Source organism: Sinohyriopsis cumingii, chromosome 13 (assembly GCF_028554795.1).
Source record: "Sinohyriopsis cumingii isolate HCF-2022 chromosome 13, ASM2855479v2, whole genome shotgun sequence".
Classification (NCBI taxonomy): domain Eukaryota; kingdom Metazoa; phylum Mollusca; class Bivalvia; order Unionida; family Unionidae; genus Sinohyriopsis; species Sinohyriopsis cumingii.
Window position 1 is genome coordinate 53666866 of NC_142973.1, and position 266509 is coordinate 53933374.

At 37.9% G+C, this 266509-nt stretch overlaps 1 long non-coding RNA gene across 7 annotated transcripts; it reads right to left on the reverse strand.

Moving 5' to 3' along the window:
- Positions 1-48960: 48960 nt before the first annotated feature.
- LOC149785576 (uncharacterized) lies at positions 48961-222841 on the reverse strand. Of its 7 annotated transcripts, none has more exons than XR_016425421.1 (4): positions 222554-222841; positions 101005-101253; positions 97462-97635; positions 48961-50981 (listed from the first exon to the last, which is right to left on the reverse strand). It is a non-coding gene; the product is annotated as an uncharacterized LOC149785576 (long non-coding RNA). The 7 variants fall into 7 exon arrangements; XR_016425419.1 differs by lacking the exon at positions 101005-101253 and adding an exon at positions 214224-214334 and having other exon boundaries at positions 222554-222830; XR_016425418.1 differs by lacking the exon at positions 101005-101253 and having other exon boundaries at positions 97548-97635; positions 222554-222824.
- Positions 222842-266509: the final 43668 nt, after the last annotated feature.

Sequence of the window (266509 nt, forward strand, 5' to 3'; positions counted from 1 at the left end):
TGGCGTGTATATATATATATATATATATATATATATATATATATATATATATATATATATACACACACACACATCCCAATCTAGACGAGTAATTGAGTAGGGTTATGCATCCAATGACATTAACCATTATATCGTGTTAACATGAGGGACTGAGTTAAACAACCTGTTCTTAATTAAACAGATTTCTTTCGAGGTTAAATAACGTTTCATAAGATCTTTGAAAAAAATCACTTATTTGTAGACATAATAAACCTTATAGAGACTGGTGAAATACTTTAGAATAATTACATAAAACTCTGATTAAATACTGAGACGAAAATCTTTAAGTTAGGTTCTGAAGAATTTAAATTTTTATAATTTCTATATAGAAAAACAAAAACACAGAGTCAAAACATGGGTATCAGGGCAATTATACATGGGAACAAAGACTGCACAAAGCTGGAATGGATTAGGGATCAATTTGAGTTAGAAGTTAGCTTTTCTCAATCTTTAGTGGGGTTTTTTCCTCTCAGTTTTGTTTGTTTAGGTTACTGATTTACAATGGAAAACTAAGCCAATGACACGTCATTCCCCCACACCCCCGTGCCTATTTGTCTCGTGAAGTCCCGGAATTGTATATATGGTTATTTGGCGGATATCTTATCAATGTCTAAGCCATGACCAAGGGCCAAGTCTCATTTCCCAGGGGCATGCCACAGAGTCTGTGTTGGATGCATATATTAATGTATCTCTCCATCCCATTAAATCTGTTCATAGTTATCGGGTGGGACCTTAACACTTTCCAAGTTATGGCCCAGCGGATAGTCCCCTACCTCAGATGCATAATCCTAGATCCGCCGTGAGTGTATGTCTGAATTTGTCTCCTCGTGTCTTTCAAGCCTATTTATGGTTATAGCGTGGGGATTTTAACAGTTTTCAAGTTATGACCCAGATCCTGTACCCCGGGAGTATGACAAGGGGCTGTGCTGGAAACACGTGAGTTTATCTCACCATACCGTTAAAATTGATATTAGTGGGGTTCAACACAGTTTTCAAATTAAAAACCCGGACAATGTTCCATACTACATACCATCGCGCCATCTGACCGCCCATCACTCATACTTACTAACCAGCATCCACCTCTACTGACAAACACGCATACCTGTGATGGTGGAGAGGTGCTTCATTTTTCTCAAGTATTGATACCGTAGAATATGGGATACATCCAAGTTAAGAATTAAACACAAATCCTATTTTAGAAGAAAAAAAATAGAAATCCATAATTTTAAAACATGAGGTACATTGTGCCAACCACTATTTCTGGTTCATATTTTTTTTTGAAATTGGTTTACTCAGGTCTTGCTTTTCATCTTGCATTTAAAGTCTCAAATTCTGTGTTTGGTACATTAACAAATTGCGTTGTGTGGAAGGGGTCTTTTTACATTAGGGTCACAGCTCGTTTGGCCTTTAAATTTGTGATTTAACCATTTCATGAAATCAATAAAAGTAAGTTTCCCATGAAAAATGGTTAATTCACTGTATATAGTGGGTCTTAATTCAATTATTTACTGTTGTGATTAGCTGCACTAAGGGAAATGAGGGCACAGACAGGAACTAAGCCATACATAATGGATTATGGGGGGGGGGCTTTTTATGTTGTTTTTTTTTTAATTTTTGGGCATCTTTTACATCTAGTTTGTTGTAACAGAGTGGAGAATGTTTTCTTCTTCTTTCGTTAAATAATGTATAAGGCAAAGGCCATAAGTTAAATATCAAATAAACAAAATCATCAGATTTTGTGTCATAGTAGACTGTTCTCGGAGTTACATCCCCTAGACCACTAAAATAAGCTAACAGTGTAGTTAACTCCCGCAGCCTAAAATAACAATAAAATCGAATAATCTCCCCTATAATAGCAGTCGCCAAACAAAAATCTTTGTTGACTAAAATGGTGAGAATCGATTTCAGAGGAAGCATCATTTCAGTTTGATTTGATTTTAAAAATGTCCGGAACCATGCAAGAAAAAAATCCCATTTAATTTCTTTCTTTCAATTGAATGAACAACTAAAATAATTTCTGACGCAACATACAAGGAGCCACGGAAACGTGGTAGATAGATTCTGATTTTTTAAACCGGTTAGATACCCTCCAAAGCCAACCAGGGTCGGTCGACTCGCTCCGTCTTTGAAAAAGGTACTCCATTTTCATGGGTATGATAGACCATATGAAATGTTTGACTACGTGTTGTAAACCAGTCAGCCAGCTAACGTCATTAAAACCAAAATTAGTTTCTTAACGCAACAACAATGCAGCCTTGTATAATGACACTGCACCTGTTGTTCAAAAGCGAAGATTCTTGCACTTTTAGAAACATCTTTTAATATCATGAACCTATTCTCGATTATAAAATTAAAATAAAAAAAAACAGCGAATATATTCATGTAAAAAAATTCTCTTATTTCTTTCGTACTGAACTTGTACTATACTTCTCTGTCTATATAGTCTCATTCTGATTGATCTACAGTCATCAAACAACTGTCCTACATTTAGTCAAATAACTGTCATACAGTCAATCAAACAACATTCATACATAGTCAAACAATTGTACTACAGTCAAATAAACAACTGTCCTACATTTTGTCAAATAACTGTCATACAGCCAATCAAACAACTGTCCAACATTTAGTCAAATAACTGTCATACAGTCACTCAAACAACATTCATACATAGTCAAACAACTGTACTACAGTCCAATAAACAACTGTCCTACATCCAGTCGAACAACTGTCCTACAGACAATGAAACAACTGTCATACATTCAGCCAAACCACTGTTCTACCTTCAAAAATGGTCTATAGTCAATAAAACAACTGTCATACATTCAGTCAAACACATGTCCTACATTCAGCCAAACAATTGTCCAACATTCAGCCAAACAACTGAATTACATTCAGTCAAACAACTGTCCTACATTCAGCCAAACAACTGTCCTCCAGCCAGACAACTGTCCTACATTCAGTCTAACAACTGTCATACATTCAAATAACCGTCATGCAGCCTATCTGATAACTATCCTACATTCAGTCAAACAACTGTCCCGCATTCAATCCAATAACTGTCACACATCGAGTCAAACAACTGTCCTAAATTCAATTAAATAACTGTCCCACATTCAATCAAACAACTGTCATGCATTGAATCAAACAACTGTCCCACATTCAATCAAACAACTTCTTACATCGAGACAAAATACTGTCTTACATTGAGACAAACAACTGTCGTACATTCAAACAAAAGTCTTACAGTCAAACAACTGTCCTTCATTCAATCAAACAACTGTCGTACATCGAGTCAAACAACTGTCTTTCATTCAATTAAAGAAGTGTCCAACTCTGTCAGAATTATTTACTGCATCCGCTTTTGATGGTCCTTCTAGGCTTTGCAAGAAATACACTTAAAATTATACCAATCGTTTGAAATGCAGCAGACTTTGTATTCTCTCTCTCTCTCTCTCTCTCTCTCTCTCTCTCTCACACACACACACACATCGAATCTAGCTTTTAAATGATCTTTTGCAATTTAAACAAAACTATCTATTCGGTTTTTAACAGTTGTATAAATATTTACAGTTATCGTATATTATGTTGTCACCAGCTATAAATAGATATATTTACATGCATCACTGGTAAGCTGATATTAAAGGTGACCTGACCTAGTTTTTAATAATACAAGAAAAAAAAAAAACAACATAAAATTAAGCTGAAAACGAAACCCTACGTTATATGGCTTTTCGGAAAAAGGAAGTGTTCAAATATTAATTTACTGTGATTGCACATATAGTTCTTTCAACTTCTGTATTAAAAAAAATCCACACTGAAGACGATTAGAAAGGTTGACTGCTAGAGTAATCGGAATAGCCATGGAAGGGCAAACCTTATAAGAAACTGAATGCATCACTCCAACTTGGACATATATTTATTTATTTATTTATTTATTTATTTTACGTCGGTCCAAATTCTTTCGAATTACACTCATGTTAAATACTAGTTATAGGGGTGTCCAAAATGTAGCGTTATGTAGCTCCTATTTATTTCTCTTTCTCTGTGTCTGTAAATCTCAGACCTGAGATCATGAAACTATGGTACTGAGTGTGCACAAGACTGGTGATGTCATGAACGCATGATCTGCACGTGCCTTTTGTGAATATCATATTGATGTTCTTTATGTTTTGTTTTCTTCGCTTATGTTGAGTATTTTTCCTGTAGCTGACGGAGCCACGTTTGAATTATCAACAAGATCAATCTTAAAATAAAGATGCTGAAGATCACACTGCATTTGAACTGTTGAATTTGGATTTTTTTTGAAAGTTGAAAACGGGTGAAAATAAATGTCACGTGTTAGAAATGTTTTAATCCAATCAATTTTGTATTTGTCGAAAATGTATGCTGTAACAACATTTTGGAATTATATTAAATATCCTCTACATACACAGTCTGCTTTCCGTGATCTGCTGTTTAAGTGCGTGAAACCTCTGTTAGTCCTTTGTTCTGGATGTTAGTTTTTTGGGGTGGGGGTGGGGGGAAGACTATCAAATTCACTTGACTTTCCGTAATTTGAAACTATAGTTTCAAGTTGATATATTTTGTTTTTGGGTAACATAATTATTTCTACATGTAATACAACCGTTTGTCCATACGGAAATAAAGTCAGTAACAGAGATTATTCAGTCTAATAATAGTAACCATGCGAGTTCTATGAATGAACTGGTGCAAGGACAATTCCATACATGACAGGTTAACCATAGATGGTAGTCAATTATATCTTTGCCATGTGATATTAAATCTGTTGGATAACGCCTGTGTGGTAATTCTTCCATAGTGCATTGTTATGAACTATAAAATCATAGGTCAAAAATTGCAACAACACCAAAAAATCACGGGAAAGATTATACTCCAGTATGCCTAACAACAAGCGGATTAAATCTCAGATATCCAGCGTGAGTGAAATCGGACTGACACCGATACAAGATTATGTGTGTCCTTGGGCAAGAGTACGAGAACAAAGTGATTAACCTTAATAATGTGGTTCCAAATACAAATGCAACGCTTTTGTTTTCCAAATGTCGACAAGATAATGACTTTTCATCTGTGCCTGTCCGATCTAATAAGTGTGTGTGTGTGTGTGTGTGATATTTGGATTTTTAACGTAGCTTTAACAATCTTTTAGTCATATCGTTTCGATGTCTGCAGTGTGACAGTCTATAGTGATGTCTTCCACTGTGGCATCATGCCGCAGACATGTAGCATGATGTCCCACCCAGTCACATTATCCTGACACTAGGCCGACCAGTCCTAACACTAACCTCTTAATGCTGAGCGCCAAGCGAGGCAGCTGTGAGTACCATTTTTGTAAGGCTTTGGTATGAATCGACCGGGGATCGAACGCACGACCTCTCGCATCCTCTAATTATTGTAAATATATCTCGATTTTAACCAGACTGTGCATAAAGGATAAACTGAAAAAGTTGTATCGATTATACTTTATTAGAATCTGGACAAAGCTGACTTGTATTGCTAGACAAAAGGAAGCAAAAGGGGCTATAATAATTTGCAATGCGTCCCAGGCGTGATTTGGTACAGATATATAACAGATGCCTTCATAATCATGATAAGGCAACGTGACGTATAATGTTATTTTCTAATTTTTCTTAGTCTCCAATGAACTGATCATACTGGCATAAGTCATGGCAGCGTACAAAAACTGTTGATGTCATCTGAATGCCTGCCTTCATTCTGCATTGTAAACAGAACACTCGCAGCAGTCGTCTTACTCCAGTCATATATGAACATGATGGATTGATTGATTGATTGGCGTTTAAGAAAAAGTCCGGAGATGGAAGTAATGTGCTTTGCCTACAGGAAAGCACCACGAATGCCTATCCGGACATATGTATGATAATTTTTCATCACAGTTTTATCTGGACAGTTGAAAGACATTTTCAAACTAATTGGAACTAAAAAGTCAAGGATAAAAGCAATAATCTAGTTTCGTTCTAACCGTCACTGCACCCCTCCCATAAACTACTGATACTGTGTTCAGTAATAGCCAGGTACACTAGCTGTTTAGTGTTTACCTTATCTGAATGCATAGGTATTCATTTACAAAAAGAATACTGGCATTTAAATTCGTTTGCGTTCAGGGTCGATTCTCGATGCAATTAATTCAAAATGGCCGCTATCCCTTAATAGGCAGCTGGAGCGGAGTTTTGTACCGTTTCTCATGTCATATGTGTTTGTTGACTTCATTCATCTACATTAGTTGTTTCGTCACGCTTTGGCTGACCTACTGGAGTGTATTTATTTGCTTGTTTTAGGGGGGGGGGGGGCGCTGTTGGATTTTTTTCTCAGTCGTTTTGCCCCACCTGTACTACAACCCGTCTTTTGTTCTGAACATGACGTCATCACGTTATACTAGCCTGTCGACCCCTTTCTGCAACCCTGGACCATTATTATCTGCATAACAAATCCTTGTGCTCGATACTACATTGTGCATTAGACGTAGTAACCTGGGACAACATTCATCTTTACTTAAGTGTGTGTGTGTGTGTGTGTGTGATATTTGGATTTTTAACGTAGCTTTAAAAATAAACAGTCATATCGCTACGATGTCTACAGTGAGGCAGTTTATAGTAATGTCTAGCACTGGGGCATCATGCTGCAGTCATGTAGCATGATGTCCCACCCAGTCACATTATCCTGACACCAGGCCAACCAGTCCTAACACTAATCTCTTAATGCTGAGTGCCAAGCGAGGCAGCTGTGAGTAACATTTTTATAAGTATTTGGTGTGAATCGGCCGGGGATCGAACCCACGACCATATAACCACTAGGCAACCGGAGCGGTCTTTACTTAAATGTAAACAGCAGTGAAAAAAAAAGAAACCTTGTCAGACGATGATTTAAAATGGTTGGACCTAAAACTCTGGCTACTCCATCAGGTCGGCCACACGCCACTCCTGCAGAGGCTGAATTGCTGTCATCGCAAAGAACTCCATAATTAACCGTCTTAAGAATACTACGACTTTCAGTTTCGAACACACATCATTTGAACTGGTCAAAACTTGACTCACAATGGAACCAAGGTCAGTCCATTTTTTTTCTGCCTCTACTGCCCTTCTCCTATCTGAAAAAAAACCCCAAACAACAAGCTAACTGAGTCTCTCTTTTTGGGGTCCCCGAGTGGCCGAGTGGTTTAAAGCGCTCTTCGTTACGGATCACTGCCATCTCACCTCTGTCTGCGGCGGTTCGAGTCTAAGATTCAGCCAATGTGGGCATGTGAGAAAGCTTGCCAGTAGCTTCTCGTGGGTCGGTGGTTCTTTCCGGGGTTTTCCGGGTTCTTCCTCCACCATTAATACTGGCCGCCATGTATAGCCTATCGTGCTGAAAAATGGCGTTAAACCCCACAACAACAACAACAACAACTCTCTTTTTGGAGCAGTTTCCTAACCTCGTGGAGTATGGAAATGCGAAAGGTGACAACCTGATTACTTTTGGACATTGCAGTTTGGAAATTCATACACAACAAAACTCCTAGATTCTATGTACATTTTCAACCTCAAACAGTCAGTCAGCCGACCCACCCACAAATACAGTGACATTTTGGACTGGATTCTTCATAGACCTTATGATGATATACTACTGTCTTCATTCGTATCTGACGAACTTGTATCAGATCACCCTCTGCGTCATACGCCATCTCACCATATTAGTCCACAACCCTCCATCACCGTTTGATTGCTACTAACTTAAACCTCCATTTGATAAATATAACCCAACTAATGCATGACATCCAAGCAAACCAAAGAGCTTTATTTTGTTTTGTAATTTCATGGCGTTTGTTTTTGTAATCTTTTCGTTGAATGTGCTTTTATGTTTTATCTAATAAAGTGCGCTGTACTAAGTCCACATTATTATTATTATTATTATTATTATTATTATACATTTGCCTTCTTTTGTGCAAAACTGCACATCCGGGTGTTCTAGGTGTTGAATAAAATGAGATTGAACTGATATGAACTGAACGCATGCGTCTTCGACTTACGGCCACGGATATAGGAAATGAGAGCTGATGAAGTGTCCATCACTGTATCGGAACCTTTGAGCCTGGGTCATTGCCGGTAAATCTGTTCCCCAGATTTTGTTTAATAGTGTTTCATTGTGGGGTTGATTAGTCTTATTTCCGTTAATTTAGTACTTCTTTTCCAGGGATTGTCAATTATACCGGAAACATATCGAACCTAACATCCGGCAGTAAGATATCCATAGGTTCCGATAATCTGATCCATGATAGGTCATTTGAGTGTCTTATAATTTGAGGACTAAAACTGTGAGATATGAAACCAATACAAGTAACTGAATTAAAATAAATGGTATGCTACGTGACAACGAAGGTGAATATAATTTTCTTTTACGGGTCTGTATAAAATAATTTACACCTAACCTTAATTTTAAAAGTACTTTGAAAAAACACAATGTATACATTTATGAAATTGTTAACTTCTAGTACACGCAATAAAAAAACGATTTGCCATTTCGCTACATTTTTATTAATTGTTTAAAATTAGAGATTATTATTACATTATTTTATTTTACATAAAGATCGCTTTATTTGTCCGTCCTCTTCTTCCCAGTTTTCATTGATTACCTTTATAGTCTTTATTGCTGTGTTATACGCACAGCATTTGTTATGAATTTTGTGAACACACAGAAAACATTTTCCAATCACTCGTCTCTGGAACAAGCGAGTTGGATTTGTTATTCGTCCCTGTCCTCGTTGTGCCCAACGCGTTCACTTTTCCATCACAGTGCTGATCGTTTGCAGAAGGACATACATGCACTTGATGCATGCTTGATGCTAAAATGGGTCAAAACCAAGAGAATATTTTGTTTTAATACATGACCCCATACATGAACGAATAATAAGAGACAAGGTTTATAACTCAAGAAATTTGCAAGTGCACACATAACTCTTGATATTTTTTTAGTGGTATTAACATCTGGGTGGGACATCCATTTACATGTATGTGGGTTGATGCCCCAGTGCTAAACATCACTAGAAACTGCCACACTGCAGACATCGTTGCGAAATGACTGAAAAGTTGTTAAAGCTACGTTAAAAATCCAAATCACACCCACCCATACACACCCACCCATGTCAATCCCTGCTGCACTAAAATGTTCTCCCACGTAAAGAAGGTAAACACACGTCATTGAAATGTTTTTGGTGTGGTTTGGTCCTTTACAGCACAGCAACACAGATAGGTTATTTAGTGCCGCGGCAGTTGTAGTAAAGTGACTTGTCCAAGGAAAAAAAAAACACCACGATAGCTGACCCAGGCTCGTTGGATTCGAACCAGCACCCTTAAGGTGGTGAGACCGACACGCTAGTCACCGAGCCACAGCGGCTCCCGTCTTTAAATGTTTAATAAACTAGAACATTGGCTTAAAAAGTTTGGTTCTCAATGGTTTGGGACTTGATACATTCTTGTTTTTCATTTATTCTTGACACACTAGACTACCGCTATCTTTGCACCCGAGTTAAGGGCAAATGTTAACCTGGTATATATTTTTTATATATCTGAATTACGGTATTGAATTCTAAATTCTGATGCGTCTACCATTGATTCGGCTCAGGTCACATATAGTATCATAATATATATATCTGAACTGACAACCATACATGTCTATGCATAAACGTCGTACATAAATTCTATGCGTGAATGCCCATGCGTAGATGCCTTTGCATAAATGTCATTGCATAAACGTCGTGCATAAATTATGTGATTGAATGCACATGTGTAGATTTTGCATAATTGTATATGCATAAACGTCGTGCATACTTTATATGCGTGAATGCTCATGCGTAGATGTCTTTGCATAAATGTATATGCATAAATGACCTGATACCTTTCTGTTTGTTACAGCTACTCTGGTTATTTAGGTGAGTAGAGAGACTTGATTGGCAGGCTTCAGATGCCGTAAGATAAATGCAGACTAAATCGGGAATTGGCACCGAGAAACGGTGTAAGGAGCTTAGAGTGCGTGTAACACTTTATAACTGCAACCTGGAGATGAGTGAGGGATCCAGAATGGCAAGAAATATGCAAGCTTCGGATGAGACAATGAATTATTTTTGTATATGCAGAGAATCGAGGTTTCAAAACCAATCTGGATTTGTCTAGCGGTTTTTTTATATTATTTCTTTCCTAATGAATAATACAGCACACCATACGCTGTGAAGTTAGCATACGGCAATTCCCCCATTTGAGTAATATTCTGTTCTCTGCAATTAATTCTAGATTTAACTGTTCATTTTTCTGCAACCAAAGCTATAAACTGTTGTCAATGCACGAAAAGAAATTGTTCAACTTTCAGAAACGTTGAACAATGTTTTGCATTGCTTCTACTTACAAGAAGATAACTTGATTGAATCTGTCACGAATTCCATGAAGAATTTGTGCACTATTCACGTCTCTAATCATGGTGAGAAAGTTTAAGTGTTTATTTTGGCAGTTGCTTTTGCTCGTAGATAGGTCAGAGAGAAGCGGAGTGATATGTATGGTGGCATTTACCCTAGGGTTGTCAAGTAATACGGCAATGACGTGATACAGTCATGGATGCTTTTTTTTTGGTCAATCGATGCTATAAAACAGGTCTGTGATGTGTACTAACCTCAATATTTCTTTCAAATCTTTAAGTAGTTTATATTACGAAACCTTTCAACAGTGTACCAAGTAAAACTTTATTTAACTCGACATTAGTTGGTGATCATCAAAGAGTTTGTGGTAGAACAACTGGGTTGTAAGACCTGACATTGTGAATTCTACTCAAAATCTAAGACTGATTTTGAAAAAGTTGTATACCTCGTGCATAGCTACTGTTCAACGATACATACGAGGTCTTAAGAACTGCTCCTCTCTTAACAGGTAAAACAGGTAAGACTGCTATGCAATGTCTAAAATATGTGCACAAAATTGGTCGGACATTACCCGTGCCAATTAGGCTTTGTGTGGCCCGTCTTTTTTATACGCCCGTCATTGGGTGGAGCGTTGAATATAATGATGCTGCCTGTCAGTCCATCTACTGCCACGCAATAAACCAAGTCGTCCACTATTTACAATTACCAAACTTTGTGGATTCATTCGGGTGTGGGGGGATAAAAGGCCAAAGTAATTGACAGAAAGAAGAAAATGGTTTCCGCACGGTACCTGGAGTTGTCCGTAGTCTGCGATTACCAGACTTTGTGGATAGTTTCTACTTGGAATATGGAAGAAGCCTGTTGATTTCGTTGTCAAAAGGTAATAGATCAAGGTCACTAACCATAAATAGCTTATCCCTATGTAATTTATTTTCGGGAGAATGCATCCTTTTGTTGTTGTTGTTGTTGGGTTTAACGCCATTTTTCAGCACGCGATAGGCTATACATGGCGGCCAGTATTAATGGTGGAGGAAGATCTCGGGAAAACCCCGAAAAGAACCACTGACCCACGAGAAGCTACTGGCAAGCTTTCTCACATACCCACATTGGCTGAATCCGAGACTCGAACCGGCACAGACAGAGGTGAGCATCCTTTTGTAAGCAGGGCCTTACAAATTTTTTTTTTGTTTTTAACGTGGGTTCCACCCCATCCAATTCGCTGCTTCACTTAAAGAAAAAAAATGTAAATCGGGTTAACCATCGTCTGTTTTTTGATAAACTTTGCGGATAGCTTGCTGTTATGACTCTATGGTCAAAAACTAAGTAACGTAAATAAGCGATCAGGGGATATAAATCTGTACACCTATAAATGATCATTTAGAAGGTGGTGAGTCGTGGATTACATGCTGAGGGGGATATCTTCTAGGTCAAGGTCGCGGCGTCCTTTTGAAAATTTTCTATCACAGTTTCATTTTCGCATAATAGTTTTCAAGCCGTTTGATGAAAATCATAAAACTCGGTGTACTTATACCTCATTATTAAAAGGTGTGTCGAGTGTCTTCAAGGTCAAGCTCGTAATCACCAGAAGGTGAGTTACTTAACAAATTGAAGTAATGCCATCATGATTAAGGTCAAGGTCACAGCTAAGTATTTGAAGTTTTCGTGACAATTTGATATTGTCTCTAAAACCTTCAAGTCGCTCGAGATCAATAAATGAAACTTGATACACTTATTCATCATGATCAGAAGGTGTAACGTACTACATTGGCGATCCTAACTCCCAAATCAAGTATTACTATATATATAGTATGATTAGAAGGCGTCTTGAATATTATACAGGCCGTTTTATATTTAAGGTAATGACTCAATATATTCCGTTTTCACGAAAGTTTCCTTTCCGATATGTAACTTTAAAACCCTTTTAGATTAAAGAAACAAAATGCTTGGTATAACGTCGCCCTCTTAGTAAGAAGGGTGGTTAATTGGATTTGGCTGACGTTATCTCGAGGATGATCTCCTTCGATATTATAGCCCGGAGGGAGTGAAAGAATGGAATTTCAACAGAGAACTGAGCGAGAATAATGTGAGGAAATAAAGCAACACGAACCCCTATGACAAGAAAATAACAAATTTAATCAGAACGAATTAATAATGGCAATTCCAATTCAAATTAGATTATATCAATATAATTTAACAGGAGTGTTCAATTTGGATTTATTTCATCATCATAACGAGAGGTGAAAAGAACGCAATGTCCACGACTGATTTGCATCACCTGCCTTCCTTTTGACCGTATATCAACGTCTCCTAGTTCATCCTTCCTAAGCTCTATGCTTTGGCCCTTCATGTACTTCCTGGTACTTTTATTTGAACTCGTCCTTCTTTTCCTCGGACTTCTGTCTTCAAACTTTTCCGTCCCTCTCTCCCAGAAAACTGTTCCTTAAAGGACAAAATTACATCATAATTTCTGTATAACCCACTGTCGAGAGGTACATACGTTCACACACGTCACTCAAAGCATATTGGCTATCCACAAATTGCGTAAATTCTGACCTAGTTCGGTAGGACATTGACCTCGCTTCCAGCGGCAGGTCTTACATTAGCACGTGAGCGTATATCGGATATTACCGTATTTTTACATGCTACTTCATGTTCGATTACTATTGCATGAAATTCACAAACTGTAACTAACAGCAATCCTTAACCTACAAGATTATTCAAACATTACAAAATCAGATAAAATTAGGTAATTATCGTTAACTCACGATGACCTGTACCGTCCTAACAAACAAAGGAAAGTATTTCCTATAACCCTATGAAATCCTACACATATGAACATTTGGATCGCATGCAATCAATTCTACCAATGAACTAATAACTAAAATTAAAAGATAAGTTGCATAACAATTCTAGCATCAACTCTTTCCATGAAATTGAATAAAACAAATTGCATAACAACTCTAGCATCAACACTTTCCATGAAATCGAATAAAATAAATTACATAAAAACTCTAGCATCAGCACATTTCCATGAATTGAATAAACGATACATAATATGGAAACCTAGTCATAGCAAACACATTTGCATACAACAAATAATCAAATAACAGAATATTGCGTGAAACTAAAATTGCTTACCTTATTGCTGTTCTCTTTCAGAACTTGTGGGTCCTAGCACTAAAACCTGTCTTTCTTTTTACAAGACAGCCACCAGGTCCCTTTCTTGTTTAACGAGGAAAGCACTATTCTCTTTAGGATTCCCACGAAGTCAAGACTCTCTTCCTCTTTCATGAGATTTTCAGACTAAAGAATTTCGACTAAGATCGTCACTTTAAAGTCTGGTTGCTTCTAAAGTGTACGCCTTAATTTATTCTGCCCAATCGTAGGCAGCGGTCCTTAATTTTTTCTCAAAGAAATAATTCCTTTCGACGGGTTTAGACTGCTCGGAATCTGTGAACGATAGTGGGTAACAAGTTCCCTTTGAAGAAATGATAAGTGGACATAGGTTCCTACCAAGCGGTTAGGGTTGGTAGCTCAGAGGTTTACTTTCTAAGGACCGCGTTAAGATACTCCAGTAAATTTCACTGATTTGGAATGCTGCCCCTTTGAAGTTTACACTGACATCGGGGGAGATGAACGAAGAAAGGACGAAGTGACCCTTCACAAAGACTTTTCTGGCTTAAATGCGATAAAATATTAGTGCTCAATGCATTCAACTTTAAAGTTCACTGCAATTCAAAATTCGACACTTCACACTTGGCTTATTAATACATTTTGATCCGTAGGTGTGTCGCGTACCAAATTGGGGTTCCCTGCCTCGAAATGAAGGGTACAAGAAAGAATTTTCATTATTACCGTTTCCTTTACGCTCCAAAACCTTAGGCCATTTTGAGATTAAGGAATGATTTATGGCATCCTTAAGCACCATATCAAAAAATGTTTCTATTAACCGCAATGGGGGAGGGGGCAATGTTCAAGGTCATGGTCTTGGCTCAATATTTTAAGTCAGTTTTCACTTCCTTTCTACTTTTTATATTTACAGCGTTTTGAGATCAATGGGTCGACTTAAAATACAAATACATCATGATTATCTCCCAAGTATTGGATTATAGTCAATACTCTGAGTTTATCATTACACTTGGATTATTGTATTTTAGTAAATACTCTGAGTTTATCATTGCACTTGGATTATTGAATTTTAGTCAATACTCTGAGTTTATCATTACACTTGGAATATAAGTTTATCATTACACTTGGATTATTGAATTTTAGTCAATACTCTGAGTTTATCATTACACTTTGGTTATTGGATTCTAGTCAATACTCTGAGTGTATCGTTACACTTGGAATATTTGATATTAGTCAATACTCTGAGTTTATCATTACACTTTGGTTATTGAATTTTAGTCAATACTCTGAGTGTATCGTTACACTTGGATTATTGGATTTTAGTCAAAACTCTGAGTTTATCGTTACACTTGGATTATTGGATTCTAGTCAATACTCTGAGTTTATCATTACACTTGGATTATTGTATTTTAGTAAATACTCTGAGTTTATCATTGCACTTGGATTATTGAATTTTAGTCAATACTCTGAGTTTATCATTACACTTGGAATATGAGTTTATCATTACACTTGGATTATTGAATTTTAGTCAATACTCTGAGTTTATCATTACACTTTGGTTATTGGATTCTAGTCAATACTCTGAGTGTATCGTTACACTTGGAATATCTGATATTAGTCAATACTCTGAGTTTATCATTACACTTGGATTATTGAATTTTAGTCAATACTCTGAGTGTATCGTTACACTTGGATTATTGGATTTTAGTCAAAACTCTGAGTTTATCGTTACACTTGGATTTTAGTTAAAACTCTGAGTTTATCATTACACTTGGATTATTGAATTTTAGTCAATATTCTGAGTTTATCGTTACACTTGGATTATTGAATTTTAGGAATATTTGATATTAGTCAATACTCTGAGTTTATCATTACACTTTGGTTATTGGATTCTAGTCAATACTCCGAGTTTATCGTTACACTTGGATTATTGGATTTTAGTTAAAACTCTGAGTTTATCGTTACACTTGGATTATTGAATTTTAGTCAATACTCTGAGTGTATCGTTACACTTGGAATATTGGATTTTAGTCAATACTCTGAGTTTATCATTACACTTTGGTTATTGGATTCTAGTCAATACTCCGAGTTTATCATTACACTTGGATTATTGGATTCTAGTCAATACTCGGAGTTATCATTACACTTTCGTTCCCGCTCTTTAACATGAGCCCTGTACGATTAGGGGTTGAAACTTGGTGGAGTTGTACGTTATAATTAGCACTTTTCACGTATCATTTTCGGGATCTTATTGTCAAGGTCAGGTCCATAATTCAATATTTTAAGTCTTTCATTTCTTTTCGTTTCTGGTTAGTACTTCGGAGTCTTTTTAGATTAATTGCTATATATTCAAGGTCATTTGAGATTTATATCAAACTTTATTTTCCATGACTTTAGAGCCCTTTGGAATTATGGGATGAAACTTTGTATATTTATACTTTTATGACGAGATGATTTATCACCTATCATATTGGGGTCCCTTTCTTCCAGTTCAAGGTCACCGGTCGATATTTTAGGATTTCTTTGTATTTGCCCATAAAGTTGTCTTAGATGAGGAATGAACAATGGTACACTTCTGTTTCTCATTTTGATGGCATCTCATGTACCATAATCAAGGTTTTATCTTCGCGGTCGTGTTCTTTTCGCAACTCCCACCCAACCCCTTTTCTAAACTTTACTTTTAAGTTCTTTGAGGTAAAGTTCTAAAACGTAATTACTTTTCGTTTCTGCTCAGTAACTACATAGCACGGTCACAAAGACCATAGTCACGTTTCATCACTGTGCGCTTGTTATGATCTCGTCACGACAGTTGGAGGACATAATCTTAATGAATTTGCTTGTTTATTTTAGGAGTCATTCCCTATTGTTAATACGGTTCTACTGCTGAGTTTAAAAGTAGAAAATAAAATCCACTGTCGTAATTCCCAGCTCAGTATTTACTAGATACGGGGGTTTATTGTCACAACTTTTCTCGTTTACATCCCAGAGGCGCTCAAGACTAATCTTAACTACTTCGCTTTCGCTGCTGACATTGATAAAGGCTGTTATATGTGTCCTCGTCACAACTCATCGTGATATTTACTGATATCCTGGTCACAAAAATAGTAACTGCTATCCTCGTCATAAATCATGAGATTTACTGATATCATTGTCAAAACTCGTCATGCTATATACTGATATCCTTGCCAAAACTCGTCAAGCTATTTACTGATATCCTGGTCAAAACTCGTGATGATATTTACTGATATCCTGGTAACAACTCGTCATGCTATTTACCGACATCCTGGTTACAACTCGTCATGCTATTTACTTATATCCTAGTCATAACTCATGATATTTACTGATATCCTGGTCAAAACTCGTCATGCTATTTACCGATATCCTGGTCATAACTATCATTCTGTACTGATATTCTCATGCACTTGTGGCAGATGCAACTATCGGGCATTATTGTGGTGGGGGATACAAAGGAAACGAAAGAGATTATATACAAGTGTAACTGTGTTTACGACAGACTGCATATTTTGCATTTTCCAGTCTTATTTATGAATACCCAGAGACACGCACATACACAATTTCTTTAACATTCTTTTCTATTTTACCTTTTTGAAGGAAGTTAACATTTTTTTACAGTTTTAACTGGTGTGCAGTCGTATTTTTTTAAAATGTATTTTGAACGAACAGCCCTACTGCTAATCATCCTACTATTGTTTTATTATCTTTTTACAATTTACAAAGAATATTTACATCCCTATTAATTGGGAACCATCATATATTTCCACCATATTATCGTTCTTTATTTCTGTTTAATACTTGTATGGTTCTTTTATAATAAACTTTTCGCAGTATTCCTTTTCCTCATACAGCTTTTTAGCCCCACAGTGCTGGCGAACAGTGAAATTCACAATCTATCAATCAAGCAACAACAGTTGTTTCATTTCCAATATGGAGAAGTATGATTCATTCGTTTTCTCAAGTTTTCTCCTCTGTGGGTTAATTCGTTGTGATGGACATAATCTTTAACTATGCAAAGCTTTCTTCTCTCAGCATGTCAAAACAAACTGATCTTGTACTTCAGGCATTAACTAAAATCGAAAGAAATTGCGCGCACATGCACAAAGGTTCATCTTACAGACCATCTATTTGAAGACGTTAAAACGGTAAGAAACATTAAGAAAATGTAATAGAACGGCTTTTATCTGTATAATGCACTGATACATGAAATTGAAAAATGAATGAATGATATCTCATTGTAGCGGTGCTACTGGTGGTGGTCTTGTGAGGATGTACCGTCTTACAAGGTGTCCGCTTTATTTGGCTATTGTTATCTAGGGGGTGATCGCCCTCGGTATTTTTGCCCGGATCGAAATATTAAAATAAAGTGTGAAATTGTAGATGGAATAAATAGAGATCTGAGCAGATATATAGAACAGAATGACACGAGCCCCCGTACATGAAAAAAAACTAACATTTAATCAATTACATTAACAACTGGGATAATATATTACATTAGAAAAGATAACACTTCATTTTGGAATAAATCTTTCACCGAATTTCAAACAAAAAGATATTGTCTAAATAACCAATCTGTTTAAATGATAGAATTGGTTCATCATATAATCAGGTGAACGATCGAAGTCATTGCCTTGTACAACTTCATAACCTGCATATTCTGGTCCACTCCGACTTCACTATGATGGTTCCTCTAGGTCCTTTTCGCTTTTTTCCCTATTCGAACCTCCCTACTGTCTCGACTCTTTTCGGCCTTCATGCTTTATGTGGGTAGGTGGATACGTAAGTACGTAGACACTTGGATAAGTAGGTAAGTGGATATGTCAGTAGATACTTCAGTGGATACGTCAGTACATATTTCAGAGGATACGTTCATGGATACGTTCGTGGAGCTAATTCCTCTTTCAAACAAACAGAGAAGCAACCTAAATATTATGTCAGTTGTCCTACTGGGAACAGATCATTACTTCCCTCTCGTTATGTCAGATATCGTTCTATCGGAATTCAAACAGATCAAAGGCTTTGTGGTCAAGCTTAACATGGCAGACCATAAACAAACCTAGATTCACAAGATTAATGTACTTCATAATGGCTATTTCATCACTGATTCCCATTAACATTACACGAGACATAACGGTTCCGTTCTCGTCTCAATTACACAAATGAATGAATAAAATTCATTAAATGGTTCTATGACGTTATTTTTCAGTGAATACACATATTCAAGTCTTTATCATAAGTGAAATCATCTAAGATCAGTGACTTCAAACGGATTATCGCAACTCATATCAACTAAAGCAATGCATGCAATTCTTAGATTCCTATGACGATCAAGACGACAAAATTCAAACAATTCGTCAAACTTATATAAAGAAGATCATTGTACGGATTCAGATAGATTAACTCAAACACAGTTACACTCATTTAAAGAGAACTGATATACGGATTTAAACAACTAAATTCATGCAAATATAAACAATTATATTCAAGCAAATCATTATATTGGCATCAACGAATTACATGAAATTAGGGCAAATACCTTGTGCTTTCAAGCTTTGTTCGCTTCTACCGCCAAAATTGTGTCCGTTGACTTTCCAGACATCCTGTCCCTTTGACAAATGTTTTATGAGAGCATTTCTTCCAAATTTACTCAGAGACCCTTATATTTTTACTCTTGCAGGAAAATTGCGGACTGACTAGATTTCTTTCGATGAGGCAATTTAACCCTAATTACTTTTTGCGTGGGAACCAAGCCCCTTATTTAGAGTAACCAATCAGGATTAAATATATTTACCGCCTTTTATAACTAGGCGCCAAAATTGCGGTCAGACGGACCTTTAGAATTCCAAACATCAGATCTGGATAAACTCAGCTTCTAACAGTTCCGATATAAAATCGAAGTTAACTTTCCCTTTACTAGTCGTCTAACGGTTAAGTAAACGAAGGCTTAATTAAAAATCACTTTCTCTCCCGACACAGACATTATAAATTATTGCTGTATAGCAATTTAACAAGCACCTGTCCCCATAAATCTAATTAATCGTTCTCTGGCCCAAATTAATGTGCCCTTCATAGATCCACAGAAATTTGCATCATCACACTCATTAAGCCTAACACCAATCTCTTAATGCTGAGAGCCAAGTGAGGCAGCTGCTAGTACTATTTAACAAGTCTTTGGTCATTTTCGCTAACTAAGGTTCCGATATCTTAACCATATCTGCACCTTGGCATATTGAGCAGATTTTTGTTCTTCGGGTCTGTGAACTTAATTGGATGCGGCTGGGACAAAGCACTAAAATATATGTTCGATCCGGCAAGGTATAGACAGGGTTAACATATCGGAACCTTGGCTAGCGAAGATGGTTTTTGGTATGACTCGGCCGGTTTTGAGGCGGACGCTCTATCCATTAGGTTACTGGAGCGGTGTCTTTCCCTCCTGTGAACCTTTGTTTCGTAGTGTTTTATATGTACGAATTTAAAAATCCGCTATAAGCTTCAGTTAAGGATCATATATACAAACCTAATATATTGCCCACCTTTATATTAGCATCATTTGTATATTCGGTACATTGATGTCCATTTGTATGGACGAGAGAGGAAAACTGTCAATTTTAATTTCAATGTTTGCAAAAGACATTGAATTGGAGGGAGTATGCATAATGTTTTTAAAATATATTTTTGCCGTGTATTGCGAAGGTAGGAACAAAAATATCTTGGTCAGGAAGACTCCCACCCCTCAACAAATATTAAATGGAACGTCCCTTAATTCTCTATTTACACATCAGCAACCTTTTCACAAAGAAAATTCCATCCACCCAATCCTCATTTAGACATCAAACCCATCCATTTACAAGACATACACTTTAAAACTTAACATCGTAATTACAGTTGTATATACGTTATTGCATTTATATTAATGTCACTGAATAATAATAAACTGAATTTTAAAGCCTCTAATAATAAAGAATTTAATAACAAATACAATGTTTTGTTGTTTTATTTTCATTCCGTCATTTGACGGAAGGGGTGACCAATTTACTTTAGGTTTACTGATGAAATCGTTAAAGTCTTTCATGCGTAAGTCAACATCTTAAACCAATTTTAATAAAAAGGTACGGCAGCTGTCTTGTATGATATTGCTATACAGACACGAGGTAAAAAAGCACACATTTGTTGTTTATAAATATAATCAAACGTTTGCAAACAGATCTGACCTTGACGGTTCTATGTCTAGTACACGGTGAGTCTTCCTTGTATAACGCCACGAAGCTAATGCCGTACTATAAAAGCTGGCGGAATGACACGCTTAATTAATCATCCGATAGGTGTTGTATTATTTCTTATTCATCGCGTGATGAACGCGTGCTCAGTCGTGCTGCAGTGCGTGATCCTGGTGCTACAATAGTCGTACTAAAAAAAGACGAGAGATTAATGTGCTTTCATGCATCTTTTTGTAACTATTACTGCATCGCCTCAGTGTGCTCAATGTGTACTTTACCTGGCCGGATTCCACCTGGCAGTCACCGTGAAAGTTTATATTCTTCATTCTTGTGGGGAGACGGGGTCTTGGAAGTTGAAACAGTATTTTGTTCTACTTTTGCCTTAAGATTATGTGGGGATTTTGTCTTCTAATATCATGAATATGACTGGTTATTTTTGTCTACACACTCTGCGGAGAGCATCTCGAATGCAAGCTGGGATCTCCATTTGAGAACATATTCTCAGTGGAGTAAAAACTCCAACTCCAAAACTCGAGTTCCTACTCCAATTTCAGTTACTTTTTAGATCTTGGGGCCAGAACAGTAGTTTTTTCAAGCCTTGTGGGGGCCAGAATTTTTATTTAAAAAATCTTACTCCCCTCTGAAAATAAAATGGTCCGTCCGTTAGCGTCCCGAATTGTTTTCAAGGAAAAGGATTCCTTTTAGTTACAACGAATTCGACAATAACACGTGATTTTCGTAACTGGCAATCACGTTATAGCTTCTACTGGTGTGTGTGAGTGTGATTTGGATTTTTAACGTAGCTTTAACAATGTTTCAGTCATATCGCTACGATGTCTGCTGTGTGGTAGTTTATAGTGATGTCTAGCACTGGGGCATCATGCCGCATACATGTAGCATGATGTCCCACACAGTCACATTATCCTGACACCAGACCGACCAGTCCTAACACTAACCTCTTAATGCAAAGCACCAAGCGAGGCAGCTAATAGTACCATTTTTGTAAGACTTTGGTATGACTCGGTTGGGGATCGATCCCCGACATTCCGCATCCGAGGCGGACGCTCTACCCACTAATTCACCGGAGCGGTGCTTCTACTTAATAAACCAGAAGAGGTCTTGGGATGATCTGTCGTCTGTCTGTCATTGGTCTGTCCGTTGGAACACGTTTATTATCGCTACTCCTCTTAATCTACATGGCGGATTGCCATGAAGTTTAACAAGCACATTTATTCCATGATATGGTTGATCCTAAATGACAAAGGGTCTGTTCGGACATCCGATATGACGATCATGAAAATCTTGTTATTGCCACTTCCCTCAGCGGATGGTCATCTCATGATGTTTATTTTATACTAAATGAAAATGGTGCCGATCTGTCGTCCAATATGGCCGTCACAGCGGCCATAATTAAGATCTTGTTGTTGCTACATCCCCTAATTGGATCGTCGTATCAAGATTGGGGTTGTACTAAAAGACTACTTATGCTGTCTAGTTGGTTCTTAATGAAAATGGTGCCGCTCAGGCATCCAATATGGCCACTAACGTAGCCATCTTGAAAAGTGTGTCACTACTTATCCTGAAGGAATGGTCATATCTTTATGGAGCTTTCAGTGAAAGATTTATTATGAAGTCTAGTTGGTCCTTAATGAATATAGTGCCAATCTGACCTCCAATATGGTGATCTGGAAAATCATATGATCTCCTAGATGCCTAAGCATACCGACAATCTGCTTTAACTAGAATATTATGCTGTCTAGTTGGTCCTCAACGGATCTGGTGCGAATGAGATATACAATATTGCCACCACTGTAGCTATCTTAAGGATATTATGGATGGACTTAAAAGGAAATGGTACTGATCTGACGTACAAATGGCCACCATAGTGGACATCTTGCAAATCGTGCTATTCCTCTTAAATGGAAAGTCATTTTGACACGGGATTTTCATCAGAAGAGTTCTTACCATACCTTGCTGGTTCTAAATGAAAATATTATGAAACCGGTATTTTCACCATGGTGCCATCGTGAAAATATTAGCTCTACTCTTCCTAACAGAATGGCTATGTCGACATGTGGTTTTCGCAAATAAGCTTTATTATACGTAAACGGTCCTAAACCAAGATGATGCCAACTGTATATCCAATATGGCTGCCACGACGACTGTCTTTAAAGTTGTACTGTTACTTCCCTATCCTAATTGGCTGGTTACATTGTCATGACGTTTTGAGCAATATGCAGTACTTATACTTCGTCCTAAATGAAAATGGTACCAATCTAACATAGCAAAATGTCAATCAGTGCACTAGCTTGACAAAATTTGTATCGCTCAAGAATATAAGAAATGGTTTCAAAACTAAGCAGTTTAAAGGAAAACAAATTTTATCTTTGCTTTGTTCTTAATGGTGGAAAAGTCAAGGGCTCATCATTCCAAGGCATACAATAGTATAATCTTACCCGACTACCAGCACTAAATTATACCATGTGGTTTCTACTGGTCAGCGACTCGAAGTGATACAGTGTGGTTTCTACTAGCCACCGGGTCGAATTAATATTGTGGTTTCTATTGGCCATCGACTCAAAGAGATGCCATGTGGTTTATCCATGCCACTTGTCCAATATATATATATATATATATATATATATATATATATATATATATATATATATATATATATAGACAAAGATTAAACTGCACTTATGCTGGTATGTAGACGAAGATAAATTGCACTTGTGCTGGTAGCGAAGTACAGCGTGTCTAGACGAAGATAAACTGAAATTGTACTGGTAGCAAAATGTAACGTGTCTAGACGAAGATAAATTGCGCTTGTGCTTGAAACGAAATGTACCGTGTCTTAAGTGAGATAATTGTGACTTGGGCTTATGGCGAAACACAGTGTGTCTAAGCTAAAATAAATTGTACTGATCCGTGTTATCACTTTCTGGTAGCGAAATGCCATCTCCATTGTCGTTTTGGGATTTATCGTCATTTCTCAGCGCAACATAGGTCACAAGTTAGGTGCCCACTTGCTAAGTGACCTTTGGCTTGGTCTTTGTTATTGCCTGGATCGAGTAAATAATAACATAACTATTCAATTAATCGATGGAATAACAGAGATCAGAGCATATATAATAGAACAACACAAGCCCCCATATAAAAACACAATTTAATCAATTACATAAACAAAATGAAATTGAACATGACATTTGAACAATACATTTTCTATTAGAAATAAAAAATACTAAATTCTTCAGCATTGCAATTAGCCGTTGTATTATACAGATAAGACATATTTCATCATGAAATCGAGTGAATGAACGAATTCATTTGCTCTGCATACCTGCATAACCTAGTTGCTTCCAGCCCTCTTAGAGTCAATGTTAGTGAAATAGCATAGTCGCCGTATTCCTTTTCCTCTTCATTCTATCTTTCCAGCCTCTTCGAGTCATCAACTGTAAGATTTTTGTCTGCTTTCTTTTCCCCACTGTGTGATGCAAAATTTGAGCTATTTTCTCCCCTGGTGCATTCCGAGACTCACTTTTCCTATGCAGCCGAATCTCTTTGTACCTTTAAGGTTCCGTGTCCATCAACTTCCAACACCCGTCCCTTAGACGATTGATAACGAGAAATACTTATTATTTTCCGAAACTAAGAACATCTTTGCCTCCCCGCAGAAACTTAGACTGGCTAATTTCACAATACTGACTTTTGTCTGGGGAACATCATTTAGCTTACCCAGTCAAGATTAACTTAATTTAACCGTCAAAACTTTAACACACCCATTCACTCTGTTACACCACACAGCTTTCTCATATATCCACATTGGCCGAGACTCGAACACACGCGGACAGAGGTGAGATGGCAGTGATTCGTAAAGGCAAGCGCTTTAGACCACTCGGCCACCCGGAGAAAGAGAGAAATGCAGTGAATCTAGATATCAATTGTAAAATGTGTGTTATCACCGTCATGTAGCGAAATGCAACGTTTCAAGGCGACGATAAAATGCATCTGTACTTTGAACAGCTTATCTTTCAACTTGCAACAGACACAAGAACCGAGGTGGATGCGTTATTAGCGTGTCAGAACGGCTAGGGTTTGAATCCTATCCAAACCAGTCTGGATCCGCAGTGTTTTTCTGAGCACCATATAACCTTCCATTTTGGGGAAGGGTTGGGTGAAGGATTGGGATTTTTTCAAAAGCATAAAATTTCTTGCTCAGATTCGAAGTAAAGAGAACTCACTGTATCTATTATATTGGTAGAAAGTACTAAGTATCTATACAAAATAAGATTCACCTACATGAGTGAAGTGACAGATGTATTTGCAAAAACAAACCCTGGCAATAAGTATAATTGTGATTAGAATTGTGTTAATTGTTAATTCCAAATTAATGACCAAAACAAGAAATCAAAATAACAGCATTGAAAGTTCCATAATAATTCACTGCAGAACAGATCAAGTCCTATACACATGGCATGGATCTTGGACTTGTACAAAAGAAATAATCAAAATCGCAGTATCGAATGTGCCATATTCACAGTAAAATAGGTAAGTTCTATATACATTGCTTTGATCTTGAACTTGTACTGATTTGCAGACACCGCGTCATCTTTGATAAATCTATATTTAACACCGTATCTATACAAGTCATTGGGTTTTGCGCCAAGTGACCCTCTACCACATGCAATCAATCAATTACGGTAACTGTCGGTATTTTGTCTAGTCTTTGCCATAGAAAGACCTATCATTTAATTTTCGGTGGAAAATGGGGGGGGGGGACTGTGAATTTGCTGGAAAAATATATCTTGGTCTGCTTTGTAGTAGAAAAGAACATATTATATACATTATATTAGTTGAGAAAAAAACTTAGTTTAAGATAAATATTGAGGTTGTAAGGAAACTCGAAAATGAGTCGATTGTTCCCCTAATATATTATTCATTGTGATATATAGCCTATTACATACTTTTAGTGGTCACATGACTGAGACAAGAGACAATGCATTCGCGAAATAAAAGTTTTAAATGCTAAATTTAAATTAAATTGTCTCTGCAATCACTCGCATAAATTATGAGAAGTCCCTTTAACTGAAACTACGAACCGCCAATGCATAAGTAACGTCACATAATCATTTGCGTATCATTCTTCTGTTCAAAGAATTTTCAGTTAAAATTGTATAACTTACCCAAACAAGTAATGTAGTCATGTTTGGTCTGTTATGAAACTTTTATAAAAGTCGGATAAAAGAAAGTGAATTTACTATGATTTTTATCTTTACATACTTCTTACATGTTAAAATTTAGATAGGAGTCAGACCGGAATTAAATCAAGCCGCTCCCCGTCAGATACGACTAGTGCCCCATGTATGATTACGTAATTATTTACACTCTTTAGTTTATCATTACATTTGAACAATCTGAATGTTTTTATTGAGTTTGTATAAAAAATTTAATTGCATGTCACTGAGATTATATTTCACAAGGTCACCAAAAGGTCATGTTTTAAATTTACACCTGAATATAATTACGAAAACAGCTGTTAAACTTACGTCCTATCGTGCTGACACTTTATTATTTTGAACTAAATCTAAAGAGTTATTTCATAAATGTCAAATGTGAATTTATTCTTTCTAACGAGAACAAAAGCGATAATGAAACCGTGTGGTATACACCAAACACATTTATGTTTTCACTTCCATTGTCAAATTAAAACATTTCATTTTGTCATTCATTGTATTTATTAACATACATTTATATCTTACAGGTGATGTCCATGCGTATTTTTCGTAAATCGTTATTATTCGTTGCATCAACTGTGTTCTCTACAGCTATGATCGTTTCACAAGTGGTATGTTAGACGCATTCTCACTGGTTGTTTGACAAGCGTTTTCGACAGGGACTGGCTCTTGGGTAAGTTTGAGTGTTGCAGAGGCACACAGATGAAGAAATGTTTTTTTTAAAAAATAACAAAAGCGCTGGGAGTGGGGTGCAGATCTAGCCAGTTTCCATCGGTCAAGTAGGATAACTAGAATCATCATGCATGCGGCTCAGATATGTCAAATGCATCCTTGTTTCATTAAACACACAATAAAATTTGTTCCTTGCCATGTAATCTTCGACACATTGAAAATCAAGTAAGCAATTTTAAGTCAAAGCAATCTGAACGAAATCAACGATGTCATTCGCTTCTGTAGTCCCTGTTATTGACCTTTTGTAGCATCGCCCTTTGAAAGAATTCTTGTGTTCTGTTGGTGCCATTCTTGGCAAGAACATACTATGACTGGAAGGTATTAATCCTTCATTCGGTACAATTATTCAACGTGAAAGTACAATATAGTCTTACACTATCCATGATAATTTTACTCATGTTTCATTTTTTCTATAGACATGCAGTTATACAACTCTTATGAGAATGGTATTTGAAATATTGTGTCTTAATGCACAACAAATTATATGGGAATAACATTAAAAACGAAAAAAAGAATGGATTTTAAAAATTGAAGTAAAGATAATAGATAAACGATTTATTACACTGGTCAACAGTGAAATCATTACTGACTTGAAAAGGCCCTAATCTGTAGTATTTTGGTGTGCCGAACACGAATATAACCGTGAAAAATTTGTATTGGCTCTCGTTTTGAAGATATTCATATACCTCATTTTCTATGTTTCACTGTGTAAATTTCTCCAGTAGGACTGCAGCAACATCCGGAATAATGATGTAACATTGCATAATACCATCATGCTCACATCATCCACAGTTGATTGCATCATTTTCTGATGCAATGCAATACTAATGCCATGCGGCTGCTGAAGTAAGTTGACGTCAGCAGTGTACTATACATGTGTAGGCCTATTATACTAATGCCAGGCGGCTGCTGAAGCTGACGTAAGCAGTGTACTATATAAAGCCCAATCAGATAGGTTCAGCATTTAAAATATTTTAGACGTTGTGCGAGACAGTTCAAGCTACTGTTACATAAAACTTATTATTTTATCCATTTACGTACAATAAAGAACAGTAATGCCTCGAAAGTGTGTTAATACCGCGGACAATTTTTGCTATATTTGTGGGGAAGTGACATTTGCCAACCAGAAGAAAAGTATCAATTCTCAAGTGAAGAAGGCATATCATCTTTACTTCGGATGCAAGGTTGGTGACCAAGACAAGCCTTGGGCTCCGCATATATGCTGTGCTACATGTACAACACAGCTTTCACAGTGGTTGAATTGCAAAAGGTCATCAATGCCGTTTGCAGTCCCAATGGTGTGGAGAGAGCCAAGCAACCACCTAAATGACTGTTACTTCTGCTTGGTTCCTCCTCTTTCCGGCGGAATAACGAAGCGAAAGAAGTCGAGAATAGTCTACCCAAACATTCCGTCTGCATTGAGACCAGTTCCACATGGTGAGGGACTTCCTATTCCAGAACCTCCAGCAGAATATTCTCTTGATTCATCTGACGAAGACAAAGGTGAGTCGACCTGTTCTTCTCCTGGTCCATCAGCATGCAGTGATCCAGATTTTCACTGTGGTGCATCATCAACCCCACACAGAATAACACAGGAAGAACTAAATGACCTGATTCGTGATTTGGACTTATCAAAGAACAAGGCAGAATTGCTAGGATCAAGACTCCAACAATGGAATCTTCTAGAAGAAGATGTCACAATTACTGCATATCGAAAGCGCCACCAGCAATTGGAGCCTTTCTTCAGAAAGGAAAGTAATCTGATATTCTGTTCCGATATTGAGGGCCTCATGAATGCTTTAAAAATCACTCATGACCCACAAGAATGGAGACTATTTGTGGACTCTTCGAAACTGAGTCTCAAGGCTGTGCTTTTGCACAATGGAAACATTCTTCCATCTATTCCAGTAGCGTATGCTGTCCACATGAAAGAGACATACGATAACTTAAGGCAGCTACTGAATTCCATTGAGTATAACAAGTACAGCTGGCACCTCTGTGGTGATTTGAAGGTAGTTGCCCTTTTAATGGGACTGCAGCAAGGATATACAAAATACATGTGTTTCTTATGCGAGTGGGATAGCCGAGCAAGGGAAATGCACTACATGAGGAAGGAATGGACTCACAGGCAGAATGTAGCCATTGGAGAGAAGAATATCCAACACCCAGCTCTGGTTGAGGCTCAGAAAATCTTGCTACCACCCCTTCACATCAAACTAGGTTTGATGAAGAACTTCGTGAAAGCCATTGACCGGACTTTGCCAGCATTCCGATACCTGCATGAAAAATTCCCTCGACTCAGCGAAGCAAAGATTAAAGAGGGAGTTTTTGTGGGTCCTCAGATTCGAGAGCTTTTCAAAGATGACCGGTTCAACAACTTGTTGGAAGGTGACGCGAAACAAGCATGGAATGCTTTTCGCCTAGTTTCTACAAACTTCCTCGGAAATGTTAGGGCAGAAAACTATAAGGAACTAGTAGAAGACATGTTGATGAAGTATAAGAAACTTGGCTGCAATATGTCTCTAAAGATTCACTTCCTTCATTCCCATTTGGATTTCTTTCCTAGCAACTGTGGTATTGTTAGTGATGAACACGGCGAACGTTTTCATCAAGATATCGCAACAATGGAACAAAAATACCAGGGAAAATGGTCCACTACAATGCTGGCTGACTACTGCTGGACACTCCTCAGAGATGCTCCCGAACAGCTGTACAAGAGACAGGCGAAGAAATCTAAGATGTAGTCAATGACTTGATTTTTTATAGGTAGGCTATTACAGTTGACCTTTTACTATTGGAATGCATTTCGTTATGTAAACATTAATTTCTTGCAGATTACAAAAAAACTAGAGCCAATTTTGCAATTTGACTGTCATATTCGTGTTCAGCACATAAAAATTGATAAGAATTGACTAATTTTATTTCAGTAACATGACTTTTGTAAAAATTTGTTGTCCAGTGTTATATGCCAGATCTGTCGATAATATACTGTTTAGTTTACGTCTTAGAAAAATAAAACATGGACATATAAAATCATTTAGGTCATCATGTTTTTTTTGTGGTTTTGTTTGTTAATGTTTTCCCAAGGATTTTCATTTGGTGATCGCATTTTACTGTCTTGTACGAAACTATAAAGAAAAACCAGCTTATAAATGGTGCGGAGTGTCTTTCACTTTAAAAATTGTATTGCGGTCGACCAGATAATGCTGTAGAATTGTTCTTTGAACGCCTTGTAGTGTAAGGGAGATTAACTTCAGTGAATGTCTAACCACTGTAAATTCTAAAATGAGACTGTATTGGGCATAAGGGGAATTTAAAGATGGGTAGTCGGATATGTGCAAAAGGGGAATTTAACATTTCACCTCCATTTGAAAAAATGTATGGCGCATAAGGGGAATTTAACGTAGATGGGCTGATATAGGGTCGAAAATGAATCAGCATTACACCAGATGTTTAACATGTATGAAACTATATGGGGTCTATTAAATCTAGGACATGAAAATTAATAACAGTATTATAAACTGTAAACCTCTCTTGGCATCACACATGATTTAAATTGACAGACATGTTTGCTTTTTTTAACTGTAAACGTTAACCAATACCTGTCTTTGAGAGTGTGTTTCTTTTTCTCTCTATCCTTTTCGCTTCATGTGTGATAGTGTATACGTATGTTAGCCTGTATAGTGTGTTTATTTATATCCTTTTGTCTCTAAGGCACTTCGCAGGTACAATTCTATGGATTATACGAGTGTTAGGGATCGTCGTTTGGCTTAATAGTGCATGCTAGGTAAGTTATATGGAGATAGGTGTTTACTTTGTTATAAGGAGACAATAAGTGAGTTATAGGGACATAGAGAAGTTAGATTTGCTGCTAAAAATATTTTTAAATGGCCGTAATCATACTTTTATATCTCACCTATATTGTACCCATTTCAACCTACAATGCTAAACCTATTAGAGTTCCCCATGTACCTATGTCAATCCACAATGCTAAGCCTATAGTAATTTTTAACATTAGATTTCTCATTAGATCCAACTATACCGTCTATCTATTCATCATGTTCAACCTATGGATATTTTTGACATTACATTACCCGTCAGACCCCAATTTTACTTGACACTACATCGACCCACTAATGTTGAATATATTAGACTCAATTTCTGTTAGAACCCATATAGTCCCGCAAGTGTTAAACCTATGGACAAAATGGCATAATGTTAAATTCTCGTTAGAGTCCATATAGTCCCAAAGACGTTAAGCTATGGAGTAATGTTATTTCCCGTTGAATCCCGTATCGTTCCATCCATGTTAAATTCCCCTTGTGCCCCAAACAATCCCATTTGAAAATTTCCATTGGTTTAACATTAGCGAATTTTGATTCATTTAATATCCCATACAGTTTTTCAACATAAAAGCATGATGTTCAATTCCCCTTTTGCCCCATATCTGACAACACATGTTAAATTCCCCTGATGCCCAATACAATCCCATTTGAGAATTTCCATAGGTTTAGCATTAGCTAATGGTAATTCTCGGTATGCCCTACACCTCTTACAATACTGCTCCATATGCAAATTAATTTGTACGGATACTTGCGTTAGTCAAGAATCAAATTAAAATTAATTCGAACTCTTCAGGTACCTGATCTGTAAATAGCTTAGCTTGAATTTAAAGGTGCAACTAACTTTTCTCAAAAATATATACATCTAACACGTTCAGATGACACGTAATTTATTTTTGCAAGATCACGTTTCCTTTCCTATACTTGAGAAAAAATTAGGTAAGTTGTATAGATAAAGCATTCATAAGCGATCCAGACTGTCTGTTTAGCATCATGAAGTTCCGACCATTTAATTGGATGGCGGGGATGGGAGTTGATTGTCCCTTCGGGCCCCCTTGCACACACACACACACACACACACACACACACACACACACACACATATATATATATATATATATATATATATATATATATATATATATATATATATATATATATATATATATATATATATATATATAGCTCAAGATACATTATTTTGTGTCACCTGAAAAATTGGATATTATATATTATATGAGGGGTGGGTTGATTTTATGAGAGCAAGAGTGTTTTGGTAAAGCAATCTGAGAGACAGACATTTTCTGTCAGAACATCCCAGCCTCCACCCCCCACCCCCCAAAGAAATGCTGGTTTTCTAATGACACTCTACGTCTGTCAACAGTTATATGTGTTTTTATATATGGGTATGTATCTATTCATGTATGTATATATGTTATCTTACAGACAAACCACTTGCATATATGTTATCTTACAGACAAACCACTTGCATATATGTTATCTTACAGACAAACCACTTGTATATATGTTATCTTACAGACAAACCACTTGTATATATGCTATCATACAGACAAACCACTATGTATGTATGGGTACACACACACACACACACACACACACACACACACACACACACACCACGCCGTTAGATGAGTGATATCTCTGTACGAAATAATATATACCACAGCAGTAACAAAATACACCGTGTTATTAATCAAAATATAATGAATCGGTCGGGAATATAAACCAAAAGATAGAATACAAAAAAGTAAAATATATTAAATAATTAATAATTATAAATATTTGATACCGATATATTAATTGATCAATAAAAAGCTATATAAAAATAAGTTCTGTGGTGTGCATTATTGTCCTTATACTGACTTAAAACGAATTAATACTGCGGTATAAACTATTGCGCACAAGGGGTCACTTTATCGAGCGAATCAAACATTTGCGTGAGTCTGAGACCGGTTGTTTTCGCAATTTTCCTAGATCTCAAGACAACATTTGTTGTTAACTGAAAGGTTCTTGAACGCGCAAATTCTGCATTAGTTTTTCTATAATCTCCTAATTACCAAACATTGCGAAACTCTAATTTCATACTTGCATGGGTTTGTCTTGTTTCAAATTTGTATAATTCTTTTGTACGCCTTTCCTAGCAGAATATTAGTACTTGACAAATTGCAATACAATATGCTACCCAAACACCTAATAAAAAGCATTGTTCCTACCTCAAATTACTAAAACACGTTAACCTAAAATATTGAAGGCTAAGTAGGGAAGATCCATTTTACGAAATTAATCCACGCCATCATAAAGACTAATGAATGCTGTGAATTGTGATGGATGCTCCTGGAAATGGACTAATTGCTCAGTTGACAAATGTCTTCCCAAAACCGACTCCCCATAATCAGCAAAATAATCCACATTCTAGCTAAGCTATAAATGGAGATGTAAGTACAAACATCACATGCCCTAGGTGTATTTTAGATTATACCATGAAATATAAAAATTTTGCGACTGCACGTATTAATTACTTCAGAGATATTAATAAGTGATACTGAGAATAATAAGATGTACCGAATGACATCATGATATATAATGTTGAAGTCTGAGGTCTTCACTATTAAATGCAGTGGTGAATAACACCTAATTCTGACATCCCTGGCTTGCCCGACAGAACCGGTTGATGCATTATGCACGTGTTACTCATTTGGCACTGAGGGGAAACAATTAACATAATGATCTCTGACGTCAATGCCCCTCGCGTGTTGTTGCAAGCATATATACGCTTGAATTACCGTGTACAGCTTAGTCAATCATAGTGCATATGTTATCTGTTGCAAGCATGTATACACTTGAATTACCGTGTACAACTTTTTAGATAATCGTAGTGCATATGCTGTCTGTTGCATATATTTTAATAACTACTCTCAGTCAGTTTTTGGAGAGAACGTTTCCAGCGAAAGCCCAGATTATTATTTTGGGGGGGGGGGATCCAGTGGACATTTTGAAGCAGGGTGAATCTTGGGTGAAGCATCTGCAGTGTATAACCACATAACTATTGAAGAGAATGTCTCCAACTCTGTCCTTACAAAAGCATGTATACTGTTCAAGGTACAGCCAGCGATATCCGAAAAACTAACCTGAAAGAAAAACTTAAGTAACTGAGACGTGCGTCATAGATAATAGTGATCTATTTTAATTGAACTAAGCTGTAATCACCAAGACAGGTAATATTGATCTACTTTAATTGATCTGTCTTGTAATCACCAACAGACACACACACGCACACACAGACACACACACACATGCGCACATAAAGTTGCATGGCTCTTCGTCCAGCAATGCCTGAGAAAAATTCAAGATCAAAATGTGATTGATTGACAAACAAGAATGACTTATACATTCTTGGCGGGGAATATTAAAACAAACAGTCAAAATAGAGTATTATTGAATGATCTTCGGACATTTTTTATGATATATCTGGCAGTTTAAGATTCCTGGAGCATCACTCCAGTTTCTTAAATTAGTTATATGTAACTTGCAAAAGTATTTGTCATGCTGGGCTGAAATTATTGATGATACGGTCTTTAGCACCTGTTAAATCTAATATGTGCCCTTGTATTTATTTGGTGACGGTCACCTCTAATAAGCAATCACCGGGTCCACACAGCCGGTTATTAGAGCTGCCTTAAGAGGCCAAGCTTATCGCTTTTCTGAGGTGGTTCCTTAACACAGGTATGGCAACAAACAAATCCTTTTTGTAATCAATGTTATCAGCCATTTTTGGCTCTCCGGTCAGTAACGCCCTTAAAGGTCACGTGTGGCAGACCTGACGTCATATAATCGTAATTTTAATTTTACCAACCTGCCTTAAATTATTTTAGTCTAGACATGAAACATCTGATTGGTCAAAGTCGAGTAGGATTTCAGTTTTATCAAATTAGATTAGATTGCTCAATCACATAATCTGATTTTTGTTTACGCTCAAGTTATTTATTGAATTCGGGCTGGAAATCTTGTAAATATTCAACAAAGTGCATAGTGGCTACTTTAGACCAAAACTGACCATGGTAATTCAGCGACACCTATTGAGGACATGAATTAACTGATCTTGAAGTGGTCCTAATTAATCTACACCTGTTGAGGACATGAATTAATTGATCTTGGTTTTAATTAATCAGCACCTGTTAAGAATATCATTGGTTCTAAATTTATGTTTACCGTCGCATAAACGTTTGCATTAGTTTCGGATCAAATGCCAATGAAATTGTACTGACTAAAATAAAACACACTGTCCCCCAAAACTTGATATCCACGGACCCCTACTAATTATTTTTGTCCACCTAATATTTCTTTTGAAGAAAGGTAAATAAAAGACTGTCTAAAATTAATTATATAGAGATAGACTTGCATCTGCGGTATAGTTTAGGATTAATTTTGTCTAGCAAGCAATGGCTGTCCTAAAAGCCGAGTCACTGTGGACTAAATCTTGACCGTTTATGGTTTTACTTTTTACGGTAATAATTTTGATTTTGTTTGAAGCGCAATGCCTATATCTATTGTCTACAACATTCTAATGTAATATTAAGGATCAGACATTTTCTGGAAGGGAGAAGGAATTACACATTTCCGATGTAAAGGTGACAAGATCATGGGTGTGGTGCCAAATGTGGTTCGCGAGACTATTATAATCATTTACATGCTTACGTTTCGGACAGAAACTACCGAATACATTAAAGGGTTCGAATTGAAATACATGACTCTTTGGCAGGTTTTCTCGTTCCAGTTCCAGCCCCCTGTATGTGATTGGTGATGGCTAATCACGTGCTCTACCAACAGAGCTTCCGCCGCAGTGACGTAGCTAGGATATTTTAGGCCCCTGTGCAGGCCCCTATGCAAAGCTTACCGATGGGCCTATTCCTGGTCTATAGCGTCAAAAATGAATTCGTGGGACCCTGTGATTTGTATACTCTTGCTATTAGGTACCCACGCCCTCCTTCCGTGGTACCCTCTGATAATGATTTTAGATTGTTGTTTGTTACGAAGGTAGAAGGTCAAGTGATTAATTTGGTCAATGTTTATTGTGAATTTTGAGTCCAAACTTCAGATCAACAATAAAAATTGGTCTGACAAAGATCACGTAGCATCTACTGCCTATTTATATATTTACAGTGTGCATAATAAATTATGCATATTACATATAATAGGTCCCTATCCACTTAAATAACAATCGAGAAGCTGATTTTCATTTTTCCCTTGCTAACTAGACTGAGACTGTTTGGATATGGTAATGCTTTGTCGTATACTAGGACACACGGTGTTATAGAAAAATGGGAACCAGTCTGGAAATGAGTGAACATAAAATAGAGTATTTATGGGTTTGGCTGACCAGGTTTGGTTAATAATGTAAGTTATGTTGTAGAAACAAAACTGCTTTTGAGAGCTTATCCTAGTTATGAGTAAAAGAAAATAGAGACATTGTTTTATTGATTGAAATTTCAGTCCTTTAACAGTCTAAGTTTGGAACACTAATTACTAAAATGAGCACCTGACTCTTTGGTGCGGAAATGAAAGCACATGTTTCAAGCACATACAGGTCCAGAAAATCCCATGGATCATATCCTTTCCTCTACACAGAAGCTGACATCCAGGTTTCATCTATACTGATAAATACAGGTTTGATCACGAGCACTCAAAAATTTTAAGTTCTTGAATTTTTAATTCATGGTGTTTGTATAGGTTTACTATGAGAACTGAATCAGTACCGTGACAGCCACAGAAATACAATGACTCCACATATGCAAGTGCAATTAACTTTGCTATAAATGCAATCATATGGTTCTATTTGTGGAACACAAGCAAAATTAATACCTTTTGTAAACCACAGAGTGACTTTCAGTGGTATATTAAACACATATGCAGATGTATCAACTTTCGCCAAGAAGGGGGAGGGGGAACAGTGTGTAGATTTGACTATGTTTAGGTGGAGTGTTTTACACTTTGGTTTATATTTAAGCACTACATATATAAAATGTATACAATTTACCATTATAGTAAGCAATATGATATTTTCAAGTTGTATTTTGAAACATACTGCTTCAGATCTGATCACTTAGATCTCTTCCACCATACTTAATGGTGATAACCTCTCATGACTTTTTGCATCTCACTAATATCTTTCAGTGAATGTTTTGAAAGTTTATATTGAGCATTTTATTGGAATTATGCCTACTTTACTTTAGTTTTAAATTATATGTTTTCTGGGAGGAATTTAAGGTAATTGTTGTCATTGAAATCTCTTTTTCTGTAATAATACATGTACATATAGATGGTCACCTTGACCTTTTACTCATTAATTGCATAATATGACAAGGCTGGTAATATATTTCAGCATTAAATTGAAGAGCGATAAATGGTGATATTAAAAATGATAATTCTTATTATACAGCTTTATTTTAATAGTTTTTATCTCATTTTCATAAATAAAGCTCAAATATTTAAACGTTGCCTAAAATGCACTTTGCTCTTTAGGTGAACATGAACTTGCAATATAATTTAATATTCACTAATGTAATCTTTGACACGAAGAACTATGCACATTGCTTACTTATGTATTGAAGACCCATTCCAAGGGCTGTCAAGAAAATCAAGAGTGGATATAGGCCACGTGGTACTAATGAAATGGAAAAATGGGAACCAGCCTGGAAATGGGCGAACATAAAATAGAGTATATATGGGTTCGGCTGACCAGGATTGGTTAATATTGTAAGTTATGTTTTAGGACACGAAGAACTATGCACATTGCTTACTTATGTATTGAAGACCCATTCCAAGGGTTGTCAAGAAAATCAAGAGTGGATATAGGCCACGTGGTACTAATGAAATGGAAAAATGGGAACCAGCCTGGAAATGGACGAACATAAAATAGAGTATATATGGGTTCGGCTGACCAGGATTGGTTAATATTGTAAGTTATGTTTTAGGAAAAAGATTCTTTTGAGAACATACAATAGAGTATATATGGGTTTGGCTGACCAGGATTGGTTAATAATGTAAGTTATGTTTTAGGAAAAAGAATCTTTTGAGAGCTTATCTTAGTTGTAGGTGAATTTCATTTTTAGAGACATTGTTTTATTGATGGAATTTCAGTCCTTTAACAGTCTTGAGTTTGGAACACTCATTACTAAAATTATACCTGACTCGTTGGTTCGGAATTGAAAGCACATGTTCCAACATATGTAGGTCTAGAAAATGCAGCAGCTCATATCCTTTTCTCTACACAGAAGCTGACATCCAGGTTTCAACTATACTGATAAATGTAAGTTTGATCACGAGGACTCAAAAATGTTAAGTTATTGAATTTTTAATATCATGGTGTTTGCATAGGTTTACTATTCGAACTGAATTGGTACCATGAGTCCTACTAAAATATAGGGTAATATCTTGTCGTATGGTAAGATAATGGTAATGCCGTGTCGTATGCTAATATATATGTTAATGTCTTGTCGTATACTAAAATATATAGTAAAGCCTTGTCGTATACTAATATGTATTACATTTTCTCCTTCTCATCGTAGGTGCAAATAGTACTTCCAAGCAGTGTTAACTTATACTTCTCTCAAACAATGTGATGGGAAGAAAATATTATTCTCTTTTGAATATATGTTAGCACTGTGTTCAGCTTCTGGTCTTGATGAGTGCATATTTTCCCTAGATTTGAGAAACAGTCATTATTTATGGGTGTGTTCCCTATCTATATATCCATCCGACCGTCCGTCCGTCCGCCCATCCATCCATCTGTCTATCTATCTAGCATATACGTATTTTTCTTTATATGCGTTTTTATAAATGCATGAGTGTGCATGTATATATGTATGTCATCCTCTGGACAAGAAACGTGGTTGTAAAAACAAAGTGTGACCGGCAAGTTTAGGGCTCTGACACTAACATATGCAATTTTGAATAACTAAGTCTGTACTCTTGAGCAACCATGACCGATTCTCACTGACATGAAACAATTCGCACAAGGCCACATGTATGTAACTAACACATCATTATGCACTTAAATCACAGTGTACGGCTGTTTATCTACTTCCATATACTGATTATGATTAATGCAGAGGATCTGTTACTGTAGGTCATCTACAATAGACAGACTCTTCAAAAGTTAGTATCTCCTTTGGCGTCTTTATACTCTTTTCGTGAGGTTATTTGCAAATAAACATTCAACATCTCATAAAAGTATATTTAAGTATACATAAAACATTTTTAAATAAAACTTGCATTCGCAAAACCTAAGAGTGACAATTTCAAACCAAGCTTTAAAACTACCAGGGTGAACTTGAATGAAACATAATTCAAGATGATGAATTTCAATGCGATGGGCTTTTGATAATTCTGTCATTATCATAATGCAGGTAAATTCGTCCTCAAGGATATCCTGAATAGTAAATTATACAAATGCGGTGATATTGCCTTTTGCCACGGACTGACACATGACCATAGCGGCATACATTTAAGTTTAATATGGGCACCATCTGCATGCGTTTAAAATATCTTGCTCAGTGGTGAAGAGGAACTGTGTACCCGACTATTTCCAAAATTCTGCTTATTCGCATGAAGAAAAGAAACTTGATATCACGTGTGCGGAGAGTGGATGCTTTATTGAGCTACTTGTAACATAATGAATGTGCATTTATATATAGTATTTTGCGACACAGCAGCACAATCCTGACTATAAAGTGCAGAGACAATGCTTGGTAGTAAAAAAGTTAATACGTTGCATACCCACACACTATCCCTCACCCAAAAGCCGCAAAAAAACAAAGATAACAGCAAAAGCGGGTGGAGACCGTACAATACACAGTCAAGTCTTTCTATATAAACGGCACTCTTTTGAAATAAAACTCCAAGACCTTGGTCGGAACAAACGATGGCAGTAGCAGCCTGACAAGGCTTTTTGGGACAAACATAATTATACACATAAATATTTATATAGAATTCTTATTAGGACTAACAAGGTCATGTACATAAATACTGCCATACAATTCTTTCCGTACAGATTATGTGGAGTTGATCTATTCTTGTACATTTAATTCAAATGTACAGATTATAGTGTGCCCAAGCACTTTTTGTACAAATACCATATATGCATGTGTCATGTGCAAATTATAGCGTGACTAAACATTTATTTACACAATGCAAGCAATGTACACTTGTACAAAATATATTATCAAATAGGCATTCCGTTCTTGACGGGTACTTGAGTTGGGTTAAATTATCCAGTGACATTAATCATTGTACCGTGTTCGGCTCTACAATGGAACCTTAAATAAGAATAAGGTCGTGAAATGACTTTGACATATTTCTTTTGAGGACAGATACTGTTTCATAAGATTCTTTTAAATCACTCAGTTCTATGTGTGTGTCTAGATATAGGTCAATGTCATGCCACTGCATATCCTGCACATCAATGCTATGCCACTGGTGCAATCGCTCGACAATGGGTGCCAAGTGTTGCGGGGTGTGTGTGTGTGTGTGTGTGTGTTTTGGATTTGTAACGTAGCTTTAACAATTTTTCTGTCATATCGCTGCAGTGTGGCAGTTTAAAGTGATATATAGCACTGTGGCATCATGCCGCAGACATGTAGCATGGTGTCCCACCCAGTCACATTATCCTGACACCAGGCCGACCAGTTCTAACACTAACCTCTTAATGCTGAGCGTCAAGCGAGGTAGCTGTTAGTACCATTTTTATGTATTTGGTATGACTTGGCCGGGGATCGAACCCACGACCTCCCACATCCAAGGCGGACGCTCTAACCACTAGTCCCAAGTGTTGCAAAGACTTGTATATGTATATGTGCCTTTTGTGTCAAGGAAATGTATCTGTGGTTATGGGGCGGATATATGATCTATGTCTGAGTCCTTTTTCCCCAATGGCAAGATACCAAGCCTGTATTGGATGCATAGTGCTATTCAATCTACTCATCGAAATTCATAATATATAGGTAATAGGGTGGGGATCATAACAGTCGCCAAGCTTGGATCCGGGTGAGGTGTGCGTAAAGGGGCATTACTCATGGTGTGTGTGTATATATATATATATATATAGAGAGAGAGAGAGAGAGAGAGAGAGAGAGACAGAGACAGAGAGAGAAACAGACAGACAGACAGACAGAGACAGACAGTCAGACCTTAACAGTTTTGAAGTTATCACCCAAAATAACCACTCATCCATCCTGGAGCCAGAGACCAGGGTTAGTGATCATAGACCAGTTATTTATTGACACACGCCAAAAGTTCTATCTCCGCCTACAAATGTTTAAGACAATGGAATTATAGAAAACCATCCTCACCCCCATTGTCCCACTCCAAGGGTCTCATAATATTTTTAAAAACGTGTTCATATTTTTAAACCACCGCCAATGAAATCCAGAAGTTTCATGTTGGTATCTTTAAACCGTGCACAGGGGCTCGTATCGTTGCTTACAATCGACCTGTCATACATGTAAGGGAGGACACTTGTCTCCTTGCTCTCGCGACCTATTTAAAAATAAACGCTGATATTTCAAGCTACGCTGTGCGTAGCTAATAAATTTGATAATCGATATTTAGTACAGGCATTCGTCTGTGTATTCCTATCCAAAGTTTAACTTAACATCATACCTTTAAGGAATGCCAAATCATTTTCCCACGCTACTGTTCGACATGGCCCTGATCGCGCCCGCTAAATATTCTAGAACAACGCGTTGAATGGAATACTGCACTCTCATTGGCCAACCGAAAATGACGTACGCGCCTATTTATAAGTTATTCCGGGAAATTTAAATCGCTCGATTGTCCAAACGAAGCATTCGAAAAACAATGACGGAATCACACATTGTTTTCATGGTAAGATCAAAATGTGAAGAACATAGTTTTTTTTAATTTATTAAACAATAAAGATCATAACTGTTTGCATATATATATATATATATATATATATATATATATATATATATATATATATATATATATATATTCAAACGTACATGGTTTAAGCGACTGAATGTATATATTTTATGCTCATTATATTATTTTACATACTGTTACTAGTCCTCATCTAAAGTGATATATGATTGTTGTCATAAATATCTGTCAATAATAGAAAATGTTGTACGTCTAGAAGAGATGTTTTTCGAGCACAATAGAACGTTCTCTTTATTAGGTCGTTTTTTAGATACGGGTATTTTGAGGTTGTTCTTGATTTCCGATGCAAATGATCACTTCCGTATTTTAGCTTTCTTTCTCACCTGACGAGGAAAGGTATACCATAATAACTGAATGCAAAACATTCTACATTCCCATCAGATTTCATGGTTAAGTATGTGACAAATATTGTTACGTTTATTGTTGCTTGTACATGTGTGTAAGTTAAGTTTTGCATATGTAAATCGAGGTTTTTAAATCTGTGTCTAATTACGAGTACATTTATCGCTGATGTTACGTTTGTATATAAAATAATCACGTTACTCGGAGTTAATATATTTGAGACAAAATATTTTGCATTTGTTTTTTATTTTACATTGGTATAAAAAGATAATATTTGACATAGTTTTTAACCTAACATTTTACCTTTCTGTCAATGTATTCTTATATTTTTCGTCCAATTTTACAGTCATAAACAAAACATGTTACATGTATAAATCGAAGGTTTTTACCCATGTGCCCTAATACTTTTTTTTTAAATTTAGCATCGATTCTACATTTGTATACCAATATGTACATCTCCAAATCAAGGTTTTTAACATATGTGACGAATAATTGCTTTTTCATTTGTGGAATGTTTTACATTTTTAAACACAAATATTTACATTCCTTTGAACGTAAGTTTTTACAAATGTGACCTTTGTTTTACATTAATCGTTTATTTTATATAATATGCAAAACTTTTCACGTCCCTTTAAAACTAATTGTAACATATCTGACCAAATATTTTTTTTTACAGATTTGTGGTTGATTTTACATTTGTATTAAAAGAAGTTTTATAAAATGCTAATCAATGAGTTTTGCACATGTGGCACAATAGGTCTATAGTTATCTACCCAAATAAATCAAATATGTAAATCAAATTTGTTACAGTGGTCTAAACAATTTTTAGATTTGTCATTGATTTTACAAATTTGTATTTTTTTTGTGTGGACATCTATAGGTTCTCCAGCCATTTGCAATGTCGGCCTTCAAGGTAACCCCCTTTTGTGCCAATGTTTTCAAGATTTTATACGTTAGTGTTTCCCCAAATAGTCTGTTGCTGTATGTAAACAAAAATGAACGGAATGTTGGCAAAATTTGTATTAATTTTAATTAGAGTTCATTTTGCTATTATTTTTAGATGGCTGCTTACTTGTGGAGTCACTTCTCAGGATCTGTAACCTTTGGCTAGACTCCTTACCATATTCCTTATCATTGATCTATTAACGAACAGTGTTTGCTATGTGTATTTGTGTTATATATCGAGTGTTGCTATATCGTATTTGTTTGGACAGGCTGGAATTGCTCAAAATTGGTGATTATCAGTTGTCTTTAATTATTAGGAGATCTTATGTCAAAAGAAAAAAAATTGACTTTGTGGCTTTTCCTTCGGGATCCATTGGTGGTTCGGGGGACGCCTTTGTCTATGTCCTTCTCGCTTTTTTATGTCCTTCCTTCACTTCCTTGTTAGAGTCCCTTGGTCTTCACCATCTTTTTAATATTAAGTCTATCTAATTATCCAATTGCATACAGTTTTAATTAGGTTGTAACTTAAATTTGTACAAATCTGAAAATAATAATATTACATGTATGTATGTATGTATGTATGTATATATATATATATATATATATATATATATATATATATATATATATATATATATATATATATATATATATATATATATTGTTTGTCATTTTAAATCTTTACCGTATTGCCATGTACATATAATAATTTATGTCCTCATTTAATTATTAATTGAATCTGATTCTGTATTTCGATTTTGAATTATGTTGAGCTTCAACCTCAAGATTTATGTGTACAACGCCAATTAAGTAGGCACGGAATACCCCCACCCCCTGCCCCCGCCACCTGCTGTGTGTCTCAATCTTCTTACTACAGACACGATGAGCGTGCATTCACCCTTCGGATATTTTTTTAGCTGAAACTCGGTTTGTAAACCTTGTCATTCAGTAAAACTACGAATATCTCGGTTACCCATGTTATCAGACAGACCATTCTGTAAGCTAATTATTCACAGGCTATATGATAAAAATATGTTATCAAGTAAAAGGTCATCACTTTGTTCACTTTTTTAGGGGTGGTGATGTGTGCTGTACGTTTCATTTGTGGTTGCGTTTTTTGGGGGGTAGGGGTGGGGTATGGTTATGTCTCCTGTTGTTGTTTTTTTTTTTTTGTTTTTTTTTTTTTTGTTTTTTTTGATTAATAGCAATTACCTTGAGAAAGAAGATGTGGATATAACACATGCAAATTCTAGTCCAGTTGTACGTCTGGCAGAGATTTAATTTGAGCACGCTGGAGCGTCCTCTTTATTAGATCGTTTTTTACATACGGGTATTTTTGGGCTGTTTTTTATTTGTTTGTTATTTTAAGCGAAGATATTTCAGGCAAATAAAATTAAGATTCTTTTGTAGATTACTATCTTACAACTGAGGCAAAGTTCTCTCAATCAGAAATAATCGAGGCGGTTCGAATGGTTTATGTATCGATCGTCGAAATCGCAAAAAACAGCAGATCTGCTCCAAAAGGTAACCAACAATAATTTGCTTCAAATAGATCTTATCTGCTCGATGGACATCCTTCTTTTGTAAGACAGAGATTGTATATATCTGTGCAAATACATTGTACACTTTATATTTCTTGGTATTTTTTTTGTCATATATATATATATATATATATATATATATATATATATATATATATATATATATATATATATATTGCTATGTAGGTTTCATTGTTTTTTTGTTAGTTTTAAAATAGTTGTATTTCATTACATGCTATTGTAATGTAACATTATATGCTGAACTTGACCTTTTCTAAAACTGAGTAAATTTTCTGCTTGACCTGATTGACTTTTTCATTTTATTTTTATTTATTTCATTTTACGTCAACAACTAATACATAGCTAAATTATTCTCTGTGTGTATGAGCTTAATATCAGGATGATTGTTTATGTAAACAAGGAGTAAATATGTTTATTTGGGTCGTTTTTTTTTGTTGAATTTCCTACATGAGTTTTACAGATTATTGTGTTGTAAGTAAACAAGGCTCATTAGATTATTCTAGAAGGTTTATTTACTATTAGGTAATGTTTTTTAATTTTAAGAAAATGCTAACTGTGACCTGGGGTCAAGTAGATGACAATACAATCTTGTAATTGTGAGGACTTGGACATTCGTGCTTTAAAATCTAGCACTTTCAAGTTATATTACATGTTGTGACCAGTATTTTTATTTATTTCGAGCTGGAATCTTTCTTTTGGTTCAAGTTATTGAATTCAAGTGATTATTTTGTCTGGAAATAAAAATGTGCTGTGATAAAATTCTTAGATAGAAACATTCACTGGAATTTGTGCTGAGTTCAAACCTGGAATTATATTCCTGTGATTTAACGTAAGACTGTTAACAGATCCACACTTCAATAGCTACCACAGACACGTCATCAACTTCAGTTTGAGATGTTGTTTGGACTTTTACTTTATTTTTATTCAGGACCGTAAATTGCTAGGACTTGTATATGTAATTCTTAGAGTATTTTGGGATTTAATTCACAATACTGTAAGTTATTTTTTTCTTCTCATTTTCGCTTTGTATTTTTGGGAAATAAATATAGTTGTCATTCACTCTTTTATGTAACTTTGTTTACTGGATTTATATTGTTTAGAATAGAGTTCAGTTATGACCGATTGTTTTAATCATTGACATAAACAACTATAATAGAGAAATTGTATCTAGTGCTGACCTTGTTCCTGACCTTGATTCAGAAACTGTCAGTTTTGGTAAACAACTTTTTTTGTTGTCAAACATAGCGCGACCCATGCAAAATAAACTAGAATTGTTCTCAATACGGTATGGATGGCAGCGCCAATGTATTACATTCCAACGGAGAACACGAGTCATATGTGTCCGCAGGATTTTCCGGTGGGTGGGACCATAGTCAAATTGAAAGGGACTGGTAAATGCAGGCTCCCACTGGTGGATTTGGGCAGTTTAAAGTTTTGGGGGAGTGTTTTAATCTCATAGCAGCCACCCGACTCCTGCAAATGATAATGATGCGATTCACGAGGTCTTTTAAATTGTTTTTTTTTTTATTTTGATAGAAACACCCTTATGACGGAGTTCTTAATATAGCAGAGGGCATAAAGCCGGTAAATTTAATGGGATATTGGAGAGGTAGAGCTGAAGTATTTTATATTTTTCATACCACATATCTTGTTTCGCTTGTCGTATAGATTTTACACGCATGTTTTATTCAGCTTTTCAAGTGATTTTTTAAAATAAAGATTTCAAAACATGACTCTTGATTGTTATGATTACAATAGAAGTAAATTAACAATATTTGATATTTTAAACGAGTTTTTATTATAGTAATCAATTTAAATGCTTTATTCCTGCTTCTTAACAACTGGTTAAATGTAAGTACACTACTCACAATTTAGCTTGCAGTTTTTCAGTTGCGTTAACAGCCCATTAAAAAATTTCTTGGATTTAACAGAGCACACAATTAAAAATGTTTTATGATCTTAATAAGTTGCTAAAATATAGAAAAATTACTCGAATGAAGGAAAATATATAATTGCTAATAAATCGACCTCTTAATTTTAAATAAATTGTTATGTCGTTGGTTTCTCGACACCAGTAATCAATATATAGTTTTATTGTGTACTGCTATCTAGTTCTGATATACAAATATAAAATATTTTCATTTTATACTATATTTTTATTCGTAATCAAATTCTTTTCACATATTGGATACTTCAGAGGACAAAGGACTCTGAACACAGATTTGCCTTTTTTAAAAGTTCCTTTCCTATACACATATGGTGCATTCACTTTTTTGCTACAACGTTCTTTAAATTTACATCTCCAGTTACATAGCTTATACCATCTAACAAAAACTGCATACATATGTTAATTTTCATACATTAAATATGACCTTACATAATTCTTTAAATCGATCGAATTTTATCAGTTGGCGATACTAATTATATATTATTTTCCTTTACCTAAAAGCATTTTTTTTTGGCGGTCAATAGACATTTAGCCATTTATACAAAAAAGCGGTTTTTACATTTTAGAGATTTAATTAGAGCCATTTTTATTATATTATATTATTTTTTATATTATATTATTTTAGCGGCGGCGGCCATAAATATCTTCTTGTCTGATAATTTAATATAGTTGATAGGTAAGCAGTGATTGGCTTTTAATCAATAATTGTGACGTCATTAATTTCGTTTATGCAACAGTAATTCGGATACGTTCGTCCAGATTAATATGACTGGGTTACTTTTGTACTTTTTGTACAGTCACCGTTGAAATATCAACATAAATTCTCAGAACTGACTATCTCTAATTGTAGAAAAGAAGAACGGTTGGCACGTGACTTTATGACAGTTACGACGCGATCTTCCCTTGTGAATACTATATCGCAAAAATGTCTTCTCTGCCAAAAATTTAAAGTATATACTAAAGCTATTTGTTACATATACGACGTGAAACTTTTGAGTTTGTCATTGATATGTACATACATTATCAAAGAAGTTATACTTACGTAGTAAATTTCGGAGATAAAAGCTAGAAGATGTATTAATGTGAGAACTTTAGGAAATAAAAGCTACTCTGGGTATAATGTTCGTGTTTTCAAATTTAACTGTGGAAACTGATGATTTATTTGCATAAATATGACGTGCTGCATATTAATACGGAATCTATGTTAGCATGCCTATGTGGGACATGTGGGGCTTGCATCAATGCATAAAAAGCTGTTGTCTCTTGTGTTCATATATCAATCAATTATTCTTAGCCTCGAACGAGAACTTTATGCTGGCCTTCAAACGGAGAGAGTTTCGTGTTAAAACAAGGTTTAGTTTCCTGTGTTGAAAGGTTACATTCGTATTAAATGTCACCGAAGTATTAAAATCTCTTGTTGAGACAACGTTTTCCTGTTTCCATGTTCATGTTGTTTATTGGCCGTTTCATAGTGGAATTTTATTTTATAAATTTACAACTCACTTGAGTTTAAATTTGCATTCAGATTGTTTTTCAAACAAATCTTTATATGAATTTTCCTTGATGGCAGAGTGGGTGTGAGAGAAGTTCATGAGATTGAGAAAAACAGTTACGTTGAATTTAATGCTTTGACACGGAGGTTGTTGTTGTTATGGGTTGAGCGCAATTTTTTCGTACATTAAAGGTTATATTTGACCGCCAGTAGAACTGGTGGCAGAAGAACCTGGGTAAACCCATGAAAAAATCACCGACCCACATGAAGCTACTGACCAGCTTTCTCACATATCCAGGTTAGCTGAGTTCGAGACTCGAAACCATGCTGACAGAAATGAGCTGTCAGACGAGCGCCTTAGACCACTCAGCCACCCGGGAGACTCAAGGATGTCGTAATAGATCCCGAGATCGTAGAGATGAAAAGAGACCGCGTTATCGCTGCCCTGTACAGCTCCCAAATTCAATGTCATGAACCACTGAGATTACAGATCGAGGTTGTTGTACCTTTTCAAAGCTCAGCGCCGCTGTCGAAGGACCAAATCGCCCGTAAAGTTAACCGTCAACAGAATTACAGTCAACACGCCGTAATATGGTCGAGAGAGAGAGAGAGAGAGAGAGAGCGTGTGTTTGTGTGTGATTTGGATTTTCAACGTAGCTTTAACAAATGATCAATAGTCAACACGCAGTAATATGGTCGATAAAGACGGATAGATTCATCATTGAGTGCAACAAATCCAAGTCGAAGTTCCTGTGCTGATGTGTTGGACAAGTTTCTTCAAAATATAATTTTTAGCTTGAGTGCAATGCTTTATAGTACAAAAACGTTTTTCCGATACAACACTGGCTGTCATGTTGCTTTTATTGACATTTCATGGTTTTGGATTAGCATTGTGGTCAAGCGATTCTGACCAATGCCGATCACTGCGCATGCCAGCAATTGTATCAAAAGGGCCTAGCTTTGTAATCTCTGTACAAAAGAGCAACCTATCCGATTGAGGTCAAAGAAAAGGGGTTTGGCAATGAAGAACACAATAGATACATAACAGAGAACCAAAATATGCAACTTCTTTCATAGCAACCACCCAAACTAATGTGTTTAATCTAGCAAATCACTCCATCTCAATTAGAAATGCCATATCATATTCATTGTCTTTATGTAATTGTCTCTTTCGTTATATTTTTATTATACATGTTTACATTCATAGTTTTTATATCATTGTTGTTTTTGTTACATATTTACATTCATTGACAAATACATAACCAGAAATACAAACGCAACAGTATCAGTACAGAAATAGATGACAGATCGATAAGTATATATAACAAACGTGCAGCATATTTTTGTCCAGGTCGTTTTATATCTCCGATACAAAAATGTAATTGGTATCAAACAACATAATGTGTTAGCATGCGTTCATATTCATATACCATGAACGCCCTTGATAGTTGCGGTTAGTTCTACGCTGATCATGCCTTGCTAATGAATGTAAAGGTCAATTCTATCTTGCCCAAACCAAACCGAGTCGGCATGTTGTGTCTCGTAACTAGAACTGTACACCAAATTCCTCATCACGATATGACCTTTAATGTGTTAATGTACCGTTAAACATCAATCAATCATTCTGGCAACATGTTAAGTATGATGATGGAGTAGGTACTTTGGACTTTTCCTTCCTTACATTTTAGTCATCACAATGCAGGAATACAAAGTCTGAATTTCCTTAAAAGACTTTTGTCGTATATCGGAGGAAATTGTGAAAGATTTTCTAAAACCTGAGGAATTCCTCAACTATATTGCTATGACTAAAAATATTTACATGTGTTAAATTTTAAACTTATAATATGGATGGACATTCTTTCCAGTATTTATGGCAGAAATCCTTGATTTTGTCAGACGTATCATAATCAAGGTAACGTAACATCTCAATTTGAGGAACAGTTTTTTCCTCGAAGTTTAGAGAAATCGGTGCATTATTAAACAATGCAATATTTCTTAAGCAATCACTAACATTGTCAAACTCTTCAGGCTGAATTACGGAGGAGCTTTCAAAGAGGTTAACTATGTTGAAGGAATGAAGAGAAGGGAATATGAGAACATAGCTTGATACAAGAGGTCGACCCATCCACTACAATTCCTAATTTCAACGAAGTAGATATGCTTCAAGATATCTGCCTGATTTTGTCTTTTATTCTTGAGCTTCAATCGGAGTTTTGTTGTGAAAAAGTTTCAAGAATAATTGACCCGTTTTATTCGATATTTTAGTACGATAATATCATCGCGATGTGTCAAGGTCAAAAACCTATTTAGTCAGGAGCTTATTTATGCCCAAGGGTTGACAAGAGCGCCGTTGCCAACTGCAAGCTGAAGGCAGAGATAAAAACGGCCTATTTGTTTGGATCAAAATACAAGTTGTCATTCGTAGCAACATGAGCTCTAAGGTTAGGAGAACAACCTGTTAGGCTTATGAAAACAAAGAATTTACTTCGAACAAGAACTTCAGTTGTTGTCATAAATTCAAGATTGAGAGCAAACGGGTTACACTATGAACTACATCATGCTATATATATATATATATATATATATATATATATATATATATATATATATATATATATATATATATATATATATATATAAAATCAGCACGATAACATAAAACCCCTTTAAAATGAAAAATGCTCTTTTAACCAAGGTGGAGTATCGACAACATAAACGACCACAACTAGGACGACGAACTGCGTGTAAAATATAAGATCAGGCTGCGATAAATCTTATCACTTATAGACCGCAAACAAACAGGAGCCAACGCTTCAATTTTCAATCATTTCAAACACAATTTGCTAAAAATACTTTGTTCCTGGTGAAATGAAATGATGATTGCTGGTACACACTTGTCCTGATTCTAGGTGCATCATCTCTTTTGTTTGTTTACGCAGCAACACACTTGTCATGATTCTATGTATATCATCGCTGTGTTGATGGTTGAAATTAGACACTTGTCCTGATTCTAGCTATATTATCACTGTTCGTGATTGCCAAAACACGCTTACCCTGAGTCTAGGCATAGCATCAGTCTGGTCATACCTGAAATAATAAGGAGATATCATAAGAGATGTTAACTCACATAAATGCGATTGTCCTAATTTGTTCAGAATTTTATAAACTTAAATTGGACAAAAATTAGACTGTGATCATGTAATGGTGCAAAGTTTTGTAGAGTAATTTCTGTAAAATAATTTAACAGTATCTTCTGTCATGGTCTGCGTAACACGTGACCATTAAGACTAATGTATTGGCAAGGCTCTCTATAGCTTGGCAACTTGAAATAATTAACCTCTCCTGTTTGGAAGCATGAACTAAATTTTAAATAGGACTCGCTCGGTTAACGGGTAGAGACCGACAGAGTACAAAGTTAATGCAAGGTCAATAGCGGTAAATGTCCAGAGTTGAGTCCAACTAGGGAAAATTTAGGAAGAATTCGGCCAGTGAAACAGGTTTCGGAAAATTATACTTTCCAGAATAGATTTTAAAAAGGCGGAGTGGAGAGGATTATTGTGACTTCGATGGAAGTAACACAATTTTAGGCTGTTCAAGAAGTAAGCCTAATTGATTAAGGTAAACCAGAGCATGTGTGTTCCCCGACGGAATTCAAGGTATTAAATTAATCACTCTGTCGAAATTAGCCAGCCCAGCGTTTATGCCAAGGGGGAATATCCGAAGGATTCCGAGAAAATTAATAAGTAATTTCTCTCGTTTAATAAATCGTCTAAGGGAAAGGAGGTCAGGGACTTAGCAATTCGAGTTCGATCGGTCACTAGATCATGTGATGAGATTTGATCTGTCACCATAACAGAACGTCTAAATAAATTTCGCATGATTTTATAACGCAATTTATATGGGAAGCGAATCATTTAAAATGTTATTACCAATTTCACTTTGTGTGTGTAATTGATTAAACTGATGTATTTTAAAAATGGGGGCTCGTGTTACTCTGTTGTATATCTCTGCCCAGTCTTCTGTTAGTCCATCCCTTAATTTCATATTTTATTTTATTGTTTACTCGATCCAGGCAATAACACCGTGGCCAATCATCTCCTAGATAACGTTAACCAACAAAAAAAAAGCGGAGTGGTGAAGGTCACACATTTCCACACATCCTGACAGACAACAAAGATTCGCAATAGGTACTGAAGTCATCATATTGCATAATGCAGTACATTTTCATTAAGTGTCCTACTTTTCTGCTCTTTGTTCCCAACCATATTAAGGGACAGTAACTTTAAACAGGGAGTATGAAAGGATGATTGATAGCTGATTTACTCTATCTTCGTCAACCTTTGCCAGTTAGCTTCAGCATATTGCTAATTTGGCAAGTGCTACCTTAAATAAATGGTAATAATTAGAACGTTCTTTATAACGATTGAAATAATAAAGTAAATCTAAGCAAAGCCCACACCAATCGTAGGTGGTAAAGTTCAATAACGATACATCTTGCTTTAGTCTAAGGCTTGCACGAATTGGAGGATAGATATTTCTACCTGGACCTTTATAATAAAGGAACAAATATCTTCCAGTTTGTGATGTTTTTTTCCATTTCATTTTGCATGTACAATTATATTACTTCTGTATTATCTCTTTTGAAAATCACATTTTCCATATTATCTCAGTGACATACAACTTAACTATCTGCTAAAAAAACAACGTCGAGCATGGGTATATTTAGAAGCGCTGTGTCTCTTTATGTTTGCTATCCGATAGACGGCTTACAGTGTATGTGATTCATTGATCAGCCAGAGAACAAATGGAAGTTTAATGTAAATGTGTTGCTGTGTCTTTATCTTAATATTTCCTCCTTTTCCTCGAGAAATATAAAGTTCAAAATCGGATGCGTAGGCTGCAACCACTCTTACGAAGCCTCAGAGCGAGTCACTCATTCCGTATGAGGAGGTAGATGTTAAGAGAGGGTTAAACACATCGATAAAATGAAGCGATGGGAACGTCATAACCGAACCAGATTGTAGAGGTTTCGTTGAAGGGAGTTGATCATCAAGGAGAGGTTGCACTGCATTTCTGATAATGTCTGTACTTTATAGTTCTATATCAGGTCTAAGAAAAAGTCGTAAATTGGTTTTCATCTTCAAGTTGAACACATCACATTTGGAATACGACCAACTCTTATTTGAAGAGTTATTTTGTTACAATATTGTTTTGCAAACTGCTTTTCTGAGAATTAAATTCAAGCTCAAATTCGATTTTAATAATACCAACAGCTGTAGTTTATCTTACGCTAAAGTTCATAATTTCGATGATGTAGATATAATCCAGTATTCCAGCTTACTTCGTGGATTTAACCTCGAGCTGAATTTTTTTATCTCAGGAAGTTTGAAAAGTACGGATCCAGTTTGTTAGATACATTGGTGTAAGGTTTCAACAAGGCATTGTCACTGAACGATGTGAAAGCAGAGAAAACAGATACCTCTTTGTTTCGTTTAAAGGACAACTTGTACTTCTTGGTAACATAAGTCTGGTGCTCAAGGTTACGTCAAAACGCTTGTTTGGCTTATACAGAAAAGAGTTTACTTAAGGTTAAGATGTAAATTTAAAGAAAATATACGATTTTATGTTACAACATTCACACTTTGTAATCGAAGGGAAATCACAACGTTTAAACTAAAACCTGCATTACGGAAATAGTAAATCAACATAAGTTCCGTCAGCTATTTTCCCGACAATACGTGAATTTAAAAAAAAAAATACAACAATAACACCCCCAGCCCCCAATCAAGGTAACATAATATTGTGGTTTTCTATTGGCCACCGACTCGAAGAGATGCCATGTGGTTTCTCCTTGCCACGGGCGCGAAGTGGTATTCTGTGGTTTCTATTGTCCTCTTGTCCAAAGTGAAACCGTGTGTTTTCTACTGTTTGAAACCATCATTTCCACATTCGCATTTCACACTATAGTTTTATGATCAGTTGGTAGCCCTTATATACAATGAAACAAAGAAATGTAACTCTGCCTTGCACTGTGAGCATCAATGTGGATGGAATAAGTGTCCTACTTGCAGTCAGTCTGTATCTCTTTTTTAGCGACAAGTAAATTCAAAGTTGTTGTTTTGTTTTCTTTGCTTTTATATCAAAACCATTTTCAGTCAATTTTGCCCATTTCCGGTCCTAGTTTTAACCTTGTGAAGCTTCACGTCGATCAGACTAAGGTACCCTTTCTGCAGTGTTTTATATTTGATATGGTGTCATCATCTTCTGGTAGCTAAATGTAATATATATATATATATATATATATATATATATATATATATATATATATATATATATATATATATATATATATATATATATGAAGATAAAACTGCACTTATGCTGGTATCTAGGTAGAGATAAATTGGACTTGTGCTGGTAGCAAAGTACAGCGTGTCTAGACGAAGATAAATTGAACTTGTACTGGTGGCAAAATGTAACGTGTCTAGACAAAGATAAGTTGCGCTTGTGCTTGAAACGAAATGTACCGTGTCTTAAGTGAGATCATTGTGACTTGTGCTCATGGCAAAACACAGTGTGTCTAAGCTAAAATAAATTGTGCTTGTCCGTGTTATCACTTTCTGGTAGGGAATTGTCATCTTCGTTGTCGTTTTGGGGTTTATCGTCATTTCTCAGCGCAAGATAGGCCACAAGTTAGGTGCCCACTTGCTATGAGTAGTGAAGTGGGGCACCCTACGTACAATGGAAATTCCACTCAAAACAGCCCTGGGTCACTCTACGTACAATGGAAATTTAACATGGCGAAAAATCGTGGGTCACTCTACGTACAAGGGGAATTTAACATGGGAATAAATCGTGGGTCACTCTACGTACAAGGGGAATTTAACATGGGAATAAATCGTGGGTCAATCTAGCGTCAAGGGAAATTGAATATAGGATTTTTTTTAAAAAAATAAAAAAAATAAAAAAAAATTTTTTAAAAAAGGGGTAGGCAATTCAAAGACTATCTCTTTTCGAGATATATGGGGGCCCTGAAAAGGGCCTTTGGGTTTTATGTTAATGTATTCATTAACATAAATGGCACCGCATTGGTCTTCTTCTTGTCCTTAGGCTGCGTCTTACTGTTGGTCCGTACATCAGCACTCTTTTCAGGCATCCTTGTCTTTCAACGTAGATCCTACGTATCCACAGGCTGGTGTTTGTCCTGTGGACAACGGTCCACTTCGATCGGACATACATGAGCAAGTCTGTCCGAAACATCATGGAAGACACAAGGGTGGATGACTCAACTGTAGTCCACATCTTGAAGCGACGAGAACAGGTGAATCAATGCAGTCAACGGCGCTTATTTATAGGCGGAGGAAGGATTGAAACGGATTGAGTTCATTCACCAATCCGAACACGCGTTACAGAATTCAGTCAGCTCGCATCCAATCCGAAGAGAGCAGTCTGTGACGTCACGTAGTCAATATAGATTCGCTAGCGCTTGTGTGCAGTCAATCTATGCGACAGTGATTCAACATGACGGAAACTCAGAAAACGATCCAGTGGGGTGCACCAGCAGGGGAGACTGCCCAAGGGAACCCGGACTTACTTTCAGAAGAGGTGAATTGGGATTTTGTGGATTTTCTCTCCTCGCAAGAATTTGTTCCGGAACCTTCGTTACTTTCTTCATTACCGCAAGTGGAGAATTTTAGACAGAGACAGAAAGAAGAATTGGAGAAATTTATACAACGACAAAAGGAAGCGGAACAGACTTTTCTCCTACAGCAACAGCAACAAGAAGAAGAGGTAAGAAAAAAACAACAGCAACAACAGCAAGAAGAAGTAGCAGCAAAGAAACAAGAGGGTGAAAATCAAACGGTCACGGTACTGTTGGACATTTTAGCGGAGTTAAGAAGTCTGAAACAAATGTATCAGACTTCTTTATCACGACCGAAGAGAATACGACCTTCCCGAGCCAAACATGTCAACCCTGTGACTAAGCCTACCGTACCACCCTTAGTGATTTCAACCCAATCATTATCATCAACATTACGCAGTCCAGAAGTAGGCCTTGGCCGTGGCAAAGGCTTAAGGCAGTTAAAATTGATTGCTTAAACTCACCCCTACACCATGAAGAAAAAAGGCCCTTTTCAGGGCCACCCACATTTCTCGAAAAGAAATACAATTTCAATTTGCCAATAACTCAAAATAACTCACCCATGTTACCCTTTTAATACGTGTCTGTGTATGAGTGCGTGAGTGTAGCTTCTTATTTTAAAATCACAACTCAAAGACACTTACCTTATATCATTCATTTATTCTTTTCTCCATTTTTTACAATCCAATTCACAATTTATAACACAACACTTTAATAAAAAGTTCATTAATTTCTTCTTTTCTCCTTGTTTAATCTCTCTGTTTTTTGAATTTCTTCACCGTCACACTCTTTTCCTCTTCTTCCTCCTCGCTTTCTTCCCTTCTTCTTTTTTTCTCCTGTTTCTTTTTCTTCACCTGTCTTCTTTCTTCCTCAGAAGAATCCCTCTCTTCCTCTGAAGAATCCCTCTCTTCTTCTGAAGAATTCCTCTCTTCTTCTGACTCCTCTTGTTTCTTTTTTGGGCAATCTGGAGACCAATGTCCTTTTTCTTTACAATAATAACAGGTATCTTGACTTTTGTCTCTTTTATCCCCTGTTTTTTTTCTTTTTTGACGGTCTGGACACTCTGAAGACCAATGCCCTTTCTTCTGACAGATATAGCAAGTATCTTGACTTTTATCTCTAAAGGAAGGAGAGTAGTCCGTAGGCTGGTCTGAAGAGAATTTTCTAATGACCCCTCGCAAAGCTCTGACGAAACGTTCCATCTGGTCAGTCTCTTCCATCGTTGTGCTCGGCTCGAGAGTGAAATGAATAGTGAAAGGACAAGACACACACCCTTTTATATACGCTGGTCTGCTATGACTATAAAGTAGTTTATGGTGTTTGAACTTGAGTCATTTGACTTTTTGCTTTCAAGATGAAACGATCCCATTCATTCGAGAAGAAAGAAGAAGAAAGTAAGAGGCAGAAACGTGATCTATCGCCTCGTACCAGGGCTGAGATCTTGGCACAAATTCATGCCAGTGATTTTGAAGAGGACATGAGTGAACCAGAATCCGAACCCTCTAAACCAAGTTCATCACCCTTAGTTAACCCTGAAAATTACTATTCCATTCGAGAGACGGAAAAGCGCTCCTCTAGAAAATTTAGAACCACGGCTTACAAATACACGGTGAAGTTTAAAGATTTCAAGGCTGAAGTGCCGTTAGAGAAAGCAGAAGGGTTCATCACCGAGGTGTGGGATTCTTTGCTCACTGCACTCAAGCGACAATGTCAACCCAAAGAAGACGATCGCTTGAGACTTTCCATACAACACGATGGTTTGAAATCCCCTGTTTGGATCGAGTTTAGCACCCCTGCAGAATTAACTGCTTCCAAAGTCATGGACAAGATTCAACACGTACAACAATCTAATGATCAGTTTGACATCACCGATGGTAAAGCCACACTGGACATGACCCACGTCTCTCCTCCTCAAGGGACTGGACGCAAAAAGATGTTATTGGTGGACGACCTTCGCAACACCAAAACGAGTCTCGTCCGAATTAACAACCCTCATGACCAGATGTGTTTAGCCCGTGCCATCGTGGTGGGACGAACCTATGCCAACAAGAACGACACGGTAGAATGGAAAAGAACCTGGAACACTATTCAACGTTCCGACCGAGCCAAACAACGAAACGAAGCAGAACTCCTGTTACAACAAGCCGGACTGCCCAAAGACACACCTTGTGGCATTCCCGAGATGCAAAAATTGCAAGATGTCCTAGCTCCACGATACACCTTGAAAGTGCACCCTCAAGAAATGCGTGGGCCTCTATTGTTTCGAGGCCAAGATTTTAAGGACGGAAAATACATTCACCTTTATCATCACGATGACCATTTCGATACCATTACCAGTATCACTGGATTCCTGAGATATGTTTATTATTGTGAGAAATGTGACTATGGTTATAATAATCGAGAGCAACACAAACATTGTGGATGGAAATGCTCAGGATGTTTGGCCTCTCCACCCTGTCTGAGCGAAGAACCAGTGCCTTGTTCCACTTGTCTGCGCACGTTTGTCAGCCCTACCTGTTACCAACAACATTTGAAGACGCAAGGTTCACAGAAGAAATGCGCTTGTCAACTCCTGAGATTGTGCCCTACGTGTGGACAAGGCATACTTACCAATAATGCCAAGGCACACGTATGTCGAGGAAAGAAAAAATGTCACATTTGTCACCACATCGTGGACTTGGAACACCAATGCTACGTGCAAAAATACCAACCCTCACCAGAGAAAGAGGACGGTCACAAGAAGAAAGGCAATTTCATCTTTTTCGATTTCGAATGCATGCAAGAGACCGGCATTCACATTCCTAATTTTTGCGTGGCTCATCGAGCGTGCGAGAAGTGCATTCAAGAACCTATCTTCAGTCATTGCCCTCACTGCAGCAAGATTCCTGGAGGACGTGAAAAAATCTTTCGGGGACCGAACACGTTAGCCGATTTTGCTCGATGGGTCTTAGACCCCATCGACAAGACGTGGAGCCAAGAGGACATCGAACGTTACGGAGATTGTCATCGTCATGCCACGGTGATGGCTCACAATTTCTCCGGATACGATGGACAGTTTCTTTTGAGGTACTATACGGAACAAGGCACCGAGCGTCCTAAAGTGACTTTGAACGGAGCCAAAATCATTTTCATGCAAGTGGGACAAGTACAGTTTAAAGATTCGATGAGCTATTTGGCCATGCCTTTGAGTCGAATGCCTAAAACGTTTGGAATGACAGAAATGGCTAAAGGGTACTTTCCACACTTTTTCAATACGGAAGCCAATCAACACGCCGTTCTACCCCATTTACCTGAGGCTCACTATTACGACCCCGACAACATGCGTACCGAACAACGAGAAGCTTTCTACGCTTGGTACCAGGCTCACGCTTCGGACCCTTTCGACTTTCAGGAAGAAATGCTAAAGTATTGTCGTTCCGACGTGGACATTTTACGGCGTTGCTGTGGAAAATTTCGAGAACTGTTCATGGAACACGGAGGGGTCGATCCTTTGAAAGAAGCTTGCACCATTGCCAAAGCGTGTTCCTTAGTGTATCGACAACGATTCATGCCTGAAAACACCGTGGCTGTCATCAGTCCTCAAACGACCCACTTTGTCAAACGTCAGTACTCGGTCAAAGCCCTACGTTGGTTACATTACTTGTGCGACAAGGAAGACAAGTGGATTCAGCATGCCCGCAACGGAGGGGGCGAAAAGACCATCGGAACATATTCGGTAGATGGCTGGGACTTAGAAAACCCCAAGATCGTGTACGAGTTTAACGGTTGCTTATTTCACGGATGTCCCGTCTGTTACCCTGACCGTGGTACTAAAAATCAGTTTTTGCAACGAACCATGGAAGACTTGTACCAGGACACTTGTCAGCGACGCCTAAAGTTAGAACAGGAAGGATACCAAGTGGTGGAAATGTGGGAACACGAGTACGATCACCGTATGAAAACCGATCCCGAGTTTAAACGTCTCGTGGAAAGTTACCAGTTCATGGACCCGCTGAACCCGAGGGATAGTTTGTACGGAGGAAGGACCAATGCCACCTGTTTGCTGTACCAAGCCGACGAAGAGAAAGGAGAAGAAATCAAATACTTGGACGTGTGTTCGCTGTATCCCTACGTGTGCAAATATTGTCGCTTTCCCGTAGGGCACCCGCAATTGCTGACGGAACACATCGACCTGAAAAACATTCGACAATACGAAGGCTTGATCAAGTGCAAAGTTTTGCCTCCCACGAACCTATACCATCCCGTCTTACCTCACCATTGTCAAGGCAAACTGATGTTTCCCTTGTGCCGTACTTGTGCCGAAACGTGCAACCAAGACCAGCCTTGTCAGCACAGCCAGGAAGAACAGGCCTTGACGGGAACCTGGGTCAGCGTGGAATTGTTCAAAGCTCTGGACATGGGATACCAACTGTTAGAAGTGTACGAAATTTGCCACTTTCCCAAGACACAACAGTACCGCAAGGGTGACCCCACGCTGAAAGGCATTTTCGCAGACTACGTGGATGCCTTTTTGAAACTGAAGCAAGAAGCCAGCGGCTATCCTTCCTGGTGTCACACTCCCCAAGACCAAATAAAATTCAAAGAGAAATATTACGAACAAGAAGGTATCACTTTAGACCACATCGAGAAAAACGAAGGCAGGCGATCGTTTGCCAAAGTGATGTTAAATTGCTTGTGGGGTAAAATGGCACAACGACCGTGTTTACCCAAGACGGAATATTTGACAGAACCTTCCCGCTACTTCCAGATGATTCACGACAAAACCAAATACATGAAACACGTGGACGTCGTTCGAGAGAATTTGATCTTGGTCAATTACGAAGAAGATCTGGACTTTGTACAAGACGACCCTTTTGGAAATGTCATCATTGCGGCTTACGTGACAGCCCATGCTCGCTTAAAATTGTACGAAGCTTTAGAACTGTTAGAAGAACGCGTCCTGTACTTTGACACGGACAGTTGCATTTACATCCATCACCCGATTCAACATCACCCTAACATCGAAGGAGACCGTTTAGGAGCCTGGACAGACGAGCATCCCGACGACAAGATTCTAAGTTTCGTCAGTGGCGGTCCCAAAAATTACGGCTACGAATACCGGGACAAACAAGGAGAAGTGCACACGACGTGCAAAGTGAAAGGACTGACTCTGAATTATCGTACCAGTCGAGTGGTCAACTTTGGGGTATTGAAAGAAGCCTTGCAATCGGGAGAGGATGGAAACTTTAAAGTGACCACTCACCAACCGAACAAGATTGTACGTTTACCCACTCACCACATCGTCAGTCGGCCCTTGGAAAAAGTCTATCAAATCGTGTACCAGAAGCGAGTTCGACTTCCCAATCATTTCACCTTACCGTATGGACACGTTGGTATAAAACATTGGTTGTAAGAGGATAGTTACCCCACCAGAAAGATGACTTCGCCACAGCAAGAATCGAGTGAGAAACCCGATGAGAACTCCAAGTTCAAACCCTACCATTTTCCAGTCTTCTTACCTGACTATTGTGATTGTGCCCGTCGATTGGACACGTTTCAGAAATGGCCTACGGATAGGGAAGGATTACCTTCTTCGCATGTTTTAGCTAGAACAGGATTTGTCTACTTGGGACCTAAGTCAGGATTGGGATACGAGGTACAGTGTTTCGCTTGCGGACTGAAGTTACGAATGGATCTATGTATCTATAAAGATTCAGCTATTCTGGAGCATACTCGATGGTCTCCGCACTGCCCTTACCTTTCTATGGCCTTTCCACCCATTACACTACGGTACAATGTTGACGGTACCTTAGAGACGGTACCTTCCAGAACAGGACATAAAAAACGTAAAAAAGGAAAGATGTACAAGTTGGAGACTGCATTGAGACTAGTATAAAAAGGGGGCTATGGTCAAGATCGATAGTTCATTGTGACTACCAAGACCGAGCGAACAAGATGAATACTTTGAAAAAGACATTGTTTCAGTTTGGGGATTGTAAAAAAGTTGTATCTTCCTCTAGTGTGACTAATACTGGATGGATAAGACCCATGCATTGCGACGGAAAATGTCCGGAAGGAAACTGCGATTGTCCATGTGGTTACCATTGTAATTGCGTAACGGAGTTTGCAGACGAGTGCGATTGTGAGCCTTGCGATGGGACCGATGCTGTACGTTGTGACCTGAGCGATGCCGTAAAGCATCATGGGAACTTTAGTGCTCCTACCCCTGTCATGGAAAGTGATGCTGTGCGTGTCAGACCTGTGGGATGCGAAAGTGATGCTGCTCGTCCTCTTGGACATTTTACTGGGTTTCGTTTTAAAGGGGAATGTCCACCTTCACGTCTACCCCCTTACGGATGTCATCCAGCCCTGAGCAAACTCCTGTTCCTGTCACCCAACCCTCATCGAAACGAACCTGTGAAAGACGAATATTCGTTCCCTGTGCGTTTGTCGGAATACTGCGACTTTGAAAATCGTCTTCAATCGTTCAAAGGAAAATGGCCAAAGTATCTGGGAGGACCGACCCCCGAAGAATTAGCCAGAGCCGGATTTTTCTACTTGGGCGAAGGAGATAAAGTCAAGTGCTTCAGTTGCGGTGTGTCACTTCACCACTGGGAACCGCAAGATTCGGCCTACGTAGAACATGCTCGATGGTCACCGAATTGTCATTACTTACCTTTAGTGGGACCGAGACATTGAAGTAACTTCTTACCATAATCATTTGTTCATGGATACTTTACAAGAGAACATTCGTGCTTTGCCTGTGGAGTTGAGAGAACGCATTTACCGAGAGCTGGTCAAAATACAAGTGAAACGTAAAGAACAATTGCATCCGATACGTCACCGGTGTTTGAACCACTGGTACCTGAAGGCTATACAAGGACTGATTCAATTGAAAGTGTTCCATTGGACAGACATTGATCAACGACCTTCTGGTTATAAAAAGGAATGGTTTGGTATGGACGATTGTAGTTACTACATTGTAAACGTATTGCATCGAATTCCAGAGGAAGAGTTAACGAATTACAAACTTTTTGAACACAATGTCAACTTGGTGAAAGAGGAAACTTCTGAACGAATTGTAATGTGTAGATTAGTGACTCAACGATTTAAATTCGACACTGAAGTGAAACCATGTTTGTGCAAAGAGTACATTTCTTGTGTCAGACCAAAGAGGATTTAGTATGACCTATTCATGGATACTTTACAAGAGAACATTCGTGCTTTGCCTGTGGAGTTGAGAGAACGCATTTACCGAGAGCTGGTGAAAATACAAGTGAAACGTAAAGAACAATTGCATCCGATACGTCACCAGATCTTTAACCACTGGTACTTGAATGGTATAAAAGAACTGATTCGTCAGAAATTCTTTCAATGGTCAGACATTGTTCAACACTTTGAGGTCGCTAATGATCGACATGTTCATAATTATGGTTACTTCGAGATTCACCTACAGCAATACATTGAGGAAGACAAGTTAAAGGATTACAAACATATTTTACGTGGAATCTACTTAGAGGAAGAGGAAACACCTAAACGAACTCTGACGTTTCGGTTACAGTATGCAAGATTTAGATTCCCTACTGGAGAACGAAGATCTCTGGCTAGAAAGTACGTCTATTGCATCCGAAAAAAAGAGAATATAAAAACAGGCTGCCATGCCACGGTTTATGTCACATGTCATCCAACAGATTCCGTGGAAGGAACTCAATGACCATATTCAAACCGTGGATCATTACCATCAATTATTACAAGAACTGTATCCATTCAATTTTGGACGACAAGTGGTGTGTGTCTTAGTGACTTGTTTTCTGGGATTTCGTTTACCAGCCGATTCTTTGTGGACTCTTTACGATCAGTACTTACCACCTCCATGGCCTTAAATGGTCACGAAAAACTCCTTTTGTTCAAAGCCTTGCGTTTTCATCTGGATACTTCTCGACCTCAACAGGAAAAAAAGATTCGTCAACTTTTAGCGACCCAAGACGTGTATGACGATGTGTGTGTAGCTTGTGACTTACACCCTCATTGGACAGATGTTCGTGATTGGAAAAAGGGGGGTTTTGAGGCTTGGACCCAAGAAGTGGCCCAGTATGCACAAGAGTTGTTCAAGGAAAAAAGTTACTTTTCAACCCGTGTTAGTGACGGTGCCAGAAGAACCCGTCACCGAGAACAACCACTCGCTTCAGGACAGGACTGTCATGGACATGCCTGAAAGGTCATTCCGGGAGGACACTTGTGTGACAATACCTCATGTAGAGACTGTAAGAACATTACACACTGTCCCTAGGACATCTTGGTTAACCAAAACATGTTGTACAGACACTTGTTTATATTCCACTTTGATCGCTTTGCTGTGTTTTATATTCCTGTACATCACTATTTGGGTTGTATGTATTTTTGTCTTTCGTGTTCATATTTGAAACATTCAATAAACGTGTTCTGAAAAAGTATATAAACTCTTGTCTTGTTTGTTTTTTCGTGTCACAAGTGACATTTCTCATGCCATGGCTACCTCTGCTGTCTCTGCTCCCTCTTCCTCTACTGTCAAAGTCATCGACGAACACTTAGATCGTGCCAGTTGGGAGGCTTTGTATCTTCGCCATCCCTTTAACATGCTCATTGCTGGACCTAGCGGTTCAGGCAAAACCGAATTCGTCAAACGTTTGATCGAACATAAACATCATTTGATCGATCGACCCCCTCAACGGATCGTGTGGTGTTACAAAGAGTGGCAATCGGCGTACAACCTCTTGCGAGAAAGTCAAGGCGATTCCATCGTGTTTGTGGAAGGCATTCCTAAAGAAGACGATGGCATCGTCTCTGACTCCCGTCTAACCCATTTGGTCATTTTCGACGACATGTTAGGAGAAGACGAAGAAGAAATTAAATTGTGGTTCACGCGCAAAGGGCATCACCGTAATGCCAGTGTCGTTTACATCACCCAAAATTTGTTTCAACAAAGTAAAGCCCATCGCACCATCAGTCTCAATGCGCATTACGTGGTCTTGTTTAAAAGCCCTCGAGATAAATCGCAAGTGCAAGTCTTAGCCAAACAGTTAGGAACGCCTTGGCTGACTCAGGCGTACGACGATGCCACTCAAACGCCACACGCCTATTTACTCGTCGATTTGAAACCTACGACTCCCGAGGATTTGCGATTTCGTACCCACTTGTTTCACCACTGGTGCCAAGACGGAGGGCCTGTCCTGTACACGTCTCCGTCCTCGACTTCATTTCACTCCTCCCATGAAAAAAATCTATAAAAACCTCAGACCCTTTTTCGTCTGTCTCACACAGTGTGAACATGACGTCCCTTCAGTCACATCTTCCCGTCAAATTGATTCGTGCCTTGTATGGCATCAGCCGAGAAAAAGATCCACAAACACGAGCTCGTGTCTTAGAAGCTAGTCTCAAAGAAGTCTTACGATGGTTCACGGTGACGGCACGTCAATTACTCCAAGGAATCATTCAGATTCCTCATCAAACCCAACGCTTTTTCGATCGAAACAAAGTCGCTTTGGTCCAACTGGCCGATCCCCGCATCGACACTCAAACCAAAAAACAAATCATTTTGAAACCTGGAGGGAGCGGTACTCTAGGAGGGGTCATCATTCGCTCACTCTTAAGATGGGATCCTAATGCCCCCAAAGTTATCCCCAAGACAAAAGTCCAACGAAGCCCCAAGAAGAAAAAGAAAAAGACCAAGTCCCCAAGAAGAATAACTTCTCCAGTGGCAGGACCCTCCTCTTACCAGACACCACCACCATCACCCCGGAAAAAGAAAAGAAGCCCCCAGAAAAAGAAACAGAAAAAAAGTCCCCAGAAAAAGAAAAGTCCACAGAAGAAGAAGAAAACTAGTCGCAAGAGAGGCACTTCGGCCAGGACGCAACCTTACACTCGCAAGCCACGACCTGCCACAGCGTCTCCGGCAGCCTCACGTTTGTCCACTTCTCCGTTGATGTCACCAGGAACTGAAGAGTACTTGGAGACGTTGATCACACCAAGAACTTCTCCGTTGATGACCCCCAAAAGAACTTCCCCAGTGGCAGGACCTTCCAATTTAGCGGCAGTGGCTGCTGCTCACAAAGTACCTTCTCCCAAAATCAAAGTCCATGAAAGATCGGGCATGTTACAAAGTTTACTGGATTTGTCCAAGCAAGAACTGGCTCGATTTAGTCCGTTACGTACCCCTGCACGACGTGTCATGCCTGTCCTCAAACTGATAAAACGTAAAGACAATCAGTGGCGACGAGTTCCAGTATAAAAAGACCTGTGACCAAGTCGGGGGTATCAGTGAACTTGTAAAAGATGTCACCTCCAAGAAGCCACAAAAGAAAGAGACAAAGGCAGACGCGTCATCCGACAAAGCGCTTAGCCAAGCATCGACGTTACCCTAAAAAAAGACACAGTCGTTCCAAGAAAAAGAGGCGTCAACAAAGGGGAGGATTCCTTGGCGATTTTCGGAAAAACATTGTCACCTTTATGACAAAGCGATAGTCCCAGAAAAAAAAGATAAAAGGGTGTGCGTTAAGTCATCGACGTTAGTGTCTGTTCGGTGAATGTCCCGGAACCCACAAGCAAAAATGTCACCCTCCAGAAAACCCCAAGGAAAAAAAAGGAAAGGACTGCCACCACGTTTAGCCAAACATGGGGACCTGTTATCTGTCCTGTCCAAAGCTTCTCCACCCCTACGAAAAAAACTCATTCAAACGGCCTCCAAAGAGGTCATCGATACCGTGTGCGAATGTTGTTTGAACGTTTTGAAAGGCACGATCCCTTTGTCCAAACACCAGAAACAATGCTTAAGCAAGCATCGTCACGTTCTTCGCCAAATGGTTCGAAAAAAAATTCCCATTCGTCAAAAAAAGAAGATGTTGGTCCAACGTGGAGGCATTTTACCTCTCTTGTTAGGCCCCATACTAAAAGGAGTCTTGGGAACCATGTTGGGAGGACTGATGGGAGCAAGATAAAAAGGCCCTCGGAAGTCCCAAGATCTCAGAATCGACCCCTGACAACCCCATGGAAGGACGAAAACTAGCTTTAGTGCCTTACAAACGATGGATGGAATACCATCGGTGGCAAGAACAACGCACCCCGCATTTACCTCCCAATCCCAATTTGAGCGAAATGTCCCAGTTACAACACGAATTGCAGTCCTTGATGGATCGCCAAGATTTGTCCGAAACAGAAAAATCGCAAAAGTACGGTCAACTCTTGCAACGATTGCAACTCTTTCACCACAAAGCTTTAGACGAAACAGCTCTACCCACTCTGAAAGATTTTAAGACCTTGATGAAAAGTCCAGCACCATCACCAGTACCAGTACCAGTACCAGTACCAGTGGTCAAGACAGAAAAAGGAGAAGAAGAAGAGGAAGGGTTTCAAACTCCACCAGAAAAAGTACGCAAGTTAACAACACCACCTACCTCCAGAATTGGATGGATTAAAAAGATGATGGCCACCCCTTCTTCCTCACAAGAGAAAAAGAAAGTGAAGACAGAAGTGAAACAAGAACCGATATCCCCTGCTCAGACATCCTCCTCCTCTTCGACACCTATTGCTGGTCGCACACGCAAAGCCTTGCAATCCAAGAAAATACCCCAAGAGAAAAAGAGTAGCCTCTTCCAAGAGTGGGTGCCTTATTAACACATCAACCAACACAAAAAATGGAAAAAGTCTTAGCCAGCATTTACTACGATCCCTCGCATCCTGCAGGTTACGCAGGAGTTCAAAAATTGTATCGTGCTGCCAAAACTCGACTGAAAAGTCTCCGTTTACCTCAAGTGCAACGATGGTTACAAGAACAAGCTACCTACACTTTACACAAACCCATTCGACGCAAGTTTGCCAGAAGTCGCACCCGAGTAGAAGGCATCGATCATCAATGGCAAGCCGATTTAGCCGATGTCTCTCATTTGGCCAGCTACAATCGCGGCTACAAATATTTGTTTTGTGTCATCGACGTCTTTTCCAAATTTGCCTGGGTCGTGCCCTTGACTTCCAAATCAAGCAGCGAGTTAGTGCGAGCCCTGCAACGGGTGTTGAAACAAAGCGGTCGTCGCCCTCTTCGATGGCAAACGGACAAAGGCACCGAATTTCTGAACCAAGCTTTCCAAAAAGAATTAAAGAAACGTGACATTCATTTTTTTACCACCGAGAATCCCGAAACCAAAGCCAGCATCGTGGAACGTTTTCAACGTACTTTGAAAGAACGCATGTGGAAATATTTTACGCATCACCACACTCTGAAGTACATCGACATCTTACCGCACCTGGTGCAAGCGTACAACCAATCTTACCATCGAAGCATCGGACGTGCCCCGCAAGACGTGACTCCCGACAACGAAGTGCTGGTGTTCGAGCGTCTGTTTGGTACGTCCCCGACGAGGGCTGTCCCCAAGAAAAGTGGAGAGTTGACCGTAGGAGATTGGGTGCGCATTGGCAAAACCAAACGCACTTTCGACAAAGGTTACTTACCTAACTGGACGACCGAATTGTTTCGCGTCACTGGACGAGTGCATGGCCGTCATCCTGCCGTCTATAAATTGGAAGACATGAACGGAGAAGTACTCAAAGGAACGTTTTATTTGCCCGAGTTACAACGTGTCACCAAAAAAGAAGACGACGTGTACGACATCGAAAGCATTCTCGAACGCAGAACCCGTAAAGTGGGCAAACGACGTGTCAAAGAAGTCAAAGTACGTTGGAAAGGATATCCACCCAGTTTCGATTCTTGGATCGACGCTTCGCAAGTCATCGACTATAAAAAGAAGAAGTGACCATCATGCCCTTTCACACAACAGCAGCAGACGCAGCTACGTCGACCAGTCCTTCTTCCCCTAGTTCTTCTGTGCAAGATTTACAAAAACAACCCTTGTGGGTGTGGTGTGGAGAACGTGTGCCTAAAACGCAAATCGTCTTTTTCTGCCAAATCTTCGTGGTGTATTGTGTCATCGGGGCAGCCATCGCCAATTTGAGTTTGCAACAAGGAGACAAACAATTGTGGACCATTTTATTGAGCAGTTGCATCGGTTACCTGCTTCCCAATCCTTCCCTGAAATTCTCCTCGAACGGGAACGTTGTGTCCAGTGCCAGTGTCAGTCACCACTCCAATAACAACCAGAACCCCATTTTGGGCGGAGACACGCCTCTGACGTCCAGTAATATTCCCTCGGACAGCCACAGAACTCTGGAATTATGAGTCACCAAAACCAATTTTACTTAACCTTACCCAGTGACAGTTCCATGGAGGTGTTTCCCCACAACACGTTGTGCTGTTACACGGCCAAATTACCTCAGGCCATCCCCTTAGATCACGAAGCCCATTGGGAAGTGGCTTTAGTGGAAATCATTCACCCAACCCAAGTCCTCAATGTCCTTCCCAATCAAAATTTTTTTCATGTGGAAGTTCATGACGAGTCATTGCAACAGGAGTTGAATAAGAAAGTCATGTATGACAATAAAATCTATAATGAGAAAACTCAAAAATGGACCTACCACTTTTTCATTCCCCCAGGTTATTATTTCAGTGGTCAACATTTGGTCAACGTCATATCTGCCAAGTTTAATGGCGTGTTTGGGAAAGCTTTGGAGCATGCCAAAATAAGTGTCACCATGGAGTACCACAAAGTAGCTCGTCGCTTCTCGATGAGATTTGAGCGGAGTAAAATCATGTCCATTTTATTTTGTCCTGAATTGTTTGACATGTTGGGCGGAGACATGAACCTGAGAATGAGCATACTCAAGAACAACGAATTACCCATCGTTTACGACAACGAGTCTTTTAGCAAGTTGTTTCGTACCCCAGTAGAACTGAACCAAGGACTGAATTTGATGTTCGTGTACTCCGATGCGGTGGAGTATAACGTGGTGGGACACACCTCCGTACCGTTACTGCGTGTCATTCCTTTCAAAGTGGATTCTGCCGCAAACGCTGACGAGGAAGGTGGAAACACTTACCACGTTCACCGCGAATTTGTCCATCCTCACTATTTGCCAGTCAGCAAGTCGTATTTGGACACGGTCAACATTACTATAAAAGGAGATTTGGGACAAAATATTCCATTCACCAAAGGAAAAGTCACGGTGAAACTTCATTTTCGAAAACGGTTCTCTCACGATTCGTAAGCAAGTCATGTATCCAGTGTACCAAGGGGTTGCACGACAGCGAGGACACGGTTTAGGAGATATGTTAAAATCGGCCTTTCGTTCGGTGGCCCCGGTGTTGAAACCGATGGTGACACGCGGATTGCACGCCTTGAAAGATGCGGCACTGACGCAAGGCAAAGAATTTCTCCAAAACGTCATCATCGACAAACAAAACCCTAAAGAAGCCTTCATGAGGGCAGGCAAAAATGTCCTGCTGCAAACGGGTAAAGACATTTTAGGCCGACGAGACACACCTATAAATGCCCTGCACGCTACCGAGTCAGGCATTCAGCAAGGACAAGGCAGAAAGAGACGACGAAGAAAACACCCTTTCACCAGACTTCAAGCTAGAAAAGCCAAGAAAAGAAGAACCGTTCGAGACTTAGACGTTTTCGATTATTGAGACACAGAAAAAATGATGCACCGAGAGTCATGTGCTTGTTCCAAGACGGAACTGGATATGTTTGCCATACCCCCCACCATGATGACGATGCAAGAATCCCAGTGGGTGGAATTTCATCCCGTCTCCTCTTTGACGGATTCCGCTCCGATCGAGTTCGAAATCAAAGGACAACCCGAAGATTACATCGATCTGAATAGCAGTTACCTGTATTTGAAAGTCAAAGTGATCAAAACGGACAACACCAATCCTGGAGCCAATGATAGGGTAGCGCCCGTCAACAATTTCATGCATTCCTTGTTCAGCGAAGTGGACTTGTACTTGAATAACAAACTGGTCAGCAGCAGCATGGATACTTACCCATATCGTGCCTACTTGGAAAATCTCTTGACGTACGGAAAAGAAGCCAAGAATACTCATCTGGATGCTTGCGTGGTATGGAAACCTGACACGGCAGGTGTAGGCACGTTTATCGACACAGCCCTGACAGAAGATGACAATCCTCACAATGTGGGGTTTAACACACGTAGAACTAAAATTTTGCAAGGACGTAGTTTAGAACTGATGGATCGTTTGCATTTGGACATGTGGTTACAAGAAAAGTATTTACTGAACGGAGTTGATATTCGCCTGAGACTGAATCGTAGCACTGCCGCTTTCCATTTGATGGCCCATGCCAACGAATACAAAACTGTTATCCAAGAAGCCAGACTTTACGTACGCCGTGTGGAAGTGTTACCTAAAGTGGGAAACGACATCAGTCAGACGTTGAGCAGAACGACCGCCAAGTATCCCATACGACGTGTGGAAGTGAAAACGTTCACCATTCCTGTTGGACAGCGATCCATGATCGAAGATCATCTGTTCCAAGGACAGTTACCCAAGCGTTTGATCGTTGGTATCGTCAGGAATTCAGCTTTCAATGGACTTCACAACGAAAATCCTTTTGAGTTTCGACACTCTAACGTGTCCAAAATCGAAGTCAGTCGTGACGGCAAGACCTTGTGTACACGACCCTTTGAGCCTAACTTTGCCCAGAACAATTACTTGAGATCGTACTTGTCCCTGTACGAAGCCACCGGACAGTTAGGAACCAATACCAGTCACGGTATTACGTACGAAGATTATGCAGGAGGCTACGCTTTGTGGGCTTTCGATTTCACTCCAGACCAAGGCAGCGACGAGGGACATTTCCACCCTATAAAATCTGGCCAGATTCGTGTGGAAATTCAGTTTGCAAATCGAGACCCTGCTGATCCAACGTTGAACGTGATCCTGTATGCAGAATTTGACAATACGATAGAAATCAACAGTTTGAGAGAAGTCATTCTAGATTACTAGAAGCCATGGAAGACTGTTATCCCTCTTTACCTAGTGAAGAAACTTTGGACATGAAATGTGAGGAGACCGTGGAAGGAGAATCCCAAGACAAAGACGAAGAAATTGTCATGATGAAGTCGAGATGGCCAGAACAAGAAGCCCATTTAGTCTCCTGTTTTGCCAAACACTTGGTCGACAAAATGACGGAATTGATCAAGAAAAATTGTTATGGATGTCAAAACGATCATCCCAGTCAAATTCAACACGATAAATGCCTGATGTTGAGTCAAGAAGAAAAATTGGACGAGTATCTGGACGAAGCTTGGAGTCTCATCTCAAACAAAGACGTGTTGCACCAGTGGTATAAAGACTTGCGTGAACATTCTTGTCCACCATTAACCACTCAAGAGATCCATCGTATCGAAGCTCTCCTGAATCAGAGTGAGGAAACAGAACGAATAACCGTTTATTCGTCAGACATTTTCAAGCAAAAAGTCAGGATCGAATTGACGACTTATTATTACCTGTGAAGAAGAAAAAAAACACAAATCAATGGATACCTGGGAACTTTATTACCTTTTGAACCATAGTTCGTATACGGCTTCTTGGAATCCTGTCGTCTGTGCTAAAGATGAACTCCCTCATCGCAAACCTAAAGACCATCAAGCTTACGTGATCAACACGGACGAAAGTCATCTCCCAGGAACCCACTGGGTAGCCGTCTACTTTCCTCAAGAAGGATGTGTGGAATATTTCGATTCGTACGGATTGCCCCCTTTGGAAGACGATATCATCGACTTTATGAGAAGAAATGCTCAAACCACCCGATTCAATAACGTGAAATTACAAGGCGCAGATTCCTTGGTGTGTGGACAGTACTGTGTGTATTTTCTGCATCATCGCAGCCTGGGCTATTCCTTAGAACATTTAGTGACTCATTTTGATCCTCGTTCTTCTGCTAGAAACGATGTGAAAGTAGATCGATGGTTTTGTGACCATTATGCTTATCTTTTGTCTCAAGCTAGGAAACGTAGTGTCCATCAATGGCCTAATGATTTCCAACAGTGGAAATCACAATTTCATTCACAACGTTGTCAGCCTTGTTTAAAGTAGATTGTATTTGAAGAAAAAATGTTTGTGATTTGAAAAAAATTGTTTGATGTTATCATGTTGTATTATTGTTAAAAATGTTGCTGTTTAGTGTTAAGTGATTTTTTGAATAAAAAATGTTGTGTTTAGAAAAAAAATGCCTTTGTGGTTTGTTTAGCTATAAGAATGTTGGATTGATGCTCTTTCATTTCTTACTATCTCTCTCATGAACGTTGCGACTCGAAAACCGTGTGGGGGATGTTTTCCTTCACGTCCGCGCTTTCACTTTAAGAACCGGGTTGTTTCCAGTCTAACCATCCATTTGTCGACTCATCCTCCTACGAAGATGTGCTCCAAACTAGCTAAGCTCAACGAAGCCTACGTGAATTTGCATAGGGTCAGACACAGTCTGATACCGAAGCCAGAAGAAATAGAGAATGTGAGAATGTTAAAAATCACTGAAGACCTGATAGAAGAGCTCTTCAGAGAAGAAGTGAACAGGGAGAAAGAAGAATGGACAGAGAAGTACAGACTTCAAAAACAGCAACAACAACAACAACAACAACAACAACAACAGCAGCAGCAGCAGCAGCAACCTGAACCTGACAGAGGCTTTGTCGATTGTCGTATCGACACCAAAGAGTTCTTCTTCTCTTTCCGAAGAAGCAGACCTATCGCCAGAAAGTCTATCCTCAGAGGACATCGCATTCTTAGAAACTAAAAAAGAATGCCATAGCAAACAAAAAAACAGCCCTTTTCAGGGCTACCCCAATACTCTAGAAAAGAAGTAACGATAGATTTGCCAATGTATGTGTAGGTAGAGTAGTGTGAAAATAAACACTAACTCTTTCTTAATAGTGGAAGTGAATGAGTTGGTGTGTTAGTAAGAGCTCAGGTATGTTGGTGAGGATAGTAGATTAAAATGATATCTTTTCTTAGTGTTAGAGGTGTATATTTGGAGTTAGATTGAATTGCTTTGCGTATGTGGATAGTCTATTGAAGTGATTTATAAAAAAATTTTAAAATAGTGATGGGTAGCATAAAAAGTAAGTGAGTGTTTCTTTTAGGTCCGCGCGTTGTTGTTTTTTTGGTCATGATCTAGGTAAGATGAATTTTATGTTATTAGGGGGATGTTTTCCTTCACGTACGCGCTTTCAGTATAAATTGAAACTCGTTCGGCAGTCCAGCTACCCTTGTTGATTGATCAACACAGCCAGAAGAATGAACACGAGACTTGAGAAACTGTTGGAGCTTCATGTGCATCTGGAATATGCCAGGCGCATATTAAATGAACTGGCCGCGGAAGCCATTGTAGAGGAGGGAAGGGTAAGAGAGGAGGAAAGAAGAAAGAAAGAAGAGGAGGAGAGAAGATATAAAGAAGAAGAAGAAAGAAGATATAAAGAGGAAAGAAGAAACAAAGAAGAGGAGGAGGAAAAGGAGAGAAGAAATTTCAAAATCCCAGAGAGCGAAAATTGGGATTCTGAAGCGACATATCCTGCCTCTGCTCTCTGCCCCCAAAAGGTAAAAAGTAACTGGGGGATAAGATGTGTATGTGGCGCCAGGCCTGGAAGGTGCCACCATTAACCAGGTGTCCATGAAGTTCCAAACAAAACAGCCCTTTTCAGGGCTACCCAATACTCTAGAAAAGAAATAACGATAGATTTGCCAATGTGTGTAGGTAGAGTAGTGTGAAAATAAACACTAACTCTTTATTAATAGTGGAAGTGTATGTGTTTGTGTGTTTGTGTGTTTGTGTTTGTAAGAGCTCAGGTATGTTAGTGTGAATAGTAGATTATGGGTTTCTTAGCGTATGTGAAGAGTATAGTTAGGGTTTTATTATATGAAATGAGAAAGTAGGGGGATGTTTTCCTTCACGTACGCGCGATGTTGGGTCATCATCTAGGTAAGATCCATTTTATGTTTTAGGGGGATGTTTTCCTTCACGTTCGCGCTTTTCGTATAAGAACCCACAGTGCTCGTTGTTCAAACCATTCTGCAAAGAATACAAAGAAGATGGCTTCTAACCAAATGGACAAAATGGAAAAATTGCAAAACGTCCTCGACAATTTAGGAATGATAGAGCAAATGTTGGTTAACCTAAACGAGGATCACTATTCATATAGTCCCCATCGAGTGAAGATGGAGATAAACAATTTACGAAAAATGAAGGTAATCATCAGTGATCTGTTGAAAGAAATAAAGGAGGAGAAGGAGGATGAAGAGGAAAAGATAAGAATAAGAACATGGAACGAAAAAATTGAAAAAGAAGAGGAAAATGAGAAGAGGAAGAAAGAAGAGGAGGAGGAGGAAGAGAAGAAAGAAGAGAAGGAGAAAAAAAAGAAGAGAAAGAGTGTTGGAGATAAAATAAGAAGTTGGTGGAGGAAAAGAAGAAATTAGAAGAAGAAAACCCAAAGGCCCTTTTCAGGGCCCCCATATATCTCGAAAAGAGATAGTCTTTGAATTGCCTACCCCTTTTTTAAAAAAAATTTTTTTATTTTTTTTATTTTTTTAAAAAAAATCCTATATTCAATTTCCCTTGACGCTAGATTGACCCACGATTTATTCCCATGTTAAATTCCCCTTGTACGTAGAGTGACCCACGATTTATTCCCATGTTAAATTCCCCTTGTACGTAGAGTGACCCACGATTTTTCGCCATGTTAAATTTCCATTGTACGTAGAGTGACCCAGGGCTGTTTTGAGTGGAATTTCCATTGTACGTAGGGTGCCCCACTTCACTACTGCTATGTGACCTTTGGCTTGGTTTTTGTTATTGCCCGGATCGAGTAAATAATAAGATAAATATTAAATTAATCGATGGAATAACAGAGATCAGACCATATAGAATAGAACAACACAAGCCCCCATATAAAAACATAACAATTTAATAAATTACATAAACAAAATAAAATTGAACATTACATTTGAACGATACACTTTCTATTAGAAAACAATTGCCAAATTCATAAGCAGTGCAAGTGCTAACAGCCGTTCTGTTATACCATTAAGACAAATTTCATCATGAAATCGAGTGAATGACCGAATTCATTTGCTCTGCATACCTGCATAACCTAGTTTCTTCCGGCTCTCTCAGAGTCAATGTTAGTGAAATATCATGGTTGCCGTATTCCTTTTCCTCTTCATTCTATCTCTTCAACCTCTTCGGGTTATCAACCGTAACATTTTTGTCTGCTGTCTTTACCCCACTGTGTGATGCAAATATTGAGCTATTTTCACCGAAACTCACGTTTCCTATGCAGTCGAATCTCTTTGTACCTTTAAGGTTCCGTATCCCACAACTTCCAACACCCGTCCCTTGGACGATTGATAACGAGAAATACTTATTATTTTCCAAAACTAAGAACATCTTTGCCTCACCGCAGAGACGTAGACTGACTAATTTTGCGATGGAAATTATTTACAATATTGTATTTCGTCTGGGAAACATACGACCCTCATATAGCTTACCCAGTCAAGATTAGCTTTATCTAACCGCCAAAACTTCAAGACACCCATCAATGTGATAACAATTCTTTCTATTCCGCCTTTATTAATAACTATTTCTGGAAAGAAAAAAAAAACATTTTACGACACTTATTTCCTAATGGCACAAATTGTCTCTGGATTGTCTTCACGATGTCATTTCATTCTACTTTACTCCAAGTTAACATATCTGTCTGACTGTTATCCCAAAGGATTCTAATTAAAAATCAATTGTGCCCCCAAACAAGGGCATCGCATCCATCACAGACTAGTGATATATTTCGGGCCTAGCCCATATGTCAATGCTAATTGTTACGCGTCACACTGACCGCGAGAAGAAAAATAAAATTTTTCTTCAGAATTCACTCTGGTACAGGGCGGCCAGTATAAGTGGCGGAGGAAGAGCCTGGGGAAAAACCGGTAAGAACCACTAACCCACGGGAAGCTACGGACGGCTTTCTCATATGTCCACATTGGCCGACACCGAGACTCGAACCCAAGCGGACAGTGGTGAGATGGCAGTGATCAGTAAAGGCGAGCGCTTTCGACCACTCGGCCACCCGGAGCCCCACAGATATGCAGTGCGTCTTGAGATCAATTGTACATGTGTGTTATCACCGTCAGGTAGCGAAATGCAACGTGTCAAGGCGACGATAAATTACACGCGTACTTTGAACAGCTGTTCTTTCAACTTGCAACAGACACAAGAACCGAGATAGCACCGTTATTAGTGTGCCTGACTTGCGACCAGAACGGCTAGGGTTTGAATCCTATCCAAACCTGTCTGGACCCGTGGTGTTTGTCTGGGCACCATATAACCTTCCATATGCGAATGTACCGTTAAACAGCAAACCAAACCATAAATAGCGAATACAGTTGAACGGTTTGTGTCAAGTTACGTGTATTTTGTCTTTCGTCACTTGGAGAGACACATACAAAAAACCTTGAGTCAAATCTGGAAGGACAAGAGCGATGTTGTTTTCATTAGGGAAACAATAGTGTTTCGGTTTTTATTTTGAAAATTATTTCGAAAAATGACTTTAACACTTCGACCATATGCCTGGAACACGTTAGTAATGAAAAACGAAGGAAAAAATAAAAAATAAAAGACGATATAAAATAACATACAATTGGTTGAATGAAAGGAGCAGTTGTATTGATAGGCACTATTTTGTACAGGACACAATATGGCGCTTTTAGTATGATTTAAAAACAACTTTTAGGAACAAACAACAGCTGAAAACAGCTTTTAAAAATCATATTGTGTAACTGCACTGGAACCCACTCAAAACAGGTCATCTCGCTGAATGCAAGCCCACGTTTCTGACAATCATAATTCTGCTGTTGGTCTGAGGGATCAAATATTCCCTTTTGGGGGAGGGTTGGGTGAAGGATTTGGGTTTTTTCAATAGCTTAAAATTTCTTACTCAGATTCGAAGAAAAAAACTTACTATATTCATTATATGAGTTGAAAACACTAAGTATCTATAAAAAATAAGATTCACCTACATGAGTAAAGTGACAGATTTATTTGCAAAAACAAACCCTGGCAATAAGTATAACTGTGATTAGAATCGTGTAAATTGTTAATTCCAGTCATTGAAAAAAAAAAAAAAAATCAAAATAAGCAACATAGAATGTTCCATAATAATTCATGCAGAACAGATCAAGTTCTTTCACATGGCGTGGATCTTGGACTTGTCCAAAAGAAATAATCATAATCGCAGTATCGAATGTTCCATATTCACAACAAAATAGGTAAGTTCTATACACACTGCTTTGATCTAGGACTTGTACTGATTTGCAGACACCGCGTCATCTTTGATAAATCTATATTTAACACCGTATCTATACAAGTCATTGGGTTTTGCGCCAAGTGACCCTCTACCACATGCAGTCAATCAATTACGGTAACTGTCGGTATTTTGTCTGCGGTCTCTGCCATGGAAAGACCTATCATATAATTTTCGGTGGAGACAAGGAGGAAACTGTGAATTTGCTGGCAAAATGTATCTTGCTCAGCTTTTTAGAAGAAAAGAACTTATTATATACATTATATTAGTTGAGACAAAAACTTAGTTTCAGGTAAATATTCAGGTTGTAAGGAAATTCGAAAATGAATCGCTTGTTCCCCCAATATATTATTCATTGTGATATATGCCTATTAAATACCTTTACTAGTCACAGGACTGAGACAAGAGACAATGTATTCGTGAAATAAAAGTTTTAAATGCTAAATTTAAATTAAATTGTCTCTGAAATTACTCACATAAATTATGAGAAGTCCCTTTAATTGAAACGACAAAGCGCCAATGCATAAGTAACGTCACATAATCATTTGCGTATCATTCTTCTGTTCAAAGAATTTTCAGTTAAAATTGTAAAACTTAACCCAAAAAGTAATGTAGTAATGTTCGGTCTATTATGAAACTTTTATAAAAGTCGGATAAAAGAAAGTGAATTTACTATGATTTGTATCTTTACATAATTCTTACATGTTAAAATTTAGAATGGAGTCAGATCGGAATTAAATCACACCGCTCTCCGTTAGATACGACTAGTGCCCCATGTATGATTACGTAATTATTTACACTCTTTAGTTTATCATTACATTTGAACAATCTGAATGTTTTTATTGAGTTTGTATAAAAAATTTAATTGCATGTCACTGAGATTATATTTCACAAGGCCCCCAATAAGTTATATTTTAAATTTGCACCTGAATATAATTACGAAAACAGCTGTTAAACTTATGTAATATCGTGCTGACACTTTATTATTTTGAACTAAATCTAAAGAGTTATTTCATAAATGTCAAATGTGAATTTATTCTTTCTAACGAGAACAAAATGGGTAATGAAACCGTGTGGTATACACCAAACACAGTTATGTTTTCACTTCTGTCATCGAATTAACACATTTCACTTTGTCATTCATTTCATTTATTAACATGTATTTATATCTTACATGTCCCTTATGAGATCACTTCAAGTGATGTCCATGCGTATTTTATCGTAAATCTTTATTATTCGTTGCATTAACTGTGTTCTCTGCAACTATGATCGTTTCACAAGTCGTATGTTACACGCATTCTCACTGGTTGCTTCACAAGCGTCTTTGACAGCAACTGGCTCCTAGGAAAGTTCTAGTGTTGCAGAGGTACATGGATGAAGAAATTTTTAAAAAATTTAACAAAACCCGCTCGCTCGACTGCTCCGGTGGCTTAATGGTTAGAGCGTCCGCCTCGGATGCGGGAAGTCGTGGGTTCGATCCCCGGCCGAGTCATACCAAAGAAGTATAAAAATGGTACTAACAGCTGCCTCGCTTGGCGTTCAGTATTAAGAGATTAGTGTTAGGACTGGTCGGCCTGGTGTCAGGATAATGTGTCTGGGTGGGACATCATGCTACATGTTCATATAAACTGCCACATTGGAGACATCGTAGCGATATGACTGAAAAATTGTTAAAGCTACGTTAAAAATCCAAATCACAACAACGCAACAACAATAAAGCCCGCTCGATCAAGTCAGTTTCCATCGGTAGGGTGAACTAAAATCATCATGTATGCGGCTCAGGTATGCCAAATGCAGTATATATATATATATATATATATATATATATATATATATATATATATATATATATATATATATATATATATTGTAATTTTTAACATTAGATTTCTCGTTAGATCCCACTAAACCATCTATCTACTCATCATGTTCAACCTATGGATATTTTTGACATTACATTACCCATCAGACCCCAATTTTACTTGACACTACATCGACCCACTAATGTTGAATATATTGGACTCAATTCCTGTTAGAACCCATATAGTCCCGCAAGTGTTAAACCTATGGACAAAATGACATATGTCAAATTCTCGTTAGAGTCCATATAGTTCCACAGATATTAAGTTATAGCGTAAAGTTAATTCCCGTTGAATACCATAACACACACACACACACAGAGATTATTTTGTGTCAACTGACAAATTGGATATTGTATATTATATGGGGGGTGGAGGGGTTGATTTTATGAGAGCAAGAGTGTTTCTGTCAAACAATTAGACAGACATTTGCTTTCAGACATCACAGCTCCCCCCCCCCCCGCAAAGAAATGCTAATTTTCTAACAACACTTAACGTCTGTCAACTATTATATGTGTATTTATATATGCGTATGTATCTATACATGGATGAATATTTGTTATCTTACAGACAAACCACTTGTACATACATTATCTTACAGACAAACAACTATATATATATATATATATATATATATATATATATATATATATATATATATATATATATATATATATGAGTGATATCTCTGTATGAAATAATATACACCACAGCAGTAACAATATGCACGTGCTATTAATCAATATATAATGAATCAGGCGGGAATTTATACCAAAATATAGAATAAATGAAAAAATGTAAAAGTTCTTAAATTATTTATAAGTATAAATATTTGATACCGATATATTAATTGAGGTATAATGAATTAATACTGCGGTATAAACTATTGCGCACAAAGGGTCACTTTATAGAGCGAATCAAACATTTGCGTGAGTCTGAGACCGGTTGTTTTCGCCTATTTTCATAGATCTCAAGACAACATTTGTTGTTAACTGAAAGGTTCTTAAACGAGCAAATTCTACATCAGTTTTTTTATAATCTACTAGTTACCAAACATCACGAAACTCTAATTTCACACTTGCATGGGTTTGTCCTGTTTTACATTTGTATGATTCTTCTGTATGTCTTTCCTAGCTGAATATTAGTACTTGACACACTGCAATGCAATATACTACCCAAACACCTAGTACAAAGAATTATTCCTACCTCAAATTACTTAAACTGGTAAACCTACAGTATGTTAGGTTAAGTAGGGATGGTCCATTTTACGAAATTAATCCACGCTATCCTAAAGACTAGTGAATCCTGTAAATTGTGATGGCTGCTCCTGGAAATGGACTAATTGCTCGGTTGACAAATGGCTTCCCAAAACCGACTCCCCATAATCAACAAATAATCACAACAATTTAGGAAGGCTACAAATGGAGACTAAGTACAAACATCACATGTACCTAGGTTTATTACTGTACTAATTAACACCTATGTGTATTTTAGTTTGTACCATAACGTATAAAATTCGATGCGACTGCACATATTAATTACTTCAGAGATATTAATAAGTGATACTGAGAATAATAAGATGTACCGAATGACATCATGATATATAATGTTGAAGTCTGAGGTCTTCACTATTAAATGCAGTGGTGAATAACACAAAATTCTGACATCCCTGGCTTGCCCGACAGAACCGGTTGATACATTTTGCACGTGTTGCTCATTTGGCACTGAGGGGAAACAATTAACATAATGATCTCTGACGTCAATGTCCCTCGCGTATTGTTGCAAGCATATATACACTTGAATTACCGTGTACAACTTAGTTAATCATAGTGCATATGTTATCTGTTACATATAGTTTAATAACTACTCTCAGTCATTGGAATCAAATTTTTGGAGAGAACGTTTTCAGCGAAAGCCCAGATTTTGTTTTTGTAATCCTGAAACTTTTATAGTAATACATATTTGGCATTTATTTTCAGGTTTAAACCGCCGAGAATGCACCCTTGTCCTGATGTGAAGTATATGACGATTGGTATGGGTTAATTACACCCCCCCCCCAAAAAAAAAAATTTTTAATAAATTTAAAACAAATACAAATAAAAAAGTTTTATTTGTATGGTATAGCTATCGGAGCATTCTTTACTTAGCTCAACATTTACATTAAAAGAAATTTGACATCGGCCAATTTTCGTTACCTGGTAACTTGTCGTTATCTATTATTGGCAATGAACAATCACGTGTTTTGACACCCTCCGCTTCCAAGGGTGAATTTTGGGTGAAGCATCTACAGTACATGTCCATATAACTATTGAAGAGGATGTCTGTAACTCCGTCCTTACAAAAGCAGATATATTGTTACAAGCTGCAGCCAGCGATACCCGAAAAACGAACCTGAAAGTCACTGAGACGTACGTCATAGATCATAGTGATCTACTTTAATTGAACTAAGCTGTAATAACCAAGACAGGTCATATTGACCTATTTGAATTGATCTATGTTGCAATCACCAACACACACACGCACACGCGCGCGCGCGCAATCTCATAAAGTTGCATGGCTTTTCGTCCAACAATGCCTGAGAAAAACTCAAGATCAAGATGTGATTGATTGACAGACAAGGATGACTTATACATTCTGGGCGGGGCATATAAAATAAGCAGTCAAATTAGAATATTATTGAAAGATCTTTTGACATTTTTTATGATATATCTGGCAGTTTAAGATTCCTGGAGCATCACTCCAGTTTCTTAAAATAGTGATATGTAACATGCAAATGTATTTGAAAACATTAAAATATATCTTAAAGGTCACCTCTAATAAGCATTCACCTACTCTAAACAGCCGGTTGGTAGAGCTCCCTTAAGAGGCTAACTTTATCGCTTTTCTGAGGTGGCCCCTTAACACAGGTATGACAACAGACACATCTTTTGCGTAATCAATGTTATCAGCTATTTTAGCTCGCCAGGCAGTAACGCCCTTAAAAGTCACGTGTCAGCACTTTAGTGGCAGACCTGACGTCATATAATCCCAATTTTATTTTTTACCAACCTGTCTTAAAACGTTTCAGTCTAGACATGAAACATTTGATTGGTCAAAGTCGAGTCGGATTTAAGTTTCATTAAATTAGATTGCTCAGTCATAAAATCTGATTTATGTTTACGCTAAAGTTATGAGATTCGGGCTTGAAATCTTGTAGATTTTCAACAAAGTACAAAGCGACTAATTTAGACCAAAATTGACCATGGTAACTCAGCGACACCTATTGAGGATATGAATTAATTGATCTTGAATTGGTCCTAATTAATATACACCTGTTGAGAATATGAATTAATTCATCTTGGTCTTAATTATTCAACACCTGTTGAGAATATCATTGGTTTTAAATTTATCTTTACCGTAGCATAAAAGTTTACATGATTATTAGTATGTTTCGTTGAATGAATGTCTGAAAACCTGGCAATAATATACTTATTAGTTCACTTTCATTTAAATCACTTTCATTCTTACTATATTCACATGTAATTTAGTACATCTCTTGTACGTATTTCATATAATGATACATTAAAGCGCTTCTCAGTATACGAAAATTGTACACTCGAATAAGTTCATTTTTTTTTCTTTTTTTCTTTTCTTTTTTTTTTTTTTTTTTTTTGTATTTTATCTATGCAGGACTGATTTTATTAACACATTTATTGGAGAAATTATACCTTAACAATAAACATAATAATAAACAGAAAGTTGTCCCCCTTGACACTGACCGATAATAGCGTGAATAAAAGTAATAATAAAACAGAAAGTTGTCCCCTTGACTCTGACCGATAATAGCGTGAATAAACGTAATAAAAAAAAATGTAAGACCCACACTGATTTCAGCCAGGCTAGATTAAGGTTCGTTCCTTCAGAGACCTTGCTCTTGGACCTCTACCGATTTTCAGGAACCCTTTTGTTGCTGAATAATCTATGGGTAAGATCAAGACTAGGGGACAGTTTTGGGACGTATAAAATCGGTTATTACAATTCTGATATTCTGTTTGTATAAATAATCATCAGTAAATATTTGCATCCAGTCACGAAGAATTGGCACTGGCAAACCATGTACATTATTTTCCTATTTCAACTTGACCTTGTGGTCAACATTCTCTTCCTATTTGCACTTGACCTTGCGGTCAAGCTTATTCTGTACCATGCTCAGACATCATGATATCCTTGGAACTAATGTTGAATGATCTGAATGGATCATTAATAAAATGAACATCTATCCTAACTCTTGGTATCCGGATTTCTCTTTTGGAAATGTCTTACCTTATTCCTTGAGTACAAGAAAGCAAGACTTGTTCGAGATTATTATGAAATAGAATGATAACAAGCGATCGAGTTAATCAACGAAAGAATGATGGGAAAACGAATGATGGGATAGACTGTGGGCTGTCGTAGTCAAATTATGCTGGTTGACAAGAGAAAGTGCGGAATTCATATTTGGAGAGAGAGAGAGAACAATGCAGTAAATCGGTCTAGCGGACCTTGTGCTTCAGTTTGACTGACAATAATTTTATTATATGACTGATCTCCCCGTTGCATTAGTAGTCATTTTTAGTTCAAATCATGTAAGTAATGATTTTTGTATTAGTTTCAGATCAAATGCCTAGGACACTATACCGATACAAATAAAACACATTGTGTCCCAAAACCTGATCTCCACGAACCCCTGCTAATTCTTTTTGTCCAACTAATATTTCTATTGAAGAAAGGTAAATAGAAGACTGTCTAAAATTAATTATATAGAGATAGACTTAAATTTGCGGTATAGTTTAGGATGAATTTTGTCTTTCAAGCAATGGCTGTCCTAAAAGCTGAGTCACTGTGGACTAAAAGTTGGCCATTTAGGGTTTTACTTTGTAATAATTTTGTTTTGTTTGAAGCGCAATGATATATATATATATATATATATATATATATATATATATATATATATATATATATATATATATATATATATATTTGTGTTGTGTATTTGCCTCCTTATTCACATGAAGAAAAGAAACTTGATATCACCTGTGCGGATAGTGGAAGTTACTTGTGTTATGTTGTCACTTTTAGGTATATATTTTATATATATATTGTATGCATCATTCTAATGTAATGTTAAGGGTCAGACATCCTGAAGGGAGAAAGAATTCCACATTTCCGATGTAAAGGTTACAAGGTCATGGGTGTGGCGCCAGACGTGGTTAGCGAGACTATTCAAATCATTTACAAAATTACGTTTCGGATAGAAAATACCTAATACTTAAAACGGTTCGAATTCAAATACAGGACTCTTTGGCAGGTTTTCTCGTTCCAGTTCCAGCCCCCTGTGAGTGATTGGTGATTGCTAATCACGTGCTCTACCAACTGAGGTTCTGCCGCAGTGACGTAGCTAGGATATTTTAGGCCCCTGTGCAGGCCCCTATGCAAAGCTTACTGATGGGCCTATTCCTGATCTATAGCGTCAAAATGAATTCGTGGGACCCTGTAATTTGTACACTCTTGCTATTTGGTACCCACGCCCTTGCGTCCGTGGTACCCTTAGATTGTTGTTTGTTACGAAGGTAGAAGGTCATGTGATTAATTTGGTCAATGTTTATTGTGAATTTATGTCCAAATGTCAGATCAACAATAAAAATTGGTCTGACAAAGATCACGTAGCATCTGCTGCGTATTTACATATTCGCAGTGTGCATACTAAATTATGCATATTACATATAATAGGTCCCTATCCACTTAAATAACAATCGAGAAGCTGATTGTTCATCTTTCCCTTGCTAACTAGAATGAAGATGTTTGGATATGATAACGCCTTGTCGTATACAAAGATATATGGTAATGCATCGTCTTATACCAAGATATATGGTAATGCCTTTCCGTACACTAAAATATACAACATTTTCTCCTTCTCACCATAGGTGCAAATAGTACTTCCATCCCAGCAGTTTTAGCTTATACTTCTCTCAAACACTGTGATAGGAAGAAAATGTTATTCTCTTTTTGAATTCTGTCTGCACTGTGTTCAGCTTCTGTTCTTGATGAGTGCAGATTTTGGTTAGATTTGAGAAACACTCATTTTCTGTGTGTGTTCCCTTTCCATCCGTCCGTCCGTCTATCTATCTATCTATCAGTCTGTCTATCTGTCTAATGTTTGAGTTTCTGCATGCACATTATACGTGCATTTGCACATGTAAGCATATACGTATTTTCCTTTATATGCGTATTTACAGATGCATATGTATGAATGTATGTATATATGTATGCCATCATCAGACAAGAGACGTGATTATCGACACAAAGCTTGATCGGCATTGTACTTTTTGTGTCAGGTCTTTACTCTTGTGCAACCGTGACCAGTTTGCACCGCCAGGAAACAATTCGCACAAGGCCACATGTATGCAGCTGCAAACACATCATTATGCACTTAAATCACAGTGTACTGCTGTTTATCTACTTGCATATATTGCTTATGAATAATGCAGAGGATCTGTTACTGTAGGTCATCTAAATAGACAGGCTCTTCAAATATTAGTAGAGTCTAGGATTCGGCCAATGTGGGTATGTGAGAAAGCTTGCCAGTAGCTTCTCGTGGGTCGGTGGTTCTTTCCGGGGTTTTCTTGGGTTCTTCCTCCACCATTAATACTGGCCGCCACGTATAGCCTATCGTGTGCTGAAAAATGGCGTTAAACCCTACAACAACAACAACAACAACAAATATTAGTATCTCCTTTGTCTTCTTCGTTTTCAGGTAAATTATACTCTTGTCGTGAGATTATTTCCAAATAAACATTCAACATCTCATAAAAGTATATTTAAATATGCATAAAACATATATAAAAAATAAACAACTTGCATTCAGTATAAACCTAAAAGTGACAAGTTCAGACCAAGCTTTAAAACTACCAAGGTGAACTTGAATGATATAGAATTCAAGACGATGAATTTCAATGCGATGGGCTTTTGATAATTCTGTCATTATCATAATGCAGGTAAATTCGTCCTCAAGGATATCCTGAATAGTAAATTATACTACTGCGGTGATATTGCACCTTGCCACGGACTGACACATGACAATCTACAATATGCAGTGCATGCATTGGAAATATCTCGATACTGGTGAAGACGAACAGTGTACCCGACTCTCAAGGAAAGCCTCCTTATTCACATGAAGAAAAGAAACTTGATATCACCTGTGCGGAGAGTGGAAGTTACTTGTAACATAATGAGTATACATTTATGTGTAGTATTTAGCAGCACAGCAGCACAATCCTGGCTATAAAGTGCAGAGACAATGCTTGGTAGTAAAAAAGTTGATACGTTGCACACACACACCCTCCCCCCAAATCCCCCCACCCCACCCCACCCCCCAAAAAAACAAAAAACAACAGCCGCACGTAACAAAGATTTTGGCAAAAGCGGGTGGAGTCCTAACAATACAAGGTCAATTTTGTCTATATAAACTGTACTCTTAAAAAAAATGAAGTCCAAGACCTTAGTCGGAACAAACGATGGCAGTAGCAGCCTGACAAGGTTTTTTGGGACAAACATAGTTATACACATAAATATTTATACAGAATTCTTATCATGATTAACAAGGTCAAGTGCATAAATACTGCTATACAATTTTTTTCAATACAGATTATGTGGAGTTGATATATTCTTGTACATTTAATTTAGATGTACATATTATAGTGACTAAACAGTTTTGTACACAATGCAAGCAATGTACACATGTACAAAACTAAATAAGAACAAGGTCGTGAAATGACTTTGACAGATTTCTTTTGAGGACAGATAACGTTTCGTAAGATTGTTTTAAAGCACTTATTTCTATGCTACTGATTAAATATAGGTAAAGGCATGCCATTGCATATCCTGCACATCAAAGCTATGCTACTGGGGCAATCGCCCGACAATGGGTGATAAATGTTGCAAACAATTGCATATGCATATGTACCTTTTGTGTCAAGGAAATGTATCTGTGGTTATGGGGCGGAAATATGATCCAGGTCCGAGTCCCTTTTCACAGAGGCAAGATTCAAAGCCTGTATTGGCTGCATAGCGCTATTCAATCTACTCATGCAAATTCATTACATATAGATAATAAGGTAGGGATCATAACAGCTGCAAAGCTCGGATCCGGTTGAGGCGTTCTTTCCACATCAAAGGGGCATTACTCGGGGTATATATAAATCATATCTGATTACGCCACATCACAGAGAGAGAGAGAGAGAGATCTTCACAGTTTTTGAACTTATCACCCAAGAGGACCACGCTTCCATCATAGAGCCAGAGACCCGCGGTAGTGATCATAAACCCGTTATTTCTTTTAAAGCCCTGGCCTTGAGGATGACACACGCCAAAAGTCATATCTCCGCCACAAATGGAATTATAGAAAACCATCACGACCCCCATGGTCCCACTCCAAGGGGTCTAATAATATTGCTAAAAACGTGTCCATAATTTTAAACCACCGCCAATCAAATCCCAAAGTTTTATGTTTGTATCTTTAAACAGTTTAGGAGATAATGCACATTAGTAACGGACGGACATGACGTTATTGTCCCCGTCCATTGTTTTCTAAAGCGTGGTGAAAACTAAAATAGAAACAAGTGCCTCGAAGGTACTGACGCTATACTAGGTGATAATAATTTCCAGGAATTAATGATAAGACCATTTCTTCCTTTTAACTGCTTAGTGTTTAAATCATGTCAGATATTCTTCTGGGATAACAAGATTTTTAAATTAACTGCTGTTGTACACATATTGGATGTCAGCTTGGCACCATTTTCATTTCGGACAACGTAGACATCATTAAAAATCATTTGGCGAAAACCCCGATGTCATAACGATAACCCTTTCAGGGAGGAGTACTGACAACAAGATTTCTAAGACAGTCATCATAACAGCCATATTGGATGTATGACTGGCACCAGTTTTGTTTAGGAAAAACTAGGTGTCATAATTCCCTTATTGATATAGCCATGAACTTGGGAGGTGTAGAAATAACAATATTCACAATATGGTTACCAGGGTGAGCATACTGAGGGTTGGTCATTTTCATTAAGACCAACTGACGCAATAAGAATTCTTGCGATTGGAGCCCCGTGACAAAATGACTTTCTATTTAAAAGAAAAGAATATTTTCAAGATGGATAAATATTGGACGTCAAATCAGTGCCATTTAATTTAGAATCAACAAATAATTATAGGATGTCATCAGTGAAAACCCCATATTGATATGACCATCCAAATAGGCAGAGTAGCAATAACAAGATTTTCAAGATGGCCATTGTGGCGGCCATAATGGACGTTGGAAGGGAACGATTTTCATTTGAAACCAATTAGGCCTCACAAATAGTCTTTCAGAGAAAACCCTATGTTGATATGACCTCCTTTGTATGAAGAGTAGCAAGAACAAGATTTTCAAGATGGCCGATATGGCAGACATGAGATATCCAAGCGGCTCCTTTTTTATTTATGACTATCTAGAGAATGGGGTAACTGCGTGCGTAAAGTTATATGGTAACTCTGCGAGTACTTTACGAGCAGTAGCGTGTGCTAACAGGTTCACGGATGCCATAATGAGAAGTCTTTCAGTGACAACCCAATGTTGATATGACCATCCAAGTAAGAGTAATAATAACAAGATTTACAAGATGGCTGCCATGGCGGCCATTTTGGGGATGAGATCGGCACTTTTTTTAAATTTAGGACGAACATAGGAAGTCATTTAGTGAAAACCCCAAGTTGATAGCAGCATCCATTCGTTAGAAGTGACGATAAAAAGATTTTCAAAATGGCAGGGATGGCAATATTGTATGTCTAAGCAGTATCAGTTTCATTTAGGACCAACTAGAACATGGAATAAACCTGTGTGAAGTTTCATTGTAAAATATGACCAGTAGATCTAGAAACAGGTAAGTATTAGCTTGTTGGCAAGTTAATGTAATTCTTTTATTTACACAACTCTGTCAAGCCTGGATATATTTCAGATAAAAAAAATCGGCATTTTAGCAAATTATATTTTGTACATATTTACATTGATTGCATTAAATAAGAAAAAATTGGGGTCAGGCAATAATTTCTACATGACAAACGTGTTACGGCTCTTTGATCTTAAACTAAATATCAGAGAAGAGTGAAAACCTACAAGTTTGATAAATTTCAAACTATACTTTATTTCCCTAAAATTGAAAGTGAGAACGTAAAAATAACTTACAGTATAGTGAATGAAATCCTAAATTGTCCTAAAAGTTCTATCACAAGTCCAAAAATATCAAGTATTCGAAATGAGTTCCATTACTAATCCAAATGAAGTTTAATATATTGTGCTTATGTGCCAATAGACTTAATGCGTCACAATGGTATATAATTCTGAAACAGCTATTAAATCCGAATGTATGAGCACTTTGTAATTCGAATGAAATCCACGCAAATGGTCACACCTATTTGTCTCTTTTAAGAATGATGTTTATTTCTGGACTAACTCATTTTCAGTGGATTATACCTTATATCAAAATTTAGGTGCGGTTTTAAAACCTGAACGAAGTTCAACCAGTCATTCCGAAATCAACTGTCAACAAGGTCAATTCTCTGACTGAATTTCCAGCAGCCAATGTATCAGGAATAAGGTCAGTCTTGTTTTTCAGGAACTCGTATCCTAAAGTTAAATCACATAATATTTACTGGGATTAAAAGTACAGTTCACGACCTACTACCTACCGTGTATAAGAATGGACACATCTTAGAGTACAGACTTACAATCATAAAAAATTGATATTTAATATGGTAATTAATAAATGACCCTTACAATCCATAATCATGAACATTAGCACACCTAATATAGATACACATAACAAATGTAAGGATTGTTTTTATTCAAAAGTGTTTAATTAGACTTTAAAATATATATGAGAAAAAAATAGATCAGCTAAACAGAATTTGTACGTAAAGAATTATTCATAATTCTGTACAAATTCTTGTCAGTTATAACTCGTTTTGTCAGGTCTCTGTTGACCATCGTGTGACGTCATCACAGGACGTATATGCCATGCAGGGGAATGTAACCGGCTAATTCTAGCCCTCTTTGTGTTTTAGAAGAAAGAACACGCAATGTGTTTCTTCTTTTATCTTCATGTATGTCGAGATTTTCTGTCACATTTACTTATTGATTTAATTTTTGTATGAACTGAGGACAATTGTTTAATTATTTGGTATTTTCTCTTATTTTGTATGTCAAATTATATTGTATGTCTTGTTCAGGATTTATGTGGACACCGCCACCTAAGTAGGCACGGTATCCCCCATCCCCCGTAGTCTGTTGTGGAGCGTAAAAAATTGAACTGAATGTTGGAAAAAGTTGCATGAATATTATTGGTACATTGACTGTTTTCTTTATTAAGAATATATATATATATATATATATATATATATATATATATATATATATATATATATATATATATATATATATATATATATATATATATATCCTCTCCTTTGCCTTTGTATTTATCTATTTATGTTTTTATTCATTTATTTTGTCTTACTTTGTGTTTCGATTTTGAATTTGTTGTGCTTCGACATCAAGATTTCTATGTACACCGTCAGATGTGTGTGCATTCACCCTTCGGATTTTTTTTTATAGTTGAAACTCGGTTTGTAAGCCTTGTCATTCCGCAAAAATACGAATATCTAGGTTACCCATGTAATCAGACAGATCATTCTGAAAGCTAATTATTCACAGCCTATAATGATAAGAATATGTTATCAAACAAAAGGTCATCACTTTGTTCACTTTTTCTTGGCGGGGGGGAGGGGTGATAGCTGAAAGTTTCCCTCATTTTTTGGGTGGGGAGGTATTCTTATGTCTCCGGTTTTATTCATCGTAAATATGCCAGAATTACGTGAATTAGGAGGTCATATATATGTACTTCTAAAGGACATCTCGGTTACCCATGTTATCAGACAGACCATTCTGTAAGCTAATTATTCGCAGGCTATATGATAAGAATATGTTATCAAGCATAAGGTCATCACTTTGTTCACTTTTTCGGGGTGTTGGTGTGAGTAGTACGTTTCGCTCTTTCTTGTTTTGTTTGGAGGGGGATATGCTTGTGTCTCCGGTTTTATTCAGTTTAAATAGGCCAGACTTACACGACTTTGGAGGTCATATATTTACTTCTAAATGACATATTTTTTAATTAATATAAATTACCTTGATAAAGAAGATGTGGATATAGTACGCGACGAATTCTAGTCGAGTTGTACGTCTGGCAGAGATTTTATTCTAGCATCCTCTTTGTTTTATCGTTTTTTAACATACAGTTACTTTGGGTCTGTTTTTATTTCCCGAGACAAAAGAGTACTGCCTTATTTGGACTGTCTTTCTCATCACATAAAGAAAGTTATACCGTGCTAGCTGAATGGTGCACTAGGCATGTACGAAACAAAAAAATCAGTGTGCCCGGAAATAAATATACTGTCGTTTGCATCTTTATGCATTGCAAAGCTGTATTATAATTGTAGATTTGTGTTCCCGTCTCTTATAAAGTAAAAAAAAAAATATTCCACATAATCCACAACCCAAAGCTGCTAGCGATACGGTGAATTTTTGTTTTAATCGATGGTTTTCTGACCCCTTCAACTTCCAATGTACATACAATATCAACTTCGTGGTCAGGTCTACGGATTATAACTCGAATGTAAGCCGATAGATGAATTTCGGACCACCTCGGCTGTTATTAAACAATCAAATTTAAGTAAATCCAAGGGGCAATTCCATCGTAGAAATAGCCGATATAGTTCAAATAAATCGTTTTAATGGGAAGATATTTCTCGCAAAATAAAATTTAATTTTTTTTTTCTCTCAATTACCATCATACATCTGAGGCAAATATTTTCTCGCAAAAATAACCGAGACGGTTCGAATAGTGTGTTTAGATCGGCGGAAACGTAGAAAGCAGCAGTTTTAAAGCAAACGGCCTGCTCTACAAGATAAACAACAACAATTTGCTTCAAATAGATCTTATTTGCTCGATGGACATCCTTCTTTTGTAAGACAGAGATTGTATATATCTGCACATATTTGTTGTACACTATATAGGTTCGCCGCACTTGATTTGTGAAAATTTTCATTAACAATGTTAGCAACCAGCATCCAGCGCGACACTTCAAAGAGCATTTATTTTTATTGTGTGTCATATATTTTACTTTTAATCTATATTTCGGGCCGATTAAAATGTCGATAACCCGTGAATTGTTTGTAAAAAGGCGGACAATAACCTTTTAAGATGGTCATGTTTGGGGGTACGAAAGGGTTTCCCTGTCTATAAAAAGAGAATATTGCAACAAATTGATATTGTCACATAATACTGTTGCAAATAGCAGAAATATCTAGAGATCATTTTACATTAATTTCTGTGGCAAAAAAGACTATTTATTGCTGTCGCCGATGGGATGATATGCACAGTATTCTCCAAGGAATAAAGCCATTTTGTTTTTAGGAGCAATAGATACCGCAAGTCATTTGTTGTGCAATGGGGTCGTTCCGTACCGGTCTTTCATTGTGCTACCGAGTGAAAGTTTTCGCGTTAACCTTATTCCTGTCCCCCACCTCTCTCTCTGTCTCTCCCTCTCTCTCTCTCTCTCTCTCTCTCTCTCATAAGTATCCGCATGAATTTTTCCGTAGGGTGGGGGCATAGTCAAAATGAAAGGGACGAGGCTTTGAAACGATGCCAGTAAGGTTATGGTTAAACGCAAGCACCCATAATCGGAATTTGTTAGTTTAGTGGTTATTTGTTGTTGTTTTTTTAAATCTTATTGCAGCCACCCCCACCCCACAACAAGAATGTCTTTGAACGTTCTATTTTATTATAATTTTTAAAGAAATGCTCTTGACGTTAAGATAGTATAGCAGAAGGCATAAAGCTGGTAAATTTAATGGGATATGGGGTGGTGGTGGTTTAGAGCTGAAATATTTAAATTTTTCATACCACAGATCTTGTTTCGCTTGTCATATAGATTATACAGGCATGTTTTATTCAGTTTTTCGAGTGATTTTTAAAAAGATTTTATAACATGAGTCTTGATTGCTGTGACTTAAATAGAAGTAAATTTAGAATAATTGCTATTTTCAAACATATTTTTTAATTATAACAACCAACTTTTATGCGCTATTGCTGTTTCTTACCGTCACGAAGTGTAAGTACAGTATTCTCAATTTAGCTTCCAATTTTTCAATTGTGTATATGGGATCGTCACCCGTGACCACTATATCGCAAAAAATTTATTCTCTGCTAAGAATTAAAAATATATGATAAAACTATTTGTTACATAAACGACGCAAAACTTTTACATTTGCCATTGATATTTACATAAATTACCAAAGAAGTTATACTAAGGTGGGAAATTTCGGAGATAAAAGCGAGAAGTTACACTTATGTGTGAAATTTCGGAGATAGAAGCGAGAAGTTACACTTATGTGGGAAATTTCGGAGATAGAAGCGAGAAGTTACACTTATGTGGGAAATTTCGGAGATAAAAGCGAGAAGTTACACTTATGAGTGAAATTTCGGAGATAAAAGCGAGAAGTTACACTTGTGTGGGAAATTTCGGAGATAGAAGCTAGAGGTTATACTTATGTAGGAAATTTCGGAGATAAAAGCGAGAAGTTACACTTATGTGGGAAATTTCGGAGATAAAAGCGAGAAGTTACACTTGTATGGGAAATTTCGGAGATAGAAGCTAGAGGTTATACTTATGTGGGAAATTTCGGAGATAAAAGCGAGAAGTTACACTTATGTGGGAAATTTCGGAGATAAAAGCGAGAAGTTACACTTATGTGGGAAATTTCGGAAATAGAAGCTAGAAGTTATACTTATGTGGGAAATTTCGGAAACAAAAATGCCGGCCTTCAAACAGAGGCAGCTGCATGTTAAAACAAGGTTTAGTTTACTGTGTTGAAATGTTAAATCGTAGTAAATGTCACCGGAGTATTCAAATCTCTTGTTCAGACAAAGTTTTCTGTTTCAATGTTCATGTTGTTTATCGACCATTTCATAGTGGAATTTTATTTTATAGATTTAGAACTCACTTGAGTTTAAATCTGCATCCAGATTGTTTTTAAAACATGTCTATATGAATTGTCCTTAATGGCTGAGTGGGTGTGAGAAAAGTTTATGAGATTGAGAAAACAGTTGTAAAGTTCGGCTTCGTGGCTTTGATGCGGAGGTTGTTGTTGTTATGGGTTGAGCGCAATTTTTATGCACATTAAAGGTAATACGTGACCGCCAGTATATATGATGGAAGAAGAACCTAGGAAAACAAATTAAAGAACCACCGACCCACAGGAAGCTACTTGCCAGCTTTCTCACGTACCCAGGTTGGCTGAGTTCGAGACTCGAACTCATGCGGACACATATGGGGTGTCAGATGAGCGCATTAGACCACACGGCCACCCGACGACCCACGCAGGTCGCAATTGATCCCGAGATCGTAGAGATGAAAAGAGACCGCGTTACCGCTGCCCTGTCCGGGTCCCAAATTCAATGTCATGAGCTACTGAGATCACAGATCGAGGTTGTTGTACCTTTTCTAAGCTGTCGCCCGTAAAGTTAACCGTAAACAGAATTTAGTTCTTTCCGCTCCTACGGCCATCTTTAGTCAACACGCTGTAATATGGTCGATAGAGACGGGTAGATTCGTCACTGAGTGCAGAAAAGTCAAAGTCGAAGATCCTGTGCTGATGTGTTGAACCAATTTCTTTAAAATAATGATTATTAGCTTAAGTGTAATTTTTTATAGTACAAAAACGTTTTACCGATACAACACTGGCTGTCATCTTGCTTTTATTGACATTTCATGTTTTGGGATTAGTATTGTGATCAAGCGATTCTGACCAATGCCGATCACTGCGCATGCCAACAATTGTATCAAAAGGGCCTAGCTTTGTAATCTCTCTGTACAAAAGAGCAACCTATCCGAATGAGGTCTAAGAAAAATGGGTTGGCAAGGAAGAACACAATAGACACATAACAGAGAACCAAAATATGCAACTTCTTTCATAGCTACCACCCAAAATAATGTGTTTAATCTAGTCAATCACTCCATCTCAATGGACTTTTCGTGTTGAATATTTAACTTCTTAGGTTCTACTCATCACAGGGCATTTAAGGGTCAAATCCTTGTTGAGTTTCATTCTATTAGAAATACCATATCATATTCATTGTCTTTATATGATTGTCTTTTTTGTTATATTTTTATTATACATGTTTACATTCATAGTCTTTATATCATTGTTGTTTTTGTTACATATTTACACCCATTGACAAATACATAACCAGAAATACAAACGCAACATTATCAATACAGAAATAGATGACAGATCGATAAGTGTATATAACAAACGTGCATCATATTTTTGTCCAGGTCGTTTTATATCACCTATACAAAAATGTAGCTGGTTTCAAACAACGTAATGTGTTAGCATGCGTTCATATTTATATACCATGAACGCCATTGATAGTTGCGGTTAGTTCTACGCTGATCATGCCTTGCTAATGAATGTAAAGGTCAATTCTATCTTGCCCAAACCAAACCGAGTCGGCATGTTGTGTCTCGTAACTAGAACTGTACACCAAATTCCTCATCACGATATGACCTTTTATGTGTTAATGTACCGATAAACATCAATCAATCATTCTGGCAACATGTTAAGTATGATGACGGAGTAGATACTTTGGACTTTTCCTTCCTTACATTTTAGTCATCACAATGCAGGAATACAATATCTGATTTTCCTTAAAAGATCGTTGTCTTATATCAGCGGAAATTTTGAAAGATTTTCTAAAATCTGAGGAATTTATCAACTATATTGCTACGACTAACAAGGTTTATATGTGTTAAATTTTAAACTTAAAATGTGGTTGAGCATCCTTTCCAGTATATATGGCAGAAATCCTTGATCTTGTCAGACGTATCATAATCAAGCTAACATAACATCTCAATTTGAGGAACAGTTTTTTCCTCGAATTTTAGGGAAATCGGTGCATTATTAAACAATGTAATATTTCTTAAGCAACCACTAATAGTATCAAACTCCTCAGGCTGAATTACAAAGGAGCTTTCAAATAGGTACACAGTGTTGAAGGAATGAAGAAAAGGGAATATGAGACCATAGCTTGATAGAAGAGGTCGACCCATCAACTACAGTTCCTAATTTTGACTAAGTAGATATACTCCAAGATATCTACCTGACTTTGTCGTTTAGTCTTGAGCTTCAATAGGAGTTTTGTAATCAAAAATTTTAAGAATACGAGACCCGTTTTATTGGATACTTTAGTACGGTAAACAGTTCATTAATACTATCGCGATGTGTCAAGATCGAAATCCTATTCAGTCACAAGCTAGTTTATGCCCAAGGGTCTAAGAGAGTCGTTGGCAACTGCAAGATGAAAGCATATATAAGAATCGCTTCTTTGTTTGGATCAAAAGACAGGTTGTCATTCTTAGCAACAGGAGGTCTAAAGGTTAGGACAACAAACTGTTAGGCTTATAAAAATAAAGAATTTACTTAAGACAAGAACGTGAGCTGTTTTCATAAATTCAAGATTGAGAGCAAATGTATCACACTAGTATCGACTACATAAACGACCACGACTAGGACGAGGAACTGTTTAGTAAAACATAAGAACATGCTGTGAGTTTTTTTTATCATTTACAGGACGCACATTAACAGGGGCCAACGCCTCAATTTCTAATAATTTCCAACACAATTTACCATAACTACTTTAATTTCATTATGAAGAGAGTTCCAAAGATGTACCTGCTGAAACGAAATGATGATTGCTGGTACACACTTGTCATGATTCTAGGTATATCATCTCTGTATTTATGGTTAAAGGTACACACTTGTCCACATTCTAGCTATATCATCACTGCTAATGATTACAGAAACACATTCGTTCTGAGTCTAGGTATATCATCCGTCTGTTCATACCTGAAATAATAAGAAGATGTCCTAAGAGATGTTAACTCATATAAATGCGATTGTCCTAATTTGTTCAGAATTTTAGAAATTTTAATTGGACAAAAATTTAGACTGTGATAATGCGATGGTTCAACAATTTGTAGCATAACTTCTGCATAATAATTTCACAGTATCTTCTGTCGTGTTCAGCGTGACACGTAACCATTAAGATTGATGTATTGACTAGGATCTCTATAGCTTGGCAACATGTAATAATTAACCTCTCCTGAGGACTTGAATTTTGATTAGGACGCACTCGGTTACAGGGTAGAGACATTTAGAGTGCAAAGTTAACGATAGGTTTATAACGGTAAATGTCAAGAGTTGAAACCATCCAGGGAAAATTTAATAATACTTAGGCCATTGAAACAGGTTTCGTAAGATTATGCTTTCCAGAATAGTTCATAAAATAAGCGGTCTGGAGAGGATTATTCCGAACTTTTGGCGGTTAAGAAGTAATCCTGATTGACTAAGCTAAACGAAGGCGTGTGTGTTCCAAAAGGGAATTCAACTCATCTCCCTCTCGAAATTATCCATTCCAAGCTTTTATGCCAAAGTGGAAAGTCCGAGGGATTCAGAAGAAAATTAATAAGTAATATCTCTCGTTAAATAAATCGTGCAAGGGACAACAGGTCTGGAACATTGTGAGACCCGGAGCCAGAGGAGAGACAGAGGGAATTCTTTGATGCTAAAGCGATCGAGAGCTAGGGAATGTACAGCCGAAACAATGGCTCTATACCTGATTGCACAGTGGAACGAGTGCAGTCTGCAACCAAGGCAGCTGATGACCAGAAGAATCTAGGAGAGAGAGAGAGAGAGAGAGAGAGGAAAGAAATACAGTAACACCCACCTATCACCAACAGTGATTCGGGAAAGACCGGAAGCACCAGGTGATGCTCATATACGGCAATTTGAGTTCGATCAGTCACTCGATTATATGATGAAATTTGCTCTGTCAGTATAACAGAAGGTCTAATTAAATTTCGCATAAATTTTGTAACTCAATTTGTATGAGACGCGAAATCATTGAAAATGCCATGATCAATTTCACTTTGTGTGTATAATTGATTAAATTTATGTATTTTAAAAACGGGGGCTTGTGTTATTCTATTCTATATCTCTGCCCAGTTCTCTGTTAGTCCATCTCTTAATTTCATATTTTATTTTATTGTTTACTCGATCCAGGCAATAAACCATGGTCAATCATCTCCTAGATAACGATAACCAACAAAAAAAAAAGCGGAGTGGTGAAGCTCACACATCTCCACACATCCTGACAGATAACAAATATTCGCAATAGGCACTGAAGTCATCATATTGCAAAACGCAGTACACTTTCATTAATTTTCCTACTTTTCTGCTCTTTGTTTCCATCCATATTAAGGGACGGTAACTTTAAACAGGGAGCATGAAGGGATGATTGATAGCTGACTTACTCTACCTTCGTAAACCTTTGCCAAGTAGCTTCAGCATATTGCTAATTTGGCAAGTTCTACCTGTAAATAAATGGTAATAAATAGAACGTTCTTTATAACGATTGAACTAATAAAGTAAATCAAAGCAAAGCCCACACCAGTTCAATACTGATACATCTGGCGTTAATCTAAGGCTTGCACGAATTGGCGGATATATAATTCTACCTGGACCTTTATAATAGAGGAACAAATATCTTCAAGTTTGTGAGTCCTCTACTGTTTGAGATTTTTTTCCATTTCATTTTGCATGTACAATTATATTACTTCTGTGTTATCTCTTTTGAAGATCCCATTTTCCATATTATCTCAGTGACATACAACTTAACTATCTGCTGAAAAAAAAACATAAAAAAAAGAACGTAGAGCATGGGTATATTTAGAAGCGCTGTGTCTCTTTATGTTTGCTACTCGATAGACGGGTTACAGTGTATGTGATTCATTGATCAGCCAGAGAACAAATGGAAGTTTAATGTAAATGTGTTGCTGTGTCTTCGCCTTAATATTTCCTCCTTTTCCTCGAGAAATATAAAGTTCAAAATCGAAAGCGAAGGCTGAAACCACTCTTACGAAACCTCAAAGGGAATCACCCATTCCGTGTGAGGAGGTAGATGTTAAGAGGAGGTTAAACACATTGATGAAATGAAGAGAAGGGAACCTCACAACCTGACCAGATGGAAGAGGTTTTATTGAAGGGAGTCGATCATTAAGGAGACGTTGTATTGTATTTCTGATAACGTCTGTACCTTATTGTCCTATACCAAGTCTAAGAAAACGTTGTCAAACGGTTTTCATCAACAAGTTTGTCCCATTACATTTGGAATACGACCAACTTATATTAGAAGATTGATTTTGTTACAATAATGTTTTGCAAACTGCTTTTTTGTCATGAAATTCAATACAGACAGCTGTAATTTGTCTTATCGTAGATATAATCCAGTATTCCAGCTTACTTCGTGGTTATAATCTCGAGCTGAATTTTTTCTCTCAGGAAGTTTGAAGAGTACGGATCCAATTTCTTTGACACATTGATGTAAGGTTTCATCAATGCATTGTCATTGAACGCTCAAAGCAGAGAAAACAAATGCCTCTTTGTTACGTTCAAAAGACAACTTATACTTTTTGGTAACACGAGATCAGTGCTAAAGGTTACGTCAGACTCTTGCTTGGCTTATACAGAAAAGAGTTTACTTAAGATAAGATGTAAATTTAAAGAAAATATACGATTTTATGTTATGATATTCACACTTTTTTAATCGAAGGGAAATCAAAACGCTTTAACGAAAACTTGCATTACAGAAATAGTAAATCAACAGTAGCTCCGTCAGCTATTTTGTCGACGATACATGACCCCCCCCCCCCGAATCAAGGTAACATAAGACCCTAATGGATGATGCTGGTAAAGGATAGGGCTAAAATGTTACAATCAAATGTAAAATTAAGACTTACAAAAACGAACAAATAGTGTTGCTGACAAGGGTAACTATTAGGGCAAATTGAACAAGTACAGCATGTAACTTATATAACAATGTTTGCCATCATTCATGTTCATACAAACTTGCATACAAACATACATCCCACCAACCAACCAACCCAACCAACCAACCCAACCAACCAACCAACCAACCAACCCATTACATGTCTTTTTTAAAAAAAATAATCAAACTGACATAAACACAAACATGCAAAATCTAAAATACTGTTAATACAAGCACACAAATGAAAGGCTGTAATCTATTAATACTTTCCCCACCTTACTCCCACCCTATCCCTCCCATGTTGCCTAGAGATGTAGAATATTCCCAGCACGCCCCACCGCATTTCGTGAAAGGCGACTAATATGTAAAACATGCCCAGTGAGCCTCACCGCATTTCGTGAAAGGCGACTTAAATGTAGATTAGGCCACAAACGTCCTCCTGCATGTTGCAATAGGCGACTGTTGGAGACAGTGTAATAGGTGGCTCCATTGTTTGCGTGCCGGTCTAGTGGCCGAAAGGGTGCTGCCTCAAATCCTATCATTATAGCAGTACGGACTGGCAACTATGGTGTGGCATTGTGAAAGGCATTTTACTCCAGTTGCCCTTGCACTAAATGCGTGTGTTGCTGTGCCGTAATCTGCCAAAACCACAAAAGTAGAAAGCAAACACAATGCATGGAAAATGAAACACAATTAAAATCATAAGCTAAAAGTGTACAGTTAAGCAACGGAACGTGCTGGACTTTAAAAGAAAACACAACAAGGACAAATGAATTGTGCATGTAACACAGTCAAACATATGTTAAAATAATCATCATTTGCAGGCAGTACATGAACACGAGTCACCAGCACAATTTAAAGATGGGTCCATACCTGAACGAATGAGAAGGATTTGTAATATGTACTGAGCCACGATGATGCGATAGTTTCATGTTTCAAAAGCTCCACAAGCAATATTTGTACGAAGCTTCAAGGACGAAACTTTAGGCTTTTTAATAAAGATTTCGCAAGAGTAACTTAAATGAATATGTGCAAAGTACAATTCTCTTTTTTTGTTGTTGATATTTTTCCTGTTTTCTGTTATTTGTTTGACCATGTCACATCATGGAACAGTAACTGAAAATGGAAAAGATGATGGGTTAGTTGATAGCACATTTAATTCAGGTTTTGCCAAAAGTTTCAGAATGTTGCTGATTTGCCAAAAACTAGGTTTAATAATATATGGCAATAAACAGAACGGTCCTTGTGTAATTTAAAAGCACATAAATGGCTGTAAGGGTCATAAAGTTGTCGTCAAAGACAAGTCTACACCAGTTAAAGGTAATACAATTCAAGAAATACACCCATTGGCCTTAATCGAAGGCTTTTACGAATTGGAAGACACTCATCACAGGTAGTATAATTCATTAGGGATATACTGAAGGTCTGTACGAATTAGAAGACACTATTTTTTTTACTTGCCAAGACACGTGATTACCCTGTTGAATATTTCATACTGTATCATATCATCCAAAACTATAAATATCTTGCAATATTCAAACTTTATAAATGCTTTCTTGAGATTCATAATGGAGGACATTGTCGTTTTGCTTGTGTGGCTAATACAGTTAGAGGCATTTTCTGTTTTAGTTTAATGCTGTAATTCACCGTATTTATTCATAAAACGATGCAGCTTCCAGGCTTTCTCGCTTACAGTCAACTTTGTCAAATCGCTCGGTGGTTCACCATTTTTAAAGACAACATCTTGGTTTTATTTTTGTTGGCTTTCACACTCGTATAAAGACAAAACTGCTCTATGACGCGTATTTTTTTTTGGTGTGATGTTATTACTGTGTCCCCTAAATTTCCTAATTATATGCAAATTACTAACTCAAATAATTAGGTATTTCAGTATTAATAAAGACACCAATTAAGAATGTCAGTATTAATATAGACACAAATTAGGTATATCAATATCAATAAAGACACCACTTAGGTATATCAGTATTAACAAAGGCACCACTTAGGTATATCAGTATTAATAAAGGCACCACTTAGGAATATCAGTATTAGAGGTTAAATATGTATAAATTAAATGAAGATATAATGGAACATCAAAACGTGGCTAGATGGAAGACCTTTTTTGCTTAGGGGAGTTGATCACTCAGAGAGAGAGAGAGAGAGAGAGATTGCGCTGTATTTGTGAAAACGTGTGTATCCTTAACGTTTTCCTGTCTCTACATTCGTAGACTTAGTAACAAAAAACGTTGTAAATGAGTTAATGAGTTATACTTGTTTTCTTTCACATGTTGACCCATGTCGTGATGTAAGACCAAGGAATTTGTGAAGATTTATTTTGTTGCAGTTTTGTTGTGCAATCTTTCTATTTTGTTCGTGAAATGAAATCGCAGTTTAAAATTCCAAAAATATTCAAGATGTAACTTAAGTAAACTGAGAATAAAAAGATTTTCGGAAATTTCAAAACTCTGGACGTTGTACAACATATTGCTAACATTAATTTCATCACGTGCACGTGCGCGCAAGAAAAAGTTTGTTTGGCGCATTTGCCTTTCGGCCATGGCATAATGATGATGTCATTTTTGTCACGTGCTCTAAACTCTGACACTGACTTCCAACTGAATAGAATGTTTTTGCCTATATATACACGAAAATAAGACTAGTTTTCATAACATAAAAAATATCATGTCTTTACTTAGCATGACTGAACGGCAAATGTCTGGCTTATATATTTTAGATACAGACAAAACTACATATGTGTTTTGTTCCTAGTGGGCGAGACGTATGTTCCTATGCTGTATCAAACGGGTTTATTCCCCTTACTCCGAACAAAACACATGTTTTGTATTTATTACATAACCCCTTTTTATTCACGTATTATTTTTTAAAAAAAGGCCTGGATACTTACTTTACAGCCGCATCGTCCATCTGTCTGTCTGCATTGCAGACATGATGATTTACTCTTTTGCTTTTAAATTTTCTACAATGTTGTATATATGAATGAATTTAAACTGCAGTCATGGACAAGCATTTTTTTCCTCTCACTTTCTTCTCAAACAAATCATTTTTGGGGGGATAAGTAAATTATGCTTTTTCTGACACCTGAATTTTTATACTCTTCTTCCAAGTAAAGTTCACAGATTAACAGCAATTAAATATATTCAGTTTATACGGGAAACTCATTAATTTACAATACTTTCAAACACTATATCTGCATATTTTCATTTAATACCAGAATTTATGATGTATTGAACTTAAAGGTGATAATTAAAGCATAACATTTTAAGAAAACGAAGATCCTTTTTCTAACCTGCCGACTAGATTTTTTATATTCTTCTGGATATATTTAACACAATAATTCAAAATAATATTATGCTGTTTACTTCTCTTCGTTTTCGGTTTTAACTTTAAAATGTAAACAACCGTACACTTTGCGCTTGTACCCTAGCGATGAAAAGTCTCGACAACATTGTAACAAGATGTAATGTAATTCTTCTAGATTTTTATCATAGTCAAAGAAAAATTGCTTTCTGCAACATGACGACTTTTATATTGCAAATATTTGTCAGTGTTAACCTTAGATTTAATAAGCAAATTCGATTCCTCGATAAGATTCAAAGACAAACTGAAAGTTCCTCCATTTAAACCTCCTCCTTAAAAAATTCTAAAAAAGACCATAGTTTTGAAACCTTAAATGGATTTTGTGTAAGTTTACGAACATGCATGTTAAGCAATGAAAGTACAGGGTGAGGCAGATTCTTGAAATACATACATGTTCTCTTTGCCAGTGTTCAAGATTTAAGATCCACCATTAAGGTGAACATGACAATAATGTACCTTACCACGGATTGAGGAGCCCCAGAGTGGCCGAGTGGTCTAAAGCGCTCACCGTTACGGATCGCTGCCATCTCAGCTCTGTCTGCGTGGGTTCGAGTCTCGGGTTCGGCCTATGTGCGTATGTGAGAAAGCTTGCCAGTAAATTATCATGGGTCGGTGGTTCTTTCCCGGGTTTTCCCGGGTTCTTCCTCCGCCATTAATACTGGCCGCCATGTATAGCCTCCCTTGTGCTGAAAAATGGCGTTAAACCCCACAACAACAACAACAACAACAACCACGGATTGATATCTGACCTAATTCGTAGATTCCTACCAAGAAGTCATCTCTCTCTCTCTCTTTGTCTCTCTCTCTCTTTTTGTCTCTCTCTCTCGAATGATTCTGGTGGCCGATGCATCAAAGGCGCTCGCTTTAAAAAAAACATTCGTATCTCATCTCTCCGAGTGGACTCGAGTCTCGGTTCAGCCAAAGTAGGTATGTAAAAAAGGTTGCCGTGGGTCGGTGGTTCTTTCCGAGGTCTTCCAGAGTTCTTCCTCACTATATATACTGGACATAGTTTATCAAATGCTGAAAAATGGCGTTAAACCCACAAACCAAGCCAACACTCCCAGTAGTATATGGGGGCTATATAGCGACAATGATAACCATATAAAAAAGGTCGTGGGGCTGTATGGCGACAAGGTTATTACAGACCCCCTGGGGTTGTAAAGCGACAATGGGAATTTAACATGGGGAATATTGGGGCTGTATAGTGACAAGGGAAAGTGGGGTTGTTGTTGTATAGGGACAATATGAATGGAACAGGCGATGTGACGTCATGGTACTGAACATTGGTAACAATGTAGCTAGGGGCTGGCTTCAGTTGGTTGTTGTTGTTGTTGTTGTGGGGTTTAACGCCATTCATAGGCTATACATGGCGGCCAGTATTAATGGTAGAGGAAGAACCCGGGAAAACCCCGGAAAGAACCACCGACCCACGAGAAGATACTGGCAAGCTTTCTCACATACCCACATTAGCTTCAATTGGACCAAACAGCTGGGAAAAAACCTATAACGCTTGGCGAAGCGGGACTGGCGGGACAGATACATATATATATAAGACATACAACACATAGACATAGATTGGTGAACATCAAACACATATATGGCAAAGAGAATAAATATTTTTTCGAGGCATATGACCGGCCCTGAAAAGGGCCCCTGTTTTTTGTCTTTTTTTTTGTTAACATCATTACTTTAACATAGAGGGCATCGCATTCGTCTTCTTCTCTTTTTCAAACTTCTTCAGACTTCTGGACCGTATGAGGACTCTTCAGACAGCCTTGTCTCTCCACAGAGATTCTTCTTTTCCACACGCTCGTATCGGTGATCCGGTAGATTGTCCATGATGATCTGACATACATGGATAAGTCTGTATGGAACAGCATCAACGATGCGAAGGTAGATGATTCAACGTTAGTCCACATCTTGTGACGGGAACAGGTGAAGGGAATTTAGTGAACTGCGATTATTTATATTGGAATAGCGGATCGAAACAGATTGAAATTTTTCACCAATTCCAAAACACGTTACAAAATTCAGTCAGAGTGCTGAGTCTGTTTTCCAATCAGAAAACAGCTGACTGTGAAGTCACATTCCCTATATAGATACGCTAGCGTCAATGAGCAGTGAGTGAATCAATGCAACATGACGGAATCTAAGAAGACAATTAATTGGGGTGTATCGGCAGCGGAGAAGAGAAGCGATGGTATACCAGCGGCTACCAAAGTCAACACAGTTTTACTGCCAGAAGAGACCGATTTTAATTGGGATTTAATCGATTTTCTTTCTTCTTCGCAAGAATTTGTTCCGGTAACAGTACCTTCGGCACCTTTTCATTCGTTACCACACGTCGATGATTTTAAACAGAGATAGAAAGAAGAATTGGAGAAATTTTTACAGCAGAAAGAAGCAGAACAAGCTTTTCTCCTTCAACAGCAACAGCGAGAAGAAGAAGATGCAAGAAGGAAACGACAGGAAGAAGCACCAGAGAAGAAACGAAGTCTAAGAGAGAGGGAGGACAGTGAAAGTCAAACGGTGACGGTACTCTTAGATATTTTGGCAGAGTTAAGGAGTCTGAATCAAATGTATCAGACTTCTTTATTACGACCCAAAAGAAAAAGAACTTCTCGAGCCAAACAACTCAACCCTGTTGCTACACCTGAGATACCACCCCTAGTGATTTCTACCAAATCATTGACAGGAACAAGTCCAGAAGTAGGCCTTGGCCTTGCCAAAGGCATACGGCAGTTAAAGCGGATTGCGACCCGTGTGTGTGAATGTATGAGTGTAGGTCCTCATTCTAAGAAATCAAAACCAAGAGACACTTACATTTTCTGTCTGGTCTATTCTGGTACAAATTTTACAATCCAATTCACAACACAACACACAACACTTTAAAAAGTTCGTAGACTTCTTCTGTGTCTTTGATCACTCTCTCTGTTTTTTGATGTTCTTCACGTTCACAAGTTTTCCTCCTCTTCTTCCTCGCTTTCTTCTCGTCTTCTTTTCTTCTCTTTTTCTCTTTCTGACCGTGTCTGGGTTCTTCATTTTGGGAGGGTACCTCAGTAGTATATGGGGATACATTGGCGTCAATAGAAATCCCAGTCATAAAAGTCGTGGGACACTTTGGCGTTTGGGGAATTTAACATGGGGAAATTTAAAATGGAGTGAATGGGAACTGAACAAAGCGACAAGAGATTGGGCCACTTTAGCGTCAATGGACATTAACGTTAAAAATGGGTATATCAAAATTGGCGTCAGTAGGAATTGAACATTGGAATGTCACCTGGAGGTCAATGGGAATTGAGCATTTGTGCATTCCTGAGGTTTATAGGGTCTAAACTATTTATAATGTGAAATGTATTTGTAGGGAGAAAGGGTTGATAGGGAAAAAATAGACACGCAGAAACAAATAAATACACATCCTAACACACAGAAAAGAGGACAGATATGTTCCAAAGAAAGACTCACAGATAGAATAGAGACTCCAATAAGAAAAGTGTATTGTATGGGTACAAAACATTTATTCAGTTATATACATGGACTCTCTGACCTGTGCTAGGATCTAAGCACTATCCATTTAATTAATACATAAACATTTGGACATGAAACAGACATATTTACAAGTCAACGTATTTACATCTCATAACTAATGCCATTTTCTCTCACGCTACATTAAATATTCAACTTTAAGAAAAAGCTAAAACAAATAAAAACAATCAGTTTATGTTTCTCTCTATATCCGTCACACACATTGTTTAAAATCTAGTCAGCTACCACTTGTATCCCAGCGTGGATGATTCCCATCACATACTACCTTTCATTCGTAAAGCTGCTTATATGTCCATAGTGCCTGGTACACATATCTGTAAGCAGACCAATTGCAGTCATTGTCTTCTTCCCATGGAGGTACAACGCATGGTCAATTTTCCATCGGTGTTGTCAATTTTTTCTCTCATCGTCCGCACGTCTTCATTAGCTCTCAAAAGTTTGGAAGAAATTATTTCTTCAGGTGTAATACTCCCAATACATACAGGCAAGTTCAAACTGTACTCATACATAGATAGGCTCAAACGACCTCGATCTTTAACTTGGCACTGACGTTTGCGTTCCTCTAATGTGAGTCGAATAAGTCCGTAATGAAACCTGCTGCTTACTAGGAAGGAATGTCAGACGCGAAGTCTTTAAATTTCACCGTGTAGATGTACGTTGTCGTCCTAAATGTTCTCGAAATCGCTGTCTGAGTCATTGGATGCTAAAGTACTCCTTTAGGTCTACTGAATCCTTTTCTTTCTTGGACGCACTTTGCTGTGACTGTATGGTGGTGGTGAAAGAGGCCAATTATGTTTGTTCCTGCTCTTTTTCATATGCGTAGAGTGATCCATCTTTCTCGTCGCTTGTCCTCGCAATGAAGTGTCGTTCTTGGAAGTCGTCCCCTTTTTAGACTGGGTAATGTCAGCGTGTTTATAAGGTAAAGTCTTGTAGTCTGGACGTTGCACTGGTTGCATATAGTTTTCCATGGCGTTAGTAAATAAACAACTAAGATGTGGTACAACATTGGTGACTAGATCGTGAGGCACAGCATCGCACCCGAGTTTCTCGTTGGACTTGAGTCTCTCACTCGTTTACTGCTGTGTTAAAGTCATACTTCTTGTTGGGGACTATCGTCTTCGAACCATTTTTTGTTATACCAGTATGTCAGTAAGGACACGTCGATATTGGTCAGCATATAAAAATGGACAATGTCCAAGACCGATAGTTCATTTTAACTACCAAGACCAAGCGAGAAAGATGAATACTTTTAAACAGACATCATTCAAGTTCGGTCAACCTCTAGTGGAATGCATTGATGTGCCTTGCCATGAGAGCGATGCAGTATGCTGTAACCTCATTATCACATCTCAGAAACTTTGCTATGGCTACAACTACTGCTACACCTACCATGGAAGGTGATGTTGAGCGTGTCAAACCTGACCTTACAGAACACCTTATCACTTTACTGATTTTCATTGTCAATGTCGTCCTCCACGTGAAGCGATGCAGCTACCACTCTGCGGATGTCATGCAACCCTAAGTTAACACCTGCGGATTTTACCTACCTCATTGAAATGAGCATGTGAAAGACGAATATTCGTTCCCTATGCGTTTTCCTGAATACTGCAACTTTGAAAGTCGATTCCAAACGTTCCAAAGAAAATGGCCAAAATATCTGGGAGGACCTACCCACGAAGAATTAGCCAGAGCCGGATTTTTATACTTGGGCGACAGAGATAAAGTCGACTGATTCAATTGCGGTGTGTCACTTCACGAGTGGGAGCAGAATGGTTTGGCTTACCTGGAAGATGGTAGACGGTCTCCGGATTGTCACCACTTACGTTTAGTGGGACGATCTTAGTAATCTCTGGATGGATACTTTACAAGAAAACATTATTGGTTTGCCTGTTGCGAGAACGCATTTACCGAAAGCTGGTGAAAATACAAGTGAAACGCAAAGAATAATTGCATCCAATTACGTCACCGATGTTTAAACCACTGGTACCTGAATACTACAAGAGGACTGAATAAGGTGAAAGTGTTTCAGTTGTCAGACATTGTTAAACCGGACGTGGGGGGAAAGTATATGTTTGTTGTGACTGCTTCTTTTTACTACAAGGAAGACATACTGCAACGAATTCCAGAAGGATAGTTAGAGGGTTGAAAAAATCTTTCACACAATGTAAAATTTATTCAATAGGAAACTTCTGAACGGAGTGTGATGTGAAAGTTAATTACTAAAACATTTAGATTCGACACTAGAGTACGATCATCTCTGTGCAGAAATTGCACTTATTGCCTCCGACAAAAGACACTGCCGTGAATGTCTAGTTTAGAAGAGTACAGTCACAAACTCCCTTGGAGCTAGGAGAACGCATTTACCGAGAGTTGGTCAAAATACGTTACGTCATCAATGTTGGAACCACTGGCACCTGAAGGGTATAAGAGCACTGATTCACTTGAAAGCGTTCCATTGGTTAGACATTGGTGAACCGCGTGAGATTCATAATGTTGTGGGTGGCACTCATTCTTCTTACAAGGTGATCCTAATACATCGAATTCCAACGGAAGAGTTAGATGATTACAATAAATCCTTAGAAGAACTATTCTTGGTTCAAGAGGAAACTTTTGTTCGATCTGTGGTGTGTGAGTTAGTGACTAAACACTCTTGGTACGAAACTAAAATAAAACCGATGTTGTTCAAAAAGTACACTTATTACTTGACACAAAAGAGGGTATAAAAACGGGCTACCATGCCACGGTCTTTATCGGCGGTGAAACAACATATTCTATGAAAGGAAATCAATGAGAGTATTCAAAAGGTGGAGGATTACCAATACTTATTACAAAAATTGTGTCCCATGAATTGGGGTCAACGTGTGGTGTGTGTCTTAGTGACCTGCTTTCTTGGATTTTGTTTACCAGTCGAATCAGTGTAGACTATTTACGAACAGTACTTGCCACCAAATAAAGCATGAAAGTGGTCCCTATAAATGTCCACGAGAGACCTTGCGTTTCCATCTGGATACTTCTCGACCTCTTTGGAAAATATTGATTCGTTAACTTTTAGGTACTGAATATGTGTACGAAGATGTGTGCGTAGCTTATGACTTACACCCTCACTGGACAGATGTACGTGACGGCAAAAATTGGGGTTTCGAGGCTTGGACTAAAGAATTGGTCAATTATACCTAAGAGTTGTGATCCTAAATTCAAATGTTCAGTGAAAAATGTAACTTTTAAACCTGTGTTAGTGACAGTGCCAGAAGAAGTAGAACCCGTCACCGAGGTCAACCACTCCCTCCAGGACAGGACTGTCATGGACATTCCCGAAAGTCCATTCCGGGAGGACACCTGTGTGACGATACCCAATTTACAGACTGTACGAACATCACACACTCTCCCCAGGACACCTTTATTACCAAAAATAGAGACTTGTGCATACTCCACTTTAATCGCTTTGATATGTATTTTATAGCTGTACTTAACCATATGGCTTTTATGTATTTTTGTTTTGCGTGTTAAAATAATCAACAAACGTGTCCTAAAAAAATTATAAAAACTCTTGTCTTGTTTGTCATCGTGTCAAAAGTGACATCCAGACACTATGGCTACCTCCACTGACTCTGCTCCCTTTTCCTCTACTTTCAAAGTCATCGAAGAACACTTATATTGTGCTAGTTGGGAGGTCGTGTATCTTCGCCATCCCTTTACATGTTAATTGCCGGACCCAGCGGTTCAGACAAAAGTGAATTTGTCCAACGTTTGGTTGAACATAAACATCATTTCATTGATCGACCACCTCAACGGATCGTGTGGTGTTACAAAGAGTGGATATCGGCGTACAGCCTCTAGCGAGAAATTCAATGCATCGTGTTTGTGGAAGGCATTCCTGGCGAAGACGACGGGATCGTGTCTGACCCCAGCCAAACCCATCTGGTCATTTTCGACATGTTAGGAGAAGACGAAGAAGAAATTAAACTGTGGTTTACGTGCAAAGGGCATCATCGTTATGCCAGTGACATTTACATCAGCCAAAATTTGTTCCAACAAAATGAAACTAATCGCACCATCAGTCTCAATGCTCATTACGTGGTCTTGTTTAAAAGTCCTAGAGATACGTCACAAGTACAAGTCTTAGCCAAACAGTTAGGAACGCTTTGACTGACTCATGCATACGACGATGCCACTCAAACCACACGCGCCAATTTACCCGTTGATTTAAAACCGACCACTTCCGATTATTTGCGATTTTGTACCCATCTGTTTCACCAGTGGTGCCAGGACGGAGGGCCTGTCGTGTACACGTCCCCGTCGTCGACTTTAAAAAAAAATCTATATCAACCTCGGACACTTTGGGTCTGTATGACAGTGTCAACATGACGTCCCTTTAGTCTCATCTTCCCGTCAAATTGATTCGTGCCTTGTTCAGCATCAGTCGCGAAAAGAAATCCACAAAGCAGTCTTCCGATCGTTTACGGTCACAGCACATCAATTACTGCAAGGCATCAGTCACATTCCACATCAAACTAAACGCTTTTTTGACAGAAATGAAAGTAGCCTTGACGCAACTGGCCGATCCACGCATCGACACTCAAACTAAAAATCAAATCATTTTGAAACCTGGAGGTAGCGGTTCTCTAGTAAGTTTCGTCATTCGCTCCCTCTTAAAATGGGAACCCAATACCCCCAAAGTCCTCTTCAAGAAAAACGCCACTCCCAAAAAAGACAAACGGACCCAAAAGAAGAAAAAGAGCAACTATGTCAAGACTAGGTCACAGCCACAGAAAAAGAAAATCCACAGAAAAAAAGCCCCCAGAAAACAGCTTCTTCCGCAAGAGAGGCACTTCGGCCAGGACGCAACATTATATTCGCAAACAACAACCTGTAGCAACGTTGACCCCGTCTCCAGTAGCCTCAGGTTCTTCCATTTCTCCGTTGCTGGTGATGCCTGCTAAGACCAATTTTACACCCGTTCTTCGTCATTTGATGAAACAACGAAAACTCGCATATCTAAGAACTTCTACTCCAGCGGTGACATCCACCTCCTCTTTAGCTCCATTATCAGCTGCTCACAAAGTACTAGCCCCCAAAATCAAAGTCCAAGAGAAATTGGGCATGTTACAGAGTTTACTGTATTTATCCAAGCAAGAACTGTCACGATTTAGTCCTTTGCGAATCCCTCCACAACGTATGATGCCTGTCATCAAGTTTATACGACGTAAAGACAATCAGTGGCGACGCATTCCAGTATCAAAAACATGATGCAAAGGATGGGGATCAGTGTTTTTGTGCTCCTGAACACCAAAAGATGCCCCCTAAAAGAACCGCACATCGTTACCACTATTGTCGTTCTTCGGTCCAGAAAGTAAAAGCAAAATTACAAGGACAGTCACGTCATCCAAAACAAAAACGCTTAGCCAAGCATCGACGTCACTCACAGGAAAGACACAGTCGTCAAAAGAAAAATAGGAGCAACCAAAATGTAGAATTCTTTGGCGACTTAGGAAAATACATCGTCACCTTTTTGACGAAGCAATAGTATATAAAAAGAAAAGATAAAAGGATTGTTGCCAAGTCATCGACATCTGTGTGTTTCTGGTGTGTGCCCTGGAACCGACAAGCAAAGATGTCACCCCCCAGATAACATCCTTCTTCACTCCCAAAAGGAATGAAAAAGAAAGGACTTCCTCCTCGTTTAGTCAAATATTGGGACGTATTGTCCGACGTGTCTAAAACCTCTCCACTCATGCGAAAACAAATCATTCAAACAGCCTCCAAAGACGTCATCGATACATGTGCGAACGTTGTTTGAATGTCTTGAAAGGCACGATACCTTTGTTTAAACACCAGAAGAAAAAAAAATGCTTAGACAAACATCGTCACGATCTTCGCCAAATTGTTCAAAAGAAAAGACCCATCCGTCAAAAGAAAAATATGTTGGTGCAAATGCGGAGGATTTTTACCACTGTTAGGACTTCTTAACAAAGCAATAGTAGGGTCTACGTTGGGGCTCCTGTGAAGTGTTTTACCCGCCATAGCTCCCAGATAAAAGGGACAAGAAAATAAAAGGAACCTCTGGAGTTAAAAGATCTCAGACATGACCATTGAATGAAAGGACAAAAGCTTGCTTTAGTGCCTTACAAACGATGAATGGAGTACGATCGGTGGCAAGAACAAAGGACCCCGCATTTATCTCCCAATCCTCATTTGACTGAGATGTCTCAGTTACAACACGAATTGCAATCGTTGATGGATCTCAGCGATTTGTCCGCAACGGAACAATTGCAAAAGTACGGTCAAATGTTGCAAAGTCTGCATCTCTTTCACCAGAAAGCTTTTGACATATCTGAAAGATTTTAAGGCCCTGATGAAAAGTCCGCCACCACCACAACTACCCCCAGTGACCAAGAGAGAAACAGGAGAAGAAGAAAAGTTTAAAACTCCACCAGACAAAGTATGCAAGTTAACAACATCCTACATCCAGAATTGGATGGATTAAAAATATGACAGCTACACCCTCCTCCACAAAAGAGAAAAGGAAGGTGAAGACAGAAGTGAAAAAAAAAACCAATTACCCTTGTTCAGACATCCTCCACCTCGACACATATCGCTCACCGGACACGCAAAGCATTACAAGCCAAGAAAATACCACACTAAAAAAGAGTAGCATTAGTGAAGAGTTGGTGACTTATTAGCAAAATGGAGAAGGTGTTAGCCAGCATCTAATACGATCCAGCCCATCCTGCAGGTTACGGAGGAGTTCAGAAAATGTATAGTCCTGACAAAACTCGAAGTCACACTCGAGTGGAGGGCATCGATCATCAATAGCAAGCCGATTTAGCCGATGTCTCTCATCTGGCCACCTACAATCATAGCTAAATATATTTTTTGTGTGTCATTGAAGTCTTTTCCAAATTTGCCTGGGTCGTGCCATTGGCTTCAAAATCGAGCAGTGAATTAGTGAGAGCCCGAAAACTGGTGTTGAAACCAACTGGTCCTCACCATTTTCGATGCCAAACCGACAATGGCGCCAAATTTCTGAACCAAGCTTTCCAAAAGGAATTAAAGAAACGTAACATTGATAGTTTCACCACCGAGAATCCCGAAATCAAAGCCAGCATCGTGGAACGTTTTCAACGAACCTTGAAAGAACGCATGTGGAAGTATTGTACGCATCAACACACAATCAAGTACACTGACGTCTTACCGCACTTGTTTCAAGCGTGCAACCAACCTTACCATCGAAGCATCGGACGTGCCCCCCAAGAAGTGACTCCCGACAAGGAAGTAACCGTTTTTTAACGCCTGTTTGGTAAGTCCAAGACGGTGGCTGTCCCCAAGAAAAGTGGAGTGTTGGCAGCAGAAGATTGGGTGCTCATTAGCAAAACCATACGTACTTTGGACAAAGGTTACTTACCAAACTGGACCATCGAATTGTTTCGTGTCACTGAGAGAGGACGTGGCCGTTATCGTCCCGTCTATAAATTGGAAGACATGAACGGGAAAGTATTAAAAGGAACGTCTTACTTGCCCGAATTACAACGCGTAATCAAAAAGGAAGACAATGTGGACGACATCGAAAGCATTCTCGAACGAATACCCCGAAAAGTGGAGAAAAGTCGTGTCAAAGAAGTCAAAGTACGTTGGAAAGAATATCCTGCCAGTTTTGTCTCTTTGGTTGACGCTTCGCAAGTCATCGACTATAAAAAGAAGTAACCATCGTGCCCTTCAACACAGCCTCAGCGCTATCTGTATGGACGAACGTTTATTCTGGAAGCTGATCACCAACCACTTGCATATTTGGCCCAAGCTAAATTGACAAATGGACGTTTAATGAGATAGTCATTTTTTCTTCAGCAGTATCAAATTCAGTTGCGTTACATTAAGGAAAGCGCCAATGTAGGAGCAGATTTTTGAGTAGACTAATTGATTCTGAGGTGAAGAGTTCACTTCAGGACATATAAACAATAACTGGAAACGAATGCAATTTCAAATTTGGAGAGCAGAATCCCATATTTTACTCTTAAAGTGGGGGGGGGGGGCTATGTAAAGTGTCGGATTTTGAATTGTATTGAACCTTAAAGTTGAATGCATTAAGCATTAGAATTTTATCTCATTTAAGCCAACAAGTCATTGTGAAGGGTCACTTCGACCGTTCTTCTCTTCTCCCCCTATCATGTCATTGTTAAAACTTGAAAGGCTAGCGTTTATGACCCAGTGAGATTTGACCAAGGCGCTGCAACGCTGTCCTGAGAAAGTAAACATTTGAGCTACCAACCGTAACCACTTGATAGGAACTCGTGTCAAATTATCGTTTTCAAAGGAAATTTATATGCACCGTAGTTCCCAGATTCTAGTCTGTCTAAATCTGACCAAAGAAATGATTATCTTGGAATAATTTAGGAAACACTGCTTTCGATTGGCAGAGTAAATGATGGCGTACACTTTGAAAGTAATGTGAATTTAAAGTGACGACCTTGGTTGAAATTCTTTAGTATTAAATTTTCTGAGAAAAGAAGAGTGGCTCGAGGAAGCATAAGAAGAATAGTGCTTCTTAAACAAGAAAAAGGGTCCAGGTGGATGTCTTGTAAGAAAAGACAGGGTTTAGTGCTAGGACACAAAATTTCTGAAAGAGAACAGCATTAAGGTACGCAATTTTAATTGTCCACGTAATTTTCTATTTTTGATTGTTTGTTTTATTCAAATGTGTCTGATATGACTAGGATCCATATTATGTATTGTTTATTCAGTTTCATGGAAATCTGATGATGCTAGAGTTGTTATGCAATTTATCTCTTTAATTTTGCAGTTACTAGCTCATTGATAGAAATGACGATTACATGCGATCCAAATTTTCATATGTGTAGGATTTCATTGGGTTATATGAAATAATTTTCTTTGTCTGTTAGGACGATATTGATTATCGTGAGTTAACGATAATTGCATATTTATATCTGATTTTTTAAAGTTTAAATAATCTTGCAATATAGGAATTGCTGTGAACTAGAATTTGTGAATTGTTTGCAATAGTAATCGAGCATATGGTAGAGTAGGTAAAAAGATATGATAGCGTTAGTTATACCTCTAACGTGTTAATTATCGCTGGTCACTGTGAAGCGAGGATGATGTTCTATCAGATTAGTTCAGAATTTATGCAGTGTGGATAGCTACTATGCTTCTGAGTAACGTAACTGAGGGAATTTTATGTACGTGTATAAAGTGGTACATATAGAGTTTATGGGGTAATTTTGTCCTTTAAGGAAGCAGCTTTCTGTGGATAGACGGGATAGTCCGAAGACGGAAGTCCGAAAACCGAAAGTAGTGGTGAGTTCGGAATAAAGGACTAGGAAGTCCAGATAGAGGTGAAGCGTAGAGAATAGGAAGGCGCTAGAAAATAGGAAGACCTTGATACACGGTCAAGGGAGGAAGGTGATACAAACAGTCGTGGACATGGCGCTCTTGTCACCACTCGTTATTATGATGAAATAAATCCAAATTAGACACTGCTATTAAATTCTGTTGACATAACTTAGATTGAACTGGAGTTGCAGCTATTAATTTTTATTTATTAAATGTTGTTATTTTCTTGTCTAAGGGGGTTCGTATTGCATTATTTCTTCCCAATAGTCTAGCTCAGTTCTCTGTTGATATTCTATCTTTCCACTCCGACCGGGCTATAAAATCGAGGGAGGTCATTCCCCTGTTAACGCCAGCCAAATGTAATTAACGGCCCCTCTTACTAATAGGGCGACGTTATATATATATATATATATATATATATATATATATATATATATATATATATATATATATATATATATATATATATAACGTAAATGACTGCTTCTCAAGACAATTAAAGGGAATTTGAGCAAATGTGAGACTAATGCTCATTGCTGGAAGGTATTTAAATAGGAACATTTGATGCACATTCTTCAATCAGATGTGACAACTGTCATTACAAACTGAAAAACATTCAGTCAACTTTATCTATTTATCATTCACTAGTGGACAACTGATGATGCCGTTGTACCATGAAATATGGATGAAGACAGAAAAAAATAGAGAGCCATATGATAAACAACCATCAGAACTGAAAGAAATTTCTAACAGAAAAACGTCCTTCATACAGGGCCGGCGCTACCATACAGGCAAACTAGGCAGCCGCCTAGGGCGCTGATTTCAGGGGGCGCATTTTTTAAATTTTTTTTTTATTGTTTATACATTTTGAAATTGATATTTCCGGGTGGAGGGCGCCAGAATCTAACCTTGCCTAGGGCGCCAGATAGTCTGGCCGCGTCTGGCGCCGGCCCTGCCTACATATCTAGACTTCTTGGCTAACGGGTGCTGCATTTATCTATTAAGAGATGTCAGCCAAATGAGTGATATCAAGCTCCCTTTGATCTCTTTTTATTATCTAAGGCCTCGCAAGTCTATGAAACTAAGGGATATTGTTATTGTTGATCTTGGATGTCGACTTTTTAACAGAAAAATAACCTTTATGGATCACACGCACACACACGATCATCATCATCATCATCATCGCCATTTGGCATGGAACCCAAGATCACTAGCTTCAGAGTGTTTGGATTTTCGTACTGATAATGTGGCTTTAGGGACCGTAGTCTGCGCATTCCTTGTGACGTGAGACAGTTCCACACGCTGTACATTTTCTATGAATTATGCCACATTTTTTCGAGTATGTTTCTCGTACATTCATGCATGTATGTATGCGATTTACACGATGTTAGTGCAACAACATATCTGTTTACAAATTATTAATGTTTTGGACAGCATGTCTTTGGCACACCTTCAGGCACTACCGATTCCTGCGGGTTGTTACTGATTTTGTGGTCCTTTATACCGATTTTGTAGAAAAAGATTTTTTTAAATCTAAACAAAATACACAATTTTATTATCAACTGCATGCATATTGTGCATTTATAAAGCATAAAATTAACATCTGCGACCGCTTAAATTACAAACTTAAAAATTTAAAGGTAGAAAAAGGAAGAAAAAAGCAGCAAAGACAAGCTAGAATGTGAATATAGGCCATGTTCGTGTAAATCTTAAAAATGTCCAAATAAGAACATGTCGTTTGTGTTTCCTTGTTTATATTTATCAAAATTATTGTAATTTAGACCACGGCGTGATTTCAGCTCTTTACAACCCCAAGGAAGCTAGGCACATCTACGACCCCTTAAATTACAATCTTATATTTTTGGAGGGAGAGGAAAAATATAAAACAAAACAAAACAAACAAAGTAGCCAAGAAAAGCCAGAATGTGAATATAGACCAAGTTTCTTGTATATCATAAAAGATTCGAAATACATGCGTCATTTTCTTCTTTTTTTTTCTTCACATTATTGTAATTTAAGACCCATGGCGTGCTTTCAACTCTTTACAACCCCAAGGCAGCTAAGCAGCTTGTTGCGTTAAAAAATGTACATTAGGTCTACAGTAAGAACAAAGCTGAATGGCTTAGAGTTCGATTTGGTGCGCTCCTTTTGTTATCAGCATAAAGATATAATTTTGACTCGTCATCCAAAAATTAAACGTTTTATCGATGCACCTAAATTCTTGTAGGCGTGATTAAAACAAAAACTCTTCTTCTGTTGATTTGTCAGGGTTTGATCGTGTACATTTCCAAGTTTATCACGAAACACAAGTCATAAGACATAACTCTTTATTAGACTGGTGCCCGTCTATACTATTAGAACGAAATGGGATACTCAGTTTCAAACAATCAACCTAACGTTTCAACATTTTTTTTAGGATAAGGTTATATGCTGTAATCGTAAACCAAATTAAAGACGTGGTCGACACAAAAGTTTCTAAAAGCCCCTTCGAATATCTTCCCAAGTTAGTATATAGCGAGAAAGTCTAGAATAAAGAAAGGTTCAAGAAACATTTAACAAAAGATAAACAATTTTTTTTAGAAAGAATTCAAAAATTGTATTAGTTAAACGATGTTATTTGAAAGATAATATTTGTTACAGCACACACACACACACACACACACACACACACACACACACACATATATAGCACCATCATGTCCAGGATGAAGATTGTGATAGTACGTAACTTAAAACTCAATACTTAATCTGCATCGAATTTATCCTGGGATTTTCTTGCTGATCCAGCCTTCGCTGCTTGATGAAAAAGATTCTAATTTCAGAAGGAGAGAAAATAAAGATAAAATGTACTCAAACATTTTGTGCGACTTTGCTGAGTGCATTCGTTTGCGGACAGAAAACCTCATATTGGATTATCAGCTGAGTGTCATAACTGTATAATGCTTGGAGAGCAATATTCATTTTATCAATATTATTTCTTTTTAATCGTAAAAACTTGTGCGTATTGGGATGTTTCCCTTGCAATAGACCTTTAGCCAATTACTGGCTGATACAACTTTTTCACGATAGAAAATCTCTGTACAGAGAATAGAACACAAATAAATTTGCTTTCTGACGTGTTACATTTTTGCACTGAAATTTTCAAAGTAATGGGTCACTTTCATGAACTTAATATATTTCAGACAGCAAATTGTAAGAAAAAAATAAAACTTTTTGTAAATTTAGCCTGTCAGATGATGGTCGGTTTCATTTAGATGGCTCAAAGAATGAAATACTAGAGCAAGACTGTCCCAAACGGACATTCTCTGCCTTTTCTCTCAAGCGTAAAAATCTAAAATGTATAGGATGGATTTATTTTCCCATTTGAGGTAAAGACAAAAAGGCTCACAAATTGGCTGCTTCTGCGACACATCTAATGTTTCTTCATGCAATGCTCTAAATGGATTTTGTCATTGTTCATGAGATATTTTGATTTGTTGTGGCTTAAACGCCATTTTCAGCACATGATAGGCTATACCTCGTGGTCAGTACGCTTGGTAAAGGAAGAACTATGAAAGACCCTGGGAAAAACCACCAACCATGGGAGCTAGTGACAATCTTTCTGACATACCCACGTTGGCCGAACCGAGACTCGAACCAACGTGATCTGCAAATGTGATCGTTTTAGACAATCGACTATCCGGGACCTAATGTACTTACTGTATTGTTGGCGTTGCCATAGACAGCAGTTTATTAGTAATGTAGATCACCGGTTCATAATATAAATGATAATATCACAAATTATAACAATAGAAAATATAATGCAGGCAATCTGACAATGCATAAAGTATCGTTACATAACTTACGAAAGAACTTCTGTTATAAAATGACAAATCAGTAGAATCAAAAATTGAAAAATTAACAGAACTAATAAACTTTAAAATTAGAATCAATAATTTAGGTTGAGACTGCATTTTTTCATTTTTCTGAATGCGAGTAACATGTACTGTGCAAGCTGAGAGATTAATGCTGGGATTAGTGTAGGTCCCATGTATGCATCAATTACTATGAATACCATACTAAAATTTATCTAGTTAACAAAGTAATACTTATATATTAATATATAATTATTTCTTTGTTAACTTGATATATAAAAAATTGCACATTTGTAACTGATATACTAATATATCAATTATAAATGTGCAATTTTTTTTCTGAGAATACTTTGTTATAACCTGAATTGCTCACAAATTTCAATACCGATCTTACTCGCGTATAAGTCGTGGTGAACTGCAAACAACATATACCCTGATCTGCTGTCGCAAAATGCAGGTCAATGTGTATGGTGTTCGTTCTATTGAGTACTCCAAACAAACTTTATGGACCAAGGTCTGCTGGCATATCATGCTACGGTAGATCTGGGTGGTTGCAGTTTGTTGTTGGACTCATCGTAAAAGCGAGTATATATGGTTCTAATGATCGATCTTGAATCAGTACATCAAAATTTATGCCTACTAGATCAGAGCTATATAATGTAGATGGCGTATGTGGCACGTACCTAGAGATCAATTGCGTACCACAGGTACCCGTTCTATATTTGGGTGAACTATGACAGAAATAGAACTGGAGGACAATAGCTATCAATAACGCAATATATTTATGCGCAGAGCCGAAGTTATTTGAGGAACATGACTTAAATCAATTACGTAAATAAAAACCATTAATCACCTTTCAAGTAGTGTGAATATCCCTTGACACTAGGGGCTTCTTTGGAGCATCGGTGGCAGACTCCAAGGCAATCTGATTAAAGTCAGATCTCCACTAAGCAGGGTGGTGGAGATCTGATTTTAATCAAATTGACTCGAAAGTTCAGTGATTAGGGTGCTGGACTAGGGACCGAAAAGGTACGGGTTCCAATTCTACCACATGTTGGTTTAAACATTTTATTACCAAAGTACGTAGTAGATCGGGCTACAGGTTTTGACAATTTTGCAGCAGTCCTCCGCAAAATATACGAATAGATACGTGAAAAGTGGCCCGGAATAATAGTAGATTGATCAGAAACATAACGCATTTGTACAATATTGAATTTGGTTTTGGTTTGTTTGTTTCTTTGTTTTTGTTGTGGCTGTTGTTTTTACGAATCTTTTCACACATTATTTTATATAGTATACCGAGAAAATGGGGGTGAGGTGACTTTCCCAGGCCAGCATGAATAATAAAAAAGTCATCATACAAGTATAAAGAAAGAGCAAAATTAAGCTAGATTTGAAAGATAACGAAAAGAAAAGGTAACGGAAAAGAAAAATAAGTAACATATCTTAGAAGAGAAAGGGTGGGGAAGAATAGGGAGAAGAAAAGAGAGACGATAAAGTGTATCGTAGCAGGCGGTGAAAATGGGAGTTCATGCCAGTAAGGTAGCTTGTCTTAGACTAGTACTTAAATCTTTTAGTGCGTTTAATGCAAGTCGGAACAACGTCAAATACGTCAGTGTTTAGGTCATTTGACAAGACAGTAATACAGGTTTTGTTTTGTTGGTTTCACGTTATTTTCAGCACATGACATGCTATACATAGCGGCCAGTATATTTGGTACAGGAATGATCCGGCAAGAACCATCAACCCACGGAAAGCTACTGGCAAGCTTTCGCGTATACCCACCTTGACCGAACCGAGACTGTGACTCACGCGGACAGAGGTGAGATGTCAGTAACTTATAAATGCGAGGGTCTTTGACAAAAAGGTCACCCGGGACCCACATTAGTACTAAACATGAATGAATAGCTGGTGTATTAGTACTAATGTGGATGAATAATTGGTTTATTAATACTAACATGGATGAATATCTGGTTCATTAACACTAGCATGGATGAATATATGGTTAATTAGTACTAACTTAGATGAATAGTTGGTTTATTAGTATTAATGTAGATAAATATCTGGTTTATTAGTACTAACATGGATGAATAGCTTGTTTATCAGTTCTAATGTGGATGAAAAGCTGGTGTATTAGTACTAATGTATATGAATATCTGGTTTATTAGTACTAACACAGATGAATAGTTGGATTATTAGTATTAAAGTAGATGAAAATCTGGTTTATTAGTACTAACATAGAGGAATAGTTGGTTTATTAATACTAACATGGATGAATATCTGGTTTATTAGTATTAATGTAGATGAATATCTGGTTTATTAGTACTAACATGGATGAATAGCTTGTTTATCAGTTCTAATTTGGATGAATAGTTGGTTTGTTAGTACTAACAAGGATGAATAGCTGCTTAGGTAATGCAAAGGTCTTAGAATTGATATTGTAAATTTATTCCAGTTAATAATATAATGATAGGCAGTGTCTTCATCCTCTCAACATGCGCAAAATAGAATATCGGTAACAAAATAAAATACGTTGAAATCATTCAGTATTTTTTTTAATTCTTTATATCCCAGCATGAATACCTGATAATTTCGTTTTTACGAGTATAATAAAAGAGTGGGATGTATTCAAGCGTTTTTGAAATTTTATATTTAAATAATTATAATTGTACATGCTTTACTGGATCCGACAGATTGTTCCGGACTTTATTGCTGGAACTATATAGGAATTTCTACATATGTCCAGTCTAACATGTATTTCTTCAAAATTATTTCTATTTCGCAAAATTATAATGTGTCACGTGTCTAACTCGCGGCAGTTCTAGACCTTGGAGGTAAAAAGGAAACGAATCATGTACATTTTGTATGAAAGGTACATAATTTGTTAAATTTTCTTCTTCCCGATAATGGGAGCCAGCCAGTTTCCTTTGGGATCTTCTTAGTAGACGTAATACAGGTAAATCCAGTTACATTTCTTCCCGCTTCTAATTGATGTATTTCGAGTCTTTATAAGCCGATAAGCCGAAGGCAGAACAATTATCACATATTGTACCAGTATAATCTAGGAAAGAGCGTTTTTTAATGAGACAAATTCTCTGTAATGATTTTCTACCTAGACTGCATTTAATGGACCTCAAAACAATCAGTATTTTGAATACTTGTAACCAGATATAATCATTAAGTGTCGAAAACTATCAGAGTTAGTAAGTGTTAAACTATTGTGTTTATGAGTCTCCACCGAAGCTTATTTTAAAACTGAAACTGAGTCTAATTTATGGTGGAACCTCCTAGTTTTGTTTTTTGAAGGATTATAACTTGATAGCCATTGATTAAACATTTGGTCTTTAGTTCTGATATCAAGGTTACTCCTAAATTTGATGTCGTTACTATCAAGTGTTGAGTCATCCGCAACAAGTGACATTTATCACATTATAAGCAATGTTATTTATATATATCAAGGGAATAATAATGTACCTAAAACGGTTCCTTGAAGGACTCCAGCAAACACAAAGCAATTAGATGATTCAGAAGTATTAACAAATACTTTCTGAAGCTGATTCGAAGGACAATTGCTTGCCAGTTAATTAGGACAGTACAATGAGTAGTGTACATGCATATTAACTGAAACACGGCGAATTCATAATGGGAAAACAATAGTGACTTTTATAAAGGAGATCATTTTAATTCAAACAGTTGCAAATACATTTAAAACGAAACAGATATGTAAACTGGCGGATGGTTGGGATTCTCTTTCCAAATATTTCAAATGTTTGGTTCTCTTTGATGATTTATGAATAAGATGCACATAGTTTCGGTAATAGATGGAGAGACGCATTTTAACATTTGAAAACTGATCTTATCAGGCTTTTTGACTGGGTATGGATTCTATAACATCTAGAGTACTTCGTTCTGTAATCTTTGTTTCTGACAGTTTTTCATTCGTCTCGTAATTGTCTGCCGTGATGTATTTTGAAGCAAGGCGAATGTCTGCATTTGCATCGGCACTAAATAATCTGCTTACATTGGTATGCCGTAAAACACCAAATCAAACTAGATCGATTCTGGCAGAGACACTCTGATGAATGTGTGGGCGATTCAAAATCATATCTCTTGTTCTTTGTTTGTTGTACATGCCGCCAACGATAATATGGCCCACGTTTCTATACAGAAATGAGTTCATGTATTTAAAGAAACACAGGTTTGTTCACGTTTATGCATAACGGCTCACTAAGTTAAAAACATTACACATTATCAAGTACACACGCTATATAATTAGAGTTACACTTGGTTCAGATATTGATTTATAATAATGTACGGAAAGTGTAATATGATGACAGAGTACCCAGGACCTGTGCAAGCGTATTTGGCGCTCAAGGCGAACCGTCTACCTTGCCCCCTCTCCCCCCCCCCCCGGGCATCGCTTATTATAAACTGTTCATCAGTATTAATACACGTTTGCCTTGATAATTTAATAACTTCATTGTTTAGTCTACATATTTAATGATAAGTAATGAATAACCTGACAGTTTACTTCGTTTTTGCCCCACCCCTCCTTATCGTGTCACCCTAGGCGGTCGCCTTATTCGTCTATTGGGTTAAACCGCCCCTGGTTGCACCCCTAGCGTCTCGTGAACTGATCAAATTTTAAAATTTACAATAAGTCTTTGAATTTTTTTATTTTGAGCCCATATTATTATGCCACTGAAGGTATTAGAATAACGCTCCAATAATGTTATACACTATACAGGAAATACATTTTTGTGATCTCATTAAACTCGAGATCTACTGGATCTTCGCTAGCCAAGGTTCCGATAAGTTATCCTATCTAACTTTGGCTGGCGAAGATTGATCTACTGGTGAAATGTGGATCTCAAAGGCTACAAAATATAAGTGGTCAACAGAACACGAAGCTTTATTTGGTGTGTATTAGATATCCGTCATGTTACACATCTCGATTTTAATCATATTGTAAAATCAGGATACTTTATGATGCAGCAGGTGGCCAACACAGTGTGCACATTTTTTGTATCGAATGCACGTGAAGTGGTCCATGTAGCAGTCTAGACGAGTTGTTTCCCTTAGAAACATACTGCTTAATGAACAGCAAACTCGCGTAGATCGTGTAAATTTTAATTGTAATAAATAGACCTTTACATTCTTCAGGCTAGTTCTCTAGTCATTAACAGCAGGGGTGGAGGTGGGGTTGGGGTGGCTGTTGGTTTGAAAATTTGGTGTTTCGCGATATACTTTAATAAGCTCAGGTACCACCGCCCCACCCAAAAATACAAGTTGTACGTATTTACATACTGGACGTCTTGCAACAACTGGAAAACTGAATTGGTATCTAACACCTCATTTGGGTTTTACTATCGTAGTATAAAGGAGATACCACTCGAAGCTACAGTGGAAAAATTTGAGAAAAAGTAATTACTAAAACATAAAGACGGTTCAATGACTCATTTACATTGTACACTGAACCACTAAATACGAGGCACGTTTAATTTATTTTTGGAAAACGCACGGCCTCCATTCACTAGAACTTATGTCCTTGTTGGATCACGTGATGTTTACTTGTGCTTTTAGGTAGACTCGACCTTGAAATTTATAAATTAGTTAATTTACTCATATGATGCATGATTCATCTTACAATACAAACCCAGAATTAAGATATTAGCATTAAAAATGCCATTAACTAAATTACCCTTACAAAACTGTTATCATGAAAATGATACACATAATATAGATACAGATAACAGTAGCCTGACATTGGCTCGGTATATTATGGAGATTCACTGCTTTCTAAGATGTAGGGTGATAGTTATCTGCGATCTCCCGAACACTGTTATAAACTATCACATATCGTGTTATGGAGAGTTCGCTCAGAATCTCATCGACCTTTTCCATCGCATGCTAGAAAAAAAAAAAACTTTGATGAAAATAAACAATTATCATTTTGATCTGCCCTCAAACCCATAGTTGTTATTACGTAATAATAAATAGATGACATCATCACTAATAACAACGCAAGCAAATGTTGCTTAACAAGTCAAACCGACTGATTTCTTCCTCTTTGCCATTATAAAGTTTCAGGGATAGCATTTGAAAAAGAAATGTGCAGATATTCATCGAGTTTTGAAATGTCGAGTGTTATATTCATCACCTATCCTGTTTGAAGACTATTTTTCGCATGTCTGGTCGGATGTTCGCCCACCAGGGAACTACGATTACCTCCAAGATTGTTTCAGACAGCTGATGTTATTCGGTTCACATTGGAAAGAAGAGGGGGTGTTCCGAATCAGGAAAATTATCGTTAGTCGCAATATGTTCCGGATTGCTTTTCCAATACAAATGTTTCACCTTTAGTTTCATTTCTTGAATGCTTTTCTAAGCTTGAATCATCAATAAGGAATTTGGATAATCTTTACCGTTCGCCTGAAACAAGGTCACCAAAACATCTCAGTTTAACATATTTTATTTGTAAAAAAAAATAAAAGATAGGCAAACAGGGCTGAGCAACAACTTCTTACAATTTGCACTAAGCCTTTATCCGCATGCAAGACATCTTAAGCACAAACGCCAAAATTCACTCCAGATCTCCACTAGTATAATGTAATTTACAGAGTGGAATATTGGAGTGGAATTGGTGTCTTGGTCTATTGGAAACTGTTTCATTCATTTTAGTTTTAACATTTCTTTTTGTTCGTGCACGTGTATGTTATATATCTTTTAAGTCAATCAATGCTACTGTCAGTAGTGGCTTTAGCAAACGCGGGGCCCGATTTGGATCATTTTGGCGGCCCCATCTCCTGAATATACGCGCGTGTCCCGCTGCGAGCATGGTATTTGGAAATAAACTTTTAAACAAGTTTTATATTATATTGAACTCAACATTTTCTTCCATCGCTTTAAAGTTACTTTCTCTTTATAGATATATTGTTAAAAATTGCTAACACTAAAATTACTCCTGTGAGCGAGGGGCCCGACTGAGCCAAATCGGTCCAATCGGCCTAAGGTCGGTCAAGGCTATTGTATATCACTATATAGTCTGGAAAGCATATTTCTTTGAATATGAAGATGACCTGATTAGATAGTCAGGCTACACTGTAACACTTTTTGCTGTTTTGTCTACGAAGCATAACCATACATACGTAGGTCATACCTCGCATTCCTTTGAAAGGTTAGGCAGCGTAAGTAACAGTAGACAGTACTAAATGTGACAGTTCACCCAGAATGGACAGTTACACCTGGCTCTTCCTGGTATGTCCTTTCTGGTTAATCATGCGGCCGAGCAGATATGATCATCGACTAGCCATGAAAGCAGTGGGCAAGAGCTGTGTTGACAGCGCAGGGCATCAAACCACTTGCCGAAGGAACTGATGGCCATCCATTGTATCCAGACATGTCACCAGACGTTTCGACATTGTCGTGCCACTGATTGAGACAGACCTGGACAAAACAATGAGGACGAATCTGCGCAATTTTCCCTTGCTTACCTCCAACCCTCGCGCAAGTCATGGCACTATTCCCCTCCCTTACCGGATTCTTTCAAGTCCTGTCGCGATGGGCGAGCGAGAGAACATCGGGTGTGGATACAGTTGGAGCTACAGTACCTCAAGACCTGCACACGGGCGGAACAGGGCATTTGGTCGCTTTCCAATGGACCGAAGGAGCAGTGGAACTGGGCGTACCCCTGGGTGACTCAACAGTCCCTAATGTGATCAGACTCCTCACCTCCATAACATGAGGAACGGGCTAGTAAAGTGCCCTAAATCATTGCATGCTTCACTATAGCCATGGTCTTTATACCGCGGCTATGGAGAATTCCACCTTAGTGGTCGAGAACCTTTCAAATAGACAAAGGTGACACTAGTGATGGGAATCGGTAAGAAATTCAAAATCGATAATCGGTTCCACTTAACCAACTAATAATCGATTATAATCGGTTACTAAGAGCAAATTTTAATTTTTGTTTGTTATTCAGTTATATCTTTGATCAATAGTTCAAGATGTTAGTAAATGTACAGGAGTAATCTCTTTTAATGACATGTATACTTTAACCTGATAATAATATTACATTTTTGTCTATTGTGTTGTGTGTTATTTTTGTTCTACATCTTTGTTAAATGAACACAACTTTTTATGGCTAGTAAGTCATATGCAACTGAAATACTGCTACAATCCCCCAAGATCCTTTCATTCATATGTGATGTGTCTATAATTTTAAGTGTAGAAGGACATGGTTTTCTTGTTTGTCATTGTTTACAAATACTACAAATAATGTTGCATTTAAAACTGAAACAAATAAACAAAATGTGTTTAAATTGATTAACTCAACTATCTAACAACCTGATCCTGTAATAATGGCTATATTTTCCTAATTATGACATTTTGCACCTATGAAATATATGGTTTTATATTTGTAGTTGTGAAGGGAATTAATAAATTTCAGGTCAACTTTAGTGGCTGGGAGTTTTACTAACCTTTGTGCTTTGCATACAACTAAAAAGTAGTCTCCCTTTACACATAATCGATTATGGAGTTTCACAATCTATTATCTTATTGGTTCGCTCAACCAACTGATGATCGATTATAATCGATAATCGGAACAACACTAGGTGACACAACTCACAAACGGTGCCTGAAACGTACGCACACTAATGGACAGTACACCAGCAGATAGACGAGAGAGAAGAACAGCTCTAGCTGTTAGAAAACTGGCTAGATTCGATATCGCAGTAACAACCCTGGCTGAAACTCGCCTGGCTCAGGAAAGACAACTCATCGACATAGAAGCCGGCTACACCTTCTTCTGGAGTGGTCGAAGGAAAGAAGACCGACGTGAAACTGGTGTTGGGTTAGACATCAAATCAAATGTTGGGTTAGAAATCAAATCAAAGTAGTCAGAACGCTCACACATCTCCGAAAGGGCGTGAATGACAGACTAATGCAAAGGTGACTTCCATTGCCTGGAAAAAGACATGCAAATAACAGCAGCTCCTATGCATCCACCATAACCATCCTAGATGAGATCAAGGACATATAGTAAAGAAACATATTGAACTATTTCCAGTCAACGTGGACTCAAGGAATTATTCTCCGGGAGTACAAGGATACTTCCACCGTCGCTTATCCAATCAGAAAGGCAATAAACAATCATGCGACAATCATCGGGGCCTAACCTTACTGTAAGTTGCCGGCAAAATATTTGTCAGAATTGAAACGAATCTTCTTGTGTATCACATTTATCAAGGGCACCTGTCAGAGGGTCATTGTGGCTTTACAAATGGACGAGGGACCATATACATGGTGTTTGCAGCTCGTCAACTCCAAGAGAAATGCTAGGAACTTCAACATGTACAGAACATTCATCGACCTGACAAAAGAGTTTGACAAAGTTTTACTGGACGCCTTTTGGAAGATCGTGGCAAAATTGGTCGTCAGAGAAATTCAACATGATGTTACGGCAATTCAACGATAGCACGCTCGCTCGTATCGTGGACGACGGCGAATCGTCTTAACCATTGCCAATCGTCAGTGGAGTTAAGCAGGAATGTGTGTTAGCCCAAACCTCATTCAGTGTGATGCTCTCTGCCAATCTTACATATGCCTTCCATGACTATGACACTGGGATTGACATTTCATACCGGTCTGAGGACAAGCTCTCCAGTCTAAATGTGAGCATTTCCCGTCAGATTGTGACTCACAATCGGTATCAAGAGGACCGGAGGCGATGCACCAACCTGCACCGGGAAAGCCTTGCGTAGAGCCTAACATCACAATAAATGGTCATACCCTCGTGGCAGGGGACACGTTCACCGATTTCGGCTGCACACTGGCATGTGCAGTCTACATGAACGATGAAACCAACGCCAGAATTGCTAAAGTAAGTATGGACATTGGCAGGCAACGTGCAAATGTGTGGGAGCTCAGAGGGCGCAGTAAACAAATAAAACTTAAGGATTATAAAGCCAATGTGTTGCCGACCCTGTTGTATGCGTGGGAAACCTGGACGGTGTACAGACGCCTTGCCAATAAGCTGAATGAGTTTTACATGGGCTGCCTGGGGAAACGGACGCGGATAAAATGGCAGAACAGGATCCCAGACACTAAGGTTCTCACACCGGCAGGCATTCCAATCATCCACCCTCTGCTGAGAAAATCAGTTGAGATGGGCAGGCCACGTTACCAAGATATATTAAGAACGATTACCAAAGAAGATCTACGGCGAAGCTGATGGAGAGAAATCGAACTAAGCGTGATCAGAAGAAGCGCTTGAGAGATTCCCTCAACTAATTCCTGAAACTCTCGAACATTGACCCTTAGTCTTGGGAAGATCTCACATAGTATCACTTCACATGCGGATTCTCGTCCATACAGGAGCTACAGACTTTGAACGGAGAAGAACTTTTGACGTAGTGCAGAAGCGCGAGCAAAGGAGATCTCAGAAATGCAGCACGTCGTCTATTGTTCGAGAAAACCCAGCTGTATCACCTGTCACAGACAGTTCAGAGCTGAAAACAGGCTTGATTAGCCACTGACACACTCATAGAGATCAAACCAGTGAGTCATGTCATGGCCATCTTTGAACTCGAATGACGAACAAAATACGTATGTATCATTCTCCCAGGCTGATATCGTCGGCATGACATTTTATGGGATGTGTTATCTTGAAAATGTAATGACCTATATTTAGCATGAATGTGATTGTTTAAAGATTTTGAATTTCTGCTTTTTATATAAAAAATACTCCTATATGTAAAATGAAGACTTGGTGGTGACACACAACATTTGAGAAATTTTAGAACCAGAACTAGCAAAACAATTTTTTAACGGCATACAAGGTAAATTCCTAGCTCTGTTACTTATATGATTACAAAATGTTCTATGCAAAAATTTTGGTATTGAAAGAAATCAACACAATTTACATACATACATACATACATACATACATACATACATACATACATACATACATACACTTTAAAACAAAAATATTCACTGTGCCAAACATATCAGTATCTATAATAGCAGAAGTGTGTGTGTGTGTGTGTGTGTGTGTGTTATCATCAATCATTGTCACATACAAATGTGCAAGACAAGAAGGAAAGAATATCTTTGGATCAGTGACCTATATCTGGGTCTGACGAATTTAGTTAAAATTAAACAAAACTAAAACAAATCAGTCTGTAGTGTATTTTCCAAATATAACCCATTAACTCAGTCTCTAGTGTATTTTCCAAATATAACCCATTAATTCAGTATCTAGTGCATTTTCCAAATATAACCCATTAATTCAGTATCTAGTGCATTTTCCAAATATAACCCACTAATTCAGTCTCTAGTGTATTTTCCAAATATAACCCATTAATTCAGTTAAGCTCGTGTAGGATATTTGCTTTCTTCTGAGGTGTTGGGTACTGAGGAACAGTGTTAGAATCAAAGACTTCGGGGTGTTGGGGACTGAGGAACAGTGTTAGAATCAAAGACTTCGGGGTGTTGGGGGCTGAGGAACAGTGTTAGAACCAAAGATTTAAGGGTGTTGGGGCTGGGGGACAGTGTTAGAATCAAAGACTTTTGAGGTGTTGGGGGCTGAGGAACAGTGTTAGAATCAAAGGCTTTTGGGGTGTTGGGGCCTGAGGAGAAAGTATTAGAATCAAAGGCTTTTGGGGTGTTGGGGGCTGGGGGGACAGTGTTAGAATCAAAGGATTTTGTGGGGCTGGGGGACTGTGCTAGAATCAAAGGATTTTGGGGTGTTGGGGTCTGAGGAACAGTGTTAGAATCAAAGGCTTTTGAGGTGTTGGGGTCTGAGGGACGGTGTTAGAATCAAAGGCTTTTTGGGGTGTTGGGTGCTGCGGGGACAGTGATAGAATCAAAGGCTTTATGGGTGTTGGGGGCTGAGAGCAGTGCTAGAATCAAAGGCTCTGACATGAAACATACAAATGACAACAAAGGAAAGTGTTATGTATGTAAACACTTTAGAGTCCAAAGTACACCCACCCACCCGGACTCCACTCCAGGACTACACTATGTATAGTACACTGTGCCAGTCTCCCTATGTTGCAGATCTCGATTTGAATCAGACAGGATAAAATTAATCGGGAATTATTCATCTTTTTAAAAAAAAGATTAATTTGCTAACCTCATACTTTCCAATAATGACTGTATGACACACGTATAAAATGAATCATCAAATCATTAGAAAGAGAACACTGTTAGGTATGTTAATTTGGTAAGCTCTTTCTTGCAAATTGAAGCCAATCATTTTAAACCAGATTAAAATGTCACGTAGTTCGCGAATGATCGCGTACCGTACATCAAAGTTTCTATGTAAGACAACTAAGATATAAATAAATTTGGTCAATGACCATCAGTAATCCAGTATGTTGTACGTGTAGAGACAGCAAGTTATTTCAGCAACATGATGCAAATAAACTATTTTTAACAACCACAACTAATCATAAAGTGACGTGAATCACTTCACGCTCGGTCATTGCTTTTTTAACCCTACGGTTTCGGGAGATTCGCCCTTCCACATGTCGCGAGAGGTGAGTAAGAATGATGCAGGCAATATATATATATATATATGTATGTATGTATGTATGTATGTATGTGTATATATATATATATATATATATATATATATATATATATATATATATATATATATATATATACATACATACATACACACAGGTATATGTATCTATGTACTGAGTCCCTTTTTGTCTTACTCTAGTGCTTTAACACAATGAACACACTGCAGATCAATCTTCTAGCGTACAAGGAAGGGGGGCAAGAGCAGCTAGGCAGGCTTAAATGTTTTATTTCTTTCTCTTTTTCAGAAAGCATTATGGTTTAGCCCAGCGTAAGCAGAATTACTGATTTCCACAGGATGACAGGCAGCGATTATAGAAAAAAGTTACGTTTCCGGCGATTAAGAGCTATGTGAAAGGGAAATGGAGGAGTAGACAATATAATTTATGTCACCAACAGAGACTGAGGTCGCGAATCATTGGATTACCTAGGTTAACCCTATATCGGTATATTGGTTATATATTGACATAATAACATGTTTGGTTTAAAGGATTGATCGGAAGGAGAAGACATTTAAGTTAATGTTGCTTAGCTTTTCTCACTTCCCAGAAAGACGCCCCAACAGATCGAAGTCACCGAGATCTCTACTTAAAGCAATAAACTTAATTGGTTTGCAAGCCTGCCGCTAAATTAAGTTTGGGTGTATTCCAGCAGCAGACCCGTCACCTCAGCAAGCCTGCGATTGATGGAGCCTTCCAACAGTGCTGATCCTATTTTTACCGCATTTTGGCAAGTCCCATTCGTTTTGTACCTATGTCCCCCATTTTTTTGACAATATAGTGTGCTTAGGGTGGCCAATGACGGAAGTCAAGAATACCGGACACTCCTTTGTACACATGCAAAAATGATATATTTAGAGTGGGGAAAAACAGCAGAAAACCGGACTGTGCAAACCACACGAATGGCCAACCTAAGTGTACTGTTAAATCGTGTTCATGTTATGACAGTCACGGAAACATTCGGCGCTTTGCCCAAAAAAAGTGAAACGTTGAAGCAATATATTGACCGCTACTGTTATCCAAAACAGTATTCTTCGTCTTAAACGCTAAATGGTAACCTTACTTTTAAATCGAAACATATGTTTATTGCTTTTATCTGAATTCCATGAATACTCAACAGTGAACGTGACTCGGCTCTAATTATGTCGTGCCCTCCATTGACCCAGTTTTGAGATGGGTCAAAACGTCGGTTGATAACAATATCTAATCGACTTCATAAGGAAAAATTGGGTATACAAAGCAAAGCACTATAAAAGGTTGCCTACCACATAAAGTAACATTAAAGCTTTGCATCTTGCTCACTAATATATTGACAGACGCTGACAAGGCCAAACCTGCAACATTAAAGTGATATAATAAAAAGTCATGTTTCCACGTATTCCTTAAATATTGACACATTGGGCATTCTAGCAGAGGAATGGATCAAAGGTGAGACATTCCGAATATATGTAAGGGTCTGAATTCAAATTTTCCATTTTAGTAGAGGAACCGAAGATGTGATTGCTCTGTTGTTTATATTTGACTAATTTCATTCTAATGAAAGGTAAAAACATATCAAGTTTCAAACTTTGATTTTAAGCTGGTGTTTCCTGCGTTAAAGGTTTTAAGATAACAGGCCTGTGCTTGAGAGTATGTGTCAGATGAATACAAAGGACTTTTGATTGGCTGGTAGTGAAAATTCAGTCTCCAACCCATGCTCAAGACTTTGTTATTTTCATTATTATTTCTACACACGATGCCAATCAAACTTTGTAGAGTCATAAAAATTGACACAAATAATAATAATAATAATAATAATACTGATTGAAAAGATAAGAGTGAATTTCTGTTACATAATTTTAAGTTCTCAAAAGCGATATTCGATATTACGAGTCGTAGAAGTATGCCATTCTGTTCTTTATTAGTAGTGGACCTTAGTAAACTGGGTAGTGGATGGTGGAGTACAGTGAACCTGGGTAAAGTGTGTGGTGGATGGTGAAGTACAGTGGACCATAATAAAGTAGGTGCTGGATTGGAGAGTACAGTGGACCTGGGTAAAGTGTGTGGTGGATGGTGAAGTACAGTGGACCATAATAAAGTGGGTGATAGATGGGAGAGTACAGTGGGCCTGGGTAAAGTGTGTGGTTGATGTGGGGGTACAGTAGACCATAGTAAAGTGGGTGATGGATGGGAGAGTACAGTGGCCTGGGTAAAGTGTTTGGTGGATGGGGGCGTGCAGTGGACCATAATAAAGCGGGTGCTGGATGGGAGAGTACAGTGGGTCTGGGTAGAGTGTGTGGTGGATATGGGAGTACAGTAGACCATAGTAAAGTGGGTGATGTATGGGGGAGTACAGCGGGCCAGTGACCATAGCAAAGTGGGTGACGGATGAGTGAGAATAGCAGACTATAGTAAAGTGGGTAGTTGGGGAGCATAATGGACAGTACTAAAGTGGGTGGTGGGTGGGGGAGTACTCTGTATATATTAACAAGAAACAAGAGGAACAAACCAGAATCCATTCATAAACCACAAATTCGTATTTTGAATCCTAACTACATACAGGAGGAAGATTCGCTAAATTCAAGATATTTAATTATATTTTACATCTTAAACATGGATGTAAAAATACATACATGTGTACGTACATGCATATATACACATCTACCTACCTACCTGCATACACACACACACACACACACACACACACACATACATACATACATATAAAGTTACCAAAAGACATACATATTTATCAACAAAACATGAAAGAAGATATGTGAATAACAACGACCGGGATTTCATTACATATTAAAGCTATATGTTCAATGACTCAAGCCTCCTAGCAATAAGCAAAATTGATTGTGACGTGCAAAATCAGAATACAAATATCTCGCTTCAGTGAAGAGAAAGGAATGGTGGGTGACCTCGGATGATTTGAAGATAAAAAGGGTCATCAAACAGCTCGCACAAAATATTCTCTCTCTAGTTTATTGCAGTAAGGACCCTATTATATTCATTGTATTGGTTAAAATAAGAAAGTATCTTGAAGTAAAACAAAAACACAATAACCCGACTCGAAACGAACACCCCTTCACCGAAAATGAAATGACATCGTTGCAGTTAAATACGGTTCTCTAGTTCGCTAGGTGCACAAAACGAACGGGTCTTGATCTGAATTTAGGACATGTGACAAGAGATAGTTTAATATCAGTGCCTAATTAATGACGAATTAAAAAATTTTGCCGATAAAAGTAAGCTGTGGTTTTACATATCAGATATCATGCAACTGGTTGCCTACTTTGTTCAGGCTGGGTCGTATAACCATGGGAGATTTTGCCTACGTAATCAATTTATGAGAACATAGGTCAAAAACAAGTAGCAATGAGTTTTCCTATGTAGGCAATGAAACTGGGCTGTGTGTGTGTGTGTGTGTGTGTGTGTGAGAGAGAGAGAGAGAGAGAGAGAGATGCCTAGCTTTGATACCCATCAGGCACCCTCGCCACTGGCTACTGCATATTTATATGCCTCTTCCCCCTTGAAAAAAAAAGTTAGATATAGAGTTCAAAGAGAGGATTCACCAGAAGGTTGACTCCAGTATGTATGTGTGAGGTTTAACAGTACACGTCAGCACAGTACTGGTGATATACTTCCAGTAGATGTATCGTTGAAAGTTCGCCTTCGCATGGAAAAGCAGTCTATCGCAGGAACACCCACTCAACATTACTCAAGATTAAGTTCGTGTGCACTAACAGAATTAAGTTAATATGAACTTAACTGTTCCCTTGACCTGGTTCAAGGACGATCAAATGCACACAAAAAACACTGTGCATGCACGAGGAACATGAATAAATCTTCCACCTTGTGTTAGTTGCCAGATATAGTCATAAATAAACTGGTGGTATTTTCGGCATAGCTAAGTGGAGATATTCTTCAAGCCATTCAATATATCAAGAGAAAATGATTTTGAAAACGACAGTTTCTAAACGTTTGCTGGACAGATCAGTAACTGTTTATGTAATCACCTCCTAATTTTGACCGGGAGAATGTGCGTTATGACAACCTTTTCTCCGCTGAGTTTAGATTATCACTTTCCATTGTAAGATCGTCCCCATCTTTATATTGAGGGTTAAAACTGATTAGTCCCGGGTCGTAGTTAAAACAATTCTAGAACAAGGAAAGTGATAATGTTCTGCGAAAGAATACGTTTGTCACAGGAAGAGTAAATTGATAAGGAGAAGGAACAAAAGGAGTGGGGCCACTTGTTTGATATGGTTTGGTTTTGTGGTGTTCAATGCCATTTTCAGCGGATGGCAGGCTAGTCTGAGTTTCCTCTGACCTTTGCCACCCCATTTTTGATATTTGGACATTTATGTTGGGTTGTAGGGTCAGAGTCCATTCCCTATCGAAAAGTTGGAATTCGCCGACACCATTTGGTGTCGGCATGGGGTGGCCGCTTACTAGCCGGCCCAGCAAATTTGAACGACCTTTCATCAAAATATACCTGCATGAAATCGATAGTAATATGATTTATTTTCTCAGAAATTGCGATCGGAGCATTCGTTGTTGTTGTTGATGTGGGGTTTAACGCCATTTTCAGCACACGAAAGGCTATGCATGGCGGCCAGTATTAATGGTGGAGGAAGAACCCGGAAAACCCCCGGGAAGAACCACCAACCCACGAGAAGCTACTGGCAAGCTTTCTCACATACCCACATTGGCTGACTCCAAGACTCGAATCCACGCAGACGGAGCATTCGTTATGTCTTTGATCCGCTGACAGACGAAACAAAAGTACATCGTTGCTGAAATTTGACCTGGATCCGGCCATTTGCAATCCTAGTCACATGATTACACAACTCTCGCAACATACATGTCAATGACATCAGAGGTAATACAGCTACGTGATCTCAGCAATACACCATTTCTAGTGCTGCTGTAGGAAAACAACTCGAACATATAAATGAAAGTCACGTAATTAGTATAGAAAAATGAAAAGAAAAGAAAAACTTCTCAAAAGATTTATTGTGAAAACAACGACCGAAAATCTGTAAATGTTGCAGAATTTGGAAGAAAACAAAAACCAGATTCACTATGCAAAGAGCACATGTCAATGTGGTAGTCACGTGTCACCACAAAAAATAGCTGACACGTGCTCGGTACTTCTTGAAAATGGTTTTCTGGTGGCGCTCTACAGTTTCACATTCTGCATAGGGATTAGAATTTATTTTAAAAAAAGAATTTCCCCGGCTTTCCTCACTGGTTATACAGGCTATTTAAAAAAGACCTTGTATATCTTAGGTATAATTCAAAGAACCTTTAATTCCCTTTATTTTGGTGTATGATTGTTGGGTGTAATATGGGTTATAGAGTATACAGCTTGGCCTTTTTCCAGATGTGCACCTTTCAAAAAGGTGCTAGCTCCACTTGGTCATTTTCACTTCCTGAACTTCAGAAGTAAATTGTATAACAAAGAGCCGATAACATTTGTTACATTTTATATATTTGGTAATTCATTCATTGTACTTTCAGAAGATGTTATTGTCTAGTCTGGCAAAATTCATTTTCCCTATTTTCATAGCTGCTATAGATAGTGTACTTTAGACTAATTCAGGCTGATTTTTTTAGCACGAGGGAGCAGTCATTTTAGTTAGCAATGCGCTTAGATCATGTACAATTTCCAAAAAGTACAATATCCAAAGAAATATCATCCACATTATATTAATGTAGCATAGAGGTATGCCAACATTCTCTCCACTGTGCACGTTTTAAATGCAAACAACTTAACCTTACATACGTCACTCTCTCAAAAATACATAATAACTGGCGAGCGCCCCCTCTCCACCCTGCTGCGATACAAACAGGTTTCTGGTCGTTTTTCTCAGAATAAATACGTTGTGAATTAAGCGTGCATTATATTTATTTACAAACATTAAGTGACTCCTTTATAATATGTCCAGATTCTATGTACAACAACTTTGGAAATTAGTTTATTGTCGATATCACCTGACTATATGACTTCTGATGTCATTGCGAGAGTTGTATAGTCATGTGACTCGGAATGCAAATGGCCAGATCCAGGTCAGATTTCAGCAGCTACTGGCAAACGTTTTCACATATCCGCGTTGATCGAGCCGAGACTCGAACTCACGCGCAAGAGAGGTGAGATGTGGGAGTTATCTGGAAATGTGGGTGCCTTAGACCCCTCGGGCAGGCTGGGCACTTAGCGGGCGCTGGCGCTGTAAATGGCTAGCGCCTAAGATGTGTCGATATTAAACTGAACCAGTCTGAAGCCAATATTAATTAGTGTACACTGTTTAGAATAAAGATGGTACGTACGATTATGTTTTACACACTCATTCTATACAAAGGTTATTGACGATATCAAATTTAATGAACACATGTCTTATGTTGGCACGCAGTCAGGACTGGTAAAACACAATCTGCTGGTAATTCCATATATCTGCTTAGAGTTCATGGTCGATGCAGCCTAAAATGTCACCTTATATATATATATATATATATATATATATATATATATATATATATATATATATATATATATATTATAACTCATGTTCCGAAACACGTACATCCGAGGTATATTTATGTCTGGCAGAAATAGCCGACCTAGTTCCGATTTACCCCAAAAGAGAGATATAAAGCTGGAGGAATATAGACACAAAGGCGATTAGACTACATTCTTTGACGTTTGAATCATGTGTTTAGTCCGTTTCTTCCATTAAACTTTGATGTATTTCATAAAGCTCACACTGGAGTGTTAAATGCACATACCAAAAACTTTTTATTCAAAAACAAAATGGCGCTTTCTTGATTCTAGTCAACGAGCGTTCAAATAGAAATATTTAGTCAACACAATAAAATAAAACATAATTGAAGTATATGTGCAATCTATGTTTTTCGTTTGGTTTTTGCACAGTTTGACTCTTTTTTCAAGTCATGGTCTTTATATTTGCCCTCTCAGTTTCATTCAGTCATCAGAAATGTCCAAGCGTGGCCAAGAATTTCAGAATCGTACACTTTATACTGCCTGGTTTGATCAAATTTTGAATCCATTCTAATAAACACCCTCAGATGGCGTGTAGTTTGTCCCTGTCTAGTGGATGGCTTTATGTCAAATCTTTGCAACGTTCGATATTAGATTTTTCAATAGATATTCGTACAAACGAAAACGATTTATTATTCGTGCATGAATAATCAAGAATAAACCGCCAGCGCCAACTGAACTTCTGAAACGTCATGTATGTATGTATGTATGTACGTACGTATGCATGCATGTATGTATTCCTGGGGCTTAACGGCACATCAGCACATTCTTGATAATATTGTGCTGTGTATGTTGAGGTATTATACAATTTTTTGTATCAATTCTCGTTGATACTTCGATATGTATTTCAAAAGATCGGGATGGAGGAGGCAAATATCAAGTCCTTCGCTGTATATTTTTTAAAGGCATGCTCTCTCTCTTTGATACTATACTACAAGCACTGAACATCATTTAATCAACAGAAAATCAGGTCGTAGATGAGTGAGATAAACTCCTTTTCCAATCCCAAATGGCATGTAAAAATAAAATAAACTTGAGGTTCCTGTCCAATCTGAAAATATTTTTCGATGGGGGTGGAGGCACAAATAAACTTTATATCAAGACCTTTCATTTTACTGTTGCAGTTTAAGCCAGTGAACACGAATGTGCTAGCGTGGCCAAGAATCTCGGAATAACTTGATGTACTCTTTAACCTACCTGGCCGCCAAGTCAGAATTTGAAACAGTCAAACAAACACCCCTTGACGGCGTATCGTTTGTTCTTCTAATCTAACAGATCAGATTTAAAAAAATAATGTAATATCTCATTCTTTATCGCAATATACCTCTTTGGAAATATATGCATAAAAAGGAAAGGGGCCCCGAGTGGCCGAGTGGTCTAAAGCGCTGTCCGTTAAGGATCACAGCCATCTCACCTCTGTCCGCATGGGTTCGAGTCTCGGATTCAGCCAATGTGGGTATGTGAGAAAGCTTGCCAGTAGCTTCTCGTGGGTCGGTGGTTCTCTCCGGGGTTTTCCCGGGTTCCTCCTCCACCATTAATACTGGCCGCCATGTATAGCCTATCGTGTGCTAAAAAATGGCGTTAAACCCTACAACAACAACAACATAAAAAGGAAACAATATTAAGTTTTTTAAACAACGACTCAGGTGATGATGATTGATCAAATTCTGCAATGTTATGTATGTATGTCTCCGTCTTTATATATATATATATATATATATATATATATATATATATATATATATATATATATATATATAAACAAACGCAAACATCCAGATGTATGTCTGTATCTTATTATCTAACGGTACATATGCGCTATCCTTGTCATACAGTACCGAGTTTGTTTCGGTATCTCTACAATGGCGTGCAAAACAAAGATAAAATTAAAGAAAGAACAAAATCTTGAAAATACAAAGTCATATATACATATATATAACTTGTATAAAGGCCATCACCTACTTAGGACGATGGACATGAAGGGAGACATCTCTGGGTATACAAGGTGTCCTCATTAGTCGACCCCCACAACGTTCAGGATCACGCATCGGGCCCTATTCTTCACTCCCCAGTCCCACAGATTCACGAAAGCATGTTCGAATAATGTATTTGCTCTAGTGTTTATACTGGAATATTTCGTTTGAAATATTAGGCCCGTACCCAGAAGGCTGTAGATTCTTGCCAAATATACCGTGACATTTCCTGAAATGGGGCATGGCCCTTTGATGGCTAATGTGGGACCTAGATGATACGTTGATCCCAATGTAGTTCATTTAGAACAATTCATTTCAAATTTCCGATTACAGTCTTAAAATGTTCATGAAATATAGTTATTTTAACATGCTGAATATATTATATATTATAATACTTAAAATCAAACGCTACAAACACTGCTTAAGCTTTGTAACAATTAAACTAAAAATTAAAACAAAAACAAAACATAAAAACCAAGCCGCATTCTTAGTGTATTACCCCCGTAACATCTGATTTAATACTTATGTCCTTTACACCGCAGGAATAAATTATATATGTAACTTACATTGGTTGAAATTGAAACACAGTGTCTCATATAGTATTCCTTACTTTCCTCCGTGTATTGAGAGATACAAAGAAATTCGGAAAAATCAAAGAGCAGTTTGGTCATATGTATGTGCTCTTTGACTTTGGAAATCATTCTTAGTAGTTAGAGAGCCGCGGCAGCTCAGTTGGTAGAACGTGGAAATTGTGTATTTGTATTTTGGCTACAGTGCAGAGTGAGTAAGGACGCACAGATGCTGATACGGTAGCGAAATTTGTGACCCAATATACGGTGATTTGTTTTTAGTCCAGTACTTAACAACACATATGCCGGATACCCTATGACAAGAATTTTACCATGAGTTCATTTTTGAAGGTACTCTTGAATAAGATATGATTTATAATCATTTGGACGCAATGGAAAGTTTAGTACTGAGGAACAAATGTAGAGAATATATAACAAAATTAATTGTGACCTGATTCCTGATGCCATGGATGGCTAGCTCTGCTTCTTAGCCGCCTATTGGTATTGCACTGTCTACATACTATGAAGTAACAATGGGAGGTGTACATGCCTTACAATAATTTCAAGAACAACACAAACCCGGAACACCTAATTCACAATTGTATCCTTAATTTAATTATTAAACAACAATAGTTGAAAAATCCACACCATAACCTTAAGTTAAGAAATTTTACAGGGGCCAATGTACGAAACTATCCACTGTCACCGTAGTCTTTTGGTCAAAACCACATGATCTATTCAGGGGAATGTTGTCAGCAAGATTTTCAAGACAGTCTGACAGCCCTCTAGGCCGCCATATTAGATTTACGATTGGTGCTATTTTCATTTAGGACCAACTAGGGATCACAAGAATTCATGCAGATCAGATAGGCACCTTTATAATTTAATTTATAATGAATAGACATCCTTGAGTGTGACGGAGTTATTGGATGTCTGAGCGGCACCAGCTACATCGGCAAAAGTCTTGTGTCCGAATTTCAACACCAACAAATTAATTCACAAAGATATTTAATATATCGTGACATTTCATTCGAAATTCAGTCGAACAGGTTAAGAACGTAACTTCGAGGAAATAATGTTCCACGGAACCCCGCGTCTCACCTGCCTGCGCGGGTTCTTATTTTTCAATCAATTTGACATTGATGAACGCTACTGCTGATTTAACCTCCGGAAAAGTGATCACTATGTATAATCATGGTAAGGCAGACGAGATTCTGTCTCTGTGTGTGTGTGTGTGTGTGTGTGTGAGAGAGAGAGAGAGAGAGAGAGAGAGAGAGAGAGAGAGGTTTGGATTTTTAACGGAGATGTCACAATTTTTTTGGTTATATCGCTACAATGCCCGGATTAGCCTGACACCAGGCCGACCAGTCCAAACACCAACCTCTTAATGCTGAGCGTCTAGCGAGGCAGCTGTTGGTACCGTTTTTATAAATCATTGACATGACTGCCGGGATTCGAACCCGTGACCTCCAGCATCAGAGCCGGACGCTCTAACCACTAGACCTCCGGAGCGGTAGGCAGCCGAGACAACAATCTCATGTCTTATTAAGAAATTTTCCTTGGATCAACTAACCACCAAACGTTAGTGCTAAAGCAGGGGAGTCGACAATCTCTTGTCTTATTAAGTCACTTTCCTGGGATCAACTACCCACCAAACTATAGCCAAAATTAACATTTACTTTATTGCAGTCACTTGTCTTGAAAAGACCATTTTCTTGTCGTACGTGTCACCTTTTGAGCAGAACTTGAATTGGTAAAATTTAAGTATTAATTTAATCATTTCGGTATGAGTGGGGTGGGGCGGGGGGCGGGAAGGTTGGAAACTTTTAGTGTATTTTTTTTGCACGAACCAGTCCAGTTTCATTGTCAGGTCTTTCTTTAATTTCGGGGTGGGTAGATGGTGGGTGGGTGGGAGCACCTTCACCCCCACCGTACCACTAAGTCTTAGATCCGCCCCTTTCTGCATCATCTTTCAAATATAATTGATTGTTTATGTCTTTTGTGTGTTGTTCAGGATAAACCGGTTACCATGATATATATCTGAAAAAGACATGCATTGCTTGAACCTAATATAGATTCATAGGTTGCGATACAATTCTACACTTTAGCGATTCATGAACTTCACTTCCCGCCCCCCCCCCCGTCTCTCTCTCTCTCTCTCTCTCTCTCTCATTTTTTGTTATTTAGGCTATATTCGCAATTTCTGTTCACGTTTCACTTAAAATAGCTCTGCTCATTTTTAATGATTTACATCATTTCATTGTTTCTATTCAAACACATTCACGCGACGTGGCAAGACTGACTCAATAGTTTAAGGATTTTGAATATTTTACATTTACTTTGATTTTGTATATTTTTGGGAAGAATTTTAACAAATTTTCCTTTTATCATTATTCTTGTACAACTACATGCTTACATTTGTTTGTGTTAGGGCGTGAGTGATATAATATGCTATAAGATGATTCCTCCATCTGCTATGATACTTTGGTTATCATTATCTAGGAAATATCGGCCCATCTTCGCTAGCCCGGGTTCCGATATGTTGACGTTATCTACACCTTGGCGGATCGAGGAGATATTGCTGTGCTTCCGATCTGTGACTTTCATTCGATGCGCCGGCAAGCCACCGCATCCAATTAAATTAAGTTGTTCAAATTTGAACACTGTTCTACATGATCAAGACAAGGCGAGTACACAACTTAAATGGGCGCATAAATAAGCATTTTCTACTGCCTGTAGTTGTTTGTACAAATACCTTTCACTTAAGTACACCTGTAATGGCTTCTATCTGGTACGTAGCCATGCTTTCGCTGATAAACTTACAAATGATCCTTTTGAAATTAATTGCCTCCACCATTTTCCGTCGATGTACAATGTAGTCTTGTTACGACGCTATTGGTTAGTTGGCATGACATGCTAAGGGAGGCAATTCAGGAAATCCAATAGATGTCGCTAGGACAAGTGCGAAAATACCTGCTCGATCCGCCAAGGTATAGATAGGGTTAGGGTTGTACTTGAGTATTATTCAAGAGGAAAAACATTTGTTTGAACTGTTCAGTGGAAATAGAAAGTGCTATTATTTGGGCTATTCCGGAAGTATTGTGAATTATTCAAAGAAGTTCTGGATAAATCCATTACGACGTCAAGATTCTTGGCAGACCAGAACATTTTTTTTTTTCGGTTTTAAAATTTATATGGAACTTTTCATTCCTTTGAACTTTCATAGAAACCCTGTGTGTACAGAGTGACAATGTTTTAAACTTGTAATTTTGTTAACAGATTTCTTTATTAGCTGTTATCTGATACACATAGTATGTAATGAAAGCAGGTACCAATCTCAATGACTCTGTTATCTGATACACAAAGGAAAGGCGTACCTTTTGAAAAACAATGGTTTCGCATAAGTCTAATGTTATATATATATATAACACAAGACAGTTAAGTGCTGTAGTGTGAAATCTACTAGTATTTGTTCCGCACGCTGACTGGCTGAAATATCGGTTACTACTTGCGTCAGTGGCTAGTTCAACGACCCTATTAGAAGTAAGGTCTGTAAATAACATATTAAAAAAACAAGATAGCCCACAGCTGTATATAAATTACCGCGAGCCCTGCTATTTATGCAAAGTTGATTTCCCCAACAGCAAGTTTACATATTATGTATTATTTACATCTTTTACTTTTAAAGATATTTCGTAAATAATAAATTTGGATACAGATTTATCGCCTTATCGATAAGCAGGGAAAATGCAGCGTCACGTTTAATCGAACAACGCACAAGGCACAGCTTTAAGATAAAATATTAAATATAAACGACGAGTAAAATTAGCTAGGTTGCTATAATCTCATTTATAAAATCCACAATACTTCTCGACGCTTTTACTTGCTATTAAACAAATGGTGTTAAAGGCAGCTCTACCCCACACGTTTAAATTTTGCATGTTGCTCAGTCCTCCATATCTCTTGTCTGATTTTATGTAATTTCCATGATAACTACTGTAAATGAATACTATTTCAACCAAGACTGTGGATAATATCCATACACGTACGTGACGTATTTCAACCAAACCTCGTTGTAGTTTGTACTGGTACCAAGAAAAGGATGTCGACTATCTAGGATCAAATACCCAGAGTTCAGAGTGAACAGGACTTCAAGAATATGTTAGTAGTTTTCTATAAAACAGAAATAAAGTGGAAAAAAATCAGTTTTACAAATAATTTTATATATACCAGAAATACCTGTCTGCTGCTGATATTAGAATTAAAGATCAGAGATCAAGTTGTTTTCTTTCCTGGATTAAAATTATTCGTACCTAATTTGAATTCAGACCTGGCCCTAGGATGTGCGGGGCCCAAGGCAGCAAGCGGTGAGCGCGGGGCTTAAGCAAAATAATAGCCACGTAGTCAAAAGCGCACGCTTTTATAGATCGCTGAGATCTCACCTCTTTCTGTGTGGGTTCGAGTCCCGTCTCGGAATACATGGATATGTAACAAAGTTTACCATCAGCTTACCGTGGATCGGTGGTTCTTCCTGGAGTTTCACGGGTTTTTCCTCCGCTAAAATGTATAGCCGATAATGTGCTGAAAAAAAGGCCTTATACCCACAAAACCATAAACACAGCTCCCTTCGCGTCGCAAGTGTATATACTAATTGATTTTATCTACTCGTTTTCTTCTAACCGATTAGCTCTTTTTTTTTTAAATGATGTATGCTGTAATGTCACCCTGACATATGGTGGATAAATTCCTGCTGTACAGCCTTGCTATTATTAGTTTGCGTATCATTTTACTGAGTGAAGAGCTGAGTGAATGATTACATGTTTCTTGTCCGGTTATGGACGTGGTAAAATGTATTCAACCCTATCGCCCTGTACATTAGGTTAGTGATTAAAGGCTACGAAAGATATGCTTAAATCATAAGCTCGGCCATCGGTCTAGTCACAGATGGAAAGCAAAACTGGGCTATTGTTTGAGCATTTTCATCTAGTTCCACCATCCTATATTTCTATACGCCCTCCCAGACTCATTATTTTCCCCATGGAAACATTTCTGTCAGGGAAACTTCCCCCTGTCCTTACCCCACCCCCCAGCGTAAAAATTACCCAACAACCTTTTATTCTCGGGGAAGGGGGATACAAATTTAGAGGCAATTTCCTTGTATTGTAAAAGACAGCCATGAAATGGAAACTCTATAGACACCCCATCGTAACAAACTATTACAACCTATGAATAATGAACAAAAATGTACACGGAATACTTTTTGTCACCATGTTTTGTGGGGGTGTTTTTTGTGTGTTTATTACCCTTGTTGATATATTTCAAAACAAATTAGGCGTGAACAGGAGTGGTGATTATTGATTCTAGAGTACAATTTGCCCGGTGTACAAGTTCTACTGAGCGAGAAATATAACCACACAGCTACTGTTATAAAGCAGGAGCAGTCTTGATAGACTCTAAATTAATTTTTTTTTTTTTTTTTTTTTAAATATCCAGTGGGACTCCTATACACTCAATATTACGTGACCTGTCAGAGCGCATCAATGGCTATTGGTTATGCGCAATGCAGTACAGGTTGGAGAGGGTGGTCAGGGCCGAATTATCCATAGGGGAAAGTGGGCAAGGTGCCCAGGGCCCCCGAAGCTCAAGGGGCCCCGTATATTGTAGTCTGATTTCAAAGGCGGGGCCCCCGAGGCTCAAGGTGCCCCGTATATTATCGTCCTATTTCACAGGCAGTGTTGTTAATAGTATTGTAACCATATCTATGGACAAGGCAGGATAGCTATGGGCCCCTATGTTGGCTGTGCCCAGGGCTCCCAAAGGCCTTAATCCGGCCCTGGGGATGGTACTCTGATTTTTAAGAATGGTTAACAATTACGGTAATAAAAGTGATGTCCCATTTAATCCAGTTAAGTGTTATGCAATATTTAATAGCTTGTAAACTTCCATGCCTTTTGCCCACATACTTTGATGCAGGCTACATCAATATGGAGTCTGTATGTAGTGAAAATGAAATGTCACTGCCCCCAGTTTTCAAATGCAGGAAATCAATGCCAATTTATCACAAATACAGACTACTATCACTAAATTACCACCATAAACTAATTTTACAAATAAGTGTCAACCCTATTCCTATACTTGGCTTTTCGGACACCACGTAGAATCCACTGTACAACATATAGCTGGTGTAAGGATGCAAATTTCTGTCCATCTATGAAGAACACATTAATTTACGCCAGAGAACAATTAATTAGATTTATGTGGACAGGTGCTTGTTAAATCAATATACTGCAATGATCTCCAATGTCAGTGTCGGGAGAGGAAGTGATTCTTAATTAAGCCTTCGTTTACTTAACCGTTAGATGACTAGAAACCTGAAGTTTACCTACAATTTTATATCGGAACTGTCATATTTGAAATTGTCCAGATCTGTTGTTTGGAATTCTATAAGTCATGCTGATCGCAAATTTTGCGCCCAGTTATAAAAGGCGATAAATATATATAATCCTAATTGGTTACGCTAAATAAGGAGTGTGGTTCCCACACGAAAATTTCTTTGGGTTAAATTGCCCTCATCGAAAGAAATCTAGTCAATCGGTAATTTTTCTGCGAGAGTGAAAATATAAGGGATTTCGAGACTGAATTTTGGAAGAAATTCTCTCATAAAACATTGGTCAAAGGGACAGGACGTCTGGAAAGTCAACGGATACAAATTTGGCGGTAGAAGCGAACAAAGGTTGAAAGCACAATGTATCTGCATCAATTTCATGTAATTCGTTGATACCAATATAATGATTTGCTTGAATTTAATTGTTTATATTTGCATGAATTTATTTGTTTAAATCCGTAGATCAATTCTCTTGAAATGAGTGTAACTGTGTTTGAATTAATATCTGGATTCGCACGATGATCTTTTTTTATACATAATTTGACTTATTGTCTGAATTTGTCGTCTTGCATTACTATTAGTTGATATGAGTTACGAGAATCCTTGTGAATTCACCGATCTTATGTGATTCCACGTATGATAAAGATTTGAACGAGTGTATTCGCTGAAAATAACGTAGCTAAGGCATATAATCCATTTCATTCATTTATTTATATAATTGAGACCAGAATGGAACCGTTATGTCCCGTGTAATGTTAATGGGAATCAGTAATGAAATAGCCATTAGGAAGTACTTTAATCTTGTGGAACTAGGTTTGTTTATGGTCTGTCATGTTTAGCTTGAATTCCGACAGAAAGATATCTGACATAACGAGAGGGGAGTAATGAATTTTTTCCCACTAGGATAACTGACATAATATTTAGGTTGTTTCTCTGTTTATTTTGAAAGGGGAAGTATCCACTGACGTATCCACGTACCTACTTATCCAAGTATCTACGTACTTACGTATCCACCTATCCACACAAAGTTTGAGGGCCGAAAAGAGGCGAGACAGTAAGGAGGTCGGAAAAGGGAAAAAACAAAAGAAACTGGAGGAATAAGCAGGTTCTGCAGTTGTACAAGTCAATGACTTCGATCATTCACTCGATTATATGATGCACTAATTCTATCATGTAAGACAGATCAGCTATTTATATAAATATATTTGTGTTTGAAATTCGGTGAAAGATTAACTTCAAAAAGAAGTGTATCTTCCTAATGTAATGTATTATCCCAGGTGTTTTTGTAATTGATTTAAAAAAAATTGTTTTTACATGTACGGGGCCTCGTGTAATTCTGTTTCATTTATCGGCTCAGTCCTCTATTTATTCCATCTATAATTTCACACTTTATTTTAATATTTACTCGATCCGGGCAACAATAACAACGAGGGCGATCACCCTCTAGATAACGACTGCCAAATAAAGCGGACACCTAGTAAGAAGGTACAACCTCACAACACCACCACCAGTAGCAAACCGCTACAGCTGGTTATCACGAAGAATGTTGTGTTTCTGAACTTATGACGATATGTACCACGTTGTAGAGCAATTATTTTAGGGACCAATGATTCAATGTTCTGGGACAGGGGCCTAGGACTTTTTCTTTTAAAAAAAATCCGTCAATCAATAGTGCAAATGATATCTTCTTTTGCTTGATAGCAAAATAACACCACATTATGTTCATCTTAGTATTTGGAGAAAAAGGAAATTAACTTCAGGTACAAAAATCATTTCAGTTCAAAAGAAAATCGCAGTCCCCCAACCCCCAATTACATGGTTATTACAAGACCAAGATGAATTCGCCATATGTGAATTATTGTATAAGTTGTAATCAATAAAACTTTAACTGAAGTGAGTTGATTCAACTTATTCTATAGCTAGCTGACACAATGCACAAGACATTGTGCTGACATTTGCGAGTTTGTTGATAAAAATAGGAAGCACTGACACTGAACCCTTTAATTTACTAGCTGCACTATTATTATGATAAACAGGGGAACTTTGAGTGGGATGTCAGTACCCGGGCAAGACATTTATCAGAGAGGGCCAGTAAACATTAAACACACTTATTGAACTATTAAGTGGACTTAGGAAATTACTTAAAATTCAAACACAAAACAACTCCTCCCTTGCTAATCTTACGCTGATTCGCAGTCTTACAAAGGAGTACGTGTACTTCAAAACAACTCCTCCCTTGCAAATCTTACGCTGATTCGCAGTCTTACAAAGGAGTACGTGTACTTCAAAACAACTCCTCCCTTGCAAATCTTACGCTGATTCACAGTCTTACAAAAGAGTACGTGTACTTCAAAACAACTCCTCCCTTGCAAATCTTACGCTGATTCACAGTCTTACAAAAGAGTACGTGTACTTCAAAACAACTCCTCCCTTGCAAATCTTACGCTGATTCACAGTCTTACAAAGGAGTACGTGTACTTCAAAACAACTCCTCCCTTGCAAATCTTACGCTGATTCACAGTCTTACAAAAGAGTACGTGTACTTCAAAACAACTCCTCCCTTGCAAATCTTACGCTGATTCGCAGTCTTACAAAAGAGTACGTGTACTTCAAAACAACTCCTCCCTTGCAAATCTTACGCTGATTCGCAGTCTTACAAAGGAGTACGTGTACTTCAAAACAACTCCTCCCTTGCAAATCTTACGCTGATTCACAGTCTTACAAAGGAGTACGTGTACTTCAAAACAACTCCTCCCTTGCAAATCTTACGCTGATTCACAGTCTTACAAAAGAGTACGTGTACTTCAAAACAACTCCTCCCTTGCAAATCTTACGCTGATTCGCAGTCTTACAAAAGAGTACGTGTACTTCAAAACAACTCCTCCCTTGCAAATCTTACGCTGATTCGCAGTCTTACAAAGGAGTACGTGTACTTCAAAACAACTCCTCCCTTGCAAATCTTACGCTGATTCACAGTCTTACAAAAGAGTACGTGTACTTCAAAGATTAACATACTCTAGTAAATAGCTAAAAATAATTACTTTTTTTTCAATCGGAAAGTTGGATTTGGCCCGAATATCTCCTAACAACATACCATTCAGCCAATACGCTGGTATACGTAACATGTGTCAAACATGTGATTAAAGGTTTTTAAAATATAATTACATTCAACTTAATTTGTGACAAATACAACTTTTTTAATAATAAGTTTTGAAGTATTTTGTCATAAAAGGGGAAAACATGATTCGGAACAAGATTACTCAGGAATTTCCGTACATTCTTTAACGACGGAAACTACCTAAGTACCAGTACAGTGAAAAAGTACCACGATACGTACGATCCGAAAACAAAATAACGCAGTCAACAGGTATACCGTTAATACCACGCATCCTAATGTCTTCTATTAGTCATGCGTATGGAACGCCAGAGCTGTCTATAGATGATATAGTTTATTATATGATGTGGAAACCTCTTTATATGCTGTGCTTTCGTCCTTATACGATGTACAAACCTCTTTATATGCGATGCTTTCGTCCTTATATGATGTGCAAACTTCTTTATATACTGTACATTCGTCCTTATATGATGTGCGAACTTCTTCAAATACGGTGCTTTCGTCCTTATATGGTGTGCAAACTTCTTTATATACTGTACTTTCGTCCTTATATGATGTGCAAATTTATTTATATACTGTACTTTCGTCCTTATATGATGTGCAAACTTCTTTATATGCGGTGCCTTCGTCCTTATAAAATGTGCAAACCTCTTTATAAGCGGTACTTTAGTCCTTATATAATGTGCAAACTTCTTTATATACTGTACTTTCGTCCTTATATAATGTGCAAACTTTTTTATATGCTGTGCTTTCGTCCTTATATGATGTGCAAACTTCTTTATATACTGTACTTTCGTCCTTATATGATGTGCAAACATCATGTAGTACAAATTATCATCTTCAGACAGCTCTGGCGTTCCATACATGTAACACTCTCCCACAATCCGATACTTACGATGGCTGATTTGGGTGATGTCAAAAATGTCGCCTTGTGGTTCTGACATCGCGCTGCTGACTCAGCAAGGCGTCAAAAGAAACAAAATGAAGTATATCTGTGTGGTTATGGGTAGGGGTGATAATTAAAAAAGAAGAAGAATTTTCGGCTCCCATTTAGCTTGAAAACAATACTCTTGTTCCGTTTTATAGAACAAAAATAAACAGTTTGCATTATAGAAATGGTGAAAAGTAAGCATTAATGTTGGTACTGTTTGGTATTAATATGGAAACATTTTTCCTAAACAGAACATCAAAGGCTATATAATACTTCATAAAAGCAAAAGTGCCACTCCTTGGCGTACATAATGTAAATTGTCAGGGATCTCGATCTCTCTCTCTCTCTCTATTATCGTAAATCCTCAATTCCCCGTCTTTTGAGACTCGATATACGAAATAACTAATTGTCCTTGTTTATTGAAATATCAAGATTTGTTCACTCCCATGGAGCTTGGCTTGCTTTTGACTGTACAAATCTTCATATCGCCCCTTAGCAAGGGCAATAAAGTATCTCCCCTTAGCAAGGGCAATAAATAATAATATTGCACATTATACACCTTATCTGCTTAATGAAGTAGATAAGATAAGCATTGGTGCAATTTTGGATTTTTTTTTGTGCATTGCTTTTAACAGCACCTTTTTTTCAAAACACTGACCTTATTATATCGAGAAAATGGGTACTACGTGCTTTTCCTAAGGATATACCGAAGTAGCCGACCCGAGATTACATGGGCTGGTATCAAACCCGCGACCTTTGAATTACGAGTCCGACGCTCTACCAGTTGAGATACAGCGGCTCAATGAAGGATACGAAATAGGAATATTTGAACTGAGCTAATAAGCTAAAAACTCTATTGATTATGCTTGGTTCTCTTTCTGTGCTTTTATACTTCAATTTCTTCTGATAATTTTTACTTTACATTGTTGATTGTAATTTGAATGAAGCGTAGTAGGCCTAATTGATTACGGAAAAACCTTGTTTATGACTACGTCCAGGTCCAAAATAATATCACGTAAGCTATGGCGTATTTACTTAAGTTAGAAAACTTATGTTTTAACTATCACAAATTTACACACACACACACACACACACACACACACACACACACACACACATACATACATACATACATACATACATACATAGTTGAAGTAATGAAGCACATACAGTTGTTAATTTGTTTTAATAAATTACCCTGAAAATTATTTAACGACAATTAAAGCAGTTTATCAAATAAAGAAATAGCAACAGCTTGAATTGCGCAGTTATCGTTAATACGACACTAGCGATCACCCCTGTATGTATCAGTAACCTATGCCATGTTTATCATTCGTGGGATCAAAATACCACGTGCTTCGCGAATGATCTTGTACTATAAATATATTTTTTGATGTGACTCAAGCGGAATATAAATAGACTGAACAACGAATGTCAATAATCTCACACACATTTCATTAGTTACCCTTTTAGGTCTTTATCGTTCAGGATACCTATAATTTTCTGGTCACTATATGGCCAGGATTGTACTTATGTGTCATTGAACTCTTATACATACGGTCATTTTATTGTCGGTTACACTGATACTATACTGTATCAAAGATTTGTATGGGGCCTTTCAAAATTAATCTTAATAACATTCAATGTATATTTCTATTGCGTCATGTTGTATAAAATTATTCCGTCATATTATCCAGTTTAATGATCAGCTCATTTTCAACGCCTTTGAATTTTATTCTCTATTAAATTTGTCAAGCGTTCAGTGTATTAGTAACTAGTCAAAACCGACTAGTGTGTTAGTTAATTGAAAATGAATTGGATGTCATGCTCAGTAGCGAAATTGAACAATTCAACTGTTTTGATATCAGTAACGACATACATACATACATACATACATACATACATACATACATACATACATACTTTGAAGGCTTCAATTTCTTTCTCATCAGAAAGCGATATACTTTATTAATAAAATAATATTGTTGAGTGACCGAATATTTAATTTTTTTTTTTGGGGGGGGAGGGATAGTGTCAGAGACAATTTCCTACTCCTGAATGTTTATTAGAAAATATCCTTCCATCCTACTCCACCTCTTCTAAACGATCGGTACCTAAATCCACCAGGATACTTCGTGACTAGTGAGATCTGTGCAAAATGTAATCCGTGACACTAACAGTGCTTAAATGAGGTGGCGAGGGATTTTATTCCAAGTTAGACCTATGTGAATGTGACATTTCTATTGTTAAGTCATACACACGTTGGATTTATTGGACTAATCGAAAGAAGGAAAGAAATTCAAGTTAATATTGCCCATCTTCTCTAAATTCCCGGAAAGAAACCTTGTCCAATATGTTGATGAAATCTCAGTCTGCCAGAATTTTTTTAAACAAAATTTTTGTTGTTTATTTCTTATTTTATTGGCTTGCACCTCACCAGTCAAAATGAGGTAATATATACAAAGAAGACAAAGAGATGAAGACAATGCGATTTATTCAAATCCTCATTCCTTCCTGCTCTATGTACATGCAAAGGGCTGATCGGGGGATGGGAGGAATTCTCAGGGTTTCCGAAGCCCCCTCTAAAAAAAACGTGTACACACACACACACACACACACACACACCACTGATCACTTGAATTTTCCCATGGTTATGACCATCGTTTAATTCTTGCGTACGTTTATTGGGTATTATGCACACGTTGAGTAAATAGACACATAAACGTTTGCTTGGTGCCCTTTCGAGCAAAATCAGGGTCCTTTTGAAATTCTGGAAACCCAAATTCCCTCCCCCCTCCATCAACTTGACCTGAACCGACCCTGATGTTTATGTCTTCCAGTTGTTGGACATTACAAAGTACAGCCCTGTCATGACAAGATCATATCAACAGTCCGTGCTTTGCAAGGTCAAGTACAGAAAATATCCGTGCTTTGCACGGTCAAGTACAGAAAATATCCGTGCTTTGCAAGGTCAAGTACAGAAAATATCCGTGCTTTGCAAGGTCAAGTACAGAAAATATCCGTGCTTTGCACGGTCAAGTACAGAAAATATCCGTGCTTTGCAAGGTCAAGTACAGAAAATATCCGTGCTTTGTAAGGTCAAGTACAGAAAATATCCGTGCTTTGCACGGTCAAGTACAGAAAATATCCGTGCTTTGCAAGGTCAAGTACAGAAAATATCCGTGCTTTGTAAGGTCAAGTACAGAAAATATCCGTGCTTTGTAAGGTCAAGTGAAGGCGAAATATTGATCACTACAGGTGTCATCAAGAATAATATTAATACCTTTTAAAAAGTGCAAGTGAAATTTATGGAGCAAAGTTGTTATTGTGTTTATTCATTCATGAAACGAATCCAAATTGAAAAATATTTATCTTCTTGCACACTTATGATACAAATCTGAAGTCTTTGCTAAGATTGAACGATTGGAAAATTCAGTCTAACTAGCTTTTCTAGTACGTGATCCAAAGACACAACCGCCTTAGGGACCCGATCATTTATTTTTTTGATTATCAAAATCAATTATTTACAGCAATTATTGTCAGTTTCCTTTACCATATTATTGAAACATGATGTTAAGAAATTATATTAGAAGATTATGGGTTGCATTTAGAGGTGGCAATGTCCCCCATATCAATTTCAAGTACCTGCAGTTTCTTTACGAAGAGCTATTGTCGATAATTTTGATTACAAATACGGATCGGATGCATTTATTTCCTACTGTAAATTGTATTATATTGTATCTTCACAATTATGTAAAATAATTCTCTCTCTCTCTCTCTCTCTCTCTCTCGTCGTTGATTTCATAATGTATCGACGCTATATTCTATGCGGTAGTGACTTAAAGTGTTGCGAAACTTCAGCAAATATATCAGCCAACTTTTTGTGATGGTCATAAAAACCATTATATAAAATAATATAGACTTATATTCAAATTTTATTGTTTACATGTTTTCTTTTTTTATTGTATGATATTATTGATAGTATCCTCTCTTATTTTACACCTCATTATTGTCATCTTTGTTAGTAAGATTAGTAAATTTAGTTGATGTATGTACGTATGTAGTTTGTATATATTTTTGAGAACATATGGGAGATTAGCTTCAGTGCTAAATATGACATCCTCTTAAAATACATCATTGCTTTATTATTCGTATTCTTATTATATTCCTAATTTTAGAAAATTAGTCATGAGTTTCTGCACTAGCAAACAAGCCGATTGTGTTTAACTTGAACAATACTTTAGTGACCCGCTTAAATAACGTTTTTTTTCTTCTGTATTGAACGGGGACACACTAATGGCTGCCGATATTATTCAACCCAGATTAAATTTCATTCTAATGGTTGCCGATATTATTTAACCCGTATTAAATTTCATTCTGAGATTTTGCCTTCCTAAGCACTAAAGACAATTAATGTAATGAAACAAGTAGAAACGAGGGTCCAAAGTCCTAGATATCCACCACCGTATGCGTTTGCATATTTATTTCAACTCGGAAGGGGGGGGGGTGTAGACAAATTAGTCCTGCTCTCAACTGTGCATTGGGTGTACCAATTTTGTCTTTATATCATGAAGCTTCAAATCGAGTCACAAGGAAGGGATTTACCTTGTAATTGCTTCGTTAAGGTCTCTCTGGATTGTTTCGTATTTTGACACCCCCCTAATTTTTAAGGTAGAAGGCATGAACCTAATTATCACAAGCCTAGCATTTATAAATTCACACATAAGCTAAATCTATAATGTGGTTCAGATTTACTTTGAGTTAGGCTTGGAAATAGGTTGGCTTGTTGGTGACTGCCTGTCACAGTTAGATTTGCATTGGAGATCAAATGCGTAACTTGGGCTGCAAATGAGCTGTCGACTTGGCTTACGTATTTTTGTGTGTCTGCTACAGAGGTAAATATCTAAAAATCTAGATGGTTGAGGGGTGATGAAAAGTATGCTAATTTGTTATAGTACTAGTGAACTTTATTCATGCATAAGGCATATACTGATTCTTTTAGCTGCCTTGTCACAGAAAAATATTCAAAATAGCTATTTCTTGTCAAAAATGAATGTAAAATTTAGGGGTTGGTGGCAGTGTTGGTTCAGTATAAAAATCACCAGTTGCATCAGGAATTAACCTAATTACTGCAGTCAAAATCTCACATGTATGCTTTCTACAAAAATCATTAGTTTGTTTTTATTTGTATCTTCAGTGTAAAATTATTCTCATTTTTCTGTAATTGGTCATCGTCGGATGAAAATTCACCAGATAAACTGTCCAGTGAGACCTAAATAGTGAATGTGTCTCGGGGATAATGAGTTCAGGAGGTACAGAAGAAATGGAGGTGGGGGCAGGATAGAGAAAGGTTGTGGGTGGGTGCGTGCGATGTAACTGACCAGACATAAAAGGAACGATACTTCAGCACAATAATAACGCGGCCCCCACATATTATGTGGACTCCATGTTTCTTTCATCTGGACTATTTATTTAAGACTTTCTGCCTTACAAAGCAACCCATCGTCAGTGCCAGAAAGCAAGAGCTTTAGCGTGGAGATAAAGAGTCTATGTTAATTTATAAAAGTTAAGATAATGAGGTCGACATTTCGGCCAGAATATTTGGTATTCAACCATACAGATTAACATAATCGTGCAAACATCAAACAGAAAATCACATATTTGTGCCTTTACATTGATTAAAATCCACTCCGATCACACCTCCCTACTCTCTTCTATGGTCGTTGAAATTATCTGAATTTTTGACACGTCGCTTCAACAAACTGATGGATTACTCTTGAACCAGGACCCTTACAGTTCATACTACTATGGTGGATGCATGATTAACATATATGATTTTTTTTTCTCGGATACTTTGCCATTTTGTTTTTGCTATGGTGATTGACTTTCAATGGACTCTGGTTATCTAGTACTGAGTATTAAAGGCTCCAGGAATACTATTTTACTGCCTTCAGAGTTAAATGCGGTTTCTCACGCGAACCAACCATTTAAAACCGCTACTGCCATCGTATCGTGTTTCCAAACGAAAAACGGAGACGACAAAGCTTATGTATGTGTGCCGCTTACACGAATCTGGCATGCGCATTAGAGTATCACGTGTGCTTCTTGTCATTTGTATCCTCACTGGACTGACATCGTTTCAAGTCGAGACTTTATTACATTCAGGTTCTAAAGGTTACAACATATGATATATATATATATATATATATATATATATATATATATATATATATATATATATATATATATATATATATATATATATATATATATATATATATATATAGCGTGTGATGATATTATATAATGCTTAATATGGTTTACAATATTTAGAAAACACAATCTAAAACCTGCTAATAGCACTGGACAACAAATTTTTACAAAAGTCATGTTACTGAAATAAAATTAGTCAATTCTTATCAATTTTTATGTGCTGAACACGAATATGACAGTCAAATTGCAAAATTGGCTCTAGTTTTTTTGTAATCTGCAAGAAATTAATGTTTACATAACGAAATGCATTCCAATAGTAAAAGGTCAACTGTAATAGCCTACCTATAAAAAATCAAGTCATTGACTACATCTTAGATTTCTTCGCCTGTCTCTTGTACAGCTGTTCGGGAGCATCTCTGAGGAGTGTCCAGCAGTAGTCAGCCAGCATTGTAGTGGACCATTTTCCCTGGTATCTTTGTTCCATTGTTGCGATATCTTGATGAAAACGTTCGCCGTGTTCATCACTAACAATACCACAGTTGCTAGGAAAGAAATCCAAATGGGAATGAAGGAAGTGAATCTTTAGAGACATATTGCAGCCAAGTTTCTTATACTTCATCAACATGTCTTCTACTAGTTCCTTATAGTTTTCTGCCCTAACATTTCCGAGGAAGTTTGTAGAAACTAGGCGAAAAGCATTCCATGCTTGTTTCGCGTCACCTTCCAGCAAGTTGTTGAACCGGTCATCTTTGAAAAGCTCTCGAATCTGAGGACCCACAAAAACTCCCTCTTTAATCTTTGCTTCGCTGAGTCGAGGGAATTTTTCATGCAGGTATCGGAATGCTGGCAAAGTCCGGTCAATGGCTTTCACGAAGTTCTTCATCAAACCTAGTTTGATGTGAAGGGGTGGTAGCAAGATTTTCTGAGCCTCAACCAGAGCTGGGTGTTGGATATTCTTCTCTCCAATGGCTACATTCTGCCTGTGAGTCCATTCCTTCCTCATGTAGTGCATTTCCCTTGCTCGGCTATCCCACTCGCATAAGAACCACATGTATTTTGTATATCCTTGCTGCAGTCCCATTAAAAGGGCAACTACCTTCAAATCACCACAGAGGTGCCAGCTGTACTTGTTATACTCAATGGAATTCAGTAGCTGCCTTAAGTTATCGCATGTCTCTTTCATGTGGACAGCATACGCTACTGGAATAGATGGAAGAATGTTTCCATTGTGCAAAAGCACAGCCTTGAGACTCAGTTTCGAAGAGTCCACAAATAGTCTCCATTCTTGTGGGTCATGAGTGATTTTTAAAGCATTCATGAGGCCCTCAATATCGGAACAGAATATCAGATTACTTTCCTTTCTGAAGAAAGGCTCCAATTGCTGGTGGCGCTTTCGATATGCAGTAATTGTGACATCTTCTTCTAGAAGATTCCATTGTTGGAGTCTTGATCCTAGCAATTCTGCCTTGTTCTTTGATAAGTCCAAATCACGAATCAGGTCATTTAGTTCTTCCTGTGTTATTCTGTGTGGGGTTGATGATGCACCACAGTGAAAATCTGGATCACTGCATGCTGATGGACCAGGAGAAGAACAGGTCGACTCACCTTTGTCTTCGTCAGATGAATCAAGAGAATATTCTGCTGGAGGTTCTGGAATAGGAAGTCCCTCACCATGTGGAACTGGTCTCAATGCAGACGGAATGTTTGGGTAGACTATTCTCGACTTCTTTCGCTTCGTTATTCCGCCGGAAAGAGGAGGAACCAAGCAGAAGTAACAGTCATTTAGGTGGTTGCTTGGCTCTCTCCACACCATTGGGACTGCAAACGGCATTGATGACCTTTTGCAATTCAACCACTGTGAAAGCTGTGTTGTACATGTAGCACAGCATATATGCGGAGCCCAAGGCTTGTCTTGGTCACCAACCTTGCATCCGAAGTAAAGATGATATGCCTTCTTCACTTGAGAATTGATACTTTTCTTCTGGTTGGCAAATGTCACTTCCCCACAAATATAGCAAAAATTGTCCGCGGTATTAACACACTTTCGAGGCATTACTGTTCTTTATTGTACGTAAATGGATAAAATAATAAGTTTTATGTAACAGTAGCTTGAACTGTCTCGCACAACGTCTAAAATATTTTAAATGCTGAACCTATCTGATTGGGCTTTATATAGTACACTGCTTACGTCAGCTTCAGCAGCCGCCTGGCATTAGTATAATAGGCCTACACATGTATAGTACACTGCTGACGTCAACTTACTTCAGCAGCCGCATGGCATTAGTATTGCATTGCATCAGAAAATGATGCAATCAACTGTGGATGATGTGAGTATGATGGTATTATGCAATGTTACATCATTATTCCGGATGTTGCTGCAGTCCTACTGGAGAAATTTACACAGTGAAACATAGAAAATGAGGTATATGAATATCTTCAAAACGAGAGCCAATACAAATTTTTCACGGTTATATTCGTGTTCGGCACACCAAAATACTACAGATTAGGGCCTTTTCAAGTCAGTAATGATTTCACTGTTGACCAGTGTAGTTTGTACGATTGTACGAGATTAATTGATTATATTCATAAGCATTAGTCTTAGAAGTGTAAAAGTGAGGAATAAAGTCTTTCAGTTTCAAAAAAAGAACGAGATAGAACCAAATGATATTATCCCCTGTTTCTTGAGACCAAAGTGCTTTATATTCATCTTCAACTATAATATCGACACTGCTTATCTTGAATTTGAAAGTATTCTCCTTTCTATAAACCATCGCTCAGGAGGCCTAGTGGTTAGAGCGTCCGCCTCGGATGAGTGAGGTAGCGGGTTCGAACCCCACCGAGTATTAACAAAGAATTACAAAAATGGTATTAACACTAGCCTTAAGAGTTTAGTGTTAGGACTGGTTGGTCTGGTGTCAGAATAATGTGACTGGGTGAGACATCACGCTACATGTCTGCAGCACGATGTCCCAGTGCCAGACATCACTATAAGTTGCCACACTGTAGATATCGTAGCGATATGACTGCAAAATTGTTAAAGCTACGTGAAAAATCCAAACACACACACACACACACACACACACACACACACACAATACACATACATTTTCTTTGAACCAAATACGATATTTATTTTCTGTGTTTGCTGTAAGTTTCCAGTTATCGCAATATCTACTAAACATATCAAGAGTATGTTCGAATGGAGTTTTATTGACTTTGACGTTTGGAGAAAAGCACATAGTCAATACGATATACAATTCAAATACAATGAAGTGTTGCATAAATGAATATGTGTGGCATTTTAAGATCAGAAGAAGTGGTTTAGAGCATATTATGTCTTTTATCTTTGGTTAAAAAGCGATTATATATATATATATATATATATATATATATATATATATATATATATATATATATATATATATATATATATATATATACACTCTTTAGTGAGAAGTTGCAACTATTGTTTATAACTCTTTTGCATGTACTTATTTACGAAAATTTGCTCTAATTATTCGACGCAGATTTTACACAAATAGTATTTTATTTCGTGAACCGATCAGCGCACGGACACCAAATCAAAACAAAATGGTAACTTCCAAACCGCTGGAAAAGCTACATGTCTCCTGACAAATGAAAGTCGATATTTGTCAGAACTGGACGTCATACTTTAAGCGAAAAGTTATGGTCTTAGGTATATTTTATGCCACTTAACATATTCATAGGCAGATGTTTTTTGTTTTTTTTATTATACAAATATCACTTAGCGAATTCATAGGCAGGCGTTTGCTTTTATGATGCAGCATAAATTATTTTGATTGGTTCAGAACAAAGTCTCAGAACCATGATAAGAAGTTGATTAGACCGCTCCGGTGGATTTAGTGGTTAGAGCGTCCGCCTCAGGTGCGGGAGGTCGCGGGTTCAAACCCCTGCAGCGTCATACCAAAGACTTATAAAATTGGTACCAGCAGCTGCCTCGCTTGGCGCTAATCAATAAGAGGTCAAAGTTAGAATAGGTCGGCCTGGTGTCAAGATGATATGATTATGTGGGACATGGTGCTACATGTCTGCGGCATGATGCCCCAATGCTCGACAGCAATATAAATTGCCATACTAACGATAACGAAATAATGCCTTTTTTGTACTGAAACCGAGCCTCTCTGCGCGACCTCGTCCTCTTAGAACGCGCCGGCTAAAGATTAGGACCTCACGAGATTCTAACAAAGCTTGAGTCTGCAATGTATTGGTGCCACTATCGCAAAGTAAATGGAGCTGTTAATAGCTGCGCGACCACCGACGATTCCGCAACTTACAACTTACAGCGTCAAGGTAGATTCGCATACCACTGGAAGATATTTTGCAAGTTTGAGACCTGTGACTGCACCTGCAAGCAACTGTACCTTCTGCTGATTGCACACATACAGATTAAAAAAAATTGTGTTTCTCAACGGATGACCTTTAAGGAATTGTGAAAAGTGTTCTTCTGATGTTTTTTTTTTCAGTGGGGAATAACGTGGTAGTTTAATTTTACAAGTATGTTGGTCTTGTGTTTACACCCAGATTATCCTGGATGAAGGCTAAATAAACATTAGCAGCTCAGAGGATCAAATTTGTTATGTCTATCGTTTATAACCAGAGAAAATGTGGATACATTAGTTGTGTAGATGCCTTTAAAATATTTTGTACGATTGTAACACATATATCGTGTTTGTCACGTGCCTCCTATGCTATTATTTCTAACATCGGATAATTTGGACAATTAAATTAAAGTAGCACTGCAGACAGTCTAGGTGTATGAATAACTCAAGGTGAAAGGTATGACATTTAAATAAAATGTATCAAACATATTCAACTATTTCATCGACATATTTCTCAATCACAATTTCTTTCGAGCAAATACGAACAACGACCTACTCAGAGTTGCCAATTACTCATCATACGAGTTTAATGTCTTAAATGAGAGTGTTTTCCTTCGTTGTGGTCTCTGTTACTCATCTGTCGGCCTCTTTTTTCTCTTTTGGTACTTCCGGTACCTTTGACTACGTGCTCTCCTAGCACTTCCGTCCTTCCGATAATTCATGCGCTCTCTTCCGTGTTCTCTTCCGGCACTGCCCCTCCACACATCAGAGCAAGGGCGAATAAAATATCAGGTCATCTCACGCACTCACATCTAAATATTCCATACACGCCTTGTTCTATAATAATTGTGCTATAACAATAACAATATTATCAATGACTTCAAATACCCGCATACACATCCTTAATTTTTAACTTCTCAATATAGTGAACTATTATCATCAATAGCAATCATACACATTTTCTACCCTACTAATTATCAAAGACACAAAAATATGCAAATACCCGTGTACACGTAAAAAAAAAAAAACGTATAGAAGAACTCCCGAAACGGATCGCTAGTATATCCTCAGAGATGGAGCCGAGATAGTCGCGACCATGACCAGAACCTGGAAAGAAATGATGCTTCACAGACCCGACAAGAGGCTATCATAAAACAGTAATTAGAACGCTGGCAAAAGTGGATATACCACGGTTGCATGGAACCAGAATGGCGACCGGCTCGATGTGATTGTCGGGTGTGAAAGTAATCAGCATCTTAAGGAAAAGGTTGATCGAAACAATCGCGTCAAATTCTGTTGATGAACTCTCCGCCTGGCGACACCATGCCAACCTACCAGAGAATGGTGGGAAGCAGAATCATGGGTCTAGCATACAGTTTTTAGGTTTCGCTCTAATACTACCGTTCACGCGATGAAGACGCTTGCGTCAAACGTGGCCTGGAAATGATTAGCTTATTGGTTGAAACAAGTGCTAGACCCCGTACTCCTGTTCATCTATCATGCTTCAGGCTGGTTTTGGCTATCATGTTGTGACTGATAGTGTTGTGGGAACGTATTCCAGAACATTATCCGTATCATGCCAATAGACATCTACGGACGCTGACAAAGGGACGATCCGTCGCCATTTGATATATCTCACTATGCGACCAAGGTCGATATAGCGGCTTTAGCACCTGTATGAGTGTCTGGTGCACTGGGGCAGAGCAATGGCGGCGACTATACAATAAATACCACCGTGACGCCAGCGTAATCTACCACGTAGATGGTATCCGAACCGTCATGTTCATGGTAGGTGGCGTTGCAATCATCGCCCTGCTGATCACCATCGTCTCCACGCCCATCAAGGTCGGCCTTGAGAGTCTGTCTTCCGACTGTGACCTGCCGTCACTGTTCGGGGCAAAAATCACAAAAAGACACGTCCTTTCAGACGCCAAGCTCAACACCATCGTGGACCGTTTATCCCTGGCGATGCACGCGCGTTCCATCTCAAAGGAATAGTCTCGGCTCATCCTCATACATGATGGCCAAAAACGAGATCAGGACAAGAGTGAAGAACGCTAACACTGCCAGATCGCTCGACGAGGCGACAAAAACGGACTGATCGCTCACGCAGAGGTCGAGGACATGCAAGGAGCAAAGAGACGCCGAGCTGCAGTTATACCGTGAGATGTGAGCAATGGGTGCGTTAGCGTCGATAATATAGCATAGCGCTCGCAAGGGAACCGGCGACTCTCAGCAGGGTCGAACCCTAGCTAGAAAGGTGACAGATGGGATCAACGGTCCAGATCCCACCTTTTCTTCACAAGCAAGGTTCCCAGCGGGTAAGGCAAAATATGTGAATTTCAACCCAAATCGAAACTGGTCGCGCCGGCTCTTCCCAATCTGTGTATGTATTACGGAGACTCGTCACTATACTGACTAACATGACTGGGTGGGGCATGATGCCACATGTCTACCGTATGATGCCTCAGTGATAGACATCACTGCCACACTGCAGACATGGTAGCAATATGACTAAAATTGTTAAAGCTATGTTACACACATACACACACACTACAAACTGCTTTCATTTTTCGGTATGTAACACAAAACACTTTTAACCTTGGTATGTATACAAAACACTTTTAATCCAGGTATTTAGTACAAAACGCCTTTGACTGGCCCCGAGTGACCAAGCAGTCTAAAGCGCTCACCGTTACGGATCACTGCCATCTCACCTCTGCGTGGGTTCTAGTCTCTGGTTCGGCCAATGTGGGTATCTGAGAAAGCTTGGCAGTAGGTTCTCGTGGGTCGGTGGTTCTTTTCGAGGTTTTCCTGGGTTCTTCCTCCACTATTTATAATGGCCGCCATGCATAGCTTGTCTTGTGCTGAAAAATGGCGTTAAACCCTACAACAACAACAACAACTTTTAACCTCGGTATTATTACAAATTTTTTTAACCTTGACATGAATTACAAAACGCTTTTAACCTAGGTATGTAGTAGAAAATGTTTTAACCTCGGTATGTATTACAAAAATTACAAAACGCTTTTAGCCTCGGTATTTAGTACAAAACGCTTTTGACCTCGGTATTAAAGTACAAAACGCTTTTAGCCTAGTTATTTAGTACAGAACACTTTTAACCTTGGTATGTGCTGCAAAAAGTTTTAAACCTCGGTTTTTAGTTCAAAACGCTTTTAACCACGGTATGTATTACAAAACGCGTGTAACCTCATTATGTTGTACAATACGCATTTAACCTCAGTGTGTAGTACAAAACTCTTTTACCTTCAGTATTTTGTACAAAACTCTTTTAACCTGGGTATGTATTACGAAAATTATGAAACGCTTTTAACCTCTGTATTTAGTACTAAACGTTTTTAACCTTGGTATGTATTACAAGACGCTTTTAACCTTGGTATTTAAAACGCTTTTAACTCCGGTATCTATTGAAAAATTAAAAATCCTTTTTAAACACGGAGTAGTACAAAGCGCTTTTAACCTCGGTATATAGTATATAAAAAAACGCGCAGGATGAAGAGTTGAAGGCAAATAAAATAACAATTCCTGGCCGTATAAAACGGAGTGCTGTCTTAATTATTTTACAGGACCAGCATTCAAAGTGCATCTTGTTACCAATAGAAATCAGACTGGGAGGGATGAAATTGAAATAATAATAATGATAATAATAATAATAATAATAATAATAATAATAATAACGATGATGATAATTTATTTACAGATGGTGATTCATTTAGTCAAAGACTATTGTGCCTTGAGGCCCTAATAAGAAGATTACAATAATGTGCATTACATGAAAGATAACAGTAATTACTGTTCATTTTAATGTGTTCTATATTAAAATACTAAATTCCGTTATCTATTTGAAACACATATATACTGATGATATCTCTTCTTAAATACTCTAATATTTTCAGCAGATTTTACATGTAATGGAAGCTTGTTCCGCACAAATGTACCAGAGTATTGGAAACTTTTTTGAAATTGTTCTGTTCTTGGTTTTGGTGCTTGAAGGTTTCCATGTGACCATGATCTCAACTGCTTTCAGGTATGATCTGAACCAGTTTAAAGAAGGATTGTCAAATCTGTAACAATTCAGCTTTTGAGGCAGAATTTTATGACCAACGAGATCAAAGGCTTTCTTGAAGACTAGGAAAACAATCCCATTCTTGGATCCATTATCCATTTCTTGTCGCCGAAGATCTGTTAATTTGGTAAGTTCTGAGTAGTAGTTATATATGAGGTTTCTGGCACAGGAACACTACAAAATCGTCCAAACGACGCCACTTGCCGCCACCCCAAAGACACCTCTTCCAAATGTCAGGCAAAGGTTATTTTGATGGTGACGAACTTTATGGCTGTTACGTAAAACTATTTGTTTGGACGATTTTTGTTTTGGTTACTGCGCCAGAAACCCTCATTTATAACCACTACTATCATCGGATTATTTATAAAGTTTAGATAAAATTGTTAGATTATTTATAAAATGTAGATCAAATGTTATATTAAACATTAGAATAAGTAAAAGGACTTATTTGGTTATAACTTGCTGTTTGACTTGTGTGTACATTTGCTGGTGGAAAATCTTGTTCTAGTCCGATAATCTTTTTACCGGACATATCAATATTTCCTATGATTGTTCTGCCGATCTTATCAAGTTTGATTTATCTATAGTCTGCAATTCATGGCAGCATTGCTTGACGAGCTTGTACGTGGTTGTAGCGTATTTGATAATCTGCAAGATTATGTGGTGACAAGTATATTTTACTCAAGCAAAAAGGCATATTTCCTTACGAGTATATTGATGATTGGAGTAAATTTAACGAAACATCATTACCTACTCAAAGTAAGTTTTACTCGCAACTGAAAACGAAGATGTTACCGAAAGTGAGTATAAATACGCACAAGATATTTTGGAATAAATTTAGTTGTATAACATTTGGCTTTTACATTGATTTGTATTTGAAAACAGATGTTTTGTTACTCGCGGATGTATTTGAGAATTTTAGGCGGGTCAGTTACAATAACTATGGTCTAGACCCTTGTTGGTATTACTCAACACCTGGTCTATCATGGGACGCTTTGTTTAAATTTAGCAAAGTAAAACTAGAGTTGTTGCCCAACGTTGACATGTTCAATTTTTCGAAAAATGAATTCCATGCGGAATAAGTGTTATAACAAACAAAAAAAATATGCTACTGCGAATAGCAAGTACATGAAAGATGTTAATCCTAATCTGCCGTTGAATTTTATTATTTATCTTGACACAAAAATTTCATATGGCTATGGAATGTCAGAGCCAATGCTAGGTAGTGGATTTCATTGGATTTTGCCGGAACAATTTCTGCATGAAACAGAAGAAAAAAATACCTGACGATATGAGTTATTTCGTCAAAGTTGATTTGGATTATCCTTTGATTTGGATTATCCGTTTGAGCTTCATGAATCGCATAACCATTACTCGCTGTGTGCGCAATCAATGATTATCGATTACAATTTGTTGTCAGAAAATCAGAAAATGATAGCAGGAGACAGAAAAAACTCAATAGTAAGTAAGTTAGTACCAAATTTCTTGGATAAACGAAATTACGTCATGCGTAATAAAAATTTAAAACAAGCAGTTGATTCTGGTCTAATTTTAAGAAAAGTTAATCGAGTACTAAAACTCAAACAGTCACCTTGGATGAACGGTTACATCAATTCGAATACCGCCCGACGAGCAGCTGCCACGACAGATTTCGAAAAGAACTTCTTCAAGTTGATGAATAATTCTGTTTTTGGTAAGACGATGGAAAATATTAGAACACGCGTTAATATTGAAATGTAAATAATACCGATATTCGGAATAAACTTGTATCAGATGATTTTGTCAGCATAAAATCTTTAGTGAAAATCTTCTTGCGGTACAAAGACAAAAGACAAATTTAAAGTTCAATAAACCAATTTATTTTGTCAAAACGTAATGGCCGTCAAGTAAATTGTCATTGACCGACAAAGACTCGATAGTTTATGAAATCGAATGTGACGATATTTATCAGGAAATTTATGATAACCGATCGCGGTTTGATTTGTCAGATTATTCTAGCGATAGTGGATTTCAAGACTATACGAATAAAAAAAGTAATTGATAAATTCAAAGACGAAATGAATTTTTCAGTAATATCCAAATTTAATGGACTGAGATTAAAAAAAATGATCGCGGTACGACTAAACAACAGCAAATTAGCTTAAAAAAAAGCAAAAGGTATACCGCGTGGATTTGTTAAAAATTTAATGAAATTCGACGACTATAAACACGCACTTGATGGTGGCGTTAGGTACGTCAGGACAATGGCGATTAGAACAATTCATCACAAACTTGAGCCCGACGTTATTGTTAAACGTGGGTTATCAAATTTTGATGACAAGAGGTATTGTGAAAATGGAATAAATACATTAACGCTTTGTCAGTATCGGAAACGGAAATGTGATTTTCTTGATTCCTTGTTGTCAGTTTGAAATTTTATCCAAAAATAAGAAATAAGAATGTTTGAAACGCTAACAGTCACTTACAGCAATAGCCGTAAAATTAAAAATATTTTACTTGACAATTAACCGTTCACAGTTGAGATTAAGAATGAAGTTTCAGGTATATGTTTTACTAAATTTGACAAAATACAACTTTTACTTGTTCGATCAGATGACTCGAAGTATTTTAATTACCTCGAGCAACTGAGTTCAGAATTACTAAAAAAATGTTTAATAACTTCCGTGACCCGATCGGTCAACAAAAACATACCAAATTAACAATTGACCTTGATCGATCAAAAGTATTTTCTTCTGACAGTAAGTGCAGTCCTAACAGAGTCGCAATAACAGATTTATTTGAGAGTAGAAGACGAGTATGTGGAAGAATTAAGTTTAGTCTTTATCACCACGATGTTGAAATATTTCTGATATCTACAGTCGAGACATTAACGATAGGTGAAGAAATTGTCTAACAATCAGTAATATAAAATTTTATAAATATATCAAACAATAAAAATATCAAGTATGATTTTTAGTTATCGGTGTAGATTTAAATTTTAGTAGTGGTTATAAATGAGGGTTTCTGGCGCAGTAACCCTAAAAATCGTCCAAACAGAGAGTTTTAAGTAACAACCAGAAAGTTCGTCACCACCAGGATAACCTTTGCCTGACATTTGGCAGGGGAGTCTTTGGGGTGGCGGCAAATGGCGCCTTTGTATTTGTTTGGACGATTTTGTAGGGTTACACGCGCCAGAAACTTCATTTATAATTATTACTTTCTGTTTGGCATGGATGGTACGTTCTAACTCCTGATTGTGCCTCATGAAATAGAAAGTAAGTTTAAAAAATTCATAGACGTGCATAGCTACCTGCTTTTCAAATAATTTTGATAATATAGGTAGAAAGGATATTGATCTGTAATGCCCAGGATCCTTCTTCCCTCCTTTCTTAAAGATGGGTGTAATCTTTGCACATTTCAATGTATCCGGAAAATTACCTATCATTATACTTAAATATACGATATGTGTTAATGACTGTTATTACTGGTGCAGCAATTTTAAGAATTTGTGGACCAAGTACCATCTAAACCAGGCGATTTATTGATATTAACCTTAATGAGCATATAAAAAACCCATCAGCTTCACTAAGAGTAGCTATTGACAAATATTTATCATCAGGAATTTTAGCTCTTATGAATGATAGAAGAGGATAGAAGAGGATCAGTCTCAATTGGTATGTTAGTTTCGTTCTGAATATAGATACTGGAGATGATAGTGAAGAAATTATTGAACATTTCAGCAATGTCTTGAACAGATGTTGCTATGTCATAATTTTGCTTAAGTCTAGTGGGAAAACAGCTATTCTTGGGTGGGTTCAGCTCTTTTAGACGCTTAAACAATATCCTATTACTCTTGTTTTCATCAATAGCATGTTTCTAGTAGTCTTCTTTCGCTTATCTCTGAGGTGCTTAGCTTTATTTCTCCATTTTCTACAGCTTTTCATGTCATTTTTCTTCTGGAAATATCTCAGCGGTAACCCACTTGTTATACAGACCGGATAGTGGTCACTTTATGCATAAACTGGCACATTAACTTCACTTATGTTTTCAGGTTTATAAGGATAAACATGATCAATGATAGTGGTACTTTAATATGTTACTCTAGTTTGGGTGTTAATTAATTGCGTAAAGTTGCAAGTTTTAAAGTTTCGTTTCCATGTTAATGGTGGAATTTTCATGTAGGCTTGTAAATATTCCTTCAATAAGGCATTCTGAATTTGCTCCTCAAATCTACCAATCCAATCAGCTGTAAAACTAGGTGGCCTGTGAACTGAACATAACATTATTGGCTTTGATTGGGCAAGGGTTACTTTGATCCAGATACTCTCTACCCCAATAGTCTCTAGATCAACACGTCTGTTACAACTAATGGAACTGTCTACATAGAGAAGAACACCCCATGAATACCCTAAAATTTCTGTCAAAGTTGAGCCACTGTATTTGGAGAGCCAAATCATCAGTATCGTCAGGAAGAAAGGTTTAACATAGACCCAGAATATTGACTGATCTAGTTTGCTGTAACATTAATCTAATCTCATTCAGTTGAGGGTGGATATGGTTGATAAATGTGTTGACTACTTGATAAATATGCTGACTACCTGCATACCCTATTCGAGGAAGCCAAACACATGATAGTTCTGATCAACGAACTGATTATCAGACAAGGCAATATGCAATGTATTGTTTTTAAACTTATTCGATTTCTTTTCATTACCTTGATTATTTACATAAACACATGAAGATGATAACACACAAGATCCATCTGCTGTACCATGACCACATGTAGTGGATATATGAGAATGTTCAATATGAGACAGATTTACATACCTACAAGAAGACATTGATATATTAGACACCTGAGGAGCCTCAGAGAAATAACTTCAACATTATCACATAGCTGTCTACATGTTAATGAGTTGCGATTTATACACAACTCAGATAGTGTATCATCAGAATATGCACAGTTGGATATTTGTGCAACAAACTAATTACCTGTATTGTTACAATCTGTGTTTAGTTTAGAGTGTGGAGTTTGACAATTAAGATAGTGGACTGGTGTTGTGCATTTACACTTAGTTTCATTGCATTCGGTGCATATTTCTAAAAAAAAACATAAAACTTTTTATTAAACTTGTTATTGATTATTTTGTTAGTGAGATTGTGAAAAGTAACACCCCGACATCTAGTACAATTGACATTCTCTCCAAGGACCGCTCCGGTGGCCTAATGGTTAGAGCGTCTGCCTTAGATGCGGGAGGTCGTGGGTTCGATCCCCGGCCGAGTCATACCAAAGACTTACAAAAATGGTACTAATAGCTGCCTCGCTTGACGCTCAGCATTAAGAGGTTAGTGTTAGGACTGGTCGGCCTAGTGTCATGATAATATGACTGGCTGGGACATCATGCTACATGTCTGCAGCATGATGCCCCAGTGCTATACATCACTATAAACTGCCACACTGCAGACATCGTAGCGATATGACTGAAAAATTGTTAAAGCTACGTTAAAAATCCAAATCAAACACAAACATTCTCTTCATCGCCATACTCCTAAAGATTACTATTAGTCGAACATAGTTTTTGCTTGTGTCCGAGTCCATTGTAAATATAAATCCTGATGGCTTTGCCATGGTGGCGGGTTTGTGTTACTTGGCCTGTTTCACCACAAAAACGACAATTAGTGGATGTTGTCCTGAATATAGGGGTATAGCAGTTTGTATTTTCAAGCAATAAAGCAGTTTTTTGTGCTCTGGTGAATTTTGTCCGTAGAATACAGTTTTAGGTTGACTTTGTTTCCTTTGTTTTCACAAATGAATGAAAGATACTAATGTACATAATGTAAATTAAACTGTTCATATAGAGCAATCAGTATTTCGTTTACTTAGTTCACTTGTGCATCGACACGAGGAAGTATTCCAGACAGTATTATGTTGCTTGAATATTTAGAACGCAGTGTAAAGCAGATTATCGTAACCGTCTTTGATTTCATCCAGGCCATGACTATCACTGCCAATATTCCTACCAATATAAATTACTATTATTCTGTAAAATGTGAGGTCCATATTCAATACTGTATCAATTACATCATTTATTTTTGCCCCTCTTAATGTCTTTACACCTGTCTTCATTAACCCCTTTGTTCTCATTCCCATAGTGAAGAAGAAATAATTAAAATTATATCATTGTCTCTGCTGGGTTTTTGTTTACTGGTATATCAGTAGTTAAGGGGGGCACTTTACGGACAATGGGAATTAGCATTACAGACCCCCCTGGGTTAGATTACGGACAATGGAAATTTAACATGGCGAAAAATCGTGGGTCAGATTACGGACAAGGGGAATTAACATGGCGATAAATCGTGGGTCACTCTACGGACAAGGGGAATTTAACATGGTGATAAATCGTGGGTCACTCTACGGACAAGGGGAATTTAACATGGGGAATAGTTTGGGCTTGTTTAGGGACAAGGGGAATGGAACATGGGATTTTTTTCTTTTTTTAAAAAAAAAATTTTTTAAAAAAGGGGTAGGCAATTCAAAGACTATCTCTTTTCGAGAATATGGCTGGCCCTGAAAAGGGCCTTTGGGTTTTTCTTCTTCTTCTTTTAACTTCTTAACTTCTTAACTTCTTCCACCATTCTCTTATTTTGTCCATCATTCCTTTCTTCTTTTTCTTTTCTGTTTCCGGCAGCCAGTCCGGGTGGCCCATGGCCCGGAACTTCTCTTGGATTTTCATCCAGTTTGTGTTCAGTTTATCTAATTCATCCCTTTTTTTTCTATTTTCTTCTTCTTTTCTTTCATTGGACCACTTTTCTTTGATCTTCTTGACCTCTTTGGTCAGCACATTCCTCATTAGTTCGTCAGCTTTCTTAAGTTTTTCTAACCCCCACTTCGTGAAACACCAATCTGTCCATTCTACAATGTCTTCTAGAAAGAACCTTGCACTCGTCACATGATCTATCGCTTCTTTTAACTTACCCACTTTGACATACGGTGGGTTAATTAAACCTCTGATTCTCTTCTCCTCATCCTCTATCATTTCTTTTACAATATTTACGGATAAGTGGAGGCTGGTTACTTGTCTTGAGACGAAGTCTTTTGTCACTGCATACCTCCATTCCTGTTCAACCCTTTCTACTACACTCAATCCATCCACCATCCAATACCAACTTCCCATAAGATCGTTGTATAAAGCTGAAGCTGCTGGCATATTCTTGTTTGCTTATTCCGTAGAATGGGTTCGAATGGCCAACACTGTTAGTTTTATACTGAAAGCGCGTACGTGATGGAAAACATCCCCTAAAAACATAAAATTGATCTTACCTAGATCATGACCCAACAACGCGCGGACGTGAAGGAAAACATCCCCACTTTTCTCATTTCATATAATATAACCCTAACTATACTCTCCACATACGCTAAGAAACAATAAAGAAACCCATAATCTACTATTCACACAAACTTACTTTATTAGTTACTAACACAAACACAAACACACAATCACATACACTTCCACTATTAATAAAGAGTTAGTGTTTATATTCACACTACTCTACCTACACACATTGGCAAATTAATAGTTATTTCTTTTCTAGAGTATTGGGTAGCCCTGAAAAGGGCTGTTTTTTTGTTTGGAACTTCATGGACACCTGGTTAATGGTGGCACCTTCCAGGCCTGGCGCCGCATACACATCTTATCCCCCAGTTACTTTTTACCTTTTGGGGGGAGAGAGCAGAGGCAGGATATGTCGCTTCAGAATCCCAATTTTCGCTCTCTGGGATTTTGAAATTTCTTCTCTCCTTTTCCTCCTCCTCTTCTTTGTTTCTTCTTTCCTCTTTATATCTTCTTTCTTCTTCTTCTTTATATCTTCTCTCCTCCTCTTCTTTGTTTCTTCTTTCCTCCTCTCTTATCCTTCCCTCCTCGACAATGGCTTCCGCGGCCAGTTCATTTAATATGCGCCTGGCATATTCCAGATGCACATGAAGCTCCAACAGTTTCTCAAGTCTCGTGTTCATTTTTTGGTGTTGATCAATCAACAAGGGTAGCTGGACTGCCGAACGAGTTTCAATTTATACTGAAAGCGCGGACGTGAAGGAAAACATCCCCCTAATAACATAAAATTCATCTTACCTAGATCATGACCAAAAAAAACAACAACGCGCGGACCTAAAAGAAACACTCACTCACTTTTTTATGCTACCCATCACTATTTTAAAATTTTTTTATAAATCACTTCAATAGACTATCCACATACGCAAAGCAATTCAATCTAACTCCAAATATACACCTCAAACACTAAGAAAAGATATCATTTTAATCTACTATCCACACCAACTTACTTGAGCTCTTACAAACACAAACACACCAACACATACCCTCACATTTTTAAAAAGAGTTAGTGTTTATTTTCACACTACTCTACCTACACACACATTGGCAAATCGATCGTTACTTCTTTTCTAGAGTATTGGGTAGCCCTGAAAAGGGCTGTTTTTTTTGTTTTGCTATGGCATTCTTTTTTTAGTTTCTAAGAATGCGATGTCCTCTGAGGATAGACTTTCTGGCGATAGGTCTGCTTCTTCGGAAAGAGAAGAAGAATTCTTTGGTGTCGATACGACAATCGACAAAGCCTCTGTCAGCTTCAGGTTGCTGCTGCTGTTGCTGTTGTTGCTGCTGTTGCTGCTGTCTCTGAAGTCTGTACTTCTCTGTCCATTCTTCTTTCTCCCTGTTCATTTCTTCTCTGAAGAGCTCTTCTATCAGGTCTTCAGTGATTTTTAACATTCTCACATTCTCTATTTCTTCTGGTTTCGGTATCAGACTGTGTCTGACCCTATGCAGATTCACGTAGGCTTCGTTGAGCTTAGCTAGTTTGGAGCACATCTTCTTAGGAGGATGAGTCGACAATGGATGGCTAGACTGGGAACAACCCGGTTCTTAAAGTTAAAGCGCGGACGTGAAGGAAAACATCCCCCACACGGTTTTCGAGCCGCAACGTTCATGAGAGGGATAGTAAGAAATGAAAGAGCATCAATCCAACATTCTTATAGCCAAACAAACCACAAAGGCATTTTTTTCTAAACACAACATTTTTTATTCAAAAATCACTTAACACTAAACAACATTTTTAACAATAATCCAACACTATAACATCAAACCATTTTTTTCAAATCACAAACATTTTTTTCTCAATTAACCATCTACTTTAAACAGGGCTGACAACGTTGTGAATGAAATTGTGATTTCCACTGTTGGAAATCATTAGGCCATTGATGGACACTACGTTTCCTAGCTTGAGACAAAAGATAAGCATAATGGTCACAAAACCATCGATCTACTTTCACATCGTTTCTAGCAGAAGAACGAGGATCGAAATGAGTCACTAAATGTTCTAAGGAATAGCCCAGGCTGCGATGATGCAGAAAATACACACAGTACTGTCCACACACCAAGGAATCTGTGCCTTGTAATTTCACATTATTAAATCGGGTAGTTTGAGCATTTCTTCTCATAAAGTCGATGATATCGTCTTCCAAAGGGGGCAATCCGTACGAATCGAAATATTCCACACAGCCTTCTTGAGGAAAGTAGACGGCTACCCAGTGGGTTCCTGGGAGATGACTGTCGTCCGTGTTGATCACGTAAGCTTGATGATCTTTAGGTTTGCGATGAGGGAGTTCATCTTTAGCACAGACGACGGGATTCCAAGAAGACGTATACGAACTGTGGTTCAAAAGGTAATAAAGTTCCCAGGTATCCATTTGTGTTTGTTTTCTTCTTCTTCACAGGTAATAATAAGTCGTCAATTCGATCCTGACTTTTTGCTTGAAAATGTCTGACGAATAAACGGTTATTCGTTCTGTTTCCTCACTCTGATTCAGGAGAGCTTCGATACGATGGATCTCTTGAGTGGTTAATGGTGGACAAGAATGTTCACGCAAGTCTTTATACCACTGGTGCAACACGTCTTTGTTCGAGATGAGGCTCCAAGCTTCGTCCAGATACTCGTCCAATTTTTCTTCTTGACTTAACATCAGGCATTTATCGTGTTGAATTTGACTGGGATGATCGTTTTGACATCCATAGCAATTTTTCTTGATCAATTCCGTCATTTTGTCGACCAAGTGTTTGGCAAAACAGGAGACTAAATGGGCTTCTTGTTCTGGCCATCTCGACTTCATCATGATATCTTTTTCGTCTTTGTCTTGAGATTCTTCTCCTTCCACGGTCTCCTTACATTCCATCTCCAAAGTTTCTCCACTAGGTAAAGAGGGATAACAGTCTTCCATGGCTTTCTAGTAATCTAGAATGACTTCTCTCAAACTGTTGATTTCTATGGTATTATCGAATTCTGCATACAGGATGACGTTCACTGTCACTGGTAGTTTATCTGCAAACTGAAGTTCCACACGAATCTGGCCAGATTTTATAGGGTGGAAATGTCCCTCGTCGCTGCCTTGGTCTGGAGTGAAATCGAAAGCCCACAAAGCGTAGCCTCCGTCATAATCGTCGTACGTAATGCCGTGACTGGTGTTGGTTCCTAACTGGCCGGTGGCTTCGTACAGCGACAAGTACGATCTCAAGTAATTTTTGTTGGCAAAGTCAGGTTCAAAAGGTCGGGTACACAAGGTCTTGCCATCGCGACTGACTTCGATTTTCTTCACGTGGAAGTGATGAAAGTTAAAAGGATTTTCAGCGAAGGCTCCGTTAATGGCTGAATTCGAGACCATACCAAGGATTAAACGTTTGGGTAACTGTCCTTGAAACAGATGATCTTCGGTTATGGATTGCAGGTTAGCGGGAATGGTGAACGTTTTCACTTCCACACGTCGGATGGGATACTTGGCGGTCGTTCTGCTCAACGTTTGACTGATGTCGTTACCTACTTTAGGTAACACTTCCACGCGTCGTACGTAGAGTTTGGCTTCTAGGATTTTGCTTTTGGGATTGCCACCAGTAGTAGCATCAACATCAGCCAACAAATGGAACGCGGCACTACTGCGATTCAGTCTCAGGCGAATATTCACTCCGTTCAGCAAATATTTCTCTTGCAACCACATGTCCAAATGCAAACGATCCATCAGTTCTAAACTTGTGTCGGCTCCCGTGATTCTCTTTCTTCGTTCTACAAATCCCTCATTGGTGTTTGTTTTTGGGGTCAGGGTCAAGACCTGTTTCATCAAATTCGCCCGATTCGTCAGGTTGCCACAGCACACAGGCATCGAGATGAGTATCCTTGGCATCTATTCCGTACGTCAAGAGATTTTCCAGGTAGGCACGGTAAGGGTAAGTATCCATGCTGCTGCTAACCAGTTTGTTGTTCAAGTACAAGTCCACTGAGCTGAACAAGGAATGCATGAAATTGTTGATGGGAGCTACTTTCTCGTCTACTATAGTATCTCCTCCTTTATCTAGAACTTTGACTTTCAAGTACAAGTAACTGCTATTCAAATCGATGTAATCTTCGGGCTGTCCTTTGATTTCAAACTCGATGGGAGCAGAATCGATCAGTGAGGAGATGGGATTAAATTCCACCCATTGGGATTCTTGCATGGTCATCATGGTGGGGGGCATGGCAAACAGGTCCAGTTCCGTCTTGGAACAAGCGCAAGACTCTCGGTGCATCATTTTTTGTTGTTGCTGTGTTTCAATAATCGAAAACGTCTAAGTCTCGAACGGTTCTTCTTTTTTTGGCCTTTCTCGCTTGAAGTCTGGTGAAAGGGTGTTTTCTTCTTCGTCGTCTCTTTCTGCCTTGTCCTTGCTGAATGCCTGACTCGGTAGCGTGCAGGGCATTTATAGGTGTCTCTCGTCGGCCCAAAATGTCTTTGCCCGTTTGCAGCAAGACATTTTTGCCTGCCCTCATGAAGGCTTCTTTAGGGTTTTGTTTGTCGATGATGACATTTTGGAGAAATTCTTTGCCTTGCGTCAGTGCCGCATCTTTCAAGGCGTGCAATCCGCGTGTCACCATCGGTTTCAACACCGGGGCCACCGAACGAAAGGCCGATTTTAACATGTCTCCTAAACCGTTTCCTCGCTGTCGAGCCACCCCTTGGTACACTGGATACATGACTTACTTATGAATCGTGAGAGAACCGTTTTCGAAAATGGAGTTTCACCGTGACTTTTCCTTTGGTGAATGGAATATTTTGTCCCAAATCTCCTTTTATAGTAATGTTGACCGTGTCCAAATACGACTTACTGACCGGCAAATAGTGAGGATGGACAAATTCGCGGTGGACGTGATAAGTGTTTCCACCTTCCTCGTCAGCGTTTGTGGCAGAATCCACTTTGAAAGGAATGACACGCAGTAACGGTACGGAGGTGTGTCCCACCACGTTGTACTCCACCACATCGGAGTACACAAAGATCAAATTCAGTCCTTGGTTCACTTCTACCGGGGTACGAAAATACCTGGCAAAAGAATCGTTGTCGTAAATGCCTGATGATTCGCCTTTTTGTTCTACTTCCTTCCTCATCTCCATGTCACCGCCCAACATGTCAAACAATTCAGGACAAAATACAATGGTTACGATTTTAGGCCGTTCAAATTTCATCAAGAAGCGACGAGCTACTTTGTGGTACTCCATGGTGACACTTTTGTTCTTGACATTCTTTAAAGCTTCCCCAAACACGCCATTAAACCTGGAGGCTATGGCGCTGACCAAATGATGACCACTGAAATAATAGCCTGGGAGAATGAACAAGTTGTAGGTGGTCGTTTTAGTTGTGTCATTATAGGTTTTATTGGTAGATGTGCCAATCTTATCCAACTCCCCTTGCAATTGTTTGTCATGAACTTCCACCTTAAAAGTATTTTGCTGGGCAATGACATTCTTGACTTGGGTTGGGTGAATCATTTCCACTAAAGCCACTTCCCAATGGGCTTCGTGATCTAAGGGGATGGCTTGAGGTAATTTGGCCGTGTAACAGCACAACGTGTTGTTGGGAAACACCTCCATGGAACTGTCACTGGGTAAGGTTAAGTAAAATTGGTTTTGGTGACTCATAATTCTAGAGTTCTGTGGCTGTCCGAGGGGTTAGTGGACGTCAGAGGCGTGTCTCCGCCCAAAATGGGGTTCTGGTTGTGGTTGTTGGAGTGGTGACTGGCACTGGCACTGGACACAACGTTCCCGTTCGAGGAGAATTTCAGGGAGGGATTGGGAAGCAGGTAACCGATGCAACTGCTCAATAAAATGGTCCACAATTGTTTGTCTCCTTGTTGCAAACTCAAATTGGCGATGGCTGCCCCGATGACACAATACACCACGAAGATTTGGCAGAAAAAGACGATTTGCGTTTTAGGCACACGTTCTCCACACCACACCCACAAGGGTTGTTTTTGTAAATCTTGCACAGAAGAACTAGGGGAAGGAGGAGTGGTCGACGTAGCTGCGTCTGCTGCTGTGTGAAAGGGCATGATGGTCACTTCTTCTTTTTATAGTCGATGACTTGCGAAGCGTCGATCCAAGAATCGAAACTGGGTGGATATCCTTTCCAACGTACTTTGACTTCTTTGACACGTCGTTTGCCCACTTTACGGGTTCTGCGTTCGAGAATGCTTTCGATGTCGTACACGTCGTCTTCTTTTTTGGTGACACGTTGTAACTCGGGCAAATAAAACGTTCCTTTGAGCACTTCTCCGTTCATGTCTTCCAATTTATAGACGGCAGGATGACGACCATGTACTCGTCCAGTGACGCGAAACAGTTCGGTCGTCCAGTTAGGTAAGTAACCTTTGTCGAAAGTGCGTTTGGTTTTGCCAATGCGCCCCCAATCTCCTACGGTCAACTCTCCACTTTTCTTGGGGACAGCCCTCGTCGGGGACGTACCGAACAGACGCTCAAACACCAGCACTTCGTTGTCGGGAGTCACGTCTTGCGGGGCACGTCCGATGCTTCGATGGTAAGATTGGTTGTACGCTTGCACCAGATGCGGTAAGATGTCGATGTACTTCAGAGTGTGGTGATGCGTAAAATATTTCCACATGCGTTCTTTCAAAGTGCGTTGAAAACGTTCCACGATGCTGGCTTTGGTTTCGGGATTCTCGGTGGTAAAAAAATGAATGTCACGTTTCTTTAATTCTTTTTGGAAAGCTTGGTTCAGAAATTCGGTGCCTTTGTCCGTTTGCCATCGAAGAGGGCGACGACCGCTTTGTTTCAACACCCGTTGCAGGGCTCGCACTAACTCGCTGCTGGATTTGGAAGTCAAGGGCACGACCCAGGCAAATTTGGAAAAGACGTCGATGACACAAAACAGATATTTGTAGCCACGATTGTAGCTGGCCAAATGAGAGACATCGGCTAAATCGGCTTGCCATTGATGATCGATGCCTTCCACTCGGGTGCGACTTCTGGCAAACTTGCGTCGAATGGGTTTGTGTAAAGTGTAGGTAGCTTGTTCTTGTAACCATCGTTGCACTTGAGGTAAACGGAGACTTTTCAGTCGCGTTTTGGCAGCACGATACAATTTTTGAACTCCTGCGTAACCTGCAGGATGCGAGGGATCGTAGTAAATGCTGGCTAAGACTTTTTCCATTTTTTTATTTTGTGTTGGTGTGTTAATAAGTCACCCACTCTTCGGTGATGCTACTTTGGGTGCGACGAAAGGGTGGTTCGGAAACAGATTTACGTGTCCGATGGGCTACGGGAGTAGAAGTCGAAGGTAGTGGTGGTGGTGGAGGTGGCAATGGAATGGCTTTGGTTTTCTTTTCTTTTTTCACTTCTGGTTTCCCTTCTTTCTTTTTCACTTCTGTCGAAGGAGGCGTGGACATCATCTTTTTAACCCAAGCTTTCATTTCTTCTCGTTGGGGTGTGGGGGACGGGGTCAACAAGGATGCTGCAATCTTACTCGAAATGGGAGCTGCTGACGGTGTTTGAAACACTTCGCGCATCTCTTCTTCCTCAGGTCTTTGTGGGGTAGCATCTCTGGTGACCCTTGGGGATGGTAGTGGTGGTGGTAATGATGATGATGGTGCTGGACTTTTCATCAAGGTCTTAAAATCTTTCAGAGTGGGTAAAGCTGTTTCGTCTAAAGCTTTCTGGTGAAAGAGTTGCAGTCGTTGCAAGAGTTGACCGTACTTTTGCGATTTTTCTGTTTCGGACAAATCTTGGCGATCCATCAAGGATTGCAATTCGTGTTGTAACTGGGACATCTCGCTCAAATTGGGATTGGGAGGTAAATGCGGGGTGCGTTGTTCTTGCCACCGATGGTATTCCATCCATCGTTTGTAAGGCACTAAAGCTAGTTTTCGTCCTTCCATGGGTTGTCAGGGGTCGATTCTGAGATCTTGGGACTTCCGAGGGCCTTTTTATCTTGCTCCCACCAGTCCTCCCAACATGGTTCCCAAGACTCCTTTCAGTATGGGGCCTAACAAGAGAGGTAAAATGCCTCCACGTTGGACCAACATCTTCTTTTTTTGACGAATGGGAATTTTCTTTCGAACCATTTGGCGAAGAACGTGACGATGTTTGCCTAAGCATTGTTTCTGGTGTTTGGACAAAGGGATCGTGCCTTTCAAAACGTTCAAACAACATTCGCACACGGTATCGATGACCTCTTTGGAGGCCGTTTGAATGAGTTTTTTTCGTAGGGGTGAAGAAGCTTTGGACAGGACAGATAACATGTCCCCATGTTTAGCTAAACGTGGTGGCAGTCCTTTTCTTTTCTTTCCTTGGGGTTTTCTGGAGGGTGACTTTTTTGCTTGTGGGTTCCGGGACATTCACAGAACAGACACTAACGTCGATGACTTAACGCACACCCTTTTATCTTTTTTTTGGGACTATCGCTTTGTCATAAAGGTGACAATGTTTTTCCCAAAATCACCAAGGAATCCTCCCCTTTGTTGACGCCTCTTTTTCTTGGAACGACTGTGTCTTTTCTTAGGGTAATGTCGATGCTTGGCTAAGCGCTTTGTCGGATGACGCGTCTGCCTTTGTCTCTTTCTTTTGTGGCTTCTTGGAGGTGACATCTTTTTTACAAGTTCACTGATACCCCGACTTGGTCACAGGCTCTTTTTATACTGGAACGCGTCGCCACTGATTGTCTTTACGTTTTATCAGTTTGAGGACAGGCATGACACGTCGTGCAGGGGTACGCAACGGACTAAATCGAGCCAGTTCTTGCTTGGACAAATCCAGTAAACTTTGTAACATGCCCGATCTTTCTTGGACTTTGATTTTGGGAGAAGGTACTTTGTGAGCAGCAGCCACTGCCACTAAATTGGAGGGTCCTGCCACTGGGGAAGTTCTTTTGGGGGTCATCAACGGAGATGTTCTTGGTGTGATCAACGTCTCCAAGTACTCTTCAGTTCTGGGTGTCATCAACGGAGAAGTGGATGAACGTGAGGATGCCGGAGACGCAGTCACTGCCGTGGAAGGTCGTGGTTTGCGAGTGTAAGGTTGCGTCCTGGCCGAAGTGCCTCTCTTGCGACTAGTTTTCTTCTGTGGACTTTTCTTTTTCTGGGGACTTTTTCTCTGTTTCTTTTTCTGGGGGCTTCTTTTCTTTTTCCGGGGTGGTGGTGTCTGGTAAGAGGAGGGTCCTGCCACTGGAGAAGTTATTCTTCTTGGGGACCTGGTCTTTTTCTTTTTCTTCTTGGGGCTTCGTTGGACTTTTGTCTTGGGGATAACTTTGGGGGCATTAGGATCCCATCTTAAGAGTGAGCGAATGATGACCCCTCCTAGAGTACCGCTCCCTCCAGGTTTCAAAATGATTTGTTTTTTGGTTTGAGTGTCAATGCGGGGATCGGCCAGTTGGACCAAAGCGACTTTGTTTCAATCGAAAAAGCGTTTGGTTTGATGAGGAATCTGAATGATTCCTTGGAGTAATTGACGTGCCGTCACCGTGAACCATCGTAAGACTTCTTTGAGACTAGCTTCTAAGACACGGGCTCGTGTTTGTGGATCTTTTTCTCGACTGATGCCATACAAGGCACGAATCAATTTGACGGGAAGATGCGACTGAAGGGACGTCATGTTCGCACTGAGAGTGAGACAGACGAAAAAGGGTCTGAGGTTTTTATAGATTTTTTGATGGGGAGTGAAATGAAGTCGAGGACGGAGACGTGTACAGGACAGGCCCTCCGTCTTGGCACCAGTGGTGAAACAAGTGGGTACGAAATCGCAAATCCTCGGGGTCGTAGGTTTCAAATCGACGAGTAAATAGGCGTGTGGCGTTTGAGTGGCATCGTCGTACGCCTGAGTCAGCCAAGGCGTTCCTAACTGTTTGGCTAAGACTTGCACTTGCGATTTATCTCGAGGGCTTTTAAACAAGACCACGTAATGCGCATTGAGACTGATGGTGCGATGGGCTTTACTTTGTTGAAACAAATTTTGGGTGATGTAAATGACACTGGCATTACGGTGATGCCCTTTGCGCGTGAACCACAATTTAATTTCTTCTTCGTCTTCTCCTAACATGTCGTCGAAAATGACCAAATGGGTTTGACGGGAGTCAGAGACGATGCCGTCGTCTTCTTTAGGAATGCCTTCCACAAACACGATGGAATCGCCTTGACTTTCTCGCAAGAGGCTGTACGCCGATTGCCACTCTTTGTAACACCACACGATCCGTTGAGGGGGCCGATCGATCAAATGATGTTTATGTTCGATCAAACGTTTGACGAATTCGGTTTTGCCTGAACCGCTAGGTCCAGCAATGAGCATGTTAAAGGGATGGCGAAGATACAAAGCCTCCCAACTGGCACGATCTAAGTGTTCGTCGATGACTTTGACAGTAGAGGAAGAGGGAGCAGAGACAGTAGAGGTAGCCATGGTGTGAGAAATGTCACTTGTGACACGAAAACGAACAAGACAAGAGTTTATATACTTTTTCAGAACACGTTTATTGAATGTTTTTTTATCAAACATGAATACGAAAGACAAAAATACATAAAAGCCAAAGGCTTAAGTACAAGGATAAAAGGCACATGATAACGATGAACGTGGAATAAACACAAGTGTCTGTACAACAATCACATCTTTTGGGTAATGTTCTAACCAGTTCAACAGGGGGTAAGGTCACACAAGTGTCCTCCCGAAAGGGTCTTTCAGGTCTGTCCACGACAGTCCTGTCCTGGGTGACGGGTTCTTCTGGCACCGTCACTAACACGGGTTGAAAAGTAACTTTTTTCCTTGAACAACTCTCGTGCATACTGGGCCACTTCTTGGGTCCAAGCCTCAAAATCCCATTCTTTCCAGGCACGGACATCTGTCCAATGGGGATGTAAGTCACAAGCTACACACACATCGTCATACACGTCTTGGGTAGCTAAAAGTTGACGAATCTTTTTTTCCCGTAGAGGTCGAGAAGTATCCAGATGAAAACGCAAGGCTTTGAGCAAAATGAGTTTTTCGTGACCATTTAAGGCCATGGAGGTGGTAAGTACTGATCGTAAAGAGTCCACAAAGAATCGGCTGGTAAACGAAATCCCAAAAAACAAGTCACTAAGACACACACCACTTGTCGTCCCAAATTGAATGGATACAGTTCTTGTAATAATCGATGGTAATGATCCACGGTTTGAATATGGTCATTGAGTTCCTTCCACGGAATCTGTTGGATGACATGTGACATAAGTCGTGGCATGGCAGCCTGTTTTTATAGTCTCTTTGTTTCGGAAACAATACACGTACTTTCTAGCCAGAGATCTTCGTTCTCCAGTAGGGAATCTAAATCTTGCATACTGTAACCGAAACTTCAGAGTTCGTTTAGAAGTTTCCTCTTCCTCTAAGTAGATTCCACGTAAAATATGTTGATAATCCTTTAACTTGTCTTCCTCAATGTATTGCTGTAGGTGAATCTCGAAGTAACCAAAATAATGAACATTTCGATCATTCACTAACTCAAAGTGTTGAACAAGGTCTGACCACTGAAACAATTTCTGACGAATCAGTTCTCTTATACCATTCAGGTACCAGTGGTTAAAGATCTGGTGACGTAACGGATGCAATTGTTCTTTACGTTTCACTTGTATTTTCACCAGCTCTCGGTAAATGCGTTCTCTCAACTCCACAGGCAAAGCACGAATGTTCTCTAGCAAAGTATCCATGAATAGGTCATACTAAATCCTCTTTGGTCTGACACAAGAAATGTACTCTTTGCACAAACATGGTTTCACTTCAGTGTCGAATTTAAATCGTTGAGTCACTAATCTACACATTACAATTCGTTCAGAAGTTTCCTCTTTCACTAAGTTGACATTGTGTTCAAGATGTTGGTAATTCGTTAACTCTTCCTCTGGAATTCGATGCAGTACGTTTACAATGATGTAGGTAGAATCGTCCATACCAAACCAATCCTTTTTAAAACTAGAGGATCGTTGATCAATGTCTGTCCGATGGAACACTTTCAATTGAATCAATCCTTGTATAGCCTTCAGGTACCAGTGGTTCAAACACCGGTGACGTAACGGATGCAATTGTTCTTTACGTTTCACTTGTATTTTGACCAGCTCTCGGTAAATGTGTTCTCTCAACTCCACAGGCAAAGCACGAATGTTCTCTTGTAAAGTATCCATGAACAGATTATTATTATGGTAAGAAGTTACTTCAATGTCTCGGTCCCACTAAGGGTAAGTAATGACAATTCGGTGACCATCGAGCATGTTCTACGTAGGCCGAATCTTGCGGTTCCCAGTGGTGAAGTGTCACATCGCAACTGAAGCACCTGACTTTATCTCCTTCGCCCAAGTAGAAAAATCCGGCTCTGGCTAATTCTTCGGGGGTCGGTCCTCCCAGATACTTTGGCCATTTTCCTTTGAACGATTGAAGACGATTTTCAAAGTCGCAGTATTCCGACAAACGCACAGGAAACGAATATTCGTTTTTCACAGGTTCGTTTCGATGAGGGTTGAGTGACATGGGTAGGAGTTTGCTCAAGGCTGGATGACATCCGTAGGGGGGTAGACGTGAAGGTGAACATTCCCCTTTAAACCCGGTAAAATGTCTAAGAGGACGAGCGGCATCACTTTCGCATCCCTCAGGTTTGACACGCACAGCATCACTTTCCATGACAGGGGCAGTGAGAACAAAGTTCCCATGATGCTTTACGGCATCGCTCAGGTCACAACGTACAGCATCGTATCCATCGCAAGGCTCACAATCGCACTCGTCTGCAAACTCCGTTACGCAATTACAATGGTAACCACATGGACAATCGCAGTTTCCTTCCGGACATTTTCCGTCGCAATGCCTGGGTCTTATCCATCCAGTATTAGTCCCCAAACTGGAACGATGTCTCTTTCAAAGTATTCATCTTGTTCGCTCGGTCTTGGTAGTCCCAATGAACTATCGATCTTGCCTAGGGTTCCTTTTTATATACAGACCAATACCGACGTGACCGTACGGTAAGGTGAAATGATTGGGAAGTCGCACTCGCTTCTGGTACACGATTTGATAAACTTTTTCCAAAGGTCGACTGACGATGTGGTGAGTGGGTAAACGTACAATCTTGTTCGGTTGGTAAGTGGTCACTTTAAAGTTTCCATCCTCTTCCGATTGCAAGGCTTCTTTCAATACCCCAAAGTTGACCACTCGACTGGTACGATGATTCAGAGTCAGTCCTTTCACTTTGCACGTCGTGTGCACTTCTCCTTGTTTGTCCCGGTATTCGTAGCCGTAATTTTTGGGACCGCCATTGACGAAACTTAGAATCTTGTCGTCGGGATGCTCGTCTGTCCAGGCTCCTAAACGGTCTCCTTCGATGTCAGGGTGATGTTGAATCGGGTGATGGATGTAAATGCAACTGTCCGTGTCAAAGTACAGGACGCGTTCTTCTAACAGTTCTAAAGCTTCGTACAATTTTAAGCGAGCATGGGCTGTCACGTAAGCCGCAATGATGACATTTCCAAAGGGGTCGTCTTGTACAAAGTCCAGATCTTCTTCGTAATTGACTAAGATCAAATCCTCGCGAACGACGTCCACGTGTTTCATGAATTTGGTTTTGTCGTGAATCATCTGAAAGTAGCGGGAAGGTTCTGTCAAATATTCCGTCTTGGGTAAACACGGTCGTTGTGCCATTTTACCCCACAAGCAATTTAACATCACTTTGGCAAACGATCGCCTGCCTTCGTTTTTCTCGATGTGGTCTAAAGAGATGCCTTCTTGTTCATAGTATTTCTCTTTGAATTGTATTTGGTCTTCGGGAGTGTGACACCAGGAAGGATAGCCGCTGGCTTCTTGCTTCAGTTTCAAAAAGGCATCCACGTAGTCGGCGAAAATGCCTTTCTGAGTAGGGTCACCCTTGTGGTAATGTTGTGTCTTGGGAAAGTGGCAAATTTCGTATACTTCTAACAGTTGGTATCCCATGTCCAGAGCTTTGAACAATTCTACGCTGACCCAGGTTCCCGTCAAGGCCCGTTCTTCCTGGCTGTGCTGACAAGGTTGGTCTTGGTTGCACGTTTCGGCACAAGTACGGCACAAGGGAAACATCAGTTTGCCTTGACAATGGTGAGGTAAGACGGGATGGTATAGGTTCGTGGGAGGCAAAACTTTGCACTTGATCAAGCCTTCGTATTGTCGAATGTTTTTCAGGTCGATGTGTTCCGTCAGCAATTGCGGGTGCCCTACAGGAAAGCGACAATATTTGCACACGTAGGGATACAGCGAACACACGTCCAAGTATTTGATTTCTTCTCCTTTCTCTTCGTCGGCTTGGTACAGCAAACAGGTGGCATTGGTCCTTCCTCCGTACAAACTATCCCTCGGGTTCAGTGGGTCCATGAACTGGTAACTTTCCACGAGGCGTTTAAACTCGGGATCGGTTTTCAAACGGTGATCGTATTCGTGTTCCCACATTTCCACCACTTGGTATCCTTGCTGTTCTAACTTTAGGCGCCGCTGACAAGTGTCCTGGTACAAGTCTTCCATGGTTCGTTGCAAAAACTGATTTTTAGTGCCACGGTCAGGGTAACAGACAGGACATCCGTGAAATAAGCAACCGTTAAACTCGTACACGATCTTGGGGTTTTCTAAGTCCCAGCCATCGACCGAATACGTTCCGATGGTCTTTTCGCCCCCTCCATTGCGAGCATGCTGAATCCACTTGTCTTCCTTGTCACACAAGTAATGAAACCAGCGTAAGGCTTTGACCGAGTATTGACGTTTGACAAAGTGGGTCGTTTGAGGGCTGATGACAGCCACGGTGTTTTCAGGCATGAATCGTTGGCGGTACACTAAGGAACACGCTTTGGCAATGGTGCAAGCTTCTTTCAAAGGATCGACCCCTCCGTGTTCCATGAACAGTTCTCGAAATTTTCCACAGCAACGCCGTAAAATGTCCACGTCGGAACGACAATACTTTAGCATTTCTTCCTGAAAGTCGAAAGGGTCCGAGGCGTGAGCCTGGTACCAAGCGTAGAAAGCTTCTCGTTGTTCGGTACGCATGTTGTCGGGGTCGTAATAGTGAGCCTCAGGTAAATGGGGTAGAACGGCGTGTTGATTGGCTTCCGTATTGAAAAAGTGTGGAAAGTACCCTTTAGCCATTTCTGTCATTCCAAACGTTTTAGGCATTCGACTCAAAGGCATGGCCAAGTAACTCATCGAATCTTTAAACTGTACTTGTCCCACTTGCATGAAAATGATTTTGGCTCCGTTCAAAGTCACTTTAGGACGCTCGGTGCCTTGTTCCGTATAGTACCTCAAAAGAAACTGTCCATCGTATCCGGAGAAATTGTGAGCCATCACCGTGGCATGACGATGACAATCTCCGTAACGTTCGATATCCTCTTGGCTCCACGTCTTGTCGACGGGGTCTAAGACCCATTGGGCAAAATCGGCTAACGTGTTTGGCCCCCGAAAGATTTTTTCACGTCCTCCGGGAATCTTGCTGCAGTGAGGGCAATGACTGAAGATAGGTTCTTGAATGCACTTCTCGCACGCTCGATGAGCCACGCAGAAATTAGGAATGTGAATGCCGGTCTCTTGCATGCATTCGAAATCGAAAAAGATGAAATTGCCTTTCTTCTTGTGACCGTCCTCTTTCTCTGGTGGGGGTTGGTATTTTTGCACGTAACATTGGTGTTCCAAGTCCACGATGTGGTGACAAATGTGACATTTTTTCTTTCCTGAACATACGTGTGCCTTGGTATTATTGGTACGTATGACTTGTTCACACGTAGAGCACAATCTCAGCAGTTGACAAGCGCATTTCTTCTGTGAACCTTGCGTCTTCAAATGTTGTTGGTAACAGGTAGGGCTGACAAACGTGCGCAGACAAGTTGAACAAGGCACTGGTTCTTCGCTCAGACAGGGTGAAGAGGCCAAACATCCTGTGCATTTCGATCCGCAATGCTTGTGTTGCTCTCGATTGTTATAACCATGGTCACATTTCTCACAGTAATAACTGTATCCCAGGAATCCAGTGATAGTGGTAATCGTATCGAAATGGTCATCGTGATAATAGACATGAATGTATTTTCCGTCCTTAAAGTCTTGCCCTCGAAACAATAGAGGTCCGCGCACTTCTTGAGGGTGCACTTTCAAGGTGTATCGTGGAGCTAGGACATCTTGCAATTTTTGCATCTCAGGAATGCCGCAGGGTGTGTCTTTGGGCAGTCCGGCTTGTTGTAACAGGAGTTCTGCTTCATTTCGTTGTTTGGCTCGGTCGGAACGTTGAATAGTGTCCCAGGTTCTTTTCCATTCTACCGTGTCGTTCTTGTTGGCATAGGTTCGTCCCACCACGATGGCACGGGCTAAGCACATCTGGTCATGAGGGTTGTCAATTCGGACGAGACTCTTTTTGGTGTTGCGAAGGTCGTCCACCAATAACATCTTTTTGCGTCCTGTCCCTTGAGGAGGAGAGACGTGGGTCATGTCCAGTGTGGCTTTACCATCGGTGATGTCAAACTGATCATTAGATTGTTGTACGTGTTGAATCTTGTCCATGACTTTAGAAGCAGTCAATTCTGCAGGGGTACTAAACTCGATCCAAACAGGGGATTTCAAACCGTCGTGTTGTATGGAAAGTCTCAAGCGATCGTCTTCTTTGGGTTGACATTGTCGCTTAAGTGCAGTGAGCAGAGAATCCCACACTCCGGTGATGAACCCTTCTGCTTTCTCTAACGGCACTTCGGACTTGAAATCTTTAAACTTCACCGTGTATTTGTAAGCCGTGGTTCTAAATTTTCTAGAGGAGCGCTTTTCCGTCTCTCGAATGGAATAGTATTTATCAGGGTTGACTAAGGGTGGTAAACTTGGTTTAGAGGTTTCAAATTCTGGTTCACTCATGTCCTCTTCAAAATCACTGGCATGAATTTGTGCCAAGATTTCAGCCCTGGTACGAGGCGATAGATCACGTTTCTGCCTCTTACTTCTTTCTTCTTTCTTCTCGAATGAATGGGATCGTTTCATCTTGAAAGCAAAAAGTCAAATGACTCAAGTTCAAACACCATAAGCTACTTTATAGTCATAGCAGACCAGCGTATATAAAAGGGTGTGTGTCTTGTCCTTTCACTATTCATTTCACTCTCAAGCCGAGCACAACGATGGAAGAGACTAACCAGATGGAACGTTTCGTCAGAGCTTTGCGAGGGGTCATTAGAAAATTCTCTTCAGACCAGCCTACGGACTACTCTCCTTCCTTTAGAGATAAAAGTCAAGATACTTGCTATATCTGTCAGAAGAAAGGGCATTGGTCTTCAGAGTGTCCAGACCGTGAAAAAAGAACAAAAACAGGGACTAAAAAAGACAAAAGTCAAGATACCTGTTATTATTGTAAAGAAAAAGGACATTGGTCTCCAGATTGCTCAAAAAAGAAACAAGAGGAGTCAGAAGAAAAGAAGGATTCTTCAGAAGAAGAGAGGAATTCTTCAGAGGAAGAGAGGGATTCTTCTGAGGAAGAAAGAAGACAGGTGAAGAAAAAGAAACAGGAGAAAAAAAGAAGAAGGGAAGAAAGCGAGGAGGAAGAAGAGGAAAAGAGTGTGACGGTGAAGAAATTCAAAAAACAGAGAGACTAAACAAGGAGAAAAGAAGAAATCAATGAACTTTTTATTAAAGTGTTGAGTTGTGAATTGTGAATTGGATTGTAAAAAATGAAGAAAAGAATAAATGAATGATATAAGGTAAGAGTCTTTGAGTTTTGATTTTAAAATAAGAAGCTACACTCACGCACTCATACACAGACACGTACTAAAATGGTAAAATGGGTGGGGTTTATTTGTGAGTTATTGGCAAATTGAAATTGTATTTCTTTTCGAGAAATGTGGGTGGCCCTGAAAAGGGCCTTTTTTTTCTTTATGGTGCAGGGGTGAGTTTAAGCAATCAATTTTAACTGCCTTAAGCCTTTGCCACGGCCAAGGCCTACTTCTGGACTGCGTAATGATGATAATGATTGGGTTGAAATCACTAAGGGTGGTACGGTAGGCTTAGTCACAGGGTTGACGTGTTTAGCTCGGGAAGGTCGTATTCTCTTCGGTCGTGATAAAGAAGTCTGATACATTTGTTTCAGACTTCTTAACTCCGCTAAAATGTCCAACAGTACCGTGACCGTTTGATTTTCACCCTCTTGTTTCTTTGCTGCTACTTCTTCTTGCTGTTGTTTTTTTCTTACCTCTTCTTCTTGTTGCTGTTGCTGTAAGAGAAAAGCCTGTTCCGCTTCCTTTTGTCGTTGCATAAATTTCTCCAATTCTTCTTTCTGTCTCTGTCTAAAATTCTCCACTTGCGGTAATGAAGAAGGTAACGAAGGTTCCGGAACAAATTCTTGCGAGGAGAGAAAATCGACAAAATCCCAATTCACCTCTTCTGAAAGTAAGTCCGGGTTCCCTTGGGCGGTCTCCCCTGCTGGTGCACCCCATTGGATCGTTTTCTGAGTTTCCGTCATGTTGAATCACTGTCGCATAGATTGACTGCACACAAGCGCTAGCGAATCTATATAGACTACGTGACGTCACAGACTGCTCTCTTCGGATTGGATGCGGGCTGACTGAATTCTGTAACGCGTGTTCGGATTGGTGAATGAACTCAATCCGTTTCAATCCTTTCTGTCCCTATAAATAAGCGCAGTTCACTGCATTGATTCACCTATTGTAGGAGCCTCAACATGTGGACCGACGTTGAATCTTCAACCCTTGTGTCAACAATGATGTTCAGGACGGACATGCTCATGTATGTCCGATCCAAGTGGACCGTTGTCCACAGGACCAGCAGCAGCCTGTGGATAAGAAGAGTCTATATAGAGAGACAAGGTTGCCTCAAGAGGACTCTGATGTACGGCCCTGCTGTAAGACGAAGTTTGAGGACAAGAAGATGTCGCAAATGCCCTTTATGTTAAGGGCATATTAACATAAACCAAAGGCCCTTTTCAGGGCCAGCCATATTTCTCGAAAAGAGATAGTCTTTGAATTGCCTACCCCTTTTTTAAAAAATTTTTTTTAAAAAAAAGAAAAAAATCCCATGTTCCATTCCCCTTGTCCCTAAACAAGCCCAAACTATTCCCCATGTTAAATTCCCCTTGTCCGTAGAGTGACCCACGATTTATCGCCATGTTAAATTCCCCTTGTCCGTAGAGTGACCCATGATTTATCGCCATGTTAATTCCCCTTGTCCGTAATCTGACCCACGATTTTTCGCCATGTTAAATTTCCATTGTCCGTAATCTAACCCAGGGGGGTCTGTAATGCTAATTCCCATTGTCCGTAAAGTGCCCCCCTTAACTACTTATATCTATTGTTTGTATAATGTCTTAATGGTTTTCTCTCTGCTGTGAGTGGTGTAACTAATTCTTCTTATATGGGATCTGGTAACGCGCAGGCATGATGAAGCAGCTCCTGTGATTCATGAACCATTATGTCACCTCCATCTTTGTGTGTATTGGCTTGTGTGCTGACAGAACACTTCATTTTGATAGGTACTGGAGTGGTCTGGATATACTCACTTGCCATTTTTACCTGTCTCTCTGTATAGCAGTCTCACAGGTTATGGTAACCCTTTGACCCGGAATAGCCCCTAATTGTTGCTTTAGTTCTTCTGTTTGTGCCTTCAATTTATTAACAATCATTCAGTGTTTATATAATAGTATATATATATTTCTTAATGCTGTTAATGGTTAGTTCCATCTTCTTCACAGGGTTCACAGTTCTCCAGGTCTGTTTCTTCTGCCTGGCCATGAAAATATGGAGATGTAAGGAATTTGGCACTGTTTGACTGGTATCAATCAATGCAGGTGTAGGTGTGAACAATTGGGGGTTTTACTTGCTTGGCACATCCTGGGGTGGAAGTTATGGGTATAGAGGGGAATGAGTGTGCTGATACATTGCTGGTGTTCATAATGTTACATAATTCAAGGCAGTCATTATAGGTCAAAGCTAAATATCCATTTCCTTGTATTAGAATTGTATTTATTGTTGGAAAGATTGAGCAAATTACTTGTTTTTAATTTAGAGAACTGATTTTTATAAACATATCCATGTTGTTTGGAGTTGGGTTTTTTTGAGGCGAAAATTGGTCCTCATTAGATTATTGATCTGTTGTAGATTTGTGTCATTGACAACACGAATTGTTACACTGTCTTGATTTTCTGTAATATTTATGAAGTCAGGATTTACATTTCCGAGTGGTTTGTTTCCAATATATTGAATATCCTCCGGAGAGAAATCAGAACATTCTGCAAGGCTGGAGCCATTAAATATTGTTTGAAATATGGAACGGGTCAGATTTCCCGCCGTTTTCTTTGTGGAGTTCAGAGAAGAATATTTTGAATAAAACTTCTTCTAAAACACTTCCTGCAATAATACTGCATCTAAAGTTTGTTAGTCTATTTTAAAGAGAATCCATAACAAATTAATCCCAAATGGTTGGGTTGGAATGTGATATTCAATGATTACACCAGTGACTTGTTATAAGTACTCTTTTTATGGTAGCCATCTTGTGTATGATTGTCAAGTAGTTTCCTATCCTACAATAACATACAAAAGGAAAAAAGAAAATAAAACACACACACAAAAAAATCAGTGTTGATTCATTTAAAAAAATATTAATGATTTCAATATTGCTTTCTATATTTGGGTCATTTGGTCTTTCTCGTTTTTAATCATGATTGACCACTTCGTTTGAAAGCAATTAAAACTGATTTTGTTTTTGACACGACACGTCTTTACATGACATTAGTGACACAATCCCTTTCCTTTAATAAAATTTACAACAAGACGCTGACGCTTTCATACTCTGGTGCAAAACCAACAAATGCGATTGAACACAGAAAAAAAAAAACGAACTGCATCGAAATTATATCAAGGCAAATAACACAGAAATTAGAGAATATATTTATATTTGTTATGAGAAACAAACAACACAAAAATTCAAAACATTCAGGAGATCACGGACAGGAATTTCATAATGAGAATATCAAATAAATCGCGTGCCTCCAGCAGAGTTCTCCAGTACAGCCACATTGAACAGATTTGTCTTCCTATACGTTAGAATCTATAATTAAGTGTATTATCATGGACTGCCCTTGCTTAAGTTTGGTTGCACCTTCTGGGTAAATTACGTTGCTAATATTCAGATACTCCAACTCAAGAAACAAGCCACTGGAATTATTACTAGGGAAGGTGATATATCTTCTTGTTTACTCATTGATTGATGGCATTTGCCTTAGAGCTACGTGCTTTAAAGTTATTGTTCATAACATGGCTCCACGCTATAGTAATGGTCTCCTAAATCCAGTTTTCATCCACAAAATAGTAATGGTCTCCTAAATCCAGTTTTCATCCACAATATTGCAACGGTCTCCTAAATGCAGTTTTCATCCACAATATAGCAAGGAATGGTCTCCTAAATCCAGTTTTCATCCACAAAATAGCAATGGCCTAAATCCAGTTTTCATTCGCAAGATATACGATCTAATTCAAACTGCTATCTTTAAATGCCCAAACTAAAAGACAATGAACAAAACATCTTTTACATAGATCGCATCCGAGTTGTGGAACATCAATAATAATAATAATAATAATAGTAATAATAACAAAAATAATAGTGGATCTGTGACTTGTATCCAGCAGAATCAAACGGGTTTTAAAGTAATCCCTACTTATCCCACCCCTCCCAAAAACAACAATCGGCTTTCTTTAAACTTTAATTTACATTGCAGCTAAATATGCTTTCGAAATTCCTAAGTGACCCACTATTTACCTTATGGGGTAGGGATGGAGACCTGGATTATTTTGAAGAGAAAAATGTTCCGGCGCCCATAAAGCTTACAATTTTTTCCTGCCCTGATTTGCAAAAGAAATACGTTATTCTATCCATCATATTCCTTGTCCAAAAAGTGTATATTATTATGAAAGACTATATATATATCCTAGTCGGTTTATCCACCCCACCCCCATGAAAATTCAGTAGTTGGTATCTAAATTGCACAGTCTTTAAGACTTCTTACTGGACACCTACTGATTTAGTCGAAATGAATTCGGTTAGCAGGCCCCTTTTACAATACATGGGTAGAGTTTTGTATATCTATTTATAAGTATATACGTTTGAACATGTTGAAATTTTAGTGAGGATTAAAATATGATCGCAGTATTACAATCAAGCAGAATCGGATGCTATATATGACTAGGACAAAACACAAAAACACGTTCTTAGTATCGTCCTGTCTGTGTAATAGTCACGTACATTTATTTCCACATTAATTTATTGTATTTCTACATTAAATATGGTACGTCTTAGGTGTTCAAAACTTAGCATATCTTTCGACGATCCTTGTTTCTATCGATACAAAGAGAGATATAAAGAGAGATGAGTAAACACATTGACGATTTGATCAATCTGAAACTAACGCAATGTTATCTTTGTGTCTTGGAATTTATTTCCTTTTCGGAAACATGTGCATCCATGTCGAAGATTAGGACGGAACGAGTTGCGATGTATAGTGTGTAACTAACTCGACGGTCGGTTGAAATGGCACTTGCTCTGAGATATAAGAGATCACATATACAAATAGCTTTGCTTCCTCAGTGGAATATATGCAGTAAATAAGTCGGAATAACTCAACTGCAGTACAGAACATTGTATAATAATAAGAAAGAATATTTTTGGTGGAAGTCTTGGCTAAAACAACGAGATAGTTTTATCTATGAAATTCAACAGCAATATGTTGATCCCAGACTATATGTAAGATATGATATGATATATCATTCAAAGTAAGTTGTAGAAAAGGAGGGAAAAAGACTTCTGGGAAACTCGTTTTCTCGCCTATGTTCGTACATTGGTCTGTCCCGATTCTGCGCACTTTCTGATAAAAAAAAAATCATAATATCCGTGGTAATGGCAGACAGTTTAAATTTCATTCTTGAGAAGTTGAGAGCGAACCTATCTCTTGAAGGGGTCACATGACGAAATACCAATTCACTGTGTGTGTTAACACTAACTCATTATTTGAAGAAAAATATATTTCAAAATTAGTTTACGTTCCTCGCTCGACAGAAAAGGCAGAGGTCGCTTTAACGGGAGACTTGATCATTATTAACGCCGCTGCCGCTTTCGCCGCCGTAAAATTGACAACCATGTCTAATTATGCTAAGGTAGCTGAGACAATAAGTTATTGTCTTGAAAAGTCACTTTTAAAATAAATAGAATAAGTAAAGTAAATCCTTTCAACACACAACAACAACCATTTCGGTTATGTGGGTCCCCACCACGCACGTTTCGGCAATCACCGGAGTTCCTGTCGAGGAAAAGTACACATTAATCAAACACCGAGAATATGTTCTTTCTAACTATTGATTCTTTTTTGTTCTTTCCTTATGGTGTGATTTTTTTCGTCTAATGGGATTTCGTTCTGATTGATCTCAACACTTCCATCTTGCATGGATGAGCGATACACATTTTGTTATGATATCAACATTGTTATTGTATTTCATTACGATAATATATTACAACACATCAAAGCTGCAATGGTTTAATTCAAGGTCATTGTATCCAACGCGTGAAAAAGAAGAAAAAAAACTATAAAATTCCAAATTACATAATTCAGTTTACAGGAGGGTACGAATCATCCAAGTGGCAGGTACGAACGTCTTCGCTATGTGTACGAAACCACTCGTGCGGGTACGAAACATTTTGGGTTTGAGTATACTAGAAAACAGTACACCGTACGATCCAGCTTGCAGCGTATTTTGAATTTTCTTTTATCCGGATGAGAGGTTTGTTGTAAACAGCGTATTCGAAATTTCTCTTATCTGAATGAGAGGTTTGTCGTAAACAGCGTATTCGAAAATTATGTTCTCTGGATGAGAGGTCGGTTGTAAATGGTACACTTTACAATCCAACTTAAAGTGGATTTTAAATTTATGTTATCAATGTTATCTCAGCTAGAGATCTGTTGTGAACTTTACACTTTACCAATGAAGTTCTGGCACAGATTAAGTTTTCCTACCATGGAATGTCTGACGCAGTTGAAATTTGTCCAGTCTACCATTCAATTTTTATCACAGTCAGTAATTTATATATATATATATCTACTCTACTACCGAATTTCTTGCGAAGTTGTTTGAGATATGCTACGAATTTTAGGTGTACATAACTATCCGATTCTAGAAGACTGTAAATTGGAATGTATTATTAAAATGTGTTCAATGTTCAGAAACGATCTTCTTATTCGTCATTGCCATTTTTCATTGAAAATTATATGTCAACTTTAGCTGCTTCTGTGATTTAAAGTTTTCCTAACTTGGTCACTTAGAAGGGCATTGCCAAAATTGTGAAGAAAAAAGAAAACAACAACAACAACAACAACAAACCATAAAAAGAAACTGAATTCAATCCATCTGTGACCTACACTGCTCCTCTAAACGGCTTTTAAAACCTGGAGTCAGCAAATGTTGATATGATTTCACAGACAGCATCATGACACGAGGCCTTTTAAAACCTGGTGTCGTCAAAAGTTGATCAGATTTCACAGACAGCATCATGACACGAGGCCTTTTAAAACCTGGTGTCATCAAAAGTTGATCAGATTTCACATACAGTATCATGACACAAGGCCTTTTAAAACCTGGTGTCATCAAAAGTTGATCAGATTTCACATACAGTATCATGACACAAGGCCTTTTAAAACGTGGTGTCATCAAAGGTTGATCAGATTTCACAGGCAGCTTCATGACACAAGGCCTTTTAAAACCTGGTGTCAGCAAAAGCTGATAAGATTTCGCAGACAGCATCATGACACGAGGCCTTTTAAAATAGCACAAATGATGATGATCAGCCATCCAATATGGCAACCATTAAGAACACGTTTCCCTCGGTGTTACAATAACAACACTTGCATTAGGCCTAGAGGTAAAGCAAGATGAGCAATTTCAGACCCACTTCGACCTCATGACTTTTAGGAATCGGGAAAAGGACTGCACTGCCTTCATCTAGTACAAACTCATAGCTAACGCACGATTCCTACATGAATCCCCCCCCCCTCTCTCTCTCTCACAGCAAGTTTTGCCATCTAGTTTCCCAACAAGTAAAAAAAAACGAACGTAAATTTAACCCTTATGAGCGCCTAGCTTACTGTATTGTTATCGCAAACAGAAATAATATTTTATCAGCTGCCCCGTAAACAAGGAATTTACTTATTGTTAGTTTCTAAAACTTCACCAGAAAATAAGAAGTTCAAAATATTTTGAAAAATGTTTGACCCCAATAAGGTACATGAGAGCACATGCACATGTGTCTTTACACCAATGTTCATCTGTTCAAACATAGTGGTCATCGGCTCAACCATAGTGGTCATCTGTACAGCCATAGTGGTCACTGATGTTATGGATGAGTAACCTCAAGTTTACAACTATACGTATATGTCAAATTATTTTTAAAAACCTTGGTTTTTGGATATGAAATTTTGTTTTTGAAGTTGAAGTTTTGAAAACTAACATAAAATTGTTTGTTCTAGTAGCGGTTGATTAAGTATGTATATGTTTGTAATTACAAGAATGTAATTAGTTAGATTTAATTAGTTTATGCTTTGCTCATTGGAAGTCATAAGGCAAAATAAGTGTTGTCATGATTAAGAAAATTACAAAAAGCATAAAACACTGTTTAAATTTCATTCGTAAATAGCTGTATTCATTTTATGTCATCTCATCTTTTTTGTAAACACACTGACATAAACTGGCTGATACACTGACATAAACTGGCTGATACACTGACAGAAGCTGCCTGATACACTGACAGAAACTGGCTGATTCGACGTATCCATAACTGATGGTGCTCGGTTAAGCTTACATATTCATTGACTTTTACTTAAAAAAGTAAATTACGACATATGTAATAAAACTGTATTAAGAATGAGTTTTGAATCCTGGATTAAATTAAATTGTTGTCAAAAAAGCAGGTTATCTAGTCCACGTTAAAACAGCCATTCTCATTCCCGGGTTCATGTGTTTCTTCCTTGCTCAGGCTTGGAAGTCTTCTATGATTGTATTGAAAACGCAAAAATTTCAGTACAATTTTAAATATAAAGCATACATCAGTTTTGGAAAAAAAGTTCTTGAGTAGAACAATAGATTTAGTAACTTACTTTGAAGACCCTTTCGAATATGTCTTTCTTGCCTTGCGAAAGTTTAAGTTCAACTATGTATCGAACTGAAAGTATCGAGTGAAACATGCTTCAAGTTCATGCCTACGTTGTGTGTGTGTGTGTGTGTGATTTGGATTTTTAACGTAGCTTTAACATTGTTTCAGTCATATCGCTACGATGTCTGCAGTATTAGGGGCCGTCCATTTAGTACGTACGCATGGATGGGGGAAAGGGGTAATCCAAATGTATATACTTGCGGGGGAAGGGGGGTATATTGAGAATGTACGTACGGATAGGAAACGGGTGGTGGGGGTGAAACCTCGATAATAATTTGTGTAATACGTATTTACCTGTACGACTGGGTTCAGTCGGCGTTTGAATTTTAGCGGACACTAGACAAGTCTTTTTAAATTTACGCAGCCTATTTTCTTGATGCAGCCAGACATTCAACGTTGGTGGACTATCTGTTTTATTAAACACGTTAATATTATTAATCCTTGATCGTTTCTGCGTGGATTAAATATAGGCCGTTCTATAGCATTCGGGGTGTGTGGGTGCGTTAAATGTGCGTACGCATGTGTGTGTGTGTGTGTGTGTGTGTAAAAATGTACGCATGTGTACAGGGAGGGGGTCAAGCTTTGCCAGATTTTTGCTTACTTACTAAATGGATGGCCCCTTACAGTTTATAATGATGTTAAGCACTGGGGCATCATGCCGCAGACATGTAGCATCATGTCTCACCCAGTCTTATTATCCTGACACCAGGTCGACCAGTGATAACACTCCAAAGAAGGCAGATGCTTGCACCATTTTTATAAGTCTTTGGTATGACTAGGCCCTGATTCGAACCCTCGACCTCCCGCATCCAAGGCGGACACTGTCTACGTTGTCAATACATATAATGTAAAAGTACAGCAGCATGTCAAAATCATAACACTTCCCAAAACTTTTTATAATTACACCTGATCCATAATTATTAACGACTTCTTTGTTTAAACTGAAAGTTATGCTTAAAGTTTGTCAAACATTGAGATGAAAATTCAAATTAAAATAGGATGTACACTAAACTTTCACTGATTAAAACAATACTCTTCATCTGTATTTCGGAACAATTACATTTCAAACTCAGTGGATTACGTATTTTCCCCCTGCAAAATCGGATTTACTATGAACGATTTGTACAACTTACTTGCTTTTGGATGGCATCCATTAGGAAACTGTCCATACCATCTTGAAGTCTTATTAATTTTTTGTACCTCCGACCATTTGATGTAGCACAATCGACAACCTTATTCGTATCAATACAAGCCATCGTATGATTTTGGTTCAGCTATGTGGTGTACCCCTTGGTTGAAATATGCAATGTGCAGTCTATACTCGCCTTAAGGTAGGGTAGGGTATAACTGCAAAATGCATAGACCAAGACCTGTTGGCGCATCACGCACCGACATATCTGAATCTGTAGTAATCAGTAGAACAAACAACTTAGACCCTAATCTCTCGGCTCATTACACAACAGCCGTACAGGGTCTATGTTGTTTGCAGTTGTGTTCAAGCTGTTAGCGAGTACGTAAGGTTATTATCAAACTACGATACTGACTGTTAAAGGACGGACGGACAGTTTGACATGTATTTGAACATAAACTGTTTTGATGGGGAAAATCATTCTGACTACCTTACGATTGTAACTTTGACTAGGCTGCTTAAAAGATGGACACGTGTCATTTGTTTTTCTCTGTCAAAATTTACCAAGGCGTACAACCGATATTTTTTTATTTCTTCATTTACAAAATATCTTTCAAAGTAAACAAATAAACTGGAAACGAATCAAAATATTAAAGTCCTTTGAAACATTCACTTGAAAAAGCTGTCACCTACACGTAGTTGTTGGTTGTTTATCTGTTTGAATTGTAATTAAGTTCAGGTGAGTGACGTTTAGCTGGTGAGTCATGCATGTATTAACCGATCTTTCAGCCAATCCGCGCGCAGATTTTATTCAATCATAGATTATGATTAATTGGCGAAGTGGAGTACTTTATTTGTCTTATACTTTGCTTTTGACCCGTGCAAAACCCTTTGACCAGAATTATTTTTGTTTGACCATTAACAACAGACACAAGAGCCTACAAAATAAAGTAAATAATGGTGAATATATCTATACGTAAGATAGATGATAAGAGAGGGGGGGGGGGTATAATTTACTCCTAGCCCTAAATGGGGAATTAAAATCAATAAATAATTATTTTCGGATGACAACGTTCTGTTGTTAGCTAGAGTCATTCATAATTATTAAATACCAGATAAAGCTAATTTTAAGATGGGAAACTTTGTGAGGAAATAGGTCAAGAGCACTGTTTGTGTGCCAGGTTTATCGAATACCTTGATAATCACAAATACAACCTATAGCTGTAATAACCGAATTTATTTTTTCGGTTTCCGCTAAACTGTACACTGTTTTAGAATAATACATGATATAATAGGACTTTGACAACTGGGTGATGAATTTATGGTATATGTTAATTATTAACACAGGTATTTACTCCTACTGAGCCACAATGTGCGGAGTAAAAGAAAATCACACACACATATATATAAACATGTTTTATTAGTGCGTAGAAAGATCGATCTTCTCCGATCACCCTGCACGTATACGTTAAATTAGCGAAAAAAGCTATGGAAGGCAGGACTGCGATATGGTTCTTTGCAAGACCATCGCGTTATTTATCCCTTTAGATGTCATCCAGTACATAAGAGACACACACAGATACATGTCCATCAGGAATCAATTTAGCATTATCTGCAAACTTGAAAGTAAAATATTATATTCCTTTGATTGCTCGCCATTTATAGTCTTGTTCTTTCTTACAACATTTACAAGCGTTATGCACATATTAAAATGATATGGAGATTTGGGGTCGCCCTGTCTGTAACCTCTGCAATTACTGAACATTCAGATATAAAACTAATGTTACAAACTGCTTATGAGATATTACCAAATTAAATGTTATCGCGTGGTCTGTACCGCTCCGGTGGCCTAGTGGTTAGAGCGTCCGCCTCGGATGCGGGAGGTCGTGAATTCGATCCCCGGCCGAGTCATACCAAAAACTTACAAAAATGGTACTAACAGCTTCCTCGCTTGGTGCTTAGCATTACGAGGTTAGTGTTAGGACTGGTCGGCCTGGTGTCAGGATAAAGTGGCTGGGTGGGACATCACGTTACATGTCTGCGACATGATGTCCCAGTGCTAGACATCACTATAAACTGCAGACATCGAAGCGATATGACTGAAAAAGTGTCAAAGGTACATTAAAAATCAAAATCACGCACACACATTCACGGTCCAAAGTTATAAAAGATTACAATATTATGAGTACATGTCCGTGATATCAAATCAAGACACATTTTCGAAGTAAATTATTAATAAAATATCTGTTTTTGTACTATGCACAATATGATAAATAATTCATGTATTTTCATCAATATGTCTTCGGGGCCTCGGATGTCAGAGTGGTCTACGGACATCTCACCTCTGCCCGCGCAGGTTCAAATCTCGGGCTCGGCTAACATGGGTATGTGAGAAAGCTGGCCTGTTTCTACCCGTGGGTCGGAGGTAAATGTCAGGTTTCCCCTGTTCGTCCTGCACCAAAGATACTGCCGCAATGTATAGCCTATATTGTGTTGAATATGGCGTCAAATCCAAAGCAACAACAACAGCACCAACAACAACATATCTTCCATTAATATACTAGCTATACCATGGGATATTTTATCATTCAATACTGACCGTATTATTTGGTAAATTGATCCATATATTACCGTGTAGATGACATCATCTCTCTATATGCTATTGCGTATCTGATATCAACTGTCTATATGCTCTCATGTAGATGACATCATCTATCCATAAGATATCATGAAGATGACGTCATCTATCCCTACGCCTTAGTGTAGACGACATCATCTATTCGTCTGCTATATTATAGATGACGTCATCCATCCATATGCTATTTTGTAGATGACATCATCTACTTATATGATATGTTGTAGAGTACATCATCTATCCTTATGCTATTGATGAGATCATCTATCCATACGCTTTTGTGTAGATAACATCATCTATCCATATGCTTTTGTGTAGATGACATTATCTACATAATATTGTGTAGATGACATAATCTATCCCTATGCTATTGTGTTGATGACATAATCCATCTATATTCTTTCATGTATATATCATCATTACATATATCACCATGTAGATGACGTCAACTATCCATATATGCTCTCATGTAGATGATATCATCCATATACTATCGTATAGATGACATCATCTGTCCCTATGCTATCGTGTAGATGACATCATCCAGCCATATACTACCGTGTAGATGACGTCATCTATCCATAATGCTCTTTTGTTGATCACATCATCCATCCATATGCTATCGTGTAGAAGACATCATCTATCTACTTGCTATCGTGTAGATGGCACAATGGAATTATACAGCGCCCCATCTTTTTTTTTACACTGTTTTGGTTTATCTACCGTCCGTATATACGTTATAATTTTCCTGTCTCAAACTGATCTGACTCCAAAGTCCCCAATATAATCAAGAAGATTTTTAAAGATTCTGTGTTGTGAAACCATCTGATCCAGGATTTCGTGTTGGGGGGGGGGTCTCGTATTTTTGTTGGAAACACTGTGCAGCCTCGTTCTGAGTTCACTATAAATTTAAAGACTAATCTTGATCTAATTTACGAATGTCATAACTTTAAAGAAGTTAATTTCAGTCTAAATCCTCTATCTCATTTTTCTCTTTATGAAGTAGTACTTACAATATTAAAAATAAAACTAAATAGCTTGTTTAAAAGGATGTTTTTCTTTTAGGTCTCACTGGACAGTTTATCTGGTGAATTTTCATCCGACAATGACCTATCGCAGAAAAATGAGAATAATTGTACACTGAAGATACAAATAAAAACAAACTAATGATTTCTGTAGAAAGCATGCATGTAAGATTTTGACTGCGGCAATCAGGTTGATTGCTCATACAAATGAACCAACACTGCCACCAATCCCCTCTTTTTTACAAGTAGTTAAGTGGTGCACCATAGCCTCAATTGGAAAATACATTATTATATGCTCATTTTTTCCCCGTTAACTTTACATTGTCGGAATCGTTCAGTATTCCCCGATACTGAACGCGCGCGACAATACACATATAGCATTCACGTGAATAAAGAACTACTTTCTATTGTAAACAAACAATGACGCAGACACCAGCACTTTTGATTTGTAGATAAATCATATAACTCGCGTAAGAGGCTCTTTACGTTGTGGTTATTTAAATTTGTTTCTGAATGAACTAAAAATTGTTTCGTGGACTGGAAAAAAAAAAACAGCTGTTTTGGCACATTCCGCGTTGATACAATGTTACGGATTTAGGCTAGCTACATTATATAAAAGACGGACGATTATGTCCTTACAAATAACATACAAGTGACAAGGAATATACTGTATTCTTTATCTGGTGATAAGAATGGCAAAATACAATATACTTACAGTTTTACATCCTGAATCTCCTCAAAATGTTTTTTTCTTAATTCTGCAAATCGGAATTACATGAGCCATGTCATAGGTTTTCAATCTGGATTACACATTTCGAAAGTGTGATGTAATTTCGATGATAAGTGCAATTGCATCCTCCTTACTGCACTCAAAATGAAATACACATTAAATTCCATAGCGTCTTTTTGAAAATTGCAATTGAAAGACTTCATATTTTCCCACGTTATCGTTTCAAACATTCAATGACAGAAACAGAAACACATCTGCAGACGTAAACACGCTTCTCCCGCGCCACTTCAATCCGATGTATTTCATGTATAATTTGCACAGATGAATCCAGTCCAAAATCACAAACCTTCGTCGAATCGAACAAAATACCAAAATATATTCACTCCACATCAAATGGAAAAGTCGTTGCAATGCGCATTCATTCACAATATGACAGCAAATTTCAATTTTAACTAGACACGCCATTTTCTTTCGAAAGTTAGGTCGAGCGCGCGACTAAGTTCAAATTTATCTGGGCGGAGTTATGTGCGCATTAATAATGATGTCATTTTGTAATGTCAAATCTGCGCTTGTGTATTTAGTTTGGAATACGGCATTCATTCATTTACGTTGTTTCTTGTAGTGTATTTTGTTTATATAATTAAACCTTAGGTAGAATAACAAAATGAGCATATAATTAAAAGGTTACTGCATTTGTATGGGAAAATATGAACTCGTTTTGTCGGAAGGATATACTGCACTCACAAGTTCGTGCAGTATTCATTCCGAAAACTCGTTTCTATTTTCCCATACAAATGCAGTAACCTATAATTACAGAACCCTCTGGGCAACTCTAGCCTCAATACTTTTCAGATGACCCTGGGAAACTCTAACCTCAAAGGGAATTGAACATAGGGAATATTGGGCTTGTATAGCGTCAAAGAAAAGTAGAGTTACTGTATAGGGACAACAGGAATGGAACAGGTGAGGTGACCTCACGGTACTGAACATTGGTAACAATGTAGCAAGGGGCTGACCTGAATACGCGGTACTCTAGGGAGAGACAAGTAGAGATATAGACATAGACAACAACACATAGGCATATATTTATGAACATCAAGTACAAGGGATCTTGAACATGTATGGGCCTATCTAGGGACAATGGGGAAATTGTACAGGGCCAGTCTAGGGACAAGGATGGTAGAAGCCAAACACAACAGAGACAGAAACAGACATATACTACTTCAAGCCCGAGATTTATACATAAAGCATTACCTCGACCTGAAATTATGTTGGCGGTGTTCATAAATTTGCACTGTTGTTATGATGGTATCAATAGCTATAATAATAATAATAATAATAATAATAATGAGGACTTTGTATAGCGCCTGATCCTCAGAAGCTCTATGCGCTTTACAACATTAGACAACACCTATAACATGAAAAACATATATAATGACAAGATTACAAAAAACAAACACTATGAAATTAGAAAACATAAAAAACAAGCTGATAATATTTAAGGTAGGAAACATTATTAGGTCTTTAAGTTTGTTCTTGCAGTCGAAACATGTGAGTTTTAAGAGCGCTCTTGAATGGGATCGCTGTGTCTTTGTGTCTAAGTTCAGTGGGCAATTCGTTCCACGTTGCTGGGTCCTGGTATGCAAAAGAAAGTTGTCCATATGACTTCGTTTTCATTGTTGGAATAATGAGTATACGATTGTCAGAAGAGGAACGTAAGTATCTTGCTGGTGTGTACACATCGGTGAGGTCGGATAGGTATCTTAGACTGGAGTCCGTCACTGAAACGTAGCACAGAGAACAAATTTTGTGTTTGATTCTGGATCGAATGGATAGACAGCGTAGGGTACAGAGTAGCGGGGAGGTGTGCTCTGATCGTGGGACTCTAAGGATGATCCGAGCAGCTGTGTTTTGAACTTTTTGAAGTTTCTGGAGTAGATATTGAGATGAACCAGACTTAATTGAGTTACAATAGTGCAGTCTTGAAAGTACCGATGAACACACGAGTGTTTTAGTGGCATCAACTGAAAAATATTTGTGAATGGAGCTGATGCGTCTCAGCTCAAGATATGCAGCCTTACATATGTTCATGACATGTTGGTGCAATGTGAGAGTACTGTCCAGAGTAACACCTAGGTTTCATACTCACTGTGTGAATTTAATGTTGGTGTTGCTGATATTTATTGTTTGAGGTAAAGGGTGTGAATGAGAAAGTCTTTGTGTTGTGATCAGAATGGCCTCAGTTTTATCATCATTCATCTGCAGATTGTTACATGTAATCCATGATTTCACATCAGAAATGCACCTCTCTACACCTTGAATGGTAGCATCGACTTCATTTGGGTGGCTAGATCTATATATTTGGGTGTCATCAGCGTAAAATTGGTGAGACACTGGATGATGATCTCTGCTACTTGAGAGCGGCTGAGTGTATATAATGAAGAGAAGAGGACCAAGAACAGACTCCTGTGGAACACCGCAACATAGATTAACTGGGCTGTAGTGTATTCCATTTGCGGACACAATTTGTGTCCTGTAGACCAAGTAGGACTTGAATCACAGTAAAGCTATATCAAAAATCTCAAAAAGCTGCTGAAGACGGTGAAGTAATATATCATGGTCTATTGTGTCAGATGCTGCAGACAAATCAATGAGGGTGACGACTGTAATCTTTCCGCTACCCAAATCAGAGAGAATGTCATTACTACTTTTGGAAGAGTAGCTTCAGTACTGTTGCAAGAGCGATATACAGACTGTACATTGCTAAAAAAATACTGTTTGAATTCAGATGAGATACAAGTTGGGATATAACAACTTTTCTAAGATTTTTTATATGAATGAGAGATTAGAAACTGGGCGGTAGTTCTTTAAATTGTTATGGTCGAGTGTTGGTTCTGTCAGCAGAGAAACCGGTCCGGTGGCCTAGTGGTAAGAGCGTCCGCCTCATATGCGAGAGGTAGGGGTTTCGATCCCCGGCAGAGTCATACCAATGACTTTCAAAAATGGTAATAACACCTGCCTCGCTAGGCGCTCAACATTATGAGGCTAGTGTTTTGACTGCTCGCCATGGTGTCAGGATAATGTGACTGGGTGGGACATCATGCTACATGTATGCGTCATGATGCCCAGTGCTAGACATCCCTATAAACTGCCACACTACAGACATCGTAGCAAAATGACTGAACAATTGTTAAAGCTACGTTAAAAATCACACACACTCACACTCTTCAACAGAGGCTTTACAATGGCAGTTTTGAAATATGAATGGAATTCCCCGGATGAGAGAGAGGTAATAATAGCATCAGTTAATGAGGCCAAAACTGGATCTAAGCACTCAAGCAGCAGTGATCACCTTCACATGATTTTGGTGCACTCTTCATCACGATTGTACGTTCTATATCCATAGAGACAGAGACATGTCCAAATGCTGCTAATGGTTGCCGTTGATATTCTGTATCGCAACTGTATGGACACGACGAGTCAATTGAAATTATGAGGGCAAGCTTATCTCTAATGATTTGTACTTGTAATCAAGGAAAAGGCCAACGCCAAAATGGATGTGATTAAAAGTAACGCTAAAATGACAAAATCGTCCCAGAATTTAAAGGAGACTAAACACATCCCAGAACATTTGGTTACATTGGTTCAGACTAAAATGGATAAACCTAGTAACTATCTATAGCCTCAATTTATGTGACGATCATGGATAAACACCCATGAATCTATTTATAGCTATAACTTGCTGAAATGCTTATGAAATCCCACTATCTAATTATAGCTACAACATGTGGAAATTCCTATGAAAAAGCCACTGCCTATTTATAGTCTCAACATGTGTGACGATCCTGCTTGAAAACCCAAGTATCTATTTATAACTACAGCTTGTGGAAATTCCTATGGAAAACCCCAAGTCTACATTTATAGCCTCAAAATGTCTAGCTTCAGTTACGTCACTGTACTGAATACTAGGGGAATAATGGCAACAGTGTTGCAAGAAGCTGACCTGAATACGCACTACTGTAGAAAGGTAGGTAGGTAGGTAGGTGAAATGCATTTGATAGGGATAAAGGGAGTTCTATAGATACAAAGACCAATACGCGTGCACAAAAACACACACACCACACGAGAAGATGAAAACACATAATCGAAATATACTATCCACACAGAAGGGAAGGGGAACCAATATCAACTATCCACTAAAACGTTCGCAAACGCATATAAACAACAAATACAAAAACACACTAACACCCCACAGAGGGAAGGAGAAAAACCCCAATATCTACTATAAAAAATACCATAATATTTTCTCTTAAAAATAACAACATCTACTAGTCACACAAACGTATGCGCAGGCATACAAATGTCAAATATACTATCCACACACGAGAAAAAAAAAACAACAAATATACGAAGCGTTTGCCTTAGTAAACCGTCAACGATTCATGCCCGAAAAAACTCTGGCTGTCATAAGCCCTCAAACGACGAAGTTTGTCAAAGCCCTACGCTGGTTACAATACTTGTGCGACAAGGACGACAGATGGATTCAACATGTCCGAAACGGAGGAGGCGAAAAGACCATCGGACTTAGAAAACCCTCAAAGCGTGTACGAATTTAACAGATGCTTATTTCACGGATGTCCCCTCTGCTACCCTCAACGTGACTCTAAAAATCAGTTTTTACAACGTACCATAGAAGACTTGTACGAGGCCACTTGTCAGTGGCGCTTGAAGTTAAAGCAGCAAGGATACCAAGTAGTGGAAATGTCGGAATACGAGTACGATAACCGTTTGAAAACTGTTCCCGAGTTTAAACGCATCGTGGAAAGTTACAAGCTGGTGGACCCACTGAACCTACGGGACAGTTTGAACGCAGGACGGACGCATGCCACATGTTTGCTGTACCAAGCCGACGAGCTGTATCCTTACGTGTGCAAATATTGTCACTTTCCCGCAGGGCATCCGCAATTGCCTCCCACGGACTTGTACCACCCCGTTTTATGTCACCATTGCCAAGGAAAACTGATGTTTACCTTGTACCGTACTTGTGCCGAAAAGTACAAGACCGACCTTGTCAGCACACCCAGGAAGAACGCGTCTTGACTGGAACATAGGTCAGCGTGGAATTGTTTAAAGCTCTGGGTCTGGGATACCATCTGTTAGAAGTGTACTAAATTTACCATTTTCTCAAGACAGAAAAATGCCACAAGGGCGACGAGACTCAGAAAAGCATTTTCGCAGACTACGTGGATGTCTTTTTGAAAATGAAAAAAAGAAATCAGCGGCTATCCTTCCTGGAGCCAAACTCCCGAAGACAAAAAGAAATTCAAAGTGAAACACTGTGAGCAGGAAGTCATCATTTTAGACCACATGGAGGAAAACGAAGGAAGCTGATTGTCTGCCAAAGTGATGCTAAATTGCTTGTGGGGAAAAATGGCACAACGACCGTGTTTACCCAAGACAGAGTATTTGACAGAACCTTCCCGCTACTTCCAGATGATTCACGACAAAACGAAGTACATGAAAAACGTGGACGTCCTTCATGAGGACTTGATGTTAATCAATTACGAAGAAGAACTGGTCTTTGTAGAAGCAGACGAATTTGGAAATGTCATCATTGCGGCTTACGTGAAGCCCATGCTCGCTTAAAATTGTTCGAAGCTTTAGAACTGTTAGGATATCGCGTCCTGTGTTTTGACACGGACAGTTGCATATACATCGATTACCTGGGTCAACGTCACTCTGACATCGAAGGATACCATTTAGGAGCCTGGACGGACGTGCACCCCCCCCCCCCCGACGACAAGATTCTGAGTTTTGCTTGTGTCGGTCCTAAAAATTACGGCTACGAATACCGGGACCAGCAAGGAGAAGTGGAAAGTGAAAGGAATGACTCTCAATCATCGCACCAGTCAAGTGTTGAACTTTAGCATACTGAAAAAAGCCATGCAGTCTGGACAGGATGAAAACTTTAAAGTAACCACTTACGAACCGCACAAGATTGAAAATTTACCAACACACAAAATCATCAGTCGTCATTGTAAATACCAACTCAATCGAGAAAGATCGATACTTTTAAACTGACATCATTCAAGTTCGGGGAATTTCAAGTGGAGTGCGTTGCTGTTCCTTGTGATTGCAGGGATACCGTAAGCTGTGAACTCCGTGATTCAGTACCACATCATGGGAACTTTGCTCTTACTACTGCTACTACTACTACTACTACTACTAATACTACCATAGCTACTATGGAAAGTGATGTCATGCGTGTCTAACATGACGGATTCGAAAACGATGCCACTCGTAATCGTGGACTCTTTACGGGTTTTCATTGTCAATGTCATCCTCCACGTGAAATCATGCGTCTACCACTCTACGGATGTCATTCAACTCTAAGTAAACTGCTGCGGATTTTACCGTACCCTCATCGAAATGAACCTGTGAAAGACGTACATTCGTTCCCTGTACGTTTGCCTGAATACTGAGACTTTGAAAGTCGATTCCAAACCTTCCAAGGAATGTGCTCTAATTATCTGGCAGGACCTACCCTCGAAGAATTAGCCAGAGCCGGATTTGTATACTTGGGCGAAGGGGATAAAGTCAAGTGCTTCAGTTTTGGTGTGTCACTTCACGAGTGGGAGCAGAAAGATTCGGCTCACCTGGAACATTCTCAATGGTCTCCGCATAGTGACTACCTACCTTTAGTGGGACACTAGTAATTGACGTGGTATACCATGTCGTTTAAGAAACCAGCTTTGCTAGGAGTCAAATGTTGGACAACACCTATACAAGTATTTAAACCCCATTTAAAACATAATATTTTAGGATTACCAAAGGAATTGCAAGATAAGATCTACAAGGAAGTTTGGCAGGGACTTGCCAGAGCAAAATCTCAATTGGTGACTGAAGAACGTTTGTGTCGAGAAATTCGTAAGAGGAAATTGACAAAAGTCAACAAACTCGTCAGATGTTTCTGGATCCAGTCTGCATTCATCCGATTATTCCGCTTTAGACCGTTTATATCAGAAGATTTTAATACCATTCTTGACCGTTACTCTGAATGGCAATGGTCAGAAATTACTCACTATGTCCATTTTTTTTTTCGTTTTAGGAGAAGATATTATATAAAATAAGTAAAATTAGAAGCGATCCTAACATGAGTATAAATACTGACTGACATAATCATGGATACTTTACAAGAAAACAAGTGAAACGTAAGGAACAATTGCATACGTCACGTCACCGATATTTAAACCGCTGGTACCTGAATGCTATAATATGACTGATTCAGATGAAAATGTTCCAATGGTCAGACATTGATCAGCTACTTGTGGACGAAATAGACTGGCTTGTTACTGATTGTATGTACTACTAGGTAAACATACTACACAAGTTCCAGAGGAAAAGTTAGAGGAATACCAAAATCTTTTACACAATGTAAACTTAGTTCAAGACGAAAATTTTGAACGGAAAGTGATGTGCAAGTTAGTGACTAAACCATTTAGATTCGCTACCGTTGTACGATCATCTCTGTGCAGAAAGTGCACTTATTTCCTACGACAAAAGAAGAGGTATAAAAACGGATTACCATGCCACGGCCTTTATCAGTAGTCATACAATAGATTCCGTGGAAGGAAATCAATGAGAGTGGAGGATTACCAACACTTACTGCGAGAACTGTGTCCCATGAATTGGGGTCGACGTGTGGCGTGTCTTAATGACTTCCTTTTTGGGATTTCGTTTACCAGCCGATTCCTTGTGGACTCTTTACGAACAGTACCTGCAAAGACATTATCTCGATACATCTCACTCTCTACTACATGAAGGAAAGATTCGTAAAACTTTAGTGACTTTGGATGCATAAGACGATGTGTGTAGCTTGATGGTTAATCGAACACTGAAAAGATGTACATGATAGAAACATCAACGCTGGAACACAAATGGTAGCTTGTCGCAGAATAGAAACCGAGTGGGTTTTTTGGACTAAATGAATAAGACAAACACAATGTGAGAAAGATGGAAATTTATGAAATAAATTAATAAAGAAAAATATATGATGTAAAAATACAATGATTCTCTCACGCTCTCAACATACGATTGACCCAATCACCCTACACAACATGCACACATTGAAAATAAACAAAAACTATGAAATCAATATGAAGTACAGATCCAAGAAACCTCATGGACTGTAGATACGCTTCAAACAGTATTCTACACTACGAGAGAGATTCACATAATCTCAGATATGAACTCCGATTAAGATTCAAAATAATCTTATGAACACAACTAAGATTCAAAATAATCTTATGAACACAACTAAGATTCAAAATAATCTTATGAACACAACTAAGATTCAAAATAATCTTATGAACACAACTAAGATTCAAAATAATCTTATTAACACAACTAATGCAATTGGAACAATAATTGAACCAAACGTATGCTTCTAGACCCCTTGTACAGCCGCACGATTCCTTGGGTTGGCCCACACTATTATCGGCCGCTCGCACCCTTTATGGATCCACCACATGTACAGTCATACGTATACACACGTACAGACAGCATACAGCACCCTTTTAAATTTGCTACGTCTACGTCCGTGGCACAGACATACGTACATACATACATACATACGTATCGACAGTACGCAGCCTTAAATACTCTGGAAACTCCAGACAGCTCCAAGCAGCTTCAGATAGCTCTAGACATCTCTAGTAAACTCTAGTCAGCTCTAGTCACAGTCACAGTCACAATCCCAGTGACAGTCACAATCACATCGACAGTCACAATCAGCCCTATGGCTGGAGAACAATGGAGAGCGTACACTCCTTGACGTGATCCAAAACGACCAGTCTCGATTTAGAAATCGATATTACTTAAATCCATAGGAGAGTGTGCAAACGTCAGGGTAAAATACCCGTGCATATCATGTTAGTAATGTCCCTTCGTCGCAAGTAATTTCGGGCGAGGTACATGTTAATACAGTCGCTTACCTGGAGAAACACTTATTCACCCTAGATAACGTTGTACGCATGTACAACGAGAAATAGTCAAATAGTTCTTAGGCTAAACCAAGTTAATTTTTGCCTAATTCTGTGACATAGCTGACCAGATTTTAAACAAAGAGTGTGATGCATAAAGAGAGAAACATGAACTTTGTCCTATTTGTTTATTTGTTTTTCATGTTTGGTTTAGCTTTTACGTAAAAATGAACATTTAATGTAGAATGCAAGAACATGACATTCTTTTATGAAATGTAAATATTGTATATGAAGTGATCTTTTTCTCCTATGATATGAATGGTAATTTTTAAAACTACTTTTCAAGGACCAAGAACTTGGGTTTTAAAACAAATATGGGATATATCTTAGTGAGATTTTTTAGGCTATTTTAGTCATTGCCCGGTTAGCTTCCTTGGGATAAACATGGACTGGATTGGAGTGAAAGTTCCATTACGTGATAGCAATGTAACTAGTGATATCAAAAGCTTACCAATGGAAATACAAGATCATATCTACAAGTTTCATTACAAGTCAAGGGGAGAGGCGAAGTCCAAGCTAGTGAATAAAGACGATCTTGGCCAAGAGTTGCAGAGGAGAAAGGTAGATCAAGTGAACAAATATATTCGATTCCTATTTGTTATAACTTTCTTTTGGAGCCTGTACTTGTCAAGAACATATATGACAGCTCAACAGCGGCATTATATTCTCTCCAGGTATGCTATTGAATTTACTGGAGAAGTTTGGAATTATATTATGTTCTTTGAAGATTTACTTCAACGTGCGCGTAATGAAGTAGAAGCAGAATGAAGTTGAGTATTTGTTTTGTGAAGAAGGTGAGGAAGCAGAAGTTAGAATTTGAGGTTAATTCAGTAATTGTATCAAAGTTTAACAGTACCGTTTGTGATGTGAAATTGAGCGAATCTTAAGTGTTTTAAATTGAAAGGTGGAATGAAAAGACGTGGCTTTACATGTGGCTAAAAGCAGTACATGGAAAGGAAATATAAACCGACTTTACAAGGATAAACGTGAGGAATATAGGAATGATATGTATGATTTGTATAAGGACTCTGAATTATTAAGAGATATGGTGTAACTGAGATTTGTGAGTTTATAAAATGAAACGTGTTGAGTAATGAGAAATGTGTAAAGTAATTTGCATTTGGATGTACAGATTAATATGTACATAACTTGTAAATATGTTTATTACATGTCCAATTGTCATGTATTAAATGGATAATGCTTAGACCAACGCACAGGCCGTAGAGATCGTGTATGTAATTGAACAAATGTTTTGTACCCATACAAGATAAAAACATTTTGCAGTCACTACTCTTTCTGTGAGTCTTTCTTTGAAATATATCTGACTTTTTCTGTGTCTTTCTATCTTATGTGACTTGGAAGTTGACGTCCCTTCGATTCAAAACATACCACGTAAGAGAAAGGTTGCAAAAAAAACAAACAACAACAGACAGTTGGTGTCATCAAGAGTGCTAGAGACAGTACTGTGCCGTTAGGACACGTACGCACTCCAGAAAACCACGCTACTCGACTACGACGTCTCATTATCTCTGTCACTTTTATTTTGTCGTTGACCACGATGTCTACCAACCCTGATTTATATCGCGTCCGCGTTGAACCGTAGAAAACGAAGCAGTTTCCAGTCTGTCCATCCATTGTTGACTCATCCTCCTATGAAGATGTGTTCAAGACTAGCCAAGCTGAACGAAGATTATGTGAATTTACGTCGTGTCAGGCAAAGCCTGATGACGAACCCTGAAGAGATAGAGAATGTCAGAATACTGAAAGTGACCGAAGTTCTGATAGAATAGCTCTTCAGAGAGGAAATCAAAAAGAAGAATGGACGAAGAAGTATAAACTTCAGAAGCAGAGAGAGAATCAGCAGCAGCAACAGCAGGAACCAGACAGAAGATTTGATGACTGCCGTGTAGGCACGAAAGAGTTCTCCTTCTCTTTCCGAAGAAGCAGACATTATCATGTGGGAAAGCCTGGGTACACAATCTTAGACGATAAAACATTGACATAATAGCCGTCCACAAAAACAGCCCTTTTCAGGGCTACCCCGATACTCTTGAAAAGATATACTAATTCAGTTGCCAATCATATTATTTGGTGTGTCTATAAACACTTCGTTTCTTTATTTTATATCAACAAAAAAGTATGCTATAAACACTTCGTTTCCGTAGCTTGTAAAAAAATAGTCTGTGTGTTTTTGTTTGTAGTTAGTAAAAGAGCGAGTGAGTGTTTTTTTAGGTCCGCGCTTTCCATATTTGTTTTTGGAAATGATATAGGTCTTATAAGTTTTGGTGGCAGGGGGATGTTTTCCTTCACGTCCGCGCTTCACAAATATAAATCAAACGCGTTCGTCAGTCTGGCTACCCATCGTTGACTCATCAACATTCAATATGAGCAGGATTTCAAAAATCTTAGAACTCCTAATGCACATGGAGTATTCAAGGTGCCTACTGGACGAGCTGGCCATGGAGGCAATCCAATATAGTGCTAGAATTGAAAAGGATGAGGAGGAGAGGAAAAAGAAGACAGAGAAGGATGAAAGAATCCTGCTTCCTTTCATCTTAAGGCCTCTGTGTTAGATCAAGCCTGAAGTGATGACACCTCCACAACCAGTGCGACGTCAGCTACAACCACAACCACTACAACCAGTACGAGCACCGCAGCCACTACCAGCACCACAACCTCATCATCCACTGGTGTAGCATAGGAGAAGGAAGGAAGTCTTCACTATTACACAAAGTAAAACCTTGGGAGATGAAGCCACTCATCCCCCTTCTGCGCTTCCAACCATTCAAATCAATTGGAAGGACTGGAGCCGTCGATGTGTATGTGGTGCACAGCATGGGAGATGCCAACATTAAGCGGGTGCATTTGGAGTTTTAAAAAAAACAGCCCTTCTCAGGACTAACCAAATCCCTAAAAGAGACTATTCAAGTAGCCGATTGGTGTGTATCCGGAGTAGTGTGATTATAAACTCTCATTTCCTTCCTAATATGTGTGTATGTGTATGTGTCTGTTTGTATGCGTGCGTGTACGTTTGTGTGGATAGTAGATAATGTGTTTGTATGTATTTGCCTACGTTTCTGTGGATAGTAGATATTGGGTTTTTTATAGTAAATATTGGGGTATTTTGGATAGTAGATATTTGGTCTTATTACCCTTCCCTTCCGTTTGGATAGTACAGTGTGTGTTTGTGTGCGTGCGCGTACGCTTGTGTGAATAGTAGAGTGTGTGTTTGTATGAGTGCGCGTACGTTTGTGTGCATATTATATTTGGATTTGTATGGATAGTAGAGTGTGTGTTTGTATGTGTGCGCGTACGTTTGTGTAAGTGTGATTGTTGGTGTTTATTTTCTTCTTCCCGTGTGTGGATAGTATATTTGTTTGTTTTTTTCTTCCTGTGTGTAGATATATATTTGGGGTTTGCATGCGTGCGCGTACTTTGTGTGGATAGTAGATATTGGTTTCTTTTATGTAAATATTGGGATATTTTTTATAGTAGATATTGCTTATTTAACTCTTCCCTTCTGTGTGAATAGTAGAGTGTGTGTTTGTATGCGTGTGCGTATGTTTGTTTGGATAGTATAGTTGTTTTCTGTGGGGTTTTTTCTTCTTCCCGTGTGTGGATAGTAGATTTGTGGTTTGTATGCGCGCGCCTACGTTTGTGTGGATAGTAGATATTGTGTTTTTTATAGTAAATACTATGGTATTTTTGATAGTAGATATTGTTTTTTTCTCCTTTCCTCTATGGTGTGTGTGTATTTGTGTGTGTGTGTGTGTGTGTGTGTGTGTGTGTTGTTTCTATGTATGCCCAATATTCGCCATATTCAATTCCCTTTGAGACTAGAGTTTCCCAGGGTCATCTGAAAGGTCTTGAGGCTAGAGTTGCCCAGGGGGTTCTGTAATGTACCTTCCCATTGAGGCATGGGTGTCCCACTTAACTACTTTTACATTCATTTTTGACAGCAAAGAGCTATTTTGAATATTTTCCTGTGACAAGGCAGTTAAAAGAATCAGTATATGCCTTATGCATGAATAAAGTTCACTAGTACTATAATAAACTAGCATACTTTTCATCACCACTCAACCATCTCGATTATTAGACATTTACCTTTGTAGCAGACATACGTAAATTGTAAGCCAAGTCGCCTGTTTATTTTCAGCCCCAGTTACGCATCTGATCTCCAGTGCAGTCTAACTGTGACAGGCAGTCGACAAACAAGCCAACCCATTTTCAAGCCTAACTCAAAGTAAATCAAAACCAAATTGCTGGTGTAACTTCTGCGTGGATTTATAAATGCTAGGCTTATGATAATTAGGTTCATGCTTTCTACCTTAAAAATTAGAGAGGTTTCAAAATACAAAACTATCCAGTGAGACCTTATATGTGAACCTCTTTAATGGGGCTCTGAGTGCCTAAGTGGTCTAAAACGCTCACCGTTACTGATTACTGCCATCTCATATCTATCTGCGTGGGTGTGCGTATCGGGTTCGACCAATGTGGGTATGTGAGAAAGATTGCCAGTAGCTTCTTATAAGCCGGTGGTTCTTTTCGGGGTTTTCCCGGGTTCTTCCTCCACCATTTATACTGTGCGCCATGTATAGCCTATCTTGTGTTGAAACATGGCATTAAACTCTACAGCAACAACAACAACAGCAAACCTCTTTAAATATGGATTTAGTTCTCTAAATGGGTGAACAAGACTCAATGTATCTCTGTAATTACAGTAATCAAATTTAGGTTCTTAAACCAAAATTACCATCGCAACAAATAATAATTAAAACATTTACATTATCACGTTGCCTACCCGCGATTACATAAGTCAAGAACAAAGGAATTAGTTAGAAGCCATGTATATCTGTTAGACGACGCGGCTATAGTGGTCATGTTCGTAATTGTTACGAGAGCCAGCTTTGTTGGGTGTCAAAAATCACATGTGGACGTTGAAAGCTTTGTTCAAGAACAAATGACCCTTATTGGCGTCGTAAATCTCACCACGTTGACAGACGGCCGGAGCATTGTCTGCTAAGTTAAATAGAACAGGGTACAATCGATATCCAATCGGAATTGAGAGAGGGTGTGGTCACCATTTCAATCCGAATTTATTTGAGTAATTTAGACTAGAAACTTCAGTAACTGTGAAATATCGGGCTGGAAAGTTACAGCAATAACTCCGGGAAAGCCACTCGTAAATTGTCGGGAAAACTTAGGAAATTCTTAGGAAAGACAAAGCTTCGTAAAGGATGCTTTATGGGGACAGATTTCCGGTGTGGTTCAGTCCCGAGTTTCTAAGAGAGAGACGAAATAGAGACTAGTGGAGAAGTCGATTGTGAATCGAAGGCTAGTCGGAGAGCAGAGTCAATGAGGAGAAGGAAAAGGAGGCGAGGAGGAGGAATTTTGAGAAGGAGCAGTCCAGGAGAAGAAATTAGAAGGGAAGTCGGAAGGAGAGAAGAAATTGGTGGCAGAGGAGAGATACATATGAGTAGAAACCAAGGACAGGTGGAAAAGCGATCTCACACTATAAATCAAAGGATGCAATAGGCTATCACTTGATCGTGAGGAAGGAGAGTGATTGGGAAATTATTATCATTTGAATATTGAATTGTATTAAATTGTTATTCTTGTGAATTTCACCTTTTATGTTCTCAATAATTTAACTGTCGGCATTGCTGAATGGGGGCTCAGAGCCTTACCTCTCTATCACTAATTTCACTCCCTAGAAAATCGAGCCCGGGGTGGGACTTCTACGGTAATTTAAATAATATATTAGGAGCCCCCATCCCCTATCCTACCAAACGCCACATACATATTCACATGTCATACATTCAATATTATTGTAAAAATCTGGACAATCATTATTTAACGCATAAGTCTTATTTAGACAGAAATGATTTTCATTTTTATCCAAAACAATGAAATTTGAACGAAACAATCATTTAAACAAAGGAATAATTTAAAATCCAATTAAAGACGCCACTATAACTAAAGAAGACTTTAATTATGTGTTAATAAAGTATTGAATTACTTTCATATGAATAATGCGAGTAAGCTTACATGATTATTATGTGTCAAAGACACCTAGAGACTAGCAGATAATGTCAAGAATGATAAAAATACACGTTATTCTAATTAGATTACGGTCTAGATACTGCACACGAATAATTACTTCAAGGTCTAACATATGATGACGTAGTCAAGTTAATTGGTATGCAATTAAAACCATTACCTGACATGGCTATAGATTTTTTTTACATAAGCTACAATTAGAGGTGGTTGGTTGGTTGGTTGATTGTTTTGGGGTTTAACGCCATTTTTCAGCACAGTAAGCATAGCTTATACATTGACTCGAGTCTTAATTATTTTTGTTATATATTCTCTGCAATTGTTTATCAGTACTGAACTTTCCACTGTGTCCAAATCATAATAAATTATATGATAATCTTCAATACCTTCAAAGATGAATTCTCTGTGAAGTTATTGTTATAGGTCATCCAGAATTTTTTTGACGGGCTTTAACAGGCCGGCCTGTAAGCAAAGCAATGTGCAATGGATCACAGATTTCATTTCCGGACCACAATAAATACCTCATTACTCACTGTGCACTTTTTCGAAAATACATGCAGACAACCAAACCATAATGCTCGTGTTCTAACGAATAAATAACTACCTTTAAATAAACACCAATAATGCCTAAACCTAACCCTTGAATCACCCCCAAAATAAGAGATGAAAAAAATTCTCTAAAAAAACGTATGTGACTGCATTCCTGGATACTGAAATAATTGTGACCCGAGTACACATGGCAGCAATATAACTGGTGGAGGAAGACTCCGATAAAAACCACCTACTCAAGAGAAGCCACTGGCAAGCTTTGTCACATACTTACATGGGCCGAGCCCGGGACTCGAAGCATAATACGCTTCAAATTTTCAGTTATATGTTGGTTTTGTTTTTCACATACCTCTGAATCACTTTGACAATAACTGCACATGAAATAGCTGTTTGCCAGCTGGAAGAGAGTCGGACTCGTAATGCAAGTGTCGCAGGTTCGATATCCGTCCAGGCCTGCTTCGGTCGACTGTCTCGTTGTATCATTGGGATCAGCATCATATAGTCATAAGCGTGTTTAAAGTGCCGTTATAACCAACGCAAACAGCACAAAAAGTAACCAATAATCTGATCTCATGGGAATGAACCCAATACATGTCTCGGCACAAACATTATTTTCATTATACAAACCAGATGTTAGTAGAGATCAAGGATCTAAAAATTCGGATCTAAGGGGAACACTTGCGATCCAAAACACTTTTTGTGCAGAGATAAAGCTTCGGGCTCATTTTGCCTAGCATGCAAAACACCGCGTGTACTGATCAATGACGCACACTTACTGATAAGTGATGCACATAAGCATGGATGACGCAAGAAATACCAAAACATTTTCCTTCAGTGTTTAAAAAAATCAATCGGATCAGGGATGAAGCATTATATTAGACTGAGTCCTTGGCAAAAGTCCATTTTCGCTGCATAAACTGGTAAAATGCACGATAGCCATGATATAACAACAAGGGAAGACAGTCATATGTATAATCATTAATAACAACGACGACATCAACAACAATAACATAACTAACAATAATAATAATAATAATAATAATAATAGTAATTGGCATCGAGAAGCTGACAGATGTAAACATTTACAATTTATAACGTAGCTTTCTACATGGGTTGTACACAAGAATGCCTGCCAAAAATTGTCGGCCATATATAATATTCGTTTATTATGGTATTCTTCTGTCGGAAACCGTTATGTTTATGCATTTTAATACTCATGTTTTCTTTTTTATCCTTCTGTCGAAAACCGTTATTTGTATACATTATAACACTTGAAGAGGTGATAAACTGGTATTTGATATCTAGACCTTGAAAGATGATCTTTTCGGATCTCCAAATTTAAGGATTAAAAAAAGAGTAATTCAGGAGAAAATGAATGGATTGGACCATTCGTCTTTTTTTAAACACTATTAACAATTATTTTTTGTACATTTTTAGGACTTAAACCCTTTTTCGACTTCATATAGCTAGTAATACAGTGACAAGCCGTTGCATTCTATACATATAGTTTCAACTGATATTGAATAACATGTGTGCAGAATAGAATCATGTACATTACTGTCCTACCAGGTAGTAAACATAATACGCTGATTGTATGCGCTATTCAAATGTTCAACCCATTTGTTCTTAACGTGCATGTGCTTGCATGTTGGTGTCATCGGGGTAATACTCTAGCATCAACATTTGCATTCGTCGAAAGTTGCAACAAATATAAATTAAATCGCGGTCCAAATGAATAGATTCTGTGAACTTCTCCGTACCAAATATCTTGTTATACTACAATTTACAGATGTGTAATTACCACGGACCAAATATGTTGTTATACTACAATTAACAGATGTGTAATTACCACAGACCAAATATGTTGTTCTGCTACAATTTATAGATGTGTAATTACCACGGACCAAATATGTTGTTATACTACAATTAACAGATGTGTAGTTACCACGGACCAAATATGTTGTTCTACTACAATTTACAGATGTGTAATTACCACGGCTTCATATTTTGATCAGACAATGACGTTTATCGAAAACCTCTGACTTTTTTCATCGAAAAGCCACTTCAAGGCCGATGGTACATCATCTGTTAGACGAGATTATCAAGCATTATGACGTGTTTACCAAACTGGTGTGGTATTTACTGATTCAAGCGTTACAGAGCCGAGACTAACAAAAATATTTTCTTAACGAATGGTCAGTGTATTTTCTTGAGAATCGGAGTTGTGTGATTTGCGTTTATGGTAAATTATTTTGTGCTATACTTCCAGTTATCTGCAACATGATGGGACAGCAGCTTTTAGTTGGGTTGGATTGGGTGGGGTTGGATTGGGTAGGGTTGGATTGGGTGGGGTTGGATTGGGTGGGGTTGGATTGGGTAGGTTGGATTGGGTGGGGTTGGATTGGGTAGGGTTGAATTGGGTAGGGTTGAATTGGGTGGGGTTGGATTGGGTGGGGTTGGATTAGGTAGGGTTGAATTGGGTGGGGTTGGATTGGGTAGGGTTGAATTGGGTGGGGTTGGATTAGGTAGGGTTGAATTGGGTGGGGTTGGATTGGGTAGGGTTGAATTGGGTGGGGTTGGATTGGGTAGGGTTGGATTCTATTGGGTAGCTGAGTTTGGTCGGATAGGGCTCTTGTTTAAGGCAGAGAAACAATTTCAGGATTATCTCGTTCCAAAGCAAGTAAACTGCCTTACCCAAGAATACACTACTGTAAATAAACAGGGTTGATACTATAGTGGGAATCTAACCCGTACCCTACAGCTCACAAGTACAACACCTTAGCTGATGAGCCAACTCTGCTAAACAACGTTGAGGGGAGGGTCGAATTTCAATGAAAGACTAGAGGTACATGACCCTCTCCATATGAATAATGATTGCTTCCTACACTTATTAAATAATGACTGCTCCATACCTTCCTTGAATAGTGATTGCTAGCTACACTCCCTGGTAGAAAAAGAACAAAAAACACCAATAATCGCCTAAATCAGTTCTATGGCAATTTGGCTTAAATCCAGCTTTGTTTGGTTTTCATTTGGTGTATTACATGTCTTAAATTGCTCAGTAACGATACCTAAAAATCAATGGCAGAGCCGAGTTAGATGGGAAATGTTTTGTTTACTACTGGGCTTATCTCTTCTGTTTTTTCGTGCATTGGTCTACGCCTAATCTGAGAAAACCACTAAATTTTCTTTATCAAAACATTTATCGCTTAGGTCAGGAATGGAGTTCTGTACATAAGAAGCCATCAGTGTAATGCACTGTTTGCATTCGAAACATATGATAAAACACTTTATATCTCCTGACGACTGAATTCTCCAGTATTTCCATCGATAAAATTGAAGAACTTCTGTTTTCTAAGGGCCTATATGAGTAATAAAGATTCTTTGTATATTTACATCCAAATATAAACAGAATATATTTGAAAGAATTATACTATAACACAGATTAAGAATTTTTAACAAAAACCGTGCAATATATATATATATATATATATATATATATATATATATATATATATATATATATATATATATATATATATATACATTTGCAAGTAGAAACACTGTGAACTATACCTTTACAAATAGAAACACTGTGAACTATATCTATACAAGTAGAAATAATGACTATACCTTTATAAGTACGAATACTATGAACTATACATTTGCAAGTAGAAACACTGTGAACTATACCTTTAGAAGTAGAAACACTGTGAACTATAGCCACACAAGTAGAAATAATGACTATACCTTTACAAGCACGAATACTATGAACTGTACATTTGCGAGTAGAAACACTTTGAACTACACCTTTACAAGTAGAAACACTGTGAACTATAGCTATAAAAGTAGAAATAATGACAATACCTTTACAAGTACAAATATGATGAACTATACATTTACAAGTAGAAATACTGTGAACTATACCTTTACAAATAAAAATACGAAGAACTATATCTTGACATGTAGAAATACTGTAAACTATGCCTTACAAGTAGAACTAATGACTATATTGTTACAAGTAGAAACACTGTGAACTATACCTCTAAAAGTAGCAATACTGTGAACAAAACCTTTACCACGTGGTGTATTGTCCCTTTACAAGTAGAAATAATATGAACGTTATCTTTTCAAGTAGAAATACTATGAACTATATCTTAACAAGTGGAAATACTGTAAACTATACCTGTACAAGACGAAATACTGGGAAATATACCTTTACAAGTAGAAGTACGGACTACACCTTTACAACTAGAATTAACACGTGAGGTGATATTTGATATGAATTTCGAGGAAGAGACATCTAGAAATTGCACTACAATTAGACATCAGGGACATTTCTCTAGCATTTTCATGAAAATTCCTACTGTGATATTTGAACGCTATTGTTTACAGCTTTTCAGGTGTGTTGTACAAACTAGATGAACAATTAATGCTGAATGCGGTCAGGTAGTTTCAAGAAAACTTAAGACAATAAAATAATCAAGAAAACTGAGGACAAGATATTAATTAAGAAAATTGAAAACAATATATTAAAAAAGAAACGAATGGCAATATATGACTCAAAAAATTGAGGACAACATATAATTAAGAAAAACTGAGGACAGTATAATAATCAAGAAAACTGAGGACAATATAGTAATAAAATACTGAGGACAATGATTTTAAAAGGTCAAATTAAGAGACCTGCGAATTGGTAATATCGCTTTTCTAATGCATCTTAACCACTTAATGTATATGTACTTTAGATACAGTAGTGAATGTGTTGAACACATTGGTGTGTGATTACTTGAGATAAAATCTGTGAATGTGTTGAACACTTGAGATAAAGTAGTGAATGTGTTGAATGCTTTGGTGTATAATTCAATTAAATACACACAATCTTGTAATTTTAAAAGATATACACAATTAATATAAATGTATTTCAACTATATGGGAAGATACAAAACAAGAATTTGTATCCATTGTCTGTAGACATTCCAATCCTTGGGATAACGTTGTCAAATTTTACAGCATTCACATACCAGCATTTGTGTATAACTGAGTTCTTTCTGTGTGTGTGACTCCCCCGCCCCACTCCATCTCCAAGTGAGTGTAAAAAAAGAGGACTATTTTGTGCAGTCTTTGCTCAGAAGTCCCATGTAATGCATGCGGCTCGGTTACCAAAAGCGGTAAAACGTCAACATGTGCATCGTTTACCTCGTCTCCAACATAAATTTGCATATGCGATATCCAAATCTGAATTCATGTCGGGCACATAGCCAGATATATATGTCCTGCGAGAGGAGTGTCTTGTACGTGCTACAGTTAATCTGACAGTAGCTGTATATTGAATTGGGAACTTTAAGTGATGCCCAGACAATATGCACAAACATTCATTATTTAAATATGGTTTCTCGATGCAGTAGTATGTTTACTGGCTACACATACATTTAAACATTGCATCACTCAAGGTACGGGATGATCTTAAAATCCTACATCAACAAGAGAAAGCATTAGCTTTTGGTAAACATATATTTTTTTTAATTATAATAGAAATGTACTTAGTGGCACAGCACGAGTATATCATACATGTTGTTTGGTTACAAATGTTAAGAATAGCGTGACTTTTGTCACGCAGTCAGATTACGCAATAATAATAATAATAATAATAATAATAATAATGATAATAATAATAATATAAAAGTAGTGAATAATAATAATAATAATAATAGCAGTAGTAGTAGTAGTCGGGATGGAGTTTTTAATCTGACCCTTTTCTTCTACTTTTCCATATTTTGCTTTTTTTTTCTTTTACTGGCCTGTACAAAAACCTGTCTTTGTGGAATCCACAAAGGCAAAATTTACATGCTCTGCGTTGATTTTTGTTGATTTGGTGTTTGACGTCACAGCAATGCAAGTAGGTTATTTAGTGCTAAGGCAATGTACATCAATGAACCAACTCTTAGACATCTCTTCGACAATACAAAGAGCGGCATGCGTTTCTGCAAATTTTTGACCAAATTCGTAATAGAGTTGACGGGTCACCTTTCGTAATTATTCTTGGCTAGTTAAAAATGAAAACCATCCAGCGAGTTTTAAAAATTTCCTCTGAAATGATCATAAATGTAAGATTTTATCAACACGTAAAAAAAGATTGTCAATACACAATTTAAAAAACATAATTTCAACCTGACCCCACACTTCGGTCCCCTACCTAAAATGCTTCCTATAGGACACACAGTACTAATGATATGGAAAAATAGGAAGCAGCCTGAAAATGGGTGAACCTAAACAAGAATATATATGGGTTTGACCGATTAGAATTGGTTAAAAATGTAAGTCATGTTTTAGGAAAAAGAATCTTTCGAGAGCTTATCCTAGTTGTAAGTGAGAAAAAATAGAGACATTGTTTTATTGATTGAATTTCAGTCTTTTAACAGTCTTGAGTTTGGAACACTCATTACTAAAATTAGCACCTGACTCTTTGGTGCGGAATTGAAAGCACATCTTTCAAACACACACAGGTCCAGAAAATGCTGCGGTTCACATTCTTTCCTCTACACAGAAGCTGACGAGCGTTTTGCCTTAACGTCACAACGTAATACGCTTCAACAAGAGCAATTTAAGGCTGGGGGGTGATTTAGAGTGTAACAACGCAGTTGTATAGTATGACGTCATACACAATTCACGTTTTCATATTAATCCGAAAAGGGTCAAATCAGTGTATTATGGATGTCATCATTTAATAATATTACCGTCACACTCGCTAACAAGACGAATAAAACTGCAAAGAACAAAGAACCTTATCTGTCTCAGCATTATGCGCTGCAGATCAGGACCTATTTTGTTTGTTCTGCTGATTACTTTCAAGCAAACTGAGCAGAACCAGATTTGCTGGTGCATTATGCAACGACAGATCTGGGTCTGTGCTGTGTGTAATTGGATTCGTCTTTTAAGCGAGTATAAACGTTGGTTACACGGTCCTTTGGCACGGTGTTCGAGTACGAGGAAGTGTTTTCCTGTCAAACGTAGCTTTTAATTGGACAATAGTTAAAAACAGTATCAGACTTAAGCTCTGAATTGTAATATATCAGACTTGGCCTCTCCGTAATTAGAATTTAATCAACATTTCGAGTAATAAATGTTCAAATGTCGTATTTGGATAGGTCAGAATATTGTCGAGTTAGATATGGAGTTTGAGTCAAATTTATAAATGAGAGGGAAGGTGTGGATAATAAAGCTTATCACAAACTTGTCTTCAGTTTAGGTTTAAGCTTGGGATTTTTGGACCAATCACAAATAACGTAACAATTGAAAATCATTTCTGATTTTCTGATAGTCAAACTGGGTCTCAAAGTCGAGGTCAGATTTTTATGATATCCAGTCTTTTTCTGCAAATGATAACCTTTTGAGCTTTAGTTTGCTTTTGAGATTGTGTTTCGACCAGTAAGAAATTGACTATATATGGTAATACATAATTATCTCTCACAAGATGTCCCACAAATAGAAGGGAAAGCCGAGGTAATCATGATGCACATACTTCATTTTAGAAAAAGAGAAGTATAGTTGGCGTCATTCTCTCAGATTACACAAAACAATAGCTTACTACATATTTCTTCTTGGGAACAAACATGATTCTGATAATACCACGCACGTGTTTTGGATTATAATATCAGCTTAACAAATGAATGCCCTTCACTGCTGTTTACCGTTAAGTAAACCAATAGTGTGTACGTGTTTCTGAAGATATTGTTTCACGGCTGACCGATTTTCTTTCCTTGTTTAAGACTACAAAAACTATTTTTAGAATATCCTATATAATGTTTTACAACAAGCCCATGTCATAAATTCACTGAGGTTGCATTTATAAGAATGCCAGAAAGAAGAATGTTTCACTACTGGTTAGTACACCGCCTATTAATGACATTAATCTTACAACTATGGCAGTATAGCGGATAGGCACAGTATCTGACAAGGGAGAACAATACTTTATGGACTATTTATGTATTTTATTGAAGTTTTACATACAAAACTAGATATAAAAGTATTCATATTTTATTACATACTAGTAGTCAGAGTTTCCTCTGACCTTCCCCATCCCGTGTTAGATATTTCAACAGCTTTGTTGGGTTAAAGGTCACAACCTATTTCTTACTTTAAAGTTGGAATTCGGTAAAACGTTGAGATAGCTGTATCCGGAAGCCACTTACCGTCACACCCAACAATATTAAGCGACATGATATCGAGCATTGCCTTCGTGAAATGGATACAAAGAAAATATTTTTTTCTAATACGTAATAACACTTGAAACATATTTTGTCTATTAAGTACGCCGACACTCAAATAACAAATTCGGTGTTTACTAAGTGAGTTTCGTACTAGACCATTTATCACACTGACATGAATCAGAATCTCTCAGTCTACACTTGATGTCAGAGATCAAACGATTCTTTATACCAGTGGTTCCCAACCCCCCAGGTCGTGACCCAAATCAGGGTCGCGAGGACGTTATGCGGCCTGGGAGGGGGGTATTGGAGAGTCGCCATGATTATTTTTGGAGTGTGGCAAACAAAACTTATCAAAATATATGGAAATGGGGTCGTGAGGCTCATCAAAAATAATTTTTATGGTCTCGGCCCAAAAAGGGTGGGAACTATTGCTTTATACAAACAACGTTTGAAGGTAAAAGGCCGATCGGAATTCGAATGCATTCGAATAAGGTTGCTGCGACTTTTGACTAAGCAATGGGGCAATGGTGGGAAGAATCTGTTCGTAAAACGACGCTTAAGTTTAAAATAATACTACAGGAATAGAGAGGATATTTTAACATAAATGACAGTGGAAATTCAGTCAAATTCGACATGGAAGTTCTCAAGATATTTAAGTTTTAAAGTTTAAGGCGATAAACCCTTTGAAATGATCTTTATGATACAAATTAATGGCAATTTTAGTGCAATGTTTAAATAGAAAGATGTTGAAGATTGAGCTGAACATTCCGATTGTTCTTTTGATAATTTTAGCAGTTATTAAAATGAAATTTCAATTGTTTAAAATAGCATATAAGTTTCTTACATTTTCAACATGATATCAGTGAACCTTATTCGCATGTCACATGACACATTTTAAGTGATTTACTAAGAACATACTGAAACTGGAAATTTTCATTTCTCCAGCAAGCTAAATTTAAACATTAATTTTTGTTTGTAATATAAATAAAATACTGATTTTGTCTCATTTGCAAATGTCTTTGAGTTAATGTATTTTGTTGAAAAGAAAGAATAATAAGGAAAAGCACTTAAATTGATGTTAAAAAATTAATTTATATATTTTAAATGAGTTTTTCTTATCCATTTTCCTTGATGTCATCAGGATCAAGAAAAGGTAACTCGTTTGTGATGAGTTTTATAACTTGAAAAATCTAAAAACGCTCATAACTTTTAATCACATTTTGCTACTGTCAAAATGTCATCTTGATGTGTGTAATGTTCATTTCTGAACAGCATCATCACTTTGAAGGAACAAGCATGTTCGGCTTTTGTAAGTCTAAGAAGAAAAAATCGATTCCATTCATGTAGTGCCTAATTCTAAGTTGCTTATTTATGGAAATGACCACCCTATGTTGCTACTGCGCAGCTTCCGTGCTTTTCAGTAGTTAGTGTATAGAAAACACTAACACACTTCACGCTAATGCACCCGTGAAATGAACAGCAAAACATTAAGCATTTAAAAAGAAAAAGAAAAAAAAGAATTGCTGACACAGTTACAGAACTGCTGAATGATTCGATGGTATTTATTTTGTAAAAATCGAAAGAATTCTAGAGTACTAATAAATGTAAATTATTAGGATCCCTTTTTTCCGAACGGAAAAGATTACGATCCCCAATAAAAGAAACTTCCATCTATCTCCATAGGGTAACTAATATAGTACAGCCTCTGTGCTAGCACACTATAGAGTTCAAAGTAATACGTTCTTCTCACGGAAAATGGGCTAGTACAGCGACGGCAAAACAAGTAGATATGTTTGTCTTGCACATCCTAAATCATGACACAACGGCACGTTGTGATGAGTTAAATAGTTTTTATAGAGTTGATATAAAGTTTGATGAGTTTCAGATCTAGCCATCGATGTCAAATCGAATTACAAGATAGGATGGGGTCGCTCTGTGATCAGAGTATGTTGTTACACAAGAAAAGAAAAAAAACCATACAGCTTAAAGGTCTCGTAACTATTTAAATGTTCAGTAAACAACAGTAATTTCGACAAAAGCAAATAGAATTTCCAGCAAGCAAAATTTGATAAAAAAGCAGCACACGGGGGTTCAGTATACGAAGTAGGTGTTTTAGACTCATCCGTAGGAATGACAAAGTTGGACATGAATTGAAATAAATCATACCTTTGAAAAGACTCAAAAAGTTACAAAGTGCAGAAAATAAAAGTTCCTGTTATGGATGAATGCCCTGTTGGCTTAATTATAACATCTAAATGCATTCTATCGAGCATAAATGGGTGATTAAACCAAAATTCAATACATCCCTAATAAGATTTCGATTTTCCAGATGCTGATATAAATATAAATCAAAAGAAGAAAGAAAAGAGAAAGAAAAAAATCCCAAACAACAAACTAAGCTGAAATGAAATAAGGTCAATTAAAGAGTCGACAAATCCATCCCTCAAAGCAGGCAGGAAACACTGACCAAGGGCAGGCAGACCTTGGGGACATTCAATCATAAAAAAGAGTTTACCATAGGTACAACTGCCAGTTCATATTGACATATATTTACACAAGCACATATTAAACATATTTTTTCAATATACACCTGGCTCAAAATGAGAGAATTAAGAAGGGAAGTGTCAAAAACGATGCTTTCAAAGTAATCTTGAAAAAGTGAAAAACAGACGGAAAAAAAACTGGATGAAGGAAATGCTCTGCAACAAAATAACGAATGGATTGCTAAGAAAAGAAAATGCTTTTCAGATTTTTCTCAGAAAGAAAACATTTGAAGGCTAAACATTTATCAGAACTTAAATAATAGAATGTTGCAGTATTTCAGCCAAACTTAGCTGATATTTGTTGACCAAATTTAATACTTGGATACAATCAACACTCATTACAGATCAGTAGACATGTCCCCTCTTGAAGAAAGCAAGTGCAAAAACCACTAATATGTACAAGGGTTACCTGTTTAACTTTCCCGAATAAATTTTTAGCATAAGGCAAAATATATTTTTATTTCATAAACTGGAAAATATAAAGTGACATCATAGAGACGGCGTGTTCTTCAAGACTGCTACATAGCGAAAGCTAGTCCTCTGTGTATATATTAGTTATATGCATTGTATATTTTTGACTCACTAAGTAAAGATTAAGATATATCTTTGGGTAATATGACTAGTTATGTGATTTTTATTTTTAACGTAGCTTTAACAATTTTTCAGTCATATCGCTACGATGTCTGCAATGTGGCAGTTTATAGTGATGTCTAGCACTGGGGCATCATGCCGCAGACATGTAGCATGATGTCCCACCCAGTCACATTATCCTGACACCGGGCCGACCAGTCCTAACACTAACCTCTTAATGCTGAGCGCCAAGCGAGGCAGCTGTTAGTACCGTTTTTGTAAGTCTTTGGTATGACTCTGCCGGGGATCGAACCCACGACCTCCCGCATCCGAGGCGGACGCTCTAACCACTAGGCCACCGGAGCGGTCGGTAATATGACTAAGTGTTTGTTAAATAGTTTTAAAAAAAGTTGATATAAATGTCCGGTTAAATGTCTTTCATCAAATAATTTTGAATTTCATCGCATCTTCTGCGCAAGCTTTCTCGTGTGTGTCTTAACACAAATATGATGCACTGCTTAAACTTTTCGAGGACGACAACGTTATGTCCATGCTATATTTCAGTGTCTATACATAACTATTTGTAACATACATTTTTGGTCCTTTAGTCTATTGATTATTCTATATGAATGTAAAGCTATATACAAATCAGCATGTAAAGAGACAGTAGCCGCGCACAGAAGCATGTGAGCTTCGCATTGGAAAACTTGGTCTTTAAGTTTTGTTCCTTTAAATATCGCACACGCTGACTGAATTAAAATGTTTCTAATCTTCATCTGCGAATACGAAAGTGTTAATCTTCAGTCTACATTTTTGGTACTAACTTTCTGGATCTATGCAAACAGTTTTGAAAAGTCTAAATGCAATTAGTACCACTGTAAACGATTAGTCTGTAACATTTATCAACTGACTTGAGGTACATTAAACCTTGATAGAATGTGTTCATCTGCTTGCATTGTCCTGATTAGGGAAGAATGGTTTGATACAGTCAATGCATGCGAGCCTTGCTAGCCCACGATTAAAGCGATTACCCCATGCCGCTTGCACGATTTGTTTTTGCGAGTTTCGATATCCAAACATAATTGTCCAAATACCTAAAAACGGATGGGAAATGTCAGAGGAAACTCGGTCTACTTGAACTTAAGTTCGAGTATTATGAGTTTCAAAACATTTTGTGATGTCGGGGCATATGTTAATCACTTTCATCTTAGTGCATTAAGTCTATAGCCATCTGCAGCTGTTATTATTATTATTATTATTATTATTAAACCCAGACATTTTACAACGCACCCCCCCTCCATAATCCTTCAACTCAGTGTATAACTATTAGTTGGAAATACAATGTTTGAACTTTGTCTTAATTATAAAGTGGTACGAACTTTGTCCTTTGTCCTAATTACAAAGTATTATGAACTTTGTCCCAATTACAAAGCGTTATGAACTTTGTGCTAATTAGAAAGTGTTATGAACTTTGTCTTAATTGCATAGTGGTATAAACTTTGTCTTAATTGCAAAGTGGTATGAACTTTGTCTTAATTACAAACTGGTATGAACACTGTCTTAATTATAAAGTGGTATTAACTTTGTCATTTGTCCTAATTACAGGGTTATGAACTTTGTCCCAGTTACAAAGTGTTATGAACTTTGTCCTAATTACAAAGTGTTATGAACTTTGTCCTAGTTACAAAGTGTTATGAACTTTGTCCTAATTACAAAGTATTATGAACTTTGTCTTGATTGCAAAGTGGTACGAACTTTGTCTTAATTACAAAGTAGACTGTAGCAATGTCTGACTGATTTGAAGGGTTAGTAAAACTAGTTTTGTTCAAACTTATGTCGTGTGTAAATTTTAGACTGAGTTGCTGGAGGGGTATTCAGAGAGAAATACACAAAGCAGCAAGTGTATCAGTTAAAAGAAATGTTTTCGGTTTGAATAATTAACAAATATCGTAAACAGATTCTTTAAATTAAACTAAAATGTTAAGTTTTTGTTGTTGGAAATAAAGATTTGTGATAAAATCAAATTCTGTTTATTCAATGTTTCATATTACCGTCCAATCATTTTACCTCGCATTCTTTTCGCTTGTGACGAAGCACATTTTGGTTGTTACATTTGTTTCTTTACCAAGGAGACAAAAGCCAGGCCTGAAAAGTAAAAAAAAAAACATAAAAGAAAAAACGTTTATTTCAGATATTCTTAATGCGGTTTACGAATGGGTATCTTACTGAGGTGTTACGAATGGATATTTTACTGAGGTGTTACGAATGTGTATCTTACTAAGGTGTTACGAGTGGATATCTTACTGTGGTGTTACGAATGGGCGTCTTATGAGGTGTTACGAGAGGGTATTTTACTGAGGTGTTACGAATGAGTATCTTACTGAGGAGTTACGAGTGGGTATTTTACTGAGGTGTTATGAATGAATATCTTACTGAGGGGTTGCGAAAATGTATCTTACTGAGGTGTTACGAATGGGTATCTTACTGAGGTGTTACGAGTGGATATCTTACTGAGGGGTTATGAATGGGTATCTCACTGAGGGGTTGCGAACGTGTATCTTACTGAGGTGTTACGAATGGGTATCTTACTGAGGTGTTACGAAAGGGTATCTTACGATGATTCGGTAATATTATTTTAATACCGGAAAAGACTGAGACGAAGGTGTTCATTTACTGTTTTTAGCGGTTAGGGAATTAGTTGAAGGATCTTAAGAATTGAGTATCTTTGAACTAGTTTTTGGACATCCTGTACGTGGATGTTGTTGTTGTTAAAAGAGAAGCTTCTTTCAAATGAAGATACATAAATTAATTTTCTTGAGTACATTTATAATTCCAAATATAGTTGTCAGTGAACCAATCTGCACTATACTCACTCAAAAATTATATTAAAGTACGACAAAAATACAAAGGAAAGGAATTTTCAGCCTGGTGATAGAGTTCTTTCTTTTTTACCATTACCTCAAAATCTTCTTCGGGCTAAGCACTATGGTCCTTATGTACTTAACAAAAAAGGTAAATGATTTGAATAATGTTATTAGTACTCCTGGGTGGCGAAAACAAAAACAACTTTGCCATATAAATATGGAAAAGGAGCATCTTGATAGAAATAACCATGTTAATCATGCAGTCAATTCAATTATACCTGTCGCACATAGTGTGGATTGAAGAAGTACTTTTGGTGTAACCAATCTTCGGAATTCATAAATATTGAATAATCTGGACCAGAAACTTTCACATCTACAGCCACAAGAAAAAAGTGTACAAAACAGCTATTATTCGAATATGAGCACTAATTTCCAGATGTACCTACACAAACAAATAAAATCCACCATGAGGTTGAAATTGTAAATTCCGCATCTGTTAAAAGCATCCGTGCAACATGAAGCCTCTCAAACAGGAATATGTGGAAAAAAATTAGTATTTGCTATAAAATTATTTCATAGAACCGACTTAAAGTGACCGGGGTTCACCATGTATACTTGTACAGAAACCAGATCATACATTACGCATGTGCATAGACTATAGAAATGTGAACAGGGTGACCAAAACAGATTAATATCCATTGCCAAGAATCGATGTCTGCATCGACAAAATTGAAATGTAAAATACGTCACCAAGTTTGATCTCATGAAAGGCTTCTGGCAAATTCCACTGACGGAAAGGGCAAAGGAAATTTCGGCATTTGTAACTCCAAATGGAATTTATCAATGTAAAGGGATACCGTATGGGATGACAGGTTCACCTTGTCCTTTTCAACGTCTAATAAAGATAATTACATCTCGACTAGATAACTGTGACGCTTACATTGATGATGTCGTCATCTACAACAACACCTGGAAAACTCAATTGGAGACGATTCAGAAGTTCTTTGATAGACTCATTGATGCAAATTTGACAATTAATTTAAGTTGAAGTGAATTTTGCCGTGCTTGTTTCACATTCTAGGACATATTGTGAGACAAGGACAATTTAAACCTATATAACTTAAGGTCAAGGCCATCTCCAAAATTACTTGTGTCTATCAGTAAAAAGCAGCTGATTCGACTTTTAAGTACGACTGCATGTTATCGGAGAGTTTGCTCCAACTTTTTCATAATTGCTGAACCACTGACCAATTTTTGACTAAGAACGCCAATTTCATTGGTCTGAAAAATGTCAGGAATCTTTTGACAATTTTAATGCCATACTTAAGAGTACTTCAATTGTTTCAGCTCAAAATTTCATTTTATAATGTCTGTTAATCCAAGTGAAGTTTGAATTTTTCGTGTTTTATTGAATCAAAAAGACAAAATGGCAGAGATCATCCAGTGTGCTGTTTTTCTAAGAAATTAAACAAGCACCAGAAAAAAATTATTTCACAATCGAGAAGGAATGTTTGGCTTTGATATTGGCCTTGCAATACTTTGAAGTGTATATTTGTTCAGCTCCTTTTCCAGTTATTCTATTCAGTGATCACAATCCTCTTACATTCATTGACAAGATGGAAAACAAAACATTAAGTTTGATGTTGCAAGAATACAATATATACATCAGACACATCAAGCGAAAAGATAATCTAATTGCAAATGCACTTTCATGCGTGTAGAAGTATTATTGCTTTATCTATTTTCCGTGTCCTTCATAAGAGTTCATCTTAAGTAAATGTCAATCACATTAAAATTTAAAAGAAACCTTTCTTTCCCTTACGAGGGGAGGTGTTGTGTATATTTAATTTGTATTGTTTGTTAGTTTCTTTAAACAACAATTTATTATATGCTAAGGATAATGTTATTTTGGACGTGTCCATGTCCAAAATCAAGTTTATGTTGTTCCTGACACTGATGTGTTGGCTCTTCTTTTGTGTTTATTTTTTATGTAATCTTGTTTATCTGAGAAATTACTCATTACTGCAATAACATCTGAGGCAGATATCAGTCTTATTGTTGTATTCAGCATTTTGATTTGGGCTAGAATTTTTTTAATTCAACTTCTTTCTTTCTGGAATTACAAAGTGCTCACTAATATTCTTGGACAAAGACATTAACATGGAATTCAAACAAGAATATCTTGGATAGTATTTTTGTGATTCATCAAAAGACTGTTGGCACATCATCACACCTCAGGCCATTGATATATTAGTACCATCGAGACAACAGGCACATCAACATCTTCAGCGTTGGATCTTATTTGGAATGCCACTGGAATTAATTAGAACTTTATTCAATAAGACTAGAACTATACTGACTATTCTGGAATATATTTTCATTACTGCAAGTTCTTTTAAAGCGTTTTAACTTCCTATTCTAGGGAAATACATTATTTTTTTAATTTTACAAAACTTGGTTTTCGCTCTTTTCGATTGCTAAGTTTAAGACCATAGAGTCGCAATAATAAATAAACAATTACATCGCAGACGATACTTCAGTTATGATACACTATTAAGAGTCAGTAACAATGACTTCCGGATTTTAAACAAGAAAATATATGCCAGCAATAAAGTACAAGGTTCAGTTGTAACGTTATTTCCACGGTATGGAAGGGAATTAGAGCAACTGATTTTAGTACAAAATTAATTAGCGTACCTCGAAGACGCAAAGCGACACTTTTTAGCTGGGTTGGGTTAGTCAGGACCAGAAATGAACCCGTCACTCTTGCAAAGGAGACCATCAAGATAACGACTGTACTTGATCCTTTCCTGGTTGTGGTAACACTTTGTGTAATATCCACTGAGTCGCAATAATTATTTAGCTATATAGTCTTTTGGTTGTTGTAGTACTTTGTTTAGGAGTCCCTCAAAATAATCTCATAGCTATATCCTATTCTGGTTGTGGTAGTACTTTGTGTATTAGTTCATTCTGATAACCACCGAGGTACTTTAACCACTGAGCCACAGCCTCTCCTGTTTCTGGTAGTGCTTTGTGTATGAGTCCATCACAATAACCACTGAGTCACAATAACCACTAAGCTACAGTCTCTCCTGATTGTTGTAATCGTTTGTGTCGGAGTCTATTAAAATAACCACTTAGCTACAGTCGCTCTTGGTTGTGGTAGCGCTTTGTGTATGAGTCTATGACAATAACTTCTCAGCAAAAGTCTCTCCTGGTTGTGATTGTGCTTTGTGTAGGAATCTATTAGCTACAGTCTCTCTTGGTTGTGATAGTGCTTTGTGTAGGAGATTATTACAATAACCACATAGCTACAGTCTCTCCTGGTTGTAGTAGTGCTTTGTGTAAGAATCTATTACAATGACCACTTAGCTACAGTCTCTCCTGGCTGTGGAAGTACTTTGTGTATAAGTCCATTACAATATGAACTGAGCTATGGCCTCTCTTATTTGTAATACTTTGCAACGGAAGAATTATTTTTAATAGTACCTGATCGTTTTGTGTCACACAAATGAAATGTTATTAAAAGAATCGTCAAGTGATGATGTGAATTTTAATTTTGCTACTATTTAATAATAATAATAATAATAATAATAATAATAATAATAATAACATTATTATTATTATTATTATTATTATTATTATTATTATTATTTCGTTTCTCCTACAGAATCTGAAAAAGAAACCCAAATTTGTTTCAAAGTGTAATGCATCTCTTTTCACTTCACACTCATTTCGTTTTCTGGTCGTTACCTTAATATACATCAGTATTCCACGGAGGAGCCACAGAAGCCCATTCTGCATTACGTCGGACACGTAACTCATAGGTAGCGGGTTCGATACCCACCAGAGTCAGCCTAGGTCAATTGTGTCCTCAGGAAAGGTACATTCGCTCCCATTTTCTGGACACAATATGTGCAATAATATGTTGGCAGTGTCGTCAACGCTAACCGGCCAACAGTTAAATTCAAGATGTCTGATCCGGAAGTAGTATTATTAGTCGTAACATGGTTAGGAGTAATAACAGTATCGGCAGTAAAAGCTAGCGATAATAAGTACATGTACTTCCTCTATAAAATCAAATAATCGAGATTATTTGTCCAAAACAACAATAAAAACGCCATAATATATTTTATGTTTCTCCATACTTATTATATTTTTATTCTCTTTTCCTCATATATAATTCGTCTAGGGTGTCGGATTTCGGAAATATATGCCTGAATCAGACTGGATTTCCGGTTTCGGGGAGGGGCGACTATTTTATTTTTAGTATAATCTGCGTTTATAGTTTGTTGCGTAATGCACAAATACTATAATTTAGATAACGGAATCGGACAACCTATCTGCTTTTCAGGATTTGACTTAAGGCCATTTGTTACGACCTAGACGAAGTTCAAACCTTGTTCCAATGTCTGTGAACAAGAAGAAAAGGAAAATAAACCCCTACAGCTGTGTTTGCTGGACGCGTATGCCCTACTGCATTCGGAAACAGTTCCATAAAAATCTGATCAGATCATGTGCATATGCATCTGAACATATCAACCAAATTTCAGTTCTTACTATAAGTGAGTTTTCGGTATATTGTGCAAACACAATTTTGACAAGAGTTTGGCAAATGAGTTAAAAGCTAGTTTTAAAAAGACGCAACAAATTATGTAATGGTTCAAAACTCTAATTAGGTCATTTACTTATGACTGTGATGAAGTTTAAGAAGTTCATGTCTCTTCGTTTAAAAGCTTTTCCTCCATCGCGCAAAAACGGATTTGGGATCGTCGGATGTGTAACGGACAACAAGAAAACGCTATTGCGATTGGGACATAATCACCGTAAACATTTACATAAAGTATATATGACGTTGAAAATTCAGATTTAGTGCCTTCTGCTAGAGGTTATTCGCTATGGTGAATAGATGATGTTTTAGCTGGGACTATTCGCTAGCTGATGCTTTATGCTTCGCTAGATGATGTTTTAGGCTGGGGGCTATTCGCTAGCGTTTATAGATAAATTGTTAGGTTGGGGACTATTCGCAAAGATTTATAGATACATTTTTGGCTGGGGACTGTTCGCTAAGCTGTATAGATTCAGTTTTAGGTTTATCACTATGCACTATAGACTAGGGTGTATAGATTAAAGTTTAGGCTCGGCTTTTGTAGCTAGGGTGTATAGATTCGGTTTTAGGCACTCAAGTCACAAATATTTTCCACTGAATGTTTCCATCGTGTATTTCCATCGTGTATTGTCCATACATAACAAAATTTGTTTAAAGACGTTAAAAATTCTTTTCTTGATATGTAATAGTGCCAGTTATCAATGCAAACGTCACCGTATTTAAAAATGAGGACATCCGACTTTGAACTTAGCAGTCAATAAGTATTGTATGTTCAGGTTTAATGCTGATGTTCCATTAAAATCTCTCTCTCTCTCTCTCTCTCTCTCTCTCTCTCTCTCTATATATATATATATATATATATATATATATATATATATATATATATATATATATATATATATATATATATATTCTGGACGCCATGTGACAAAACTTCATACGTCGCAACTACTTGAAAACCTAACACCAGTACAGGTGAAGAACTATATTTAATTTAGCTCACGACATCCTACGTAAAGACTCGGTCAGGAAATAGATGTGCTAAAATAAATTTGCTATCGACAGCAAATTCCTGAAGATAGAGGGGTCCTTGAACATATATAGTTCAGCTATCTCCACATGATTCGTGTGTGGGTTGTGTCTGGGTAAATTATTTACAACGTACATGAATGCCCTATGGACCTAGTTTCCAGTTATATGCGATTAAACTAGTCTAATTTTGGGGGGATAAATTTTAATAGCTAAGAAAGCACACATGACTGGACAAAGTGGCAAAGTGACAACATCGAAGCAATATCCAACAAATGTTCATCAATTACAAGAATATTCCTGCTGCCTTCAATATATTACTTGACCACTTATCATGTCCCCATCACCAACTACTTTTCTTACCAACAAACAAATCCGAAGTAACGTATGAACCAAAGCAGTGTTCGATTATGCCGGAAAAAGTGAACCTTTAGTGACGAGAAGATGGCGATGATTCCAGAAGCAAGATCACAAGTGGCATACAAAAAAATTCTGACTGCCAACAAAAGATACGTTGATTGTCTGAAAACCTAAAGGAAAATTATCAAGTTAATCATTACCAGTCCTAAAGATGTTTTCGGTAAAATCCATTCTACTTTTTGCTTGGGAGGAAATTAATTAGGGCATTTAAAATGCAAAGTGACATTTTAAAGGTTGCATAAACTTCTAAATTAGTTCTAAGAGCTAGTTGGTTTCTGATGCGCCACCTGTTGTTCTCTGTCCTTTGTTTGACCTTTAACGCCCGTGGTGACTGTAGGTTATCGGTCTAGAAATTTGAATGTATGTATGAATGGTCTATTTGAGTCAGTGTAATGACCGGGAGGACGTGTCTAGTACCAGCCTGGATTATCTGCAGTACATTTCTATTTAGGCTGACGTACTCTGTGGCGATAAACTTGCTTCCTTGTATTGCGCGTGGCTTGTATCTTTGTTTTTTTTTGTTGATGTTTTGTTTTGTTTTAGTTTTGTAGTTGTTGTTTTGTTTTTTGTTGATTGTTTTAGTTTTGTTTTTTTGGATTTTATTTTTTTTAAACATGGATCCTGGTATGAAAGCTAATAAAGCTCTGTATCATCCAGGTCAATTCATAATAAATGAGAGAGACAGACAGACAGACGAACATATACAGAGGCAGAGAATCCATTTTTCATAATTTCAATCTCGAATGTTAAATAAATTATGTTAACATACAATGGGAATTTTCTATGGCACAGTTAATTGGTTTGTGTTCGCCAGTGTGTTTCTTTTTCGGGCCAGTTTGTTTTATCGGGCCTATTTTTTTTTGTTTGTTTGTTTTTGTTTTTTTTTTGACCTGTGGTTTTCTTTGGGCCTGTGGGTTCAGCCATATAGTTTTGACGTGGGGTTTGCGCCAGAAATGAATGTTTAAGGATACAGACACATTTCAACGTAGTAGGATAATTCACTGAATACATCTGATTTATTTCAATAAATTTGAAACTATGAGATTGCATATTAATTGATTAATTAAAAATGTGCTAAATGCAGTATCAAGACACTGCTGAAACGTGCACTCAAACAAAACTTTTACCTGTTGCTACTTAATCAGACCAAGAAGCAAATATTCGAAGCACAGCGGCTGTTTCTGCGAGACATAAATATGCATCAGAGGTATTTCTGCACAATAATTTTGGATAAATAGATTAATAAACAGAACAAGAGATAACTGTAGATTGACAGCAAGGAAAATATACAGAACACAAAGATAGAACAAGATATATATATATATATATATATATATATATATATATATATATATATATATATATATATATATATATATATATATATATATATATATATATCTTTGGCATGGTGGGCGTTACCAAGTAGAGGAGGGGTCACTGGACAGGAACCATTCGTGGGAGTACAGGAGGCTAAGCACTCGTAAGCTCCTGCATTCCAACCATCTCATTAAAAGAAACCTTAGATAAAAACTACCGTTGTACCATAAAGCAATACAGTCCTCGTCAAGAGAAACATATGAGGAATGAGATACGTTTTTAACTTTACTCTAAGTCTATTAGAATTTTGGATGATAATCTACAAAATGTTTAAATATAATTCATAGTGGTCACAGATCAAGAGCCTGGCTTGAATAAATGTGGCTTGTGTCGACTCTTGTGTTTGTATTGTGCATATAATACTTTTGATTTTATTAATTGTCGGCTCTTAACTGTGCTGGCTCCTTTGTCAAGTATTGTTTTAACCTCGCTTGTCCTTGGCACAATTCCCCTGATCAACCCACTTCAATGCTTGCTAACCGCAATTAATCTGTTCCAGCGCGTGTCAGGAATTTAGCAACTAATACATATTTCCAGGTTTCCAAAAAAATAACGGTTGTATTATGTTTCATTAAGCGTAAAATGTAAATTTGCCATCGAAGCGTATTTCGGTATTCGGAATGGGTGGAAGTCAGTTGACTGGGGAAAATGGTGCTATCAGAAAGTTTCGATAGCAAGGAGATTCACAAATCTTACGGAAGAAAAGAAAAGCATCGATCCTGAGAGTACAAAGGTCAGAATCACAGTCATAGAAAGTGTCAAAAGAAGGTACAGGTTACTGCACAGCAAATTTAGCTCGCGACCGCATACTTTGAACCAGTAAGACCTACCACTGGTCAAGAATGTCCATAGAAAACTATGGCCTCCTATCGCCTACACAGTAGACTATTGTGTTATTTGTCCTTCGAGTTCGAAGATGACCATGACATCACTCACTGGTATGGTTATTCTGAATACATGAAAACCAGATCAACCCATTTTGCGCTCTGAACTGTCTCGGACACATGTTACAGGGGATTCCGCTTGGGTTTGCTTGATCAATAAAGAAAGTACAGCAGTTATGAGATTTCCGCTAGTTGTGACTCTATATTGCCTATGCAGTTCGCTTCCATTCAAAGTGAATCTTGGTAACATTTCTTCTTACCACCACGATCTCGCGTTCCCTCCACCAGGTCGCCGTAGAAGATCTTCTTAAGTAATTACTCTGCTAACTGTTATGTGGTCGTGGTGCTTATCGAAATCTAGAGGATGATTAACCTCGTTGTAATTGCCCGGATCGAGTGAATAATACAAATATAAAGTAAACGGATGGAACAAATGCTGGTCTGAACAGAGATTTGTATAGAAAAACTCAAGGCACGTATACAGAATATAACAATTAATCTAATTAGATCAACTAATAAACATGTACAAGACATTTAAAGGATAGGTTCTACTGGAAATAATTGCCAAACGTTATTTGTTCAATTAGCAGTTCCGTTTACACAGATATGACAAATTTCATCATAAAATCGAGTGAGCGCTTCCGATTCAATCGTCCTTCAATTGTCCTTCATGCCTGCATAACCTGATGACTTGTTGCGGGTCACTCCGGATCTCTCTCTCTTCCAGCCTCTTACGGGTTATTAACTGCTATGAGGATCATCTCACCTGCGTCTAGTGGAGTTATTTCCTATTTCGTGGTGCATCACCCTCTGTCTTTGTGATATTGTGAAACCGAAATTGTCACAAGCTGAAGAGAACTGGTTGATACTGTGTTGGATGTCAGACTCAGATTTGACGTTAAGGGAACAGTAGTCTTCAAATAGGATCTCACGAACAGTCCTGTAACTTTGTCCTCGCCTGTAGTCTTCTCAGATGGAAAAGCTTGCCATCAATCCGTTTTTTGATGCCGATCCCAGTGTCATGGTCATGGAAAGCATCATGAAGCATGGAAAAGAGCAGCATCATACAGAAGATGGTTGGGGCCAACTAAAGCCCGTCTTCACACCCATGGTGACTTGCAGTGGTTCACATGACTGTCCGTCGTCTAAGACACGAATGAGCAAGTCATCACGGAATTACCGAATCATCATAATGAATTTTTCTATGCAACCAAATTTTGTCATTATTGAGTCTGCAACATTTTCAAAATATTCCCAACACTCTAGATGTTAACAAAATTCAGAAGACTTTTCATGTTACCCTATTATCTTGTTTGGATTTAAGGGATACGCCATAAAGAGCCTATAAAAGAGGCAAGGAGGGATACAGTAGTGGCTGATCTACGTCCTGCAAAGAAAAAGACATTTGCACGAGCCTTCAAAAAGATATCGCATTCTCTCAAGAAAGGTATATTGTTTCCACAAGAAAATATCGCAATCCCACAAGAAAGGGGTAATGTCTTACACAAGAAATATTTCGTTCCCACAAGAAAGGTGTATTGTTTCCACACGAAAATATAGCGTTCCCACAAGAAAATGTCGCGTTACCACAAGAAAAGATATCTTTCTCGTACATTAAAATATCCCGTGTGAGGAAAACATTAAAATACATAAATTTAAAAAATATACTTACTATTCAGTAGATATAAACCTTTATAACAATCGTACTAACAATTTTCTTTATGGCCTATTCTCACCACACGAGATCTGTTTAGGTGGGAAAAATCAACTTTTCTTTTGTGAACAAGGTAGCGTTATTGTGGAGACGCGGTATTTTGCTGTTGAACGCGCTACCTTGTTTTGGAAATATGGTGGCTTTTGTGGGAATGCGCAACTTTCTTGTGGAAACAAAATATTTATCTTGTTCTGCGTCCATTCGTCTATTTGTAAGTGGTTAGAGCCTCAGCCTGGGATACAGGAGGACGCGTATTCGAACCCCGGCTGAGTCGCGCCAAAGACTTATAAAAATGGTACTAACAGCTGCCTCGTTAGGCGCTCAGCATTATGAGGTTAGTGTTAGGATTGGTCGGCCTGGTGTCAGGATAATGTGACTGGGTGGGACACCATGCTACATGTCTGCGGCATGATGCCCCAGTGCTAGACATCACTATAAACTGTCACACTGCAGACATCGTAGCGATATGACTGAAAAAATGTTAAAGCTACGTAAGGACACACACACACACACACACACACACACACACACACACTACTTCTGTCTTTTCGTCCATCGGTCTCTGTCCATTGTCAGTCAATCCATTGAGTGCAAAACCCCAAATCACTGTGATTGAAAGAAGAAAAATGGTTTCGGCACAATGACTGTTATTCGGACATAAACCATGTGGATAGCTTGCACATAGAGAGGGGGAAAACATGTTGGCGCTTGGGTCAAAATGTCAGAGGTCAAGGTCACTGTGGTAAGTGGTTTCTCACAATAATGTTAGTTCTACATCCCAAACATGGACAAACCTTGTGGATGACTTGCACTTCGAATACGTCTATCAATGTTCGAGTTAAAAGATTAAAGGTCATGGTCACCGTAACTGACAAAACAAAAATAGATTTAAGTTCTCAACCAAGTACTCTCACAAAATTTAATGGATTACTGACATGATTCATAAGAAAGTCTATCGATTTGGGACTGAAAATGTCTAAGGTCAAGGCCATTTAATGAGACAAGACCATATGAAATAAGGTCAAAGAAAGTATTGATTCTGAGAGGCTCAAGGTTAAAAATCACAGGCATACAGCCCTTAGAGGAAACTGGTTTCTGCTCAGTCAATTTATTTCGCGACCGCATACTTTGAACCAAAGCTTCAAGTCAGTGAGACCCACTGGTCAATAATCTCCACAGTCACCCATCCTACCAGTGGCCACACAGTGGACTATTAAAGATGGGTCGAGTGTATAGTGTGCATTTAAAAGAGCTTTCCATGATCGTAATAAGCTGCAGTGGAGTGATGCAGACAGAATCGCACAGCAAAGCGAAGGCATGAAAACCTCTAAGACATTATTATATACGAGATGTTTTACTATCAACTTGATCTAAATTTACAAGTTTCCATGGCGGCGACCTGCATAAATATATCGGCTAAACAGTGATTAGATCGGATAACAATTGATATTTCTAAGGTGGGTGGGTGGGGTGTATAAGGAAAATGTTTCGGACATAAAAAAATAGTATTGATATTAAGTAATAATAATAATGATAATAATAATAATAACAAAAATAATTTAAAAATCGATGGCAACAACAACACTAATAACAACAACAACAACAACACTAATATTAATAATAATAAAAACGACAACGATGACAACAATAATAATAACAATGACAATAATAATAATAATAATTTAAAAACGTGGACAACAACAACACTAATAATAATAATAATAATAATAAACGACAACGACAACAATAATAATGATAACAACAATAATAATAATAATAATAAATAATAATAACAACAACAACAACAACAACAACAACAATAATAATAATAATAATAATAATAATAATAATAATAATAATGAAACGATAGTAGTAGCTAGTCGAAAATCCATTACTCCGTTCACTCGATAATTAAATGGTCGGGCCATAATGATGCCATATATTGTATTCAGTCCTGATGCGACCACGAAAGAAAGCATGGGCAACCAGAATGATAAGGATCACGTCGTCCAAAGTTTGTATATTACTTCCAATACAGTGTAAACTAGTGATGTTCGGATTTATCCAATTTCGCCGAAATAACCAAACAATCTATTAGGAATTTTCTGATTTGATTCTCATTTTTACCAAGATTTTTGCCTGAGACGTTTTGTGAAATTCACTTAGCTCTCTTTCATCTGAAAGAAAGGTGGTGGCTCCGTGGTTAGCGTTAAAATTATACCATCTATTCAGCCTTGGTAGGCTGATGTAGTGTGTCCTTGGGCAACGCACTTGACTCCGATTGCTTTCGTAGAACACAACCTGCTTGTGTTGCTGTGTAATAGTATTCAAATCAACAATCAAGAACTCGTTTCGTCTGCATGATAGAATGCAACATTGACGTTAAAACCTAACAAAATCGTATACAACCTTTGGTACATCGATGGAAAATCGGTTAGGCATAAAGTGAATTTGTTTATGACACAATTTCACTTCATTGAAAATACGAAGCGAAGGCCACTGACAAACTGATAAGCACATAGTTTGTGTAATGAGGTGATTCAACCTTCGTGCTTTACTCTTACCGAGTCAGCTGTTTACGATCGTAAGTGCGAGTGACGTACGACCGATTAAATCAATACCGGAAAATCGGTCAGAGGTTTGTGTTTTGTACGAAACAATGCAATCCACTGTAAATATTAGCTAAAATTGTAAATATGGAAGGCACGATTTCGGACTTGAAAGCCAATCATAAGCCACTGATAAATTTGAATTTTTTTTACAACTATCACCAACTTTCAAAAAAAAAAAAACAATCTACTGACACGTGTCTGTTCAGCTTAGTCTCTCAGTTAGTTATCTCGTAAATATGTAACAATATTTCCTTCTAGTGTAAGTTCAAACCAAATCTGTATACTTTTCATGAACAATAAACATTTGTTATAATTACAGATGCCTGTTTTATTGCAACATCGTCATTCATAAATACATTTGGGTGATAGTGGTGTTTTGGTTGTTTTTGTGGGGTTTTTTTATACTTTGGATTAACGTCATTTTTCAGTACACGATAGGCTATGCATTGCGGACAGTATAATTTGGTAGAACCATCGACCCATGGAAACATACTGGCAGGATAATGGGTGGCCGAGTGGTCGTAAGGGCTCTCCTTTCACGATCACTTCCACCTTATCTCTGTCCGCGTCCGTTCAAGTGCTGGACGGCCAATTTGGGTATGTGTGATAGCTTGCCAGTTTCTTCCTTGCGTCCGTGGTTCTTACTGGGGACTTCCCGGGTTGTACCTCCACCAGCTATGCTAGCCGCCATGTATAGCCTATCATGTGTTGGGGAAAGAAAAAGAAAAACATCTTCGGTTTCAGCTGCACTACCAGTTTTACTTTGTCCTTTATTTAACCTTAAAAGCCTGTGGTAAATGTAGATTATCGATCTAGAAACTTGAATGTATGAGACGGCGTCGATTTGAGGGCAGACGAATGGTCTGCGTGGATCAGTGTAATGACCGGGAGGACATGTGTCTAGTGCCAGTCTGGATTATTTGCAATACATTTCTCTTCAGGGTATACGTCAGTGCTTCGTTGCATTTTTGTGGCCCATTTCTTTGTTGAATTTTTATTTTTATTTATTTGTTTTGTTAAACATGGATCATGGCATAAAGACTGGTAAGGATCAGTATCATCCTGGCCGATTTAGAATAAAGAGGGGAGGGGATAAATTCTTCAACCTTTTAAACTAGAATTTCCAATAAATTCTTGTGATATGATTAGGGACGTTTCCATGGATCAGTTAGTGGTTTCTTGTTTTGTTTGTTTTATTGGGGGATGGGGGTGAGGGGGTGGTCGCCGTTCCAACGTTCTTACATTATACAGTGTAATCTAGTGATGCTCCGATTTATCCATGTGGTCTAGTATTGCCTCATTCGGTGGTGAAATGACCATCATTCAGTTTAGGATTTCTGTAATGGACTGTTTAGTCCATTTGATTCCCATTTTTACCTCGATTTTTGCCTCAGTGCGTCTTTGTGAACGGCGCTTATCTCGCATTTCCTTCGAAGGCGGCGTTGAGGCACAGTAGGTAGCTAGCTTACTGGAAGCGTGACCGAAAGAGTACAAGTTCGAATATTATCATTAAATCAGCCTGGTTCGCCTAAAGTTATGTAATCTTGGGCAACGGACATCACTAGAATTGCCTTGGCTCTAAATAACCTAATAGTGTTTCTCTGCCATAAAGCAGCAAATCAACAATCAAAAACTAATTTCCTCTCCATGATATTATGTACGAACAAATAAAACCGAAATCGGCCTTTGGTGAATCAGTGCAAATCGGTCAAGCTTGAAGTGTATTTGTGTATGTCACAACTACAGTACGCTGAAAATCGGAAGCGAATGCCACTTGCGGACTGGTAAGCATATGGTTCGTGTAACAAGGTGAGTCAACATTCGTTGTTTTTCTGTTACCGAGTCAGCTGTTATGACCTTTAGTGTAAGCAACGTACAGCGACTAAATCAATAGTGGAAACTCGGTCAGCGACGTGTTTTGTACGCAACAACTCAAGTCCACTAAACTGGAACTAAAATATGCAATGCACACTTTCGGACTTGGAAATTTATGTGTGTGATATAATTGTTCAAGTCATCACTAACTTTTAAAGAAAAAAAATATGCTGACATGTGTGTGTTCAGTTCAGTTTACCATTCATTCTCACGTAAATACTGACATGTGCCTGTTCAGTTCAGTTAACCGTCCGCTCTCACGTAAATATTGTGAAAAAATATTTATTTTCTAATGTCAGTTCAGATCGGTTTTGTTTAAGTTTTCATGAGCAGCAAACTGATATACAGGCACACAACCGTACGTGAAGATTATTTTTAGATGTATGTTTTATTGCATCATCGTGATATATAAATGGGGGTGGGGTGCGTATTTTAACGCCATTTTCCAGCCCATGATAGGATGGATATTCATGGCGTTCAGTATATTTTGATGGAGGAGAATCCGGGACGAACCACCGACCCACGGGAAGCTACTGGCAATCTTCCCCACGTACGGTTGAGCCGAGACTCGAACTCATGCGAACAGAAGTGAGATGTGAGAGCGCCTTAAACAACTTGGCCACCCGAGGTCTTAAACCACTAGGCCACCAAAAGCCTCTCAAAACTAATACCACTTAATAACCATAAGGAACCGACTATTTAAGTTTTTGGGGCAGGTTGAATTCCTGCCTTCAGCTAGCTTGGAAAATATTATTTCTGTGATTTATGCAAAAAAAAGAACCTATTTTCTAAAGGTATCCCCCCCCCCCCGCCACTAGCGTATGTAATCATAATCAACATATAAAAAGCGAATGAAGTAAACGGGAGGACTTAAAGATGTGTTTATTTACAAAGCTGGATTCATATTGAAAGAGGTGCGTCTCCAGCGTACGTGACTATAGTAACATATCACTAACAACACGGTGATGTTTACTTCCTTTCCAAATCATGAAATGAAACAATAAATTAAAAGCTGGAAGGCAGACGGGGCGGGGTTAACAAACTCTAATAGGTACTCAGTATCGCATTAAGAACGTAGCTAACATAAACAGTAAAAACAATGTAACTAACACTGTGATATGAACAGTAAAAACAATGTAACTAACAATGTGAACATTAAAAACAATGTAACTAATACTGACAAGAACAGTAAAAACAATGTAAGTAACACTGTGATACAAACAGTACAAAGAATGTTTGAAAATTACAATTCTTTTCTTGTAAAGGAATGTATTAAATTTAGCGACGCATATATCATTTTTAAGATTGAGTTTATTTTAAGTTTTATGTACCCATTTTGATTATCACACCACGTATTGTTGTCACATGTCTTCAAGTGAGTACAACAAGGGCTAAACACTATTAATTATCCTATATACAGCGATATTAATGAAGATGGAATATCTATCTGTCTATCTATCTAAGTGCGGTGAAAAAGAGGACCCAAACAAATACAGAGGTATCTCCCTATTTGATACTTTCTGCAAGATCTTTACTTACATATTGAATACTGACCGTTTGTTGCCTAGTGGTTAGAGCGTCTGCCTCAGATGCTGGAGGTCGTGGGTTCGATCCCCGGCCGAGCCATGTCTGTGGCATGATACCCTAGTGCTAGACATTACTATAAACTGTGACACTGCAGACATCTTAGTTCGATCCCCGGCCGAATCATGTATGTGGCACGATGCCCCAGTGCTAGACATTACTATAAACTGTGACACTGCAGACATCGTAGTTCGATCCCCGGCCGAGTCATGTCTGTGGCACGATGCCCCAGTGCTAGACATTACTATAAACTGTCACACTGCAGACATCGTAGCGACAGGACTGCAAAATTGTTAAAGCCACGTTTTAATCCAATATCTCTCTCTCTCTCTCTCACACACACACACATTGAATACTCGTATATACACGTCGGCGTAAGACAGTGGGCTGATAGACGAAGCACAAGCAGGGTTCAGGAAACAATACTCCGCATGCGTCAATATATTTATTATTCAGGCATTAGCTACAAAAAGTATCTCTACAAGAAACGTTTGATTTTATTGTCAGTAGATTTTAAATAAAAAAGCTTTGAATACGTACTGCATGATATATTATGGTCGTCAATTAGCACGTGAGGCTATGAATTATAAAATGGTAAACAGTTTAAGATATGTCTTGAAACCTAAAAAGCCGTGTTCGAATACCTAAAATTTTAATTACTTATTCGAATGCACATTATGTACAAGGCAAGGTTGTGTTTTGAGACTTTTCATGTTTTCCCTTTTTGTTAATGGTTTGAGTACACAGCTTAAGCTTGAGTCCAGTAGGGGTGTATTTATGTTAGAAGATATTGATGATATATGTACAGTTCTTTACGCTGATAAATGTTCCTATATGTCTTTATTCAGTAGGGCTCGTTCAACATCACATAAATACCATTGAAAGTTTCTATGATAAAACTGGTACGATGGGCAATCTCAGTGAAACGAAAATCAATATTTTTCGGAAATGGGAGATATCTTAAGCAAAATGGGTATAGGGGTTTTCAAAGAAAGACGTCTTGTGTGCTTTATTACATTTAAATGGGTTTATTTTCCATCCCAAAGTTAGTTAGGACGAAAGGAAAGCAGATTACTAGCGGCTCAGGCTAAGAAAGCAACTACAAGGATCTTGAATTATCGAAAACAATTTTTAAAATGTTTGAACTCGTGATAAAACGAATCGCGTGTTATGATACAGGTATTTAGGGATAAGAATTTTAGTAGAGATATTTAAATTGTGCGATACAACTTTTGCAAACAGTATGTAGGTGTTCCTAAAACTACAGATAATGCGATCGTGTTAGGGGAGTGGTGATGATACACACTTTGTACTTGGCATTTTTTTTAAATGATGTATTGAATTCTGGCTGAAGATTGTAAAATCACCTTCAGCCCGCTACCCACACCAAGGTTATTTAATGTGGAAAAGATTACAGTAGATGAAGCCAACCGTGACAGCTGGTTACCGAAATTTAACTACATGTATTTAGCTGGTGATATTTGGTATGTCTGGCTAATTCAAGATGGTGGAGATGAAAAGCAATTTTTCTCACTATTTTCTCAAAGGATTGAGGATTCGGCTTTCCAAAACCGGCAAAGTGATATTAACAATTCACATAAATGTGTGTCTTATATATTGTACAAAACTGAATTTGAACCAGACAAATACCTATCATATGGACTATCATATTTATTTAGGAAGTTACTTGCTAAATTCAAGTACTCAGCGCACATGCTGAAAATAGAGACAGGTGGGCATATTAGGACTGAGAAAAAATAGGTACTGTGACATGTGCCGTAAAAACAATATTTGTTTGATAGAAGATGAATTCCATCTTGTTTGTGTCTGTCCGGCTTACGACTGTCTAAGAAAGAAATACTTTAATGATGTTTATTTTTTTTTCCCTCTGTAGAAAATTAGTAATATGTTAATTGTAAGAAATCTTTCTTACCATATAAATATAAATTCGGGTTTTCATCTTAGGCAATCTTTGATAACTCAAAGGAATGGTGAATGATACATTTAGTGTTTGTACTAATTATTTCATATCACACACCGCTTATTTACAGGAAATATTGTATGTATAATTATGTTGAACACCACATGGCGCACATTGTATGGTACTGTATTGTGTATTACGGGCTCAAATACTGAATAAAGCACTTATAAAATATTCAAATTAGTAGGAGTACATAGATTTATATCAGTATAATGACAAATATGTAAAAGTACTTAATTAACTGCCTCTAGAACAGACAATTTAATTTTGTGCAGCATTCGAAACTTTACCAATCCTTGATTAAGAATTCAAGATACACATTCAGTTTTTGAGTTAACCCTTTTATAAACAGGTGGTTATATATTTTAGGTTACTCAACCTAACATCTGTGACCTCTGTGACCTCTAAGACGAGTCGTCTAGCCCACTATAGTGTGAGTGTGTCGGTGCGTGTCCTCTTGTATGTATTTATAGACAGGACTAGCCTTAGAGCATTCATTAGTTGAATTATAGTGATTTTCATTCATCTAGAACATGTATCACTAGTTTATTCACGCACTGCGTGATTTTTAATTACTCCTGGGGGAAGGAAAGAGAGCCTCATCCCCCAGGCTTTTATGTACTCAAAGAGTACTATTTAATTTAGCCGTTAGGTTGTAGGACTATTTAGTCCTTAACAACCTAAGTGTAAGGCTCTTACATGAGTGGGAATTGAAACACGCACTCATGTTAGTCAAGTTGGATTGAACTGCCCCAGGTGTCAACCCAAGCAGTATGTGACGCCCGCTGCGATTGGTCGGCAGCGATGACGTCACATTAGGACACCTGGTCGTGTGGCAGGTGGAAATCGTTCCACATACTGCCACGTGTACGTTGTCCGAGCATGGTGATGTTGTTGTTGTTGTAGGGTTTAACGCCATTTTTCAGCACTAGATAGGCTATACATGGCGGCCAGTATAACTGGTGGAGGAAGAACTCTAGAAAACCCAGGGAAGAACCACCGACCCACGAGAAGCTACTGGCAGGCTTTCCCACGTACCCACCGAGCATGGTGAAGGAGGAAAGGTATTCGGCAAGCCAGCCATGGACGTTGTGTACTTCCTGAAACGCTAGCCCGTACTTATTTCAAATTAAGTCCAGTTTTACTAATGGACAAAAAATACCGATAATGTGTAAGCCACCTCTGCAATTAGTCAAATTATTAGACTTATAAATTTTGAAAAAGAATTTTTTCGAACAAGTTTGAATTTCGTGTACATAGTGCACATAGTTGTTAAAATTTAAATACCAATCGGTGAAGTCTAAACGACTTATATCAGTTTAAGTCACGAATAGTAAAAATTAAGTGTGAGAATTGAAACGGCGGTACCAAAATAGGCCAAATTAGATATGTAAAATTTAGTTGTTCAAAGAGGGACACCGAGCCAAAATGGGTCCCTATTAAATTATAGGCAATCTTCGGAGCCCTAAAAAGGGCTGTTGTTATTATTCCTGGAAGGTGCCACGTCGCTCTTCTGCCCTCACGACATGTTCCGCTGTCCTTTTCTCTTGTTTAATGACATCGGGGAATAAGTAGCCGTGATGGGCAGCGATGTATGCGGCGGCTTCGGTCAATTGGCTGAGAGGGTATCCAGTATAGGCCCGTCTGTAGTGTTGGGGGAGAACTCTGGTCCCAAAGTCCCATTGTGATGGTCTGGGTTGAAAGGTGTCAAGGGACCGGAATGCTACATATTGCACTGCTCTGACAAATTGCCCAGCAATTTTAGTACTATGTAGTGGCAGGTCAAGTCCCATTTCCGTGTATTTCTCAACCAGGGGGTCGGTATCGTCTCCCGATTTTTCTTCTACCTCTGCTGCCCATTCTTTAACCGGTGTGCTTTGTTCATCTTCGGTCGAAGTCGATACTTCAAGGTCAGACATAAGGACATCGTCCGGAGTGGTAAATTGTTCTTCAGGTATGATTGCCTGGGGTATCGGTTCAGGTGAGCGTATCATTCTAGCAGTGAGCTCTGTTAACATATCCGATAACAATTTTTTAATAGCAGCTAGGTCAGTGTCCTGGGCCCGGTTAATGTTATCCTTAGGTGAGGGTTCAACATTCAGGACTGTCGGCTGCTGTCTTATGGTGATTGTGGTTCTCGTTGTGGTGGGGCTGCTAACATTCTGGGTCTGCATTTGTTGCTCCCGCTGTTGTTGCACATTTTTCTTCCCGCCACGTTGATTTCTGGGCCTAGTTCTTTGTTCTTCCTTTTCTTCCCATATCAATAAGAGCGTTGTTCTCTTATGTTGAGCTCTTAAACTCCAGCCGGAGGCTATCTTCAGACCAAGTCCTTGGATTGCGCTCAACGCCTGGTGTGGGATTAGTATTTCCGCCGCTAGCTCCATTTTTAGGTGTTACTTCTACTGTGTTCGCTGCTGACTTTAGTAAAGAGGTTGCCTTGGGCCCCACTCCTTCGGGACCCTGCGCTACAATTGATACAAAAATTAGGCATACTACAGTAACTCCACCTACCGGGATTTTATACCAGCGTGGCTTCTTGGGCCTAGCAAACTATAAGGCCATATAACGTGCATATATAGGAGAGAAAACACAAACTGACATATTTTGCTCGTCCTAAGTAAAATATTTATATACATTTATTTTTATGCTAAAAAAATACATGCATCTGCACAATGACATTCTCAATTTAAGTCTTCCGGTCAAATTATCAATATTGATTTATAAAACAATACTTAACAGACAATATTCTACAAAATACTTATACATTTTTCTAAGAGTAGCGTACATGAGAAATTAAAACAAATATATTTAATTTGAGGCTTTCGATTGTAACACTGCTGCATATAATACAACTCGATTTCACATGAGAGAGAGAGAGAGAGAGAGAATAATGTTGAGCATTTTTTCAGTGTTTAGTTGCTGCAATATGAAGCTTTTACCAGTTAATTTTACACTGTGAGTGCAAATGATAATCTTTTCACTAGCAGGGGTTGCAAAAGTATTATTAAAGCATGTGATTGTTGTGTATACGATTTGCCCTGAAAACATAAATTATAATTACTTATGGCAAAAAATTAGAAGATCGGGTGATGAATAAACACAACTGGCAGCGAGCAATAATCTGCGTGCTTAAACTTACCGACAGGATATGAAATAAAAAAGTTTTTTTTTATACAAAGCAAACCAACCCCGGAAACTGACTTTGGTATCTTTTAAGTGTGCCTAATTTTTTCTTATGAAGTCTGTTGACATAAGGAAGCCAAGTTTGGTTCCTTTGGATTCTTTTAAGTGTGCCGATTTCTTTTCTTCCGTTTTTTTTTAGTAAGTCGGTCGGCCGACATAGGGAAGCCAGCATTCTTTTTACCTGTATTAACGGAAATTTTCAAAATAAATTGAAACACTGGAAGAGTTTTGAAAGCGACATATTCTAGTGCGTCGTGCACGCATATCAATATAAGGCTAAATAGTAAATTAGTTTTCACTATTTTCATCTAAACATTCCCTATCCATAGTTTAAAGTGTTTTATTTTTCGACAACAAGAAGCACGTGCTTCGTCTTGCGGGGATAGATGTACGTCATTTCCTGTTGGCGTCCTCTATAGCTTGGAAATCGTAGCTAAGAGGAAGTAACAGCGTTGTATACTTCTATTTCGAGTAATTAAATTATTTTTTCTTTTCTACACTTTATATTTTTGTTACTCTCTTTGTGCGATTATAACTACTTTTAATCATGTAATGCAAATCTGGTGTAAAAAAAAAAAAGTTGGAGTATGGCCGGTGATCTTTAACGGAACCTTTAACATACTACAGTGACATTATCATACCGATGGGAACAAAGTGTCTTTCCAAAGGACTCAAAGAAGCAGTCGACTAAAGCTGGCCTAGGTGGTTATTGAACATGCGACCCTTGGATGACAAGTCCGACGCTCTACCTACAGTCGGTATTTGAATACGTGTGTTTGAGATATATGTAGGCAGGATTTACTTGCATGTCATCACAATGCTGGCTACATTGTGAGTGCGTTTGAAAATGTTGTAGTTGGGTGTGCGTAACTTAGGTAAATCAATAGTTAACTATCTATCTGATTCAGTTTTTACTGTGAATTGTTTCTCAAAGATTACATTGCATAAGAATGCTTCAAGGAATACAGTGTGCTCGTTGATTGACTTATCTTATATTATTATTATTATTATTAGTAGTAGTAGTAGTATTTTGAAATTGTATTATTATTATTATTAGTAGTAGTAGTAGTAGCAGTAGTATTTTTATTATTATTATTTTAAAATGTTATTATTATTATTATAATTAAATTTTATTTTTATTATTAAATTTTATTATTTTTTAAAATTCTTTTTATTATTATCATTATTATTATTATTATTATTATTAGTAGTAGTAGTAGTAGTAGTAATATTATTAATTTTATCTTTTACCCAAAATATTTATTTTTTTAATACTTTTTGTAACCAAGCCAAATTTCGATGATTGTCGACTTGTCCTATAGGGGTGGAGAGTTCGAGCCAGTATATATATATTTTGCTATTATTTGTTATATATTTTATATTGTTTTTCAAGCATTGCAATACATATATTTTTTCTATAATGTTTGCTACGAATCTGAGCATTATTCTTTTCAAGCTATGTGATGGCCAGAGTTGTCTTATGTTTAAAACAACAAAAATCATAGCTCCCCGCCCCTTAGCAAAATTAAATGGTCGGTCCCTAGAGAATATTAGCAGAGGAAAAACTTTTAAACTTTTCGTAAATCTGCGACGTCCAATTAACAATGTGGCCAACAAAACAAAAAAAAATAAAATAAAATAAAATAACACCACAAAAACCGCAACAATAACGTGATGAAATGTTTGGATGTGCCCTTTCCTGGTCGGCTGTTGACAGCCGTTCATACAGTTATGTACACAATAGAAGAAGAGTGGAAAATCGGTCAAGCATATAGTTGTGAGCGCTTTTTACCGTGAAATCAGTCCAATGAAGACACGATGTTGATATGAGAGAGAGAGAGAGAGAGAGAGAGAGAGAGAGAGAGAGAGTTTTAGGTTCACCATGGTCCATTACTGTACCAAAAGAATCCAGCAAAGGGTTTAGTAAACGTTGGCCACAGCAAAACCAAAACCTTAATGCAAATTTTCAGTGAATCAAAACTTCTGAAAGCTTAATTGTCACGGCGTTTATGGAAAGTGTGATGAGAATCTATTAAGGATCTGAGAAATATTAGTACATGAAACATCTTAAAAGTATAAATTTATTCTTAAATATGCCAGGTCCAATTTTGGAATTGGTGTTTGCGAGTAATATGATTCAACATTCTTTCTTCCCCCGTTTCTAGTTATCTGATTCAACCTCTGTTACACGGTGATTATATCAGTAGTGAATGGATCGTACATACACGAAGGTCAAATTCTTAATGAAACAAATGCTGATTTAACAAAAAAAAAAAAAAAAAAAATACCTAACCAAATAATTTCACGCACCTTTATCATCATCATTTACTCTGAAGCTGATCGCAATTTCTCACCATTCTAAATTGATGTGGAACATTACTACCTCCTCCCTAGACACCTTTTCCGCATTTGTGGTTTACTTGATTTATATCGAAGTTATATTACGAGGCTTTTTTTATATCTCGAATCAATATCAATTGGTAATATTGCACTTCTAAATTTAAAAGGACGCATTAACATGAAAAAGTATGACCGTAATAGCACTAATGGGGACAATGATCAGCAGTGGAGAGTGATTGTAAATCTTGAAAACTCACGCAATTTAATATCGTTTGGCTGAGCATGAAAAACTGGTATTACATATATTAGGAAAGAAACATGTCACACTCAGCTGCTGTTGTGAATAAGTAGAGATTATGTAATATGACAGGGGTTACTGAACCAGCAGGAGCTTGGCCCCTTGGATTTAGTTATTACTTTCTCAGGACTCGCGGTATTAATTCAACTCACATGATACACCTTTGCCATCACTGTGACAGTAGCGTCTGCATAATTTTTTCCAGGGTGGGGGATAAACATGTGGTTGTTGTTGTTGTTGTTGTTGTAGGGTTTAACGCCATTTTTCAGCACACGATAGGCTATGCATGGCGGCCAGTATTAATGGTGGAGGAAGAACCCGGGAAATCCCCAGAAAGAACCACCGACCCTCGAGAAGCTTTCTCACATATCCACATTGGCCGAATCCGAGACTCGAACCAACGCATACAGAGGTGAGATGGCAGTGATCCGTAACGAAGAGCGCTTTAGACCACTCGGCCACTCGGGGCCCCAGATAAACATGTGGTGGTCAGCTATTAAGTTTGTCGTATTTAGGCTAAAACATGTTTAGAGGTGAAATCGGGCGTGGGGTGGGGGTAAGTAGAAACGAGTTGTGTTTACAGTTTGATATAAATCTCCCTTAAAAAGAAAGTGTGATGTGGATCTATATAAGATTATTTAAAAATGAGAAAGTTCTGGAAATGAACTTTTGACCCTCATTCAGGTTCTCAAATTGTATCTTATGTTTTTATATTAGGGTTGATTATATAAAAATTAGTCATTCCTACCTTAGCAACCGAAATGGGATCAGTATTATTGTTCTGTTCAGTTTTAATTCAAAAGGATTTATTTATTTAAATTATTCACTGGAATTACAAAGCGCTCAATACTTTCGGGCTAATCATTATTTTTGGATTGTTGTGAATTCATTCAAGGACATTTTGGTTTATATCATTGTGACACTGCAAGACGTTTGGGACATTAACACATTTGAGACTACTGACACATTAACACATTCAATATTTGAATTCATTGAGAAAACGTTTACCTTTGGACTTGTGATAGAACTTTTATGAGTCTTTCGATATTTAATTCACAATACAGTATATTCTTCAAAAATGTCCACTTTGCATTCAAGTGTGTTTGTTGAATTGTACAAAACGTTTGCTTTTCGCTATTTTCTTTAGTGTAAGACCACACACACACACACACACACACACATATGTCAAGCTATGTTCCTATCTCTATTGTGTAATAATGAAAAATTAACTGAATGAAATCTCTTTTGAAGAGGAAATAAAGAAACTCAGTCAGTTACATACATACATACATACATACATACATGCATGCATGCATGCATGCATACATACATACATATTGGACCTTTTGTGGAAACGCAGTTTATACAATAAATTGTGACTATGCATTGGAAGGATTTTATATCTGTAACGGGTTTTTGGTACAATTAATTTTTACATTTGTATAGCTTTTACTTTAAATTAGAATCACATCAGACCGCTCCGGTGGCCTAGTGGTTAGATGCGGGAGGTCGTGGGTTCGATCCCCGGCCGAGTCATACCAGAGACTTAAAAAATGGTACTAACAGCTGCCTCGCTTGGCGTTCAGCATTAAGAGGTTAGTGTTAGGACTGGTCGGCCTGGTGTCAGTATAATGTGACTGGGTGGGACATCATGCTACATGTCTGCGGCATGATGCCCCAGTGCTAGACACCACTATAAACTGCCACATTGCATACATCGTAGCGATATGACTGAAAAATTGTTAAAGCTACGTAAAAAAATAAAAATCACAAATCACAGAATCACATCATCATTACTGTGTCAAGTGCTGTTAAATGCCAATGCATTCCAATTACTGCGTTGTTAATGAAATCATTATACTGGTCTACTGTTATCCTGATGTACATTCAGTTGAGGGACCACTCTATTTGTAACTGACTACTTTAACATGAATGGAATCCGTTATACTGATGTACTTTCATTGTAAGGAACAATCGTACTTGTAATTGAGTATTTTAACATTGGTGGAATCGGTTATACTGATGTACGTTCATTGTAAGGGACCACTTTACTTGTACTTGATGTTCACACAACTGAAGTGGTACTGCATTTGTTATAGGTTCATACAATGCATTTAATATAGGTTCAAACAACTGAGGAGGTACTGTATTTGCTGTAGGTTCAAACAATTAAGGAGGTACTGTATTTGTTATAGGTTTAAGCGATTGAGGAGGTACTGTATTTAGTTATAGTTTACAACAATTGAGGAGATACTGTACTGGTTATTTGTTATACGTTCAAGCAATTGAGGAGGTACTGTATTTATTATAGAGTCATACAATATAGGATGTACTAGTTTCACACAATTGACGAGGTACTGTATTTGTTATAAGTTGAAGCAATTGAAGAGGTACTGCATTTGTTTTAGGTTAAAACAATTGAGGAGGTACGGTATTTGGTATAGTTTCACGCACTTGAAGTTCATACGCCGAAGTTGTTTCGCAACGTCACCACCTTACAATATGAAATTACACCATAATGATGTGCATTGTCAATCGCCACATGTATATACAGAAGGAAAGAAACGTTTTACTTCATTCAATGCCTACTACCTATAGAATGATGCTATTTATTTTTGACAGACATGCAACCAGTGCTAAACACGCGTCTCAGTCTACATTTTTGGCGTTGTCGTCTCGTGATGAACACAACGACGATACATCACAATGGTAATATATAGTAACATCACTGCTGGCAACAATGCATTAATGAACATGTACATACACGTACCACATTTCCTAATTTATCCACATGTCATTGGCAAATTACAACCAAGTTCGCTTTGAAAATTAATTTTGAAACTAAGATTGTGTGATTTTACAAAGTTTGTATTAGTAATACAATTATGATTACGTGAATTGGGGCCAGTTTGTAATATTCTAATGCTGTTTTCTTGGCGAAAGCATTATTATGGGTCGGTTACGAATTCACATTGTTGCTATAAGTAGCATATAATGACATTTACCTTCAAGACCTGGCGTGCACCGCCATATTGCTTTTGGACCAAAGGAACAGCTGGAGCGTACACGTTTTGATACTCACACTCAGTTATACCTTATACTGTGTGAACAAGTCCTGCTCATATCATTGTATACAAAATAACACTCATATCAATGTGTACAAAATAACACTCGTTTCGATGTGTACAAAATAACACTCGTTTCGATGTGTACAAAATAACACTCATATCAATGTGTACAAAATGACACTCATATGGTTGTGTACAAAATAGCACTCATATCAATGTGTGAAAAATAAAACTCAACGATAAAATATTTAATTAGATTTAGTAGTTAAAGCAAATAAAGTCTTGTTTAAAAGTCCTCTAATTTGGGAAAATTCGTGATTTATGGGGTATGAAAATTAGTGTTTTATTGTTCGGTCTAACAGAAATGGTAAACAAAAGACCCTATTAAATAACAACCTCAATTGTTGTAGTCTGCGTCTTTCATCTCCATTTCTGGTTAAAGTAACATTTTAATATCCATTTTGCGAAATGTCATGGTCTTTTATTACACTCTTATTTATTCTCATTCGTGTGTAAATTCAAAGATTTCGCAATGCTCCACCTTGACCACTAAATAACAATATTCGTAAGTAAACCCTATAAACTCACCAATCACTACGTTATGTAACAATATACACCGAATGATCAGTTTCGGATGATTCCGGATGCATGTTGTGGACATGCGTAACATAGTTTATTCCGTGTGCAATCTGATCAAAATCAGATATCCACTGTCCTACCCGAATATTGTTCCGTGTGCGGTGAAAATGAATAATTGAAGCAGAACCGTAACGCGGATTTTCCATGAATGAGACAAATTTGTAAAATGTACTGTCGAAGTTTCATAACGATTTATGCCAAGTGTGATGAGAATCAGGTGAAGGGTTTAGGAAATAGTAGAAAATAAGACGACTTTAACTTAAATTGTATTCGTAAGCTTTGCTTTTTGCCCTTTCCTCCTCACCTGTTTACAACCTCTGGTACGTATGAAAATCGATCGGGCATGGTGCCAAACACTTAAAAAAAATACAGGTAAATCAGGACCTTAATAGTTCATATTCGGACTTGTAACGGGCCGATTTAATCTTCACCAGGTCTTTGCAGAGGGAGGTGGCCTGTGATTTCTACTTCAAACTGGATACTGTTCGTTTCTTTTATTTTTAATTTTTTGTAAAAAAAAATTTTAATGGATAGATCATGTTCATTTGTACCTTTACTTATTTTATACTTTGATGAATGCTTATAGTTAAGTAAAAAAAAACTCGTCGTTCCAAACAAAACATCATATTAAAAATACTTAGTTGTTCAATATGAAAAAGGCAATGTTACAAGTTTAATGACTAATTTAGCAACTGAAAAAAGAAGCAAAAAATAAAATAAAAAATAAATAAATAAATAAAAATAAAATAATCAGGATTTCTATCAAGGTCGTAACTGACTACAATTTCTCACCATTCTTAAATGTTATGTTCTATTTAAATCGTCTTTGCGCTTTCTCTGCGTCTGTAATTTACTTGATTCACCCGGCAGGAACTGATAATTATCTTGATTTGACAGCTGTTGGTAATATTTCGCTTACAAGTTTGAAAGTACGCGCAAACTTAAACAGTTCTGACGGGCTTCTTTGAATAGCAGTAGTGGCGCCTGGGTTCCTCTGGGGGAAATGACACGCAGTTAAGACTGATTATAAGTATACAAATTCCGGACAACTTAATTTTGTTTGGTTGGATAATTAATAAACACTTCCAACCAGTTAAAAAAACATTGCTTTATGGTTTAAAGAAAAAAATGCTTAACGTAAGTAAATATATTTTGTTTCCTTTTCTTTTATTGAACATGTTATTGTGAAGATTGTCAACAAGGGTAAGGTTTTGCATTAAATGCTTTATTATTATCTAACATTACCTCCGTCAACGCTTACAACGCCGTCTAATGTCCCCAAATGGATGGTGGTTCGGTTTAGCAATTCTATTTGGAGGGATTTATCCTCCTAATGTCTTTTTGTAGTTGTTAACCTTGCATTTTTAAAATTTAACATTTAATCTGCACTATACAGCATGTATTTTGCTTACGTGATGATAACCCTATACATATATACCAAGCTAAGGTTCGGTTATCCATTGCATAGCAATGAAAGTCGAAGCCTGACGAGTGACCCAGGCTAGCGCATGCTCAATGACCCGTAAATATCACAGATCAGATATCACACAGCTAAGCAAAATTACAAATAGTAGGTATAAATATCTTAAAGAAGTCAAAAACACTGCACTTGTCTCACATACGTTTTCTAATACAAACACACGTTTCCTCTCTCTATTGGTGTAATAGTTTCACCTGTGTGTGTGTGTATATATATATATATATATATATATATATATATATATATATATATATATATATATATATATATATATATTGTGCGTAAATATTTATCATTATGTATTGAAACGGTTACTTTCTTATAGTTTGGGATTTGTACTATAAGATGAGTTCATTGTTAATCACATTGCTTGGTTTCAAGTTAGCGATCTATAATTTTAATCCAAGTAAATAATCATGTGATTTGACTTCAGGACACGAGTTCTGGAAAACCAGGCTGAACTAATTCCTGATCGGTTGGCTGCTGGGAATCAGCGAAGGACCTGACCTTGTTTACGGGGTGGATTGACCTAGAATAAAATGCAACTCTCATTCTGTCTTCTATTTTAAGTCCTTTTTATATAAGGGATAATTGAATGAAAAATATATATTCCAAATGTTTTTTTTAAAATATAGTTACGTTAATGTGTTACGTATATGTATTCCCTTTGTAAGGCTGAAAATCATCATAAATTTTTAATGAGAGTAGTTATTTTCTGTTTGAATTATATTTAATTTCTCAAGGTCTCTACTAATTTCTTGTTTGTTGAGCAAGTGTGTTTTACGTTTACTGACTCTCACTGATAAATATTTTGCCAGTGTTTTCATCCAACTATTTTGTCAAAAGTGTAGCTAGCGAATAGTTGGCCATATCCGATATTGATTTTGGTGTAAGCACGATGTCGATATGACGATCGGTCTTGGAGTAGATGTGATAAAGATTTTCAAGTTGGCCATCGTGGCAATATGGCAGTCGGATTCGCGCCATTTTTATGCATTGGTAACTAGACATCAAACGAAGAC